At 47.7% G+C, this 222,575-nt stretch overlaps 4 protein-coding genes across 13 annotated transcripts; 1 reads left to right on the forward strand and 3 right to left on the reverse strand.

The window, feature by feature from the left end:
- Positions 1-8,081: 8,081 nt before the first annotated feature.
- Positions 8,082-87,501, reverse strand: ano4 (anoctamin 4). 5 transcript variants are annotated; one of them, XM_033037890.1, is made up of 29 exons: positions 87,246-87,500; positions 77,443-77,520; positions 69,268-69,513; positions 59,429-59,620; positions 53,507-53,643; positions 52,161-52,319; positions 50,689-50,789; positions 49,026-49,070; positions 41,790-41,921; positions 40,838-40,944; positions 39,244-39,299; positions 36,209-36,330; positions 34,527-34,661; positions 33,284-33,380; positions 31,644-31,704; positions 30,740-30,822; positions 29,325-29,465; positions 27,943-28,107; positions 24,562-24,598; positions 23,923-24,034; positions 23,127-23,184; positions 20,050-20,147; positions 17,522-17,560; positions 16,127-16,269; positions 15,453-15,605; positions 12,877-13,024; positions 12,143-12,262; positions 10,369-10,474; positions 8,088-8,287 (listed from the first exon to the last, which is right to left on the reverse strand). In XM_033037890.1, the coding sequence occupies exons 1-29, from the start codon at positions 87,448-87,450 to the stop codon at positions 8,096-8,098; spliced, it is 3,468 nt and encodes a 1,155-aa protein (XP_032893781.1). In that variant the 5' UTR covers positions 87,451-87,500; the 3' UTR covers positions 8,088-8,095. The 5 variants fall into 5 exon arrangements, with proteins under 5 accessions (XP_032893782.1, XP_032893784.1, XP_032893781.1 ...); XM_033037891.1 differs by lacking the exon at positions 17,522-17,560 and having other exon boundaries at positions 8,082-8,287; XM_033037895.1 differs by lacking the exon at positions 15,453-15,605 and having other exon boundaries at positions 87,246-87,501.
- Positions 87,502-110,810: 23,309 nt separating this feature from the next.
- Positions 110,811-137,676, forward strand: LOC116983947. Its single transcript, XM_033037896.1, has 16 exons — positions 110,811-110,899; positions 111,666-111,732; positions 113,123-113,259; positions 113,771-113,908; positions 119,463-119,581; positions 121,302-121,405; positions 123,708-123,773; positions 124,182-124,264; positions 126,285-126,398; positions 127,036-127,146; positions 129,219-129,395; positions 130,186-130,339; positions 131,910-132,034; positions 133,380-133,513; positions 134,689-134,958; positions 135,883-137,676. The coding sequence occupies exons 3-16, from the start codon at positions 113,141-113,143 to the stop codon at positions 135,891-135,893; spliced, it is 1,725 nt and encodes a 574-aa protein (XP_032893787.1). The 5' UTR covers positions 110,811-110,899; positions 111,666-111,732; positions 113,123-113,140; the 3' UTR covers positions 135,894-137,676.
- Positions 137,677-141,116: 3,440 nt separating this feature from the next.
- LOC116983948 (growth arrest-specific protein 2-like) lies at positions 141,117-167,136 on the reverse strand. Of its 2 annotated transcripts, none has more exons than XM_033037897.1 (10): positions 167,024-167,136; positions 159,022-159,106; positions 157,845-157,890; positions 156,170-156,335; positions 154,910-155,028; positions 151,633-151,774; positions 149,144-149,207; positions 146,411-146,549; positions 145,518-145,625; positions 141,117-144,673 (listed from the first exon to the last, which is right to left on the reverse strand). In XM_033037897.1, exons 3-10 carry the CDS (start codon positions 157,866-157,868, stop codon positions 143,882-143,884), a joined length of 1,554 nt encoding a protein of 517 aa, XP_032893788.1. In that variant the 5' UTR covers positions 157,869-157,890; positions 159,022-159,106; positions 167,024-167,136; the 3' UTR covers positions 141,117-143,881. The 2 variants fall into 2 exon arrangements, with proteins under 2 accessions (XP_032893788.1, XP_032893789.1); XM_033037898.1 differs by lacking the exon at positions 167,024-167,136 and adding an exon at positions 159,289-159,513.
- Positions 167,137-173,853: 6,717 nt separating this feature from the next.
- On the reverse strand, positions 173,854-212,096 carry nr1h4 (nuclear receptor subfamily 1 group H member 4). 5 transcript variants are annotated; one of them, XM_033037899.1, is made up of 10 exons: positions 211,792-212,089; positions 206,444-206,569; positions 199,585-199,947; positions 190,301-190,441; positions 188,390-188,523; positions 186,213-186,308; positions 183,593-183,692; positions 181,670-181,816; positions 175,861-175,974; positions 173,854-174,548 (listed from the first exon to the last, which is right to left on the reverse strand). In XM_033037899.1, exons 2-10 carry the CDS (start codon positions 206,505-206,507, stop codon positions 174,310-174,312), a joined length of 1,398 nt encoding a protein of 465 aa, XP_032893790.1. In that variant the 5' UTR covers positions 206,508-206,569; positions 211,792-212,089; the 3' UTR covers positions 173,854-174,309. The 5 variants fall into 5 exon arrangements, with proteins under 5 accessions (XP_032893790.1, XP_032893794.1, XP_032893791.1 ...); XM_033037903.1 differs by lacking the exon at positions 190,301-190,441 and having other exon boundaries at positions 211,792-212,096; XM_033037900.1 differs by lacking the exon at positions 206,444-206,569 and having other exon boundaries at positions 211,792-212,093.
- Positions 212,097-222,575: the final 10,479 nt, after the last annotated feature.

Consider the following 222,575-nt stretch of genomic DNA (forward strand, 5'->3'; position numbering starts at 1 on the left):
TTTCTATGTATCTATAGTAGTCCCACCTGCCTGCATTTGGACCATATCCCTCTAAACCCGTCTGATACATGTGCCTATCCAAATATTTCTTAAACATTATGATAGTACCTGCCTCAACTACCTCCTTCTGCAGCGTATTCCATACACCCACCACCCTTGGCGTAAAAAAAAGTTACCCCTCCGGTTCCCATCAAATCTCCCCTCACCTTAACCCTATGTCCTCTGGTTCTCAATTCCCCTACTCTGGGCAAGAGAATCTGTGCTTTTACCCAATTTATTCCTCTCAAGATTTTGCACATCTCTATAAGATCACCCCTCATCCTCGTGTGCTCCAAGGAATAAAGCCCTGCTCAACACCTACCTGAAGCTCAGGCCCTGATGCACTTTAACAAGGACCATTCACCTTCCACAGATCTACAACAGGAGAGTCCTGGTATATTTTATCCTACCTATACCTCAGCATCTTTGCCACCCTGACTGTCATAACCGTGGGCTTTCTCGTCAGCATATGTACAGGTACGTGGGTAAGGTTTGCCTCTTCATCCTGAGATGGATGGTTGGAGTAATTGATCACAGAAACAGGCCCTTCGTCCCAACTCGTCCATGCTAGCCAAGAGGGTTGAGGGGGAAATATAGCCATGATTGAATAGCAGAATATTTCGCAATGGGCTGAATGGCCTACTAATTCTGATCCTATGACATAAACCTGCCCCTTCCAAGCTAATCCCATTTGCCCATGTTTGGCCCATATCCCTCTAAATGTATACTATCCATGTACCTGTACAAATGTATTTTAAATGTTGTTATTGTACTTGCCTCAATTACCTCCTCTGGCAGCTCATTCCATATACCCACCATCTTCTCTGTGGAATAAGTTGCCTTTCAGGTTCCTATTAAATCTTTCCCTCACACCTTAAACCAATGCCCTCTGGTTCTTGATTCCTCTACCCTGGGTATAAGGGGGAGCTTGTTGTATCATGACTTCCCTGCCCATATAGTCTACAGGGAAAGCATGTATATGTGCCTGGATCACTGCCCTATCCACTTGTGCTGGTGTTTTCAAATATCCTTGGACATAGCATGGCTTGTCAACCCTCTCAAAGACCATTTTCAGGTTTAAAAATTATTTTGCTGTTCCACTGCCCATTTTATCAGCTCCAAATTATCCTCCAATTTTCATGGAATTTGTGAACTTACTAATCGTACCTCCTATGTTGAGTTTGCATAAAACAAATGGCAAGGGTCCCAGCATGAATCCCAGCTGTACATCGCTGATCACTGGCTTCCAATGACAAAAAAGCCCTCCCATCACATTCTGGTAGACTTAATGCCCACATTATTCACCCTCCAGCCTCTGTCTCCACCTCACCGCTCCCTGGCTCCATCTATATTCTCTTCCTTCTTCTGTCTGCCTCCCCCTCCCCTATCTAGCCCCATCTGCCTGTCATCTATCACCCTTCTTGATCCATCAATCATCTCTCACTTCTATCTCCCCCCTCCCCATTCTCCGTCCTGATGCAGGGTTTCGACCCAAATTGCCACCATTCCATTCCCTCCATGGATGCCGCCTGACCTGCTGAGTTCCTCCGGCAGAGAGTTGTTTGCTCTGGATTCCAGCATCTCCAGTCTCTGTCTCTCCAACTATGTACGGCACTTTGTATATAAACAGTGATTATTTCCCACTGGTTGGCTTGCACAGATTCTGTGCAGAACTCGTCAGTTTGTTTTGTCTCCTGGTCAAACAACAGGGTGAAACGTTTTGAAACAGGACTGGACATAACGCTGTGCAAGAAATCCCACAACGTGGATCAGATTAAAATGATGGCCAATGTCATTATGGGCAGAAATGCACAGAATGATCAAACTACAACACAGTATTGTGCATTATCATTGCTGCCAATGTCATTTCTGATTGTTTAACCCCTGTATTTATGATTTATTGTACAGAATTAATGCTTAACCTGATGGAACCATAACTGCTGCAATTTATTGTGTTCAAGAAGGAACTGCAGATGCTGGAAGATCGAAGGTACACAAAAATTCTGGAGAAACTCAGCAGGTGCAGCAGCATCTATGGAGCGAAGGAAAGAGGTGACGTTTCGGGCCGAAACCCTTCTTCAGACTGATGGGGGGTAGGGGGGAGAAGGAAGGAAAAAGGGAGGAGGAGCCCGAGGGCAGGGGGATGGGAGGAGACAGCTCGAGGGTTAAGGAAGGGGAGGAGACAGCAAGGGCTAGCAAAATTGGGAGAATTCAATTTATGCTGGCTCAATGGATGTACTCACAAATATAAAACATTCTCAAGTAGTATATACACACGTGGTTCTTTCAAGGGGAATGCCCAAACATAGTACAACACATCCTACTGAACAGAGGAGACATTTGAGAGCCAACCTTTAGTTAGACTTTAGAGATATAGAACCGAAACAATCCGCGCTGACCATCGATCAGCCCTTACACTAGAACTATCCTACACACTAGGGACAATTTACAATTTTACCAAAGCCAATTAAACTACAAACCTGTACGTTATTGTGTGGGAGTGTGGGAAGAAACTGAAGCACCCAGAGAAAAAACAGGTGGTCACATGGAGAACATGCAAACTCTGTACAGACAGCACCCATAATCAGGATCGAACCCGGGTCTCCGGCAGCAACTTTACCGCTGCACCATTATGCACCTTGGTCTGGGTCTGTTATCGCACGTTGGCCGGTCAGAGCGAGAATGGCCATGAGATTCCTTTCTCTGAAGGACATCTGAGCAGATATTTACAATTGCTCAGTCATTCCCTCTGTTGTGTGAGTGGAATTGTGTGCCTTGGATGGGCTTGAATCCTTGACTTGGACAAGACGTTGGTGAGGCTGCGCTTGGAGTATTGTGTTCAGTTTTGGTTGCCCTGCTATTGGAAAGATGTCCTTTAGTCGGAAAGAGTGCAGAGAAAATTCACGAGGACATCCACAGGACTGGAGGGTCCGAGCTACAGGAAGAGCTTGCATGGGCTAGGACTTTATCCTTGGAGTGCAGGAGCCTGAGAGATGATTACATAGGGGTGTATAAAATCACGAAAGGAATAGATAGGAGAAATGTTTTATTGGGTATTTCCCCAGGGTAGGGGAATCAAGAACCAGAGGACACAGATTTATAACGAGAGCGGCAGAAAGATTTGCCAGGAACCCGAGGGGCAACTTTCTTGCAGCGGGTATATGGAACGAGCTGCCAGACAAGGTGGTTGAGGCAGCTACATGAACAATATTTGAAAGGCATTTGGACATATGGATAGAAAAGGGTGTTCATCACAGATCTGTTACTGCAGGGTAGGAAACCATTCTGCCCATCGAGTTTCTACCAGCTCTAGAGTAATCCAGCTATCCACTTCCTCATCCATTCAAGTACTCACCCAGCTCCCTCTGAATGCTCGTAGAAGTTGAGGCAGGTACAATAGCAACATGCAAGACCTTTGAATAGGTGTTGGAAAAGTTCGATGGGGCATATTGGTCGGGATGGACGAGTTCAGCTGAAGGGCCTGCACCGGAACAGTGTAACAGTGAGTTTCCATCATTAGTGCACTCCTGTGGCACAGTCCAGTAATGTAACCATTACATCTCATGGCTCTAGAAACATAGAAAATAGGTGCAGGAGTAGGCCATTCGGCCCTTCGAGCCTGCACAGCCATTCAATATGATCATGGCTGATCATCCAACTCAGTATTCCGTACCTGCCTTCTCTCCATACCCCCTGATCCTCTTAGCCACAAGGGCCACATCTAACTCCCTCTTAAATATAGCCAATGAACTGGCCTCAACTATCTTCTGTGGCAGAGAATTCCAGAGACTCACCACTCTCTATGTGAAAAATGTTTTTCTCATCTCGGTCCTAAAAGAGTTCCCCCTTATCCTTAAACTGACCCCTTGTTCTGGAATCCTTAAACTGTGACCCCTTGTTCTGGAACGATAAATAGCAATAAGAAATAAGAATGATATATAATAACCGTCACCATGTCCAATTGGATTGTCATTGCCTGATCAAGGTCAGAGCTCCACTGCATTCAAAGATACATATTTTATCAGGTAAAAGAAATGCTCAAGTGGATGCTTATTTATTGCTGAATTGGAAGGGACTATAGTTCCATTTACCAAGACATCCCACGGAGTAATTAAAACTCCATTACACACATCCTTGTATCTGTAAAAAAAAGACACAATGTGCTGGAGTAACTCAGTGGGTTTCTTCTGAAGGGTCCAGATCCGAAATGTCAACTATCCTTTTTCTCCAGAGATGCTGCCTGACCCACTGAGTTACTCCAGCACTTTGTGTGTAGCCATGGAGTAATTGACAGTCTTCCCCGTCACACAGGGCAGAGCGGCAGCGATGGAGGGGAGGTCACCCACTGGTAACACCAACCCAGTCTACAGCAACGTGGAAATGGAGCCCACCAAATATGTCCAGGGTCAGGAACGGCCCAACACTAATGTCCAGCGTAGGAAACAGGAGCAAGAAGGTGTTCAGCCCATCGGGCCTCTTCCACCACTCAACACCTTGGTAGTTACTCAACTATTTCACTCCTTCACCCAAGTCTGTCGAGGATTCAGACACACATCTTTCCCTTCCTTTAAAGTCTTCAATGACTTGGCCACCCCCAGCCTTCCTCAGGCTCACCACCTTCCTAGTTTAGTTTACTTTAGAGATACAGCACAGAAACAGGTCCTTCGGCCCATCAAGTCCATGTCGAACAGCGATCACACATACACTAGTTATATCCTACATACTAGGGACAATTTTCCTACAAACCTGTATATCTTTGGAATGTGGGAGGAACCTGGAGTAGCCAGGCGAAACCCATATGGTCACAGGGAAAACGTGCAAACTCCATAAACGCAGCATCCGTAGTCAGGATCGAACCCAGGTCTCTGTCGCTGTAAGGCAGCAACTCTACCGCTGCACTGCTGCATCAAAGATACTCTCATCATACTCATAGTACTGTAGAGCATGTAAACAGGCCCTTCGGCCAATCATGTCCAAGCCGACCACACTGGGCTAGTTCCATTTGCCTACATTTGGCCCATATCCCTCTAAACCCATCCTATCCACATATTTGTCTAAATGCCTTATAAACATCATAATTAGATGGCTTCAATAGCATCCTTTGGCAGCAATTCCATATACGGACTACCCTCTGAGTGAAAAAAGTTACCCGACATCCTTCTTAAATATCTCCCCTTTCACCTTAAGCCTGTGCCCTCTAGTTTTAGAATCCTCTATCTTGCAATAATGACTGTGAGCTTCCACTTTATCCATGCCCCTCATGATCTTGTACACCTCAATAAGGTCACCCCTCAGCCTCCTGTGCTCCAGAGAAAACAGTTTCAGCCTATCTAACCTCTCCCTGTAACTCAAGCCCACAAACCCCAGCTAACATCCTGGTGAATCTCATCTGTACCCTTTCCAACGTGAAGGATTCTACTTTCAAAATAAAGTTTAAAAAACATTTAGACAGGTGCTTAGGTTTAAAGGGCACACAAAAAAGCTGGAGATACTCAGCGGGAGCAGCAGCATCTTCTTCAAGTTTAAAGGGTTATGGGCCTAACATAGGCAAATGGGATCAGATGCGGGATGTTGGGCGGTGTGGGCGTGGGCTGAAAGGCCTGTTTCCATGCTGTATGACTATGACTCTCCATGACTCCAGCGAAGGAGTCTAATTCTACTAAAGGATTAAAATCATTTAAATTAATGAAGGTAGACGAAAATGCTGGAGAAACTCAGCGGGTGAGGCAGCATCTACGAAGCAAAGGAATAGGCAAACTTTTGGGTCGAGACCCTTCTTCAGCTTCAATTAATGAGTATTACATGTACACTTTAAACCCCCATACCTTTGAAATATGTTGTACTAATGTAAAGCGACAAACTGTGTAAGGTAGCAACTCTACTGCTGTGCCACCATGCAGCCATACATTGACTTTTGCATTCACACCTGGAGTACTAGAGAGGCTAGATGTAAACACAGCGGGTTTCTCTGCCCAGCACCGAGTTCACCCCCAAGCATTGCCAGGTCTGAGGAATGGGAGGTCAATACTCTGGCTCATCCAGCTCAAGCCTGACTTCGGAGGATGTGGAAGGCAGGACCGGCTGATCGGCGAAGGAAGCCTTCACCTGGAGCTCTCTAGCAGCCAAAGGCAAGGACATCGTGGGCCGATGAACTTGCTGATGGGTTGTTGTTTGGACAAAAACTGAAGCAATTTATTAGCCGACTGCAAACTCGTGAGCAAGGTTATTTAAATCTCTGCATCACAATATACAAGCAATAAATATGGTTTATGTTCATGAACTGATCTTAAGTCATGACAATTCAACATCTCGCTTTGTGCCATGTACAAATAGCTTAGCATTTTACATCCTTCTCGTTGACCATTCAAAAGCAGCAAGATCAAGTCGTTTAAAAATAAAGATGGGTGAACAAGGCTTGCTTGTGTCTCTGATTGCCATTGGGGGTGATGTGGGTGGAACAAGGGGAGGGAGCAGCTCAGAGAAATGATGCAAAATAGTTCTCAGAAATTCTTATTTACATTTTGAACGGGCCGCAGTTGTGTAAAAGTCCCGGTGAGGAGGGGGGGGGGGGGGGGGGGAGATATACATAACCGGGAGACAGAGCAAACCGGTGTAAAACAGTTTCCACCTTTCAAGTTAAAAACTGGCGTATTGAGTTGCATTATATCATGAATAAGAGGGTCGACATGCTGACAAGATTCCGGAGTACTGGACCGGTCTTGTGTTGAGTTGAAAACGTCTTCAGAGTTCATCCTCCCGTGGGTTCCTGCTCCCTGCCAGGCACCGACTCAGTCCAAGACAATTAGAAAATGTATTAGTACAAGGACTTTAGTTTTAGTTATAGAAATACAGCTCGGAAACAGGCACTTCGGCTCACCGAGTCCGCGCCGACCAGCGATCCCCGCACATTAACACTATTCTACCCACACTAGGGACAATTTACTCTAATACCAAGCCAATTAACCTACAAACCTGTACGTCTTTGGAGTGTGGGAGGAAACCGAGGATCTCGAAGAAAACCCATGCGGTCACGGGGAGAAGGTACAAACTCTGTACAGACAGGACCCGTAGTCAGGATCGAACCCAGGTCTCTGTGCCACCATGCCGCACTATATTGACTGTGCCAAACATTTCACCAGCTGCTAATTCTTACGTATCAAATTCAATTCATGGAATATCTAACACAGAGGGTGGTACAGTATATTGAATACAGAGTTGCCAGATGCGGCTGAGGGGTGTCTTTACAGAGGACTATAACAGCGCTTGGGACATAGATAAGATCGGGTAAGAGTTGAAAATTAGATGGCATATCCTATCTAAACCTATCCTATCAATGTACCTGTTCAGTTCAATTTGGTTTATTGTCACGTGTACCGAAGTGCAGTGAAAAGCTTTTGTTGCGTGCTAACCAGTCAGTAGAAAGACAATACATGATTACATGTACCATCTTCTTGCTTAGTACAGGTGTCAGAGATTATGGGGAGAATGGGGTTAGGAGGGAGAGATAGATCAGCCATGATTGAATGGCGGAGTAGACACGATGAGCCGAATGGCCCAATTCTATTATCATTTATGACCTTATGACCTTGCAATCGAGCCATTCACTGTGTACAGATACATGATAAGTGAATAACGTTTAGTTAAAGATAAAGCCAGAAAGGCTGATCACAGATAGTTCAAGGGTCACCAATGAGGTAGATAGTAGTTCAGGACTGCTCACTAGTTGTGGTAGGATGGTTCTTTTGCTCGATTACAGCTGGGAAGAAACTGTCCGTGAATCTGGAGGTGTGCAATTTGTGAGACACAACCTCCCATGTCCCAAGGGTCTCGACCTGAAACGTCACCTATTCCTTTTCTCCGGAGATCCTGCCTGACCCACTGAGTTACTCCAGCATTGTGTGTCCATCTCCCATGTACAAAACCATGCTGACTCTCCCTAATCAGCCCATGTATATCTCAGCATGCATATCTCAGAATATCCCGTATTTACCGACGGCTCATAAATCTACTCCTCGCCCGAGGGGTGACCGACCAGGACCTACCTCGGAGATACCGCTCACGGCCACTCGTGGTGGGAGGTCAAGCCGCTGCGCTTCCTCTCACTGCGTTCCTTCTGAAGCCTCTCCAGCTCCGCCTCGTACATCATCTCCTGAATCAGATACTTCTCTCGCCTCATCCGGTCACGCAGATTCTTGGGCAGATCGGGGATCATGTAAGCAATCAGGGTCTTGATGGAGAACACCAAGTGCTGGAGTGGATAAAACATTAACAACCTCGTCAGCGAACGGCTCATCAGCCGGCACAGTGGCGCAGCGGTAGAGTTGCTGCCTTACACCGCCAGAGACCCGAGTTCGATCCTGACTACGGGTGCTGTCTGTGTGGAGTTTGTACGTTCTCCCTGTGACCGCATGGGTTTTCTCTGGGTGCTTCAGTTTCCTTCCACACTTTAAATACCTCCAGGTTTGTAAGCTAATCCGCTTCTATAAAACTGTAAATTGTTCCTAGTGTGTAGGGTAGTGGTAGTGTGAGGGTGATCACTGGTCAGCATGGCTGGGGGGCCTTTTCCTGTACTGCATCTCTAAAGCCTAAAGGGCCCGTCCCACGAGCATCCAAACCGGAAGCGGGGGCCACGTGGAGGTCGAGTGATCCCCGTACAGGGCCTGTCGCACCAGCATGCGACTGCATGCGGCGAGCGCAACCAAACCGTACGAGTTGACGTGAAGTTCGAGCGAAGTCCGCGGGAAGTTCGCGCTAGACGTACGCCGTCAAGACGCTGCGTATGGCGTCAGGACGCTGCGTACGGCGTCGAGACGCTGTGCACGCCCGTCGAGGAGGTGCATGCGGCCTCAATGCGGCTGCGAGCCGGCAGGCCGTTGCCGCGCGGAATTTTTGGACAGTGTCAGTTTTTCGGAGCCCCGCGCGATGTCGGGACCAGCTCCGCACAACTCCATACGGCTCTGGTGATCGAAGTGGGACCGGCCCCGCGAGGCCGTACGGCTCAAGCGACCACGTTAGGTCGCGCTTGCCGCATGTAGTCGCATGCTCGTGGGACAGGCCCTTAAAGGAGAGGGTTGATGAAGAGTTTGTTAGCTATGATATGGGAGGGGGGAAGGGCTACACCACAAAGTGAAAAAGGTTCAAACATAGGCCTCTGCTGGAGCAACTCAGCGGTTCAGGCAGCATCTTTGGAGAACAAGGATAGGTGACGTGTTCAAAAGGGAACTGCAGATGCTGGAATATCGAAGGTACACAAAATTGCTGGAGGAACTCAGCGGGTGCAGCAGCATCTATGGAGCGAAGGAAATAGGCGACGTTTCGGGCCGAAACCCTTCTTCAGATGTTCTGGGTCTGGGGGGGGGGGGGGGGGGGGGGGGGGGGGTGGTGCAGTTGATAGACACAAAGGTTAGAGATTAAAATAGAAGGTGTGAGACGGAAGGATTTGAAGAGGTTGCAAATTTTGATACCAGAGGAAGGAATGTTGGTGGAGGGGGTGGGAGAAGTAAGAAAGGTCCAGACGAGACACAGGGGAAGGGAGAAAGGCGAGGTGGAGGTGGGGGGGAGGGGGGAGGGTGTTACAGGGAGAGGATTGTTAGAGGTTAAGGTTAAAAAATGACTTGCAGCCCGGACAATGTCAGCACTATTGGCAAACTTTAAGTTCATAATCCAAAGTTGTTGCAAGTTAAACATTGTCCCCTATCTGAGCAATAGTCTGAAGAAAGGTCCTGACCAGAATGAGCCCAGGAATGAGTAGGTTAACCTATGATGAGCGTTTGTCGGCACTGGGCCTGTACTCGTTGGAGTTTAGAAGAATGAGGGGGGACCTCATTGAAACATACAGAAGAGTGAAAGGCTTGGATAGAGTGGATGTGGAGAGGATGTTTCCACTAGTGGGAGAGTCTAGGACTAGAAGTCACAGCCTCAGAATTAAATGACGTTCTTTTAGGAAGGAGATGAGGAGAAATTTATTTCGCCAGAGGGTGGTGAATCTGTGGAATTCTTTGCCACAGAAGGCTGGGGAGGTTGTCAGTGGATATTTTTAAGGCAGAGATAGATAGATTCTTGATTAGTGCAGGTGTCAGAGGTTATGGGGAGAAGGCAGGAGAATGAGGCTAGGGGGGGGGAGAGAGATAAATCAGCCATGATTGAATGCCGGAGTAGACTTAATGGGTCGAATGGCCTAATTCTACACCTATTTCCTATGACCTTATGAGAAACGTCACCCATCCACGTTCTCCAGAGATGCTGCCTGACCCGCTGAGTTACTCCAGCACATGTGTGTCCTTTTCCATGTCCCAGATTGACCAGGGTTGAGCTCTGGAAGCTGCTTACCTCAAACACAATGATGAAAGCCAGGCGAGCTGCCAGCACGTGCCAGAACTGGAGAGTGTAGGTGTAGGCCTCTTTGGAGTATGGAGGCTCCCTGTAGTCACGGTACCTGCAAACGGGCAAACACTGGTGTTGGCATGCTCGCCAATCAAATCAGATAATACTAAACATAAATACAATCAAGCCAAACTCAAGTACAATATGTAGAGCAAAAGGGAAGATATAGAGTGCAGAATATAGTTCTCAGCATTGTAGTGCATCAGTTCCATAGTCAAAGTCCAATGTGCGCAATGGGGTTTAGGTGAATCTGGCAGTACCCAAGCTTACGGAAGGACCGTTCAGAAGCCTGATAACAGAGGGGGAGAAGCTTTTACCTAGTCTGGTGGTGCACACTTTCAAGCTTCTGTAACTTTTGCCCAACAGGAGCTGGGAGATTCAAAAGCTTGAAAGCGTGCACCATTAGACTCAAACTGACAGGAGTGGGAAGACGGAAGAATGACCAGGGTGGGACAAGTCTTTGATGATGTTGGCTGCATTCCCGAGGCACCATGAAGTGTAGATGGAGTCAATGGTTTTACAGGACAAGAGGACATATGCAGGTAAATGAGACTAACCCAGTATGCCCACTGGTCAGCATGAACAAACATAGAAACATAGAAAATAGGTGCAGGAGTAGGCCATTTGGCCCTTCGAGCCGGCACCGCCATTCAATATGATCATGGCTGATCATCCAACTCGGTATCCTGTACCTGCCTTCTCTCCATACCCCCTGATCCCTTTAGCCACATCTAACTCCCTCTTAAATATAGCCAATGAACTGGCCTCAACTACCTTCTGTGGCAGAGAATTCCAGAGATTCACCACTCTCTGTGTGAAGAATATTTTCCTCATCTCGGTCCTTAAGTACTGGGATGCAGCCTATCTGGCACTGGGGATTTATCGGCCTTTAATCCATTCAATTTACCTAACACCACTTCCCGGCTAACCTGGATTTCACTCAGTTCCTCCATCTCATTTGACCCCCGGTCCCCTGCTATTTCCGGCAGATTATTCATGTCTTCCTTAGTGAGGACGGAACCAAAGTAGTTATTCAATTGGTCTGCCATGTCCTTGTTCCCCATGATCAATTCACCTGTTTCTGACTGCAAGGGACCTACATTTGTTTTAACTAATCTTTTTCCTCTTCACATATCTTTAAAAACCTTTGCAGTCAGTTTTTATGTTCCCTGCCAGTTTTCTTTCATAATCTATTTTTCCTTTCCTAATTAAGCCCTTTGGGCCAAGATGGGCTGAAGCGCCTTGTTTACTGCACAGCTCTATGAATATCTAAATCCCCAGTGCAACCTCCTACACTTGGATGTGTGAAGAGGCCTTCCTCACCAAGATGACGGATCTCAAAGAGAAGGCTAGGGCAGCACGGTGGTGCAGCAGTGGAGTTGCTGCCTCACAGCACCAGAGACCCGGGATCACCCTGACTACTGGTGTTGGCTGCATGCGGTTTATATGTTCTCTCTGTGACCATGTGTTTTTTTTCTGGGTGCTCCGGTTTCCTCCCACATTGTGAAGACCTGCAGGTTTTGTAGGTTAATTGGCTTCGGTAAATTGTCCCTCGAGTATCGGATAGTGCGAGTGTGAATGGGTGATTGATGGTTGGCACGGGCTCGGTGGGCTGCAGGGCGCATCCCTGCTGAATCGATAAAACTAACAACTAAACGGCTGCACAAACTAAAGGTGAGGAGTCGCCGTGAGTTGAGTGAGGAGGACGGTGAGCTCTCACCTGCAGTACTTGACCTCCGAGCCAAAGGCGGCCGTTCCGTTGGACAGAGGCTGGGAGCGCGGTTCAAAGTCGGACACCAGGAAGACGGAGAGGCTAGCGTTCACATAACCCACCATACACCTGGGAAGGAGCAGGCAGACAATGCAATGATTCAACGATACTTCATTGTCACATGTACCGAGGTACAGTGAAAGTCTTTGTTTTTGCCCACAACACACAAAGTACAAACGTCACCACGTTTCTGGTGACGACAAAGTTACAAAAGCACGGTGACGCAGCGGCGGACTTGTTGCCTCACAGCGCCAGAGACCCGGGTTTGATCCTGACTACGGGTGCTGCCTGTACGGAGTTTGTACTTTCCCACTGTGACCTGCTTGGATTTTCTAAGAGATCTTTGGTTTCCTCCCGCACTCCAAAGACGTACAGGATAACGTACAATAGTGGCCAGAAGTTGGGAAGTCTATGATTATGTTGAAACTACCAGCACTAGTTTACGTCATGCCTGTATGTTAATTGGCTTGGTATGAATGTAAATTGTCCCAAGTGTAGGACAGTGTTAATGTGCAGAGGTTGCTGGTCGGTGTAGACTTGGTGGGCCGAAGAGCCTGTTACCGCACTGTATCTCTAAACTAAACTATTCTTTGGGATTTTGTTGGTCCCGCTTTGTTCTCAGTGGTTTCCGTGCTGTATGACTCCATGAGCAAGTTTAACGTGCAGGTTAAGCATAGACTCACCTTTCCTCTGCAATTCCTTGCCCAGCACAAGGTCCGTACTTGAAGGCGTACACCAAGCGGGGGATGAAGTCGGAGGTGACAGCGATGACGAAGGCGTTGGTAATGACCGACAACACCCCGATGCTCTCCAGAATGTCGTACCAGATCCCTGGGACATGTGAGACATACACAGCTCAGACCCCTCACCACCTGGCCCACCCATCCACCACAACCCCAGCCCACCTCCCGCCGCTTGCCACTGCATCCCCTCACCACCCCTGGCCTCCCACTGCCCACAGGCCAACCTTCGGCGCCCGCCGACACAGTATCGACGCACCAAGGACGAAATGCTGAGGGTTTTATAAGGCACTGGTCAGACCGCATTTGGAGGGCTGCGAGCAGTTTAGGGCCCCATATCTGAGGAGAGGTAACGCTGGCGTTGGCAAAGGTCCAGAGGAGGTTTACAAGGCTGATCCCAGGAACGATTGGTTTAACGTATGCACTGAGCGTATACTCGCTGAAGTATGCATGGATGCGGGGAGGGCCTCATTGAAACTCACCGTTTAATGAAAGGCCTAGAAATAGTGGATGTGTAGAGGATGTTTCGTGTGCTAGGACCAGAGGGCACAGCCTCAGAATAAAAGGACCTTTTAGAATGGGAATTTTGAAGGAGGAATTTATTTCGCCAGAGGATGGTGAAGGTGTGGAATTTATCGCCACACACAGTAATGGAGGCCAAGTCATTGGATATTTTTTTAAATGGAGATTGATTAATACGGGCGTCAAATGTTGCGGGGAGAAGGCAGGAGAATGAGGTCGAGAGGAAAAGACAGATCAGCCAGGATCGATTGGTGGAGCAGACTTGATGGGCCGAATGCCCTAATTTTGCTCCTATGACTTGTGAAGTCATGACAGTCTCAGAGGCTACCCTTCATTGGGCAAAGGGCTTGGAGGTCCTAGAGGCTATTCGGCCCATCGAGAGCCTGTCAGCTTGCAGTTGTACAGGGTCTTGGTGAGACCACACTTGGAGAATTGCGTACAGTTTTGGTCTCCTAATCTGAGGAAAGACATTCTTGCCATAGAGGGAGTACAGAGAAGGTTCACCAGACTGATTCCTGGGATGTCAGGACTTTCATATGAAGAAAGACTGGATAGACTCGGCTTGTAATCGTTAGAATTTAGAAGATTGAGGGGGGATTTATAAAAACGTACAAAATTCTTAAGAGGTTGGACAGGCTAGATGCAGGAAGATTGTTCCCGATGTTGGAGAAGTCCAGAACAAGGGGTCACAGTTTAAGGATAAGGGGGAAATCTTTGGGGGGAAATCTTTTAGGACCGAGATGAGAAAAACATTTTTTCACACAGAGAATGGTGAATCTCTGGAATTCTCTGCCACAGCAGGTAGTTGAGGCCAGTTCATTGGCTATATTTAAGAGGGAGTTAGATGTGGCCCTTGTGGCTAAAGGGATCAGGGGGTATGGAGAGAAGGCAGGTACAGGATACTGAGTTGGATGATCAGCCATGATCATATTGAATGGCGGTGCAGGCTCGAAGGACCGAATGGCCTACTCCTGCACCTATTTTCTATGTTTCTATGTAAGTGTATTCCAGCCATACTCTTTTCCACACCTTCTGCTGCAGTTTTCCATTACAACTTCCCAGCTCCTTTCTGAAAGCAGCCTTACACACTGATGCACGTTAGTAATCAGGAGCCATGCTGTAGTTGAAGGTCACATATTTTTTTTTAAAAATCCAGACTCTGGAGAACTTTTCAAAAGTTAAAATATTGTGAGAAATGTTAGGTTAAATGCAGTGTATTTTTCCCCGAGGGTAGGGGAATCCAGAACCAGAGGACTAGGGTTTTATGTAGAGGGAGAAAGATTTAATCGGAACCAGAGGGGCAACCTTTTGTACACAGGGGATGGTGGATATATGGAACGAGCTGCCAGAGCAGGTAGTTGAGGCAGACACTATAACAACATTTAAAAGATATTTGTACAGATGCATGGATAGGAAAGGTTTGGAGGGATGTGGGACTAGTGTTGCTGGGGCAACTTGGTCAGTATGGACGAGTTGGGCTGAAGGGCCCGTTTCTGTGCGGTATGACTCTTGTGACTAGGTCTATGATGGAGAGACACACACACTTGTCATTAGTTAATCCAAATAGTTTTGCCTAAATGTAGCTGTGGATGTGTATGCCACTTCACACCCAGCATGTTGCAATGAGGGGGACTTTGTTCACTTTTGTTCGATTGCTGCTATCCAGAGGAACAAAAAGCACAAATATTCTGTTGTAAAGTGACCAAGTGAGGAGATGCCCAACGTCCATTCCACCTACTCCACGCGGCCTCGGAAAGCAGCCTCGTCGGGTGGGATTAGTGTAGATAGAGCACCTTAGTCGGTCTGGGCGAGTTGGGCCGAAGGACCTGTGCCCGTGGTGTGTGACTCTGTGACTAAGCCGCAGGGGGTAGTGCGGTTGCCTTGCGTGTCCAGTGATCTCAATTCAACGCCTGACCTGCGGCACTGTTTGTGTGACCCCGTCATCACCCGTTGAGTTACCCAGCGCGGGAGGTATTCAACGTTCGGCCGACCCTCACCAATGTCCTTTGCTCTGGAAGCCAGGGGTCTCCTCCACTGCGTGACAAACTTGTACGCGTCTAGCCGGATCTCGATGATGTTGTTGATCAAGGCGAGGAGAGGGGCCAGGGGGAATGCGGCCACAAATATCGTCGTGAATCCAAACTGAATAACTGGAAGGGGAGAGAGAAACATAGAAACATAGAAAATAGGTGCAAGAGGAGGCCATTTGGCCCTTCGAGCCAGCACCGCCATTCATTGTGATCATGGCTGATCATCCCCTATCAATAACTCGTGCCTGCCTTCTCCCCATATCCCTTGACTCCACTAGCCCCTAGAGCTCTATCTAACTCTCTCTTAAATCCATCCAGTGATTTGGCCTCCACTGTGGCAGGGAATTCCATAAATTCACAACTCTCTGGGTGAAAAAGTTTTTTCTCACTTCAGTCTTAAATGACCTCCCCTTTATTCTAAGACTGTGGCCCCTGGTTCTGGACTCGCCCAACATTGGAAAATTTTTTCCTGCATCTAGCTTGTCCAGTCCTTTTATAATTGTATATGTTTCTATAAGATCACCCTTCATCCTTCTAAACTCCAGTGAATAGAAGAGAGAGAGAGGAGTCAACCACAGTGAATCCATGACATGGCAGCTCGCAACGCACCACACAGCGGTGAACATCTGAAGCGTACTTACTCATCTCCAAATATTCATCAAACATGCCGTAGGTGTTCATGGGCTGTAGGTTGTAATCCTTCTCCCACTGAGGGAAGGAAGACTTTCTGGGATCGTGGTGATCTTGCCTCAACTTTCTGTTTGTCATCCAGTTCTGAATCATCCTTTGGCAGAAGAGAAACAGGCCTCATTATGTACGCTCCCCCACGACTGGTGAGATGATCAAAACCTCCAGATCCCTGTGTGTGTCACCTCCCCCAGCCAGAACCACCCCCTTAATTACATAAAGTGCCGGAGGAACTCAGCGGCTCAGGCAGCATCCCAGGAGGACTACGCCATGTTCGTAAATTCATAACTTCATCGGTTATAGGAGCGCAATGAGGCCACTTTTGCCCATCGAGTCTACTCCACCATCCACTCGTGGGTGTTCCATCTTTCTCCTCTCGACCCCATTGTCCTGCCTTCTCCCCGTAATTCCCGACTAATCCAGAATTTGCTTTCAAGAGATGCTGCCTGACCCGCTGAGTTACTCCAGCACTTTGTGTTCTGTGCCAGATTCCAGCATCTACTGTTCATTGTCCATGTTCCCCCTTAATTAAAACTGGCACAATTCTGTCAAATTAACCCATGTTAAAAGCCTGGTCAAAGGGATGGTTTTACAGAAGCACCTCAAGAAGGAGAAGGGGGAGACAGAGGTTTTGGCAAGCCCACGGAGAGTTTGACCCCAGTCTGCTGAAGGTTTTTGTTTTGTTTTTTGGGGACACAGCATGGAACCAAGACTTTCAGCGTCCACTACTTCTATCTTACACACAAGGATCAATTTTCCATTGTAGATTAATTAGCTTTGGTAAATTACTCATAAATTCATAAGTTCATTGAACTTATGAACAATTTACCCAAAGCCAATTAACCTACAAACCTGTACGCCTTTGGAGTGTGGGAGGAAACCGGACCACCTGGAGAAAACCCACACAGTAACAGGGAGAACATGCAAACTCCACACAGACAGCACCCGAGGTCAGGATCAATCCCGGGTCTCTGGTGCTGTGGGGCAGCAGCTCTATTCGCTGTGCTGCCCAGATTTAGTTGGGGTTGTAACAGCAGTAATTAAAATTTCAGGATAGACCGGCCGACAGTGATTGGAACCCAGTGTAAACCTGTCTACAGTGATTGTAGCCCAGGATAAACCAGTCTACAGTGCGTCAACCCAGGATAGACCGGCCTACAGTGAGTGTAGTACCGGATAGACCGGCCTACAGTGAGTAAACCAGCAAAAACCAGCCTACAGTGGGCGTTACCAGGAGAAACTGTTTGACCAACCATTGCCCAGAGTGCAAGTGAATTATTAAGTTTCATATTTGGCAAAATTCAAAGGCAGCAGGAGGTTAATGGGGGATGCTGAGAAAAGACACTAACCAGAGTTTTCCAAAAACCTTTTTGAGAGCGCGCTGGAACCTGGCGGCAACAGAAAGAGAGGGAGAGAGAGAAAGAGAGATAGAGTTTGTGTGAGAGAGAGAGAGCCTGGGATGGAGAGACAAGAGCATGCAAATGACACGATTATTTGCTCGTGGAGATGATGGAACGTTTTCACAGTGAACGCTGCTCTCTCCGTCTGCAAATCGGGAGCCAGGGATAGGAGACTAAGAAATATAGAAAGGGTAGATCTGAGTAGCAATCTCCAACTGATGGGCTGAATGGCCTTTGCAGATGTGTTTAACGGCTGCCGTGCCTTGTCGGGATTCCGTTTCTAAACATCTCTGCTCCTATCTCCCTACCCGAGACCCAACTCTTTGACCAAGCCTTTAGCCAGCCTGCCAATATCAGGCGTTTTTCTTCGATGAGCTTTGTGAAGGCATATACAGTACCTATTAAACCTCTTGGGGGTGCTAAATAAACGCAATTACTGCACTTCTTATTCCTTATCTTTCGCTTTCGTTTCGGGGGACTATTAGTGGACTATTTCCACCTCTGCCACACAACCTGTCCTTTGAGCTCTGGACCTCACCCACATCCCTGGGAAAATGGATACTCCCCATGCCACCAGCTCCGCCATCACGTGTGGGCACGTGTCCAGGGAGGGCATGATCTGCCTACTGTAACTCCAACTCTCTACTCTGCCACCTGTACCTCACCCAAGAGCTGGAAAACATGTCCCACCAGATTCAGGAAATGCTTCTTCCCCATTGCCATCAAACTACTGACCAGTCCTCCCAGAAGCTAAGGTGTAATCCCAATCTTCCAACCTACCTCATTGCAGCCCTTCACTTTTTCTCGGTAACTGTAACGCTATTCTTCACTCTGGTATTTTTCTCTTTGCACTATGTGTTATACTTGTGTGTGGCTTGAATGCATTCATGTATAGCATGCTCTGACTGGCTAGCACACTTACAAAGCATTGCACTGTATCTCGGTACACCTGGCAATAATAACCCATTATCAATCACTTTAGACTTGAGAGATACAGCAAGGAAACAGGCCCTTAAGCCCATCAGACCAGCGATCACCCCCGTACACTAGCACTGTCCTACACACTAGGGATGAATTACATTTTTTTTTCTTTTTTTTTTTAAAGGAAGCCAATTGACCTATAAACCTGTACGTACTTGGAGGGAGGGAGGAAACCGTGTCCATGCAGTATCTCTAAATTAAACCTCTGGAGCAGGGAATTCTAAATGTCCGTGATGCCCCAGGCACAGAAAATACTCCTCGTCTCCGTTTCCAATGGCCTGCCTCTTCTTCCAAGTCCCTTTAATGCCCGTGTCCCTCTGTCACAGCCCACTGGCTGCAACTGCTTAGCTATCTCGGGTGGAGAATTCCAGCAGCTCGCCACGCTATCAGTGAAGATGATACTCTGCATGGCCTGAATGGCAAAGTTCTTGCTTTGAGACCATGAGACACAAGGAACTGCAGATGCTGGAATCTTGATCCAAACCACAAAGTGCTGGAGGAACTCAGTGGGTCAGGCAGCTTCTCGTGGAGAGAATGGACAGATGACGTTTCTGGTCGGGACCCTTCAAACCCGAAACGTCGTTTGGCCAAACCCTCCAATGGATGGTGCCTGACTCACTGGCTTCCTCCATCACTTTGTGTTTTGCTTTGGGACTGTGACCCTGGATCTGGACATCAGACCCAGGGGTCAACACCCTCCCTGTGCCTAGCTGGAATGCCACTGGACATTTTGCTTGGTAGTTAGAACGTCCTACATTCAGATGATGGAATATCTGAGGAGGACTGTCGAGTTTACGGAGTGAGGTGGTTTAATTGTGAACACTGGACTCCTTCGAGGATGGGTGGGGGCAAACAAGATCAGGCTCACGTGGAACACACAGTAGGTCAGGCAGTGTCTGTGGAGACAGAGACAGATCTGATGTTTCAGTGCAGGTCACAGAGGGTTCTGAGTGAGGTAGAGACTTCTGATCCATTACTTACTCACTTGCCACCTTCCCCACGCCGAAACTCATTGGCACAGCAATAGAGTTGCTGCCTTACGGTGCCAGAGACCCAAGCTCAATCCTGACTATGGTTGCTGTCTGTGCGGAGTTTGCACGTTCTACCTGTGACCGCATGGGTTTTCTCCAGGTGCTCCGATTTCCTCCCACACTACAAAGACGTACAGGTTTGTAGGTTAATTGGCTTTGGTAAATTGTAAATTGTCCCTAGTGTGTAGGATAGTGCTAGATTGTGGGCCAGCGCAGATTCGGTGGGTCTAAGGGCCTGTTTCCGGATTGTATCTCTAAACTAAACGTCTCCCAATGCGGGAACGCCGTGTTACTCTTGTGGACATCCCAGAGCGAGACCCCTACACTTGTGGAGGCATCTTGACCATTCAGTTGGCCCAACTGGGAAACAGCCCACACGGAGACGGGATCTGAGGGTCGGTCGGGAGAGGGGGAGGGGGCTGGAGGAGACACCAACGCTTGCCCGGACGCGACGCCTTTACTCACGGGTAGCCGAGCTCGATGATGTTATTCCAGACCTGCTTCAGCACCATGATGGTTCCCATTTGCACGCAGAGGTCAATGATGCAACCACTCGGATGACACTGTGGATGGGACAAAGAGCAGAGGGTGAGGTGGGTGAGAAGGGGGCCGTGTTACAGAGCCGTGGACCCCAGCGCTGCCAAGCTACCGCTCAATGGGTTGCATGTCAGACGGTCGCAAGTTCAAATCCAACACCTGGGGCTGGAACAAAACACAAACCGCTGGAGGAACTCAGCGGGTCAGGCAGTGTCTGCGGACGGAAAGGCCAGACAACGTTTCAGGTTCGGGACCCTTCAGTCTCAAATGGCCTGATACTTCGCCTGTCATTCAGTCTGAAGGCGGGTCCCGACCCGAAACATCATCTGTCCAATTTCCTCCAGAGTTCCTCCAGCACTTTGGGTTTTGTTTTGTTCAATATTGCCACATCTGCAGTCTCTGGCACCTCCTAGGCTTGGAGTCCGTACGCCAAGCAGATACTCCTGGTGAGGCACCAATATATCAGGGACAGCACCTTGCAACTGGGGTCAGCAACATCAAAGTCTTCTTGTGTGGTCAGAAGATTAATGGAGACCCACACCTCACGCTGACCAACACTCATCCGTTAATCAACCCAACTGGAGCAGAATAGAACATCAAACAGTAGTGTGTGAAGGAACTGCAGACGCAGGTTTAAACCACCGATAGACACAAAATGCTGGAGTAACTCAGCAGGACAGGCAGCATCTCCGGAGAGAAGGAATGGGTAACGTTTCGGGTCGAGCGACCTGAAACGTCACCCATTCCTTCTCTCCAGAGACGCTGCCTATCCCGCTGAGTTACTCCAGCATTTTGTGTCTACCAAACAGTACAGCACAGCACAGGAACTTGCCCTTCGGCCCACAATGTCCATGCCGAACATGATGCCAAGTTATACTAATCTCCTCTGTCTGCACGTGATCCATGTTCCTACATTCTCTGCATATCCATGTGTTTATCCAAAAGCCTCAAACGCCACTATCGTATCTGCCTCCACCACCACCTCTGGCAGCGAGTTCCTGGCCCCCACTACCCTCTATGTAAAAAATAAATTGCCCCGCACATGTCTTTTAAGCATTTCCCCTTTCACCTTAAAGCTATGCCTTTTAACCTTTGACATTTCCTCCCTTCGAGACCCGAGGACTATTTTTAATCAAACTTTAATAGACTATCTTGCACCAACGCCATTCCCTTTATCCTGCATCAGTACACTGTGGATGGCTCGATTGTAATCATGTATAGTCTTTCAGCTGACGGGTTAGCATGCATCAAAAGCTTTATTACACTTGACAATAAACTAAACTAAAGAAACATTCCGACTGTCCACCGTGGCTATGCCTTTCATAATCTATATTACTAAAAGTCTGATCTTGACCGCTTTTGGCTCGCTGTGCTGCGATTTCCAAGAGAACGCCGCCACCTATGGCCGTCATTTTTGGCCACCTCGCTCAGAGCACCCCTCCCCCTTCCGGGACCGGAGGATTTTTCCCATGATGAAAAATCAGAGATATATTAATGTTTTTAAATAATTTGCCATTCTCTCTGCTGCCCTGCTGGAGGGAGGGGGAGGGACTATAAAACCAGGAAGTGGTGTGCCTCACTCAGTCTCTGCAAGATGGAGGAAGCCAGAGGTTCACGTCTCTCTGAGCTCTAAATAACACTGAACACATGTCTACTCAACTGTGAGTGCCCTTAATGTGGTTTGAAAATGAAAATATGGTTGGGTTGAAGTAACAACGCACTGCTAATGGCTCTTTGGGTTGTTGAAGTAACAATGCACTGCTAATGGCTCTTTGGGTTGCTGAAGTGAAAATGCACTGCTAATGGCTCTTTGGGTTGCTGAAATGGAAATGCACTGCTATAATGGCTCTTTGGGTTGCTGAAGTGAAAATGCACTGCTAATGGCTCTTTGGGTTGAAGAAGTGAAAATGCACTGCTAATGGCTCTTTGGGTTGAAGCGAAAATGCACTGCTAATGGCTCTTTGGGTTGAAGCGAAAACGCACTGCAAGTGGTTGTTTGGGGGGGTTTTGGGTTGAAGTGAAAATGTACTGCAAATGGTTGTTTGGCTAAACTTGACAACTTCCAGTTTGTACTATATTGATTTTAGGTAAAACACTACTACTTATGGCTGTGATTTTGCCCATCTTACTCAGTCCCCCTCTGCTGGTCAGGTGCAGAGGATTCTTCCCATCAATGAAAAATAAAAGTGTTATTAGTGGTTAAAAAATGTTGAGAATCTCTCTCCTGTCAATCATGCCATGAAGGCCACACCTTTTCCGGTGGAAGGGGGAGGGATTATAAAACCCAGAAGTGTGGGTGTGGCTCAGTCTCTGTATGATGGGGAGGGAGAGGTCACAACTCTATCTGAGCTGTGAATCAACTGAACACACTGAATGTCTACTGAACTGTGAGTGTGGTGTTTTGTGTGGTTTTATGGTAGTTTCACCTTGCTTGAAATGGTATGAAACTGCATTTGAATGTGGTGGCCTTGCACCCTGCATGAAATGGTATGAAACTACATTTGAATGTGGTGTTGTTGCACCCTGCATGAAATGGTATGAAACTGCATTTGAATTTGGTGGCCTTGCACCCTCCTTGAATGGTAAGAAACTGCACTTGAATTGGTGGCCTTACACCCTGCTTGAAATGGAATTTCAAGGAATAACCGTGAGTCAACTGCCAGCACACCAGCCGTGTGAGCTGCCAGCACATCAGGCTTGAGGGACTGAACTGCCACCCCAAGAATCCATTTGGCCCACAATGTCCATACTAGCCCTCTGGAGATCATTAGCCCCTGCAGCCAACAACACCCATACCAGCTCTCCAGAAAGCCCCCCAGCACTCCAGGTTGAAGATTCTTCCTTAGAAATGCACTTGCAGCATTCGCAATTCTACTCCATCAGGGGGTATTTCTGACAGTGTTGCACCCCCACAACAGCCTGGGGAGCCGAGCACAAGCCCCAAACCCAGCAGAATGCAGGCCAGAATGCAGCGGGACCACGTTCCACTCTGCATGCAGCCTCACCTCTTCCAGCCGCCACCTGTCCAGCACACGCAGGTACGATCCGGGACGCCCGGTCAGCCTGAGATTGAAGCGGAGACACCAGTGAATGCAGCACGTCACAGACACGTTCTTACCCCACGCACGACTCCCTCAGAGAGCCGGAGGAGCGAGGATGGAGTCATATATCCAGCCACATCATCAACTACCTGCAACATGCTCACCAGAATCCAAGCAGGACCTGCTCCCATCTGCCCTTCACCTGTCGCAGTGGTCCCCATCATCACCTCCCTTGCACGCCGGTCAGTGCCCCCACTTATACCCCCAGCCTATGACGCCCAACTCACCATTGGTTTGCCCGGGCCCTTTTATTGCTTGGAGCGGCATGGTGACGCAGTGATGGAGTTGCTACCTTACAGGGTCAGAGACTCAGGTTCGAATCTGACCACGGGTGCTGTCTGTACGGAGTTTGTACGTTCTCCCCATGATCCGGGTGCTCCGGTTTCCTCCCACATTCATGGTCGGCATGGATGTGTTGGGCTGAAGGGCCTGTTTCCATGCCGTATGACCATGACATCCTGCAGCTGGGCGACCAGAACTACACACAGTACTCCCAACTTTTGTGCTCAAGAAGGCAAGCGTGCCAAAGGCTGCCCACCACATTTTCTGCCTGACTCGCCACTTGGAGTTAAGAGACCCCTGGATCTGAAGAATGGGGGTCTGAACTTCTCCTCCATTCCAAACCACGAATCACAACAGATGCCTCTCTCTCTCTCTCTCCCTCCCTCCCTCTTTCTGGGGCAAAGTGGACGGGATATACCTTCCCAGGAGGAAGGCGATGTAGAACGTGGAGCTGTTCAGATTAACAAACTGGAACAGGAACATCTTGAGTGTGAAACTGCTCTCCCATTCCAACTCTGTCCTGGGCTGTTCTGCAAGAGAACGAGAGGGAGTGATGGTAAATTTGTCGTACACTTTCCCACACCGCGAGATGAACCACCTCTTACACCTGCCCTTCAATTAAGCCGAGCCAAAAACGCCGCAGGTGCTGAAAGTCCAAAAACAAAAACAGAACATGCAGGAAACCGTCAGCACGCCAGGCAGCCTCTGCGGAGAGAGATGCAGAGGGAACGTTGATGAGAGGCCCAGTGGGCGGCACAGTGGCGCAGCAGTAGAGCCGCTGCCTCAGTGCCAGAGTTCGATCATGACTACGAGTGCTGTCTGTGCAGAGTTTGCACATTCTCCCTGTGACCACGTGGGTTTTCTCCGGGTGCTCCAGTTTCTTCCCACACTCCAACGACGTGCAGGTTTGTAGGTTAATTGGATTCCGTAAATTGTCCCTAGTGTGCAGGGTAGTGCTAGTGTACCGGTGATTGTTGGTCGGCGTGGACTCGGTGGGCCGAAAGGTCCGTTTCCACACTGTATTTCTAAAGTCAAAGACATAAAGTTACAGACTCACCTAAGTTGGTCAGCAAGAGTGCCACCTTCTCGTATAGCTGGAAAATAGATTCATACAGTGAGTCATGGGTGCACAGGGTTTTAACTTTAACGTTTCACAGGTCTCAAAGGTCTTTTATTGTCACATGTACCGATTAAGGTACAGTGATATGTGAAATACGGAAAAAAAGCAACAAGACACACAAATACATGAAAGTTAACAAACATCCACCACAGCAGATTCCCCACATTCCTCACTGTGATGGAAGGCAAAAAAGTCCAATCTTTTTCCTCTTACTTTACATACATGGCATTACCTACAACCAGGAGCAGTTAGAGTCAAGGAGTCATACAGCACAGTAATAAGCCCTTCGGCCCAACTCGTCCATGCTGACCAAGATGCCCCATATACACTAGTTTGGACCTTATTGCTCTGAACCTTTCCTGTCCATGTACATGTCCAAATGTCTTTTAAATAAACAATAGACAATAGACAATAGGTGCAGGAGTAGGCCATTCGGCCCATCGATCACATTCAATGTGATCATGGCTGATCATCCCCAATCAGTATCCCATTCCTGCCTTCTCCCCATATCCCCTGACTCCGCTATTTATAAGAGCCCTATCTAGCTCTCTTGAAAGCATCCAGAGAACCTGCCTCCACCGCCCTCTGAGGCAGAGAATTCCACAGACTCACCACTCTCTGTGAGAAAAAGTGTTTCCTCGTCTCCATTCTAAATGGCTTACTCCTTATTCTTAAATGTTGTTATAGTTTAGACAGAGGCCATTCAGCCTTCAACTTTTTCCTATTTTGCCATAGTAAAGCTGAAGCTCCCTAATTCAAACTGCAGCCCCCAACTATTCCTGGGGACAATTCAAACTCAATCATGCACACGCATCGACTTAGCGTCCTTACCCCTCGCGTGCAGGAGCCCGAAGATCGCAACACTCCGAGTGAAAGTATTTATTCTGATCTTTGTCATAAACAGATCTACACTTACACTAGTCCCACCTGCCGGCCTTTGGCCCATATCCCTTCAACCGTTCCCATCCATGAAACAAAGTCCCAGACTGCCCAACTTCACCCTATAGCTCAAACACTCGAGTTCTGGCAACATCCTCGTAAATCTTTTCTGCACTCTCTCCAGCGTGATGGCTTGATAGCAGGGTGACCAAAATTGAACACAACATTCAATAAAGTGCAGCCTCGCCAATGCCTTGTACAACTGTAGCAAAACGTCCCGACTTCTAGACTCATTACCCTGACTGATCAAGGCCAATGTGCCGAAAGCCTACTTCACTACCCCAATAATCTTTTACTTTAAATCTCTTCCTGCAGCGGGGATGTGGCCTTTTCCTTGTCGTATATCCGTCTCCGTCTGCGCTGAGGCCTAATATCGTGGAGCTGGCGGCCTCCAACTGGAATCGACCTTGGGGGCTCCAGTGGCAGAGCCTGTGGACTCACCATCGTGAAGCTGGCTGACTTTGGAGGCTGTGGTGGCGCTGTGGCTGCGACCCGGCTTCGGAGCTTCGGAGTCGTCGGCCGCCTGCCCTGTGGACGGTAACATCGGGAGCTCGCAGGTCCCTTGTTGGTGACCGATTTTCGGGAGCTCCCGCAACAGCAGCTTCGTCCACTGGACTGGAGGGTAGCGGCTTCGTCCTCCCCGGGTCGCGGAGTTTGAATCGGCCCGTTCGCGGAGCTTGGAATCGACCGCGGGATTTACCATCACCCGGCGGGGGCTTCAACATCGAGAGCCTCGATTGCCTCAACGCAGCGGGAGAACAAGCAAGGAAGAGATAAGACTTTTTGCCTTCCATCACAGTGAGGAGGTGGCTGGAGATTCACTGTGATGGACGTTTGTGTGTTTTGGTGTTTTCTTTTTATGTCATGACTGCAAGGTACGCAATTTTGTTCAAACTATTGTATGAATGACAATAAAGGAAATTCAAATCAATCTATAACACTTTAATCATTCTACATTTCCTTGGTGATCATCTGCTTTGATCTGTCATTTTCACACCCTACCCTACCATATCTCTAGTCTCTCTCTCTCTCTCCCCTCAATCTGACCCTCAATCTGAAGAAGGGTCCCAATCTGAAACGTCACCATTCCTTCTCTCCAGTGATGCTGCCTGTCTCGCCGAGTTACTCCAGCATCTTTACGGGATCTACTTTTAGAGATCTGTACACCCATACTCCACGATCGCGCTATTCGCCACAGAGCCCTGCCGTTCACCGTGAAAAATCAAGTATTCGGGGGTCCTTCCATAGGATGGTTAATAGTGCTTTATTCAGACCTCAGAAGTTTTTTTTTTGTTTTTAAAAAAAAAAGAACTGGAATTCTGTTCCAGAAAAAACCTCATTGCTTTCTGCAGCTTAAAAGCTGCCTCAATATTGTCCACTGGTTTGTCCATCAGTTTAATGTTTACGTTTACGTTTGGTCTGGAAAGATTTATTGACGAGATAATTTGGGCAATGCAGTGACAACATGATTACAGCAGCCACACGATCATATTAAATTGAACATAAACCCACCATAATTTGTCTATTACAGAATGAGCCGCTGGTCGATAAAATCTCATTTACTTTCACACTCTCACTTTTCCCAAAACAGATTGAAACCAAATGAAATCTGGTTCCATTTAAACCTTTAAACAGCAGATTTACTGCAATCAACTTTACAGAAATCCTCAGCAAGGTTTTCAATAGAATCCAGTCAAACACATGTACAACGCATGGAACCCCATCCACACTCTGCAGAGACTGAAACATCGGATAGGGTGCAGAAGAGATCATGTTACCTGGGCTTGCGGGCTTGAGTTATAGGGAGAGGTTGGATCGGCTGGGACTTTTTCCTTTGGAGAGTCGGAGTCTGAGGGGTGACCTTGTGAGGTGTACAAGATCATGAGGGGCATGGATAAAGTGAACGGGCACTGTCTTTTTCCAAGGGTAGAGGATTTTAAAACTAGAGGGTACAGGCTTAAGGTGAGAGGGGAGAGATTTAAGAGGCATCTCAGGGGCAATATTTTCAGTCAGAGAGTTGTCCATATCTGGAACGAGCTGCCAGAGGACGCTAAAGAAGTGGATACAATTACGATTTTAAAAAGACATTTGGCCAGACATATGGATTGGAAGGTACACAAAAAAGCTGGAGAAACTCCGCGGGCGCAGCAGCATCTATGGAGCGAAGGAAAAAGGCAACGTTTCGGGCCGAAACCCTTCTTCAGAATGGATTGGAAAGGTTTGGAGGGATATTGGCCAAATGCGACCATGCCTGAATGCCAAATGGGTTGGCATGAACCAGGGGGACGAAGGGGCTGTTTTTCAGTACTATATAGCTCTGTGACTAACACCTGGGTCTGTGTTACTGCAGTGAGCACCTCTCTCCGCTGTGGGACTTACCAAGTTGAGGAGCATGATGATGCAGAAGTTGATAAACACCGCGGTTGCCGTGGTAGCGATCTGCGAGTTGTTGCGAATCAGCCCCCACTCGAAGGCGGCAAAGGTGCTGACAGTCACCACGCGGTAAATCACGATCCCAAACACAGCGACAATCACCACACAGATCTACAGAACCAACGCACAGACACGCCTGTCAGACCCGGAACACGGACCCGCGCGCCATAGAAACTTAGAAAGTAGGTGCAGGAGCCGGCCATTCAGCCCTTCGAGCCAGCAGCGTCATTCAATATGATCGTGGCAGATCATCCAAAATCAGTACCCTATTTCTGCTCTCTTCCCATATCCCTTCATTCCTTCAGCCCTAAGAGCTAAATCTAACTCTCTCTTGAACACATCCAGTGAATTGGCCTCCACTGCGTTATGTGGCAGAGAACTCCAGAGATCCACAATTCGCTGGCTGAAAAGGTTTATCCTCATGTATCAGACCCAGCGTGGCTCAAAGGCACTGAGTAAAGGTCTGCACCCAGAGGCCGGTGAATCTCTGGAACATTCCGTCTAGGAGGCCGAGCTGGCTGTAGATTTGTGAAGATTTGTGTGGATTTGCAAAGGAAGTCTTGGGAAGGATGCAAGGGTCCCAGTCACAGTTTATCCCAAACAGCTCCGTAACAGAGGACTCTGATTCACGGACTGTTCCCAGGGATACATTTGGAGACGGACATCAAGTGCTGCTGGAGGGTCATCAACTCTTTAGCCTGCCCAAAACTTGCTGATCTCCCAGCAGAGAGATGTCTGTCAGGGAATGTTGACGACTGACACGCTCCGGACTGCAGGGGTCCGTGTTGGGGAACGCACTGAAACTTGCCGGGCACGGCTGTGGTGAATAACAAAGAACATACTTGCCGAATAAAGTGTGATTCTGAGGGTTTCCTCTCACATCCCAAAGACGTGCAGGGATGTGGGAGGTTAATTGGCTTCTGTAAATTTTCACTAGTGTGTAGGATAGAACTAGTGTGCGGGGTGATCATTGGTCGGCGTGGGCCGAAGGGCCTGTTTCCATGCTTCTAATCTAATCTTAAGCACATGAGAGGCCAGCTGAGGGAGGGGACATGTTCTCTGGCATGGTATCAGACTGGGTAGGTTGAACAGCCACAGAAGGCTGTGGAGGCCAAGTCAATGGATATTTCTAAGGCAGAGATAGATAGATTTTTGATTAGTACGGGTGTCAGGGGTTATGGGGAGAAGGCAGGAGAATGGGGTTAAGAGGGAGAGATAGATCAGCCATGATTGAATGGTGGAGTAGACTTGATGGGCCGAATAGCCTAATTCTGTTCTTGTCACGTGATCATATGAACTGTACACCGTACCCCACCCCTTTGACTAACCATGAAGAATATTCCGGAAGCGGACACAATGATTCTGCTGCACTTGTCCGAGAAGGCTTGGTAAGGCTCGGCTTTTCCCGATATCGGGTTCACTCGCTCCTCCTTGGAGTATTTCGCCTCGAACTGCGGACGGATTTCCTCCTGTGGGGAGAAGGCAAGTCAACAGCAGGCGGCTGTGTGCAGGTTGGCCAGCGGGGCAAGGGCGGGCCAGGTACCTGCTGGGATGTGACCAAGGGCTGTGACTGGGGCAACAGTCAAGGACATGCAATCACCTACGCGGACAAATTTTCCAAGAGGTACCTCGGTCGTGATGCCCTTCCCAGTCCGATCGTCTGTTCAGTTTCCCCATCCCCCCTCTACTTTCAGTCTGAAGAAGGGTTCCCACCCGATATGTCACCCTTAATGCCCCTGTCCCACTTAGGAAACCTGAACGGAAACCTCTGGAGACTTTGTGCCCCACCCAAGGTTTCCGTGCAGTTCCCGGAGGTTGCAGGTGGTTGCCGGAGGTTGCAGGTAGTGGAAGCAAGTAGGGAGACTGACAAAAAACCTCCGGGAAGCACACGGAAACATTGGGTGGGGCGCAAAGTCTCCAGAGGTTTCCGTTCAGGTTTCCTAAGTGGGACAGGGGCATTACATTTTCTCCAGTGATGCTGCCTGACCTGTTGAGTTACTCCAGCAACTTGTGTCTATCTTCAGTATAAACCAGCATCTGCAGTATCTTCCCGCACCAATAGTTGGTACGTTGTCCAATCATAGTACTTTTATTGGCATTGGTTTATTAGTCATAGATTCATGGCCCTTCGGCCCATCTTGCCCACACTGGCCAACACGTCCCATCTACACTAGTCCCACCTGCCCGCATTTGGATCATATCCTTCAAAACTTTTCCGATCCATGTGCCTGTCCAAATGTTTCTGAAACGTTGTGCTAATACCTGCCTCAACTACCTCCTCTGGCAGCTTGTTCCTTACACCAACCACACTTTGTGTAAAAAAAAAGTTGCCCCTCAGGTTCCTATTAAATCTTTTCCCTCTCATCATAAACCTACTGTATGTATTCTGGTTCTTGATTCCCCTACCCTGGACAAAAGTATGTACATCAACCCTACCTCTTCCCAAGATAGACCCAAAAAGCTGGAGTAACTCAGCGGGTCAGGCAACAACTAGCAAAAAAGAATAGGTGATGTTTCGGGTGGCGACCCTTCTTCAGACTGAGAGTCGGGGAAAAGGGAAACGAGAGACATAGACGGTGATATAGAGGGGTGTAGAACAAATGAATGAAGAAGGGTCCTGACCCAAAACATCGTCTGTCCATTCCCTCCTCAAACTCTGCCTGACCCGCTGAGTTCCTCCAGCACTGTGTGTTTTTGCTAAAGACCTCAGCATCTGCGGTCTCTGGTGCCACCAGTCACTGACCTCTTCCTCTTCCCACTCTATCAGGTCCCAGTCGTAGGCGATGACAGCTTTCCTGCGCTTCCAGAACTCCAGGAAGACAGTGGCTGGGGATGAGAGAGAGAGAGAGAGGAGAGAGAGAGAGAGAGAGAGAGGAGGTGAAGGTCACAGAATTACTTGGCATAGGGCGCGCGGTTCTGGTCAACTGGACATTTTGCTAAATTGATTAACGTTATACAAATCAAGAAACAAGATGTTTATTTGGGTCGGCATGGTGGCGCAGCGGTAGAGTTCCTGCTTTACAGGGCCTGAGGCCAGGGTTTGATTCAGACTACGGGTGCTGTCTGTACAGAGTTTGTACATTCTCCCAGTGATCGCGTGGGCTTTCTCCAGGTGCTCCGGTTTCCTCCCACACTCCAAAGATGTAGAGGTTTGCAGGTTAATTGCCCGTGGTAAAATTGTACATTGTCCCAAATGTGTAGGATAGTGCTAGTGGAAGGGGTGATTGGCTGGTGGGCACAGACACGGTGTGCCGAAGTGCCTGTTTCTGCGCTGTCTCTAAAGTCAGTGGTAAAAACCAGGCCATGATTCATCAGAGATGTAAATGCCTTCGGTACCGCTGCACGGCACAGTGGGGTAGAGTTACTGCCTCACATCGCCAGAGATCCGGGTTCAAACCCAACCTCGGGTGCTGTCTGTGTGGAGTTTGCATGTTCTCCCTGTTACCGCATAGGTTTCCTCCCACATTCCATAGATGTGCAGGTTTGTAGGTTCATTGACCCTCTGTGAATTGCCCACGTGTGTAGGGAGTGGACAGGAAAGTGGGATAAAATGGAACTAGTGTGTACAGGTGATCAATGGTTGGCATGGACTCAATGGGCCTGTTTCCATGCTGTATATTTCAATCAATCGATGAATGAACACCTACCCCAGACCGCCATGAAAACAGCAAAGAATACCGTTGCTTGATTATCAAAGTAATGCGTCACCTGCAATTGGAAAATGGAAATGAGTTAGTGCTGCCAAACAAGGCCACACCTCCAACACCCTACCCACCGCCCCTCTTATATAGAACAGTACAGCACACTAACAGGCCCTTCGGCCCACAATGTCCATGCTGAACATGATGCCAAGTTCCACTAATCTCCTCGTGATCCATATTCCTCCATTCCCTCCCGAACGCCGCCGGCTACGGGAGTCAAGATCGTCCCATCAATGGGGGTTCGAGGCCCACGACCAAGGAAGAACTAAGGGAAGGACTTAAACTTTATTTTGCCTTCCATCACAGTGAGGAATGTGTAGGAGTCACTGTGGTGGATGTTCATGTCAAAATGTGTTTTCGATGTGATCTGTTACTTTTAATTGTATGACTATCCTGGTCAATGAAATTCCTCGTACGTTGCAAAACATACTTGGCGAATAAAGTGTGATTCTGATTCTGATTCTGATACATCTAAAAGGCTCTTAAACATCCCTATTGTATCTGCCATCACTACTACCCCAGGCAATGTGTTCCAGGCACCCACCACCCTCTGTGTATAAAATAACAAACTTGCCCCACACATCCCCTTTAAACTTTGCCCCTTTCACCCTAATATTATGCCCGTTAGTCTTTGACATTTCCATCCAATTGCTCAGCCAAAGATGCGCACAGTAAGTTGGCACTCCCCCAGCTCTGATATTCTGCAGAGATCAGAAAGAAAACAGGGTCTACAAAATCTGTAAGAAGGAACTGCGGATGCTGGTTTAGACCGAAGATAGACACAAAAAGCTGGAGTAGCTTGGCGGATCAGGCAGCAGTCTGAAGAAGGGTCTCGACCCAAAACGTAACCCATTGCTTCTCTCCAGAGATGCTGCCTGTCCCGCTGAGTTACTCCAGCTTTTTGTGCCTATCTTTGGCTCAAAATCTGATCATTCTGTGAAGACCGATCCGTGATGCGGCAGGTTGGAAGTGTTGGGTAGTGAGGCAATGTAGTGGGTGGGCACAGCATAATCCAGCAGGATCACAGACCCCAGCCATAGATATGGTCTCCAACAAGGACACTTCCTGGATTAAGGGGGTATTGGCTACAGGGAGAGTTTGGACAGACTGGGATTGTTATCTCCGGAAAGCCAGAGATTGCAGGGAGACCTGATAGAAGTTTGTAACATGATGAGGGGCCTAGATAAGGTAGTCAGAACCTTTATCTCTGGATGGAAAAAAAAAATCAAATACTAGAGGGCACAGCTTTAAGGCGAGAGGAACAAAGTTTAACGGAGATGTGCAGGGCATGTTTATTTTTTTAAATACATACATGGTGGGTGTCCGGAAAGCGCTGCCAGGGGTGCTGGTGGTGGAGGCAGATAAGCTAGTGGCATTTAAGAGACTTTTGGATTGGCACTTGGATATGCAGGCAATGGATCAGGTGCAGGCAGAGACTAGTTTAAACTTGGCATCATGTCAGCACGGACAGTGTAGGCCAAGGGGCCTGTTCATGTTCTTCCGTCCCTCCCTCCCTCCGCCCGTCCCTCCCCCCACCCGTCCATCCATCCCTCCGTCAGACACGATGAACAACCCCTTGTGCCTACCTTGGAGTAGGCACAGCTGTCCGACAGCCGCAGGTAGCCGCAGTGTTGGTCGCACAGCGGGCACATGACCGTATCTGTTGCATGGCAGATCTCATTGCTGGGGTAAGAGAGTAGAGGCACAGTCACAGGGACGTTGCGTCGAGCGGGTGTGGACACTCCAGCAGAGATTTATTTTTCCTCAATTTCCAAGAAAGTGGTCCTTCTGCTCATCGAACAGATTCTGGCCCATGGGGCCCTCCCCACCCATCCCCTTTTCCAGGAACCTTAGCTTGGTTAGTTTAGAGATACAGCGAGGAAACGGGCTCTTCAACCCACTGAGTCTGCGCCGATCCACGATCATCCAGTACGCTAGCACTATCCCACACACTGGGGACAATTTACTTGCACGTCTTTGGAATGTGGGAGGAAAGCAGAACACCCGGAGAAATCCCACGCGGTCCCAGGGAGAACACACAAACTCCACACGGACAGCACCCATAGTCAGGAACGAACCTGGGTCTCTGGCGCTGTGAGGCAGCAACTCCTCCGCTGCCCAACTTTGCCACGCTACTCGCTCCCACGTGCCCTTGCACACCCACCGACTCCGTGACACACACCCACAATAGAAGCAACCGAGGCAGGACGTCTAAATGGCGACAGTGGAGGGTGAAGGGGGAAGGTCGGTGGCTGTGAACGGTTCACGTCCCGCCTCCCGTGCCCTCGGAAAGTGCCCAATAGTCCCAGGACCAGATTGGGAAGTGGGACACGGTGACCACGGGGAACGGAGGCAGAGGAACGGCTGATGGAGGCAACGGGCAGCATGTTTACGGGGGTCACGGGTCTCTGCTGCCGCATTCTACCATAATTTGGGCAGAGAGTCACAGAGCAGTACAGAAGGGAAACAGGTCCTTCAGTCTACTTTTGTTGTCAGGCAACTGAGCCAGCCTACCAACAACAAGAGAGCAATCTCCATCTACCTCATTGGAGATCGGATTTTCTTTGAGCGGACTTTATCTTGCACTAAACATCATTCACATTATTCCCTTTATCGTGCAACTGTAGATGGCTCGATTGTAATCATGTATAGACTTTCCGCTGACTGGTTAGCATGCAACAAAAGCTTCCCACTGTACCTCAGTACACGTGGCAATAAACTAAACTTTGTCCATGCCGACCCAGCAGAGATGGAAGGCCAGAACCTTGCCCATCCTTACCCTGGATGAGCCCAATGGCCTCGTTTTGCTCCTGCGCCTCACGTTCTTACCTGACTTGGCAGTGTTCCACCGTGAAGACTCCATAGAGGAAGACCATCAAGCCGATGGCAGCGGCTGGGAAGAGCATTCCGGTGTACCAGCCCAGCCAGGCAAAGTAGAGACCAACCTTCTCCCCATAATAACGCCTATGAAGCAAACAGCCAGTCGACAAGGGAGCGTCATACAGCGTGGAAACAAGCCCTTCAGCCCAACCTGCCCATGCCGCCCCATCTACACTCCTCCCACCTGCCCGCGTTTGGCCCATATCCCTCTGAACTTTTCCTATCCATGTACCTGTCCAAATGTTTTATTAAATGTTGTGATAGTACCTGCCTCAACTACCTCCTCTGACAGCTCGTTCCATACACCCACCACCCTTGGTGTGAAAGGGTTGCCCCTCAGGTTCCTATTCAGTCATCCACCCCCCCCACCCACCAATCTTTAAAGGCTGACAACCCCTGACAATAAAAGCCCAATCTCAGGTTCAACGATGAGATAATGGCCAGTGAACCCGGGGAATGGGGATGGAAGATTTACCTCACAGTTAGTTACTTATTAATCTTACTTCACTGTGGTTGTGAGATCACGTACGCTTTGGATACATTGGCCTTCATTAGTCAGGGTATCGAGTGTAGAAAGTAGCACATTATGTTGCAGTTGTACAAGACGTTGGTGAGACTGCACTTGGAGCACTATATTCAGTTTTGGTCACCCTGCTATAGGAAGGATGCCGTCAAGCTGGAAAGAGTGCAGAGAAGATTTACAAAGATGTTGCCAAGACCCGAGGGCCTGAGCTATAGGGAGAGGTTGTGTAGGCTAGGACTTCATTCCTTGGAGTGCAGGAGGATAGAGGTGTATAAAATCATGAGGGGAATGCATCGGATAGGAAATAAAGTACCAGAGGACATAGATTTAAGGTGATAAGGGAAATAAGAACCTGAGGGACATCTCTTATTGACACAGAGAGTGGTGGGTATATGGAACGAGCTGCTCGAGGAGGTAGTTGAGGCAGGTACAGTAACCACACTTAACAGGTATTTGGACAGGTAAAGTAAAAAAGTAAAGTATCCTTTATTGGATACAATCAGGTACATGGATAGGAAAGGTTTAGATGGATATGGGGCAAACGGGAGTAGCGTGGATGGGGATCTTGATTGGCATGGATGGCAGAGCCCAATTCCAGACTCCATGGTGTATTTTCTTTATTGACAAAAAGGTGCCGGTACGCAGTTTAAAAATGACATTCATCATCTGATTCTTTTTCCCATCAATATTCTCCCCTCGTGTTTTGATTTGTGACCAATCAGTTCTTGATTTTATAAATTGATAACGAAAATGTATAGAATCGCAAGGAAAATTAAACATATAACTAAAATAACATACACTGGAATTTGAAATGCTTGTCCGAGGCGTGGGTGCCTTGCAGGGGAGCGTGGGGCCTTGACAACAACCGGCCATTGACCCATATGACGTTTCATAAGTGATAGGAGCAGAATTATGCCATTCGGCCCATCAGGCCTACTCCGCGATTCAATCATGGCTGATCTATCTCTCCCATTCAACCCCATTCTCCTGCCTTCTCCCCATATCCCCCGACACCCGTATTCATCAAGAATCTATCTACTGTATCTCTGTATTAAAAATATCCATTGATTTGGCCTCCACACCACGGACAGAACAGTGCCCGACTCACCGAACGAGGTCAAGAGGCTGGAATTTGTACCACACCCCCCACCAGGCCCAACATTCATAGAGCAGATGCCGGTGGTTCATGGCTCCGTGGGTCTTGACCGACTTTTTGCTTTTGTAACTTCCCTGAAGCAAAGACAAAATAAGTCACCATTAGTTCTCTATGCCTTGGAACGCAGGAGGATTAGGGGTGATTTTATAGAGGTGAGAAAAACCAGTGGAAGAACAGATTGGGGAGATGCACAGAATCTCTTGTCCAGAGTAGGGGAATCAAGAACCAGAGGATATAGGTTTGAGGTGAGGGGGGGAAAGATTTATTAGGATGCCGAGGGGTAACTTTTCCACACAGAGGGTGGTGGATGTATGGAATGAGCTGCTAGAGGAGGTAATTGAGGCAAGTACTATCGCAGCGTCTATGAAACATTTAGACAGGTGCATGGATAGGCCAGGTTTAGAGGGATATGGTCCAAACACAGGCAGGTGGGACTAGCGTAGGTGGAACATGTTGACTGGTATGGGCAAGTGGGCCTGTTTCCACACTGTAATACTACCTATATGTCGTGGGGTGACAAAGTGGCGCAGCGGTAGAGTTGCCGCCTTAGAGCGCCAGAAATCTGGGTTCAACACTGACTGCGGGTGCTGTCTGTACAGAGTTTGTACATTCTCCCTGTGACCGCTTGGGTTTTCTCCAGCTGCTCCGGTTTCCTCCCACACTGCAGAAGTGCAGGTTTGTAGGGCAATTTGGCTTTGGTAAAAATTGTAAATTGTCTCTAGTGTGTTGGATAGAAACATAGAAACATAGAAATTAGGTGCAGGAGTAGGCCATTCGGCCCTTCGAGCCTGCACCGCCATTCAATATGATCATGGCTGATCATCCAACTCAGTATCCCGTACCTGCCTTCTCTCCATACCCTCTGATCCCCTTAGCCACAAGGGCCACATCTAACTCCCTCTTAAATATAGCCAATGAACTGGCCTCGACTACCCTCTGTGGCAGGGAGTTCCAGAGATTCACCACTCTCTATGTGAAAAAAGTTCTTCTCATCTCGGTTTTAAAGGATTTCCCCCTTATCCTTAAGCTGTGACCCCTTGTCCTGGACTTCCCCAACATCGGGAGCAATCTTCCTGCATCTAGCCTGTCCAACCCCTTAAGAATTTTGTAAGTTTCTATAAGATCCCCTCTCAATCTCCTAAATTCTAGAGAGTATAAACCAAGTCTATCCAGTCTTTCTTCATAAGACAGTCCTGACATCCCAGGAATCAGTCTGGTGAACCTTCTCTGCACTCCCTCTATGGCAATAATGTCCTTCCTCAGATTTGGAGACCAAAACTGTACGCAATACTCCAGGTGTGGTCTCACCAAGACCCTGTACAACTGCAGTAGAACCTCCCTGCTCCTATACTCAAATCCTTTTGCTATGAAAGCTAACATACCATTCGCTTTCTTTACTGCCTGCTGCACCTGCATGCCCACTTTCAATGACTGGTGTACCATGACACCCAGGTCTCGCTGCATCTCCCCTTTTCCTAGTCGGCCACCATTTAGATAATAGCCTGCTTTCCTGTTTTTGCCACCAAGGGATAGGGGCGGTCGCTGGTCGGTGCCGTTTCGATGGGCCGAAGGGTCCATTTCTACGCTGTATCTCTAAACTAAACGATAAACAGTTCTTGGCTGGGTTAACAAAGTGTTCGTGACTCCCATACTCAAGGCTTTCAGAGTGTGGAGGGTCGCTGGAGGCTCAGCCTTCCCCAGTAACCTATGCAGTAATCATGTCAAAGGTGCAGAATTAGGCCATTTGGCCCATCAGAAAATTCACACCACCATTCGAGCATGGCTGATCTATCTTTCCCTCTCAACCCCATTCTCCTGCCTTCTCCTCATAACCCCCGACACCTTTATTAATCAAGAATCTGTCAATCCTCACTTTGAAAATACTCAATGACTTGGTCACAGCTGTCTGTGGCAATGAATTCTAGATTCACCACGTTCTGGCTAAAGAAATACCTCCTCACCTTCGTACTAAAGGTATGTCCTTTTATTCTGAAGCTGTGCCCTCTGGTCCAACTCTACATTTTCCCTCTAGTGGAAACATCCTCTCCACATCCACTTTGTCCAGGCCTTTCACTGTTTGGTAAGTTTCAATAAGATAATGGCATGAGCGATGTCTCACAGCATTGGCCGGAGCTCAGCTAGCAGCAGAAGTCTCCCACCTTCTCACCTGCCCCACCAGTCTTTCACCTCAGCCCCACTGTGCTGCTCTTACCCCATAAACAGCGATTCTTCCCACCCCCTCATTAAACTCTTGCAGTCTTTTACCTAGGGTAGAGGATACTAAAACTAGAGGGCACAGGCTTAAGGTGAGAGGTGAGAGATTTAAGAGGGGCAACTTTTAAACTCAGAAGGCAGTCTGAATCTGGAATGAACTGCCAGAGAAAGCTATAGAAGCAGATACAATTACAATGTTTAAAAGACACTTGGACAAATATCGATAGGAAGGGTTTAGAGGCCAATTGACTCAAAATACACAAATGTGAGGAGCCCAAAGTTCCAAATTGGTCAGCATGATTAGGTAGGCCGAGGGCCTCTGTTCTTGCTGTATAGCTCTATAATTCCAAACAAAAAATCCAAACCACTTGCCATTACGATGGTAAGGGTGCAGGGAAGATTTACGAGGATGTTGCCAACCTCGTAACTCAAGAACATAGGTGTAAGATGAGAGGGAAAAGATTTAATAGGAACCCGAGGGGCAACATTTCCATTGGGTATATGGAACAAGCTGAGAGTGGAGGTGGTTGAGGCAGGTACTAAGGGACATGGATAGGAAATGATTAGAGGGATATGGACAAAATATGGGCAAGTTGGGACTAGTGCACATGGGACATGTTGGTCAGTGTGGGCATGTTGGGAGGAAGGGCCTGTTTCCATGCTGTATGACTATGGCATATCTCCCTTGTTCAAGGCAAACCTGGTATTTGAAACAGCATGTTTACAGGGAGAGTCACAGGTAGGATCGAGTCACAACGTTAGTTCGCGTTTACCTCGTGAAGGGGGAAGGCTGCTTCATAGGTGCTGTTGCCAAGTAAAGAATTGAGACCTAAAGAAAAGAAACGTCAGTACAGCTCCAGTTTGGCTTAAACACTACACTTGCAGCACTGCTTGCATCAATACCGCAGCACTCCCAGAGAGGGACCCGGTTGTTAATATATCTGTGGCGGGTCTTGCACACCGCAGGCAGCGAACCCTGCCATATCACCAGAACCGTCCCTGAACCGAGGACGCAGATCAGAGGCTTTTCCAGAAGTGTGTTAGGGCCCACAGTCAGAAAACATTTCCCATGGTAGAAATGTTAAAGACTAAAGGGCATACATAGCCTTCAATGTCAGAGGGGAAAGGTTTAACAAAGATGTGCAGGCCTAGTTTTTTATTTAACACAGAGTGTAGTGGGTGCCTGGAACGCACTGCCAGGGGTGGTGGTGGAGGCAGATGCATTACTGGCATTTATGAGGCTTTTAGATAGTTTCATGGATATGCAGGGAACGGATTACATGTAGGCAGAGGAGATTAGTTTAACTTGGCATCATGATTGACACAGAGGCTTCTTCCGAGGGTTGGGAAATCAAGAACTAGAGGGCACAGGTTAAAAGATTTAGTCGGAACCTGAGGAGAAACGTTTTCATACATAGAGTGGTGGATATGTGGGACGAGCTGCCGGAGGAGGTAGTTGAGGCAGACACTATAACAATATTTAAAAGACATTTGTACAGGTACATGTGTAGGAAAGAACTGCAGATGCTGGTTTAAATCGAAGGTAGACACAAAATGCTGGAGTAACTCAGTGGGACAGCGAGATGCTGCCTGTCCCGCTGAGTTATTCCAGCATTTTGTGTGCACGGGTACATGGATAGGAAAGGTTGAGAGGGATATGGGCCAAATGGGACCAACTTTAAAATGGGGTACCTTGGTTGGCATTGATGCGTCAGGCTGAAGGGCCTGTTTCTGTGCTGTAGTGCTATGAAAGAATGTTTACAGGTGATGGTACACAAAAATGCTGGAGAAACTCAGCGGGTGCAGCAGCATCTATGGAGCGAAGGAGATAGGCAATGTTTCGGGCCGAAACCCTTTACAGGTGATGATTGGTTGTCTGGTGGATGTTGAAGTGATCATGGTATACAATCCCAACCATAAAGCCATACGAGCTAATATGAGCCATAAATGTAATGTACAATGTGTGCATCCTATCTATTACATCTCCCTGTTCTTGCCCCACCCCAACAGCAGAGGTAGATCACACAGTAGGTTAACATGAAGAACGGGCTGTTATATAGCCAAAAGGCTGGCAAGGAGGAATTGCAAATTAACATTTAAATAGGTTTGTATTGAAAAGGGTAGGAAAAGTTAGTGGACCATGGGCCAAATGTAGGCAAATGGGACTAGCCCAGTAGGTCAACTAAGTCAGCATGGACAATGTGGTCCAAAGGGCCTGCTTCCGTGCTGTATAACTCTATGACTCTAACCATGGCATATGACATTTCAAAGTAAACACCAGCTCCTCACAACACATCCATAGGCTCATTGCCCTGATAAAACGGTAAGCAATGGCATACACACAGAGAGTGAGCCAAATTGACGTACCCACTGCACTCTTCCCCTCTTCGTATTTAACTCTCTGCAGGATGTGGTGAACGATCCTACTCCTTGTGGAGTTGTGGAAGAAAGTGTCGTTGTTGTTTATGATGAAGCTGGAACGAGATGGAACGGGGTTACCTTTCGCTTCCCCGTCGCTGTGTTCAGTTACATGCAGACGTGGGTTGCCAACCCCCTCGATTCAGCTGGTGCCTGCACCTGGGAATGTCTGCTGAAGAAACCCCAGAGAGTGGCACCATCACTCCACTGATGCCACGATGCCCATGCATTGGCAGGGTCAACACTCAAAGGTCCACTCCTTTGGTGCTAGCTTTGCAACCTTAAGTGTGCTTACAATTTAGTTTAGAGATACAGCATGAAAACAGGCCCTTCGGCCCAACTTGCCCATGCCAAACCAGATGCCCCATCTACACTAGTCCAGCCTGCCCATGTTTGAACCATTTCACTCTAAACCTTTCCTTTGGTAATAGGAAATGGTAATATTTCCGTGGCAGTATACTAAACTATCCATGCACCCTGGTTCAATCCTGACCACGGGTGCTGTCTGTACGGAGTTTGCAAGTTCTCCCTGTGACTGTGTGGGTTTCCTCCGGGTGCTCCGGTTTCCTCCCACCTTCCAAAGACGTGCAGGTTTGTAGGTTAAGTGGCCTCTGTAAATTGTCCCTTCTGTGTAGGATGCGAAAATGGGTAACAGAACTAATGTGGCCTCGACTCAAAACCGTCACCCATTCCTTTTCTCCGGAGATGCTGCCGACCGGGACCCACTGAGGTACTCCAGCTTTTCATATCTAATGCGAATGGGTGATCGTTGAGAACCTGATGGGCCAAAGGACACGTTTCTATGCTGCATCGCCAAACTGCAAGCCAAACTGCAAGCCAAACTACAAGCCAAACATTCATCCACCCCGTTGAGAATACTTTTAACCAAAGTAAAGCTTACTGGTGTATTCTCTGCTGGCTGAAAGGAGCAGTGTAGCAGTCCGTGTCCTCCAGGTCTGGCATTACATCCTTGTCCAGCCTCATGGGCTTCCTAGGAAACCACCTTCGGATCTTCCTCAACCGTTTCTCCATCCTGCGAAAAGCATGGAGCAATTGTTAGTGATGAAACGGCAATCCCGACAGAGCATTGCGTACAGTTCTGGTCACCACACAATCAAAAGGAGCCAGCCATGCTCTCATCTTGCTGCTACCATTGTGTGGAAGATAGTTGAGGCAGGCACTATCGCATCGTTTAAGAAACATTTAAACAGGTACTTGGATAAGACAGGTTTAGAGAGATATGGGCCAAATGCAGGCAGGCGAGACTAGTGTAGATGGGACATGTTGGCCAGTGTAGGCAAGTTGAGCCGAAGGGCCTGTTTCCATGCTGTAAGACTCAATGACGCAAAGGTACTAAAATAGTCACCTCCAGGTTCAAGGACAGCTTCTTCCCAACAACCATCAAGCTCTTGAACACTGCACACTAACCTCAGCAATTATGATTTACCGTGGACTTAGTTTTTGTTTCACTACAGACTTTGGTTTTTGCACTATAATGGTCTGGATAGATGGTATTAGTCATTGTTAATTTATTATACTATTGATTAATTTATGTTTCATTGCGTGAGATTGCTTTTATGGGCTGGTTAAGCTGCAGCAAGTAAGAATTTCACTGTTCCGTTGCCGGTACACATGACAATTAAACACTGTTGACGTGCTTGTGCAGAGAGGGTACAGAGGAGATTCACCCGTGCCTCGCCTGGAGTGGGATATTCCAGATACGAGAGAGACTGATGGAGGGAGCTACAAGAGGCAACAGCTCTCCCATTTGTTTTATGGTAATACAGCCTGCCAAACCTCAGTCATTAGTCTATTGTCACGTGTACCGAGGTGCAGTGAAAAGCATTTGTTGCGTGCTAACCAGTCAGCGGAAAGACAATACATGATTACAATTGAGCCATCCACAGTGTAGAGATACATGATAACGGGAATATCATGAATAACAGTAAGTGCAAGATAAAACCAGTAAAGTCTGATCAAAGATAGTCCGAGGGGCTCCAATTAGGTAGATGGTAGTTCAGGACTGCTCTCCGGTTGTTGGTAGGATGGTTCTGTTGCCTGATAACAGCTGGGAAGAAACTGTCCCTGAATCTGGAGGTGTGAGTTTTCACACGTCTTTACCTTTTGCCTGATGGGAAAGGGGAGAAGAGGGAGTGGCCAGGGTGTGACTCGTCCTTCATTATGCTGGTGGCCTTGCCGAGGCAGAGTCAGGTATAATTGGAGTCATTGGAAGGCAGGTTAGTTTGTGCGATGGTCTGGGCTGCGTCCACATTTCTTTGTGATTTCTTGCGGTCTTGGATGAAGATATTCCCAAAACATGCTGTGATACATTCCGATAAAAAGCTTTCTTCCGAGCACAACACATCCAACATTAGAACAGTGCCTACACTTCAGGTGATCTCCGTTGGCTGTAGGACGTTTGGGGACATCCAGAGGTAAAAGGCGCTGCAGTAACCTCTTACAGAAGATGCAATCGGCAGGATTAATACGGAGAGGCTGCAGCCCACACCAGAGAGACGCCGTGATATGTAGGTATGTTACCATACTTACCGGTGGGCGGCGCGACTCTTGTCAGCAGCGGCCTCTGCAGTCCGTCTGTCTTTTTATTGTTTTCTGTCTTGTTTCTATGTAGTTTTTATTGTTTTTTTTGTCGGGGTATGTGTGTGGGGGTGGGTGGGGGAACTTTAAGGTCTTTCCCCTGCACGGGAGACCCGACCTTTTCTTTGTCGGGTCTCCGTTGTCGTTGGGGCTGCAACGTGGAGCAGCCTCCAACAGGAATGACCTGGGCCTCCAGTCGTGGAGCTGCGGATCTACTCACCATCACGGAGCTGGCCGAGTCCGGAGCGGGTGTAGCTGTGGTGGAGCGCTGCTGTGACCCGACACCCGGAGTTTCGGAAGCTCCTACCGCAGGTCTGTGGACAGTAATACCGGGAGCCCGCGGGTCCCTGGTGGGAGACCGCTTTTCTGGGCTTCCGCAACGGCGACTTCTCCCGCCCGAGTTGCGGGGTTAAAGATTACCTGGAACGGGGCCTACATCACCGCCACGCTCGGCTTGGAAAGGCCGCGGGACTTTGTGAGCGCCCGCCGGGGCTCCAACACCAAGAGCCCGCCGGGGCTCCAACACCAAGAGCCTGCCGGGGCTCCAACACCAAGACCTGGTGCGTGGCCTTGCATCACCTGGCGTGGCTTTAATGGTTGCGGGACATTTAACATCGCGCGCCGGGGGCTTTGACTCTGTCTTTGACTGACATGGGGGGGAGAGGGGAGTGCAGGGGAGAGATATGTTTTTTTTGCCTTCCTTCACAGCGAGGAGAAGATGCGCTGTGAAGGATGTTTGTGTAAATTGTGTTGGGTCTTGGGTCTTTTTTGTTTTGTATGTATGGCTGCAGAAACGGCATTTCGTTTGGACCTCAACGGGGTCCAAATGACAAATAAATTTATTGTATTGTATTGTATTACAGCGGCGCTGCAGTTCTGCCACTGGCCGTGTGCGTGACTTTGGCGCCTTTGAGGGGGGGGGGGGGGGTGGGCGGGATTAAAATACCGTTTTCTCGCTGAAAAATCGTTCCGACTTCCGTTCTCGGAAGTTAAAAAATAAATTAAAATAAAATAAAAAATCGCGGGACAATTTAATTGCTGGAGTAAAATAAAAAAGCGACTTCTAACGTCGTCAACGCCAACAACGGGACGGATCCCACGTAAGGAACAAAACATAAGGCAAGTCGTTTATTTTACATATAAACTTGCTTCTTAGGTTGACTTTAATCAAAGTTTCTTTGGCGAAAATGTGATTTTTGGCCCCATAAGAACCGGCAGTGTTTTTCCTGCCGATATGGGGTTCAAATTCACTGCAACCGCAACGTTCCAATCGATCGCGTTCCACAAAAACCCACTCGCAAGATGAGTCTGTCCAAAGCAAGCGTTGTCTGCGGAGGGCGCTCAGCATCGCCAAGGACTGCTCTCACCCCAACCATGGACTGTTTACCCTCCTACCATCCGGGAGGCGCTACAGGTCTCTCCGTTGCCGAACCAGCAGGTCCAGGAACAGCTTCTTCCCGGCGGCTGTCACTCTACTCAACAACGTACCTCGGTGACTGCCAATCACCCCCCCACCCCCCGGACACTTATTATCACTTATTATTATTTATTCAAATCATTTGCTATGTCGCTCTTCCAGGGAGATGCTAAATGCATTTCGTTGTCTCCGTACTGTACACTGACAATGACAATTAAAATTGAATCTGAATCTGAATCTGATTTAAATGGCCATTAATTTACGGGAATTAAACATTAAATTCCTTCCATTTGACCTATAAATTCATGACAATGAGATTTAAAAATCATGTTATATTATGAATTCTTGTGTGAATGTTATTTGGACACTTAGGCTATTTAAAAATGTTAATCTTTTCTTAAGAAATGGATAGATGTTTAGATCTAGTAATTGAATTTTGTAATTAGCTACAATTAGGTAATTAACTAATTATATGCTTTAATTTCAGGTCATCCAAGTAAGATTGTTTCATATTTGTTTCAGAATGCTTCAATCTATAATAACTGAAAAATTATTTTAGTTCCCTTCATTTTTAAGAAAGTTATGGGCTTTTGACTGTCCTCGATCACAGCTTTTGTGTTAAGTCAATGGAAAAGCAATAGGGAACAAGATGCTAATTTCCGAGTATGAAAATGGCTATAACATTTTTTAATACTGAAGATATGAAAGTGAATTAGGTGTCAAATTAAACTTCTTTTTATGCTTTATCTGATGGGATAAATTGCAGTCTTGATTTTTTAAATCTCAAAATTTTGTAACATTGCTATGATATGGTCTACACAGTTCCCCCTGCTCAACCCTCTCAAACTGCTAGTTGTTGGTGAGACCACACGGAGTATTATACACAGCTCTAGTCACCCAGTAGGACATCTACACATGGCCTGGCAAAGTCGACCCCTGCAACTCCAACCCATTGCCAGGGCAATGGGCCTTTATGGCCAAGACTCAGAACTTTTTTTTTAAACTTCAGATTTGAAGGGAATGAGGGGCCTGGATAAGTTAATAAGTCATAGGAGCAGAATTAGGCCATTCAGCCCATCGAGTCTATTCGCCATTCAATCATGGCTGATCTATCTCTCTCTCTCAACCCCATTCTCCTGCCTTCTCTTTGTAACCCTGACACCCCTTATTAATCAAGAACCTGTCATTCACCGCCTTAAAAATAACCATTGACTGTGGCAATGAATTCCCGATTCACCACCCTATGGAAAAATAAATTCCACCTCATATTCTTTCCAAAGGTTCATCCTTTTATTGTGAGGTTGTGTCCACTGTTCCTACACGTTCCCACTAGTGGAAACATCCTCTCCACATCCACTCTATCCAGGTCATTCACTATTCGGTAAGTTTCAATGAGGTCCACCCTCTTCTGTCTAAACTCCAGCGAGTACAGGCCCAGAGTCATCAAATGCTTGTTAGGGGATAGAGGCAGGTGAATGGGGTTGAGAGGGAAAGAAAGATCAGCCATGGTTGAATGGCAGAGTAGCGTCAATGGGCCGAATGGCCTAATTCTACTCCTATGAAGTATAAACTACAAGATGGTGCTCAAAATGTGGTGACTCTTGTGAACCGAGTCAGTGTGATCTCCCGTCTTACACTCTTGTACTTAGTAAGATTGTGCCTAATGTATAGCCGGATTGTAACCAAACTGTGTAGGAGGAAAGAATTTCATTGCACTGAGGTACACGTGACAGTAAAGATCCACTGAATGATTGAGCCCGGTCAATGGAAGAATGTCATTCCTTTGCAAAGCATGGAGAAGGGATTCATCAGGATGTAATCAGGACTGGAGGGCTTTCGTTATAAGGGGAGTTGGTTAGGCTGGGACTGTTTTTCCTGCAGTGTACGAGGCCAAGGGGTGACCTTACAGAGCTTTATAGCATCAAGAGGGGTGCAGATAAAGGGAATGTTCACCATCTTTTTCCAAGGGTAGGAGAGTCTAATACCAGAGAGCCTAAGTTTAAGATGAGAAGGGAAAGATTTATCGGAGGTGAGAGAGACACCTTTTCTGCATAGAAAGTGAATAAATTGCCTGAGGAAATGGTAGTCAGGTACAGTTAAAATAAAGTTGGACAGATGCATGGATAGAAAAGGTTTATAAGGATATGGACCAAACGCAGGTAAATGGTACTAGCTCAGGTATGGATGGATTGGGCTGAAGGGCCTGTTCCCATGCTGTATGACTCCACATCTCTAAACTACTAAAGGGTGACCTCCTGTGACCCAAGGATGTCTATGCATGACCTGCAATAATAAAACCACTGCCAGCTTTCCATTAAAGAGGTATTTTCAGCTTTACTGGTGGTGGGAATGGGTGCCTGCTGATACATGTTTGGAAGACAAATAGAGTAGACTCGATGGGCTGAATGGCCTAATTCTGCTATGTCCTGTGATCCTAGAGGTAGAACGCAAACAGTAAACGGGAAAGCAGTCAGGAATGTTGATGAACAGAGATAGAGAGATTCATGTCCATTGATTTCAGGAGAGGGTGATGCAGAAGACATGTGGCATGCTTGCCTTCATAGATCAGGGCACAGTCATGCTTGCAGCAGAGTCATGCAGCAGGGAAAAAAGCCCTTCATCCAATTCATCCATTTCGACCAAGGTGACCTAAGCGGGTCAGATTTGCCCGCAATTGGCATATCTTTCCAAATCTTTCCTATCTGTGTACCTGTCCAAAGATCTTCTATACATTGTCATTGTATCTGCCTCAACCACCTACTCTGGCAGCTCGTTCCATAAGAGTTGGGATGTTACATTGATACTTTATGAAACACTGGTTAGGAGTACTGTGTGCAGTTCTAGTCACCTTGCTACAGGAAGGATGTCATTAAGTTGGAAAGGGTGCAGAAGGATGTTACGGGCTTGAGTTATAGGGATTGGCTGGGACTTTGGTGAGTAAGAGGCTGAGAGGTGGCCTAAATGATCATGAGGGGCATGTATACAGTGAACGCTCGCAGTCTTTCTCAAAGGGTAGAGCTTTCTAAAACTAGAGGGCATGGGTTTAAGGTGAGAGGAGAGAGATTTAAGAGGAATCTCAGGGACAACTTTCCGCTCAGAGGGTAGTCTGTTTCTGGAATGAGCTGCCAGTGTAAGCTATGGAGATGGATATAATTATGACTTTTTAAAGATATTTGGATAGATATATGGGTAAGAAGTGTTTGGGGGCCTAGCATGTCAAAGATAGACACAAAGTGCTGGAGTAACAGTGAGTGGGCAGGCACCATCTCTGGAGAAAAAAAAAAAGATGGGTGACATTTTGGGTTGGGACCCTACTTCAGACTGACTTTCAGTATGAAGAAGGGTTCCAGCCGAAAACGTCATAAGTTCAAAAAGGGCCTGTCCCACGAGCATGCGACTCCATATGGCAAGCGCGACCCAAGCGACTCCATGCGGCAAGTGCGACCTAACCAGAAGCGGGGGTCGCGCGGAGGTCGAGTGAGTGACATGAAGTGCGAGCGAAGTCCGTGGGAAGTTCGCGCGTGACGTACGGCGTCGAGGCGGCTGCGGGCCGGCAGGCCGTTGCCGCACGGAATTTTTGAACACGGTCAGGTTTTCGGAGCCCCGCGCGATGTCAGGACCAGCTCCATACGGCTCCGGCGATCGAAGTGGGACCGGCCCCGCGAGGCCGTATGGCTCAAGCGACCACGTTAGGTAGCGCTTGCCGCATGGAGTCACTTCGGTCGCACTTGCCGCATGCTCGTGGGACAGGCCCTTTAAAGTGACAGGAGCAGAATTAGGTCATTCGGCCCATCAATTCGCACTCTGCCATTCTATCATGGTTGATCTATCTTTCCCTCCTAAACCTGACACCCATACTAATCAACTAGTCAACCGTCCTTTTTCTCCAGAGATGCTGTTTGACCTGCTAAGTTACTCCAGCACTTGTGTCTATCTTTGGTATAAACCAGCATCTGCAGTTCGTTGTCTACATTTAGCCCAGTATGCTGAGTTGGTTGGCATGGACAAGGTGGGCCAAATGGCCAGTTTCCGTACTGTACAGCTCGTCGACTCTGAGAGGAGAGAGGGGCATGCCGGCAGTTCATGCAGAGCTGGGTTGAGGCAATGCTTGGAGGCACCAACCTGCTCAGGAGCTTGTAGCGCCGATGCAGGTAATAGATTTTTCTCCTGGAAGAACAGCAAAAATGAAGCCAGTCGAGAAGAAAACCCATCGTCAGTTACAGTATGAACTAGCAAGGAAGGAAAGGGAGATTGAAGATATAAGCCTGCAAGAGGTAGAGAAGAAAGACTAAAAGGAGAGGTTAACAGATCAAACACAAAACAGCTCAACAAGACACAGGAACAGAGGAGACCAGCACACAGCTCACCAACATTAACGCACCTTTATCATTCACATCACCTTTCCAGTGCTCCACGTTTAAAAGAGATAGAAATTTTAAAAAACTGCAGATGCTGAGCACCCGAAATAAAATCAAACATACATGAATCATTTACTAGGTTCAAGAACAGCTTGCTCCCAGCAGCCATCAGGCTCTTGAACACTGCACAACACTAACCTCAGCAAGTGTGATCTTCCGTGGACTGTGTCTTTGAACGCACTACGCACTTTAATACTACCCAGTACTACTGATCAGTAATTTATTGTATCTCTTATCATTATATATTATCTGTGTGCTAATGTGGCTGTTCAGCTGCAGTAAGCGAGAATTGCAGAGTTCCATTGATGGTACTTGTGATAATCAGGCACTCTCAACACCCAGCTGGTCAGGCAGCGTCCGTGGAAAGGGAAACTGTTGTTGTTTTAGGTCCTAGATCATTCGATGGAATTTCCAACAAGGGTCCAGGATCCTGGATGTTAAAACAAAAGCTTCTCTATCCACAGATGCTGACCGACCTGCCGAGTGTTTCCTGCATTTTCGGTTTCGATTTCAAAGGGATGTGGTGGGGTTTGGCCAGAGCGAGTGACCAGGACAGAGAACATTGCATCTTTTTGAGAACAAGACAAGGCCCACTGCCAGCTTTGGCTGGCCCCAAAGAACAGGCATCGACCCAAACGTGGGAGTGACCTGCTGATCAGGAGCAAACAGTGGAGGTTTTTTTTTTTTTGGTTTTTTTTTTTGAAAGAGCTCCTTCAGATTATTGGTGTGTTCAAGAAGGAACTGCAGATGCTGGAAGATCGAAGGTACACAAAAATACTGGAGAAACTCAGCGGGTGCAGCAGCATCTATGGAGCGAAGGAAATAGGCGACGTTTCGGGCCAAAACCCTTCTTCAGACCCAGATAACCTTCCTTCAGATTATCGAGAGATTGATACAGGAGAGATGGTGACAAATAGGGCAACGAACAACATGCACATTGGTATCCTTCACCTGTTGATTCCTTCGAGCATTTGAAACGTCACCTGCTCCAAAATAATTCCTCACACCTTGACCAGGAAGATCTGTATCAAATCAATTGGTCAGTTACTGCATCTTCTCTAACCCTCCAATGTTCTGGGACTCCTCTCTAAACGAGTTGTTTAATGCATTGTCTCAGTGTAATATTTCCTCGGGTGGAATGCAACTGGGAAAGGTCAAACTACTGCGGGGCTGGAAAGGGGGAAGGCCGGCACACACGGAGGGAGCGGCACTTGACCTGTGGGACCTGGAGCACCAAATGGACATTCCCAACACCGCTCCCCACAGGTAGCAGCTGCCCCAAAATCACTCTCACATTATGTCCGGGTCAAAAGTACAGAAATAAAACCACCAACAGATAGTGAGGGGGAAAGCCGACTGTAGCTTACCTGAAGGGCATCCGTACATTCATTAATTCTGCGTATTTACAAAGAACCCCCCACGGGGCATGTAACTTCACAAATATTATATCATCATTGGTTAATGATGCCTGCAAAAATAAAGGACATGGGAAAAATGTATTGAATGAGATTTTGAATAATGCTTCATCTAAAATATACAATCATCTCTTGTTAGTAACTTGCACATTGCTTCACAAAAGCTCCTCATTATTCTCTATGGGGAATGGTTAGTTTCAGGGTTTCAGCATGGAAACAGGCCCCTTCGGCCCATCGATTCCACGCTGACCAGCAATTATCCGTTCACACTAGTTCCACGTTATCCCACTTTCTCATCCACGGCCTACACACAAGGGGGAATTTACAGAGGCCCGTCAACCTACAAACCTTTGGGATGTGGGAGCAAACATAAAAACATAGAAAATAGGTGCAGGAGTAGGCCATTCGGCCCTTCGAGCCTGCACCGCCATTCAATATGATCAAGGCTGATCATCCAACTCAGTATCCTGTACCTGCTTTCTCTCCATACCCCCCCGATCCCTTTAGCCACAAGGGCCACATCTAACTCCCTCTTAAATATAGACAATGAACTGGCCTCAACTACATTCTGTGGCAGAGAATTCCAGAGATTCACCACGCTCTGTGTAAAAAATGTTTTTCTCAGCTCAGTCCTAAAAGATTTCCCCTTTATCCGTAAACTGTGACCCTACAGAACACCCAGAGTAAACCCAGGTAGTCACAGAGAGAACATGCAACCTCCACACAGACAGCACCCAAGGTCAGGATCATGCTGTGAGGCAGCAGCACTACCAGCTGTGCCAGGAGGCTTTGACAATGTATAACGCCGAGAAGATTTACGAAGATGTTGCCAGGATTTGAGGGCATGAGCTACAGGGAGAAGTTGGGCAGGCAAGGACTTTATTCCTTGGAGCGCCGGAGGATGAAGGGTGATCTTACAGAGGTGTATAAAAATCATGAGGGGAATAGATAGCTGTTTAAGAAGGAACTGCAGATGCTGGAAAATCGAAGGTAGACAAAAATGCTGGAGGACCTCAGCGGGTGCAGCAGCATCTATGGAGCAAAGGAAATAGGCAACGTTTCGGGCCGAAACCCAAGGGTTTCGGCCCGAAACGTTGACTATTTCCTTCGCTCCATAGATGCTGCTGCACCCGCTGAGTTTCTCCAGCATTTTTGTCTACCAGGGGAATAGACAAGGTGACCTCCTCTTCTTCCTGCAGCTGCCTTATGCTAGATCCAATGCATGCATCCAAACAGATGCGTTTCCCACGGCTGATTGACACAGGAGATCCAGCGATGACTATGGCGCCAGAACCAAAGGGGACCAGAGGACTCCGAGAAGTTCCTGGAGTCTCCAGGCATCGGCGTTTGGCCCGGGCTGACCGATCAACAATCAAGTACAAGACGTTGGAGAGATGGGATGCCGATGGAGACTGCCAACCTACCTCCTTCTCAATCTGCAGCCCTTCCGCCCGCAGATTCCTCTCAAACATCTCCCGCTTCCCCATGTGTAAACTGGACTTCCTGTAGACCATGATGTAGTCAATATGACACTTGCCGTCTCTGAAGAACATGCCTTTCCCTTTATTCTCATTGGCAGCAACCTGCAGGGGAACAAAACACGTGAGTGCGCACAGTTCTACAGCACAGCGGGTGCCAGTCGGCCCATCGTGTCTATGCTAGCGCTTCGAGACATCTGCCCAGTCAGTTCCCCTCCCCTTGCTCGCTCCCCATTGCCTGTAAAGTTCTCCTTTTCATCCAGGACACCCGATATGGAGTCATACGGTATGGAAACAGGCCCTTTGGCCCAACTCATAGAAACATAGAAAATAGGTGCAGGAGGAGGCCATTCGGCCCTTCGAGTCATTGTGATCATTCCCAATCAATAACCCGAGCCTGCCTTCTCCCCATATCCCTTGCTTCCACTAGCCCCAAGAGCTCTATCTAACTCGTCCATGTACCATCTGTGCTCAATAGCACTTTCCAATCACATTTCCAAAACGCAGTGAAATTATGTTTGAGTCGCCTGATTTGACGTAATTTCTGACTCCGGTTCACCCACATTCCTCTAAACCTTTCCTGTTAATGTACCTGCCTAAATGTTGTTCAAATGTTGTTGTTGTACCTGCCTCAACCAACTTCTCCGGCAGCTCATTCCATATACCCATCGAGTGAAAAGGTTGCCACGCAGGTTCCTATTAAATCTTGCCACACTCATCTTAAACCTACGTCCTCTGGCTCTTAATATTCCCCTTCCCGGGGTAAAAGTTTCAGTCCATTCACCCTGTCTATTCCCCTCATGATGTTCTGCATCTGTAGAGATGCTGCTGGCTCTGCTGCAGTGAGGGGTAGGGTAGATGGGGAGTGAAATGTAGAACCAGGAGGAAGTAGAGAGGGATGTGAGGAGTGGGAGATGAGGAGTGGGAATAGGTAGTAGGAGATGGGAGCAGGGAGAGCGGGAAGATCTACGCGAGGTCAGTGGGGTGGGGTGGGATCTGGGAAGAGGTTAGATGAGAAGGGTGGGCTGTCACCTGAAATTGGAAAAGTCAATGTTTTCTTTATCTGCCTCTAGTATCTCCAATAAAACGAAAGTGTCTTCATGGCTCCCACCCACAACCAGTCATGCCCATTCTACACAACCCAGCACCCAACAGACCCCACATCTCTACGGAACATGATAACATTTACACTCGGTAGCAAGGGCCGTCCGCAGTTCCCAGTGAGCTCACGTTGCTGGCATCTAAACATTATTGGATACATGCGTCCTCATCGAGAGCTGAAGTCCCCTCACCTCACTGCCCAACTCCAGCCCGCTGGCATTGCCAGAGGCACTGGTATAACTGCCGGGGTGAAGAAGAGAGTCGTCGTCTTTCGAAGGACTATCCCTGCCTTCGGAATCTCCCAGGTAAACATTAACGTCTCGAGCCACTGCAACAAAGGAGGGATGAGAGTGAGGGTCCAGAGAAGAGAGGACAGGAGGGGGAGGGAGCATAAAGCAAGAACGATGCTCCAGACTCTGTGTACAGACAACCCCGCGCCACAACATAGCAAGGCTTTAAATACTCCGTGAAAGTTGCCAAAGTGCAAGACCCACAATTAGATGTATTCAACCTTTAGATAAACGGATGATAGATAAAATGCTGGAGCAACTCAGCGGGTCAGGCAGCATCTCTGGAGAAAAGGAACAGGTGACGTTTGGAGTCGGAACTCTTCTTCAGACCAGAAACATCACCTATCCATGTTCCCCATGGACGCTGTCTGACCTGCCAAGTTACTCCAGCACTTTGTGTCTATCCCCAGTATAAACCAGCATCTGCAGTTTCTGCCTACATCTTTTGATGAATGGATTGAGCCATCATTTCTAATTAACGGATACCATGAACTGCAGATCCTGTGCAAAACGCAAAGTACTGGAGTAATTCAGTCGGACAGGCAGCATCTCTGGAGAGAAGGAATGGGTGATGTTTCGAGTCGAGACCCTTCTTCAGACCTCAAGAGTCAGTTTGATTTCTGTTTAAGTGTTGTTACAAATCCACCTTACTTTCTGTACTTTTGTTGATCGGTCCAGACCCAAAACAGAGGGTATACGAAAATCCTAACAAAATGAGGGTGTTGGAAAAATATTTAAACCATATTTTTGTACAACCTGATTAAGACATTGTTTAAAAATAAAATTTTAAAACATTTTTTAAAAGGGCAGCACAGAAGTAGAGTTGCTGCCTTACATTGGCAGAGACCCGGGTTTGGTCCCGACCTCTGGTGCTTGCCTGCACAGAGTTTGTACGTTCTCCCCGTGACCTGCATGGGTTTTCTCTGGGAAACTCCGGTTTCCTCCCATACTCCAAAGATATACAGGTTTGTACACCAATTGGCTTGGAATAAATGCCAATTATAAATTGGCTTTGTCTGCTCCCCTGAAATATGGCACGGGATGTCCTGGTCTTCATGAGCCCAGGGTGGCATGGTGGCGCAGAGGTAGAGTTGCTGCCTTACAGTGCCGGAGATCCAGGTTCGATCCTGACTATGGGTGGCTTGTCTGTATGGAGTTTGTACGTTCTCCACGTGACCTGCTCCGGTTTGCTCCCACACTCCAAAAACATACAGGTTTGTAGGTTAATTTGCTTGGTATAAATGTAAATTGTCCCTAGTGTATGTAGGATAGTGTTAGTGTGCAGGGATCGCTGGTCAGCACGGACTCGGTGGGCCGAAGGGCCTGTTTCCACACAGTACCTCTAATCTCAACTAAATCACCTATTCATGTTCTCGAGAAATGCTGCCTGACTCGTTCAGTTACTCCAGCATCATGTCATTCCTTGGTAAAGCAGCACCTGCAGTTCCTCGTTACTACTGTACAATGACATTCTTTGTCCCAGGGTAGGGGAATCTAAAAGTAGAGAGCATAGGATTAAGGTAGAAGAAGCTTTTCAGAATGCTGCCTGGATTAGAGGACATTAGCTACAAGAAGAAGCTGAACATGCTTGAATCATTTTCTCGAGAGCGTCAGAAGCTGAGAGGAGACCTGATGGAAGCATATAAAATTATGAGGCAGAGATAGGGTAGATAGTCAGAACCTCTTTCCCCAAGGTGGAAATGTCAACGACTGGAGGGCATGGTTTTAAGGTGAGAGGGGAAATGTTTAAAGATGTGCGGAACTTTTTTTTTTACAGTGACTGGTGGGTGCCCAGAACACGCTGCCAGGGATGGTGATGGAGGCAGATATAACAGTGGCATTGCAGGGACTTCCAAATAGTGACATGGATTTGCAGGGAATGGAGGCATATAGATCATGTGCAGGGAGAGGAGATCAGTTTAACTTTCTATCATGTTCTGCAGGGCCATCATGGGCTGAAGGGCCTGTTCTTGTGCTGTACTGTCCCATGTTCTATCACCCCCATCTCATGGGAAACTGTATGCAAAGGTCACTTTGCCCAAGCTGTGGACAGTGATAATCAAAAATCCTTAATTTAAAGTATTATATATTTCAAACCAATAGTTCACCAAATACCAACCCACACAATGATGGAAAGTACATTTGTCAATGGCTGCTTTAGATGGATTAAGCGGATAGAAGCTGTCCCCATTCACAGTCAGGGGTCATGGACTTATACTTGGGGACGGAACCGACCAGAATAAAGAAAAGAGAAATATTTTTGCCAAGAGTGGCTCTGATCTGGATGGCACAGCCAGCAAGGATGGTGGAGACTGGAGGGGAAAACGCTTCATAGAGGGAATTCCCTCCAAAGAGAGAATTGTACGGACATGTGGGAGAATAATATGCAGGGTTCTGGAGCGTGGGATTCAACCAGGAGCCAGCACAGACTGGATGGGCTGAGAGGCTTCCTGCAATTGTGGCATTTCAAAGTGACGAACGCAGCAATGGTGATAACTGTAACGAGAAACCTGTTTTTGAAGGAAAAAAAAGCAAAGAATCTACAAACGGGTTGCTCTGATGTTTCTGCCGCATCTCCTGCGGTCGACGACTGGGATGGTTCCAGTACCAGGAGTGGTTGGCACCAGGAGTTGCTGGCACCAGGAGTGGCTGGCAGATATAAGAACTAATAAGCATTGTTATCCCAAGGAGAAATTCTGGAAACGGGGCCAAACTATAACACAGAACCACTTCGGGAATGAACACCAGCATAGAACAGCTCTGAACTAGCTTTAAATCCAGCCAGTTAATTACTCTCAGCAATGCACCTCACTGCACAGCTGAAGAGGAAGTCAAGATTGTTTGATTGCCGTATGTAACGACAATGAAACAATTAAATTCTTATTTACTGCAGCTTAACAGTCCTGTACATGCAATAAAACAATAATAATCAATAATGCAATCAATTAATAACTGTAATAGTAAGTAACCATAATAGTGCAAAACCAAAGTCCATAGTGTAACCAAAGACACAGCCTATAGAAGACCACAGTTGCTGAGGTTAGTGTTGTGCAGTGTTCAAAAGCCTGATGGTTGCTGGGAAGAAGCTGTTCTCTAACCAGGTGGTCACAGTTCCCAGACTCCTGTACCTTCTCCCCGATGGTAGCAGTGAGATGAGAACATTGCTAAGGTGGTGTGGGTCTTTGATGATGCCGGCTGCCTTTTTGAGGCAATGCCTCCTGTAGATCCCTTCGTTGGTGGGAAGGTCAGTACCTGTGATGGGCCAGGCAGCAACCACCTCTCTCTGCAGTCTCCTTCAAACTCATCTTTTGTTTGACCAATTTGTGTGTTCTGTACTTCAATGAAATGAAGCAAACTGGAACAGCATATTAACACATCTTCAAAACGTTTACACCGACAGACATTTTAGATCAAAGGCGTGATGTTGCCACCGTGACAACTCCATGCAGCGGGGAGAGGCGGTGGCACAGTGCCAGATACCCTGGAGAGAAGGATTCAATTACCAGCCATACACAGATGCACTCACAACTGCAAACTCTCCAAGGTGGAAACAAGGAATGCAGATGCTGTTTTACAAATGTGTGTGCAACCTTTCCAATCCAGGCTAAATAAATGGACAACCTCTAATACCGAGGGCTGCAGGAGGTTACAGATAAAGCATCTACAATGTCCCTGGTACCTTATTAACATCATCGATGGCATTTGATGATTTTTTTAATTGCCAGATAATCAGGATGCATCAGGGGTGGCACAGTCGTGCAGCGGTAGAGGTGCTGTCTCACAGCGCCAGAGATGGGTTCGGTCCTGACTATGGGTGCTGTCTGTATGAAGTTTGTACGTTCTCCCTGTGACCATGTGGGTTTTCTCCAGGTGCTCCAGTTTCCTCCCACATTCCAAAGACATATAGGTTTGTAGGTTAATTGGGTTCTGTAAATTGTCCCAAGTGTGGAGGATTGAACTAGTGTACGGGGATCGCTAGTTGGTGTCTACACAGTGGGCCGAACAGCCCGTTTCCTTGCTGTATCTCTATACTCAGTTTCTGCTGCCTCAGAGCAACCAGTGTTCAATTCTGACCTCGGGGACCGTCTGGGTGGAGTTTGCACTTAAAAAAAAAAAAAGATACAACATGGAAACAGGCCCTTCAGCCCAGGCCGACCATAAATCACCCATTCACACTAGTTCCATGTTATCCCACTTGCACACCCACTCCCTACACACCAGCGTCAATTTACAGAGGGCAATTAACCTACAAACCCGTGGGAGGAAACCGGAGCACCCAGAGGAAACCCACATGATCACTCAGCAATCTCAGCAACCCTGCAAGTTTAATGGTTTATTCAGCGATTCAGTGAGAAGCCCTTTCTCGTCTCCTGTCAAGGCATACCATGAACAGTGCAACAGATCCTCCTCCGGAACAGCACGCAGAGAGCCCTTCAAACCAACATGTCCCATCTACACTCGTCCCATCTGCCTGCTTTTGGCCCATATCCCTCTAATAATCCCATCCTATCCATGTACCTGTCCAAAAGCCTGTTAAATGTTATGAATGGACTTCCCTTAACTACCTCCTCTGGCAGCTTGTTCCATACACCCACCACCCTCTGTGTGAAAAGCAAAGTGAAGTTCTGTTTTTTTGGATATAAACCAAGGTTGTTTAATACAAACACGACTCTTAATATCCTGAAATGTTTAGCTGAGAATTTGATGAAGACCATGCAATGTGTTTACTTCACCAAGGCAGCTGAAACAATCTCATTATTAGACTTGTCATCTCACTGTGAAAAATAAAAAGGGCAATCAAATTATGGAAAGATTCCATGATTCAAGGAGGTATCCGGAGCAATGTCATCGGCTTAGTTTAGATTAGAGATACAGCGCGGAAACAGGCAGTTCGGCCCACCGGGTCCGTGCCAGCCAGTGATCCCCGCACACAAACACTAGGGACAATTTGCATTTATACCAAGTCAATTAACCTACAAACCTGTACGTCTTTGGAGTGTGGGAGGAAACCGGAGCTTCCCGGAGAAATCCCACGCAGCTCATGGGGAGAACATACCTACTCCGTACAGACAAGCACCAGAGGTCGGGATCGAACCTGGGTTTCTGGCGCTGTAAGGCAGCAACTCTACCGCTGCGCCACCGTGCCGCCCTGGGCTCATGAAGACGAGGACCTCCTGTGCTATACTTCAGGGGAGCAGACAAAGGTATAGTGAAGGTAGCAAGATGCCTGATGAAGCACTCAATTTGGTGAACACTCCCAAGCAGTCTCTACACTCACAAACATAAACCCATCAACAATTCCATTACATGCACAGAGAGGTGCCGCAAATGTTACTGGGCTTGTGTAGAAGGAACTGTAGGTGCTGGTTTACATCAAAGATAGACACAAAATGCTGGATTAACTCAGCGGATCAGGAAGCATCAATGGAGAAAAGGAATAGGTGATGCTTCGAGTCGGGACCTTCCTTTAGACCGCCGGCATCAGGCATTGGTCTGAGCCGGTGTTATCCTGATCTTCATTGACATCACTTGGACAGGTACATTGATAGGACAGGTGTTAGAGGGATATGGGCCCATCTCCACCTTAAATATATCCATTGACTTGGCCTCCACGTGGTCACAGGGAGAACATGCACTCTTCATACAGGCGGCACCCGTAGCCAGGATCGAACCTGGATCACTGAGAGGCAGCAACTCTACCGTTGCACCACTGTTGCCGCTCTAGCACCGTTCTCCCACGTAGTCCCACCCTCTCCAGCCCGACCCTAGAGCCGAGACACCTCATCTCAGAGGCCACTCTACACAGCAGTCCCACACACTGACCTGGGCACGGAGGTTGGTTATTGACCATACACTCAATCGAAGCCATTGAGGAGCTGTCGAGGGTCACAGAGCTGGAGACAGGAGACAGCGCAGAGTTCTTGTATAAGCGAAGGTTGCGTTGATAGCTAGATACGATTCTTCGATGATAAACCTGAACACAGTTTTCTGTCCCATGAATGGGTACGCTCATTCCTGGAAGAAAGCACGCACATTACTTTGGCTCGGTCCGACGGAACGTCGAGAGAAACAGTGGTTACGAATGAATGCAGACAGAATAAACTGCAGATGCTGGAATCTTGAGCAAAAGACAAAGTGCTGGAGGAACGCAGCAGGTCGGGCAGCATCTGTGGAGGGAATGGACAGATGACGTTTTGGGTCTGGACCCTTCTTCAGACTGATGTGGGTTTGGACGCAAAACGTTGTCTGTCCATTCCCTCCATAAATGCTGCCTGACCTGCTAAGTTCTTCCAGCACTTTGTGCTTTGCTTATGAATAAATATTAATTACGAGCGAGTGATGGGGTTGTGGCAGACTTGTTGTGAGGCAGGGAGTGGAGGCATAGTACACCCCTCCACGCACAAGGTGGTCTCACTCTCAAAACATCCCTCGTAACTGACTACAAAGACCAGATGCTGGACACTGTGTTTTTAAGCTTACCCCCTCTAGTTTTAGAATCCTCCACCCTGGGAAAAAGACTGTGAACGTTAATTTGATCCACGGCCCTCATGATCTTGTACACCTCAATAAGATCAACCCTCAGCCTACTACGTTCCAATGCAAAATGCCTCAGCTGATCCAACGTAACTCGAGCCCGCAAACCCAGGTTAAATCCTGGTGAATCTCTTCTGCTCGCTTTCCAATTTAATGACACCATTAAAGATTATTCAGAGAACGCTGCATAAACAGAATTCAATTTATTTTTCAGGACACCCACGCTCGAGTTACAGCCACAGGCTGACTCAGCATTAATGTTGCTCATTACTGCCCACCAACTTATTAAATGGCCTTTAATAAAAGTCAGATATCAAAGCTAAAGATGGTGAACGGCCTCAGTGAGACATTACGTCACAGGGTGAGGAGGGGCAATAGATGGATAGGAGGGGCAAGGCCAGTCGTGGTCTCACAGTGGCGGGGGGAAGCCAGGCTTTACCGTACGTGGGCGGGAGATCCGTTACAACCCAAATCACGGCTCCAAACGCCACACTCCACTCAGAGCCGAGCGTTCTGGAGACACCAAGACTGCGGATGCTGGAATCTTGAGCAAAGCACAAGGTGCTGGAGAAACTTAGCGGGTCAGGCAGCAGCAGTGGAGGGAATGGACAGATGACATGTTGGGTCGGGACCCTTCTGCAGACTGAAGGGGGGGGGGGACGGACAAAGAGGTGGGGCAGGGCAATGCCTGGCAAGTGATAGGAGGATACAGGCAATGGGGGGGGGGGGGGGGGAGGGCGGGGAGGGCACTATTGGCAAATGGCCAATCTACCACAGTATGAGCAAGGTGGGCCAAAATGACTGCTTCCATGTTGTATACCTCTGTAACAACTAGCCATAGTGACCCTTCAGCACATGAACAATTTCAGTGCTCCCATGCTAGTATATATGGCATTTAAACACTCTTCTCTTGATGTGTAGGAAGGAACTGCAGATGCTGGTTTACATCGACGATACAAAAGAAATGCCGGAGTAACTCAGCGGGCCAGAGCAGCATCTCTGGATAGAAGGAATGGGTGACGTTTCGGGTTGCGACCAGGGTCGGGTCTGAAGTGGGGCTTCTATCCAGAGATGCTGCCTGTCCCACCAAGTCACTCCAGCATTTTGTGTCACTCTTCTCTTGACTCTTGGTGACATCTTTGCAGGCAGTGGCAGACAAGCCTCCGTCTCTGCCTGCAGGAGGATTCAAGATCAGGCCAGCTGACAGACCTTACAGCTAGGGGTGGCTCTAATGGGTGGGTCAGTCATCTGCACCCCACCATCCAGCCTCAGTACAATAGCAACCTTTACAATTGAAAGAAGATACACTGTGTTGGAGTAACTCAGCAGGTCAGGCAGCGTCTCTGGAGAACATGGGTAGGTGACGTTTCAGATCGAGACTGTTCTTCAGACCCGAAACATAGCCTATCGACGTTCGCCAGAGATGCTGCCTGCCCGACCCACTGAGTTACTCCAGTACTTTGTGTCTTCTTCTGTTAACCAGCATCTGCAGTTCCTTATTTCTTCTTTACAAATGATGACTGTGCATTAATCAAATTTTGTTGATTGGCATGGTCAATGGAGAACAACTAGGCCATTCAGCCCATCAAGTCTACTCTGCCATTCAATCATGGCTGATCAATCTTTCCCTCTCAACCCCATTCTCCTGCTTTCTCTCCATAAGCTCTGACACCCGTACTAATCAAGAATCTGACAAAAAATATCAATTGACGGCCTCCACAGCCTTCTGTGGCACAGAATTCCACGCAATAAAGTTTCCCTCCCTTCACCACCTCCAGTTTAAATTCCAGTTGGAATATTTTGGAGGACCAAGTAACCAAGAACCAAGAAGAATTCCACAGATTCATCACCCTTTGACTACATAAATTCCTCCTTGTCTCCTTTTTAAAAAGTACGTCCTTTTATTCTGAGGCTATGGCCTCTGGTCCTAGACTCTCCCGCTAGTGGAAACATCCTCTCCACATCCATTCTATCCAGACCTTTCACTATTTGGTAGGTTTCAATGAGGTCCCTCCTCATCCTTCTAAATTCCAGCGAGTACAGGCCTAGAGCCATCAAACGCTCATCCTATGTTGAACTCTCATCACATTCCTGAGATAATTCTCGTAAACCTCCTCTGGACCCTCTCCAACCTCCTTCCTCAGATATGGTGCACAAAACTGCTTACAATACTCCAAATGCAGTTTGACCAGTGCCTTATAATGTCTCAGCACTAAATCCCTGTTTTTGTATTCTAGTCCTTTCAAAATAAATGCTAGCGTTGCATTTACCTTCCTTACTACTGATTTGACTTGCAAATTAACCATTTGCAAATCCTGCACCAGCACTCCCAAGTCCCTTTGCACCTGCGCATGTGGTCCTTGATGGCGAGCTCACTTGACCAGCCACCTTCTTTAAAGTTTCCCTTCCAATAAATACATCACAGCATTGCAGTGAAATTCATCAAACCTATCACCTTTATGTTTCAGCCAGAGGCAGGCGAAGGCCATTCAGCCCGCAATAGAACGAGACACGGTCCAACCTGTGGTCCTCGCCTTTCATCAACCAACCTACAGATTTAAAAATCTACAATTGACTGAGAAACAACTGTTTTCCAAGGCAGTTTGACAATCGAGCACCCTGCAGTGGTAGCCCTGGCTGGTTTCCTTGCCAAAACCAGGATTGTCCCCCAACCTCAGGTTTGCCAAACAACAGAAATTCTCCCAGCTTCATCAATCAGCTCTTTTTAAATAACTTAAATAGCCCAGTAATCTTTACGTTCCAGGAACACAGAGTCATAGAATCAATGGAGTCAGAGCTGAACAACAGAGAACCAGGCCCTACAGCCCACATTGTCCATGAGGACCAAGGTGGCATACTGGACTAGTCCACTAAACCTTCTAAACCCTTCCTATCCATATATCTGTCCAAATGCCTTTTAAAATAGACATAATTGGAACAGCTTCAATAGCTTCCTCAAGCAGCTCGTTCCAGATACGGACTACCCTCTGAGTGAAAAAAAATGCCCGTGAGGTCCCTCTTAAATCTCTCCCCTCTCACCTTAAGTCGTGCCCTCTAGTTTTAGAATCCTCTACCCTGGGGAAAAAGACTGTGAGCGTTCACTTTACCCATGACCCTCACGATCTTGTAAACCTCAATAAGGTCACCCGTCTGCCTCCTGCACTCCAAAGAAAAAAGTCCCAGCCTATCCCACCTCCCCCTGCAACTGAAGTCCAGGTAGCAACATCCTGGGGAATCTCTGCACCCTTTCCAGTTTAATGACATCCCTAATTACAACCGTCTGAAACATCAGATTACAAATGTAGACTAATCAACCAATTAGCATTTGTAAAGTCAATGCACCAAAATGCTTAAAATTAATCTGATTTTTTTTTTTAAAACATAATCATATTTATACATTCATGTAATACATTCTCGCCTTGCCAACCGATGCAAAATTCAAACGCTGGGTCCGGATCCCGCGACAGTGTAATATAAATTACAGCATCGAGCCGTCGGCTTGGTATAACATTGTTAGAACATTACTGCACAAACCAAGCCGGTTGTAAAAACGTCACGATATACTCAACAATGGAAGAGTGTCTCACACGCTCTTGCTTGGTAACGATTCGGTGTCGCCCGGAGCCTGCAAGCGCTGCAATGCACCAGGATATCTTCTATGTGTGCAACTATGTGCCGGAGATCCTTGCAAGATCAACTCGGTGGGGAGGGGGGAGGAGGGAATGAGGTCTTTTTTTGGCACGACCAATTAATTGATAGCCCTGCTGGAAGTTGTCAGTGCTGGGAAGAGGAGGGGAGGGGGGGATTATCCTGATCACAATGTTCGATTAGATGAACGAATTTGGAGATGCAGGGGGGGGGGGGAGGGGGGGAGATAGTAATCAGCGATGGTCGATTCCTTTTTGCATTAGAATATGCACGAAGAGAGCTGGGATTTAAAAGTTTCTGCCTTCCGCCAATAATTTAAAGATTGTTTTGCAGAGGTGCATTGTAAATGCATTTAAGACGCAGGATGTAAAGCACAGAGTGCTGGAGGAACTCATCCCCCCCCCCACCCCAGCACAGCTGTATCCACCTATCACTTGCCAGGCTGTGCAGATAGGATGTGGAAACCTGCTCTGCTAAAACATCTGTATTTGGTGCCCCAGATGACATCAGCAAGACCGAGGAGAGACAATTGCGCTTGTTCCACTTGGTCCTGTTGGATCTCCAGGTTGCTGACTCCCCTTCCCCTTCCATTACTGACCTTTCTTGTCAGAACCAGCCCCCCCCCCCCCCCCCCCACTCCATGGCCAGAGTGAGGCCACACGCAGGACCGAACACCTCAAATTCCGCTTGGGCAGCTTACAAACCAAAGGTATGAACATTGGATTCTCCAATTTTAGGTAACAACCACCGACCCCCTCCAAGCTCCCACCTCTCTTTTCCAGCTTTCTTCCCCTTCTAATCCATCAGTTTGAAAAAGGGTCCCAGCCTGAAAAGTCACCTGTCCATTCATCACTCAGATGCTGCCTGATCCCGAGTTCCTCCAGCACATTGTGTTTTTTCTCCAGATTCCAGCATCTGCAGTTTCTTGTGTCTCCAATCTATTTATTGCTTACCACTTGGGCTCTGGTTCTGAAGAAGGGACCCGACCCGAAATGTCACCTGTTCCTTTTCTCCAGAGATGCTGCCTGACCCGCTGGATTACTCCAGCACTGTGTGTCTATCTTTGATACAAACCAGAATCTGCAGTTCCTTCCTTTACATTTTGTGGGCTCTGGTTTAGTTATATCCCAGTCTGCAAGTATTCTCTTGTTTAAAGGAATGCTTAACTGAGCCAAGAATTGTTGGGTTTAAGAAGGAACTGCAGATGCTGGAAAATCGAAGGTAGACAAAAGTGCTGGAGAAACTCAGCGGGTGCAGCAGCATCTATGGAGCAAAGGAAATAGGCAACGTTTCGGGCCAAAACCCTTCTTCAGACTGATGTAGGGTGGGGGAGGGGGGGGGGCGGAGGGATGGGGAGAAGAAAAGAAAAAGGAAAAAGGAAGAGGAGGAGCCCAAGGGCTGAGGGAGAGCTGAGAAGGGGAGGAGACAGCAAGGGCTACCGGAAATTGGTGAATTGGTGAAAGAAGGGTTTTGGCCCGAAACGTTGCCTATTTCCATCGCTCCATAGATGCTGCTGCACCCGCTGAGTTTCTCCAGCAATTTTGTCTACCAAGAATTGTTGGGTTTGCTTGGACTTGTACCTTGGGCAGTGCTGACCTACACATTATGATATGAACGCAGCAACACTCACTGGTGGAAGGAATGGTTTCCCTTTCGCTGAATCGGTGCCAATGGTTTCAGCTGCTGTCACTCTCAGAGCTCACTGCCCTTCCACACAGCAGAAACCTGATCTCTGCAGGAAAGCACCATCCATTTGTGAATAAATCTATTGTGAAATATTGGACAACAACCTTCTCACAAATTAAGATCACCTCCGACACTTGGCCAATTGGGGTTTAACCTTCTTCAACCCATTCAATGTCCAAAGTGCCGGAGCATGATATGTCAATGGATTAACAAGAGGGTAGATCAGTGCTTCATCAATATGTCAATTGGTATTTGATGTCTCCAAACACAAACATAGAACGGTACAGCACAGGAGCAGGCCCTTCGGCCCACAATCTCTGTGCTGAACATGATGCAGAGTTAAACTAATACATTCGTAAGGGATAGGAGTAGAATTAGGCCATTCGGCCCATCGTCTACTCTGTCATTCAACCATGGCTGATCTATCTTTCCATCACAACCTCATTCTCCTGCTTTCTCCCGATAAACCCTGACACCTACCTACCTAATTCTACCACCTACCTGAACATGGTCCATATCCCTCTACTAAAGTGTGAAAACAACACACACACTTCCAGATTCAGATGTTTTTTTGAGTGCATGAATGAATACTTTATTGTCACATGTGACAAGTCACAGTGAAATTCTTTGCATGCATTCCCAAGGTATGCAAATAGTCGTCACAGAAAGGGCACGTACAAAGTTACAAAGTATCCGCGCCAGGTCTCCCTTTGTTTCCCCTCCCCCCCATCTTCCACCTCCCTCACGGCAGTCCCCCTCATGCCGGGTGCTCCATTGTTCTTCCCCCTCCCTCACGTCGATCCCCCCATGCTGGGTACTCCTTTGTTTCTTCACCCAGCGGCGGTGTCCTCGCTCCCACGTGTCCGTCCTCGTCCGTTGGTCGGCGCCGTCATAGACTGCTGCACCGACCTCTCTACTATTACTGCCGGGTCCTCTCCGGACACTTCAGTGGCTCCGACCCAGGCCCCTGCCACGGGCTCCGCAGACCCAGGCTCCGTTGACTCTGTCGGGCACCCCGTCCCATCTACACTAGTCGGACCTGCCTGTGTTTGGCCCATATCCCTCTAAGCCTGTCCTATCCATGTACTGTCTAAATGTTTCTAAAGCATTGCGATATTACCTGCCTGAACTACCTCTTCCAGCAGCTCGTTCCATACACCCACCACCCTTTGTAAGAAATTGGGTTCTGTAAATTGCCCCTGGCATATGGGGAGTGGATGAGAAAGTAGGATAACAGAGAACCCGTGTGAATGGGTGATCAATGGTCATCGATCGCTAAAACTAAAACTAAATGAACATGTGATTGAAAAGTTGCACTGCTTCCAGTGAGCTAAATAATTGAGCATGTCCTGGTGATATTCTGTTGAGACTATTGATGCTAACTCTTGGAAACTCAGCTCATTAGGACGTACGCTCTTAATGAAGTCCACAGGATTAATCCCACAGAGGTAATGTGACCGTACATTGATACAAGGATACACGAGAAACTAATAACAGGCGGTGGCCGCTCAGCCCCTCAAGCCTATCCCTCCATTCAATATGATCATGGTTGATCTGCCCCTGGAATCAGATTTTAGCTTTTTGTTTTGGAGATGCAGCGTGGAAACAAGCCCTTCGGCCTAGTTAGTCCACGCGATCACCCGTTCACACTAGTTACATAGAAACATAGAAAAATAGATGCAGGAGTAGGCTATTCGGCCCTTCGAGCTTGCACCGCCATTCAATATGATCATGGCTGACCATCTAAAATCAGTACCCCGTTCCTGTTTTTTCCCCATATCCCTTGATTCCCTTAGCCCTCAGAGCTACATCTAACCCTCTCTTGAGCACATTCAGTCAATTGGCCTCCACTGTGGCAGAGAATTCTACAGATTCACAAATCTCTGGGTGCAAAAGTTTTTCCCATTATTCTCAAACTGTGACCCCTGGTTCTGGACTCCCCAACATCGGGAACATTTTTCCTGCATCTAGCCTGTCCCATCCTTTAAGCATTTTATCTATACTTTTACTAAAACTCTCATCTTGACCACTTCCCGTCTGTGTTGTTTTTAAATTTGCGCAAAAACAGCACGCTAGATCGTTAGGGTTTTTCGCCACCTTACTCACCGTTCTCCTCTGCTCCACGCGCACCATGTTGTGTTCCGATCGGTGGAATTTTACAAAAGTTATGAAGGTTTAAAAAATCGTGAGATCAGCAGATTGGTCTTTTCGCCTGTCAGTCACCATGAAGTTAACGCCCCTTCCGGCACCCGCTGGAGAATAAAACCCGGAGGCGGGGCTGAGTCCGTGAGCATGTCCAGAAGCCACCCCTCCAGAAGCCGCCCATCCAGTAGCTGCCAAGAATAAACCTGAAGCAGCGGAGTGTGGGTGGTGTTCCGCGAGCAGGGGCAGGCTGTGTTCATGGACGGGGCGGGCTGTGTTCGCGGGCGGGGGCGGGCTGTGTTCGCGGGTGGGACCTGTGAATGCGACAGGCGTTGGGGATGGGAGCAGCTAAGTGAGTCCGGAGCGGGGTCCTGGAGATCCCACACACCCCCCTCCCACACCCCCCTCCCCTACACCTCCCCTCCCCTACAACCACCCTCCCCTACACACTCCCCCACCCTACATCTCCCTCCCCCACCCCACTAGTCACTGCCTGCCATTCTGAAAAGGACCTGTTAATTCCTACTCTTTGCTTCCTGTCTGCCCTATCTATCCATGTCAATACCCTGCCCCCAAAATTACCATGTGCTTGTAATTTTGCACACTAATCTCTTGTGTGGGACCTTGTCAAAGGTTTTTTGAAAGTCCCACACTAAACACTATGGACAATTTACGGAGGACAATTAACCTATGAACCTGCGTGTCTTTAGAATGTGGAAGGAAACCGGAGCACCCGGAGAAAACCCACGTAGTCACAGGGAAAACATGCAAACTCAGTACATCACAAAATATCAGGATGGAACCGGGGCCTCCTTCGCAGTGAGGTAGCAATTCTACCGCTGTGCCACTGTGCTATCGCTTCAGTGCTAGTTCCCCCGAGCACTCAATCCGTGGACCTTACAAGAAGGTATCTGTCTCCTGTTTGCAAAGAGGGCTGTTCCAAAGAGGGAAGTGCGAAGGATATAGAGCAAAAGACGAAGGAACAGTGAGAGGGCTTGGATTTATCTTGGTGACGGGGATGGGGATGGGGAAGAGGGGGGAGGGGGGGGGGGGATGTTGTAGGGAGGGGATTGTTCTCTGGTAGATTGGTGGAGTAGTGGATCAGGAGCAGGCTAGGAAAGTGAACATTCTTGACTGATTCATAAGCATTCCTGTGTCTGCCTCCATGTAGATAGAATTGTGGAATGGTTATAGTGAATGGGTCTTGCAGAATTGTGGGTGTAGCCCAGTCCATCACACAGACCAGCCTCCCCATCACCGACTCCATCTATACTTACCGACCCGGAACGTCACCTATCCATGTTCTCCAGAGATGCTACCTGACCCGCTGGGTTACTCCAGCACTTTGTGTCTTTTTGTGTCTCCTTGTAGGTTTGGGAGATGCTGACAAAATGCGAGGACAAACAGACCTTCTTCAGACGCAAGATTAGTGTCACAGGGGCCGAACAAGGTGATTATTGATCGGACTTTACTGGCTTTATCTTGCACTAAACGTTATTCCCTTATCGTGTATCTATACACTGTAAATGGCTTGATTGTAATCAGGTATTGTCTTTCTGCTGACAGGTTAGCATGCAACAAAAGCTTTTCACTATACCCCGGGACACGTGGCAATGAACTTAACTGAGCGGAGTATGCGGCAGGGGTCCTACCTTCAGTTTCCTGACTGAGGGTTTCCTGGCTGCTGCTGCAGTAGGAAGGCACAGGGGTGATGGAGATGGAGGCTGGGCAAGAGGCGGCTGCTGAGAAGTCAAGCTGTGAGGTGAAGACCTTGGAGAGAGGCAGCCTGAAGTCCGGGTGTGGGTACTGGCGTTGATGAGGGGACAGGGCCCCATCTTGAGAGGGGGGCACTGAGCATCCAGAGAGGCCGTGAGCTAGCTGTCCTCCAGCATCAAAACCTGTGAAGGGGGAGCAAGAGAAAGTGAACACTGTTCATAACCACTGGACCACTACCATCACTAGAGCGCTGTCCCGAGCTACGACCTACCTCAGTGGAGACCCTCGGACTATATTTCATCTGACTTTACTGGGCGTTCCCCCATCTAAACTCGTGCGAGCATAGGCCCAGTGCCGTCAAACACTCATCATACGTTAACCCAATCATCCCCCTCTCTCTCTTTCCTCTCTCTCCCTTCTCTGTGTCTCTCGCTTTTTCTCTCTCTCGTTCTCTCTCTCTCTCGTTCTCTCTCCCTCTCTCATTTTCTCTTTCACCTCTCTCTTTCTCTTTCATTCTCTCTCTTTCACTTGTTTTCTACCTCTCTCTCTCTCTCTCACTCATTTCCCCTCTCTTTTTCTTTCTCTCTTTCCGACACCCCGTCTCTCTTTCTCTCTCATTACACCTCCTTTTCCCTCTCCCCACTACAGCCTCTCTCCCTCTCCCTCTGTTGTTCCCCCTCTCTTTCATCTCAATCAATGTCTCACACCTACGCTCTCAAATGCATCTCTATATATCCGACCGTTCTATACTTGGTGCCAATCCCACCTCATTGCCTCTCATCTCCCCTCTCTAGTTTACTCCCCTCTCTTTGGTTTCAAAAGCCACCCACCTCGGATTCTTCCCACTGGTAATTTCTTCTCAACATTCTAATCCCTCCATTCTGTTTCTAAACCCTCCCTGGATACAAGTCCCATAAACATTTAATTCACTATTGATTTCATTTTTGGGTATTGAGTGTTGAAGTTCCTTTTAAACATGTATCCAATCCAACGTCATAAGATTTTCATTCCACTGCCTCATAAATAACACGAGCAACGAGCCCAAAAGGAGCGGGAATATCAGAAAGGCTCCGAGCAACAACATCGATTAAACAAAATAAATTGCTTCAGGATAACTGGAGCAAACACTTGGGGAAAAATTAATCGGGTTAACTGGTTCTTTTTAGAAGGTAATTTTTTTTTTATACCATTCATTCTTCCGGGGAGGGAGTTGTGGACAAAGCACATATTAATTGCACTATAACAAAAGATACAAAATGCTGGAGGAACATTTGTATGGGCAAGTCGGGCCGAAAGGCCTGTTTCCATGCTGTATGGTTATGTGACTCTGACTTCTCAGTGTTATGGAGCTGCATTGCATGGAAACAGGCCCTTCGGCCCATCTCCTCCATGCTGACCAAATTACCTGGCCTGCTGAGTTACTCCAGCACTTTGTGTTTTGTATTGATTGTTTGCCTTTAGTTGCCACTGCAAAGAATCATAGAGTTGTACAGAGGGAAACAGGCCCTTCAGCCCACCTTGTTCATGCTGACCAAGTTGAAGTGAAATATTGCACTGAAGGGAGACATTAGGTCTATCTAGTCTACATTGGTTCAATGAGATGCTTGGCCAGCTCCTGTCCTTGTTTGTTATTTACTTAGAACATGGATCAGAATATCTCCTTTGCTTCTCATAGGCATGCAGCTGTACAGCATGGAAGTAGGCCCTTTGGCCCAACTCGACCAAACTACCTGACTGAGCAAGCCCCAGAGGAACAATTCCATCTATTCCAAACCTCCCAATCCTTCCCTTGGCTTGGAAACGTAGCCCCTTTCAAATACATGCCCAGTTTTCTTCTGTAATCCTTGATTCCGCCCCCAACAGATAGTAAACTGTTCTCTCTGTATCAAAACATTCTCCCTCACATTGCCTTTGTATCTTCCGCCCAAGACGTTTCAACTGTCCCGCGCGCTTTCCGATGCACGAGGACAGTACATGGATAATAAAGGTTTGCAGGGATGTGGCCAAACGCAGGCAAATAGGATGAGCCCAGTTAGGTAACTCCAATGAGGTAGATGCTAGCTCAGGACTGCTCTCCAGCTCGTGATAGGATGGTTCAGTTTCCAGGTAACAGCTCAGAAGAAACTGTCCTCAAATCTTAGTATCCCCATCACATCATAAATTATAAGGTCTTAGAATAAAGGGGAGGTCATTTAAGACAGAGGTGAGAAAAATCTTTTTCACCCAGAGAGTTGTGAATTTATGGAATTCCCTGCCACAGAGGGCAGTGGAGGCCAAATCACTGGATGGATTTAAGAGAGAGTTAGATAGAGCTCTAGGGGCTAGTGGAGTCAAGGGATATGGGGAGAAGGCAGGCGCGGGTTATTGATAGGGGACGATCAGCCATGATCACAATGAATGGCGGTGCTGGCTCGAAGGGCCGAATGGCCTCCTCCTACACCTATTTTCTATGTTTCATTTTCTATGTTTCTATAATGTCATAAGGTCATATGTGATAGGAGCAGAATTAGGCCATTCGGCCCATCAAGTCTACTCCACCATTCAATCATGGCTGATTTATCTCTCCCTCCTAACCCCATTCTCCTGCCTTCTCCCCATAACCGATAACACCCGTACTAATCAAGAATCTATCTATTTGTGCCTTAAAAATATCCATTGACGATCTCCACAGCCTTCTGTGCCAAAGAATTCCACAGATTCACCAACCTTGGACTAAATAAATTCCTCCTCATCTCCTTTGTGAAGGAACATCCTTTAATTCTGAGGCTATGACCTCTAGTCCTAGACTCTCCCACTAGTGGAAACATCCTCTCCACATCCACTCCATCAAAGCCTTTCACTATTCGATAAGTTTCAATGAGGATGCCCCTCATCCTTCTAAACTTTAGCGAGTACAGGCCCAGTGCCGTCAAATGCTCATCATATTCAAAGTTTCTTCTGCGTTTATTCACTGCCGAGTTTCATGGAGCTAAATTGATTGAGGATAGAAGTTGTCCCTAACAACCGAACTCAATACCTATTGAAAGCGTCACTGAAATGGAAATTCATTGTATGCTTTTAATCTGAGTCAAAGGCAGGAGATGTTGTGTAACCCAATAACCAGGGGAGGAGAACTCTGGAGAATAGTTTTAAATTGCAAACTTCATTTGTTTAATTATTTTCCAAGAAATGGCCAAAAATAAATTGGTTCATTTTATGCGTTTATTGCCTTCATTAAATTTATCAGATTAAATTACTTGAGTTCATTAATATTCATTGTTCGGATAGGCTACATGTTCACTTCTCATGATGTGGAGCGGAGAAGGCTGAGAGGTGACCTTACAGAGGTGTATAAAATCATGTGGGGAATGGATAGGGTGAATGCACCGAGTCTTTTACCCAGAGTAGGAGAATCAAGAACAAAAGGACGTGGGTTTAAGATGAGAGGAGGGAGATTTAAAGCAAACCCGAGGGGCAACTTTATCACACAGAAGGTGGTGGGTATATGGAACGAGCTGCCAGATGAGGTAGCTGCCTGACCTGCTGGGATACTCCAGCATTTTGTGTCTTTTTTTTTACCAGAGGAAGTAGTTGAGGCAGGTTCAATAACAACATTTAAGTGACAATAGACAATAGGTGCAGGAGTAGGCCATTCGGCCCTTCGTGCCAGCACCGCCATTCAATATGATCATGGCTGATCATCTCCAATCAGTACCCCGTTCCTGCCTTCTCCCCATATCCCCCGACTCCGCTATTTTTAAGAGCTCTCTCTTGAAGGCATCCAGAGAACCTGCCTCCACCGCCCTCTGAGGCAGGGAATTCCACAGACTCGCCATTCTCTGTGAGAAAAAGTGTTTCCTCGTCTCCGTTCTAAATGGTTTACTCCGTATTCTTAAACTGTGGCCCCTGGTTCTGGACTCCCCCAACATCGGGAACATGTTTCCTGCTTCTAGCGTGTCCAAACCCTTAACAATCTTGGACAGGTACAAGGATAGGGGAGGTTTGGAGGGATGTGGGTCAAAACACAGGCAATATGTACTATCTTAGATGGACGAGTTGGGCCGAAGGGGCTGTGTCCGTGCCGTGTGACTCCTTGTTTTATTTTACACCGAGGGTAGTGAGTGCCAGAACAATTCTGCTGGTGGAGGTGGTGGAAGCAGATACAATAGCAATATTTATGAGAGATTTAGACAGCGATGAACAGGTAGGAGTCAGAGGGATATAGACCATGTGGAGACAGATGGGCAGGTAGATTGGCATTGTGATCAGTGTATGGTGGCCTGAGGGGCTCTTATATGTTCACAACCTGGATAGACTCGGCTTGTACTCACTGGAATTTAGAAGTTTGAGGGGGGACTTTTATAGAAACTTCCAAAATTCTTAAGGGGTTAGACAGGCTAGATGCAGGAAGATTATTCCCGATGTTGGGGAAGTCCAGAACAAGGAGTCGTAGTTTAAGGATAAGGGGGAAGTCTTTTAGGACCGAGATGAGAAAATCATTTTCTACACAGAAAGTGGTGAACCTGTGGAATTCTCTGCCATAGAAGGTAGTTGAGGCCAGTTCATAGGCTAGATTTAAGAGGGAGTTAGATGTGGCTCTTGTGGCTAAAGGGATCAGGGGGTATGGAGAGAAGGCAGGTACAGGATACTGAGTTGGATAATCAGCCATGATCATATTGAATGGCGGTGCAGGCTTGAAGGGCCAAATGGCCTACTCCTGCACCTATTTTCTATTTTTCTATGTAACCATATTTTTGCAGCTGTCTTTTTTTGCATAGCCGTTTGTTTTCACTATCTTGTAGAATGTATGTATAATTTATGTAGAAAATGTTTTGTGTGCTGTCTGAGTCTGTGTGCCCGTGATGCTGCCGCAAGCAAGATTTGCATTGTACCTGTACCTTCCCGTACTTGTGTAGATAACAATAAACTCGACTATGCAGCTGTGCTGAAACAAAGAACTACACAAACTGGTTTAAAAAAAGTACACAAAATGCTGGAGTAATGTCCCTGTCCCACTTAGGAAACCTGAACGGAAACCTCTGGAGACTTTGCGCCCCACCCAAGATTTCCGTGCGGGTCCCGGAGGTTGCAGGTGGTTGCCGGAGGTTGCAGGTAGTGGAAGCAGGTAGGGAGATTGACAAAAACCTCCGGGAACCTCCGGGAACCGCACGGAAACCTTGGGTGGGGTGCAAAGTCTCCAGAGGTTTCCGTTCAGGTTTCCTAAGTGGGACAGGGGCATCCATTAGCAGGTCTGTATCTCTGGAGAACATGGATAGGTGACAATTCTCCAATTGAATTCTCCAAAGTTACGCAATTATAAACCCTATCCTCACCTTCCCCCACTCCATGTCTCCCCCATCCCCGGTGCCCCACCTATACTTACACTTATTTCTCCCCTCCATTCACATTCCTTCCTCTGGCTTCATAATTTGCTACTCTTCAATCCTTTTGTTTCACACCTTCTGCTTTAATCTCTGTCCTTTGTTCCAATCATCTGCCTAACACCCCCAACCCCCCCCCCCCCCCACGCCTGTGTCCACCCATTACCTGCTATGCTTTGTCCTGCCTCTCCTCTCGTCTCCCTCCCCTCCCAGTCAACTATCCATGTTCTCCAGAGAAGCTGTCTGACCCGCTGAGTTACTCCAGCATCTGGTGTTCATTGTTTGTACCAAAGATCTTACAGCTCTGCTCTAAGATCTTTGGTTTGTACGTTCACTGGTTCCAGTTGTTCACTATTGACAACGTTTATTTTATTTTAGAGAGACAGCATGGAAACAGGCCTTCCGGCCCACCAAGTCCCGTGCCAACCAACGATCACCCTGTACACTAGCATTATCCTACGCACTAGGGACAATTTACAAAAGCCAATTGACCTACAAACCTGTACATCTTTGTAGTGTGGGATGAAAGCAAAGTACCTGGGGAAAGCCCACACGGTCACAGGGAGAAGGTACAAACTCCGTACAGACAGCACCCGTGGTCAGGATCGAACCCAGGTCTCTGCCGCTGGGAGGCAGCATCACTACCGCTGCGCCATCGTGCCACCAAACAGCATTCTGTTTAAGTTTCAGATCCCAAGTGTTGCCCTTTGGGTTAGACCCTGGCTCTGTCTCCTGCAGAGTTGCAGCTTCCCCCAGCATTACTGCACACACTGACTGCATGTGTCCACCGCAGGCATCCCTGGGCAGCAGCCCCACCTGGTGGAGGTGTGATGTTCCTTCAGGTTAAAGCACAACCTCCCACAGATACTGGTCCAGGCGGCGGGCAGTCGATGGCCGCACAGGGGCTTGACTACCTGCCCCTATTCCGGGCCTAGGTCCGTGTCCGCGTGTCCCTGGAGAGGAAACACGGGGTGTCCACGGGGACTTTGGAGGCCTTCCGTGAACGCTGGTCACCGTGGGAAGTCGAGTGTTTTATTGATAAAGCTGCCAATATATTAATTTGATGATCGTTTGTTTGTTAACTGTCAACACAGGCAGCTTTGGATTGTGTTAATACTCTGTATGTTATTTTTATTTTTTGAACAAAAGTATATGTATAAAACAAAAATAAATGAATAAATTAATAAATAGATAAATAAAGACCGATACCGGCCCAGGCTTCACTGGAACATAAAATAGTACAGCACAGCATCAGGCCATTCGGCCCACAATGTCCATGCTGAACATCTTTTATTTGCCTGCATATAATCCATGTCCCTCAATTCCCTGCATATCCATGTGCCTATCTTGTCTGCCAAATGCCACTATCGTATCTGCCTCCACCATCATAGGGCAAGTGAGACTAAAGGAGATGGGGCATCTTGGTCGGCATGGGAAAGTTGGGCCAAAGGGCCTGGTTCCATGTTGTGTGACTATGACTATGACCACCCCTGGCAGTCTGTTCCAGGCACTCGCCATCACCTGTGTAAAAAAAACCTGCCCTGTACATCTCAAACGTTGCCCCTCTCAGCTCAAAGAACAAACCCTCGTGAGTGTACACACAATCTACATGCATTATACATACATTCTATAAGACAGATAAAAGAAATGGCTTTGCAAAAAATGAAAGACAGAGTTACAGAAATGCAGTGAAGTTTATAAGATATAGGAGCCGATTTAGGCCATTCAGCCCATCGAGTGCATCACAACGAACAGAAGAGCCCATGATAGTCCCTTCACCCCACCTCCTCTGCATTACTGTGTTTAAGAAGGAACTGCAGATGCTGGAAAATCGAAGGTACACAAAAATGCTGGAGAAACTCAGCGGGTGCAGCAGCATCTAGATGCTGCTGCACCCGCTGAGTTTCTCCAGCATTTTTGTGTACCTTCATCTGCATTACTGATAGTGTAGTTTACAGACAAAGTGTCAACACAGGCCCTTCAGCCCACCGAGTCCACGCCGCCCAGCGATTACCCGTACACTAGTTCTATCCTACACTCTACAGACAATATTACAGAAGCCATTTAACCTACAAGCCTGACAATCCGCCAGAGGAGGCAGTGGCGGTGAGTAGAAAGTATTTGGATAATGCTTGGATCGGAATGGTGTTGAGGGGTATGGGTCAGTTCTGGACAAATTAGAGCAGTAAATACTGTGTGACTCAGAGGCAACTTCCTGATGGTGGTATCCCAAGTTGGGCCGAAGGGCCTGTTTCCGTGTTGTATGACTCTATGACTTGAATAGCTAGAGTGAGGACAAACATACCAGGACACAGAATATAGTGTTACAGTTACAGAGAAAAAGCAAATTTAAAAAGTGCAAGGTCCACAATGAGGTAGGTAGGAATATCAGAACTTTGCGTGTGTGTGTGTGTGTGTGTGTGTGTGTGTGTGTGTGTGTGTGTGTGTGAGCGTGCGTGCATGTGTGTGGGTTGTGTGCCTATGTTTCAGTGTGTGTGTGTGTGTGTGTGTGTGTGTGTGTGTGTGTGTGTGTGTGTGTGTGTGTGTGTGAGTGTGAGTGTGTGTTTGTGTGAGTGCATGTGTACGCATGTGTGTGTGTCTGTGTCTTTGTGAGTGCCTGTGTGAGTGTGTGTGTGCTTGAGCGTGTGTGTTCATGCACATGTACATTAGTGGGCGTGCAGATCAGTATGACTATGCAAGTGTGCGTGTGTGCAAGAGGGGTGTGACAGGTAGATTAGAGGTGCGACCTACCGACAGTGATCTGGCTGACACAGCTGTAGTAACTGGTTCCAGTGGAGAGGTTGTGACTGGTGCTGCTCGATTCTCTATCTGTAACAAATGAACAGCAGTCAGGACCCAGCACCGCACCACCCTCTCCCATCCCTATCTCAGTCCCCATCCCTCCCCCATCCCCATCTCCCTCTCGTAACTCCCTCCAGCTCTCCCCCATCCCCTCCGCCCCCCACTTCCCCCTGCTGCTCCCTCACGCGCCCCTCTGGGAGCGGCTAACAGTCCCGCCCCTGTCCCAGGCCAGCCTTCCCATGAGTTAGTAACTGCTGCATCTCCATGTCTCCCAGCCCCGGTCTTGCCATCCGCTGACCACAATGACCACACCACAATCCCCAGTGCGTTAGGTTCCTCCCAGAGTAGAGCCTCCTCTTTGATCTTCCCCGTGGAGTAACCTCCCGGTTACTGGGCACACTCCAGTACATGTCTGCACCTTTTCCTCATCCCTGCTCTTTGTTCTGGTCTTTCTCTCTCCTATGGAAACCCTGGGATCGGCGAGGGCAACTATCGAAACCTCCTGATTATTCTCTCAGAGAGGGGAGAACCCGCAACCTTGGCCACGCGGGGCACAATGGGAGGGGTAGGTGGTGATGGGATTAGTCGCCTCACCTCACTGTCACAGCACCAAGAATGGTTTCCGTGGCAACATTCCTGATCTTAGAATGTCACAAAGCATCAACATCTGATCTCTGGGCTCATTCACGGTTGGGTTGTGACAGCTGATGCACAGCAAACCCCCACAGACAGCAGTGTGTCCGTGACCAGATTGTCTGTGTCACTGGGGTTCAATAGACAATAGGTGCAGGAGTAGGCCATTCGGCCCTTCGAGCCCACACCGCCATTCAATGTGATCATGGCTGATCATCCACAATCAGTACCCCGTTCCTGCCTTCTCCCCATATCCCCCGACTCTGCTATCTTTAAGAGCCCTGTCTAGCTCTCTCTTGAAAGTATCCAGAGAACCGGCCTCCACCGCCCTCTGAGGCGGAGAATTCCACAGAATCACAACTCTCTGTGTGAAGAAGTGTTTCCTCATCTCCGTTCTAAATGGCTTAACCGTTATTCTTAAACTGTGGCCCCTGGTTCTGGACTCCCCCAACATCGGGAACATGTTTCCTGCCTCTAGCGTGTCCAAACCCTTAATAATCTTAGGTACACAAAATTGCTGGGGAAACTCAGCGGGTGCAGCAGCATCTATGGAGCGAAGGAAATAGGCGACGTTTCGGGCCGAAACCCTTCTTCAGACTGATGGGGGGTGGGGGGGGGGGGAGAAAGAAGGAAACTTACCCAGATAAGTATGCCTACCTTAATAATCTTATATGCTTCAATAAGATCTCCTCTCATCCTTCTAAACTCCAGAGTAAACAAGCCCAGCCGCTCCATTCTCTCAGCATATGACAGTCCCGCCATCCCGGGAATTAACCTTGTAAACCTATGCTGCACTCCCTCAATAGCAAGAATGTCCTTCCCCAAATTAGGGGGAAAGATTAGCCTTTGGGCATGGTTGAGAATTTTCTCTCTTCCCTAAAAATGTCTCACTGCTGAGAGGGCAAAGAGGTCATCGACTTAATGTCTTGTCCAATTTAGGCAGCGTTATCAAACACTGCGGCACTCGGCCAATACTGGTGTAACACTCCCTCACTACCCCCCTCCCACAGTACCCACCCCCTCCGCCCTGGGTACCCCCCTCTCTCAGTACCCCCCTCCCTCAGTACCGCCCCTCCCTCAGTACTGCCATAGCACCTGCACACAATTGCCAGCCTAATCCTACATCAAGACTTTCTGAGCTTGGGTAAGTCGTGGAACATAGAACACAGACGTACAGCAGATGAACAGGCCCTTCGGCCAACAATGACTGTGCTGAACATGATTCCAAGTTAAACTAAGCTCATCTGCCTGTACATGACGCGCATGCCTCCATTCCCTGAATATCAATTTTCCTATCCAAAAGCCTCTTAAAAGCAACTTTCATATCTGCCTCCACCATCACCCCTGACACCACTATCTGCACTCACCACTCTCTGTGTTGACAAACACTTGCCCCACACATCTCTTTTAAACCGAACCCCTCTAACCATAAACCTATGTGCTCTACTCTTTGACATATCCACCCTTGAAAAAACATTTTGACTGTCTATCCTCTCTGTAGCACAACGCAGGGTATGCTACTGTGATTCAGTTGCTGCCTCACGGCACCAGAGACCCGGGATCAATCCTAACTATGGGTGCTGTCTGTATGGAGTCTGTACATTCTCCCTGAGACCTTGTGGGTTTCCTCCAGGTGTTCTGGTTTCCTCCCACATCCCAAAGACGTGCAGGTTTGTAGTTTAATTGGCCTCTATAAATTGGCCCTGGTATGTAGGATAGAACTAGTGTATGGGTAATTACTGATCAGCACAGACTTGGCGGGTCGAAGGACCACTAAATCTCTAACTAAATTAAACTATACCTTTCATAATTGTATATACTTCTATCAGATCTCCCCTCAACATCCGATGTTGCAGAGAATCCAATCCAAGTCAGATGAAAAAAAGTCTGTATCGGAGTCAAACAGATACTCTTTCTGTTTACAGATTTTGATACTGGCTCATGGAGGATAATTAAATATGCTGATGGGTGTCTCTGATCGTGCTGACTCAGCAGCTACGAACTTCTCTCTCTGAAACTTGCAAACGCAGTTACTCCTGGAAAAAAATTAACCTTGGCTCCTGTATTTAATTACAGCACCATCAAAATTACATCTGTGAGGCAGTTTGTGTTACTCAGAAGATAAGCTACTAATCTATTACCATGTTCAAAACCCTTTGCACATAATGTGTTTTTTTAGTATTAGTTTAGGACTAAACAGGTAGTAAACACTGTCCAGTCCATCATCGGCTCTGACCTCCCTACCATCGAGGGGATCTATCGCAGTCGCTGCCTCAAAAAGGCTGGCAGCATCATCAAGGACCCATACCATTCTGGCCACACACTTATCTCCCTGCTACCTTCAGGTAGAAGGTACATGAGCCTGAGGGCTGCAACGTCCAGGTTCAGGAATAGCTACTGCCCCACAGCCATCAGGCTATTAAACTCAACTGAAACAAAACTCTGAACATTAATAGACCATTATCTGTTTATTTGCACTGTATCTGCTTATTTATTGATGTGTGTATATATTTATATAATGTTATATGGACTCACTGATCTGTTCTGTATTCATGCCTACTATATTCTGTTGTGCTGAAGCAAATTAAGAATTTCATTGTCCTATCTGGGACACATGACAATAAACTCTCTTGAATCTTGGAAAGACAGTGTGGAAACAGGCCCTTCGGCCCACTGAGCCTGCGCCGACTAGCAATCACCCGTACACTAGCACAATCCGACACACGAGGGACAATTTACAATTTTTACCAAAGCCAATTAACTTACAAACTTGCACGTCTTTGGAGAGTGGGCGCAAACCAGAGCACTCAGAGAAAACCCACGCGATCACAGGGAGAATGTATAAACTCCATACAGACGTAGTCAGGATTGAACGAGAGTCTCTGGCGCTGTAAGGCAGCGACTCTACCACTGTGATACCATGCCGCCCAAACACATTTTCCAAGACCCTGCCAGGAAGAGTTTAACGTCTCCAAGCATCAGCTGGCAAGTGCTTCTGAAATTGTAGAGACTCGTATTCTGCCTCTTTGTAGCTGTCTATTAACCAAGAGTCAAGACTATTTAATTGTCATTTATACCAGCAATGGACTCATTAAATTCTTACTAGCTGTAGCTTAACAGACCATATAGATATATAATAATCAATTATGCAACAAATTAATGATATAATAGTGCAAAAAAAAACAAAGTCCATAGTCCATAGAAGATCACAGTTGCTGAGGTTGCTGTCCTTAAACCTTGAAGTAATCATTCCCGGACTCCTGTACCTTCTTCCCGATGGTAGCAGTGAGATGAGAACATTGCCAAGGTGGTGTGGGTCGTTGATGATGCTGGCTGCCTTTTTCAGGCAGCACCTCCTGTAGATCCCTTCGATGGTGGGGAGGTCAGTACCCGTGATGGACTGGGCAGTGTCTACTACAATTTACTTATTACTTATTATCCTTTCACCCACCTCTCCCTGAATTCCTTTTCACTATACCTCGGTACTTGTGAAAATAAACTAAACTGAACTGAACCGGCGTTTAATTATCTGCCCTGTGTTCATCCAGCTTTTCCTGAAACCCCTTTGTAGTCATCTTGGATGGGTTTGCGTAAGACTGTGGAGATGCGTCACATCCCCAACGACCCTCACAAACTACAACAGTTGCACCATAGAAAGCATCGTATCGTGATGCATCACAGCTTGGTCTGGCAACAGCTCTGCCCAAGACTGCAAGAAATTGCAGATAGTCGTGGTTGTAGCTCAGTCCATCACACAGACCAGGCTCCCCACCATCGACTCCATCTACACTTCACTCTGCCTCGGGAAAGCAGCCAACATAATCGAGGACCACTCACACCCCCGTCATTCCCTCTTCTTCCCTTTCCTGTCAAGTTGAAAACAAGTGCCACCAGATTCAGGAACAGCTTCTTGCCCGCTGTTATCAGACTGTTGAACAGTCCTCCCATAAGCTAGGGTGTAGTCCCAATCTTCCAACCAACCTCATTGTGGACCTAGCACTTTTGAAAAAAAATGACACTTCATGTGACATTATTAATAGGCTAGGACTTTATATCTAGTACAGGAGAATGAGGGGTGATCTTAGGCAGAAGGGCCTGATTGTATGCTGTTTGCCTCTATGACTAATTATCCAGGCCTTGATACATCAAACCAGCAGCAAACCCCTTCACCCCTCTAGACAACCCATGCAGCCACCAGGACCAGGATTAGAAAGATCAGCCGGGGGGTAGGTTTTACTGTGTGGTGGGGTGAAGCCAAGGTGAAGACTGAACTTACAGACCATTCTGATCGCTCATTCCCTCGCCGGCAATAAGGTTGTACATCATGGTTCCAATTTATTTCAAATTACCAGCTCACAGAGAGAGTGAGAGAGGAGAGAGAATGAGAGGAGAGAAGGGGAGAAAGAGGGAGAGGAGAGAGAGACAGAGACAGAGAGAGAGAGAGAGAGAGAGAGAGAGAGAGAGACACACACACACACACACACAAACACACACACAGGAAAGAGACAAAAACAGAGAGAGACAGACAGAGAGACCGTGGCAGAGAGGGAGAGGGAGAGGGAGAGGGAGGGTGTAGGGAGAGAGGGAGAGAGGGGGAGAGGGGGAGAGGGAGAGAGGGAGAGGGAGACAGAGAGGGAGATGGACCTTTAGTTGATAAAGTGGCTCATTAATTGGTTGGGAACTCCTGAGCAATTGATTCATTTTGAAATGCGATTGCTATTTTTTTTGTCCAGGCTTTGAGCAGTTAGATTCAAGTAAATGCAAATGCAATAAATAGCCATTAACTAGTTGGAAACTTCTTTATTGTGCTGGGAACTCAGTAACCTCCTAATGACATCACCTAACTTGTTGTTTAAGAAGAGGTGGCATTTCAGTCCCTCAATTCTATTCTATCTGTTCCATCATTCTTCACTGACAAAAATCTGACTTTTTCTCCAGAGACGCTGCCTGACCCGCCGAGTTACTCCAGCATTTTGTGTCTATCTACGATATAAACCAGCATCTGCAGTTCCTTCCTACACAAAAAACCTGACTGGTTTGAATTATAATACGGATTGGATATACTGAGACTGTTTCCCCTGGAGATAGGATGTGACTGAAGTAGACAATGTGAGGAACGTTTCCGGCTGGGGTCCAGTGCACATGGTGGCATCATCCAGCCCAGCCACATGGTGGTATCATCTAGCCAGCCACATGGTGGCATCATCCAGCCCAGCCACATGGTGGCATCATCTAGCCAGCCACATGGTGGCATCATCCAGCCCAGCCACATGGTGGCATCATCTAGCCAGCCACATGGTGGCATCATCCAGCCAGGCACAAGAGAGGTCAGGCACGGCATGGGCATGTGTAAATGATACAGGGACTGCAGGTGGGAATGGGAATTCGCAAAACGGCAAGGGGCATGGTGAAGGTAAATGAGTGAAATAGCCATAGAGCTGTATAGCAAGGAAACAGGCTCTTCAATCCACCTTGTCCACACCCAAGATGACATTCTGGGCTAGTCCCATTTGCCTGCATTTAGCCCATATCCCTCTAAACCCTACCTCGTCATATATCTGTCCAAAAGTTGTCATTGTATCTGTTTCTATAGTTTCCACTGGCAGCTCATTCCAGATATGGACTAACATCTGAGTGTAAACGTTGCCCATGAGGTCCCTCTTAAACCTCTCCCCTCTCACCCGAAGCCTGCGCCCTCTAGTTTTTGAAATCCTCTACCCTGTGGAAAAAGACTGAGTGTTCACTTTATCCATGTCCCTCATCATCTTGTACACCTCAGCAAGGTCACCGCTCAGCCTCCTACACTCTGAAGAAAAAAAAGCCCCAGCCTGTCCAACCTGTCCCTAGAACTCAAGCCTGCAAGCCCAGGTAACATCTTGGAAACTACACCTGGCCGTAAACACACAGTCCAGAAGCTGCAACAGCTAACTCAGTCGACAAGGCCAGCAAACCAGGCGGGAGACTTTCAACAAAAATCAATTTCCAATGTTTCATTTCATTTCCCACACACTTGGTTCTGAGAATTAGTGGCGTGATGCTTTCCCATCAACAACATACACTTCAATTCCTTCCATGGTGATGAAATTGAGTTTAATTGACCAACCAACTGACCTTGGAACTAGACACCTCTCTGCTTCTGGAAGCTTCTACCATCCTGGCATTTGTGCTGACGGTGCATTCCTGCCGGTTTACTAGAAGAACTCCTTCAATGTTTCTTGCTGTGATTTAGTTCTCAGTACTGAAGTACCAATGCTGGAGACACTCTGCGGCTGCCTCAGTGACCAGGCTTGGCAACAGTGTGTCAGAGATACACAGCGGGTCGGGAGGTGAGGCAACCATCTAGTTTATTTTAGAGATAGACAGGAGCGCGAAAACAGGCCCTTCGGCCCACGGAGACCGCGCCGACCTCGCCTCGTACACTCGCACTATCCTACACGCAAGCGACAATTTACAAGCCTTACTGGCTCACACCAAGCTCCCCAGACTAACACTTTCAGAGCAGTGAGATATCTGAGGATGCTCTTGGTTAAACTATCAACCGTTAGCTCCTTCGGCGAGATTATTCTTAAAATGACCTGCCTCGCTTATACCATAAACACTGGCCGCAGGTCATCAGGGAGCTTGCCCACCCTTCTTGAAATGGGATAGTATATGTGCCAGTGAGGGGCAACCACCCCCCCACCACACTCCATAGTAAGCATCGATGATATAGCACATGCCGGATGTGTCGGAATGGGATCTGAATCCATGACACATGATGTGTATGTGAGAGAGCGAGAGAGAGAAAGAGAGAGAGAGAGAAGGGTGTGTGTGTGTGTGTGTGTGTGTGTGTGAGAGAGAGAGAGAGAGAGAGGGTAGGGGGTGAGAGAGAGAGAGAACTGGAGAGAGAGAGGGAGAGATAGAGAAAGACAGAGGGGACAGAGGGAGGGAGAGAGAGTCAAAGAGAGGGGGGCGAAGCGAGAGAGAGAGAGAGAGAGAGAGAGAGAGAGAGAGAGAGAGAGAGTGTGTGTGTGTGTGTGTGAGAGAGAGAGAGAGAGAGAGAGAGAGAGAGAGTGAACGGGAGATGAGAGAGAAGGAGAGCTAGAAAAAGACAGAGGGGGACAGAGGGAGGGAGAGAAAGTCAAAGAAAGGGGGACGAAACGAGAGAGAGAGAGATAGAGAGAGAGAAAGTGAGAGTAAGAATGAGAATGAGAGTGTCAGGGACAGAGAGAAAAAGCCACGCATTAGCAGCCAACTGGACAACCCTGTAGCCGCGGACTGCTGCCATCAAGGCCATCTCTATTCCTTGCAGAACATCCGTGCGTTGATCCCGTAGGGCGGTAGGTGGAGGGCAGGGGAATATATCGGGTTGGCTTTCTCTAAAACGAGACCTAGTAGAGATCCAGCGGCCAGAATGGTCTAGCTCGGCGTGGTTCCATCTCAGCTGTAACCACGCTGAGATTCAGTCATGTTTTGCCTCCCCCATGCTGGTTTCGTGAGTGCCAGTGTTACAATTATTTCATTTGGCGATTTTTAAACTGCAACGGGCGCTTCTCCCTTCCCTTGTCGCAATTATTCCAATCACCCAGAAATGTAGGTGCTCCACTAAACACACAGATGAGACACGCAGCTCTATGAAGCTACACTCGGTGAAAGCTGCGAGCAGATGCCACATACATAATGCATTGTTCCGGGCATTGAATGGCGTGGTTCAGCAAGACTTTGCCCGTACAGACCGTCCCATCACAACGGCAACATTGCCCACCAACGCCGACTCGTGCACTCAAACGTAAGTGTAATCTATCAAGATATCTTCCCAGAGTTTCCGATCTAGAGAATCAAATTAAAAAAGAGCGTTGCCTGTGATCGGTGGAAGTAGGCGATCACGTCTGCATTCCGATGTAGCTCTGAGCAGCCGCGCTTCACCTGCCTGCCTTCAGCAGCCTCGCCTGACGCTCATTTACCTGCCGTGTGCATTAGACTTCAACGCACAGCTCAGGATCACATCCAAGCCAGTTACTCGGCGGAGTGATTGATTTGTCACCCAAGACACCTTCTGTACCCACTATCCCTTTCTCCCTCTTCTATCCCCACCGTGTCCCTCGATTCCAGTGTCACAGTTATTCATCCCCCACCCCTTCCCCTCTCCCCCTTCCTCTCTGCCTCTTCTCCTGTCTCTTTCTCTCCATCTTCCCCTCTCCCCTTCTCTCTTTCTCCCTCTCCCATTCGTTGCACCGTGTTACTGTTTCCTGCTCTCAACCTTACATCCTTCCCTTTCTCTGCGCCAGTCTCCAGAGATCTTTCCCTGAACCTCCCACTATGCGTGCGCCCCCTTACCTCTCCCTTCCCTGCCCCTCTCTCTCCTTTTCCCTCTCCTGTTACCTTTTGTTTCTTACATTCATTCATTCATTTCTATCTCTCTATCCGCCTCTCGCGTTCCCGCTCTTTTGTTCATCTGTGTGTGTCTGTGTCATTATCTCTTTCTCCCCCTGCCTCTCGTTCCCTTTTCTTTATTCGTATCCCTGTCACAATCCGCCTCTCCATATCTTTCAGGTCTGGCTCTTATGTGGAGGTAACAACTGCAGATGCTGGTTTACATCGAAGGTAGACACAAAATGCTGGAGTAACTCAGCGGGACAGGCAGCCCCATTCCTTCTCTCCAGAGATGCTGCCTGCCCCGCTGAGTTACTCCAGCATTTTGTGTCTAACTCTGGCTCTTATTCTCTCTTGCCTTTACCTCCCACACAGAGACCCACACACAGACCCACACACAGACCCAAACACCCCCCATACACACGGACCCCCCCCCCCACACACACACAGACCCACACAAACCCATACATACAGACCCACACACACACAGACCCACCCACCCACATACAGACAGACCCACACAAAGACCCACGCACAGACCCACGCATAGACCCACCCCGCATATACACGGACCCCCACACACAAAGACCCACCCAAACCCATACACACACATACACACACGCACACACAGGCACAGGCACATACACACATACCCCGACGCACATACACACATACCCCGACACACACAGACCCATACACAGACACACACACCTTTCTCTCTCTCCCCCTCTCTCTCACACATACACATACTAGGGGTTTATCTGTACCTTGTCCAGTGAGAGGTGAAGCTCTGGACCTGAATCCAGGCGGACTCTCGGCCAGTGCCAGGGTCTCCCCGACAGTCTGCAGCTGCCCAGCGTTTCCGCCTCTCGCCCTGTAGCCCTTTGGGTCGAGCGAGCCACTGGCGTCGAACGGCGGGCTGCGCCGCGGGCTCCTGCTTTCAGCACCGGCGGGGCGGACAGCGCTCCACATGCCTGCGCAGGGAAACTGCCCGAGCCCATCGCAGGAGGCTGCAACCCCCTTAAACTTGGCTCATATTTCAGCCCAGCTGCGCTCACGTGGTGAGCATATCTGGCCGCCCCCCCAGATGGGTGATCCTTCGCCCCTCCCCTCCAACAACCGGCACAACCTCAGCGATTGCCAGCGCCGCAGGCAGGGACTGAACCAGTTGCTCGCCACCCACAGCATCACACACACACGACACTCGCCCCCTCGCCTCTGGAACAGCCCCCGGAAAATAACCTGGTTATGGTGAAACATGGGCAACGCTGCATACAGTCAGAGAGCTGTACAGCACAGAAACAGGCCCTTCGGCCCACTTTGCCCATATCGATTAAGTTGGCATGCCGGGCTAATCCCATTTGCCTGCATTTGGCCCATGGCTCTCTGAACCCTTTTTATCCATATATCTGTCCAAATGTTGTAATTGTATCCGCTTCTAAAGCTTCCTCTGGCAGCTCATTCCAGATACTGACCACCCTCTGAGTGAAAAGGTTGCCCCCGAGGCCCCCCGTAAACCTCTCTCCTCTCACCTAAAGCCTGTGCCCTCCAGTTTCAGAATCCTCTACCCTGGGGAAAAGGACTGTGAGCGTTCACGTTATCCATGCCCCTCATGATCTTGTACACCTCAATAAGGTCACCCCTCAGCCTCCTACATTCCAAAGAAAAGTTCCAGTCTATCCAACTTTCCCAAGCCCAGGTAACATCCCGGTGAATGTCTTCCGCATCCTTCTGATTTTTTATAGAATTCTCTTTCTTTTAAAATCTTTTTATCAGCTTTTTTTTTCAAAAACAAAAACAAAACAACAACAAAAAAGAATAATGATAAACATAACAATGATATTGATACATAGGGATCAGGATTACATTAATAACAGGTATAATCTAAATATGAGTCCAGTGTCAAAATACACATTGAATATAGACCTCCTGGTCTCTATGTAAATATAGTTAAATGTTTAAAAGAAAACATATATGAAAAAAACAAAAAGATAAAAAGAAAAAAAAGAAAAAAAAGAGAAAAAAAAGGAAAAAACTAAAGGGGGAAAAAAAGCAAAACAGAATCTGAGCTGCAAAGAATTCCAACAATTTAAGTTCCTGTTTGGCATCGTCCATTCCACCGTATAAAGGTAAATTTTTTTTTATAACGGTTGAAGAGGGGACAATTTATGTCATGTGAAAATCTTCCCCAAGTCCTATCAAATTTAACCAAGGGTTCAATAATGTCACTCCTGATTTTTTTCTAAATTTAAACATGATATCGTTTCAGAGTACCAATGGAGTGTGGTCGGAGGGTTAGAGTATTTCCATTTAAATAAAATAGATCTTCTGGCGATTAATGTAGTAAAAGCAATCAGCCGATGGGCGGAACGGGACAAATGAATAGAATCTAACATTGGTAGCCCAAAAATTGCAGCAATAGGATGAGGTTGTAAATCAATACCTAAACCTACAGAAATAGTATCACAAATTTCTTTCCAATATTTTTCCAAAAGTGGGCAGGACCAAAACATATGGGTCAGTGAGGCCACTTCAGAGTTACATCTGTCACAGGTAGGATTTATATGATAATCATAATTTCTAGGATTCTCGTCTCTCCAAATGCCAGACAGGATCATAGTACCATCACAAAATGTGACACCAAACTAAATAATGCATGTTACTTTGCAACTCACTTTTTTAATCCCACTTTCCCAATTTTGGTGAAGGATACCTGACCTGCAATAGGTGTCTGTTTCTCTCGCCACAGGTTCTGCCCATCCTGGAGAGTATTTGTCGGAAGGAACTGCAGAAGCTGGTTTACACCAACGATGTCACCCATTCCTTCTCTCCAGAGATGCTGCGTTACTCCAGCATTTTTGTGTCTATCTTCTGAAGAGTATTTACATCATTTTCTGTTTTTTATTCCAGTATTCCAGCAGCTGCAGTTGTTTGGAGTCACGTGTGAACAATGACTGCTTTTTAAATAGCCTCCAGTAACATATAACACAATGACACCTCAAGCGCCCATAAACTGCAATGACCCAATGGTCAGCTCGGGGCTGGTTGTGCAGATATGGAGCATTGTTCAGCCAGGAGGTGCTGAAGCAAAGATGGCCCGGTGCTGGGACACAACACCAACTATATCACAGACTGTGGTCCCTGTCCTGTGCTGCTTCACATCTCCCAAGAAAGGGGTGCAGAGTTCTCAAGGTACTTGATCAGGAATCATTTTCCTTAGAACAGAGTCTGGGAGTGACTGGTGAGGTGCACAGGATTCTGAGTAGAACAAGACCAATTTTCATTTAAAAAAAGGTTAACAAAATGTCATGGATCGCAGTCATAGAGTTGTACAACATAAAAACAGGCCCTTCAGCCCACCTTGTCCATGTTGTGGCTAGTTCCATTTGCCTGCATCTGGCCCACAGTTCTCTAAACGTGTCCTCTCCAGATATCTGTTAAGATAAATACTACAAATGACAGGAGAGTGAAGGACATGGTTTTCACCCAGAGGATGCTGCGGTTCCTGAACTCACTGCCATGATTAGTGCGGGTGTCATGGGTTATGGGGAGATGGCAGGAGAATGGGGTTGATAGGGATAGATAAAGCAGCCATGATTGCTGCTCTATCTATCCTTGATGGGTCAAATGGCCTAATTGTGCTCCTATAAAGTTATGAACTTATGAGACGGTAGAAGCAAACGCTCCCCACATTGACATAGTATGTGAGTGCATAAATGTACAAATAAGGAAGGATTTTGAACTGAGCATCTTTTGACTCACTTCAGAGTCAATCACATTGTTTTGTGTGGCGTCACATATAGACTGGTGCAGGGAAGGACAGCTGATTGCCCTTCCAAAAGGGCATTAGTGAACCAGATAGGAGCTTTCAACAGTGGTATTTTTGTGGTTACCATGTCTAATGGATAATTTTCTTAAATGACCAATAATTGAGTGTGAACAGCTGTAATGGGATTGTAACTTGAGCCCGTGCCTTGTCTGTCCGTGCTCCATACCAGTCCAGTCATTACACTAGTTTAGCACAATCATTCTGGGTTGAAACTCCAAGAATAGTATAACCAAGTTGCTTACCAAGGTGGCAGGGTTCTGGGGAGTGTTGTAGAGTGGAGGGATCTAAGACTACATAGTTCATTGAAAGTGATGCCACAGGTAGATAGAGTTGTTAAGAAGGTTTTCAACACATTGGCCTTCCTCAGTCAGAGGATTGAGTATCGAAGTTGGGACGTTATGTTACAGTTGTATAAGACATTGGTGATGCCACATTTTGAATATTGTGTTCAGTTTTGGTCACTCTGTAATAGGAAAGATGTTGTCAAGCTGGAAAGGGTGCAGAGAAGATTTACAAGGATGTTGCCAGGGCTCAAGGGCCTGAGCCATGGGGAGGGGATGGGCAGGCTAGGACTTTATTCCCTGAAACACAGGGGGATGAGGAGTGATCTTATGGAGTCCAGCTACTGGACTCCATAAGATGCAACTCCAGAGCCAATAAAATCATGGGAGACCCCTTCCACCCATGCAACGGACTGTTCCAGCTGCTACGGTCAGGCAAACGCCTCCGTTGCCATGCTGTGAGAACGGTGAGATTGAGAAGGAGTTTCTTCCCAGAGGCCATTCGGACTGTAAATCTCACCAGGGACTAACTTTACTGAACGTTTTTCCTTCCAATATTTAATATGTAAAAGAATATGTGTGTGTTTATGAGTGTGTTTATAGTTTGTTTGTTTGTCTTTTTGCACAAAGTCCGCGAGCATTGCCACTTTTCATTTCACTGCACATCTCGTATGTGTATGTGACAAATAAACTTGACTTAGAAACATAGAAACATAGAAATTAGGTGCAGGAGTAGGCCATTCGGCCCTTCGAGCCTGCACCGCCATTCAATATGATCATGGCTGATCATCCAACTCAGTATCCCGTACCTGCCTTCTCTCCATACCCTCTGATCCCTTTAGCCACAAGGGCCACATCTAACTCCCTCTTAAATATAGCCAATGAACTGGCCTCGACTACCCTCTGTGGCAGGGAGTTCCAGAGATTCACCACTCTCTGTGTGAAAAAAGTTCTTCTCATCTCGGTTTTAAAGGATTTCCCCCTTATCCTTAAGCTGTGACCCCTTGTCCTGGACTTCCCCAACATCGGGAGCAATCTTCCTGCATCTAGCCTGTCCAACCCCTTAAGAATTTTGTAAGTTTCTATAAGATCCCCTCTCAATCTCCTAAATTCTAGAGAGTATAAACCAAGTCTATCCAGTCTTTCTTCATAAGACAGTCCTGACATCCCAGGAATCAGTCTGGTGAACCTTCTCTGCACTCCCTCTATGGCAATAATGTCCTTCCTCAGATTTGGAGACCAAAACTGTACGCAATACGCCAGGTGTGGCCTCACCAAGACCCTGTACAACTGCAGTAGAACCTCCCTGCTCCTATACTCAAATCCTTTTGCTATGAAAGCTAACATACCATTCGCTTTCTTCACTGCCTGCTGCACCTGCATGCCCACTTTCAATGACTGGTGTACCATGACACCCAGGTCTCGCTGCATCTCCCCTTTTCCTAGTCGGCCACCATTTAGATCTTGACTTGACTACTGCAGTTATGAATGGATGATCATGCAAAAAAACAACAAAGGCAGACAAAAATGCTGGAGAAACCCAGTGGGGGGGGCGGCATCTGTGGTGTAAAGGAATAGGTGACATTTGGGTTGGAAGAAGGGTCTCGACCTGAAATGTAACCTATTCCTTCACTCCATAGATGTTGCCTCACCCGCTGAGTGTCTCCAGCATTTTTGTCTACCTGCGATTTTTCCAGCATCTGCATTTCTTTCTTAAACATGCAAAAGGCAACAATAATTAAGTAAAGGTGTAGTGTAAAATGGTCCATTGTTGGCTGTGGGATAGGTGATAATGTGTTATGAAGAGTGGAACTCAACGGGACGACAGTAAAACTAGTATGGTGACTAGGGAGGGGGAGGGATGGAGACAGAGGGTGTGCAAGGGTTATTTGAAGTTAGATAAATCAATACTCATACAGTTGGGTCATAAGCTGCCCAAGCGAAATATGAGGTGTTGTTGCTCCAATTTACATCTGGCCTGACTCTGCCAATGTAGTAGGCCTAGGACAGAAAGCTTAGTTGGGAATGGGAGGGGAAGTTAAAGGGTTTGGCAACTGGGAGATCATGTAGGCCAAGGTGGATTGTGCGGAGCTGTTCAGCGATACGATCGCTGAGTCTGCGTTTGGTCTCGCCGATATATAGGAGTTCACACCTGGAACACTGGATACACCAGATGAGTTTGGAGGAGGTGCAAGTGAACCTCTGCCTCACGTGAAGGGACTGGCGGGGTCCCTGGGCAGAGTCAAGGGAGGAGATTTTGGGGCAGTGTTGCATCTCCTGCGGTTGCAGGAGTAGGGACCTGGGGAGGGCGTGGTTTGGGTGGGAAGGGATAAGTTAACCAGGGAGTTGAAGAGGGAATGGTCTCTGCGGAAAGTAGAAAGGGGTGGAGATGGGAAGATGTGGTTTAGTGCTGGGATCCCATTGGAGATGTCGAAAATGTCAGAGGATTATGTGCTGTGTGCTAAAGCTCAAAGACTGCTGATTAATTCACATCTGGGACCTGACAACATTCATTCTGTTCACTCTGTTGAATTTTGCCAACTCCACGAGTGACATATAAAAACCCAGCAATTGGTCAGTCCTGCAAAATATCAACCCTTCTGCACTCATACTTTCTCCCTAAAAGGTTTGAATAAGATTTAATCGTTTCTGACATAAAGGCACAAAGAGGCTTCAAGTACAGTGGGGGGTTTTTAACTTGCAAATTATAAACACAATGCACATGTCGCCAATTCATTTCAATGTTTATTTGTAATGAGAGAGAGTTTAATTAATTTTGTAATTACCTTTTAAATCTGTCACTTGCTGCCCTTCAGCTGGGGTTTGGCTCAAATCAATCATAATCAGGCTGATAATTAATCCATGCTGTAGGAAATGCTTCCAATAATCACCTCTGACATGCCTGCCTGGGAAAGCGAGGACTCAGGGTCCAGGGAAACAGAAAGCAGCAGAGAAGGTTGGGAAGAGACAGTCGGACCTGTCAACGGTGGAGAGAGATTAATGGCTTCAGTTTGACCCATTCCGAAAAGGTCAACGTCGCATTTCAGCTGCCGAGGGCCTTCTAGATATGGGCTAAGTGTCCTGTTTTAACCTTAGATTCCCAGTCCCCTCTATACACTTCCAATCAGAATGCAAGCAATGCTATGTTTTATAATTCCATAAGTATTTCTACCCATTCAGCTCATGAAGTCTACTCCACCATTCAATCATGCCTTTTCTATTTTTCCACCTCAACCTCATTCTTATGCCTTCTCCCTGTAACCTTTGACACTTTTACTAATCAGGAACCTGTTAATCTCCGCTTTAAAAATACCCAATAAAAATCCCCAACTATCTGTGGCAATGAATTCCGCAGATGCATCTCCCTCTGGCTAAATGTATTTTTCCTCATCTCCATTCTAAAGGTACATCCCTTTATTCTGAGGCTGTGAACTCTATTTTTAGACTCGTTGATTATTGGCACTCTATCCAGGTCTTTCATTATCAGGTGAATTTCAATAAGATCCCTCCGCATACTTCTAAACTCCAGCGAGTACAGGCCCAGTGCCATCAGATGCTCTTCATTAACGTTAATCTGATCACTCCCGAGATCATTCTCATAAACCTCCTCTGGAATCTCTCCAATGGCAGCACATACTTCCTCAGAGATGGGCCCAAAATTGCCCACAATGCTTCAAATGTGGCCTCGTCTGCACCTTATAAAGCCTCGGCATTACATCCTTTCATGCCCCTTGCTGCATGAGGTTGGGCAGTGTTCCTGCAAAGGTGGGCAGCCGTGGGCCGATGGGCAGCCTGTTTACCTGCCCATTAGAATAAAGGGGAGGTCATTTAAGACTGAGGTGAGAAAAAACGTTTTCACCCAGAGAGTTGTGAATTTATGGAATTCCATGCCACAGAGGGCAGTGGAGGCCAAATCACTGGATGGATTTAAGAGAGAGGTAGATAGAGCTCTAGGGGCTAGTGGAGTGAAGGGATATGGGGAGGAGGCAGGCACGGGTTATTGATAGGGGACGATCAGCCATCATCATAATGAATGGCGGTGCTGGCTCGAAGGGCCGAATGGCCTCCTCCTGCACCTATTTTCTATGTTTCTATGCCCGCGGTAGCTGGCAGAGTACAGAGCTATCGTGCCCAATGATTGCTTAGAGAGCCATGGCATAACCCTCTCCCTAACCCACTGGAAAACAGCAGCCCTGAGGATGGTAACTCCCGGCACCCCATGCTTTTGGGCACAGCACTGTACGTTAGTCTGTACTTGCTGTCTAACCCCAATGCTACACACAATGATAGGATGTCTCCCACTGACCTATCCACTCTGGCGCCCCCTCCCCATCCACTGCACCCTGATCTAACCAGGTTGCAATGAATAGGAGATAGAGTCATAGCGTCGTGGAACTATACAACACAGTGGCGTAGTGGAAAAGCTGCTGCCTTACAGCGCCTGAGATCTGGGTTTGATCCTTACCATGGGTGCTGTCTATACAGAGTTCCTACATTCTCCCTGTTGGGTTTTCTCCAGGTACTCTGGTTTCCTCCCACACTCTAAAGACATGCAGGCTTGTAGGTTAATTGGCTTCTGTAAATTGTAAATGGGCCCAAGTGCGTAGGATAGTGTTAGTGAACGGTGTGAGCGCTGGTCGGCACGGCCTGTTTCTGCGCTGGATCTCTAAACTAAACTAAACGAAACTAAAATAAAAAGTGCATTACTTTTCACTTGTCTGAGTTCACTTTAATTAAATCTGCCATTCCCTGGCCAACTTTCCCAGTTGATCTAGATCCTGTTGTAACGCTGGACAACGTTCTTCACTACACCACCAATTTTGGAGCGATCCACAAACACACTCATTCCTGTTCCCTGGCTCTCTCCTGGCCTGCACAGCTCAGGTAAAATATTAGTCCCTCAGAGAATTAGTCAGGTAATGTCTCAGGATGCATCGCAGGTACTGGCTTGCCCACCATCCAAGGGGTCTACTGGAGGAGCTTCCACAGAAAGGCAGCCATTATCACCATAGACCCACACCACCATGACCATGATCTCATCTTGCTGCTAGCATGGGGAAGAAGGTATAGGAGAACTATGACCTCCAGGTTCAAGAACAGCATCTTCCCAACAACCATCAGGCTATTGAACACTGCCAACTCAGCAACTGGTGAATCTCTGGAATTCTCTGCCACAGAAGGTAGTTGAGGCCAGTTCATTGGCTATATTTAAGAGGGAGTTAGATGTGGCCCTTGTGGCTAAAGGGATCAGGGGGTATGGAGAGAAGGCAGGTACAGGATACTGAGTTGGATGATCAGCCATGATCATATTGAATGGCGGTGCAGGCTCGAAGGGCCGAATGGCCTACTCCTGCACCTATTTTCTATGTTTCTATGTTTCTATGGACTATGTTTTTAGTTGCACTGCAGAGTTGGGCTTTGCATTATTATGATTAGCTAGTATGACGGTTATTAATTTATGGTATTACTGATTATTATATATTTATCTGAATGTTATTGTTTTAAAGTACAAGAAGCGAGAATATCATTGTTCCATTGTCGGTACAAATGACAATTAAACACTTTAGACTCTTGCCCTTCACTCTGCCTGTGTAGGATTATTACGGGCACTTGTTAAATTTCTTGCTCTCTCGCTCTCATAAATCATTTTAATTACTTTTTTTTTTAGGTTTCTATAATTTTCCAGATTCCTAGATAAGCCACTAATCTTCACAACATTACATTGCCCTTCCTTTCACATTTAATACCTTCCTTAACTTTCTCAGCTAGTCACAGATGGATCAGTCTTTTGCACTCTTTATTTCTCAATGGAATTTATCTTTGTTAAGAATGATGAAATACCACCTCATATGTCAGCTTCTGTTTATCTATCATCTTGGCTATTAATCTATCCTCCCCTCTGCCAAACTCTGCCTTCATATCTTTACGGGAGTGGGGTGGAGACTGAAGGTGCAGGCAGCGGGGAAAGTCAAGGCTAGCACTACAGAGGACGGTAGAAGCAAGGAACTGCAGATGCTGTTTAACCAAGGAGAGACACAAAGTGCTGGAGTAACTCAGCAGGTCATGGAGAACATCTCTGGAGAACATGGATAAGTGACGTTTCGGGTTTGGACTGTCTGAAGAATGGTCCTGACCCAAAACGTCACCTATCCATGTTCGACTCAAAGTGCTGGAGTAACTCAGCGGGGTCAGGCAGGATCTCTGGAGAAAAAGGATTGGTTTTTAGGGTCAGAATGAGAGGAGAGGAAGGGAACTGGAGGTAAGAAAACCCTCCCCTCTACCCTTTGACTGAAGAAGAATCCCAACCCAAAACATCACCGATCCTTTTTCTCCAGAGATGCCGCCTGACCCGCTGAGTTACTCCAGCACTTTGTGTCTTTCCACTGCAGAAGAAGGGATGTGGTCTCTAAACTGTAGCCCAATTCAATCTAGTATTACGACATCCACAATGGTCCAATACAGTCTTATACCTACTGAGAACCAACTGCATAGTCCAGTGGAGGATTAGAGGCTTGAAGAGCATGTTTCTGTGCTGTATATACTCGGTAGCCCAGAGAGGAATAATGCATTCAACAGGAGACCCTCTGGTACAAGGATTGGAGTCTGATATCTCCACCAAACAGGAGCCTTGCTACAAATTCCATTGTCTATTCACCTGACTGCAGCTAACCTGCTGTTAATGAACACTGCTGAAGAGGTCTTGAACACGTAGGGTCTGTGTGTAGCTGTGTCAAGGCCACATCGTGTATTGTTGGTGACTATTTGCTTTGTTTAATTTATTGTCATCTGTACCGAGGTACAGTGAAAAACTTTCTTTGTTGCCTGCTGACCAGTCAGCGGAAAGACTATACATCATGAGCTGTCCATAGGGTACAGGTACAGGATAAGGGAATAATGTTTAGTGCAAGATAAAGTCTTATAAAATCCAATGAAAGATAGTCCAAGGGTCTCCAATGAGGTGGATGGTACGTCAGGGCCACTCTCTAGTTGGTGATGGGTTGGTTCAGTTGCCTGATAACAGCTGGGAAGAAACTGTCCCTGGATCTAGAGGTGTGCGTTTTCGCACTTACCTGATGGCAGAGGCAAGAAGAGAGAGTGACCGGGTGAGACTCGTCCTTGATTATGCTGGTGGCCTTGCCGAGGCAGCATGAAGTGTAGATGGAGTCAATGGAAGGGAGATTGGTTTGTATGATGGTCTGGGCTGTGTCCGCAATTCTCTGCAATTTCTTGCTGTCTTAGATGGAGCTGCTCCCAAAACATCCTGCTATGCACCCTGATAAAATGCTTTCCATGGCGTAAATGTAGAAGATGGTGAGAGTTGTTGGGAACATGCCCGAACTTAGTTAGTTAGATAGTTTAGTGTACCGAGGTATAGTGAAAATCTTTGTTGTTGCATGCCAACCAGTCAGCAGAAAGACAATAACCATATAACCATATAACAATTACAGCACGGAAACAGACCATCTCGGCCCTTCTAGTCCGTGCCAAACTTACTCACCTAGTCCCATCTACCAGCACTCAGACCATAACCCTCCATTCCTTTCCCGTCCATATACCTATCCAATTTATTTTTAAATGATAAAATCGAACCTGCCTCCACCACTTCCACTGGAAGCTCATTCCACACAGCTACCACTCTCTGAGTAAAGAAGTTCCCCCTCATGTTACCCCTAAACTTCTGTCCCTTACTTCTCAAATCATGTCATTTTGTTTGAATCTTCCCTACTCTCAATGGAAAAAAGCTTTTCCACGTCAACTCTGTCTATCCCTCTCATCATTTTAAAGACCTCTATCAAGTCCCCCCTTAACCTTCTGTGCTCCAAAGAATAAAGACCTATAACTTGTTCAACCTTTCTCTGTAACTTAGGTACTGAAACCCAGGCAACATTCTAGTAAATCTCCTCTGTACTCTCTCTATTTTGTTGACATCTTTCCTATAATTTGGCGACCAAAATTGTACACCATACTCCAGAATTGGCCTCACCAATGCCTTGTATAATTTAAACATTACATCCCAACTTCTATACTCAATGCTCTGATTTATAAAGGCCAACACACACAATACATGATTACAATCGAGCAATCCACAGTGTACACGATAAATGATAACGGGAATAGAGCAAGATAAAGTCCTAAGCCTGGGTGAGGAAGTCGGTCTGTTTCTGAGTGTGTGATACTGTGATCAATGCACAGAGGAGTGTGTTTCTGTGCTGTATATTCACGGTAGCTCAGAAAGAATAATGCAGCCAGCAGCTTGCGGTAAAACAATCTGCCCCCATTGTATTTGGAGCAATTACAGCTTCTCCGAGCTGCCTGTGGTGAAGGGGGTAACCACGGCAACCGGATACACAGCGGGAGCAGGCTGGCTTCAGTCGCTGAGCTCCGCTGCCCCGCGATGGCTGTCACCTTCCTCAGACTGCCCCAAATCAGCCGGCCCTGGGCCAAGGGGGGCTTCGACCGGCCCCTCCTCCAGCTGCAGGCTGCAGGTTCCGCAGAGGGATTGGGCTCGTCCCACTTCGATGAGGCCAGAGCGGCCACTGCACACCCGTTGCTGGTTGCCCGTGCCTCATGGCCACCAGGTGAGGGGAGGTCAGCGAACCACACCCGTGGGTGGAGTCGGAGTGCGTGGAATATAGGTCCTGGTGGGGGGGTGGGGGGGCGGTGGGGGATCTATACATAGCTGCCTTTCACCCTCTGTCAAAGGTGGGTGGTGGGGGTGGAGGTGAGTCAATATTGGGTCAAGTAGCAGGGTGGCACATCAGTGGAGTTGCTGCCTTCCCAAAGAAATGAGGAGGAAATTCTTTAGGCAGAAGTCTTTGAAATTGATCACCACAGGTGGGTGTGGAGGCCGAGTCATTGGGTATTGTTGAAGCAGAGTTTGACAGGGCCAGCCAGCATAGTGATGTAGCGTTAGAGTTGCTGCCTCACATCGCCAGGGACCCGGGTTTAATCCTGACTATGGGTGCTGTCTGTACGTAGTTTGTACCTTCTCAGTGACCGCATGGATTTTCTCCGGGTGCTCCAGTTTCCTTCCATATTCCAAAGACGTGCAGATTTGTAGGTTAATTGACTTTGGTAAGTTACAAATTTGTCCCTAGTCTGTTTAGGTTGGTGTATCTGTGGAATTCTCTGCCTCTGAGGGCGGTGGAGGCCAGTTCTCTGGATACTTTCAAGAGAACGCTTGATAGGGCTTTTAAAGATAGTGGAGTCATCAGGAGATACAGGGAGAAGGCAGGAATGGGGTACTGATTGTGGATGATCAGCCATGATCACATTGAATGGCGATGCTGGCTCAAAGGGCCGAATGGCCTACTCCTGCACCTATTGTATTTTGTCTATTGACATGACATGACATGAGGTAATTGCTTTTTGGTACGAATTTGGTGGGTGGGCCGAAGGGTCTGTTTCCACGCTGTATCTCTAAAGTCCAAAGTCCAAAGACTGGCTCTTGATTGGTAAGGGTGTCAGGGGTTATGGGGAGAAGACAGGAGAATGGAGTTGAGAGGGAAAGATCGATCAGCCATAATTGAATGAGGGAGTAGACTTGATGGCCTGAATGGGCCCATTCTGCTTATGAACATGTCTGCAGGGTTCCTCAGGGTGAGTTCTGACCATCTTCAGCTGCTTCATCAATGACCCCAAGTCAAGTTGGGATTATTATCAAATGGACAAGTGCTGGGAGGTACAGGTACAATGAAAAATCTTGCAGCACCATCACAGACACAGGCTCACAAAACATATTTTACATCAATTACACATTAACTCTGCAAGACAGTGAAAGGAAAAAGACTGTGCCTATAACAGGACATTGTTGTGAAACACAATTGGAAAACAAGTCCGTGGCAGAGCAAGATTTGAGCCACAGTTTTCCATTGCCGGGGTGGGATTAGGGTTGTGCAGGGTGGTTCAACAACCTGTTGGTTGTAGGATAGTAGCTGTTCATGAACCTAGTGGTGTGGGATTTCAGGCTTCTGTGCGGCCTGCCTGACCGTAGCAGTGTGAAGAGCACACAGCACGGCTCGGCACAGCTCTTGATCTATCACAACCTTGATGATAGATGCTGCCTTCTTGTGGCAGCGCTTGGTGTAGATGCTCTCGATGGTGGGGAGGGCCATGCCCATGATGAATCCTCCTTCCATTGTAAGGTCAGAAGTGGACTGATTGCTGATGTTGGCACTATGTTTCAATTCCGACTGATGAAGCATCTGCAGCAAGGCCTGCACGTCTCTGGGACATCTTTGGGATCTGGACATCTTTGGGATTTGAGATTTTATCCATAATCCATGCGGCCTCTGGTCAAGGTCAATGACTGGTCTCTTTGAAAGCCCAGGTTACGAACTGCACACCCATCCCACATCTGAATGTGGTGGGATCTGAACTGCGCTCTCCCATTCACAAGGCCTGAACATACCCACCTCAACACCGTTCGCATGGGATCAGGTCCAGCAAACATTTCCCAGCATGGAAATGGCAAAGACTGGCGGGCACAGCATTAAGGTGAGAGGGGCAAAGTTTGAAGGAGATATGTGGGGCATGTTTTTTTTTACACAAAGTGGTGGGTGCCTTGAACGCACTGCCAGGGGTAGCGGTGCTTAAGAGGCATTTAGATAGGGTAGACAGTCAAACCTTTTTTCCCAGGATGGGAAATAGAGGGCATATCTTTAACATGAAAGGGGAAAAGGTTAAAGGAAATGTGCAGGGCAAGTGTCCTGCACAGAAGGTGGTGGTTGCCTGGAATGTACTGTGGGCAGTTGTGTTTAAGCCAGATATGATAGTGTTTTTTTTTGAAAAGCAGGGGATGGAGAGATGTGGATCATATACAGACAGAGGAGATTAGTTTAACCTGACATCATGTTCAGCACAGCTTTATGGGCCGAAGGGCCTGATCCTGTGCTGTACTGTTCTAAGACATTGTGCCAGAAGTCGATGATGATCAGTACTGTGGCCCAGTACATTTGCTTGTTGAGAGCAGTCACCTCCACCCTGACCATGGAGTTGCGTTGACGGAGACTCATTGGGTTGTGTTCTAAATCTCTCCGTTCTCCGTGCACACCCCTACAACACTCTACCGTGCAACTCTGGGCTGCTTCTGAAAATATCCATCCTGGCACAGATCTGTAGCCGGAAGGGCACTGCCAGAGGGATTAACACTCTGCATTTCCTCAATCTCGGAATAAACAGTTAGACAAAGAGGCAAGTTCCAACAAGTTTACTAATTACGAGTGATAATTTAATAGAATTAATGGGAATTAAATCTCACCATGTCAAATGATCGGGATTGCAGAGTTACCAGGCAGTGAACATAGAACTGAGACCATAGAACAGTACAGTACAGGAACAGGCCATTCAGCCCACATTTCTCTGCTGAGCATAATGCCAAGACAAACTAATCCCCTCTACGTGTATATAACCATGTCCCCCCAATCCCTGCGTATATATGTGCCTATTCAAAAGCCTCTTAAACGCTACTATCATATCTGCCTCCTCTGCCATATCTGGCTTAGTTTAGTTCAGTTCAGAGATACAGCCTGGAAACAGGCCATTCGGCCCGCTGAGTCCATGCCAACGATCAAAAACGCGTTCACACTAGTTTTATGCTATCTCTCTTTCTCATCAGGGGAAATTTACAATGAACCTACAAATTCACCAATCTTTGAGATGTGGAAGGAAACCGGAGCACCTGGAGGAAACCCACGTGGTCATAGGGAAAATGTGCAAACTCCACACAGACAGCATCAGATTTTACACGTTCACCCTGACACCCACGTGGGTTTTCTCCGGGATCTCCGGTTTCGTCCAAAGACGTACTGGTTTGTCAGTTAATTGGCTTGGTATAATTGTCAATTGTTCCAAGTGCTCATAGGATAGCGTTAGTGTGCGGGGATCGCTGGGCGACGCGGACTCGGTGGGCCAAAGAGCCTGTTTCCGCTCTGTATCGCTAAACTCAAACAAACTAAAGGTCTCTCCTGAACCTCTGACATCCCAGAGAAAACAATCCAAATCAGATGAATATTTATATATTGCTATCAGGAATATCAGTCTGTGTCACAGTGAGTTTGCAAAATATACGGGGCTCAATATCTTTTCCTGCTCTTTGGATTCGTGGCACCCGCTTCTGTTCCTGTGGGATTGAAAGCAATCAATGCAGATGTTGCATGTTTGAAATAAAATCATTAAATGTTGCATACTCAGATCGAGCAGAATCTGTGAACAGAGAGGGGCCCTGCCCTGAAATATGAACTCGCCTTCCTCTCCAATCCGCAGTGACATGCCTGAGATTCTGGGCTTTCGGGCGGATGAATCCTTGCCCCCGACGCTGTTTATGAAGAGCTCTTGTTCTGACAGATACTTTCTGGGGCTTCATTGTTGAGAGACAGGTCAATTTATCAGTTGTACACCCTTAAACATTAATCTCATCCTTCACTTCCCAGGTGCGGCGCGCAGTCAGCACTTTCTGTTTTTATACCAGATGCCAGCATTTGCTGATCGCCCTTTTTTTTGGTTCAAAATGCTGTCCCGAAAGAAAGGAGGGAATAACGGGAACAGGAGAGAAGAGGAAACAATGGAAGAAATAGACGGATATATGGACAGGAAGGGTTTTGAGGGCTGTGGGCCAAATGCAGGCAAATGGTTTAGGAGCGTGCTGCCAGGAGCGGTAGTGGAGGCAGATGTGATAGATGTGTTTAAAAGGCTTTTCGATGGGCAAATAGAAATGCAGGGAATGGATTGACCGTGTGCAGGCAGGAGAGATGAGTGTATCTTGGCATCATGTTCGGCACGGACATTGTGGGCCGAAGGGCTTGCTTTTGTCTTGTACTTCCCATGGTCTATCGCACCTGCCTCAACTACCTCATCCAGCAATTATATGGCCAGCACCCTCTGAGTGAAAAAGTTGATCCTCATGTTCCTATTAAATATTTCTTCCCTCATTTTAACCCTTTCTCCAAGTCTGGCGTTCATGGGAATGGGCGAAGAATGAACAAGTAATTGGAGCAAGATATATTGCTGACTTCTGAAAGTGGGTCTGCACCTGATTCCGTTTCCCTGCTTCCCAACCCAAAATGTTGCCTTCCCATTCCCTCCACAGATGCTGCCTGACCTGCTGAGTTCCTCCAGCACGTTGTGTCCTGCTCAAAGTTCATGGTGTCCCCCTGGGATATTGCCTGACCTCCCGTTCCCTATCCATGTCGCGGCTGCGGTCTCGCTAATCCCGCATTTGTGTCTTTCCCTGCAGGGTTGTTGAGGAACAGCGATGACAAGTGTCGCGCTCACACTGCGATGGAGCGGTTCTCCACGGGTCACTTCCCCACTCAGACGTCCGACACACCCAAGGTTGGTCCGCCCTCTAAATTTCCAAGTCCTTCCCACACAAGTGGACAAAGTTGTATGCTGTTCGTTATAAGGCTTCCACCTCATTAAGTTCACAAGTTGATGATGGGGGGCACGGTGGCGTAGCTACTTGCCATACAGCGCCAGAGAACCGGGTTCGATCCTGACAACGGGTGCTTGGCTGCACAGAGTGTATGATCTCCCCGTGTCCTGTGTGGGTTTTCTCCGAGATCTTTGGTTTCCCCCCACGCTCCAAAGACGTACAGGTTTGTAGATTAATTGGCTTGGTTAATGTAAATTGTCCCTGGTTATTGTAGAGTTGTGTTAATGTGCGGGGATCGCTGGTCAGCGCGAACTCTTTGGGCCGAAGGGCCTGTTCCACACTGTATCTCTAAACTAAACTAAGTTCTAGGAGCAGAATTCGGCCATTCAGCCCAGCAAGTCAACCGCCATTCAATCGTGGCTGATCGATCTTGCCCTCGCAACCACATTCTCGGGCCTTCTCCCCATAACCCCCGACACCAGTACTAATCAAGAATCTATCAATCTCTAACTTAAACATATCCATTGATGGTCTCCACAGCCGACTGTGGCAATGAATTGCACAGATTCACCACCCTCTGGTTAAAGAATTTCTAAATATATATCTAATAATAAATAATAATAAAAAAAGATCAATAATAAATATATATAATAAATATCTAAAGATACGTCCATTTATTCTGAAGCTGTGCCCTCTGGTCCACGACTCTCCCACTGGTAGAAACATCCTCTCTATATTTCAATAGCAGGTGATATTGTTGTTGAGAGAAGCAGAGCTCCAGATACCTCCAGATTTAGAAGATAAACACAAAATGCTGGTGTAACTCAGCGGGTCAGGCAGCATCTCTGGAGAAAAAAGATTAGGTGACGTTTCAGGTCGAGACCCTTCTTCAGACTTCAGATTCAGAACCAACTTCTTCCCAGCTGTTATCAAGCAGCTGAACTATCCTATCAACAACTGGAGAGCAGTCCTACCTACCATCCACTTCATTGGACACCTTCAAAATCTTCAATCGGATTTTCCTGGAGTTGATCTTGTACTATCTGTACATTGTAGACGGCTTGATTGTAATCACATCCAGTCTTTCCGCTGACTGTGTAGCACGCAACTAAAAGTATTTGAAGGTACACAAAATTGCTGGAGAAACTCAGCGGGTGCAGCAGCATCTATGGAGCAAAGGAAATAGGCGACGTTTCGGGCCGAAACCCTTCTTCAGACTTCACTTCGGCACACGTGACACTAAACTAACATAGAATTAGTGTCTCAAATTAATGATCTTTCATCTGAGCTGGGAAAAGTAAGAAATCAAAGAGCGACACAAAAACTCCAGATGCAGTTTTACGAAAAAGGACAAAAGTGCTGGAGTAATTCAGAGGGATGGGCAGCATCTCCGGAGAACATGAATAGGTGACGTTTTGAGTCAGGTTCCTTCTTCAGACTGAAGAAGGGGAGGGGAGGAGGGGAGGGGGGGGGGGGGACGTCAGGCAGCATCTGTGGAGAGACAACCGGCCAGTATTAGCGGCTTTACATTGGAGCTGGGAGAGTCACTGACTTGTAACTGAATGTTGCAGGTTTCTACTTTATCAACAACATTACTGCTGGCCACTGCTGTTATAACGGGATGCAGGAAGATTGCTCCCGATGTTGGGGAAGTCCAGGACAAGAGGTCACAGCTTAAGGATAAGGGGGAAATCCTTTAAAACCGAGATGAGAAGAACTTTTTTCACACAGAGAGTGGTGAATCTCTGGAACTCTCTGCCACAGAGGGTAGTCGAGGCCAGTTCATTGGCTATATTTAAGAGGGAGTTAGATGTGGCCCTTGTGGCTAAGGGGATCAGAGGGTATGGCGAGAAGGCAGGTACGGGATACTGAGTTGGATGATCAGCCATGATCATATTGAATGGCGGTGCAGGCTCGAAGGGCCGAATGGCCTACTCCTGCACCTAATTTCTATGTTTCTATGTTTCTATATACCTACCCTGTAGACTGCTCATCTCTTCAAAGCCACTGACCAATTGGACAAGAAAGCCCAATGTAAAAACAAATTGCTTGTGTTGCATTATATTTGAATGGCTGTATGCATGTATGCATGTGTGTATTTATGCATGTGTGCACGTGCATATGAATGCTTGTATGCATATATGCGTGTCTGCATATGTGTGCGTGTATGCATGTGTATATTTATGCATGTGTGCATGTGTACATGTCCGTACGTGAACATTACGCATCTGCACGTGCGTACATGTGAGCATCTGTGCATGTCTGCATATGTCCCTGTGTCATGTATGCATGTCTGCCTATGTCGCTGTGTCATGTATGCATGTGTGCCAGTGTGCATATGTCCTTGTGTCATGTGTGCATGAGTGCATGCGGAGGATGCTAATTTCCCTGCACTTTATTAACTTAGGTCATTAACGCAGTGTGCTCTGCTCCTTTGAACACCAGGTTAACGCGTTGATCAGGGAGAAGCTGTACTCCAATTTTCCTGCTGTTCGGCATATGTTTAAGGCGAGTGATCCTAAGGGAAGAGGCATAGTTTCAAAGTAAGTCACACATTCTACAAAGACCTTCCTCTGGGAGGGAGGCAAGTGGTTTGAATGATGGTCTTCCACCTGCCTTCAGCGCAGCAAGTTTATTTTGGGCTTGGAGCGTACCAACTGTTTCACAGCCAGAAAAAAACATTTGGACTCCTCAATGTTGCTGTTGGTGATTCCCGTTAAGTAGAAATGATGCTGTAATTGTGGAACATGCCAGCATTTAACTATCACGACATTGCTGATGCTGATTGTTATATTGAGTAAAAAATAATGTGTATTTAGAACATAAGAATATAGAACAGTGCAGAAAAGGAACAGGCCCTTCTGCCCATCGTGTCTGTACCGAACATGATGCCAAGTTAAACTAATTTCTGTCTGCAAGTGATCCAGTGATCCATATCCCTCCATTCCCAACATATTCATGTGCCTATCTAAACACCATTGCCGTATCTGCCTCCACTACCACCTCTGGCAGCGCGTTCCAGGCACCCCCCCCACCACCACCACCACCACCTTTCATTTGTGTAAAAGTGTACATCTCCTGTCAAGTTTACCCATCTCATCTTAAAGCTCTGTCCTCTAGTCTTTGGCGTTTCCACCCTGGGGAAATGTTTCGGAAGAAACTGCAGATACACCGAAGACAGACACAAAATGCTGGAGTAACTCAGCGGGTCAGAGATGCTGCCTAACCCGCTAAGTTACTCCAGCATTTTTGGGTTTATCGTCTGGGAAAATAATTTGCTGGACCTGATCCCATGAGAACGGTGTTGAGGAGGGTATGTTCAGGGCTTGTAAATGGGAGAGCTGAGTTCAGATCCCACCACAGTGGCTGTGGAATGTGTATGCACTTTGGAACATGGGCTTTCAAAGAGACTAGTCATTGGTTATGACCAGAGACCACAGTGAGACTGGATAAAGTCCCAAATCCCAAAGATATCCAGATGCCAAAGATGCCAGAGATGTGCAAATCTCACTGCAGATGGACCACTTACAGATAATCCCAAACCTTTAACCTCTAAGTAAACCCTGGTAGAAAGGAAATGGAAATGAAAGTTAAGGCGTGATAGAAGGAATATGTCCAGAGCTCTCATACCCGGTCTATATCAACATTCTACCACAAGTTCTGTGGTCCCAGGATACCTGCCAACCATCCTGTGTACCATACAAGTCATAGAAACATAGAAACATAGAAATTAGGTGCAGGAGTAGGCCATTCGGCCCTTCGAGCCTGCACCGCCATTCAATATGATCATGGCTGATCATCCAACTCAGTATCCCGTACCTGCCTTCTCTCCATACCCTCTGATCCCCTTAGCCACAAGGGCCACATCTAACTCCCTCTTAAATATAGCCAATGAACTGGCCTCGACTACCCTCTGTGGCAGGGAGTTCCAGAGATTCACCACTCTCTGTGTGAAAAAAGTTCTTCTCATCTCGGTTTTAAAGGATTTCCCCCTTATCCTTAAGCTGTGACCCCTTGTCCTGGACTTCCCCAACATCAGGAGCAATCTTCCTGCATCTAGCCTGTCCAACCCCTTAGGAATTTTGTAAGTTTCTATAAGATCCCCTCTCAATCTCCTAAATTCCAGAGAGTATAAACCAAGTCTATCCAGTCTTTCTTCATAAGACAGTCCTGACATCCCAGGAATCAGTCTGGTGAACCTTCTCTGCACTCCCTCTGTGGCAATAATGCCCTTCCTCAGATTTGGAGACCAAAACTGTACGCAATACTCCAGGTGTGGTCTCACCAAGACCCTGTACAACTGCAGTAGAACCTCCCTGCTCCTATACTCAAATCCTTTTGCTATGAAAGCTAACATACCATTCGCTTTCTTCACTGCCTGCTGCACCTGCATGCCCACTTTCAATGACTGGTGTACCATGACACCCAGGTCTCGCTGCATCTCCCCTTTTCCTAGTCGTCCACCATTTAGAAAATAGTCTGCTTTCCTGTTTTTGCCACCAAAATGGATAACCTCACATTTATCCACATTATACTGCATCTGCCAAACATTTGCCCACTCACCCAGCCTATCCAAGTCACCTTGCAGTCTCCTAGCATCCTCCTCACAGCTAACACTGCCCCCCAGCCTAGTGTCATCCGCAAACTTGGAGATATTGCCTTCAATTCCCTCATCCAGATCATTAATATATATTGTAAATAGCTGGGGTCCCAGCACTGAGCCTTGCGGTACCCCACTAGTCACTGCCTGCCATTGTGAAAAGGACCCGTTTACTCCTACTCTTTGCTTCCTGTTTGCCAGCCAGTTCTCTATCCACATCAATACTGAACCCCCAATGCCGTGTGCTTTAAGTTTGTAAACTAATCTCTTATGTGGGACCTTGTCGAAAGCCTTCTGGAAGTCCAGATACACCACATCCACTGGTTCTCCCCTATCCACGCTACTAGTTACATCCTCGAAAAATTCTATAAGATTCGTCAGACATGATTTACCTTTTGTAAATCCATGCTGACTTTGTCCAATGATTTCACCACTTTCCAAATGTGCTGCTATCCCATCTTTAATAACTGACTCTAGCAGTTTCCCCACTACAGATGTTAGACTAACTGGTCTGTAATTCCCCGTTTTCTCTCTCCCTCCCTTCTTAAAAAGTGGGGTTACGTTTGCTACCCGCCAATCCTCAGGAACTACTCCAGAATCTAAAGAGTTTTGAAAGATTATTACTAATGCATCCATTATTTCTGGAGCTACTTCCTTAAGTACTCTGGGATGCAGCCTATCTGGCCCTGGGGATTTATCGGCCTTTAATCCATTTAATTTACCTAACACCACTTCCCGGCTAACCTGGATTTCACTCAATTCCTCCAACTCCTTTGACCCGCGTTCCCCTGCTATTTCCGGCAGATTATTTATGTCTTCCTTAGTGAAGACGGAACCAAAGTAGTTATTCAATTGGTCCGCCATATCCTTGTTCCCCATGATCAACTCACCTGTTTCTGACTGCAAGGGACCTACATTTGTTTTAACTAATCTCTTTCTTTTCACATATCTATAAAAACTTTTGCAGTCAGTTTTTATGTTCCCTGCCAGTTTTCTTTCATAATCTATTTTTCCTTTCCTAATTAAGCCCTTTGTCCTCCTCTGCTGGTCTCTGAATTTCTCCCAGTCCTCCGGTATGCTGCTTTTTCTGGCTAATTTGTACGCATCATCCTTCGCTTTGATACTATCCCTGATTTCCCTTGTTATCCACGGATGCACTACCTTCCCTGATTTATTCTTTTGCCAAACTGGGATGAACAATTTTTGTAGTTCATCCATGCAGTCATGGGAGCAGAATTAGGCCGTTTGGCCCATCGAGTCTACTCCGCCATTTGATCATGGCTGATCTATCTTTCCCTCTCACCCCCATTATCCTGCCTTCTCCCCATATCATTTGACACCCGTACAAATCAAGAATCTGTCATTCTCTGCCTTCAATATATATGTTGATTGGTTCCACAGCTGTCTGTGGCAATGAATCCACAGATTCACCATCCTCTGACTAAAGAAATTCCCCCTCTTCTCCGTTCTAACGGTACGTTGTTTTATTTTGAGGCCCTCTGGCCCTAGACTCTCCCACCAATAGACAATAGACAATAGACAATTGTGGATCCCACCAGTGGAAACATCCTCTCCACATCCACTCTATCCAGGCCTTTCACTGTTCAGTAGGTTTCAATGAGGTCTCCCCCATTACTTCCTGAACAAGGTTAACGTTGACTCCAGGCCTAGGCCTGGTGGTTGGTTTCAACACCTCCATCCTCATCCTCCCACCACCTTGCCGCTTGCTGTGTCTGGCACCTCCCCACACCAGACCCTGCCCACCTCATGGACATGCCCGATCCTCATCCCACCAACACTGACGGTCGTTGCCTTCAGCTGCTGGACCCGAAGATCTGGAATCCGGCACGGTGGCGCAGCGGTAGAGTTACTGCCGTACAGCGCCAGAGACCCGGGTTCGATCCTGATTACGGGTGCTGTCTACACTGTGTGTACGCTCTCCCGCGTGGGTTTTCACCGGGTGCTCCGGCTAATTGTCTTCTGTAAATTGTCCCTAGTGTGTAGGATAGTGTTATTGCTGGTCGGCACGGCCGTAGGGCTGTTTCCGTGCTCTATCTTTAAATTAAACTAAACCAAACAAGATCCTCTCTCCTCCTCTAACGTTTCTTCACAGCTTCCTCCCTGACCAGCGTGTGGGTCGGTGCAAAGATCACTTGAGAACTCTCTTGTGAATGTCCTGTTACATTCAGAAACTCCACAACTACTGCTGCCGGTTACACATCAACCAGCGAGTTAATAATTGATAACCATTTCTACTCCCGCAGGGAAGCTTTGACAAGGATTCTGTGGAATCTGTGTGGATATTTAAATACTCAGCAAGTCAACGATCTCCTCGTCAGGTAATTATCCTCAATAACTGCAGCTCTGAACAGGTCTTTTGTTAATGGAGACACAAGGAACTGCAGATGCTGGAACCTTGAGTAAAGCACAAAGTGCTGGAAGAACAGCAGGTCGGGCAGCATCTGTGGAAGGAATGGACCGACGAGGTTTCGGCTCGGGATCCTACTTCATACTGATGGAGTGGGGAGGGGGGTGGGGAGGCTGGAGAAGAGAAGTGGAGGCGGGGCAAAGCCTGGCAAGTGATAGGTGGATACAGGTGAGGGGGGGGGGGGTGATTGGCATATGGCTGGACTAGCTGAGGGTAAAGTTGGGCCTTCAAAATGGAGTTGTGTCAGGCATGAATCTAGAGTATTGCACTGGCTGCTTGGGTTGATGAGGAAAACAGGGAGGGTTTAGGATGAAGATCAGATATTGAATTGAAAGATTAGAAGACATAGCTTTGAGGTGAGATGGGCAAAGTTTAAAGGAGATGTGCAGGGCAAGTTTTCTTTTTTTACAAAGGGTGGTGGGGGCCTGGGACGTGCTACCATGGGTGGTGGCTGAGGCAGACACAATAGTGATGTTTATGGGGCTTTTAGATAGGAGCATGGATATGAAGGAAATGGTGGGATATGGATCAGATGGAGGCAGGGGAGATTAGTTTAACTTGGCATAGTGTCGAAATTGTGGGCTGAAGGGCCTGTTCCTGTGCTGTGCTGTTCCATGTTCTCTGTTGTGTGGGTGTTTAGCCATTGAACTGTGTCTGTGACATCTCTTTCATTGTAGTTTAGGGATTGCTGGAGTATCCCGGATTTCCTTTGATGATTTTGTGGGCTGCTTCCACGATCCTGAGGTAAGGATGTCACAGAACGCTCCTGAAAGAAAGGACTCAAGCTCACCGCAAAGTAATTGACAGCCAACAAAATACCATTTTAGCGGAGCAAAAATTTATGTTGAAGGTAGACACAAAATGCTGGAGTAACTCAGCGGGACAGGCAGCATCTCTGGAGAGAAGGAATGGGTGACGTTTCGGGTCGAGACCTTTCTTCTGAATAATGTTTCATGCAAGATAATGTCCAGTAAAATCCGATTAAAGATAGTCCAAGGGTCTCCAACGTGCATTGATAGGGTATTTCCAGGATGGAAATGTCAAAGACTGGTGGGCCTAGTTTTAGGTGAGAGTGGTAAATTTTGTAGGAGAGGTACAGGGCAAGTGTTTCTACACAGAGGGTGGTGAGTGCCTGGAACGTGTTGCTAGGGGTGATGCTGGAGGCAGATAGGATAGCAGCATTTAAGAGACTTTGGATATGCACATTGAAATGCAGGGAATGGGGGCGGTGGGGGGGGGGGGGGGGAGAAGGGCTATGGATCATGTGCAGGAAGGTAAGAACATGTCTAGTCATGTTTGGAACACACTCCAGGATGTGAAGATATTAAGGAAAATTCAGGAAAGATTTATGAGAATGATTCCTTTAAATGACGAACGACACTGGGTCCAGCACCGATCCCCGAGGCACACTACTTGTCACAGGCCTCCAGGCCAAAAAACAACCTTCCACCAACATTCTGCTTTCTTCTGCAGAGAAGATTTGCGAGGATGTTGCCAGGACTCAAGGGCCTGAGCTACAGGGAGAGGTTGGGCTTTATTCCTTGGAATGCAGGAGGCTGAAGGGTGATCTTTGTAGAGATGTACAATATCGTGAGAGAAATTAATCGGGCAAACGCACAGAGTCTCTTGCCCAGAGTAGGGGAATCGAGAACTAGTGGACATAGGTTTAACGTGAGGGAGGGGATGGGGGAGATTTAATGGGAACCTGAGGGGTAACTTTTTTATACAAAGGTTGGTGGGTATATGGAACACTCTGCCGAGGAGGTAGTTGAGATAGGTACTATCACAAAGTTTAAGAAACATTTGGGTAGGTACATGGATGGGACAGGTATAGAGGGATTTGGGCCAAACACAGTCAAGTGGGACTAATGCAGGTGGCATGTTGGCCGGTGTGGGCAAGTTGTGCCGAAGGGCCTGTTTCCACGCTATATTATTCTACGACTATACCATCAAGCCAATTATGTATCTAATGATGTCCCTCCCTGGATCCCAAACGGTCTAACTCCCCAGAGTCGTCTACCATGCAGGAGTTATCAAAACCTTGTTGGAGTTCAGGTAGACCATGTCAACCACCCTGCTCTCAGCAATCCCCGCGGTTACCTGTTGGACAAACTCTCACAGTGCTGTCCTGCAGGTTGGGAAGACCGCGTGGATGAAGAATGTTCAGCCGAAGCAGTTGCAGGAGACGGGGAGCAAGTTGCAGAAGCCGGGCAAAGCTGCGGAGAACGCCGACAACGGTCTTAACCTGCTGAAGCAGAAAGTGCGGGAGAGGTGGGTACGTCCGCAGGACTCTACGGAACATGTTAATGCAGATGATTTGTTGATGATTAGACAGCGCATCCCATGCATCTTGCGGCGGTGAAATGTCGCTGTTACAGATCATGGACAGTTGACGTGTTGTGTTGGGATCCTTCTTCAGTCTTCACTAGGATGTTCTGAGGCTGCAAATGGCAATACAACGTTCCTGGGGTGAAAAACAACACGCTGGAGGAACTGGGGGTGGGGGGGGGGGGGGGGGGGGGGAGGGAGGGGAGGTGTTAGGAAATATCTGTGGCTAATCTATGAGGTCAAGACCCTGCACCCTGACCCAGAAGGTCCCAGCCCGATACTTGTCACTCCAGTCCCTCCGCAGATGCTGCCTGGGCCACTGAGTTCCTCCAGTACTTTGTGTTTTGGTCCAGACTCCACCATTTGCAGTCTCTTGTGCCTCTGTTAAATGCTTTCGCAATTTGGCCTATTCTCACCAATCCTCTCCGATTATCCTTCCACGATTATTTTCCAGAGGGTTTTCCTTGAATTCCCACTTCCAGCCATCGTGCCTGGAACCAGGAGGTGTCGTCACGGTGGAGCAGCTGAAGCAAGCTGTGAACAGCATGGGCCTGGCGATAACCAGCGAGGAGGTGGACAACCTGTGGGTGAGGTAAGCTGTCGAGAGGTGCCGACTGTCCAAGCAGACCATGACTGACCCAGAGAGATGCTCATATTGGTGTTTAAGAAAGAACTGCAGATGCTGGAAAATTGAAGGTACACAAAAATGCTGGAGAAACTCAGCAGGTGCAGCAGCATCTATGGAGCGAAGGAGATAAGCAACGTTTCGGCCCGAAACGTTGCTTATCTCCTTCGCTCCATAGATGCTGCTGCACCCGCTGAGTTTCTCCAGCATTTTTTTGTGTACCTTTGCTCATATTGCTGTTGGTCTGGTATTGTCTCATGTACTGAGATACAGTAAAAAACTATATCTTGTTTGTGTGCTACCCAGTAATATCATTCCAATCTGAAAAAGGGTCCCAACCCGAAATGTCACCCACCTGCAGAAAGAAAATACGACGTTTCGGATCGAGTCTTGACCTGAAACGTCACCTATACCTATATCTCCAGGATGGGCGACGTTTCAGGACTGGGACCCTACTTCACACACTATCCCAATCACTGGCAACAATTTACAATTTTTACCGAAACCAATTAACCTACAAACGTGCACATCTTTGGGATGTGGAAGGAAACCAGGGCACCCGGAGAAAACCCACGTGGTCACAGGGAGAATGCACAAACTCCGTCCGGACAGCAACCCGTGGTTAGGATTGAATCCGGGTCTCTGGTGTTGTTAGGCAGCAACTCCACTGCCGTGTCTGATACAAGTATAAAAAATTATAAGAAGTTATGAGAGGCATAGATAGGGTAGACAGTCAGAACCTTTTTTCCCCAGGATGGAAAAATCAAACACTTCAGGGGCTTAGCTTTAAGGTGAGAGGGGCAAAACGTAAAGTAGATATCATATACCCATTGGGCACTGTGTGAAAAGGTTGCCCCTCAGGTCTCTTTTAATTATTTTCCCTCTCGTCTTCAACCTATGCCCTCTAGCTCTTGATTTCTCATCCCTGGGAAAAAAGACTTTGTGCATTCACCCACGTGATTTTATACACATCTATAAGATCACTCCTCATCCTCCGACGCTCCAAGGAATAAGGTCCCACCCTATGCAGCATCTCCTTAACTCAAAGCCCTCCAGATCCGGTAACGACCTTATAAATTCTGTTGTTGATTTTGACTTTTACCCAGAGTAGGTGAATCAACACCAGAGGACATAGGTTTAAGGTGAGAGGGGAAAGTTTTCATAGGATCTGAGGGACAACTTTTTAACACAGGGTGGTGGGTGTATGGAACGAGCTGCAACGGGAGGTAGTTGAGGTACTATAAAAACATTTTTAAAAAAAAGACATTTGGACAGGTACATGGATAAGAAAGGATTAGAAGGATATGGGCCAAACGCAGGCAGGTGGGACTAGTGTAGATGGGGCATGTTGTCACCATGGACAAGTTGGGCTGAAGGGTCAGTTTCCGTGCTGTGTCACTTTATGTCTACGACTCTATGAGAAGGAGATGGCGATGTGTAGATATCGGAGGCAATGCTTGGTTACTATTACCCCACTTGATTTACCTGTTTCTCTTCCACTGCCGTTAGCATCGGCACACAGAGCTGTGCTCTGCAGCTGAAAGTGCTTCTGCACTTATTGATTTCCATCCATGGAACGGATATCAAAACCACTGGCTGGTCATTTTCTGTATTTAATGAGCATAAAAATGGGTCATCTTATTGATTTTTTTCCTTTTTGTGCTTTGTTCAAATCTAAATTGTTTCTGAGCGAGAGCATCTATTGAACTCTCTCTGCTCTCCAACGACCCGTCATCTGTGGGGTGGAGGTCGGGTTCTACAGACTGACACCGTGCTGACTTGTATATTATGTTTGTACTGAGGGTCTCTGGGTTCAAACGATGAATAGTTAGCAGCTTTGTCCTTTCACAGAATGTTCACAAAATGTTCGGAGACCACAGACTCAGATACAGACTATGCTGGGGCCGTTCCACTTCTGTGAGCTGAGCTCCAAATCCTGTCACACAGGGCAGCTAGAGACACAGAGACACAGGGTGGCAGAGACACAGGGACACAGAGAAGGAGACACTGAGATACAGAGATACAGAGACACGGAGACACAGGGACACAGAGACACAGAGAAGGAGACACTGAGATATAGAGACACATAGGCATAGAGACACGTAGATACTGAGACACAGAGACACAGATACACGGAGACACAGAGTCACAGAGACACAGATACACGGAGACACAGAGATACTGAGACACAGAGTTGCAGAAACACAGACACAGAGACAACGAGACACAGTCGTAGAGACACAGAGACACAGAGTCACAGAGACACAGTGTTGCAGACACAGACACTGAGACAGAGTTGTAGAGACACAGTGACACTGAGACAGAGACACAGAGTCGCAGTTGCAGTCATAGATCTGTACAGAATGGAAACAGGCCCTTAGGCCCGACTTGCCATAGCAGGCATCCTGTCAACCACGTTGACATATTGGGCTAGTTTTTCACCCATATCCCTCTAAATCCTTCCTATCCATATATCTGTCCAAATGCTTTTTAATAGTTTAATAATTGTATCTGCTTCTATAGCTTCCTCTGGCAGCTCTTTCCAATATGGACTACCCTCTGAGTGAAAAGGTTGCCCCTGAGGTCACTTTTAAATCTCTCCCCTCTCACCTTAAGCCTGTGGCCTCTTGTTTTAGAATCCTCTACCCTGGGGGGAAAGACTATGAGCGTTCTTCACTATATCCATGCCTCTCAAGACCCTTTACACCTCAATAAGGTCACCCCTCAGCCACTGACACTCCAATGAATAAAGTCCCAGCCTATACAACGTGTCCCTATAACTCAAGCCCGCCAACACAGGTAACATCCTGATGAAACTATTCTGCACCTTTGCAATCGGGCGTGGGTGAGGGTAGAATGCGGTGGGGGAGTTGATGGGAATGCGGGGAGAATAGATGACTGAGTGGGATGACTCTGTGAGACGCTTGGCCTCGTTCTATGTCATAAGCAACTATGCAACATACTGCGAAGCCTCTCTGTTTTACTAAAGTATATTATTGATTCATGTCCCAGAGACCTCCATGTATATTTGATAGCCGTTCCATTAGCAAAGAGTACACGGAGCTGAATCTTGTTCCGATCGGACTACTGATGACTGATGTGATGGAATCCTGTTTCACCATAAAATAGCGATCGTTTAGGTAGGCTGGCTGACCGTGGCATCTGAAGGCATTAACGCATCTGATCTTTCAGTCCCATTTTGCACACCACTGGGCAGATTGCCTCGGACAACATCCATTAGATATGGGCAGAATCCGTGTCCGAGATTGACCCCATATCAATGTCAGGACAAGAAGAAAGACACAAAATGATCTAAGCAAGTTCTTAGATCTAAGCAAGTTCAACTCCCCTACTTTATCTTAAAGTGAGAAAATAAAAAATTGCATCTCTCCTTAGTGCTAGATCAGACTTGAAAGTTGCAAGATGCTGCCGGAACTCGCTGCGTGCTGTTCCGGGAGAGGATCTATTAGTTTTAATTTTCGAGATACAGCGTGGAAACAGGCCCTTTGGTCCATCAAGTCGGCGCCGACCAATGATCACCCCATACACTAGTTCTATCCTACACACTAGGGACAATTTACAGGTCAATTAACCAACAAACCGGCACGTCTTTGGAGTGTGAGAAGAAACCGGAGCACCCAGAAAAAAAAACCCCGCGCGGTCACAGGGAGAACGCACAAATTCCGGACAGACAGCATTTGTAGTCAGGATCGAACCCGGGTCTCTGGCGCTGCGAGGCAGCAACTCTACCACTGCGCAGTATTGCTGCCAGCATTGACTGTTTTCATAAATATAGTCAAAGAGAGAGTGCGCTATTTGCAAGTCCATACACTTAATCAATACACATTTAAAAAAGGACACAAAGTACTGGAGTAACTCAGTGGGTCAGGTGGCATCTCTGGAGAGCATGGATAGGTGGTGTTTTGGGTCGGGATCTTTCTTCAGACTAATTGTGGGGGAAGAAAGCTGGAAGAGAGGTGGAAAGCCCGACGAATGATAGGTGGATACAGGCGAGGCGGGAGTTGATGGGCAGAATGCTGGACAAAGGTCAGAGATGTACAGACAATAGTGAGACAAGGATAAAAGAGTTATGAGTTGTGAAGCCAGAGGAATGAATGTAGGTGGAAATAGACAATAGGTTCAGGAGTAGGCCATTTGGCCCTTCGAGCCAGCACCGCCATTCAATGTGATCATGGTTGATCATCCCCAATCAGTACCACGTTCCTGCCTTCTCCCCATATCCCCCCGACTCCGCTATTTTTAAGAGCCATATCTAGCTCTCTCTTGAAAGCATCCAGAGAACCGGACTCCATGGTGACTGAGACATGGTGCTGAGTTCTTTGGACATTATTTGTCGTGTGTTATTTGAGCCATAGAGCATAGAACATGGAAACAGGGACTTCTCTAAACTAAACACCATTTGCCATTCCTCGGCCCACTTGATAATCACATCTGCTATCCATGTTACCGCAATGTTATCAATGTTGCTGAATTAGACAGAAACGTTCACTGGTTGCTGAAATAAACACTTTTATCACAGATGAAAGGAAGTCAGGAATCATCCTTGTGAGCACGGAGTAAGTCGATGTTGTCAGTGCGATGCTTTGGCTGCCTCTCTGTCTCACACACTGCACACAAGAGACAGCCTTGTGCAGTAATGATCTAACCTTGCACAGTCAGCAAAGGTTCGATTAAAAAACATTTATAATTCACCTCAGATAATGCTGGCTGATTAGTTATTGGCAGCCAGTGAAACAACGGGCGGAAAGTGCAGATAAATGTTGTCTCCTAATCTCACCTTGTCAGTATTCTTCCAGTAGTGTCATTACTGAGGGAGCATCTCACTGTGGAAGGAGCAGTACTGAGGGAGCGCCTCACTGTGGGAGGGGCAGTACTGAGGGAGCGCCTCACTGTGGGAGGGGCAGTACTGAGGGAGCGCCTCACTGTGGGAGGGGCAGTACTGAGGGAGCGCCGCACTGTGGGGGCAGCGAGGGAGCACCTCACTGTGGGAGGGGCAGTACTGAGGGAGCGCCTCACTGTGGGAGGGTCAGTACTGAGGGAGCGCCTCTCTGTGGGGGCAGCGAGGGAGCACCTCACTGTGGGAGGGGCAGTACTGAGGGAGCGCCTCACTGTGGGAGCGGCAGTACTGAGGGAGCGCCTCACTGTGGGAGGGGCAGTACCGAGGAAGCGCCTCACTGTGGGGGCAGCGAGGGAGCGCCTCACTGTGGGAGGGGCAGTACTGAGGGAGCGCCTCACTGTGGGAGGGGCAGTACTGAGGGAGCGCCTCACTGTGGGAGGGGCAGTACTGAGGGAGCGCCGCACTGTGGGGGCAGCGAGGGAGCACCTCACTGTGGGAGGGGCAGTACTGAATACGTTGCAACTTTGTCGGCCCCTACACGCGGCGACTCTTTGCAAGCTTGTGCTTTGTATGCAACGCAAATAATTTCACGGTACCAAGTACATGTGATAATAAAGTAGCGTCATCACTATTTCTTGTAACAACGCTGCATTCTATTGGCAGGGTAAATAAGGAAAGGAAATTGGAAATGCCCACCGTCCAGCTTCTAAATGAACTTGGAATTAGTGGTCAACAAACCGGTTCGTGTGGAGCAATGGACCTGACACCAGCGTGCAGAACAGGTAATTCATCCTGCATCCCGTGTTCCAGATGAGGCCTCCTGTACGTCGGCGAGACCAAGGGTAGACTCAGCGACCAAGGCCTGCTGGATCTCCCGGTTGCTGACCATTTGAACTCCCCTTCCCATTCCCACGCTGACCTTTCTGTCCTGGGCCTCCTCCATTGCCACAGTGAGGCCACACGCAAACTGGACGAACAGCACCTCATATTCTGCTCGGGCAGCTTACAACACAACGGTATGAACATTGAATTCTCCAATTTTAGGTCATTGTAAACTCTACCCCTCCCCTTTCTTCCCACACTCCTTCTTCTTTCCGCCCCCCTCCTTCCCCTGTGCCCCCCTGAACTCGCAAACTATTTCTCCCCTCCCCCACCCCTTCCACCTACATGCCTTTATCTAGCTTGACAATTCAGAACTCCTCAATCGTTTTGCCACATACCTTCTGCCTTTTTTACCTTGGACTCTCATGAACTTGTACTCATGATCATAGTCACACAGCACAGAAACAGGCCTTGGCCCAGTTTGCCCAAGCTGACACCAAGATGCCCAACTAACATTTGCCCATGTTAAGACCAATGTTTGATTTATCATCCAGTTCAAGGAGCAGAATGAGGCCATTCAGCCCATCAAGTCTAGTCCGCCATTGCTGATCTATCTTGCCCTCTCAATTGGATTTGTGAACTTGTTTTGCCATTCCCAGTCCCAGGTCTCACCAACACGACCAACATCAACAAGGTTGTGTAGAAAGGAACTGCAGGTGCTGCTTTACACCCAAGATAGACACAAAATGCTGGAGTAACTCAGCGGGTCAGGCAGCATCTCTGGAGAAAACGAATAGGTGACGTTTCGGGTCGAGACCTTTCTTCAGACTGAGAGTCAGGGAGAGAGAGAGAAACGAGAGATATAGAAACATAGAAACATAGAAAATAGCTGCAGGAGGAGGCCATTCGGCCCTTCGAGCCAGCACCGCCATTCATTGCAATCATGGCTGATCGTCCCAAATCATTAACCCATGCCTGCTTTCTCCCCATATCCCTTGATTCCACTAGCCCCTAGAGCTCTATCTAACTCTCTCTTAAATCCATCCAGTGATTTGGCCTCCATTGCCCTCTGTAGCATGGAATTCCACAAATTCACAACTCTTTGGGTGAAAACGTTTTTTCTCACCTCAGTCTTAAATGACCTACACTTCATTCTAAGACTGTGGCCCCCTGGTTCTGGACTCGCCCAACATTGGGAACATTTTTCCTGCATCCAGCTTGACCAGTCCTTTTATAATTCTATATGTTTCTATAAGATCCCCCTCATCCTTCTAAATGTGAAAAGGTACATAGAATAAAGGAATGAAAGGTGTGCAAAAGGACAAATCAAAGCCAGTAACGATGATCAAGAAAAGGTGGATGGTCCATGGTTAGCTTTGGGAAAGGGGATAACGTGTGGTGGAAAAAATGAAACTCAGCAGGAAGACAGTGAAACTAGTACGATGACTATGGTGTGGGTGGGATGGAGAGAGAGGGGATGCAGGGGTTACTGGAAATTAGAAAAATCAATGAACATACTGCTGTCAGTCTGAAGAAAGGTTTCGGCACGAAACGTTGCCTATTTCCTTCGCTCCATAGATGCTGCTGCACCCGCTGAGTTTCTCCAGCACTTTTGTCTACCTTCGATTTTCCAACATCTGCAGGTCCTTCTTAAACAACAAGGTTCTTCATCTCTTCCAGATTTAAATGACCAGCCGGCAACACCAACGGCCAAAGCTAAACACGTCCCAGCACACGGTGCTGCCGATGCCAGTGATGACATGGTCAGGGTATTCAGAGACAAGGTGGGTGATGTAGGACAGAGAAGTCAAAGCCAGTGGCACCCGGTCTCTCCCTCACCCAGATTCCCCACTCCTGGTAAACTCACACTCGGATTACAGTTACCTAGTATTACTGCTATTCATTTGAGGGCGGCACAGTGGCGCAGCGGTAGAGTTGCTGCCTTACAGCACCGGAGACCCAGGTTCGATCCTGACTATGGGTGCTGTCTACGGAGTTTGCACGTTCTCCTTGTGACTGCGTGGGTTTTCTCTAGAAAGACATTTGAAAGACATACAGGTTTGTAGGTTAGTTGGCTTCTATAAATTCTCCCAAGTGTGTAGAATAATGCTCGTGTACCAGGTGATCGCTGGTGAGCCGAAGGGTCTGTTTCCACCCTCTATCTCTAAACTAAACTAACATATTGCACTATTGATGATTAGATATGAATCTGTATCTTATTGAATTAACATGCCTGTTCTGCTGCAGCAAGTAAGAATTTCATGATACCATTGCCAGTACATACGACACTTGACTCTTGCCACTATTGACTGTGACTTAAGTTGACTCTCTTGACTTGACTCTCGGATGGACAATAAATCTTGGCTTTAGCAGTGGCACTCAGATCCCAGGAGCGCATTTGAGAGGCTGGATCGTTGGAAAAATGACAAGCTCATCCCTTTGTTCTGATCTGACTCGCTTGTCAGCGGTTTGAAAACTCTTCAGGTGAAGTGAATCACTGCCAATCTTTACCTCCATCTGTCTCAATCTATTTATTCTACCAGTGTGGCACTTTTCTATATCTGGGTTCGCTTTCTGTCAATTACCTGTGCCTCGGTGCGGCAGGCAGTAGTAGGGTTACCAGATGTCAAGGAGGAGATGGATTGCACCTGTGTCGTTGGCTTAAAAGCTCAGCATTTCTAACCTGGAACGCAATTATTTCCAGCTGTAGGGCTGTCAGATTATCAGCTGCATACAGAACACGAGACCCTTGTTTAAAAATATTTTACATTTAGCAGCTGTTTGTGTTACGGTTCAAGGTCGCCTCGTTCCGGGAGAGTTGGCTGCAGGAATTTTACGCTGGGATTGGCGGAGAGACAGGGGTGGGAGGCGAGTGTGGAGGGGGGGGGGGTGGCGTGAGAAACTGGTCTAGTGGGGGAGTCTCACGCCACCCTTCTCACCCATGGCTCCCAAAATCCCCAACACACAGTGAGAGGGACAAGATTTCATAGGAACCTGAGGGACAGCTTTTTCACACAGAGGCGGCACAGTGACTGTACAGAGTTTGTACGTTCCCCGTGTCCACGTGGGTTTTCTCTGGATGCTCTGGTTTCCTCCCACACTCTAAAGTCATGCAGGTTTGTAGGTTAATTGACTTTGGTGAAAATTGCAAATTGTTCCTAGTGTGTAGGATAGTGCCAGTGTATGGGGTGGTCGCTGGTCACCATAAACTCGGTTGGCCAAAGGGCCTGTTTCCACGCTGTATCTCTATAGTAAAAGCAAACTAAAATAAAGGTGGTGGGTATATGGGATGAGTTGCCAGAGGAGGTAGTTGAGGCAAGTATTATAACAAGATTTAAAGGACATATGGGCAGGTAATTGGATAGGAAAGGTTTAGGGGGATATGTGCCAAATGCGGGCAGGTGGGACTCATGTAGATGGGGCATCTTGGTTGGAATGGATGAGATGGGCCGAAGGGCCTCTCTCTGTGTTGTATGATTCTATGACTCTACTGCTCACAGCTTCATTACAGTCAGTGCCGTGGAGTCATGGAGCTGTACAGCACGGAAATGGGCCCTTCAGCCCACCTTGTCCATGCTGAGCAAGTTGGCATACTGGGCTAGTCTGCATTTGGCTCATATTTCTGTAAAGGCTGGAATTCTTTCTATAGCTTCCTCTGGCAGCTATTCCACATACGGACTACCGTCTGAGTGAAAAGGTTGCCCCTGAGATCACCTCTTAACTTTCTCCCTTCTCACCTTAAGCCTGTGCCCTCTAGTTTTAGAATGCTCTACCGTGGGGGGGAAAGACAGTGAGTGTTCACTCTATCCATGCCCCTCGTGATCTTGTACACCATTGGTTTCAAGATAGATGGATTAACCAACACACATTTCACCAGCCCAGACCGAGAGGACGGGACGTGGCAAAACTCCGGCCCCAGCAGCCCTCCCGCGGTGTCAGAGGGATGAAAGTTCCGCACGCTCGGACATTACTCCTGTGTATAACCCGGGCAGACTTTTAATTCACAATTTGCTAGATGTTACACAGTAGAATGTTGGGCTGGGAGAGAGCAATCTATTCACCCAAGGTCTTTCCCATGTATTCCAGCTTGACGAAGCCGGCGTATCTGTCCTCCATGAGTTTGCCAAGTACGACAAAGAGGCCAATGGTTTGGTAAGTCTCCCACCGCCCCACTCTCTCCCCACGGCCCTGTATGCATCCACACACTAACCCCACTGCCCTGCTCCCTCCCCACAGCCCTGTATCAGTCATCACACTAATCCCACTGCCCCTCCTCTCTCCTCACAGCCATCAACCCCACACTAATCCCACTGCCACGCTCTCCCCCCACAGTCTACATGTTCTCCAATGATGCTGTCTGACCCGTTGAGTTACTCCAGCACTTTGTGTCTTTGCTTAGTAAAGCAGCATCTGCAGTTTCTTGTTTTACACCCAAACGAATCTCACTCTCCCTCTCCCCAGAGCTCGGTATAAATATCCCGATGATATTACAACGTATGCACCTCACCTTCTGCTGCAGTGTAATTGAAAACAAGCAGCTAACTTCTTGCTGTGTTGCAGATCAGCAAGAGCGGATTCCGACACGCGCTGGTCGATTTAAAGATTGGCATGTTTGTCATGGATTTGGAGCACATGTTATCAAGGTACACAGCGCTCGGCTGCCTCCTCTCTGCACCACCTCCCTCTGCCAGCAGAGTCGACACTACCCCTCCTCTGTGGAGAACCACTTTGTCATATAATTATGAGAGGTATAGATCGGGCAGACAGTCAGAACCTTTTCCCCAGGGTGGAAATGTCCTACACTAGTGGGCATAGCTTTAAGGTGAGAGGGAGAAAAGTTGACTGGAGATGTGCAGGGCAAGTTTTTTTACACAGAGAGTGGTGGGGGCCTGCAACGTGCTGCCAGGAATGGTGTTGGAGGCAGATACAATGGTGGCATTTAAGAGGCTTTTAGATTGAAACAGTTAGATAGGGGAGAGAAGGCAGGAGAATGGGGTTGAAAGGGAAAGATAGATAAGCGGCGATTTAATGTCAGAGTAATCTCGATGGGCCGAATGGCCCAATTCTGCTATGAACTTAAGAAGTTTTTTAGAAGGAACTGCAGATGCTGGAAAATCGAAGGCACACAAAAATGCTGGAGAAACTCCATAGATGCTGCTGCACCCGCTGAGTTTCTCCAGCATTTTTGTGTACCTATGAACTTAAGAACATGGAAGTGCAGAAAATAGAGGGATATTTAACTTGGCATCATGTTTGACAGAAACATCTCCGTGCTGTACTGTTCCACAGTATGTTCCATCTATGTTCAATTTCACTTCTGCCTGAACCCCTGCCTCCACGAATCGTGAATCCCGAACACCCACTTCCCCTCACTCGCTCTCCTTTGAGGCATTTGGACAGATATATGGGTAAGGTAAGGGAGTCTAAAACTAGAGGGAATAGATTTATGGTTTAGGCCAGCCAAATGCAGGCAAATGGAACTACCCCAATATGCCAACTTGGTTGGCATGGACAAGGTAGTCCGAAGGGCCTGTGTTTGTGCTGTACAGCTCTGTGACTCGATAGCATTACCCAATGCCTACAATCAGAAGTTAAGTTTAGTTTAGTTTATTGTCACATTTACTGAGGTTCGATGAAAGGCTTTTGTTGTTGCGTGCTATCTAGTCAGTGAAAAGACCATACGTAACTACATTCAAGCCGTCCACAGTGTACAGTTACAGGATTAAGGGAATAAGTGCAAGGTAAAGTCCAGTGAAGTCTAAGTAAATAGAAGGTCTCCAAAGAGGTAGATGGGAGGTCAGGACAGCGTTGATTGCCTTTTTGTGCCTCATTTGGCTTTTTCCCCCTACATGGAACGAGCTGTCGGAGGAGGTAGTTGAGGTGGGTACAATAACAATGAAAAGAGATTTGGACATGTCTGAAGAAGGGTCACGACCCGAAACGTCCCCCATTCCTTCTCTCCAGAGATGCTGCCTGTCCTGCTGATTTACTCCAGCATTCAGTGGATAGGATTGTTTTAGAGGGATATGGGCCTAAACATGGGCAGGTGGAACTAGCGTCGGTGGGGCATCTTGGTTTTCATGGACTTGTTTGGCCGAAGGGCCTATTTCTGTGCTCTTTAGAGGCCATGGTTTAACTCTTTCACCTCCATTGTTTTTCTTGGAAATCTGTATATTGTGCCGTGTTTCCCAAGAGATCACGGCTGCCCAGTGTTTCAGACAGTAACCGCTTGCACAATGCTATGGGTTCAAACATCTATAGAATCATGGAGTCATACCCCTCATTCCTCCCAGTCTCTGTAACCCCCTCCGGTACCTACACCCCTCCCTGTCTCTGTGACCCTGACTGGCCCCTACACCCCTCCTTATCCCTGTAACCCCCTCAGGTCCCTACCCACCTCTGTAACCCCCCTCTGGCCCCCTCCCCATCCTCCCTGTCTCTGTGTCCCCCCCCCCCCCTCCCCCGTCCCCCCAGCCCCTAACCCCTCCCTGTCTCTGAAACCCCCTGTGGACCATACACCCTTCCCTGCCTCTGTAACCCCATCCCTCTCCCTGTACCTCTGTACGTATCAGAGCGACAGCCACACTGGATCTCTGTCTCGTTGGTGGAGTCATGCCTTGGGCTACCCTCGAATGTTGACTGTGACTGTTCCCTAACGGTTAGATTCAACCTGAGACGAAAGGACGGGCTGGTGGACTACGTGACGTTCGTGAAAAAGCTGCAAAGCCGATCGAATCTGAGCCTGTTCCACAAGCTGCTGCCACAGTTAAATGCCAGGTAACCTCTCTGTGTCCAGCGGGGTGGAGGGGTGGCTGCTGTACTCTGCTCCCTGCCCTCTCTATGTACTGGGCCACCCGCCTACTCCACTGATGCCCCAGATCGCTTCATGAGGAGAGGTTTACAGGCGAGGTCGAGTCTAGCAAACTCTGAACGGTCAGGATTGATCCCATCTAGTAGGTGGTGGAAAGTCCCTGGGTTTGACCCATACGAGTCAACCACCAATCTCCGACCTGTGGCTGTTGTGTTAAATGGCTAGTCAGTGAGTCTTTGGTTCATAATCACCTTGTGCTAGTGTTGCAGAGGGTATCCATTCATCTGTTTAATTATTTTCCTCCTGGTTTGCTAATGCCCCTGTCCCACTTAGGAAACCTGAACGGAAACCTCTGGAGACTTTGCGCCCCACCCAAGATTCCCGGAGGTTTTTGTCAGTCTCCCTACCTGCTTCCATTACCTGCAACCTCCGGCAACCACCTGCAACCTCCGGGAACCGCACGGAAACCTTGGGTGGGGTGCAAAGTCTCCAGAGGTTTCCGTTCAGGTTTCCTAAGTGGGACAGGGGCATAACTCCTCATAAAAGATCAGCATCAACAACATCTACCAATTTCTCTCTCTCCCTCTTTTCCTTGCCCGGCAGTGAGGGAGGAGGATTGAGAGGCGTGAAGTGCAACCTGACATCCTCGGAGGCCACGGTCAACCTGCTAAACCAGTGTCATCGACTCTACCTACAGCTGTTGACCGCTTTCAGGTACCTACATGTTTCGCTTTGTAGAGTTAAATTGACATGCAGTCAACCATAATAAGTCTCCCTCTATGACCGTGTAGAAGATGTCAGGGAGAATTATATAGTGTGGGATAATTGAACAATAGCGCAGTGCCCTGGGGATTTTGTAGAGCAGTGGATCTTGGAGTGCAAGAGTGTAGTGTTGTCATAGGTAGGCAGGGTGGTGAAGAAGGGTCTTGGTATCTTGGCCGTCATCTGTCAGGGAATTGAGTACGGAAGTTGGGACGTTATGTTACTGTTGTGTAAGACGTTGGCGAGGCTGCCAGTGGTGTGTTCAGTTTTGGTGAGCCTGTTATAAGAAAGATGGCACCAGGCTGGGAGCAGTTGCATCAGGAAGGCTGGAGGTTTCATCAAGGATAATGCCATCCTCGTCATTCCCCTCTCTCGCCTCTACCTCTGGGCGAAGATACGGGAGCTGGAAAGCCCCGACGTCCAGATCAAAGAACAACTTCTTCCCTCCTGAACCAATCACCTTTCACAACCCCGTCCTGGAGGTGCTCCCATGTAACCTTACTCTGAACTCTATCTCTTTCAGTTATCTCGTTACGGTACTTTAATATTCTTTTGTACTGGCTGGACTTTGTACTGCAATCTTGTACTGTTGTACTTATTCCATAATTCACAAGTTCTAGGAGCAGAATAAGGCCATTCGGCCCATCGAGTCTACTCCACCATTCAATCATGGCGGATCTATCTTTCCCTCTCAATCGCATTCTCCTGCCTTCTCCCTCTAACCCCTGACACCTGTACTAATCAAGAATCTGTCAATCTCCGCCTTAATCCATTGTTATTAATAATTCCATGATGGTACTAATTGTTAGTACTAATTAGTAATAATTGTTAGTACTAATTGTTAAAACTAATTGTTAGTATTAATTAACAAGTATTAATTATTAATTAATTCTTTCTTTATTATTGTCTGTTAATTATTTGTTAGTATTAATTGTTGGTATTAATGGTTAGTACTAATTGTTATTATTAATTGTTAGTATTAATTGTTGGTACTAATCATTAGTACTAATTGTTGTACTAATTGTTAACTCTGTTATTGTACTAATGCTGTTATTGTTTTCTACTAGTCTGATATTGCAGCACAATCTTGCACCGTTGTGTTGTTTTACACTTGCTGTTGTGGTTTATTGCTGCATTTATCATTGGTGTATGTGCACTGTACGTACTCTCCTCCTCACTTTCTCCACAAACCTAAACCAACTAGTTTTCATACTTTTCCAATCATTTCCAACAAGACGCCTTCAACCTAAAACACAATTCTTTCTCTTTCTGCCTTTGCCCGCCTATTGATTTCCCTTCCGCTTCCTCACTTCCTCCTTCCCTTCCCCACTTCCTCTTCCATCTTAAAACGTGGTTGTTTTTCTCTAACTTTTCCCAGTTCTGAAGTGTCCTGGGTATTAACTCTGAAGTATTAACTCTGTTTCTCTCTCCACAGATGCTGCCTGACCAGCTGAGTATCTCCACCAGTCCACCTCCACAACAGTGCAATTTGAAAATATATTTGAAACTGAGAGCAGTAGATATTTGTTGGTCAGGACTATTGATGTTGATAGAACCAAGGCGGGTGAATGGAGCTGAGGCAGAGATCAGATGTTGGATTGGAATTGCATGCTTTACTGTTCCTAACATACGCCACAGATATTACTTTGGGAAAGTGGTGGGAGAGTCTAGGACCAGACTGCTCAGCCTCAGAATAAAAAGATGCAGCTTTGGAATGGAGATGAGGAGGAATTTATTTAGCCAGACGATGGTGAATCTGTGGAAGACAGCTTTGGAGGTCAGGTCATTGGGTACTTTGAAACTCTTTGACACCCTTAGTAATCAATAGCCTCTCAATTGATAGGAGAGTGATTGACTATTGATTAGTAAGGGTGTCAAATGTTATGGGGAGAAGTGAGGTGAATGGGGTGGAGAGGGAAAGATAGATTACCCGTGATTGAATGGCAGAGTAGACTTGATGGACCGAATGTCCTAGTACTACTCCTTTTTCTGAAGGTCTTATGGTCTCATTCCTATCCTTGTAGGAAAGCTGAGGTTTCAGGAGAGGAAGTCATTGCCTCACAAGCATTCAAGGAGATCCTTGAAAAATACTTCCAGATCGATCTCTCAGACAATCAGCTCCACAGCATCTTGACCAAAGTTGGAGACCCACAAACCGGCCTGGTTTCCTACTCAAAGTTTCTGAGCCTTTTCCAAGACCGGTGAGTAACCTATCTCAGACGGGAATAGACTCTGGGTGACATGCACTGCTAACCACAATCAGAGAAGAGAAGTTAGAGCATGGAAGGAGGCCATTTGGGCCACTGAATCGATACTAGCTCTTTTGGCATTGGTTTGTTACTGTCACGTGTACTGAGATACAGTGAGACACTTTGTTTGGGTGCTATCCAGTCAAATCATATTGTGCATGAGTACAATCAAGCCATACACAAGTGCAACAGGTAATGCGAAGAGAAAAATATAGAGTTACAGTATTATAGTTGCAGAATATAGTGTTACAGTATTATAGTTTTACAGTTACAGAGAAAAAGTGCAAGTCACCAATGAGGTAGGTTGGAAGATTGGGATTAAACCCTAGGGACAGGGTTACATAGTGGTGCATCGGTAGAAATGCTGTCTTACAGCACCAGAGACCAGTTTGTATGTTTTCCCTGTGAGCGGGTGGGTTTTTTCCGGATGCACCGGTTTCCTTCCACAACCCAAAGATGTTCTGATATGTAGGGTCATTGGCTTCTGTAAATTGTCCCTAGTGTGTAGGATAGAACTAGTGTACGGGATGATTGCTGGTCGGCATGGACTCGGTGGCCCGAGGGGTCTGCTTCTACGCTGTGTTTCTAAACTAAGCTAAACCTAGTTGCGGGAGGACCGTTCAGTAGTCTGGTGGCAGTGGGGAAGAAGCTGTTCCCGTTTATACTGTGTTTGTTTGGTTTATATGCCCTTGCTCTAAGAAGCCAGAGTTAACCCAGTAATGGGCTGTGTTCCCTCTCCTAGACCCAGCACAAGCGAGCTGAAGGACGAGGTCAGCCAATGTTCTAACCTCATGAAGAATCAGAACTTCCGCATAGACAGAATACGCTACCGAGAGCGGTTCAGCAGTGACTGGGCCAGATACAGCCTCGCCCACAAACCCCGACCACTGCAAGAGGTAAACATTCACCACACCGACAAGGGAGAGGCATTGCACTTTGGTATATCAAATCAGGAACTACACGGTAAATGGAGAGTGTTGTAGAGTGTTGTAGACATCTGGGACTACAGGTGCATGGTTCCATAAAGGTGGTGGGTCAGGTGGACAGGTAGTGAAGCCTTCATTGGGAAGGGTATTGAGGACAAACGTTGGGACATCATGATACAGCTCTACAAGTTGAGACCACATTTGGTCTACTGTGGGCAGTTCTGGTCGCCCGGCTACAGGAAGGACGTTAGTTTCAAGTTTAGGTTTCGGTTTATTATTCTCATATACAGTGAAAAGTTTTGTTTTGCACACTTATCAATCAGATCATATAATACTATACATAAATGCAACCAAGATAAAGTGCAATAGGTAGACCAACGGGGAAGATACAGACAGCAAAATATAGTTCTCAGCATTGTAGCGCACCAGTTCCAGAGGCAAAGTCCAATGTCCACAATGGGGTAGAGGTGAATCGGACCTTACCCTAGCTTATGGAAGGACTGTTCAGTAGCCTGATTACAGACATGAAGATGCATTTCCTGAGTCTGGTGTAGTTCCGGTTGCCCAGCTACACAGGATATTATTATGCTGCAAAGGGTGCAGAAGAGATTCACCAGGATGTTACCTGGGCTTGCGGGCTTGAGTTAAAGGGAGAGGTTAGATAGGCTGGGGCTTCATTCATCCAATTCATCCCATTCCTACTCCATCGATGGTCATGCCTTCAGCTGCCTGGACAACAAGCCCAGGAATTCCATTCCTAACCCCTGCCTCCCTTTCTGTCTTAAGACCCGTCTTAAAAAAATCCTCCTATGCTCACCAACTTTAATAGTTTGTTCTGATCAAATATTTCTTGACAATGTTCCCGTGTGATACTCTGGGCCATTTTGTTCCACTCACTTAGTTCAGTTTAGGGATACAACACGGAAACAGGCATTCGCCAACCGAGTCAACGTCGACCAGCGATCACACCATACACTTGCAGTGTTCTACACACTAGGGACAATTTACCATCTTTACCAAAACCAATTAACCTACAAACCTACATGGGAGGAAACCAGAGCACCGGAGAAAACTCACAAGGTCACAAGGGACAACGTACAAACTCCATACAGACAGCATTCATAGTCAGGGTTGAACCCAGATCTCAGGCGTTGTAAGGCAACAACTCTACCGCTGCTCCATGTATGTTGTGTAAAATGAAGTCTCAGAATAAACACATTCTTCCTGGAGACAAAAGAAACACCAGATCCTGGAATAAGAAGCAAAACTCAGTGTTGGAGGATCAGACAGCATCAGCTGGAGGGAAAGGTGTCGTGTACAGTATGTTTTGAGTTGGGACGCTGCATAGGATGTCCTGATAAATCTCAACCCAAAACATCAACCGTCCCTTTTCCTCCACACATGCTGCCTGACCTGCTGAGCTCCTCCAGAAGTTTGGTGGGATTTTCCCCATGCTGTTCTTGATGCACTGGATCACTGTGGTCAGACACAATATCCCTCCCCACCACTGACGCTCTCTCCCCTCTCCTGTCCTTTGCAGGTGCGATCCATAGTCTGGAACCTCCTGCAGAAAAGATTCCGGTCCTTCTGCAAGGTGTATGTGAGCGTCTGTATTAACGATGACTGCACGGCTGATAAGGAGAAAATGGATAGCGTGTTGTTGAGGTAACGCCTCGTTAACTTAAATCCAGAGGTCAACAACCCTCATGTTTAGATCCTTACTAAGACCACCACCACCATCATAGATTAATAGAGCTGTACAGCATGGAAACAGGCTCTTCAGCCCACCTTGTCCAAGATGACCAAGACGATGCACTGAATTAGTCCCATTTGCCTGAATTCAGTCCATATCCCTCTAAACCCTTCCTATCCATACATCTGTCCAGATGACTTTTAAAAGTAGTAATTGTGCATGCTTCTATAGCTTCCGCAGACAGTTAACAGGGTTAATGGGTCAAGTTCTCATTGAGTCAGGGAAGGGGCAGTGGGCAGCTAGAAACTGCTGCCCTCGCCAGATGTGCCCTGGGTCTCCCATTGGGTGTGAACCTCCAGAGGTAGAGACCTCTGGTGGAGGATCCTGACAGGAGTTCCCTATCTCTACATTACCTCAATTTAGTTTACTTTCTGAGCTATAGGGAGAGTTTGAGCAGGCTAGGACTTCATTCATTGGAATAAAGGAGGATGAGGAGTCATCTTATAGAGGCGTACAAAATCATGAGGGGAATAGATCGGATAAACATGCAGTCTTTTGCTCAGAGTAGGGGAATTGAGAGCCATAGGACATATGTTTAAGGGGAGGGGGGAATGATTTAATAGGAACTTGAGGGGTAAAGTTTTTTACCGGCCCGGTGGTGGGTATATGGAACGAGCTGTCAAAGGAGGTAGTTGAGGCAGGTACTATTACAATGTTTAAGAAACATTATGGATAGGACAGGTTTAGAGGGATGTGGGCCAAAGGCAGGCAGCTGGGACTAGCGTATGGGCATGTTGGTCGGTGTGTGGAGAAGTTGGGCTGATGGGCCGGTTTCCACACTGTGTGACTCTATGACTAGTTTAGATTACTATTATTATCACGTGGACTGAGGTAAGTGCACGTGACAATAATATATGAAAAGCTTTTAGTATCGTGCTATCCAGACAGTGAATAGACTGCACGATTACAATCAAACTGTCCCCAATATAGAGATACAGGATAAAGGGAATAACGTTTAGTGCAAGTTAAAGTCCGATTAAAGATAGACTGAGGGTCTCCAGTGAGATAGATGGTAGGTCAGGACCGCTCTCTGGTTGTTGATGGGATGGTTCCGTTGCCTGATAACAGCTGGGAAGAAACTATCCCTGAATCTGGAAATGTGCGATTTCACATTTCTGTACCTCTTGCCTGATGGAAGAGCGGAGAAGAGGGAGTGACCGGGGTGAGAGTGGTCCTTGATTAATTTATTATATCGCCTTGGGTTGCAGCCTGTACAAGTTATTCTGTTGCTACCGTTGAGTAGAGCTTTCTTTGCAGGATGCACGTCATCCTCCTCCCGATGGAGCTGGAGAAGCTGTGGTATAGTCTGCCCATCTCCTACCCCGTGGAAGCCATCTCACTCAGGAAGTTCCTTCGGCATTTCAGCAGATTGAAGAAGATGAAGGACTCGGGTAGGTGAAGAATCTGCTGGTGATTTGGGTGAAGCAGGGAGGAATTGGAGCAAGGCAATGTCATGCATCTTCAGGCTCATCCTGTAAGAATTTCATTGTTCCAGCTCGGGTGCAGTCCCCATCTCCCAACCAACCTCATTGTGAGTCACCAATATCATCAATGGAAGGTTGAGAGGGACATGGGGGCAGGTGGGACTGGTGTAGAAGGGGCATCTTGGACAGCATGGACAAGTTGGGCCAAAGGGCCTATTTCCATGTTTTATGACTCATACCACCCTGACCACACTCTCATCTCACTACTACCATTGGGAAGAAGGTACAGGAGCCTGAAAACCATGGCCCCCAGGTTCACAAACAGCTTTGTCAACCAGAAGGCTCTTGAACACTGCACACACTAACCTCAGCAACTATGATATTCTGTGGACTGCATCTTTGGTTGCACTAGGGACTTCAGTTTTGTACTATTAAGGTTACCAAGTATTACTTATTAATTTATGATATTATTGATTATTAAATATTCGTCTGTGTTATTGGGTTAATGGGCCTGTTAATCTGCAGCAAGTGGATTGTGGCGGCACAGTGGTGCAGCAAGAGAGTTGCTGTCTTACAGCGCCAGGGACCCGGGTTAGATGCTGACCTCAGGTGCTGTCTGTATGGAGTTTGTACGTTCTCCCTGTAACCACATGACTTCTCCCATTGGTGCTCCTGCTTGCTCCAACACTCCAAAAATATACAGGATTAGCTTTGGTAAAAGAAAAATGTAAAATGTCCCTAGGATGTAGGATAGGGCTATTGTACCGGGGTGATCGCTGGTCGGCACGGATTCAGTGAGCCGAAGGATCTGTTTCCATGCTGTATGCCTAAAATCTAAAGTAAAATAAAGTAAGAACTTTATTGTGCGGGAAGGAACTGCAGATGCTGGTTTACACTGAAGAAAGGCACAAAATGCTGGAGTAACTCAGTGGGTCAGACAGCATCTCTGGAGAAAGGGAATAGGTGACGTTTCGGGTGGAGACCCCTCTCAATTTGACCCCAAACGTCACCAATTCCTTTTCTCCAGAGATGCTGCTCGACTCACTGAGTTACTCCGGCACTTTGTGCCTGTCTTTGTAAGAATGTCATCGTCCTGTTGCCGGTACCAAGTGACACTGAAAGACTGTTGTTTGTTGGTGAAGGACTTCCGCTGAGCCCTGTGGCCCCGATCCTCAGCAAGGTGCGGCGTGACGTTGTCAAGCACTGGGCCGAGCTGAAGTCCATCCTGAAGGAGCGAGACCCGCACGGCACTGGACTGGTCCCCTTCAGGGACATCCAGGCCATCTGCATGAGCCTGAGGTGGAACCTCCTGCCCACCGAGATGGATAAGCTGTGTGCAGCCTTCGACCTGGGCCAGAGTGCAGAGTTTCACTACATCCCCTTCCTGAAATCCTACACAAAGAAGCAAAAAGGTAAGAAGCTTCAATCACCATCTGCTCACTTCCACCTCCCTCCCTCCTGCTTTACAAATCCTTCATGTCCACTTGTGTGTAGGGAGGATCTGCAGATGTTGGTTTAAACCGTAGATACACACAAAAAGCTGGGTCAGTCTGAAGAATGGTCTCGACCCGAAACGTCATCTATTCCTGTTCTCCAGATATGCTGCCTGACCCACTGAGTTTCTCCAGCTTTTTGTGTCTATCCTCATATTCTCTCCCTCTTTCTCACTCCAATCCACCCTTCCAGCTGTGGCAACTCCATGGAGCAGCAGGTAGAGCGGCTGGTAGTCCTGCTGCCTTTTAGCGCCGGAGACGCAGGTGCAATCCTAACCTTGGGTGCTGCCTGTGTGGAGTTTGCACGTTCTCCCTGTGACCCCGTGGGCTTCCTCCACATGCTCCGGTTTCCTCCCATAACCGAAGACGTGCGGGTTTGTCGGTTAATTGGTCTCTGTAAATTGCCCCTAGTGTGTAGGGAGTGGATGCGAAAGTGGGATAACATAGAACAAATGTGAATGGGTGGTCGATGGTTGGCCTGGACCTGATGGGCCGAAGGGTCTGTGTCCCTGCTGCATCTGTCAATTAATTCAATCAATCAATCTTCCTTACAGCCCTCCCTCTTTCTGCAACCTTCTCCCACTATCCCAGCACCCATCCTCCCTCACATTGTAACATCCTCCAACCCAGGTACACGGATAGGAAAGATTTACCACACTCCACCTTACTCCATCCCTCTGCGCTGCATAAAGGTGTGAGGGGTATCACGGACCCCACCCTGCACTCGGGCTGTGGACCTTCCATCTTCGTGCTGGAAGCAAGAGGCTAAAGCACAACGGCAACATTCAAACGCCCAACCCGCTCACAATATCTTTAATGTTAATGCATGATATTTTCTCCCAGGGACCGTGTAGCGATGAAGGAGCCAATTCTGGAATGGTGTCTGACGACATTGAAGCAAGGTTCAGATCTGGCCTTTCTCAGCGAGCCTGGTCAACGTGTACCATGCCGGAGACATACCTGGAACCGGGCAGGGAGTTCATGCCTGGCTACTCTTACCCAACCAATGTTGTCAGCTGGTGGTTTTCATAGTCGATTTTCATAGTAAAGTGGATGTCCACACTGTAGATTGTAAACTGGTCAACTTCCCCACTCTTACCTTTTCCTCCTCTCCCAATCCAGACCTCTCTATCCTTCCCTCCCCCTCTCCTTCTCTCTCCATCCAGAACTCTCACTCCTTCCCCCTCCTGCCCCTCCCTCCACCCCCCCCCCCTCCCTCTTCTCCTCTCTCCCCAATCAGACCTCTCACTCCTTCCCTCACCCTCTGCTTTACCCTTCTCCACCTGCACCCTTTCTACCCACCCCCCCCCCCCCTCATTTCCCTCTCAAGCCTCCCTGCCTTCCTCTCTGTCCCATCTTCCACTCTCCCTGCCCGCTTCCAAAGTCCAGGCATTGTCCTCTGGAAACTATAAGTTCAACTTCTCTTATTCCGTTTGGGTATTTAAAATCTAACGGTATAAATGCTGAATACTCCAATTTGAAGTGCACCCTATTTTCCCTCTTTCCTTTGCCCCCTCCTAGGTCCGCCCTCTATCTACCCTGATGTGCACATATTTCACCCATCTCCCACCCCCACAACCACCCCGCTCCTACTGCACCTCCATACGCTAAACTTCCATCCCATCCCCCATTTTCCTTTTATCCCCAAATGCTTTGTGTTGTGGGGTGGGGGAGGGGGATGTGGTTCAGGGTTCATCTCAGTGCCACTTTCATCTGGTTGCCCAAGGCTGTGTATGAGGCCATGTCCCACCCAGTAACCAGGACTAACGTTGACCCCAACACTGTGGGATGATCAATGGCTCAATCACATCAAGATGCCTCAATTGACAGTGTGTCTGTGTGTGTGGCATGGGAAACAACTTAGAGATACAACAGCCTCATTTAAAAAAAGGAATTAGAAACATAGAAAAATAGGTGTAAGGGTAAGCCATTCGTCCTTTCGTTTCAGCACCACCTTTGAATATGATCATGGCTGATCATCCAAAATCAGTACCCCATTCCTGCTTTCTCCCCTTATCCCTTGATTCCGTTAGACCTAAGAGCTATATCTAACTCTCTCTTGAATACATCAAGAGAATCAAGATTCATACATCAAGAGAGAATTGGTTCAATATTTGAACAAGAAGACTTTCATTCATTTTGGGTGACTGTGGGTGCTAAGAGGACTAGAATAGAGCTCAAACTGAAGGGCTAGCATTGTCACAATGGAACACATGGCCTTCATGTATTGCTAATCTAGAATGTAAGTGATTTGGTGACTGACTATTAAACAATCACAAATCAATACTCTATCATTGCTGTGTTGTCTGTGAGTCGGACACATTCCCAAGAAGGACTGACAAAAATAGCATCTAATTTACTGTAGACAGACACAAAAAGCTGGAGTAACTCAGCGGGACAAGCAGCATCTCTGGAGAGAAGGAATGGGTATTATTTTGGGTCAAGCCTTCTTCAGACCCTTTTGGGTTGAAACCCTTCAGATTCACTGTTATCCTTGAAGAGTGTTTAATTGTCATTCGTACGAGCAAAGAAACAATGAAATGCTTACCCGCTTTGTTTGTTGAGCAATCTCCTTGATTACCCCCAGTGATCTCTGTATTTGGCGCTCCTGAATAAAGTCTTGACTGCCTTTCCAGATATTTGTGTTGCATTTTAAAGTTTTCTTTAACAGTGGTCAAGAGCCTGATGGTTGTTGGTAAATAAACTATTCTTGAACCTGGAGGTCACGGTTTTCAGGCTCGTGCCTTCTTCCGGATGGCAGCAGCGAGACGAGAGCGTGGCCAGGGTGGTGTGGTTCTCTGATGATGCTGGCTGCCTTTTGGAAGCAGCGTCGCCTGGTAGATCCCTTCGATGGTGGGGAGGTCAGTACCTGAGATGGACTGGGCATTGTCCACCGTGCTCTGTAGTCTGCTTTGTTCCTGAATGCTGGTGTTATCAAACCAAGCCATTTACATCACCGTGAGGGATTGATAATAACTAAACTTGGCATGTCACCGAATGCTCTATCAAATATATACAGGTGTACGGTAAAAAGCGTACTAACTCAAATGCCCAGGAACGAAGAACACGACAGAGAGTGGTGGACACTGCCCGGTCCATCGCAGGTACTGACCGCCCCATCGAAGGGTTCTACAGGAGGAATTGTCTCACAAAGGCAGCCAGCATCATCAAAGACCTACACCACCCTGGCCATGCTCTCGTCTCGCTGCTACCATCAGGAAGAAAGTACTGGAGCCTGAGAACTGTGACCTCCAGGTTCAGGAACAGCTTCTTGCCAGCAACCATCAGGCTCTTGAACACAGCACAACACTAACCTCAGCAACTGTGATCTACCATGGACCGTGGCTTTGGTTGCACTACAGACTTTGGTTTTGCACTATGATGGTCACCTATTATTATGGTTATTACATTATTGTATTGCTGATTATATATGTTTTCCGTGACTAAAGGAAAGGACGTTGTTCCTCTTGTTGGAATAATACTGACCAAGGGCGTGTTACGGTCTGAATTGACCATCACCATGTGACCGGGTGACTGGGGCTGGTGTGTTCTTTAACTGAGCTGCTGACTGCGTAGCACAGAGCTTTCCACCCACATAAGCACATCTCTAGGTCATCAGAGGCAAAACATGTCCCTGCAGACCATCTGTGGGTAGCTTTCAAAACAGGAACATATTTTTGTAAAATGGTCCCTAGTGTGCAGAATAAAAGGATGCCCTTTTGGAATGGAGGGGAAGAGGAATATCTTTAACCAGACACAAAAGTCTGGAATAATTCAGCGCAGTCATGGTAGCATCTCTGGAGAAAAGGAATAGGTGACGTTTTGGGTCAGAACCCTTCTTCAGACTGAAAAGGATTGAAATTTCTTTAGCCAAAGGGTGGTGAATCTGTGGAATCGATTGCCACAGACGTCTGTGGAGGCCAAGTCATTGGGTATTTTTAAAGCAGAGATTAACAGGTTCTTGATGAGTAATAAAGGTACCCAAAATGGCTCACAGCATTCCAAATGTGGCCTTACCAGCACCTTATAAAGCCTCAACATTACATCCCTGTTTTGTATCCAAACTCTCTTGAAATAAATGCTAGCATTGAATTTACTTTCTTTACTACCGATTGAGTGTTTTCTTTACTACTGATTCGGTAACAAAGAATTGTTTCCATGCTGTATCTCTAACCTAAACTCTCCCCCCCCCCAAGGAAGCCAGCTACTGAAAAGGCTGAATTCACAGTAGATATCATGAGGTTACAGATACTATGTTCGTTATGGTGACCTGTCACTCAGACTCTCCAGCTCTTTTAGTTTAGTGTACCGAGTGTACAGTGAACCAAAGTACAGTGAAAAGCTTTTGTTACATGCTAACCAGTCAGCTGAAAGACTATACATGGTACACATTTACAGTGTACAGATATATGATAAAGGGAATAACGTTCTTCTTCTGTGTGGCGTGCACGCCTAAAGTTGTTGGACAACTTGTTCTATTTGATCTTCTGTTTGTGCACGTCGAGTTGAATGCATTAGTCGAAACGGGGCGGACCACGTGAAGGTTGCAATCTTCCACCCCGGGAATAACGTTTAGTGCAAATTAAAGCCAGAACAGTTCGATCAAAGCATTCTCATTTGGATAGTAACATCTGCAGAAAATTGCAATAGTGAGTGGAGATTTAACCTCCTTTGGGGACAGAAGTCCAAGATGAACTGGTATATTGGTGACTAAGTCGGATTGGAGACTGGGAACAAGAGTACGGCCAGTAGGTGGAGCTCCAAGACCATCAGCCCTGTAAATCCAGTCTATCTCAGCAGCATCTCTTCACACAGAGATGGACACACACTGTTGGAGTAACTCAGCAGGTTAGGCAGCGTCTCTGGAGAACATTGCAGGGCGATGTTTCGAGTTGAGATCCTAAGAAGGGTGCCGACCAGAAACATCACCCATCCTTTTTCACCAGAGATGCTGCCGCCAGACCCGCTGAGTTACTCCAGCACCGTGTGTCTACTTTCGGTATAAATCAGCATTGGCCTTTCTTTCGGCACGTTTCTGCGTACGGACTCGGGCAGAGTAGATGTGCTGCCATTAATCAAAGTCAGTCAAACAACAGAGGCAGGCCCTTCGTCCCAAACCTGTCCAAGATTTAATTGGAACCAGGGGAAACATTTTTTATAAATACAGAAACTGCTGCCAGAGGAGGTAGTTGAGGCAGGTACCATCACAACACTTAAAACACATTTGGATGGGTATAAGGATCGGAAAGGTTTAGAAGGATATGGGCCAAACGCAGGCAGGTGGGCATGTCGGCTGGCATGGTCAAGTTTGGCCAAAAGGCCAGTTTCCATGCTGCTTAACTATGACTCCAATATTCCTCATCAACGTTAGTCCTGCCTGCCTGCATTTGGCCCATATCCCTATAAACCATTCCAGTTCCTGTAACAGTCCAAATGTCTTTTAAATGTTGTGATAGTATCCTGCGTCATCTACCTCCTCTAGCAGCTCGCTCCATACAACCCCCCCCACCCTCAGTATGGAAAAAGTTGCCTCTCAGGTTCCTATTAAATCTTTCCCCTCTCACCTTAAACCTATGTCTTCTGGCTCTTGACTCCCTTACCCTCCAAACAACCGACCTGGCTTTGGAACACTTGCTAGTAACGCAATGTGCCCCAACCAAAGAACAATAAAGCTGCAACACGACTTCCTGACTCTTAAACACTATGCCCCAACTAATGAAGGCAGGCATACTTTACTACTCCAACTAATGAAGGCAGGCATACCATTACGCCCCAACTAATGAAGGCAAGCATACCATACCACTAATTAATTGTGTTTACCTGGTGAGAACATGAAACTGTATCTCGTACAAGTTTTACTGCATCTCAGTGCATGTAACAATAATATATAATCCGGTTTCCCCCCACATTCCAAAGATATGCGGGTGCGTGGGTTAATTGGCTTCTGTAAATTGTCCCTAATGTGTCGAATAGAATTTGTGTGGGTGATTGTTGGTCGGCACGGACCCGGTGTGCCGAAGGGCCCGTTTCCACACTATCTCCAAACTAAATTAAAAATTATAAACCAAGCCATCAAACGTGTTCCATTCAATAGTTTTATTGATTGTTTTGGTATTAAATATATTTTTTAGTAGAGCTATATTTCCAGTTTACAGCTGTTGAGGTTCTCACAGAGTTGATGCAACCAAGACATGTATCAAAATCAGTGCCTCCAGCATTCCAAGGCTGACTTTTAACTAAAAGATCAAGCTCGGGTTTCAACCATTTACAGTAACACAAGTCTCAAGAGCTCTTGCTTTTTCCAGTTTAGTTCCCAAGGGAAGCCCCCCCACCCACATGCAGGCGATGGGGAGGGGGAAACATTACCTCCTGCAGGAGAGAAATGGTGGCAAAACCACGGTAAGACCCCAATAAACAGTACCCGGCTGTAAAGCGCTAAAGATGTCCTTCCACAACAGGACTCCAGTGTTAAGTACCTTGATATTCCCCTCTAAGTTACACAATGTTCTGCATCATAGTGGGTGATGCAGGAGTACAGAGTACAGAAATATGTAGATGTATAATGCCAGCACAGAGAAAATTTGGAAAGCCTGATGACATTTAGATAAATGCAGCATCCGCGATATAACATGAAGACAGGTTGCGTTAACTTGGCTTCTATTGGTCTGGAGTGTTGGGTCAAACTTGTCCAAGCATTTGCAACCATGCAAAGGACGGAGGGAGTACATATTCCTCCAGGGAGGAAACAGAGGAGGGTTGACTTAACGTAGAACCAAACAGTTGGAGTGACACCTGGAAGAATGTTCTCACAAAGCTGTGAGGAACTCTTCCTGGTCCATGGAATCTAGACACCAGGGGGAATAACTTGAGGTAGTGGCAATTGAAAATGTTCCAACTGAAGGATAATATGGGTTCAGAGGGCTGAATGGCCTGCTCTTCTTCTTCCAAAGACAGTTCCTTGACTCTGTAGCGGTGACTCGAGAGGTGCCTGCACCCGACTGGGGCACGGTGTGGACTACACAACCACAGACCACTCCCATAAGTCCCACCACTATTACCCAGGGCAGGGGCAGTTTATAGGGGGGGTTCTCCAGAGAAGGGGACTTCACCCCTGGCACCACCCCCTCCCCACGAGGGTTGTGGGGAACCAAGCACTTTCCACGGATGTGCTGGTGCACATCCAACCTTCAAAGTAAGAAGCATTGGAGGTCACAGCCTGATGTCTCCTGCTGGAGATGGTGGCAGCAGCAAAGGGCTTATGCAGAGAACAGAGGCTCCCTCCCAACACTACCCAAGACAAGCAGGGAGACTGAAGGCACCTCAGTCACCCCACCAACAAACTATTGGAACCAGCTTGGCCATATCAAGGTGCAATAGCATCCAATGCAGCCATGAATACCTACTCTCCCTCTATTCATTCATTTGCTCGGGAGTACGCACAGAACCAACACACAAGGCGGATGGTCTGTTTGGGGCCCTGGAATGGTTGGGGTCATGACCCGCCCCGTAACTCAGTGCCCAGCTTCCTGACGTTACACTGACTCGGGCGAGTTGGAAACTTTCGAACAAGCAACCTTCCCTCATCGCACAAGGACACAGAGCACTGGAACAACTTACTGGGTCAGGAAGCATCTGTGGAGAACATGGATTCGGGGTCGGGATCCTTCCTCAGATTGACCTTGCCCACGCGTTACCCTGAAAGGTGAACTGCCGAGAATTGAACCCAGATAGTCCGTGCCAAAGAGCGCTGGGCCATCAGAAACTGGATTTGGACAGCATGATTCCATGAGTAAGCAGACCGACTGTGGAACACTCTGCCCTTTGGTCCTGTCTGAAGACATTTCTGCTCTGATAAACATCTAACATTTTAACTTCCACCAACCACCCCGGACAACCTGCCTCGCCCTCTGCTGCTACAGAACGCCCTCCCAGGGCACCTGGCCAACTCACTCATCACCCTGCCCGCAACACCATTTTACCTCCACCTGAATCACAAACATAAATACACAAACATAAATACAGAAGGAGCGAGGAACATCTTGCACTTTGCTGACTGCAGGACATTTTGCCCAGGAAATGGTCTCCTGTGGTGTCCATGGAGCAATCTAGAGACCATGGTTCAGTAGTAAGAGACACCATTAGCCAGTGCTGTAACTAAGAGAGTAACGGCTAGGAATGTCCCCGTATTGGTCCTTAACGGGCTGCTCTGATTCCCACTGTCTGTGGGCATTCAGGGGGCAGGGAGAGTTCAAGGGGCTGCCCTCTTGCACTGTAATCCTCCGCACCACAATATTATTTTTCAATGGTCCGAGGATATTATTAAAAGTTAAATACAAGGTCCTGCTTTAGTGTTTTGCAGCCCAGAGAAGGTGGGGTGAGATCACTTGCGACTCCTCACCCCAGGGCCACAGAGATGGGCAGGGTGTGGGGTGGATGGGCTGAGACTGGATGACCTCCAGGGTCAGTTTCTCCCCTCCCACCTTCTCCAGAAGGGGACTCAGATTAAGGAAGGCCAAAGGTGGTGGACGCAGGTGGAGCACGGGTTCAGAGTCGGGCTCGGGACACGGGCCTGTAAGAAGAGCCTCCGGTCATCAATGGAGGGGTTAATGCTCGGTGGGGAGTCTTGAGGCAAAGCTCGGCCAAGGAAGGCCAGTCAATGAAGATCCAAGGCTGGGATGTAGGCAGTGAGCGCACAGCAAGATCCCACAGGCAGCAATGCATGATCACCCGCGGTTAAATATTGACCTGTGCACCACCGATGGGGTATCCCTGGAGCAGACCCAAGGGGGCTTCCCTGCCCAAGTTCACTGCCCGCACACCACCTTCCCGGCAGCCAGTCCCGTCACTCCCTGGCCCGGGATCCCCCAGTCATCACCAGGTAATTGTCCTCGTCCCGTCTCGGGGGGCGGTGGGAGGGGGCCGAGGGTCCAGCTTTCACGGCAGAGCGGGCCAGAGTGGCCGGCTGGGCCTTGGGCCTAGGCCTAGAGGTTTTGGCTGTCTGAGCCGGGCCCTGGAGCAACTTCACTGGGGCCAGAGGGTTACGAGGGGTGTGAGGGGAGGGGGAAGGGGCGGGGGAGGCCGCTGGGGCTCGCGACAGGCCCGAGGCCTTGGTTGGGACAGGCCCTGCGACAGGCACGGCCCTGCGACGGTGCAGGGGGGGGGCCGGAGAACGGGCGCTCAGCTTGGGGGCGGGTTCAGCCACGCCCAGCCCCGGGGGTCTCCTCAGGGGGGTCCTGCCCGGAGTCCTGGGGGAGGCCCGGGCCTGGCGGCATCGTCCAACTCCGAGCCTCGGGGTCAGAGGTAACTCAGGGGCAGGGGAGCAGACCCGAATGCTGGGGGATGGCCGGGCCTGGCGGCATCGTCCAACTCCGAGCCTCGGGGTCAGAGGTAACTCAGGGGCAGGGGAGCAGACCCGGATGCTGGGGGATGGCCGGGCGGGGGAGTGGGTGCAGCGGCAGTGGGGGGAGGGGCGGGGGGTCTTGGGGCGGGGGGCTCCAGACCGCTCCCAAGCCACGATCTTCTCCTCCAGTGCCGTGAGGTGCAGCACACGGCATGGGTCGTGCTTGAGTAGGAAGCCCTGGAGCGTGTCCCAGCCACCGCCAACACGGACCATCACGTGCTTCCCGTGCAGCATCTGCAAGCAGAGGGGAGGGTCATGCAGCAACCAAAACAGGCCCTTCAGCCCAACCCGCCCATGCCGACCACAATGCCCCACCTGGACTAGTCCCACCTGCCTGCAGTTGGCCCACATCCCTCTAAACCAGTGATTCCCAACCTGGGGCTATATGGCCTCAAAGGGGCCGTGGCAAATTTCAGGGGAGCCACAGAAAAATGTTGGGATTTAGAGGGCCACAGGTTCAATGAAGGGGGCCACAGAGCTACCACCCTGTTGCCTCCTAAATTTCAGTTCTAGTAAATTTAAATCTATGTAGTAGAAATATTTTTGATGTTTGGGGAATAGAATAAAAGAGAATATATGTGCAATTAATAGACTGATATTTTTATGGAAGGTATTATAATATTGTACTTTTTTTCCACTAATAATGTCAGGGGGGGGGCCACAGAAAAATTAAAGGATCCCAAAGGGGGCCATGAGCTAAAAAAGGTTGGTAACCACTGCTTTAAACCAGTCCTACAGTGGCACAGCAGGTAGAGCTGTTGCCTCAGTGCCAGAGACCTGGGTATTTATTAGGGCCAGGTTTGAAGCAGATGTGCCTAGCAAGTTATTTTTAATCTACCTACCTATCTATTATCCATCCACGCGTGTTGACTGAACCTCAACATAGATCACCCATGGTCAAGGCCACTGGCCTCCTAACGGAGGGCCATCAACACATTAGTCCTTTCATTCACCAGCTTCATTACTGCGCGGCTCCAAACCCTTCATTGACCCACAATATGGAACCCAGCAAGCAGTTCAAATCCATGCCCTCACAACAAGTTCTGCATTCCCTCTCCACGTCGCATCGTAGACTTACCCTGATGAAAAGTATCTTCTGACCCAGGCGATAGCGACCTTCGGATAAGAACTCGATGGAGAACCGGTGGGAACATTTGCAAGGAGGGTCGTTGGCAATTACTTTCACCTGAGCACAACAGAGCGATGAAACGTAGAAAGAAGGAACTGTAGGCGCTGGCTTACAAAAAACAAGACAAAGCGCTGGAGTAACTCTTTGGGTCAGGCAGCGTCTCTGGAGAACATGGATCGCTGATGTTTTGGGTCTGAAGTAGGGTCTCAACCCGAAATGTCATCCATCCGTGTTCTCTGGGGACGCCTGACCCAACGAGTTCCTCCAGCTCTGTGCATCACAATAACATGACGGTGGAAAGTGAAATTACCGAGTTAATGGGTCTTGATGGGGGACGGGGTGCGATGGCTGAGGGGCCCAATGCAGCACAGTGCCGCAGCAGGAGAGTTGCTGCCTATTACAGTGCCAGGGTCCCGGGTTTGATCTTGACCAGATGTGCCACGTGTACGCAGTTTTTGTATGCTCTCCCTGTGACCACGTGGGGTTTCTCCGGGTGCTCCGGTTTCCTCCCACATCCTAAAAGATACATAGGTTTGTATATCTGTTTTTCTTTAGGAGGTGGGAGAATAGACCTAGTGTACAGTATGGCCAGTGTGGACTCGGTAAGCCTAAGGGTCTGTTTCTGCACTGTATCTCTAAAGGCTAAAGAGAGTTGGGATTGGAGACAAAAAACACAATTGGAAAGATCCCCAACACCCTTTAGAAAATGCTTCAGTTCCCCTTTCAACTTGGTTGTTAAGATCACAAGGTTAAATCTGGAAATACCAGGTGCATCAAAACAAAATAAATTCATTGATATAGAAATTCATTGAAATAGAAGACAGATGATAGACGGCACTCACCGCTTGATGAAGCTCTTTGTTATGACAACTTGGCTTTGGGTTTTCTGCATGAGCGACGTGTTTGGAGTTGGTCAGCAGAGATTCCTCGAGTTCAATTTCCTTCTCTAGTTTCACTAGTACCGGAGGCTCCACCCCAAAGCTTCAACACAGAGCCACAGTTAGTGCTCACCAACACCACACACCGTTCAAACATCAAACAAATGTGCAATTGCTCCAAAATTCAGCTGAAATTATATTGAGTCTAGAGCGCAGAGACCTCACTGCTCCGTGCCCATTTGCCCCAATGTACCACCGCCCATCTCTTCCCCCCTCTCCCATCAGGCAAGTGGTACAGAAGTTTGAAAACGCACACCTCCAAATTCACAGACAGTTTCTTCACAGCTGTTATCAGGTAACTGAACCATCCCATCGCCAACTAGAGAGCGGTCCTGACCTCCCATCCACCTCATTAGGGATATTTGATCCATAATCTGACTTTATCATCAGTCCTCAATGTTATATCTTGTACTTAATGTGGTGCTCTTTATCCTCTATCCGTGCACTGTGCATGGCTTGACTGTAATCACCTATAGTCTTTTCTTTGACTGGGTAGCACACAACAAAAAGCTTTTCACTGTACCTTGGTGCATGTGATAATAAGCTAAGTTAAACACTCCATCTCCCACAAGGACAACAAATATTTCCCCCAAAACAGTTTATCCCCCGGCAGCTTATTCTCTGCACGCCAATCTCCAAAGTTACTTTTAAGCAGCTCTCTATTTCCCCAATCAAAATTGCATTACAATCTATTTAGTCTGTGTAATACAAATGGTGTTGCCCAATTAATTGATCGCCATATATCCAATTCATGTTGTGGAAAACGTGTTACAGCAGAACTGCCTGCGTTGAGAAGGAGCAACCATCATGTTGAGCGACAGAGCAGGGCCAAGTGAGCTTCTCCCATTCTATGTGGACACTGTCATGCAAGCTAATGGGCCAATCTAAAAGATGTTTCAGCTGGCCAAAGAATTTGATAGGGTGGGCAACGAGAAACTATTTCAACCGTGTAGGCAAGTGGAAAGGGAACAAAGTGGAGCTGATGGTCATGAAGAGAGAAGTTGTGGATGTACAGGGATATCGGTGGCACAGTGGTGGAGCTGCTGCCTCACAGCGTAAGAGACTCTGGTACGATCCTGACTGTGGGTGCTGTCTTTCCGGAGTATGCACGTTCTCCCTGTGATCGCGTGGGATTTCTCCGGGTGCTCCGGTTAACTCCCCCCACTCTAACAGCGTTACAGGTTTGTATGTTAATTGGCCTTTGCGAAGTGTCCCTAGCGTGTAGGATAAAATTAGTGTACAGCTGATCGCTATTCAGCACAGAATCGGTGGGCTGAAGGGCCTGTTTCCATGTTGTATCTCTAAACTAAACTAAAGAAGGGATTGAATGGAACTGAGGGGAACTGGCGTGGACCAGATTCATCCTTCCCCATTGTTTAATAAATAAAAGCAGAACGAGAAGCAAAGATTGACCATTAAGGTGAGAGGCAGAAAGTTTAAAGGAGATGTGCGTAGCAGGTTTTTTTTTTTTAAAACAGAGACAGGTAGGTGCTGGCAACACACCTGCATTAGGGGTGATGGTGGATGTAGATAGAATAGTTGTGTTTAAGAGGCTTTTAGGTAGGTGTATGGATATGGATCACGTGCAGACAGAGGAGATTAGTTTAACCTGACATCATGTTAAGCACGGCTTTATGGGCTGAAGGGCCTGATCCTGTGCTGTACTGTTCTATGACATTGTACCAGAAGTCGATGATGATCACTGCTGTGGCCCAGTACGTTTGCTTGTTGAGAGCAGTCACCTCCACCCTGACCATAGAGTTGTGTCGACGGAGACTCGTTGGGTTGTGTTCTAAATCTCTCCGTTCTCCGTGCACACCCCTACAACACTCTACTGTGCAACTGGGCTGCTTCTGAAAATATTCATTCTGGCACAGATCTGTAGCTGGAAGGGCACTGCCTAGGGGATTAACACTCTGCGATTCCTCCATCTCAGAATAAACAGTTAAACAAAGAGGAAAGTTTCCACAACCCCACTATTTACTGGTGATAATATAATAGTATTCATTAGTTTCAAAGCAAAATGGCAAAACAAATAAAGGCAGGCAGGATGTGGTTAATGGGCTGAATGGGCTGAATGGTCTCCATCTATTTCCATGGATTCTCGAGTCACAGCAGAGGTTATATAAATGATTAGATTGTAGAGTCATGAAGTCGTACAGTGTGGAAATACTGTAAACCCTTTGGCCCAACTTGCCCACATTGTCCAATCTACACTAGTTCCACCTGCCTGCTTGCCCATATCCGTCTAAACCTGCCCTATCCATGTACCTGTTTAAATGTTTCCTGAATGTTGCGATAGTACCCGACTCAACTACCTCCTCCCCGGCAGCTCGTTCCATATACCTACCACTCTTTGTGTGAAGAAGTTATCCCTCAGATTCCTATAAAATCTTTCCCTCCTCAACTTAAACCTCCTCAGGTTCTCGATTCCCCTACTCTGGGCGAGAGACTGTGCGTCTACCTGATCCATTCCTCATGATTTTGTACACCTCTATAAGATCACCCCTCATCTTCCTGCACTCTGAGGAATAAAATCCTAGCTTGCTCAACCTCTCCCTATAGCTCATGACCTAGAGTCCTGGCAACATCCTCGTAAATGTTCTCTGCACCTTTTCCAGCCTCCATCACACTTACCGGGACACAATTCGGCCAATTTCGAGCAGACACAGACACACCTGCCGGGGCTGCTTGTGCAGCACTGGAAGAGAAACAGACAGAGTTCTCATCACAATCGACATCATTAAACACAACTCCATTAACACAGGCCCTTTGATCAGCATTAAACACAACACTATTAAACATAACACCATTAACACAGGCCCCCTGATCACCATTAAGCACTACACCATTAGCACAGGCCCTCTGATCACCCTTAAACACAACACCAGTAACACAGGCCCTTTGATCAGCATCATTAAACACAACACTATTAAACATAACACCATTAACACAGCCCCCTTGATCACCCTTAAACACAACACCATTAAACACAGGCCCTTTGATCAACACCATTAACATAGACCCTTCAACCCCAAGGCACCAATGATCACTGCAGAGATGCAGCAGCTCATGGCTTAAGACACAGAGTGCTGGAGTAACTCACTAGGTCAGGCAACATCTCTGGAGAACACGGATAGTAGACGTTTCAGGTCGGGAGCCTTCCTCAGACCGACTCCCAGCTTACATTCCCAGATCTGTTAGCAGAGGTGTGGTGCTTTTGATAACATGGTCAGGTGCCAACTACTCAACATTTCCACGGATAGGAAGGGATGAGAGGGCCACGAGCCCACTACAGGCAGATAACACCACAAGACCGCCAGGCATAGGAGTATGATTAGGCCATTCGGCCCATCAAATCTACTCAGCCATCCAATCATGGATGATCTATCTTCCCTTTCATCCCCATTCTCCTGCCTTCTCCCCATAATCTGACACCCTTACTGAACAAGAACCTATCAATCTCTACTTAAAGTACCCAATGACTTGGCCTCCACCACCTTCAGTAACAACAAATTCCACAGATTCACCACATTCTGGCTAAAGAAATTCCTCCTCATCTCCATTCTAAAGCTTGGGCCGAAGGGGCTGTTGCTGTTGCTGTTCAGCTCTATGACTAGGATAAATTATGAAGTAAGGGGATCAAAGATGGAGAAGAGATTGGTAAGTGATAGGTGGAGAAACAAAGAATTATAGATGCTGGTTTATACCAAAGATAGATACAAAGTGCTGAAGTAGCCCAGCATGTCAGGCAGCATCTCTGGAGAAAAAGGATGGGTGACATAGGAGATGGAGGGGGGGGGGGGGGGGGAGAAGCTGCAACATCCAGACTCGTATTCCCCATTTTTACATTGTCACAGACTACTCAATGCTCAAGTTGTGTCCTTCATTAATAATTACAGCAAAAAAACAACTTGAAACGGACAGAGCAGCATTTGTACAAACCCCAAGTGGAATGAAAGATCGTCCACGTTTCCAAAGGCTGTCTGCAGCCTGACCTTTGGAAGAACAATAGTCAGCTGCGACCGTGGGAGGTGAGATTGCTGGGGATGGGCTGAGCAACACTGGAGCACTGTGGAGTACAAAGACCCTGCCCTGCAGCCTGCTAACAGAGCCCTTGATTCACCGACCTGGGAGCGGGTTTTGACAGAGATGGTGGGTCACGGACCGAGGGCGCGAGTGAATGGAGGGGATTCTACGAGCTTCCCTGGACAGCTGCCCAAAAACTAATTGGGAATGAGAGGCCAGGACTCAGTGCAGGCTCGGTGCCAGGGAAGGAACTTCAGAGGTTTTGTGCAAGTCAGGAAACACTGCAATGGCCCCACGCAGTCATGTACAGATGGAGGAGGGAGACAAGGTTTCACCAACAACTGGATTCCCTCGCACTATCGAGCGTCTAGAGGTGTACAGTCGAGGGGATACCGACTAGTTGTATCATGCCCTGGTTAGGTTACTCGAACGACCAGGAACAAAGGAATGCCAATAAATAAATAAAGCATCCACTTCCCTAGAAGATCGAAGAGATTTGATATCAAACTTAGACAGGTGTTTGGTAGAGAACATACTGACTGTATCGCGCCCCGGTTCGGTAGCTCAAATGCCCAGGACTGAAGGAGACGGGTAACGACCTCCCCACCATCGAAGGGATCTACAGGAGGCGCCTCAAAAAGGCTGCCAGCAAAGACCCACATCACCCAGGCCGCTGCCCCACAGCTCCGCTGGTCTGGTGTCAACCCTGGGAGAGAAACCATCCAACCAACAACTAGAGAGCAATCCTGAGCTACTCCACTATATTGGAGACCCCCCGACTATCTTTAATCAGACTTTACCTTGAACTAAATGTTGCTCACATTATTCCCTTTATCGTGTATCTGTGCACTGTGGACACCGCGATTGTAACCATGTATTATCTTTCCGCTGAGTGAAGAGCACACAAAAGCTTTTCACTGTACCTCGGTACACGTGACAATAAAGCTAAACCTAGAACATGCATGGAATTCCCTATTTAAAGGTCATTGGAGCTTCATGCAAGGGTCATTGCACCGAGTAGCATTATCTCCAGGCAAAACATACATTGTTGTGCATCCATAGACAACGGCAAGGATGAGGGGGCATCAGATACATACCCAGTCCCTCAGACTCGAACAGGTAGGTCTCGTCCACTCCAATGGCTCTGCACCACGAGAGGAAATTGGCCGTGTTGTCGCGAGCAAAGAAGGATCCCGAGCTGGCGTCAGCTTTACACCGAACCCTCCGCAGTGTGAAATGCTGCAGACAGTGAAAATAGCAAAATCAGGCAACTTTCAATTAAGCAATTTCCTGGAGCTAGTTTGAGATACATTCCAGCTTCTTTAGTTTAGTTTATTGTCATGTATACAGGTACAGTGAGCCTTTACTTGCGTGCTATCCATTCAGAAAGATTATATATTATTACAATCAAGTCGCCCGCAGTTTATAATCCCAGGATAAAGGGAATAATGTTTAGTCCAAGATAAAGACCAGTAAAATCCGATTAAAGATAGCACCAAGGGTCTCCACAAGGTAGATGGGAGGTCAGGACCACTCTCTAGTTGGTGATAGGATGGTTCAGTTGCCCAATAATAGCTGGAAAGAAACGGTCCCCGAATCTGGAGGTGTGAGCTTTCAAACTTTTCCACCTCTTGCCTGATGGGAGATGGGAGAAGTGACCAGGGTGAGACTCGTCCTTTATTAAGTGGTTTTTCCTCCCCAAATCAGTCTGAAAAAGGGTCCCGATCCAAATGTCACCTATCCATGTTCTACAGAGACGCTGCCCGACAAACCGAGTTACTCCAGCACTATCTTTTTTTTGAGAAATGAAACGTTTATCACCTCCACTACCAGCTCGTAGGGTGCGGCATTCTAGCACCGTAGTGAGTCCCTCTGACCTCATCTCCCAAACCATTGGGCTGTATAAGATCATGAGAGGAATAGATTGGGTAAAGGCATAGTTTTTGATCTGGAGCTGGGGAAATCAAGAACCAGAGGGTACAGGTTTAAGGTGATAGGAGAAAGATTTAATAGGAAATATGAGGGGCAAATTTAATTTTATTTTAAGGGTGGTGAGTGAATAGAACAAGCTGGAGGTGGTCATTGAGGCAGGTACAATCACAATATTCAACAAAACATTTGGACAGGTACATGGATAGGTTTAGAAGGATATGGACCAAATGCAGGAAGGTGTGACCAGTTTAGATGGGGCACGTTGGTCGGCATGGGCAAGTTGTTCCCGTAGGGCCCGTTTCCATGCAGTTTGATCAACTCCACTAGCACAAAGGAAAGGGCAGTGGGTGACTAGGGACACCAGCACCTACAGGTTCCCCACCTACAGCATCCTACCAGGGAAACAGATTGTCGCTTGTTCACCGTCGCTGGGTCAAAACTCTAGGACTCATTCAAAAACTGCACTGAGGCAGCACATTCCTGCTGTAACGTTTGATAACTTTCTTCACTGTCCACACATACCATTTTCAAGTGTCATCTGCCAATTTACTAATAGTGCCTTCTACATTCTCATCCATGGTATAGATGACAAAGATGAGGTGACAAAGATGAGAGGACAGGAGGGGAGAAAAAAAAAAAACACTCAATCACAGAGAAGGCTTTAAATCAACAGGGATTGGAAAAATAAGTTAAAAATACTATTTTTTAACCCAGGCCAGCCCTGGGCTCTTTATACATTTTAATACGAACAGACGAAACTATTGTATTCTGTCACGCATATCTGTGGGAGGCTTCAAGCAAATGCTATCTCTTCAATCAGAAATCTGAACTGCATCCTACCAAGTTCTAATCACGAGATGGAAGCGACATGCACAGAGTCTCTTGCCGAGGGTAGATGAATTGAGGACCAGAGGGCATAAGTTTAAGGTGAAGGGGAAAAGATTTAATAGGAATCTGAGGGGTAGCTTTTTTCACACAAAGGGTGGTGGTTGTATGGAACAAGCAGCCAGAGGAGGTAGTTGAGGCAGGGACTATCCCGGCATCTAAGAAACAGTTAGACAGATGCATGGATAGGATAGGTTTAGAGGGATATGGACCAAGCGCAGGCAGGTGGGACTATTGTAGCTGGGACATGTTGGCCGATGTGGGCAAGTTGGGCCTGTTTCCACACTGTATCACTCTATGCTTCTGTGACAGAGACAGATCCTTCCCCTCTGTGGGGTTGTTGATGGAGATCTGCTAATGCCTTCAATTATTGCCCTTCTGTCAAACATGCCCAAATGCTGGGCAGCCATTACCAACTGTACTCAAAGCAGAATGTTCGCCTCTACAGAGTTAAGTTGTTGCTGAATTCAGAAACGTTAGTGGCCAATTTGTACAGAGCAGGATTCCAAAGGCAGCAACTTGAAACCACTGGGAAACATTTTTGAACGATAAGTATTAGTCCCAATACTGGATTTGTTTATTATTGTCACGTGCACCAAGGTACAGTGAAAAGCATTTTTGTTGCGTACTAGCCAGTCAACGGAAAGGCTATACATGATTACAATTGAGCCGTTTACAGGGTGCAGATGCAGGATAAAGGGAATAATATTTAGTGCAAGATAAAGTATAGTAAAGTCCGATTACAGATAGTCCAAGGGTCTCCAATGAGGAACATGGGAGGTCAGGACCACTTTCTAGCTGGTGATGGGATGGTTCAGTTGCCTGATAACAGCTGGGAAGACTGTTCTGGAGGCGAATCTGGAGTTGTGCGTTTTCACACTTTTGTACCTCTTGCCCAAGGTTTTCTCGCTCCTTTATTTCACTCCTCCACCTCTCCTTACGTGGCATTCTTTTGACCCTTTTCCACCACTCACCTTTATCACTTACTCCACCAATCTGCCAATCACCTGTCTGAAGACCCAAAACGTTACCTATTCCTTTTCTCCACACATGCTGCCTGACCCGCTGAGTTCTTCCAGCGCTTGTGAACACCATTGTGCATCACGCCCACACCAGTCTCAGGTACATGCAGTTCACCCAACACCTGCCCCCTCCATCACAGCATGTTTGGGTTTAGTTTTATGCTTTTCTCTGTACTGAGGTACAAAGCTTTGTTTTGCAAGCTTTCCTATTAGATCAGATACACCTTACACGAATACAATAAAGTCAAACTCAAGTACAACAGGTAGTGCAAAGGGAAATATAGAGTGCAGAATATAATTCTCAGTATTGTAGTGAATCAGTTCCAAAGACAAAAGTCCAATGTCTAAAGTAGGATAGAGGTAAATCGGACAGTATCCTAGCTTATGGATGGATCATTCGGAAGCCTAATAACAGAGGAGAAGCTGTTCCCGAGTCTGGTGGAGTGCGGTTTCACGCTTCTGTACCTTCTGCCGGAAGAGAGAAGGGTGCAGGGAGGAGGAGGAATGAGACTCCAGGATTGGAACTGGGACTCACCTCCACGTTCTCCAGATTCCTACATTCCTTCACTTTCTTTTGGAGAAGAGCGATTAGCTTGCAGAGTGCCACACCATTGTCCAGGTTCTTCATGAAGTTCTCTGCTCTGAGCTCCTTCCCTATGGTGCCAATGGGGTTAGTTAGTCCTTGGTATATCATGGTCATGTGTACAAAGACACAATGAGAAAATATGTGCGTGTACTACACAGTTGCACCATACTACACGCGAGTTCAATCACGCCATACATCAACAGGAAGTGCAAAGAGAAAATTACCAGAGTGTAGAATACATTTATTGCCTTTATCCTGTATCTGTACACTGTGGCTGGCATGATTGTAATCATGTATGGTCTTTCCGTTGACTGGTTAGCATGCAATATGAAGCTTTTCACTGTGTCTCAGTACACGCGAGAATAAATTAAACTAAAGTGTTGCAGCGTTATAGGGATAGTATAGATAAAAAGAAAAATGCAATGTTCACAATGAGGTAGGTTGGAAGATCGGGACTACATCCTAACTCGTGGGAGGACGATTCCGTAGTCCGATAATAGCAGGGAAAAAACCATTCCAGAATCTGGCGGTATACGACTCCAATGCGTAGCACAACGTACCTTCCCCGAAGGTGTAGCAATGTTTTCAGTTTTGGTCACTCTGCTACAGGAATGATACCCTGAAGCTGGAAAGAGTGCAGTGAAGATTTACAAGAAGGTTGCCAGGACCCAAGGGCCTAAGCTATAGTGAGAGATTGGGCAGGCTAGGACTTTATTTCGTGGAGCGCAGGAGGCTGAAGGGTGATCTTACAGAGGTGTATAGAATCACAAGGAGAATAGATAGGGTGAATGCAGGAGTACTTTGCAGCAGGGTGGTGGAAATCAAGAACTAGAGAGCATGGGATAAAGGTGAACGGGAAAAGACAATAGGAATCAAAGAGCCAACATTTTCACTCAGAGGGTGGTGAATATATGGAATGAGCTACCAGAGAGACTAGCATTGATAGAGCTTGGATAGAAGGACGTTGCCATGCTGTATGATACAATTAAAAGATTTAAACAGCATTTGGGCAGGTACTTGGATAGGAAAGGTGTAGAAAGTAAAATGGGTTTGGAGTGGATAGGCATCATGGACAGCATGAACGAGGTGGGCCGTAGGGCCCGTTTCTGTGCTGAGCGAGTCTATGATTCTACAGCCATGATCCGAATGTCACGTGTAACCTGGGCACACATTAAAGGTGAAGCGACTTGGGATGGGGTCAAGGCTCACCTAGTAGCCCACTGAGCCAGATGGCCAGGTCTTCCTGCATGGGGACCAGGGTGGCCTCGTGCCGCACGTTCAGCCACTGGTCGTACCGAGAAACGTCAGTCAGACCCGGACCGTGGCAAGGAGTCAACGGTGGCCTCGGCGACGACAGCTCATCCCCAAACCACATCTGCAGAGAGAGGGCACAGCGTCACACCGAGCCCTCCCACCCACTGGCAGTTCACAATTAAACCATTCACAAATCCAATCTCCCTCTTCCCCCCTCCCCCCTACATCAATACTTTCCTCCCCTCACCAACCATCTTCCCCCCTAAAAAAAAAACTCACACTGCCACACTCTTCCCTCCCCTCTCCCTATACCTCCTCCCTGCTCACTCTTCCCCCCACCGCACTCACCAGCCTTCGCATCCCCCCCCAAAAACCCTTCCACTTTCTTCCCCAGCCCTCCCTTTAGCACACATTCCGCACCCCCCTCTCCAACCCCCTCTCCCCCTGACCAGAGGTCCAGTGTGGACCCGGTTCGCTCCATAATATGTGCATGTCTAGGGGCAACTCTGGTCTGTGAGCAGCCTGTGGAGTGGGGTTGCATCCAAGGGGACCTGCATTCATAGAGCACCTTTCCAGCTCTCAGGTCATCCCAAACACCTCACCTTGTGACGTGCTGACATAGTAAATGCCAGGCAGCGCACAGCAGGATCCCACTTAGAGCAGGCCCCTGGAGCATACACTACTCCACAAACAGCCGCCTCTTCACCTGGGCAACGTGGAGCACTGGAAACCTGCACGCTGGTCAACATTTGGAACAGGGAGATCTTGTACCTTAGCTTTCTAGAGTAATGCAGACTTCCATACCTGTGTAACTCCATCACACACATGGAGGGATCTTACTGCAGTACAACTCCACAGACCCTGATGTAATAAAAAGGAACTGCAGGTGCTGGTTTATACCAAAGATCGACACAAAGTGCTGGAGTAACTCAGCGGGTCAGGCAGCATCTCTGAAGAACGTGGGTAGGTGACGTTTTGGGTTGAGACCCTTCTCCAGAAGACCCATATAAGGGTCCAGGCCCAAAACCTCACTTATCCATGTTCTCCAGAAATGCCGCCTGACCCACTGAGTTACTCCAGCATTTACTCAGTCTGAAGAAGGTTCTTGACCAGAAACATCACCCATTCCTTTTCTCCGGAGATGTTACCTGACCCACTGAGTTGATCCAGCATTTTGTGTTTATCTTCGATGTAAACCTGCATCTGCAGTTCCTTTCTACTGATGCTGCCTGACCCGCCGACTTACTCCAGCACTGTGTGCCCATCCTCAGGCCCTGATCTCTGGATAACTCCATTACACCTCAGGCCCTGACACTCACTAACTCAATTATACACAGGATGGGATCTTACTGTGGGACAACCCCTTAGACCCTGATATCCCGTTAACTCCATTGAACACCATGAAGGCTCTTCCCCATCCAGAGACCAGAAGGCACAGCACAAACCATTACTGGTGCTGACTGACCTGTGGAATACATCCCTTGTCAGTGCCAATCATTTAGAAAGTGCACAATCCGTAAATGACAGTGATAATCACACTAAGGTATTAAAAGGTAACCGCTCCATTCATGGTTTTACCTTTCATCAGCGAAACAAAAATTAAACCAAACGCCAATAAAAGTGACCTTACCCGGAGACCTTTCTGCAGAGCCATAGTTCCTTCCCGACGTCCCTTCCTGAAAATTAGAATAAGCGAGATCAGAGGGGCATTGGCGTTAGGATTATTATTTTAGGGCAATGTAATAAAATCCGCACTCCTTGGATTTATCTCCTTAATCTGCACAAATCCCATGAATTTTGGAGTCCATTCTGGTGGTCCCTCAGGAGTCAAGGATAGCATAGTCATAGCACGGGAACAGGCCCTTCGACCCACCTTATCCATGCTGGCCGAGTTGGCATACTGGGTCAGTCCCATTTGCCTGCATTTCACTCATATCCCTCTAAACCCCTCCTACTGTCTAAATATCTTCTAAAAGTCATTATTGTATCAGCTTCTATCGCTTCCTCTGGCATGTAAACACAGATACAGACTACCCTCTGAGTGAAAAGGTTCACCCCCGAGGTCCCTTTTAAATCTCTCCCCCTCACCTTAAGCCTGTGCCCTCGAGTTTTAGAACCCTCTACCCTGCAAAAAGGACTACGAGCGTTCACTTTATCCAAGTCCCTCATGATCTTGTTCACCTCAATAAGGTCACCCCTCAGCCTTCGACGCTCCACAGAAAACAGTCCCGGCCAATCCAACCTGGGATGAGAGGTGGTGGAGACGAACGGGAGAGCTGCTGCAAAGAGTGGGTGTTGTCCCATTCACATCTGCATTTACAGGGACACGACTGAGACAGAGCCAGATCGGCAGTGTGGGAAGAGAGAGAGAGCGAGAGAGAGAGACCAACACACAGAGCCTAGAAAGCAAGAGGTCCAAAGCAATTAAAACATACAGTCTTTTGGCCAGGGAAGGGGAAATCGAGAACCAGACAACATTGGTTTAAGGTGAGGAGGGAAAGATTTAATAGGAACTTGAGGGTTAACTTTTTCCACAGGGAGGGTGGTGGGTGTATGGAACGAGCTGCTGGAAGAGGTAGATGAGGTAGGTACTATTGGATCATTTTAAGAATAATATAGACAGGTACATGGCTATAAGAGGTTTAGAGGGATATGGGCCATATACAGGCAGATGGAACAAGTGGGGCTCATGTAGTGGGAGCATGTTGGTTGGTGTGAACAGGTTGGGCCGAAGGGTCCGTTTCCACACTGCATGACTCTAATTCTAACTGAGCAACAGGATGCACAACCAGAACCGTAGTACTTACCAACAGAGGCTGAAGTCCTCAGAAGTGATTCCTTAACCCGGACACCCTCTCGTGAACGGGCCACATCGTTTGGTGAAAGGCACTCCTGAAACACAAAAACCAGTATTACAGTTACACCCTGTGCATTTCCATATGGTTTGCATATGCAAAATACAAAGAGCAAGGCAGCCAGCTGGCAAAATGTAGAAACAAAGAATTGCAGACAGCCAGGTAGGTAGTTCAGCGGTCTAGAAACCAGAACCTATCGCCGCTCCATTGTGCCCTCACCGGGAAGTTAACAGGCAATAAATCCCCTCTATTCCAGCTTCAGGAGAGGAGAACAAGGGCTGTCCTTGTCTCAGGCAGAAGCAAGCAGTGGTGGGCCGCGGGGGTCTGCAGGAGGCTCTAGGAGAGGGACAGGGGGCCCCACAGGCTGCACTGTTCTGTTTCTGGTCTCGCTGCAGCACAAACATGCGGCCACGCCCCAATACAAGGAACACCCACATGAAGTGTTGCAGCCCAACAGAAAGAAACCTCCTTTTATTCCGAGGCTCTGCCCTCTGGTCCAAGACTCTCCCACTACTGGAAACATCCTCTCCACGTCCACTCTATCCAGGCCTTTCATTACCCAGTAGATTTCAATGAGATTTCCCCCAACATCTTTCCAAACGCCAGCAAGTACAGGCCAACGCCGTCAAACACTCCTCATAAATTAACCCAATCATCCCTGGGATCATTCTCATAAACTTCCTCTGGATCCTCCCCAACGCCAGCACATTCTTCCTCAGACACACACCCCAAAACGGCCCACAAATATTTCAAATGTAGTCTGACCAACAACCTATAAAGCCTCCTTGCTTTTTTTTGTTCTATTAGGATGTTGCCCGAGTTAGGTTATTAGGTATCAGGGAGGTTGACAAGCTTGGATTGTTTTCTCTGGAGCGTCAATCGTTGATGTGACAGAAATTTATGGAATGATGAGAAGCACAGATAAGGTAGACAGTCAGAACCTTTTTCCTGATGGAAATGTCAACTACCCAAGGGCATAGCTTTTAGGTGAGAAGAGGAAAGTTTAAAGGAGAAAAGTTTAACAGAGAAGCGCTGGGCAAGTTTTTCTTTGAATAGAGATTGGAGGACGTCTGGAACACACTGTCGGGAGAGGGGACGTAGATACAAAGGCTTAAGTGGCATTTAGACAGACACATGAACAGTCACGGAATGCAGACAGATAGGATTAATTTAGATTGGTATCATGGTCATCAGCACATACATTGTGGGCTGAAGGGCCTGTTCCTGTGCTGTAGTGATCTACCAAATAATTACTGGTCCACCTGTTGTAAATAAAACTCCATCTGTAAGAACTCAGGCAGTAATAGGTTGTCCAGCTCAGACTGTACCAGCAAAATGCAAAAGCACTAGATTCCCCCCACTAGTCCTCCTGTAGCTAGAGTGTAATCTAAATCTTCCAACCCACCTCATCGTAGCCCCTTCACTTTCACTGTAACACTATAACGTTGTTAGACTATATTCTGTTCTTTGGCAATCAAGGACGAGTTTCACCCCAGACACTCCCTCTTCTCCCCTCTCCCATTAGGCAAGAGGGACAGAAGAGTGAAAACACACACCTCCAGATTCAGGGACAGTTTCTTCCCAGCTGTTATCAGGAAACTGATCCATCCTATCACCATCTACCTCATAGGAGATCCTCAGATAATCTTCAATCGGACTTTACTTTGCACTAAACGTTATTCCCTTTATCCTGTGACTGCACACTGCGGACAGCTTGATTGTAATCATGTATAGTCTTTCCACTGACCGGATAGCACGCAACAAAAACAAACTTTTCATTGTACACACGACAACATTGTGCACACAACAATAATAATCTAAACTAAACTTATTTTTCTCTTTACACTACCTGTAATACTTGTGTACGGTTTGATGGGATAACACAAAAACAATATTTTTCACTGTATCGCCCAAGACTGTAAGGAACTGCAGAGAGTTGTGGATGCAGCCCGGTCCAATACTCAGACTAGATTCCCCCTTAATCTACACTTCACGCTGCCTCGGGAAAGAAGCCAACATAATAGGAGAGGACCACTACTCACACCCTGGTTATTCCCTCTTCTCCCCTCTCCCATCGGGCAGAAGATACAGAAGCTGGAAAGCAGACCACCAGATTCAGGAACAGCTTCTTCCCCGCTGTTATCAGGCTACTGAACATACCTTATACATTTTTATCCTCACTTTCTCTGCAGCTGCAACACTATATTCTGCACACTGTTTATTTTCTATGTTGCACCATCTGATGTATTCAAGAGTCAAGTGTGTTTTATTGTCACATGTCCCAGCCAGAACAATGAAATTCTTACTTGCAGCAGCACAGCCTAATATATAAACATATCTCACGCACGACATGATTTGCGTGGACATTAGCAAAACAAAAAAGGCTGGTTAGCACACCACAATGATTCTTCACTGTACCTTGGTACAAGTGACAATAGACTAAACTACACTAAACTCTGTGCTGTATCTCGGTACACCTGACAGTAATAAACCAACACCATCACAATCTACTGTGCCAGGAGCTTCAGATTTTGTGCTCAGCTCTCTGAAAGGAGTTTTTAACCCATCATTTTCAGAGCCAGAGGCAGGAGCGGGACTGAAGGTGCGGCTGACTGCGCAGCCACGGCGCACAACTGATATTCACCGGACCCCAGCCAACAGTCCGCTGCAAGGCTCTCTCTCTCCAGCAGGCAAGCAGGGTGCACAAGGAAGCTTTTTGTTCCCTGCAACACAAATGTGAGTCATTTCTGCTGTGAGTAATTGCAGGAATGGACAAGTTCCATTTTTATTTTTAAATAAATCAGCTGCAAAGGAAAATAAGACACATACACGCCATCTTGCCGCCCTCTCCATCACCCCCATCTAGCCTCTCCCTAGCTTACCATACCCCCCCCCCCCCCCCCGCCGCCTACCTGCTCCTAGCAATACAATACGGTTTTATTCGTCACATTGCACATAAAGTGCAAGTGAAATGAATTTGTCAGCAGCAGCACAATGATAAAGAACACACAATAAAAATGTGTGTACCCCCCCCCCCCCCACACCCATAACATGACTGAAAATCTTAACACAGAGCACATTTAAAACATAGTTTTTCTGGGTTTAGTTCCAGAGTTGAATTCTCAGTCACTCCCTGTCCTCGTGACTCTTTCCCACAAGTCACTAATCCCTGGAACTCTCAACTCCCTACTCACCCAGTTCTGGCGAGTCACTCACCCAGTCACCACACATTCCCAGTCTCCCTGTAGTAGTCTGCCATTCCCTCTTCTCCCCTCTCCCGTCGGGCAGAAGATACAAAAGCTTGACTGCACATGCCCCCAGATTCAGGAACAGTTTCTTCTCCACTATTATCAGACTAGTGAATAGTCCTCCCATAAGCTAGGGTGTAGTCCTGATCTTCCAACCCATGTCATTGCAGACCTTGGCCTTTTTATTCTGTAACTGTAATACCATAATGTTGTAACACTATATTCTGTACTATAGTATTTTTCTCTTATTACCTGTTGCAAGAATCATAGTGTGGAAACAGGCCCTTCGGCCCAACTTCCCTCACCGGCCAATATGTCCCACCTGCCTACGCTTGGACCATATCACTCCAAACCTGCCCTATCCATGTCTAACTCATTTTTAAACATTGGGATAGTCCCAGCCTCAACTACCTCCTCTGGAAGCTTGTTCCATACACCCACCATCCTTTGTGTGAAAAAGTTACCCCTCACATTCCTATAAAATCTTTTCCCCTTCACCTTGAAACTATGTTCTCTGGTCCTCGATTCCCCTACTCTGGGCAAGAGACTATCTATTCGATCTATTCCTCTCATGATTTTATACGCTACTATAAAATCACCCCTTATTCTCCTGCGCTCCAAGGAATGGAGACCCAGCATACTCAACCACTCCCTATTGCTCACAGCCTCTAGTCCTGGCAACACCCTCTTAAATCTTCTCTGAACCTTTTTAAGCTTGACAATATCTTTCCTATTACATGGTGCCCAGAACTGAACACAATATTCTAAATGCGGACTCACCAACGTATTTTCCAACTGCAACATGAGCTCCCAACTTCTATACTCAATACTCTGACTGATGAAGGCCAATGTGCCAAAAGCCATTTTGACCACCTTATCTACCTCCAACTCGATCTTCCAGAAACCATGCACCTGTACTCCTAGATCCCTCTGCTCTACAACACTCCCCAGAGGCCGACCATTCACTGTGGAGGTCCTGCCCTGGTTAGACGTCCCAAAGTGCAACACTTCAGTTCTCTGTATAAAATTCCATCAACCATTCCTCAACCCACCTGGCCAATCGAGCCAGATCCTGCTGCAATCTTTCACAACCATCTTCACTATCTGCAAAACCACCCACTTTTGTATCATCGGCAGACATGCTAATCTTGCCCTGTGTGTTCTCATTCTTGTGACTACCTGTTGATTGGATAGTATGATCTGAGCAGATATCATGCAAATGAAAGCATTTGTATCTTTGCACACATGACAATAATATACAAGCCTTTCAAGCCATCTAGTTCATTGACCCTGCTGCATTCAACAATTCTGCCGTCATGCTGCAGAAAGTAGAGTCCAAAAGAGATTCACAAGGGGGTTGCCAGGAATGGAGGGCTGTAATTATAAGGAGAGATTGGATAGACTGCGTTGGCTCTCACTGGAATGTAGAAGCCTTATCAGTATTTAGAAAAATGATGAGAGCTCGTGATAGGGTCATCAGGATATTTTTTCACCAGGGCAGGGAAGACCAGAGCTATTGAGCAGCACAGTGTTGCAGTAGAGTTGCTGGCTCACAGCGCCAGAGATCCGGGTTTGATCCTGAGTACGGGTGCTGACTATACAGTTTGTACGTTCTCCTCATGACCACGTGGGTTCTCTCCAGGTGCTTCAGTTTCCTCCCACACTTCAAAAACATGCAGGTTTGCAAGTTAATTGGCTTCGGATAGGGGACTGTCCACGCCTACCTTTCTTGACAGACACCAGGAACGCCCACTAACAGCTGCCCTAGTGCCCCCAGCCCCTCTCCTCACCCCCAGACCCCCCCATCCCCTCCCCTCCTCAACCCCAGACTGCCCCAACGCCTTCACACCCTCCAACCACCCCATCCCCTCCCCGCCACATCCCGTCCCCTCCTCACCCCCTAGACTACACCATCCCCTCCCCTCCCCACCCCTGGACCACTCCATCCCCTCCCCACCCCTGAACCACTGCATCCCCTCCCCTCCTGTTTTATCTCCCCTGCCCTTTTTAAAAAGGGCGGCAGAGAGAAAATAGGGAATTATAGACCAGTTAGCCTGACATCAGTGGTGGGGAAGATGCTAGAGTCAATAATAAAAGACGAAATAGTGGCACATTTGGATAGCAGTAACAGGATCGGTCCGAGTCAGCAAGGATTTATGATGGGGAAATCATGCTTCACTAATCTTCTGGAATATTTTGAAGATGTAACCAGGATAATGGACAAGAGAGAGCAAGTGGATGTAGTGTGCCTGGACTTTCAGAAAGCATTTGATAAGGTCCCACATAGGAGATTAGTAGGCAAAATTAGAGCACATGGTATTGGGGGTAGGGTGCTGACAGGGATAGAAAATTGGTTGGCAGACAGGAAACAAAGGGTAGGAATTAAAGGGTCCCTTTCAGAATGGCAGGCAGTAATGAGCGGGGTAACGCAAGGCTCGGTGCTGGGACTGCGGCTATTTACAATATATATTAATGATTTGTATGAAGTGATTAAAAGTAACATTAGCAAATTTGCAGGTGACACAAAGCTGCGTGGCAGTGTGAACTGTGAGGAGGATGCTATGAGGATGCAGGGTGACTTGGACAGGATGGGTGAGTGGGCAGATGCAGTTTAATGTGGATAAATGTGAGGTTATCCACTTTGGTGGCAAAAACAGGAAGGCAGATTATTATCTAAATGGTGTCTAGTTGGGAAAAGCAGAAGTACAACTGGATCTGGGGGTCCTTGATCATCAGTCACGGAAAGTAAGCATGCAGGTACAGCAGGCAGTGAAGAAAGCGAATGGCAAGAGGAGTTGAGTATAGGAGCAAAGAGGTCCTCCTGCATTTGTACAGGGCCCTGATGAGGCCACACCTGGAGTATTGTGTGCAGTTTTGGTCTTCAAACTTGAGGAAGGACATTCTTGCTATTGAGGGACTGCAGTGTAGGTTCACGAGGTTAATTCCCATGATGGCGGGACTGTCATATGTTGAAAGATTGGAGCGACTGGGCTTGTATACTATGGAATTTAGAAGGTTGAGAGGGGATCTTATTGAAACATATAAGATTATTAAGGGCTTGGACACGCTAGAGGCAGGAAACATGTTCCCAATGTTGGGGGAGTCCAGAACCAGGGGCCATAGTTCAAGAATAAGTGGTGAGCCATTTAGAACGGAGATGAAGTCTCTGGACAAAGTCAGCATGGATTTACAAAAGGTAAATCATGTCTGACGAATCTTATAGAATTCTTCGAGGATGTAACTAGTAGCGTGGATAGGGGAGAACCAGTGGATGTGGTGTATCTGGACTTCCAGAAGGCTTTCGACAAGGTCCCACATAAGAGATTAGTATACAAACTTAAAGCACACGGCATTGGGGGTTCAGTATTGATGTGGATAGAGAACTGGCTGGCAAACAGGAAGCAAAGAGTAGGAGTAAACGGGTCCTTTTCACAATGGCAGGTAGTGACTAGTGGGGTACCGCAAGGCTCAGTGCTGGGACCCCAGCTATTTACAATATATATTAATGATCTGGATGAGGGAATTGAAGGCAATATCTCCAAGTTTGCGGATGACACTAAGCTGGGGGGCAGGGTTAGCTGTGAGGAGGATGCTAGGAGACTGCAAGGTGACTTGGATAGGCTGGGTGAGTGGGCAAATGTTTGGCTGATGCAGTATAATGTGGATAAATGTGAGGTTATCCATTTTGGTGGCAAAAACAGGAAAGCAGACTATTATCTAAATGGTGGCCGACTAGGAAAAGGGGAGATGCAGCGAGACCTGGGTGTCATGGTACACCAGGCATTGAAAGTAGGCATGCAGGTGCAGCAGGCAGTGAAGAAAGCGAATGGTATTTTAGCTTTCATAGCAAAAGGATTTGAGTATAGGAGCAGGGAGGTTCTACTGCAGTTGTACAGGGTCTTGGTGAGACCACACCTGGAGTATTGCGTACAGTTATGGTCTCCAAATCTGAGGAAGGACATTATTGCCATAGAGGGAGTGCAAAGAAGGTTCACCAGACTGATTCCTGGGATGTCAGGACTGTCTTATGAAGAAAGACTGGATAGACTTGGTTTATACTCTCTAGAATTTAGGAGATTGAGAGGGGATCTTATAGAAACTTACAAAATTCTTAAGGGGTTGGACAGGCTAGATGCAGGAAGATTGCTCCCGATGTTGGGGAAGTCCAGGACAAGGGGTCACAGCTTAAGGATAAGGGGGAAATCCTTTAAAACCGAGATGAGAAGAACTTTTTTCACACAGAGAGTGGTGAATCTCTGGAACTCTCTGCCACAGAGGGTAGTCGAGGCCAGTTCATTGGCTATATTTAAGAGGGAGTTAGATGTGGCCCTTGTGGCTAAGGGGATCAGAGGGTATGGAGAGAAGGCAGGTACGGAATACTGAGTTGGATGATCAGCCATGATCATATTGAATGGCGGTGCAGGCTCGAAGGGCCGAATGGCCTACTCCTGCACCTAATTTCTATGTTTCTATGTTTCTATGTTTCTATGAGGAAAAACTTTTTCACAGAGTTGTGAATGAATTCACTGCCTCACTCCCACGGACCGTCCCAACCCTCACCTCTTCCCACCCTCCCCCCTTCTCACTCACCCAGTCTCTCCCCCACCCATTCCCTCCCTCCCTCGTCCACCCACCCCTCCTCCTTCCCAGTAACTACCGTGAATACGTTGTTGCTTCCCTGCGCTATCGTCCCAGACCAGTCTCACCTGCTCCCGCTCTCCGCTCCACTGCTGGGCTGGGCTGGCTTGTCCCCGGCTCCCTCGTTCACCTCTTCTGTTCCGGGCTGGACTGGGCTGGTTTGTCCCAGGTCTCTGTCCCGGGCTGTCCTGTCCTGTCCTGTCCCGGTCCCTGTCTCTGTCTCACTCTCAGGTCACTGTCCCGGGCTATGCTGCCCTGTCTTATCCCGGGTCGGGCTGGGCTGGGCTATCCCGGGTTGGTTTGGGCTATTCCGGGTCACTATCCCTGGTCACGGTCCTGTCCTGTCCCGGGGGGTCACCGCTGTCCCGGGGGATCACCGCTGTCCCGGGTTCACCGCAGTTACCGGTCACTCCGCGCTCGAACCGCCATCAGCTTTAAATCAGCGCCGTTCGAATCGACCAATAAGGACCGGGGGGCGGGGCGGGATGGGCGTGGCCAGGAGAGTGACGCGGCCGGTAACCAGGGGACGCTGTGTGATTGACATCTACCTAATGCGGAAGCGTAGAGGACAGCTAGTGGATGGAGTGTGTCTGTGACTGTGGGTGTCTGTGTGCAGGCCCGTACGAAGCTTTTCAAAAAGGGGGGTGGCATGACAGGATTACAAAAAACTTAATGTGAATTAGTGTGCGCGCTGCGCACATCACGAGCGCGAAGCGTGAAGTCCCTCGATGCCGGGGTCCAGGGCCCGCTTAAGGGCCCTGGAAGCTCAGGGGTTTTAGATGCTCTCTGATCCATTCTGAGCCTTGTTTTGGAGCATTTTTGCACCAACTATATGACCAATATTTCAGAAATTAACAGGAATCTGAGGTAGCTTTTTCACACAAAGGGTGCTGGGTGTATAGAACGAGCTGCCAGAGGAGGTAGTTAAGGCTGGGACTATCCTAATGTTGAAGAGACATTTGGACACGTACATGGATATGACAGATTTAGAGGGACATGGGCCAAACTCGTGTGAGTGGGACTAGTGTAGATGGGACATGTCGGTCGGTGTGAGCAAGTTGGGCTGAAGGGCCTGTTTACACACTGCATCATTCTATGACTAAAAAGTGAAGAAGAAAAATGCTTGTAGATAAGTAGAGCAGATTTGAAAGAGGAGTGAAATGTAAAGGCTGAGAGAGGTTTATGGGTGGAAAGGAACATAGGAAAGGAGGGGGGAGAGTGGGCTTGGGCAGATGGGTGAAGGGAAAATAGTCACAAAGTGCTGGAGTAACTCAGCGGGTCAGGCAGCATCTGCGGAGAATATGAATAGGCGACATTTCACAGAATGCTGGAGTAACTCAGCGGGTCGGGCAGCATCTGTGGAGAACATGGATAGGTAACATATCACAGAGTGCTGGAGTAACTCAGTGAGTCAGGCAGCATCTGTGGAGAACATGGATAGGTGATATGTCACAGAGTGCTGGAGTAACTCAGTGGGTCAGGCAGCATCTCTGGAGAAAAGGTATAGATTATATTTCGGGTCAAGACCGTTCTTCAGTAATATTCATGATGTGCCATGCATAGTCATTCCTGAATGTTACCCAAACCATTGTGAGCTACTTTGTTACGGTGCTTGCCCTCTCCAATAACATCTCTGCTGCCTTGGGTGATGCAGGACAGGACAAGCTTTGGGACGTGGTGTGAAGCTGTTGCTGTCTGTCCCAGCCTGGTAAAAACCTGGATGGAGTGGATTTGGAGAGGATGTTTCCACTAGTGGGAGAGTCTAGTACCAGTGGCCACAGCCTCAGAATTAAAAGACATTCCTTTAGGAAGGAGATGAGCAGGAATTTCTTAAGTCAGAGGGTGGTGAATCTGTCGAATTCATTGCCACAGACAGCTGTGGAGGTCAAGTCAATTGACATTTTTCAGGAGGAGATTGATAGATTCTTGATTGATACGGGTGTCAGAGGTAATGGGGAGAAGGCAGGTGAATGGGTTTGAGAGGGAAAGATAGTCATAGGGTGATACAGTGTGGAAACAGGCCCTTCAGCCCAGCATGTCCCATCTGCACTAGTCTCACCTGCCCACGTTTGATCCATATCCCTCTGAACCTGTCCTATCCATGTACCTGTCTAACTGTTTCTTAAATGTTGCGATAGTCCCTGCCTCAACTATCTCCTCTGGCAGCTTGTTCCATACACCTACCACTCTTTGTGTGAAAAACATACCCCTCAGATTCCTATTAAATCTTTTGCCCTTCTCCTTAAACTTATGTCCTCTGCTCCTCGATTCACTTACTCTGGGCAAAAGACTCAACCATATCTATTCAAATCATGATTTTATACACCTCTATTAGATCATCCCTCAGCCTCCTGTGCTCCACAAAATAGAGTCCCAGCCTACTCAACCTCTCCCTATAGCTCTGGCCCTCTAGTCCTGGCAACATCCTCATAAATCTTCACTGTACCCTTTCCAGTTTGATGACATCTTTCCTATAACATGGTGCCCAGAACTGAACACAATACTCTGAATGCGGCCTCACCAACTTCTTATGCAACTGCAACATGACCTCCCAACTTCTATACTCAGCCTGACCCGCTGGGTTACTCCAGCACTCTGAAACATCACAGAACAGGGCAAGATTAGCAAGTTTGCTGATGATACAGAAGTGAGTGGTTTTGCAGATAGTGAAGATGGTTGTGAAAGATTGCAGCAGGATCTGGATCAATTAGCCAGGTGGGCAGAGGAATGGTTGATGGTTGCATGGTTCCTTGAAGGTCGTGTCGCAGGTATATCAGGTGGTCAAATGGTATTTTGGCACTTTGGCCCTCATCAGTCAGAGTATTGAGTATAGAGGTTGGGAGGTCATGTTGCAGTTGTATAAGACGTTGGTGAGACCGTATTTAGAATATTGTGTTCAGTTCTGGGCTCCATGTTATAGGAAAGATGTCAAACTGAAAAGAGTACAGAGATCCCCATCCTGGATAAGTCCAATCAGGGTTTTGTCATCCACAAACTTGAGAAGCTTGACAGAGGTGTCTGTGGAGGTGCAGTCATTGGGTGTGAAGTGGTAATTGGAGTGGAGTGGTGATTGGAATGGGGTGGATGTAGAAGGGCCCAGTCTTTGCAGACTGAGGTCAGGCTGCAAGTGGGTGTGAAGTGTTGGGTGGGGTGGGAAAGGTTCCACTCTTTTCATACTGTAGTCTTGCCTTAAGTAGGTGTGAAGTGGTGAATGGAAAGGAGAGGGTGCAGGATCCATTCTTTGCAGACTGGGGTCTGGCTGTGTTTGTTGGGGAGGGGGTTTCAGGGTTACGTTTCTGATTTTCTAACCTGCAGTAAATCTCTTCAGGTTGTTCGTCAGCTGACGATTGCCCAAAGAGCTGGGGCTTTCCTCTTATAGCTGGTGATTTCTTGCATGCCCTTCCAAACTGAAGAAGAATCACTAGTTTGGAACTTGCTCCTCAACTTCTCAGAGTATCTTTCCTTGTCAGCTCTGACTCCTCTTCTCAGCGCTTTATCGATTAGGCTATCTTTTAACTCTTTAACGATTAGGCTATAGGCTTGACGCATATTTGCCCCCAGCACCCCCCCCCCCCCCCCCCCCCCCCCCCCCCCCCACCTCCTCCCGATCTCAAAATGGAAATGTTACATCTGTATATAATGATCCCATTAAAATGTGTATTTATGTCACAAACTATGGAAATCATATTTTTCAGTATTGTTATCAAGGAAAAGAAAGCAGTTCTAATTGTTTGATATTATTTGATATTTTTTAATATTATTCATATGGAGGAGAAAATTTAATAGCTCCAAAACCTACCTTAATTTTGCAATCTCACTCAAGATAATCCCCCTTTCCCTCTCCCCTTCCCCTCTCTCTCTCTCCCCCTCCCCCTTCTCACATCCCCCCTCTTTCTTGCGGGGGGCGAAGATGCAGGTGGCGCGGGTGCAGCGGGCGGATGAAGGTGGCATGGGCCCCGTGGGGGTGCCGGGGACCCAGCGGGTGTCAATGAAGGTGGCGTGGGCCCAGCGGGGGTGGCGTGTGCCCAGCGGGGGTCAGCGAGGGTGGCGTGGATCCAGCGGGGGTGGTGTGGGGGGAAGATGGCTTGGGCCCCGGCGGTGGGGGGAGGCGAGGGGAGCGGGCTCCGCCGCAGCGGCGACTGGTGTTGGGGTTACAGCCATTGGGTTCAGATTCAGCCACTCCCGCCCCGGGACGAGAGAACAGAGAACTGGCCGTTTCCAAAGTGGAAACGTTGATTTTTTTTTCAAATTTTCCAGATTTTTTTCTTAAGGGAAAAAAGGGGGGTGCGGTCGCACCCAACGCACCCCCGTTCCGACGGCCATGGTGTGTGTTTGTGTATGGGTGTGTTGGTGTGAGTCTGTGGATGTGTGAGACTGTGAAGGAGCCTGTGTGTCAGTCAAGTGTGTGGGTCTGTGGGACTGTGAGTGTGTGGGTCTGTGAGTGTGTGACGGTCCGTGTGTGAGTGTCTGTTTGTGTGAGTCTGTATGTGGGGATCTGTGTGTGAGTGTGAGGGTCTGTGGATGTGTGGGACTGTGTGTGTGTGGGTCTGTGTGTATGTGGAGGGGTCACTGGTTGTGGGTTTGGGTTTGTGGGTCTGTGTGTGGGGGTCTGTGCGTGGGGGTGTGGGTCTGTGTGCGTGGTTCTTTGTGTGTGGGTCTGTGTATGTGAGTCCGTAGGTGTGGGTCTGTGTGGGGGGGGGGGGGGGTCTCTGTATGTGGGTCTGTGTATGTGGGTGTGGGTCTGCGTGTGCGTGGGGGGTATCTGTGTATGTGTGGTATCTGTGTATGTGTGGGGTCTGTGTGTGTGGGTCTGTGTGTGTGGGCCTGTGAGCGTGTGTATTTGTGTTCAGTACCCATCCAAGGCCACCCGCCCCTTTCCCGGTGCTGTTGTATCTGTCTGCCACCTCTCCCCCTCGCCCCCAATTCACCCCCGACCACTCTCGACTACCTTACCCCGGCCCCTCTCATCCCTTCACCCCCGGCCCTCTCCCCCACCATCACGAACCCTACCCCTTCATCTCCCGAGCCCGCTTCCCCACCTCACCCTACGACCCGTGTTCTCTCTTCACCCCTGGACCACTCTTCACCTTCGTCTCCCGACCCCTCTCTCCCACCTCCTACACTCTCCGCGCTGCCTGTAACATTGTTTCTTTCCAATACAAAGTCTCACCGAGAAGTGGACGGAGCCGCCAGGCACCAGACATCCCGCCTCTCTCTCTCTGTCCCTCTCTATTTCTCCGTCTCTCTGTCTCCTCCTGTCCTGGTCAGTCTGTCCCTCTCTTCCCCATCTTTCTCTATCTCCTTCCTCCTGACCCGGGTCTCCGTTTATTCGGAAGTTGCGAAACCGCCAAATCAGCGGCATTCGAAAGGGCCGATAACGGACGGGGCGAGTCCCCAACTAGGCACCAACCCCACTAACACTACCTCCTGTCCTCTCCCCACCCACCGCGGGCCTGTACTCGCTGCTGTTTAGAAGGATGAGGGAGGGGGGAGGGGGGGGGACCTGATTGAAACCTACCTCCCGATGTTGGTGGAGTCCAGAACCAGGGGCCACAGTTTAAGAATAAGGGGTAGACCATTTAGAATGGAGACGAGGAAAAACTTTTTCACCCAGAGAGTTGTGAATATGTGGAATTTTGTGCCTCAGAAGGCAGTGGAGGCCAATTCTCTGGATGTTTTCAAGAGAGAGTTTGATAGAGCTCTTAAAGATAGCGAAGTCAGGGGATATGGTGATGGGGTATTGATTGTGGATGATCAGCAATGATCACAGTGAATGGCGGTGCTGTCTCGAAGGGCCGAATAGCCTACTCCTGCACCTATTGTCTAATGGTGAAAGGCATGAATAGAGTGGATGCAGAGAGGATGTTTCCACTAGCGGGAGACTAGGACCAGAGGCCGTAGACTCAGGATAGAAATATTTACCTTTAGAAAGATGAAGAGGAATTTATTTAGCCCGAGGGTGGTAAATCCGTGGAATTCATTGCCATAGACGGACGTGGAGGTCAAGTCAATGGGTATATTTAAGGTGGAGATTGATAGATTCTTGATTAGTAAAGGTGTCAGGGGTTAAGGGGAGAATGCAGGAGAATTGGGTTAAGAGGGAAAGATAGATCGGCCATGATTGAATGACGGCGTGGACGGTGGGCCAAATGGCCTAATTCTGCTCCTATAACTTATGAACCACCTGTTCAGCCACAGCCAGGAAGGGACACCAACGCCTCTACTTCCCGAGAAGACTGAGGAAATCCAGCATGTCTTCAGCGACTTACAAACCTCTACAGATGTGCCATAGAAAGCATACTGTTGCATCACATCTTGGGAACAGCTCTGCACAAGACTGCAGGAAACTGCAGAGTTGTGGATGCAGCCCAGTCCATCACACAGACCAGACTCCCACCATCGATTCCATCTACACTACACACTGCCTTGGGAAAGCAGCCAACATAATCAAAGACTTGTCCCACCCCGGCCATTTCTCATTCTCCCCGCTCCAGTCCAGCAGAAGATAAAGAAGCTTATAGGCGCGCACCACCAGACTCAGGAACGGCTTCATCCCCTCTGTTATCAGGCTTCTGAATGCTCCTTCTAAAAGCGAGGGTGCTGTTCGATTCACCTCTACCCCTTTGTGGGCATTGGACTTTGTCTCTGGAACTGATGGACTACAATGGCAGAGAAACCTATATTCTGCACTCTGTATCTTCCCCTTTGCTCTACCTATTGGACTTCAGTTTAACTTGATGCTGTTTGTGCATGGAGTCATTTAATCTGTTTGGATAGCTTTTAAAACAAACCTTCTCAGTGTACACGGGACAATAATAAACCTAACCTAAATATATGACAATTACACTCCGGGACCTGTTTCTGCGGCATTTTACAGATGGCCAATTAACCTGCAAACCCGCACGTCTTTGGGATGTGGGAGGAGACCGAGGCACCCGGAGAAAACACACGCGGTCACAGGGAGAACGAACAAAATCCACGCATAGACAGTAGTGAGGTCAGGATCGAACCCGGGTACCTGGCGCTGTGAGGCAGCAACTCTACCGTCACTGTGCCGGCCTTATAGGGCTAAACATTTTAATTTTACTTTAGTTTAGTTTATATCTTAATTTAGCTCTAGCTGCTACGACACTGTGCCGCGCTGTTCATAATTGTAATTGACTCCTGTGGCTGGGTTAGACAAGGGGCCGGGAGGTATTGAACATGCGGGCGGCCCATATTTGGTAGGTGGAGGTAGAGCTGGAGTCCCATCCTCGCTGGCACTGGATGGATGGTCGCTGGGGTGGGAGGGGGTTTGGAGATGGGGACAGGTCCCCCCACCCCTCGGTCGCCAGTGACTTGGCCGCGGCTGGGTTCACTGCACGTCCCAGATCTCGCAGAGCAGCGGGGTGAACTTGTGGTCGCGGCCCCGCCACGACATGAGCATGTCGGCGTGGTGGTGGTTGAAGGTGCGCAGCTCGGTGAGTCGACCGAGCAGCCGCGCGAAGTGCTGCGGCTCCAGCGGGTGCTTGAATTTGCAGTACTTCTGCAGGACGTCGAGCAGCGGCTCCTGGAGCCGGTCGATCGCGTCCCGGTCCTTCACGTACAGGCGATCTGCGGCAGAGAGCGACACTGTTACCATGGGGTAGCACTGAATTACCCACCTTACAACCCAGCGGAGATAGGCACGACATGCTGGATGGAGTACCTCAGCGGGACAGGCAGCGTCTCTGAAGAGCAACACAGCAGTATGAGCCCAGAGTTGTGAACCTTTTCAGCAAAGATCTTTGCTTTTCAGTCCTCTAGTTTGCCTCTCCCCTGATTCTCAGTCTGAAGAAGGGTCTCGACCCAAAACGTCACCTGTCCCCCTTTCTCCAGAGATGCTGCCTGACCGGCTGAGTTACTCCAGCATTTTGTGTATGTTAACGGTATTAACGTAGATGTATTTGATTTCAAGTAACTCCTGCATTCCATCTCTCTCGGCCCCTCCTGCATCATAGACGTCCTGCCAGTTCCACTGTTCGCATGCATATAATGCCTTCGTTATCACCTCTTTCACAGCCAACAATTAACTATTGTGGGTTTCACTTTCATTGGTCAACTATGCCAAATCTGGTTTGTTCTTAACCTTTTCATACCTCCAGTTTCCCTCCCCCCTGACTCAGTCTGAAGAAGGGTTCCGACCCGAAGTGTCACCCATCCTCTATCTCCAGAGATGCGGCCTGACCCACTGAGTTACTCCAGCACTGTGCCTCTCTCGCTCATTCAGGCATCATTCAGGTAAACCTCAACCGCACCCTCTCTACACCCTCATCACGGACGGCCGAGATCTCCACTTAATACTCAAAATGCAGCCTAACCAAAACTACAGCGAAGAAGGGTTCCATCCCGAAACGTCACCCAGTTATCTGCAGAGATGCTGTCTGACCCGCTGTTACCCCAGCATTTTATATCTGTCTTCAACTATTGTATAGTAGGATTGTCATTAAACTGTACACAGAATATGAATTTCACTTTGTAGTAAGGAACTGTAGATGCCGGTTTAAACCGAAGATAGACACAAAAAGATGGAGTAACTCAGGGGTCAGGCAGCATCTACGGAGAAAAGGGAATAGGTGACGTTTCGGGTCGAGACCCTTCTTCGGAAGAAGGGTGTCGACGTTTGAAGAAGGCTCTCGACCCGAACCGTTTCTCCGTAGATGCTGTCTGACCGGCTGAATCACGCCAGCTTTTTGTGTCTATCTATGAATTTCACTGTACTTGTGTACAGGTGCCAATGAGGTAGCGTTGTCCCATTGACCTCACCCCAAGGCCGGGTCCCTGACTCAGAGAGTGACCCCTGCCGAGGACACAACTGTCCCAAGGGAGACGCGCGGATGTGGTGAAGCGGTGTGAGAGGGGGAGTCTGTACCCCGTGGGGCCGCACCTGGTGAGAGGATAGTGATGGCGGTGAGCAGACTGTATTCCTCCTGGGACATCTGCAGCTCGCTGATACTGCGGTAGAAGTTAAACATGGGGGTGATGTATTCCTCAGCGATGCCTGGTCAACATAGAAACCATCGCACGTTACATTCACTACAGCGGCCAACAAGGTTAGTAACTCCGATCAGAATGAGCAAATTAGGTTAAACTAAAGCAAAATAGTTTATTTCCAATATATAAACGACATGTCTTGATTGCCTGTCTGAACCCCCTCCCCCCTAATGTATGTTGTCCACGCTGCGGGACGGCCGATACTGAGGGAGCGCCGCACTGTGGGTGGGGTGGGAGTGTTTTTTTTAAATTATACAAATACTTTTATTCAAAAAATAAAAATAAACACAGAGTACTAACACAATCAAAGACTGCCTATGTTGACAGTTTTACAAACAAACGATCATCAAATTAATATAACGCCAACTTTATCAACAAAACACTCGACTTCCCGTTGCGGAAGGCCTCCAAAGTCCCCGTGGACACATTGTGTTCCCTCTCCAGGGATACGCGGGCACGGAAGTTGGCCCGGAAAAGGGGCAGGTAGTCAACCCCGGTGCGGCCTTGGACTACCCGCTGCCTGGTCCCGCGAATGGACAATTTGGCCAGGCCCAGGAGCAGAGACCCCTCCCTCCCGACCTTCCCCCTGTACCGGGTGCCCAAATATCAGGAGTGTGGGGCTAAAATGCAGCCAAAACTTGAGGAATAGTCCCTTCAGATAGTCGTTTAAGAAGGAACTGCAGATGCTGGAAAATCGAAGGTACACAAAAATGCTGGGGAAACTCAGCGGGTGCAGCAGCATCAATGGAGCGAAGGAGATAGGCAACGTTTGCCTATCTCCTTCGCTCCATAGATGCTGCTGCACCCGCTGAGTTTCTCCAGCATTTTTGTGTACCTTCAGATAGTCGAACAGGGGCTGCAACGTCTCACACTGCATGTTCAAATGGAACACCGTCTCTTCCTCGCTGCAGAAATGACAGGCGGCTGGCGAGTCCGTAAACCGGCTCAAGTATCTGTTACACGCCACAGCCATGTGCAACACTCTCCACCACAGGTCCCCGATGTAAAGGGGGAGTTCTCCCTTATAGAGCGGCCTCCACTGAGAACCACTCCCGCTGTCAGGTGGTAACGCGGACCGCCAGTGGTCCGGACGGAAGACAAGGGCGAGGCAGTGCAGAGTGTGCAGGGGGAGCCTGTCCAGTACGCGCCTCTCCGCGTCACGGAACGGCCCCTGGGCATCTCGGAAAGGCGGCTTATGCTGCCTGGGGCCAGCTTCGGGAAGGGACCCGGGCCGTAGGTCCTATGAGCAATTCCAACGGAGCGGGGGTAAGCTCGGCCGGAATCGCTCCATGCACACACCTCTCCTCGATACCCACCGTGACAGGGTGAGGACTGGCCACCCTCACAGCCACAACAACCCCCTCCCCCTGTGGAGCAGCGGCGCGCTGTGGGAGGGGCGTTGAAGGAGTGCCACACCATGGAGGGGAGGGAGGGCCGCATTGTTGAAGGAGCAATCATTTAGTTGGCTTATTGGGCTGGTCCCATTTGCCTGCATTTGCCATCTAAACCTTTCCTATCCGCATATCCATCCAAATATCTTTATATGGAAGTGGGATAAACATGTAAGGGAGAGAGATATAGGACATTGGAGGGAAGGGTTGGAGGAAGCTGAAGGCTTAATGGTGATTTAAAGCCACGAGTCCAACAGGCTGGAACAGTATCTCTAGAGGGAGTGGGGCAATAATTGCTGAGGTTTCGGGTTAGGGAAAGCCTGCAGTATATTACAGAGACCAGCTGGTGGCGCTGCCCACTGCCATTCCATCTCACTACACCATCACAGCGAGTAAAGTGGATCCAGACCTTGGTGAAAACCTTTAAACTCTTTCATCGCGAAAGAGAAATTAGTCAAATCTTTCTCCTGGAATTAGAAAATATATACCGCAGAGAGACAAATAATTCACAACTGAGGATGAGGGGTGGACGTGATAGAAGTACAGGTATATAACATTATGAGAGGCACAGATAGGGTAGACAGTCAGTACCTTTATCCCAACCAGGGTGGAAATGTCAAATGCGAGAGGGCATACATTTAAATGAGAATGGCCTTACATTTAAATTCTCCACCAGCCATGGGTAAATTCAATGTCTGTGGATCAATAATTTGTAGATAGGAGAGGTGTAGAGGGATATGGGCCATACGCAGGCAAATGGGACTAGCGGGGAATCTTGGTTGGACTAGTTGGTCCGAAGGGCCTATTTCCATGCTGTATGACTATGGTACCCAAATATAGTAATGTCTTGCTGCCAATTCTCTGATAGTCTAGTACAGAAACAAGGAACTGCAGATGCTGGTTTATAAAAGAAAACACAAAGTGTTGGAGTAACTCATCGGATCAGGCAGTATCTTTGGAGCGAAAGTGCTGGCATCCAGAGATGTTGCTTGACCTGCTGAATTCCTCCAGCACTTTATGTTTTTTTCAAGATTCCAGCATTTGCAGTTCCTCATGTCTCTCATACTATGCTTTGAAAATTGCCATAAGATCTCATAGACTTTAGACTTCAGCGATACAGTGCAGAAACTGTCCCTTTGGCCCACCGAGTCCACGCCGACCAGCGATCACCCCATATATTAGCAACACCTTACACATTAGGGACAATTTACAATTTTTACCAAAGCCAATTAACCGACAAACCTGTTTGTATTTGGCACGTGGGAGGAAACCAGAGCACCGGAGAAAACCCACGTGGTCACAGGGAGAACATACAAACTCCACATAGACAGCACACAGAGTCAGTATCAAACCCGGGTCCCTCGCTCTGTGAGGCAGCAACACTACTGCTGCACCACTGTGCCTCTAACTATCAAAGCAGACAGAAGGGGCGTGGCTCTGATGAAATAGGCAATACCCTGTCGAGGCAAAGAGTCATACAGCAGAGAAACAGGCCATTCGGCCCAACCTGTTCATGCTGACCAACTGAGTTCTTCCAGCACTTTGTGGGTAATTCAAGATTCCAGCAGTTCCCTGTGTCTCACGTTTAAATATTATATATGCCCCGTAAGAAATAATGAACTCCTTACTCGCTGCAGCTTAACAGATGTTAACACAATCCCAACAAAAAAATCATACAATAATTAAGAATACGAAAAATTAATAATCACTAACACTAGGTAACCAGACCATAATAGTGCAAACCCAACAAAGTATAAAGTGCAACTAAAAAAAAGTTGATAGTAGATTGTTGCTGGGGAGGTGTTGTGGTTAGTGTTGTACAGTGTGGTTCAAGACTGAGGGTGGCACAACGGTAGAGTTGCCACCTTACAGCACCAGAGACCCGGGTTTGATCCTGACTACAGGTGCTGTCTGTACGGGGTTGGCGTTTGAGTTCTCCCTGTGACCACGTGGGGTTTTTTCCGGGTGCTCCGGTTTTCTCCCACACTCCAATGGCATGCAGGTCTGTAGTTAATTGCCCTCTGTAAATTGTTCCTAGTGTGCAGGATAGAAATAGTATATGGGGTGACCGCCGGTGTGCGTGGACTCGTTGAGCCGAAGGGCCTGTTTCCACGTTGTATCTCTAAACTAAAAAATAAAATTAGATTAAACTCGGGTAAACGTGGGCTGAATTTGAATGGGGAGCAGGTGGGAGAGTGGTTCCATTGTCCGACTGAGGAGAGGATGATAACGACAACAGAAGGTTGAAGAACCTTTCAATGCACAATATGATGAGGAATCATCCGCCCAGCAACACATGGGATCATCGATCCTCCACCGGGAGAGACAGAGTTAGGATTTTTTTTTTTTAAACGCTGCCCTCTCGTTTATCTTAGATCTGCCTGTTAATAAAACCTCCTGCAGAAAGGCCAGCACCAGACATTTCACACAGTGTTAAGAATTCATTATGGTCTTCGTGATAATGCAAGACAATACCGATGAATTATCCATGAGAATGCCCTTAAGTTAAAAGTTGCTAGATGACACAGTGAAGGATGGAGAGAATATTGAGGCACAAAGTGTACACGTTATCTCGCCAAGACTGCCACTTCCCACAATGGCACCGCTGATATTTAGACTTTCAACAGTCGACATTAAATCAGAATTATCTGTCCCTTTGTACCTGGTGGGAACCATTTGCATCAACAGGAGAGTTCAAAGCTGCAGCTCTTCACAGTACGACAGCTCAATGGTCACAGAGTCTACAGTGTGGAAACAGGCCCTTTGGCCCAACTTGGCCTCAGCGGCCAACATGTCCCATCTACACTAGTTCCACCTGCCCACATTTGGTCCATATCCCTCTAAACCTGTTCCTTCCATGCACCTGTCTAATTGTTTCTTAAACGTTGTGATTGTTCCTGCCACAACTACCTCCTCCGGCAGCTCATTCCATACACCTAGCACCCTTTATGTGAAAACGTTACCCCTCAGGTTCCCATTAAATCTTTCCCCCCTCACTTTAAACCTATGTCCTCTCATTCTTGATTCCCCTACTCTGGGCAAAAGACTCTGTGCATTTACCCGATCTATTCCCCTCATGATTTTGTACATCTTTATAAGATCACCCTGGGTGGCTGGGCAGCTAGGCTCGTACACTCTGGAGTTTAGAAGGATGAGAGGGCATCTCATTGAAGCATATAAGATTGTTAAGGGCTTGGACACGCTAGAGGCAGGAAACAAGTTCCCGATGTTGGGGGAGTACAGAACCAGGGGTCCACAGTTTAAGAATAAGTAGTAAGCCATTTAGAACGGAGACGAGGAAACACTTTTGATCACAGAGAGTGGTGGGTCTGTGGAATTATCTGCCTCAGAAGGTGGTGGAGGCAGGTTCTCTGAATACTTTCAAGAGAGAGCTAGATAGGGCTCTTAAAAATAGCGGAATCAGGGGATATGGGGAGAAGGCAGGAACGGGGTACTGATTGGAGGTGATCAGCCATGATCACATTGAATGGCGGTGCTGGCTCAAAGGGCCAAATGGCCTACTCCTGCACCTATTGTCTATTGTCTATTGTCACCCATCATCCGCCTGTGCTTCAAGGAATAGAGACCACCGATCTCTCCCTATAGCTCAGGCCCTTGTGTCCTGGCAATATCCTCGTAAATCTTCCCAATCCAGTCTGAAGAAGGGTCTCAATCGGAAAAGTCACCCATTCCTTCTCTCCAGAGATGCTGCCTGTCCCGCTGAGTTACTCCAGCTTTTTGTGTCTTTCTCTGCACCCATTTCCAGCGTGACAAAATCTTTCCTATAACATGGTGCCCAAAACTGAACACGATACACTAAATGCGGCTTCACCAATGTCTTATACAACTGCAACAGGACTTCCTATAAATACTCTGACCGATGAAGGCCAATGTACCAAAAGCCTCTTTGACCACCCTAGCTACCTGTGATACCACTTTCAAAGAACGATGTATCTGTTCTCCTAGATCCCTCTGCTCTACAACACTCCCCAGAGCATTACCATTCATTGTTTAGATCCCGCCCATGTTAGTGCTCCCAAAATGCAACACCTCATATTTCTCTGTATTAAATTCCATCAACCATTCCTTAGACCACCTGCCCAACCAATCAAGACCCTGCTGTAATTTTTGACAACCATCTTCGGGGATGGATAGAGGAATGGGCAGACTTTGGTGAAAGCCAGGAGGGGGGGGGGCTACCTCACCACCCCTCCCTCACAGCGTTGCTCCCTCAGTACGCCCCTCCCACAGTGCGGCACTCCCTCACCGCCCCTCCCACAGTGTGGAGCTCCCTCAAAGGCCCTCCCTCACCACTGTGCCGTATTCGATCCTCCAACAGCTCCCTCTGCTGGCACGGGGTCTTCCGGCTGAATATCTGTGCGGAGCGGAGGAACATGGCCTCGACTGCGGAACCCTTCAGCAACGCGATCTGATCCTCATGGTCCAACATTTGGAAGCCTGCGGAGAGCAGAGGCAGCGTCACACACACCTGTCTCACAGTTGACATAAGGAACTGCAGGTGCTGGTTCACCAAAAAAGACAAAAAGTGTTGGAGTAACACAACGGAAGTTACCTTGGGGGTCACCTCTGACCACAAACTGAACTCATAACTGGAGGGGTCAGATACACAACATGTCCACAGGAGCATAAATTCATGTCCATAAGTCATAGGAGCAGATGTAGGCCATTCGGACCATCAAGTCTACTCCGCCGTTCCATCATGGCTGATCTATCTTTCCCTCTCAACCCCATTCTCCTGCCCTCTCCCCATAACCCTGACACTCTTACGAATACACAACCTGTCAATCTCTGCTTTAAATATACCCAATAACCTGGCCCCCACCGCCACCTGTGCCAATGAATTCCACAGATTCACCACGCTCTGACGAAACAAATTCTTCATCTCCTTTATAAAATTATGTCCTTTTATTCTAAGGCTGTGGCAGGTGAGAGGCCAGGAATCCCGTGGCAGTAAATCACTCCCTACGGGCACAAAGTGCTGGAGTGACTCAGCGGGTCAGACAGCATCTCTGCAGAGCATGCATAGCTGACATTTCAGGTCAGGACTCTTCTTCACCAGTTATAGGAGTAGAATTAGGCCATTCAGCCCATCGAGTCTACTCCGCCAGTCAATCATGGCTGATCTCTGCCTCCTAATCCCATTTTCCTGCCTTCTCCACATAATCTTTGACACCCGTTCTAATCGCCTCCATCGCCCACTGTGGTAATGAATTTCACAGATTAACTACCCTCTGACTAAAGAAGTTCCTCCTCACCTCCTTTCTAAAAGAGCGGCGTTTAATTCTGAGGCTATGACCTCTGGTCCTAGACTCTCCCACCAGTGGTAACTCCAGCGAGTAGAGGCCCAGTGCTGTCAAACACTCAGACTTTTTGTAAAGGGGCGAGAGAGGAAAGAAAGCTGGGAGAGAGGAGATGCAGGACAAAGTGTGGTGGGTGGTGGGGGGACACAGGTGAGGGGGGTGTTAGATAGGCAGATGAATGGGGTTTTTGCTAATCTCTGGTGTTCGTTGCAATCACCGTTCGTTTCAAAGCCATCCTCCCCTCATCCATTACCGGCCAGGCTATGCCTGCCTCTCCGTTCTTCCAGCTTTCTTTGCCCTTCCCCCTCACATTCCACCAGTCTGAAGAAGGATCCCAACTCAAAACATCTTCAGTCCATTCCCTGGACAGTCATTCGAGTTTCACCAGCACTTTGTATTTTACCATAAATTGTGGGATATGGATTTCCCATTAATTCTAAATTTATTCAATCAATTAAATTTAAATTCTCTTTGTTACATGGATGGGAAAGGTTTATAGGCGTCGTGCGAGCCAAATGTGGGATGGGTGGCACTAGCGTAGATGGGGCATCTTGGTCAGCACGGACGTGTTGGGCTGAAGGGCCTGTTTCCGTGATACGAGACAGGGTGGGAATTAAAGGGTGGTCCGTTACAAAAGGAGGTGAGGAGGAACTTCTTTGGTCAGAGGATAGGTAATCTGTGGAACTCATTGCTACGATGGAGGCCAAGTCAGTGGATATTTTTAAGGCAGAGATAGACAAATTCTTGATTAGAACTGGTGTCAAGGGTTATGCGGAGAAGGCAGGAAAATGGGATTAGGAGGCATGATTGAATGGCGGTGATTCTCGATGGGCCGAATGGCCTAATTCTACTCCTATAACTTGTGAACTTGTGAAGGTTGGGACCTCGGGGTTGGGAAAATGGGGCCACTCACCGGGCAGTTTCTTGGTGAACTCCACCAGCAGCTGAACGTGACTGGTGGCCGTCTCCGTTAGCAGCAGGAAGTTTTCCTCAGGACTGCATCGCTGCTGCAGCTGGACAAATGCAGAGAGAGAGAGAGAGAGAGAGGTGATTCACGCTACAACACCTTAGCAGTAGACCTGGGCTCACCCGCCTCAGAACCCGGAAACCCGCCCCAAAGGCCTGGATAGCGTGGATGTGGAGAGGATGTTTCCACCGCTTGTGGGAGAGTCTAGGATCAGAGGTCGCAGCCTCAGAATTAAAGGATGTTTCTTTTGGAAGGAGATGAGGAGGAATTTCTTTAGTCGGAAGGCGGTGAATCTGTGAAATTCTTTGCCACAGAAGGCTGTGGAGGCTAAGTCTATGGATATTTTTAAGGCGGCGATAGATTCGTGATTAGTAAAGGTGTCCGGGATTATGGGGAGAAGGCAGGAGAATGGGTTAGGAGGAAGCGATAGATCAGCCATGATTAAATGGCGGAGTAGACTTGATGGGCCGAATGGCCTTAAATTTGTTCTGATCACTCATGAACTTATGAAAACGGGAAGCCGCTGAGCCCGGCCCCTGCTCATCGCTGAGGACCGGGGACCGGAGAGGAGGGTGGAGGGAGTCGACGATGATGGCGGACGCTGGACAAAGGACCGGTAAGAAGTACTAGGGGGGGGGGGTCTTACTTTCTGCGCCCTCAAGGTCGGATGTGGGAGGCGCCCCTGGGGAACAAGGACTGAAGGTGGCCGGGCGAGGAGAGGGACGACGGTTCGCGGGACGATCCAGGCGGAGGCGACAGCTGCATCGGGCCTTTATGGCCACATTTAGCTGGGATTGTGAAATGGTGCTAAACCCTGGCGACTCTTGTATATGATCCCAGTGGGCTGTTTCTATGCATTATGTACTTAATCAGGGATTTTACTTATACTTGGCAAAAATCTTATCGCATTGTATTCTTTCGTTTAGTTTAGTTTAGTTTAGTTTAGTTTAGAGAAAACCCACGCGGTCACAAGGAGAACGTACAAACTCCGTACATGGTCAGGATCGAACCCAGATCTCTGACGCTGTGAGGCAGCAACTCCACTGCTGTGCCAACTCAATAAAGGATTTCACTGTACCTTGGTGATAATAAAGAACCAGTGCCTCTTGAGCCTGTTGCCGTGCCCACACACACACACGCGCGCACATACACACACACACGCACACACACACGCTCCCACACACGCACCCACACATGCTTGCATGCACGCACACACACAAACGCATGCTCACACACACACGCTCACACACACGCTCACACACACACACACACACACACGCTCACACACACACGCTCACACACACACGAGCGCACACACACACACGCGCGCGCACACGCACACACACACACACACATGCTCACCACATGCTCACACACACACACAACGCTCACACACATGCTCACACACACAGGAGGATGAACTCCATCGTCTCCTCAACTGGTGACTTACGCTGCACCCTCGAGGCTCTACCAACGCACACAATGCTGTCTCCGAACGGAGCAGCAGAGGGTGGTGAAAATGCCAACGCCATGGTCCCGCTCCTCTGATCTGCAAAGCAAGCGTATCTGCGGAGGGCGCTCCAGCATCGCAAGGACTGCTCTCCCCCAACATGGACTGTTTACCCTCCTACCATCCGGGAGGCGTACAGGTCTTCGTTGCCGAACCAGCAGGTCCAGGAACAGCTTTCACCGCGGCGTCACTCTACTCAACAACGTACCTCGGTGACTGCCCAATCACCCCCCACCCCCGGACATTATATCACTTATTATATTTATTTAACATCATTGCTATAGTCGCTCTCCAGGGAGATGCTAAATGCATTTCGTTGTCTCTGTACTGTACACTGACATGACAATTAAAAGAACGCTCGCACACACACGCACACACACACAACACACGCACACACACACACACACACACGCTCACACACACACACGCTCACACACACACACGCTCACACACACACACACAACACACACGCTATCTTCACACTCTGCAACCCCTCGGCACACAGGCGGTCGCTCTGTGGTTTCCTGAGAGCAGACACAGGGTCATGCTCTGACTGGGTGGGTTGAGCCACCTCCAGAGTCCCGTGTTTGATCTCGGTCACCGTTGCTGTCTGTGTGGAGTTTGCAGGAACAATCCCACTGCATGTATTTTACACTACCTGTTGAACTCATGGATCATGATATGATTTGACTGGACTGAGGTCAAACAAAGTAACACCACACTGTTGCAGCGGGTAGAGCTGCTGCCTCAAAACGCCAGAGCTGGGTTCGATCCTGACCTCGGGTGCAGCCTGTGTGGAGTTTGAAAGTTCTCCCTGTGACGGCGTGGGTTTTCTCCAGGCACTCCAGTTTCCTCCCACTCTCCAAAGACGTGCAGGTTTGTAGATGAATTGGCTTCATGTAAATTGTCCCTTGTGCGTTGGATAGTGCTAGTGTAGGCGGTGATCGCTGATCGGCGCAGATGGTATAAGGTTTTAGGTCTAAAGTCTAAGTCATGGGTTGCTCCGAGGACGTGTGCGGTGCTAAATAAATGCAGGTCATTCCCTTGAATACTCACCAGTCTCTTGGTCACCTCTTGGGGTACACGATACATGGAGAAGGCTTCGAGGATGTGTCTCAGGAGGTCCTGTTGATTTGCGGTGAATTCAATTTTCTGGGGAGTCACAGAATCAGGTCACACAATCAGAACCACCTCTCAAGTTACCAAGTTGTATCACCGCCTGGTTTGGGAATAGCTCGACAGTCAAAAGTGTTTCATTGGCGTATATGTCCCGAAATAGAACACTTAAATTCTTACTTGCTGCAGCACAGCAGAAATGTAAACATAGTACTTTGTAAACACCATGATAAACAACAAAAGAAAAGTTCAGTATATATATATATCACAAAACAAATGGACAATAATAGTGCAAAAATAATGGCCCCAAGTCTATGTAGTTTGGAGCTTATTTGGAGGTTGTAGTCTTTAACAGCCTGTTGTTTGTAGGGAAGAAGCTGCTCCTGAACCTGAACCTGGATATTACAGCTTTCAGACTCTTGTATCTTCATCCCGATGGCAGGAGTGAAATGAGAAGGTGGCCAGCGAGGTGTGGGTCTCTGCAGTGGCGGACTGGGTCTAAAAATATTGGTTGCCAGGAGACAAAGGGGGCCCACTTCATCAGGGGCCCACTTGCCATCGGGCAAGCTGACACCCTGGCCAATCCGCCACTGGGTCTCTGATGATACTGGCCGCCTTTTCGAGGGAACAACTCTTGTCGATCCCTTCGATGGTGGGGAGGTGAGTACCTGTGATGGACCAGGCAACGTTCACCACTTTTGCCAATCTTCTTTGTTGCTTCAAGACCGCATGTAAAACCCAAACATCCAAGTTGTGGAGAGTTGTAGATGTAGCCCAGTCCATCACACAGACCCAGACTCCGCACCATTGACTCCATCTACACTTCACGCTGCCTCGCGAAAGCAGCCAACATAATCAAGGTAAGACGCAGCGTGTTGGAGTAACAGCGGGTCGGGCAACATCCCTGGTGAACATGGATGGGTGATGTTTGGGGTCGGGACCCTACTTCAGCCCCACCCACCCCCACCAACATAATCATAGTGCTTTTTAACCCTGGTCACTCCCTCTTCTCCCCTCTCCCATCTGGAGAAGATACTAAACCTTGAAAGCACGTACCACCAGTCATGAACAGCTTTTGTCAGACTACTGAACGTTCCTGAGAAGGCCTGCCCTTCCTCATTCCTCCCCCCATTGACCCCACCCTCACCTCCTCTATGACTCACCATAGAATCATAGACTCATACAGTGTGGAAACAGGCCCTTCGGCCCAACTTGCCCATGGCAACCAACATGCCCCATGTATCGTGGTCCCACCTGCCCGCATTTGGACCATAGCCCTGTAAACCTGTCCTATCCATATACCCGTCTAAATGTTTCTTAAACATTGCAATAGTACCTGCCTAAACTACCTCCTCTAGCAGCTTGTTCCATGCACCAACCACCCTTTGTGTGAAAAAGTTACCCCTCAGATTCCTATTAAATATTTTCCCCTTCACCTTAAAACTATGCCCTCTGGTCCTCGAAGAGACTGTGCATGTCGCTTCCATCTCATGAGTAAAGCCTGGTAGGATGCAGTTCAGATTTCTGATTGAAGAGTAATTTGCATGAAGCCTCCCCTACTCTGGGTAAAAGACTATGTGCATTTATCCAATCTATTCCCCTCATGATTTTATACACCTGTATAAGACCACCCCCTCATCCTCCTGCGCTCCAAGGGTTAAAGTCCTAGCCTGCCCAACCTCTCCCCATAACTCAGGCCCTCGAGTCCTGGCAATGTCCTTGCAAAGGGACCGCCTCCTCCACCCCCCCCCCCAATTCCCCAATCCCATGCCCCAACATAATTCCCCAATCTACCCAACACAACTCCTCACCATCCTTCCCCCGCCCCAGATTAACACATAGGCCATTGTCAATTTTCCTCCCCATTAATCCAAAGGTAACCCCCCCTCCCACCCCCTCATTCCTCTCTCCCCTTCTACTCTTACCCCACACCTCCACATGCTCCCCAACCCCAGCTCTCCCCACCTCTGATCGCTCTCACCCCAGGGGTAACACCACACTACCCCACACATTCCTCCCTGCACCCTCCCAAGCACTCCATTGTAAAACCAGACCCATTAGTTTGTGGAGGAGCAATGGCCCAGTGTCAGTGGAGAGGCGAGTGAAGGCAGGATTACTTTGCTGTTCCTGGTGGTGGACGTCACTTGCTTGGAGTCCGGCCCATCGGCGACCTCCTTGCCCAGTGGTTCAGGGGGAAGCGACGGACACTTCCTCAGTCGCTTGGACTTGCACTGGATCTCCGTCAGCAAACCTGCAACATCGGAAGAGACGTCCCTGTGTTAGACCGTCCCCTCTGGACCTTCCCAGGTGGTCCCATCGCCACTGACCCTCTCCTTGTCCCTACCGTCCTCACCGGGATGTTAACCTTACCCAGACACACAGTGCAGGAGTTCGATCCTTGAATATGGGTGCTGTCTGTACGGAGTTTGTACGTTCTCCCTGTAACCACATGGGTTTTCTCCGGGTGCTCCGGTGTCCCTTTGTGCTTTGTAAGTTAATTGGCCTGTGTGTAGGATAGTGCTAGTGTACGGTGTGATCGCTGGTGTGGCACAGACTCGGTAGGCTGAAGAGCCTGTTTCTACACTTAATCTGCAAAACTAAAACTAAAAACTATGTCCGCAGCTTCATCGTTAAGAGGCTGAAGCAAAAGAGCGGTTCGAACAGGAGGGAAATGTGAGTGTTGAATGTGAGCTAGCGTGGGACTGTACCGGTGACTGGTGGGGGTGATGAGGGAAAGAGCCAGGTGGGTGTGGAGAGTAACGCTGGGTTCTCAGGTGAGTTCAGGTTGTAGTCAATGGGCAGCAGGCCAAGGGAGCTCTGGAATAAATGACCACCTGCAACATCTATAAATAACGCTTAATGTTCAATTCATGAGTCACTCGAGTAGACCGATTAAAGGCTCAATCTTTCCATTGCTCAGAGATAGAGCGTGGAAACAGGCCCTTCGGCCCACTGGGTCCACGCCGACCATCCATCCCCCGTTCACAGGCTATCCCCACGTTCTCATCCACTTCCTACAAACTAGAGACAATTTACAGAGGGCCAATTGACCTACAAACCTGCACGTCTTTAGAATGTGGGAGGAAACTGGAGCACCCAGAGGACACCCACACGGTCACAGGGAGAGGAGCATGCAATCTTCAGACAGCACCCAAGGTTAGGGTTGAACCAGGGTCACTGGCGATGTGAGGCAGAGGTTCTACCGCTGCACTCTGTGCTCTGGGTACTGGAATTAGTTTTGTTTATTGTCACGTGTGCAGTGAAAAGCTTTTGTTGCATACTAACCAGTCAGCAGAAAGACAAACATGCTTCAAATCGAGCCATTCACTGTACAAATACATGAAGAGGGGGTGGCTGGTGTGCGACTCGTCCTTGGTCGTGCTGGTGGCCTTGCCGAGGCAGCGTGAGGTGTAAATTGAACTGCTTCAGTGGTATCAGCACGAGATCTGATATCACACTTCCTGCTCCCAAATACACTTGACCTTGCCAGAAATGCATTGCTGACTCTGTCAAACCCTTAACATACGGCTACACAAGGAACTGCAGATGCTGTAATCTTGAGCAAAACACAGAGTGCTGGAGGAACTCAGCGGGTCAGACAGTATATGTGGAGGGAATGGACAGACGGTGTTTCGAGTCTGAAGAAGGGTCCAAACCCTAAACGTCGCCTGTCCATTCACTCCACAGATGCTGCCTGAGCCCCTGAGTTCCTACAACACTTTAAGCTTTGTTCTTAACCAACATACTTGGGGCCAAGCTGGAGGGTGTGGGGGTTGGGCGGTAGGGCTGGGGGACACAGTTTGGAAACAGGCCCTTCGGCCCAACTTGCCCATGCCGGCAACCATGCCCCGTCTACACTAGTCCCGCCTGCATGCATTTGGCCCAGATCCCTCTAAACCTGTCCTATCCATGTACCTGGCTAAATGATTTTTACACGTTGTGATTGTATCTCCCTAAACTGCCTCTTATGGCAGCTGGTTCCACGCACCCACCACCCTCTGTGTGAAAGGTCGTGGACAGATACTCACACTCGGCCAACATGCCCACTTCCTTGCACTTGCGGAGGCGACACTCCTGGCACTTCCTCCTCATGTACATATCCATCTCGCAGTTGCCTCCGTTCTTGCACTTGTACGCCGCGTTCTTCATCACACTGCGTCGGAAGAACCCTGGAGAGCGGCGGGGAGGGGAGATCGAGGGGGGTATCAGACCACTCTGAGCTGGGGGCTTCAACCAACTTCACCGGGGTAACAGACGTTCAGATCAACGCAGCACCAGTTTACGTGGAACCAAAGATAGACACAAAGTGCTGGAGTAACTCAGCGGGTCAGGCAGCTTTTCTGGAGAACAGGAATAGGTGACATTTCGGGTCGGTCTAAAGAAGGGTCTAGACCCAAAACATCACCTATTCCTTTTTTCCCCAGAGATGCTGCCTGATCCGTTGAGTTCCTTCAGCACTTTGTGTCTACCTTTGGTGTACACCAGCATCTGCAGTTCCTTCCTACACATTATGTGGAACTAAATGGCCTTTATTTTTCTTAAATGGAGGCACAAGGAACTGCAGACGCTGGAATGTTGAGCAAAACACAAAGTGCTGGAGTAACTCAGCGGGTCAGGCAGCATCTGTAGTGGGAATGGGCTGACGATGTTTCTGGTCAGGCCACTTCTTCAGTCTGATGGAAAAAGGTTCAGAGAAGGTTTACGAGGATGCTGCCACGACTGCAGAGCCTGAGCAAGAGGGAGAGGTTGAGCTACCCTATTCCTTGCTGCGCAGGTGGCTGAGGGGTGATCTTCTGGATAAAATCCTTGCCAAGGCACATCAGTAGAGTTTGGTGAGTGTTGTTGGGGACATGCCGAACTTCCTAGGCTACATCAACTGGTCTTCAGCGTCAGTGAAGCAAGGCATGAGGAGGCTCGGCCCTCAGCCTAAAGCCACCCCTCGCCAGTGAGGCAGCATCTCAAGCCCATCCATCCCCCTCCTTGTAGGTCATAACACTCCCATCAAATATTAAACCACTCACAGGATTATGGCCGGCGTTATCAAGGATTACTAAGATCCCATAAAAATAAAATGTGAAGTGCTGTTAAATTTTAAGCTGTTTTAAATTTAAACAGTTTAAAAAAAAATTAATTCCCCTTATAAAACCTCCCTGGCAACAGATGACAAATATCATGCCAACATGCCCTATCTACCCTGACTCATCCATTGTGAGGGATCGTCAGATTCACTATGGAACTCTGGACCTGGCGCCATTCTTAAAGAGTGTAGGAAGGAACAGCAGATGCTGGTTTATACTGAAGATAGACACAAACTGCTGGAGTTACTCAGCGGGTCAGGCAGCATCTCGGGGGGAAAAAGGATGGTTGATGTTCCGGGTCAGAGTCTGATGAAGGTTTCTGACCCGAAATGACACCCATCGTTTATCTCCAGAGATGCTGCCTGACCACTAAGTTACTCCAGCACTTTAGTTTTAGTCTTCCGTTTTCAAGAAACAGCGTGGAAACAGGGCCTTCTGCCCACCTAGTTCATGCCAATCAATGATCCCCGTACATTAGCACTATCCTACACACTAGGGATGATTTACAATTTTTACCGAAGCTGTTTAACCCACAAAGCCGCACACCTTTAGAATGTGGGAAGAAACCGGAGCACCCGGAGAAACCCCACGCGGTCAAGGGGAGAACATGCAAACTCCGTACAGACAGCACCTGTGGTCAGGATGGAACCCGGGTCTCTGGTGCTGTGAGACAGCAACTCTACCCCCATGCCACCTTGCTGCCACATTGCGTCCTTTCTTGTAAATGATCATACGCAATTCCGTGGTGCTACGCAATGCTGATCACCGAGCACAGTTGTAATGTGAGCAAAGTTAGAGTCAGTGAGTTCGACATGGTTTCAATCACCAGTGACACAGGAAGCATTGAAGTCCGTGATGGGATCACAAGTCCAGTCCCTACTCTGCTCATTAACTAACACAGGACGCATCTGCACCTGCCCAAAGTGCACCAACTGATGCATCAACCAGAAGGTTGTTCAGCCGTAGGAACAACATGTCCACATTGTGTTTTCATTCAAGTAATTGATATTATGTCCACCTCAGATGTAAAGAACAGTTTATCCTTCATGGCTGTTCACAATCAGTAAACAGCCGGGACAGTCTGTAAAATAATCATTCCTCAGAGCCAGTGTAGACCCAATAGTCGCTGGCAGCTGTGAATCATAAGTTATTGTGTTCAAAACCCAATACTGAGACATATTGAATCATAAAGGTTTCTGAGGGGATAGAGAAAGCTAAGAAGCTGTAGAAGGGGTCACAGTTTAAGGATAAGGGGGAAATCTTTTAGGACGAGATGAGAAAAACATTTTTCACACAGAGAGTGGTGAATCTCTGGAATTCTCTGCCACAGAAGGTAGTTAAGGCCAGTTGATTGGCTATATTTAAGAGAGAGTTAGATATGGCCCTTGTGGCTAAAGGGATCAGGGGGTATGGAGAGAAGGCAGGTACTGAGTTGGATGATCAGCCATGATCATATTGAATGGCGGTGCAGGTTGGAAGGGCCGAATGGCCTACTCCTGCACCTATTTTCTATGTTTCTATGTTTCTAAGTTGATACCATTATGACACAGTTCAGTTTAATTGTGGGATACAGCGTGGAAACAGGCTCTTCAGCTCACTGAGTCCATGCCGACCAGCGATCACATTGTACACTAGTTCTATCCGGCACACCAGGGACAATTCACAGATGCCAACAAACCTGCATGTCTTGGGAATGTGGGAGGAAAACGCAGCACCAGGAGAAAAAGCACACGGCCACTGAGAGAATATAAAAATTCCGTACAGACAGCATCCATAGTCAGAATTGAAGCAGGGTCTCTGGCCCTGTGAGGCAGCAACTCTAACCTGCAGTTAGTAATTACAGAGTGACAGTGATAGAGGCATATTACATAGCAAGGTGTAAGGAAAGAAACAACCCCCATTTGATGGGCCCAATGGCCAATTGCTATCCCTGAACATTCTAGGCTCTGGTGCTGTCTGAGTGGTGTTTGCACGTTCTTCCTGTGACCATGTGAGTTTCCCCCAGGTGCTCTGGTTTCCTCCCACATCCCAAAGTCATGCCAGTTGGCAGATTAGTTAACCATTGTAGTTGTCCCCGGGCAGTCAATGGACCTGGGGCAGTTGATGGTGATGTGGAGAATACAACATGAGATTCATGAGTGGGTGTCCTGTACTTATGCCAGACCTCGTGCTGTACTCAGAGTCGTACAACTTAGAAACAGGCCCTTCAGCCCAACTTGCCCACACTGACCAACATATCCCATCTACACTAACCGCACCTGCCTGATGTTGACCCACATATTTCTAAACCTGACCTGTCCATATACAATTCCTGTTTAAATGTTTCTTAAATGTTGTGATAGTACCTGCCTCAATTACCTCCTCTGGCAACTTGTTCCATTTACCCACCTCTGTGTAAAAAAAAGCCCCTTATTAAAAAAAGCACCTATTAATTATTTTAATCCCCACCTCCCTATCTACCCCCCCCCCCCCCCCCCCCCCCCCCCCCCTCCATCCCACAGCTTAAACCTACAGTCTGTCTGGTCCTCGATTCCCCTACTCTGGGGGGCAAGAGTGTGCATTTATCCTATCTATTCCTCCAATATTCAATCTCCTATTCCTTGTACACCTCTATAAGATCACCCCTCATCCTTCTGTATTCCAAGGAATAGAGTCCTAGCCTGCTCAACCTCTTACTAAAGCTCGGGCCCTCGAGTCTTGGCAATATCCTTGTAAACCTTTCCTGCATCATTTCCAGCTTGACAACATCAGCAGGGATCTGTGCCGAGACCTCCGTGTATGCGGTATATATAAACTATTGGAATGAAAATGGAAGTGGGACGATTTGTAAGCTTGCAGCCAACACAAAAATTAGCTGTAAATATTGAGGAAGATTGACAAAGGATACAGCAAGATAGAGAACAGTTGGTAATATGGGCAGAGAAATAGTAGATGGAGTTTAACCAGGCAATTGGGAGGTGTTGTGCTTTGGTAGGTCAAATGTAAAGGGAAAGTATACAGTTAATGGCATGACCCATAACAGCATTGATTTGCAGAGGGATCTTGAGGTCCATGTCCGTAGCTCACTGAAAGTGGCAACACAAGTAGACAGAGTGGTAAAGAATGCAAATGTAATGCCTTCATGGCTTGGGGTGTTGAGTATAGAGGTTGAGACGTGCTGTTGCAGCTTTATAAAGCTTGGGACCACATTTGGCGTATTGTGTGTATTTCTGGTCACCCCATTATAGGAAGAGTGTGGAGTCTTTGGCAAGGGTGCAGAAGAGGGTTACCAAGAGGCTGCCTGGATTAGATGGTATTAGCTGTAAAGAGAGATTGGATTATTTTCTCTGGAACGCCCGAGGCTGAGGAGAGGCCCGATCGAAGTCTATAAAATTATGAGAGGCATCGATAACGTAGACAGTCAGAAACTTTTTCTCACGCTGGGGAAATATCAAAAATGCGAGGGTAAATGTGTAAGGTGTAGGGGGGAAGTTTTAGGAGAGATTTACGAGGCATGAGAGTGGTAGGTGCCTGGAATGTGCTGCCAGGGGAGGTGGTAGAGAACAAATACGAAAGAAGTAATGTTTGAGGTATTTAGATAGGCACATAAACAGGCAGGGAGGGATACAGAGAGATGAGATTAGTTAATTTGGCATCATGGTCAGTGCAGATATTGTGGCCCAAACGGCCTTCTCCTTTAGTTTATAGGTACAGCATGGAAACAGGCCTTTTCGCCCACCGAGTCCACATCCACCATCGATCACTCATATACACAAGTTCTATTTATCGAACTTTCTCATCCACTCCCTGCACACTAGGGGCAATGCACAGAAGCCAATTGACATACAATCCCGCACGTCTTTGGAATGTGGGAGAAAACCAGAGGACCCGGAGGAAACCCACATGGTCACAGGGAGAACGTGCAAAATTCCCCACAGACAGCATCCAAGGTCAGGATCGAACCCGGGTCTCTGGCTAGATAAGGACCTCTACCGCTGCACCACCCCATGTGTTGCATGATGCTGAGACTCTATGGTTCTAAGGCTCCTGATACATTTCAGGTGAGCTTATCTGTGACAAGAGTGTAAGAGTGATTAGATGGTATTAACTGGGGTGGGAGATTGCAACCTTCACGTGGTCCACCCTGTTTCAACGAATGCAATCAACCTGGCGTGCACAAACAGAAGATCAAATGGAACAAGTCGTCTTACAACTTTAGGCAGTGCATGCCATATGCAAGAAGAAGAAGAAGCTGTAAACATGCAAATTCCTTGTATGTTTTCATACTTGGCTAATAAGTTAATTAATTAAAACTTTTTTATCGATGTTATGAGATATTAATACATCTGACAGATCATCGGTGTACTGATAGAATCGCCCATCTCCTGCAGTATTTGTCTGGGAGTGTTGTGTAACTCCAGCCTCAGTGCAGGCTCTGGGTAAGGTTGCACAAGCCCTTATCACACTGTAAATCTGTCAGAGAGTTTCTGGCTGCAGTCCCAAGGCCACGGTGCCCAACTCAGCAACTCACAGGTAGCAACAATCAACAGATGTGTTTATCTTTAACCTCGGTAAATAATAGCGACAACAACAAGTTCTCTCTGTGCAGTGGTTTTAACATAGAAACATAGAAAATAGGTGCAGGAGCAGGCCATTCGGCCCTTCGAACCAGCACCACCATTCATTCTGATCATGGCTGATCGTCCCCTATCAATAACCCGTGCCTGCCTTCTCCCCATATCCCTTGACTCCACTAGCCCCTAGAGCTCTATCTAACTCTCTCTTAAATCCATCCAGTGACGTGGCCTCCACTGCCCTCTGTGGCAGGGAATTCCATAAATTCACAACTCTGGGTGAAAACGTTTTTTCTCACCTCAGTCTTAAATGACCTCCCCTTTATTCTAAGGCTGTGGTAACATAGTAGATATACCCCAGGCAGTAGTAGCTGTATGTGCAAGAGGATTGCGGCACACAATAACTGGGAAGTCATGATATCACAAGATCTGGGGGTGGCACGGTGGTGCAGCAGAGTCGCTGCCTCACAGCGCCGGAGATCCAGGTTCAATCCCGACCACGGGTTCTGTCTGCACGTGGAGTTTGCACGTTCTCCTTGTGACGTTTCCTCCGGGTGCTCCGGTTTCCTCTCGTATCGCAACGACATGCGGGTTTGTAGGTTAATTGGCCCTCTGTAAATTGCCCCGAGTGTGCAGGGAGTGGACGAGGAAATGGGATAGCGTAGAAGTAGTGTGAACACGTGATCAATGGTCAGCGTGGACTCGGTGGGCCGAAGGGCCTGTTTCGATGCTGTATCTCTAAACTAAACCAAACTTCTTAGATATTGGGACAGGTAATTTGATGTTTGAGCAAAGACGCAAGGTCTAAGGAGCTACATAAAGGAGGTGAGAGAGGGAGGAAGTTCAGGGAGGGAATTGCAGAGCTCAGAGCCCGAGGTGCTGAAGGCATGCGTACCAAGAATGGAGTGATGGAAGTGTGCAAGATCATGACGGGCGTGGACAAAGTGATCACTTATTACAGGCTTTTTCCCAGGGTAGAGGATTCTAAAACCTTAGAAGGATGAGGGGACACCTCATTGAAACTTACTGAATAGTGAAAGACCTGGATAGAGTGGATGTGGCGAGAATGTTTCCACTAGTGGGAGAGTCTAGGACCAGAGGACACAGCCTCAGAATAAAAGAACGTAAGAATTTCTTTAGCCAGAGGATGGTGAATCTGTGGAATTCTTTGCCAGAGACAGCTGTGGAGGCCAGATCATTGGGTATTTTTAAAGTGGAGATTGACAGATTCTTGATTAGTAAGGGCGTCAAAGGTTATGCAGGAAGATTGTTCCCGAAGTTGGGGAAGTCCAGAAAAAGTGGTCACAGTTTAAGGATAAGTGGGAAGTCTTTTAGGACTGAGTTGAGAAAAAAAATGTTCAGACAGAGTGCTGAATCTGTGGAATTCTCTGCCACAGAAGGTAGTTGAGGCCAGTTCATTGGCTATATTTAAGGGGGTGTTAGATGTGGCCCTTGTGGCTAAAGGGATCAGGAGGTATGGAGAGAAGGCAGGTACAGGATACTGAGTTGGATGATCATATTGAATGGCGGTGCAGGCTCGAAGGGCCGAATGGCCTACTCCTGCACCTATTTTCTATGTTTCTATGTTATGGGGAAAAGGCAGGAGGAAGGGGTTGAGAGGGAAAGATAGATCAGCCATGATTGAATTGTGTAGCGGACTTGATGGGCCAAATGGCCTACTTCTGCTGCTATGACTAATGAACTGATGAAAAGCAGAGGGCACAGGCTTAAGGTGAGAGGTGAGAGATTTGAGGGACCTCAGAGGCAACCTTTTCTCTCAGAGGTACTATTGCATTTCAATGACATCTAGATAGGAACGATTTGGAGAGATATAGACCGGGCTTAGACAAGAGGGCAGCACGGTTGCACAGCAGTAGAGTTGCTACCTTACAGCGCCAGAGACCCGGGTTTGATCCTGTGGGTGTGACCTCGTGGATTTTCTCCGAGTACTCCGGTATCCTCCCACACTCCAAAGATGTGTAGGTTAATTGGCTCCAATAAAATTGTAAATTGTCCCAAGTGTGTAGGACAATGCTAATGTTTGGGGTGATCGTTGGTTGGCGTGGACTCGGTGAGCCAAAGGGCCTGATTCTGCTCTTTATCTCTAAAGTCTAAAGGAACGATGAATATTTAAAATGTATATCGAGGGTCGGTATTCATATTTGCTCTTGTGCTAAGTGGATCTGATTTAACAGAGACGGTATCTTCTCCTTGTCAAGGAAATGCCCTCCAATGATAATTACCTTGCTATCACAACCAAGCCTCGAGTGTGAGCAGCACAATCAAGCAACGGCAATACTCATGGGCTTCAGGGAGCGAGGGAGGGGAGGAGCAGCAGGCACTTTTGTTGAGCTTTGGAGGAGAATATTTTTTTTAATCGATGCAATCATTAATCAAGTTTATTATAAAATCGCAGTCAAGAGCTAAAAAACAGCCAGGATTAGAAAATAAGTGGAATTGTAGCGAAAGAGTGAGATCTATACAAAGCAATTGGTGGTGTTAGGGGCGGCACAGCGGTGGAGTTGCTGCCAGAGGCCTGGGTTCGATCCTGGCTGCGGGTGCTGTCTGTACAGAGTTTGTACGTTCTCCCTGTGACCGCGTGGGTTTTCCCCGGGTGCTCCGGTTTCCTCTCGCACTCCAAAGACCCGCAGGCTTGTAGGTTAATTGGCTTCAGTAAATTGTCCCTAATGTGTAGGATAGTGCTAGTGTATGGGGTGATCGCTGGTCGGCGAAGTGCCTGTTTCCATGCTGTATCTCTATGTGTCTTGAGATTCATCGTGCCCTTGACCCGGCCTGTCTCTGGCACCTCACCTATAGATCACTCGATCCCTCCAACATCCCCTTCCTCTGCTGCTGAGACCACGACCCTGGGATTCCCTTCCTGGACTGCTGCATCTCCACCTTCTCCTTGAACATTACCACATGATAATCTCCTACCATGGACCATGGTAGGAGATTATCCTTAACTGTGAGGATTTTACCTCCAGTGAATGTGATAGAGTCGTGGAGTTATACAGCATGGTTGCCTGGTGGTGGTGAAGGCAGGATATGGCATTTAAGAGGTTTTTAGAGAGGCACATGGTTATGCAGGGAATAGAAGGATTTGTGTTATGTCCAGGCAGATAAGAGGTCTTAGAATCATGTGCGATGGTCGCACAATGAAATGGCAGAATATAGATTATGTGTGGGAGATTAATTTATCTTTCCATTATATTCGGCATTAGGGTTAGACATTGAGGGTCGAAGGGCCTGTTCCTTTTTTTTTTTTAAGCATGGAAACGGGCCCTTCAGCCCATTGAGTCCATGCCGACCAACGATCATACGTACACTAGTTCGAACCTACACACAAGGGACAATTTACCGAAGCCAATTAACCTACAAACCCACAAGTCTTTGGAATGTGGGAGGAAACCAGAGTACCTGGAGAAAACCCACGCAGTCACAGGAAGAAAGTTCAAACTCCGTACGGACAGCACCGGGAGTCAGGATCGAACCTGGGTCCCTGGCGCTGTGAGGCAGCAGCTCTACCGTTGTGCCACTGTGCTGCTGCCCGTTCCTGCGCTGTATGTTCTGTGGTCTATGTTCCAGAGTTTGAAGGAGCGATGCCTCGTCACCTGCATCCTCTGCTTCTCCCAAACGCCTTCACCCACAACCTTGTCTCCTCCGTGTGCTCTCTCTTACCTTTGCACCCCTCGCAGGTGAGTGCGTTGTAGTGGTACCCCGAGGCCTTGTCGCCGCACACCACACACAGCTCATCGCCTTTCATCTTCCCCGCGGTCAAGCCCAGCCGCGACTTCTTGGCCAGGGGGACCTCGCACTGTTCCGTATCTTTGGGGAAAGTCCTGTCGCAAGGCAAGGTCTTCGCGTCGTACACGGGTGGGCAGTACCAGTCCTCGGAGTACTGCCCGTGGTAGCCGCCGTTGGAGTAATACGGAGGGACGGCTCCGCACAGCTGCATCGACGGCAGAGGTGTGTTGGGGTACTGGGTGTAGGCTGGAACATCTGGATCTTGCAGGGCCAGGCTGGGCTGGTCGGACATCACATCTTTGTACAAAGGAAACACACACACAGTTTAGTTTTAGCTTCATTTTATTTTTGTGTAATTTTAGTTTTAGTTTTAGCTTTAGTTTTAGCTTTAGCTCTGTTTAGTATTAGTTTAGTTTAGTTTTAGTTAGGCTTAGTTTAGGTGGATTTAATTTATTATTGTCATGTATACCATGGTACAGGAGAAAGCTTTCCTATCCTGTCAGCGGACAGACCATACATGGATATAATCAAGCCGTCCACAGTGTACAGATAAACATAGAAACATGGAAAATAGGTGTAGGCCATTCGGCCCTTCGAGCCTGCACCGCCATTCAATATGATCATGGCTGATCATCCAACTCAGTATCCTGTACCTGTCTTCTCTCCATACCCCCTGATCCCTTTAGCCACAAGGGCCACATCTAACTCCCTCTTAAATATAGCCAACGAACTGGCCTCAACTGCCTTCTGTGGCAGAGAATTCCAGAGATTCACCACTCTCTGTGTGAAAAATGTTTTCCTCATCTCGGTCCTAAAAGATTTCCCCCTTATCCTTAAACTGTGACCCCTTGTTCTGGACTTCCCCAACATCGGAAACAATCTTTCTGCATCTAGCCTGTCCAACCCCTTAAGAATTTTGTAAGTTTCTATAAGATCCCCCCTCAATCTTCTAAATTCTAGCGAGTACAAACCGAGTCTATCCAGTCTTTCTTCATATGAAAGTCCTGACATTCCCAGGAATCAGTCTGGTGAACCTTCTCTGTACTCCCTCTATGGCAAGAATGTCTATTGGTCTCAGATTAGGAGACCAAAACTGTACGCAATAAAGGTGAAAGGGTATTACATTTAGTACAAGATATAACATTGAAGTCCGATTAAAGATGGTTCAAAGGTCTCCAATAAGGTAGATGGAAGGTCTAGCTGATGAGATGACGATTCTGTTGCTTGATAACAATTATAGAACCTAGAACTGCACAGCACAGGAACAGGCCCTTCAGCCCACCATGTCCGTGGTGAACCTGTTGACAATTTAGCCTGTTCCCTTCTGACTGTACATGGTCTATATATCAATTCCTTGTCTGACAATGTCTAAAAGCCTCGTAAACATTGCTATTGGACCTGCTTCCAACACCCCTGTCAGCACATTCCCGGTTCTCACCGCTCTTGGTGTAAAACATTTGCCTCATAAATCTCCTTTAAACTTCCTCCCTCTGACCTTAAAGTTCTGCTCTCTAGTCTTTAACATTTCCATCATAGCTAATCTATCTTTCCCATTCTCCTGCCCTGCCACGATCAGCGATGATCACAATGAATGGCGGTGCTGGCTCGAAGGGCTGAACGGCCTCCTGCTGCACCTATTTTCTATGTTTCTATGTCCCCATAACACTTCACACCCTTACAGATCAAGAATCTGTCAATCTCTGCTTTAAAAACCCAATGACTTGGCCTCCACCGCCATCTGTGGCAATAAATTCCACAGATTCATCACCCTCTGGCTAAAAGAATGCCTCCTGATCTCCTTTCTAAAGATACGCCCTTTTTTTTCTTCATCCACACCGTGGTTCTGATAACAGGCCATTGGCGTCCAATGTTAATTCTGTTTCTTTCTCTGTTGATGCCACTAACCCGATGAAAACCTCCAGTATTCTCTGCTTTCATTCCACTATCCCAATAGTTTAAAAAAGCCTGTGGTGAGTGGCAAGTGTAAACAGTCCTTCCAAGACCCGGAGGACAGAGATTTAAGGTGAGAGGGACAAGATTTAACAGGAACCTGAGAGGCAACTTTTACCACACAGTGGGTGGGTATATGGTATCAGCTGCCAGAGGAGGTAGTTGAGGCAGGTATTATAATGACATTTAAAAGACATTTGGACAGATACATGGATTGGAAAGGTTTAGAAGACCATGGGCCAAACCAAGGAAAGGTTTGGAGGGATATTGAGATTTAGTTTAGTTTATTGCAATATATACCAGGGTGCAATGAAATTCCTCGTTCATATGAATGGTCAACATATTGATAGATACAATAATACACGCAATAATGCAGGCCAATGGGACTAGCTCAGGAAGCCACCTTGTTCGATATGGATGAGTTGGCTAAAGGGCCTGTTTCACTGCCATGTGACTAATTTGGGAAGGGCAGGTTGAAGGGAGCATTAACGGGGGGGGGGAGTGAGACTGCAGTTTGAGCTGGCATAGACTCAGCAGCTTCAACAACTCCTCCGTGTCATAAGGAGATGTGCACAGGTTCACAATTCACAAAAACGTATACAGGTTCAGTGAATTATTAGGAAATCAAACAAAATATTATCTTCGTTGCCAGGGGATCTGAATAGCAAAGTAGGGAGCTTAAGAATGTAGAACATAGCACATACTACAGGACAGGAACGGGCCCTTCTGCCCACAATATTTGTCCAAAACACAATACCAAGTTATAATGCGGAACTAAAGAACTGCAAATGCTGCTGCCTGATCCGCCAAGTTACTCCAACACTTTGCGTCTGTCTGTGCTATCAACCAGCATCTGCAGTTCTTCGTTTCTACATTTTGGCTTATTCCACTACGAAATCTCCTCAAGTGCCTACTTTGAAGAGGTTATCTTCCTCTCTCCAATGGGAGTTTTCCAACACCCTCTCTCACTGCCCCCCCTCTGTGATTCCTTCAGCTCTTCACCCCTCCTTCCCGCACCACCTACTTTCAATCTGAGGAAGGGTCCCAACCCGAAACGTCACCCATCCTTATTCCCCAGAGATTCTGCTTGACCTGCTGAGCTACTCCAGCACAGTGTCTATCTATGATACCAAGTTAAACTGATCTGCCTGCACATGATCCATATCCCTCTATTCCTTGCATTGCCTATGTACCTACTCAAAAGCCGCTTAAATGCCACTATCAGTTACTGCAGTTTGACAGGGTAATTGTGAGACTACATCAGGTTGTATGTAGTGTGTGTAGTACAAGGGGATTGCACTCATCTGGTTACACGCATCCTTCTCCTTGTTATGAGAAGAATGCACATTCATTGGAAAAGGTTTACTTGATGAATATAGGAATGTTTGGACAAGATTGTACCCACTGGAGTTTCAACAGGTGAGGCTGTTGACAATGTTTCAACATCTGTGTCGGAAGGGAACTGCAGATGCTGATTTAAGCCGAAGATAGACACAAAAAGCTGGAGTAACTCAGCGGGTCAGACAGCATCTCTGGAGAAGGAATTTGTGACGTTTTGGGTTGAGACCCTTTTTTAGACTCCAGCTTTTTGTGTCTATCTTTGATTTCAACAGCTGTTATCTTTAAACCTAGGACAATCTTCCACTGCTTTGGGTTTATCATTATACAGTAATTAAAGTCACAGAGAGTTCAGCACAGAAACAGCCCCTTCATCCCACCTTGTCCATGCCAACTAAGTTGCCAGACTGGGCTAGCCCCATTGGCTTCATTTGATCCATATCCGAAACCTTTCCTAAACCCATATCTATGTAAATGTATTTTACAAACCATAATTATATCTGTTCCTATAGCTTCCTCTGGCAACTCATTCCAGGTACAGACTACCCTCTTAGTAAAAATGTTGCCCTCTTAAATCTCTCCCCTCTGACCTTAGCCCTGTTACCTCTAGTTTTAGAATCCTCTACCCAGGGAGAAATACTGTGAGCATTCACGTTATCCATGCCCCTCATGGTCTTGTACACCTCAATAAGGTTACCCCTCAATTTCCTATACTCCAAGGAAAAACATTCCAGCCTATCCAACCTCTCCCTATAACTCAAGCCCGCAAGCCCAGGTAACATCATGGTGAATCTCTTCTGCACCCTTTCTATCTTACTGACATCTATCCTGTAGCTGAGTGACACAGTGCTCCAAGTGTGATCTTACCAGGAGACTGCCATTGAATAATAAACGCAGCTCAATTAAAAATAGAACTGTATAAATAGATTTACCTGCCAGTCAAAAACAATCTGAAACCATGCAAGTTAATGATGCGTTCCCCGTTATAAAGAGTGTACTAACCATGCGGGCTGTTAACCTTGCGCTACATTCAACCATCACACGCCAGGCTTTGTCCTGCCTCTCCTCCCTTCCTGCTTTTTTCCCCATCCCCCTCCCCATAGTCAGTCTGAAGAAGGGCCCCGCCCCAAAATGTCACATATCCCCGTTCTCCAGAGATTCTGCCTGACCTGCCGAGTTTCTCCAGCAATTTAAGGTAATAAGGAATAGGAATAAGGAATAGGAGTAGAGTTAGGCCATTCGGCCCATTCGGCCCATCAAGTCTCCTCTGCCATTCAATCATGACTGATCTATCTCCCCCTCCTAACCCCATTCTCCTGCCTTCTCCCCATAACCTCTGACACATGCATTAATCAATAATCTATCTATCTCTGCCTTTAAAAATATCTATTGACGGCCCCCACAGCCTTCTATGGCAAATCATTCCACAAATTCACTAGCCTCTTGACTAAATACATTTCTCCTCATCTCCTTCCTAAAAGAACATCCTTTAATTCTGAGGCTATGACCTCTTGTCCTACACTCTCCCAGTAGTGAAAGCATCCTCTCCACACCCACTCTATCCAAGACTTTCACTATTCTGTATGTTTCAATGAGCCCCCCCCCCCCTCCCTCATTCTTCTAAACGTACGTGAGTACAGGCCCTCGCTTTTGTGTCTTTTTTACAAGGTGGGGAGGTCTGAAGAAGGGACACCAGCCCGAAACGTCACCTATCCCCGCTCTCTGAAGATGCTGCCTGGTCCGCTGAGTTAGTTCCTCCAGCTCTGCGTACCTCCCTGTTTTTACACCAGACGCTGCCTGCTGCAGTTTGCCCTTTAGCCAGCTCCTACCTCTCACAGTCTTCAATACTGGCCGCTCCCTGAATGCACAAAGTTCCCCCCGGAACCTCCCACGTTTGCTGCCGTCAGGATTCTATCGCCAGCAGCCGGCAGGAGAACCAGGAAAGAAATCTTTACCCGGCTGAAGTATTTTTTAAATGACTTCCTCAGATTGATTACTTGGTTAGGTCAGAGCAGAAAGGTTACTGGAGCTTACTCATTAACTCACCGTGCGGAGGTGAAGGATATCAGGCAGCTGGGAACGTCAGACTGTGAGAATGCCTCACTCTCCCGCAAGTTGTGAGAGCCTGCCTGACCGCTGGCGTCACAGGTTGACAGGGTTTGTCAAGAAGGCTTTAAGCACATTGGCCTTCATCAGTCAGAGTACTGAGTGCAGAGTCAGTGAGGCCACCTCATATCACCTGAGCAGTTACAACCCAGCGGTATGAATGTTGATTACTCTCATTTCAAGTAGCCCCTGCTTTCCCTCTCTCTCTCTCCCCCTTCCACGTCCTACCAGTTCCACTGTTCACATCCCTGGATCTCTTCATTATCACCTCTTCCCCGGCCAACAATGGGCCATTGTGGGCTTCACCCTTCCTTGGTCATCTGTTGCCAGCCCTGTTTTATTCTGGCCTTTTCCCACCTCCAGATCCCCCCCCCCCCCCCCCCCCCCACCGACCCCCACCCTCACCCACCCCTTTTACTTTCAGTCCGAAGAAGGGATCTGCCCTGAATCATCGCCTGTTCCTTTTCTCCAGAGATGCTGCCTGACCCACTGAGTTACTCCAGCATTTTGTGTCTGTCTTTGATACTGAGTATAAAATTAGGAGATCATGTTACAGTTGGACAAGACATTGGTTGAGGCCACATTTAGAGAATTGTGTTCAAATTCGATCACCCTGTTATAGGAAAGATGTTGTTAAGCTGGAAAGGGTGCAGAGAAGATTTACGAGCATGTTGCTAGGACTTGAGGAAGAGGTTGAGCAGGATAGATCTTTATTCCTTGGAGCACGAGAGGGATAGATCGAGTCTTTTACCTACAGTAAGAGAATCAATGACCAAAGGACATAGGTTTAGGGTGCGGGTGTAAAATGTAATAGGAATATGTAGGGCAACATTTACATTCAGAGGGTGGTGGATATATGTAACAAGCTGCCAGAGGTGATAGTTGAGGCAGGTACAACAACAACATATTTGCTTAGGTACATGGATAGGAAAGGTTTTGAGGGATAAGGGCCAAATGAGGATAAATGGGACTAGTGTAGATGGGGCACTTTGATGAGTTGGGCCAAAGGACATGTTTCCGTGCTGTACAACTTTAGTTTGCTTCAGATTAGTTTCGCGTTACAGCATAGAAACAAACCCCTGGGCCCACCGAGTCCACGCCGACAAGTGATCATCCCGTACATTAGCACTACCCTGCACACTAGGGACAATTTACTATTTTACTGACGCCAATTAAACTACAAACCTGCACCTGTTTGGAGTGTGGGAAGTAACTGAAGCACCCGGAGAAAACCCACATGAACACAGGGAGAACGTGCAAATTTCACATTGGCAGCACCCGTAGTCAAGATCGAACACAGATCTCTGGCGCTGTGAGACAGTAACTCTGCTTCTACAGCACCTTGCCTCCACAGGGTGCGGAAGAGACACAAACGTCCATCTCCTCATTAGGACCTTACCAAAGAAGGACGAGTCTGAGAGGCAGAAGCCTTCTGCCGGCGTGAACTGTCCGTGCCCCAGCATGTTCACGTCAGGCCGTCACCACTACTTCACCCGAACCTCACACACCGGCGGCGGTAGCTGCTCTGCAAGACAAAATACACCGGCACGTTACCGGGGAGTTCACCGGCTACTCTATGCATGAGCAGTGTTTGATGGCACTGGGCCTCTCTACTCACTGGAGTTTAGAAGTCAGAGGAAGGATCTCATTGAATCTTATCGGAAAGTGAAAGGCCTGGATAGAGCGGTTGCTGAGAGATAGACATGAAACGTTGGAGTAACTCAGCGGGTTGGACAACATCTCTGGAGAAAAGGAATAGGTGATGTTTCGGGTCAAGACCCTTCTTCAGATTCTAAAGTTTGAAGTTTGAAAAAGGGTCTTGACCCGAAACGTCACATATTCCTTTTCTCCAGAGACGTCCCCTGATCCGCTGAGTTTCTCCAGCATGTTTTGTCTATCTTTGATATAAATTAGTATCTGCAGTTCCTTTCTACACAGGGATATGGAGAGGATGTTTCCACTAGTGGGAGAGTCTAGGATCAGAGGGTACAGCCTGAGAATTAAAAAAATGTGCCATTAGAAAGATGAGAAGTTTCTTTAGCCAGAGGGTGGTGAATCTGTGAAATTCGTTGCCACAGACGGCTGCGGAGGCCATCATATGGTGTTTCTAAAGCAGAGAATATCAGTTTCTGGATTTGTACGGGTGTCAATGTTTACAGGGCGAAAACAGGAGAATGGGGTTGAGTGAGAAAGATAGGTCAACCATGAATGAAAGGTGGAGTAGACACGATGGGTTAAACAGCTCCTATGTCTTATGAATGGATGAACTTTACATGTAATGCTCTCCAAGGCAGTGTGAGGACAGAGAGCAGATAGACCTCCGCATAGAGAATGCGGAGTCCGTGGTATTAACACCAAGCAAACGCTCATTGTTCTGTTTGTGGTCCCGGTGGCAATGAAACACTGAGCACAGGGCAGAATGAGTGGAGGTCCAAGTGGCTTTGGCGGAGAACTTCACAACGTGTTTGAGTACAAGGAACTGCAGATGCTGGTTTATACCAAAGATTGACACAAAAGTGCTGGAGTAACTCAGCGGGTCAGGCGGCATCTCTGGAGAACATGGATAGGTGACGTTTCGGGTTGGGACCCTTCTTCAGACTGTGTTTCTCCTGTTTGTCTTATGCCCATACTGACGTTTATGTGTGCAGCTGATGTTAGGTGCAGCAGGGATGGGGCCCCATGTGGGAACATCATTAGTTCAACTCCCACTCCTCCTCTGTAATAGGACATCCTGCTTTACATTGTAATGTAATGTTACATTGGACATTGCAATAGATTGTAATCATGTATAGTCTTTCTGCTGACTGGATTGCACGCAACAAAACGCTTTTCACTTTTCACACGTGACAATAAACTAAACTGAACGTATTGATGATTTATTGAATTTGTGAATATTTTCTAGTTATCTATTTGTGTTGATGCGTTTATTGGCCAGCTAAGCTGCGACAAGTAAGAATGGCATTGATCCAATCCTGGTGCATGTTATAATTAAACTCTCACGACTTTCCACTCTCGACTTGCAGCTAATATCATCAAAGACCCACCCCACCCCAGACTCGCTCTCATCTCGCTGCTACCATCGGGCAGAAGGTACAGGAGGGTGAGAATCGTGGACAGGTACATGGGTGGAAAAATGTTTGGAGGAATGTGGGCCAAACACAGGCAAATGGGACAGGTCAGTGAGGCAACTTGTTCGGCATGGACGAGTTGGGCTGAAGGGCCTGTTTCCGTGCTGTGTGGCTCTATGTCTCTATGACATTAAGTTTCTCATGTGCTTTGAAAACCAACCATTGTCTGGGGTCTGACTGCAGTGCTGGAGGGTAATGCATCCACCTGGTGCTCTGGCCAATGTTACCGCTGCCTTACCAGCCATCATTGTCCATCGATCAGCGCTTGTGAGGCTTCGGGTGTGGACAACTGCCCTCCACAGATTGAGATAGATCTTTGCAAGCACAACAAGTCGTGGAACTTAGACTTGTGAAATAGCAACACGTTCCCATCAACTTACTGGCCTATGATTCTGATTCCATTAACGCCCACACCAGGGTCGGTTTTCAGTCAACCTACGAACCCACGTGTCTTTAGGATGTGCGAGGAAACTGGAACACCAGGAGGAAACACACGCGGTCACAGAGAGAGCATGCAAACTCCACACAGACAGCAAACGTAATCAGGGTTGACTTGGGACTCTGGTGCGGTGAGGCAGTGGCTCTTCCAGCTGCATCATTATTCATTCATTCATTCATTCATTCTTTCTTTCTAGTTTACCCCTTTCTTTTTCTCTTTGTTTCTTCTTTCTTTCCTTTCTTCCTTGATTTTTTTATTTTCTTCTTTCTTTCCTTTAATCTTTACTTCTTTCTTTATTTCCTCCATTTTTTGTTCTTCCTTCCTTCCTTTCTTGTTACAGAGCAAGAAACTCAAATGTCCCTGTACCCGAACTGCTACATGTGACAATAAACTGACCTTGAAACAAATCTGGTTTTGCCCTCACCTCATGGTCCCCTACCAGGCTGTACACAGACCTTGCCTATCTGTGCCACAGACACTGTGTGCCGTGCCCTTGGGGCCCCTTTATCAGTGGTACAGCAGACAATCTAATCTTGTCCCCTAGTGGCTTCTCTTTTATGATAACGGTGATGAGTGTTATTGCCTTGCCTCTGTGCTGTATATGGGTGTATAGCAACGCCAGGAGCATTATCTAATCCTGCCGTGGGTATGTGGAATAGATTCCCAGATACAACAGATAAAAACTCCACGCCAACCATCGATCCCCTTTCACACTAGTTCAACGTTATTCCATTTTATCATCCCCTCCCTACACACTAGGGGGAATTTACAGGGGGCGGGGGTACAGAGAAGATTTATGAGGATGTTGCCAGGATTCGAGGAGCTGAACTTCAGGGAGAGGTTGGGCAGACTAGAACACTATTCCTTGGAGCTCATGAGACTGAGGGGTGATCTTACAGAGGTGCGTAAAACCACGAAGGGAATAATTGTGCACTGAATCTTTTATCCACAATAGTGGAATAAAGAACCAGATGATTTAAGGTAAGAAGGGAATGATTTAATATGAACCTGAGCGGCAAATTTTTCTGGGTTATATGGAATTTGCTGCCAGAGGAAGGTAGTTGAGGCAGATACAATAACAACATTTACAAGGCACTTGGACAGGTACATGGACAGGAAAGGTTCAGAAGGAAATAGGCCAAGCGCGGGCAAATGGGATGAGGCATCTTGGTCGGCAAGGGATGAATTGGGCCGATGAACCTGTTTTTGAGTTTAGTTTAGTTTAGAAATACAGCATGGAAACAGGCCCTTTGGCTCACCGGGTCTGCACCGACCATTGATCGCGCTTACACCAGTTCTGTTATCCCAGTCTTATATCCCACACATTAGGGGCAATTTAAAGAAACCAATTAACCTACAAACCTGCACTTCTTTCGAATGTGGGAGGAAACCGGAGCACCAAGAGAAAACCCACGCGGTCACAGGGAAACCGTATAAACCCCGCACAGACAACACCCGAGATCAGAATCAGACCTGGGTCTCTGGTGGCTCTATCGCTGTGCCACCCAAGCCCGTCACACTGCCCTTGTGCCGTGCGACTCAATAATTATCTAATTGCCTTACTGATTGGTGCATTTTAACAACATTTGGCCGAATCTCTGGTTAGCAGCAAGAACATAAAGATAAGGGGAGATAGTGGTAATTGAATGAGTTGAGGTTCTCAGCCAATTATGTTCTGGCTGTCGGTTGGTGAAGCGGGACCTTTAGCCGGTGGAGTGTGGGGGCGTGGGGAGACTGGGTGACGGAGGATGGGTGGCTCATTTACCAACGAGGTCTTTCTACCTCTGGACGCCTCCGTGCTGCCAGACTGGATGTCCACCGCCAATGAGAGGTGAATCTCAGCCTCCACAGAGGTACAGGAAACATCAACTATCCGATCCCTCCACAGATGCTGCCTGACCCGCTGAGTTCCTCCAACACTTTGCGTTTTGCTCCACAGAGGTAGATCGAGATTTAGGGTGGCGCAGTGGTAGAGTTGCTGTCTTACAGTGCCAGAGACCTGGGTTCGATCCTGACGACGGATGCTGTCTGTACGGAGTTTGTAAGTTCTCCTTGTGTCCGCGTGGGTTTTCTCTGGGTGCTCCGGTTTCCTTACACACTCCAAAGACGTACAGGTTTGTAGGTTGGACGAATATTCCCTTCGACATAAAACGTCTGTTGTTCCTTTTCTCCAAAGATGTTGCCTGACCCACTAAGTTACCACAGTTTTTTGTATCTCTCTTCGGTATAAACCAGCATCTGCAGTTCCTTCCTACACAGGTTTGTAGGTTAATTGACTTTGGTAAAATTTGTAAATTGTTCGTAGCAGGTAGGACAGTGCTAGTGTATGGACTTCATGGGCCGAAGGGCCTGTTTCAATGCTGTATCTCTAAAGTCTAAAGAGCCAACAGTCTAGAGTATTAAATTGCCATATTACCATTCGTTATACCATCTTCACCCCAGGAGTGGATGGGGTGAACCATTGCTGCACTCCCTCCACGCCCAGGACCTCTTTCCTTCGATGGGGAGATCACACCAGTCCGCCATATCCCAGGGCATTATTGACAACTCATGACTATTAGTGTGTGGGTCTGAGTCACTGTTCCAGTAATTCACCACCCTGCTGCCCCTTTCCAAAAGTCCTACAACAATCCTTGGTCTAGTGGTTAACTAGACTCTTCCCAACATCAGGAAACAATGATCAGCCTTGCATAAACAGCCTGGCAAACACCAATGATAGACACAGACTGCTGGAGTAACTCAGCCGGCCAGGCAGCATCTGTGGAGAATGAAAAAAAGACGGTGACGTTTCGGGTCGGGACCCTTCTTCAGGTCGAGTCTGAAAACGGGTCCCCACCCGAAATGTCACCTATCCTTTTTTCGCCAGAGATACAGCCTGACCCGCTGAGGTACTCCGGCACTTAGTGTCTATACACCAGCATCTGCATTCCTTTCTACACAAAAAAAAAACGATGAACACGTTTAACAAACATTTACTTACGATTATACACAAAAATGCTGGAGAAACTCAGCGGGTGCAGCAGCATCTATGGAGCGAAGGAAATAGGCAACGTTTCGGACCGAAACGGTGCCTATTTCCTTCGCTCCATAGATGCTGCTGCACCTGCTGAGTTTCTCCAGCATTTTTGTGTACCTTCGATTTTCCCGCATCTGCAGTTCCTTCTTAAACAATATACTTACGATTGCCGAGTTTCCGTGATTGTAAATCCTACTCTTGATTAGAGAGATTGTGGATGTGGATATTTTACAGGCGAACCGTTCCCACAAACATTCTACACGTATCCTTGTGCAGGGGTCCGATCACAACCTCCTGTGTAAATGAAACTCCAAGGTAAACACGAGGATTATTCATTAAACAGTTGCCTCACTCGCTGCCCACGACTGCCTTTTGACTTGACAGCAACAAAGTGAAGAGCGACCTTCCTTAAACATGGGCAACAATCTGTGACATCGGGCAAGAGTAGAACGCATAAATGAATCATTAAAAAAAATTGTGAGAGGCAGGAAACAGAATTTACAATTAAATGACTGGGAACGAGTGATTGATGTGGGATACGTAATTAAACGGCGATGGAAATTAAATGATTAACTATGCAGTCAACTATTTATGTGATAAGGGCCCCCAGCTGATTAAGCGTGGTCCGCACAAGGGCACCCCTAGAGTCAGGGACAGTTTCTTCCCAGCTGTCATCGGGCAACAGAACCGTCCCATCACGAACCAGAGAGCAGTCCTGACCGGCCATCTCGCTCATTGGAAACGATTGGACTATCTTTAATCGGACTTTATCTTGCACTAAACATTATTACCCTCATCCCGTATCTGGACATTGTGGATGACTTGATTGTAATCATATATAGTCGTTCCACTGACTGGATAGCACGCAACAAAAAAGATTCTGACTACCTTGGTACACGTGACAATAATAAACTAAACTAAACTAAACTAAACTCAACTAAACTAAACTAAACTAAACCAGACTAAACTAAACTGAACCAGACTAAACAAAATACTAAACTAAACTAAACAAAATACTAAACTAGTTGGAAAGTGTGCAGAAGTGATTCACGAGAATGTTACCTGGGCTTGCTGGTTTGAACGACACAGAGAGCTTGATAGAGCTTGATACGCTGGGATTTTGTTCCTTGGAGTGTAAGAGGCTGAGGGGTGACCTTATCAGAGTCATAGAGTCATACAGCACGGATACGGGCCCTTTGGTCCAACTCATCCAAGCTGACCAAGATGCTTCATCTAAGCTCGTCCTATATACTGTAGCTGTGTTTGGCCCATATCCCTCTAAATCTTTCCTATCACCGGCGAGAGAGCGGTCATGTCCAACCAGCTACCCCATCGGACACCCATGGACTATCCTTAATTGGATTTTACCAGACTTTATCTTGCACTAAACATTATTCTCTTTATCCTGTATCGGTACACTGTGAGGAATGAGCCAAGCCGATCATTAACCGGTACAAGATGGGAGACAGCCTGCTTAGAGAAGTTGATCACCACCCATACCTGGGAGTTGAACTCACATCTGGCCTAGCCTGGAACAGACATATAAACCAGATTTCCACAAAAGCAAACAGAACTTTCTCCGGTGAAACGTATCCGGTTGTGACAAACCAACTAAGGAGGTAGCGTACGAAGCACTTGTCCGCCCACTGTTGGAATATAACCAGACGATATGGGACCCTCACCAGAAAAATAACATCGACAGGCAGCATCTTTAGAGAATGTGAATAGGTAAAGTTTCAGGTCGAGACCCTTCTTCAGGCCGAGTTACTCCAGCAATTGTGTGTCTCCCCTTGGCAAATGTTTGTTCCCGCTGTGAATGTTCTATGTATGGGTATTGAAGTCTCCAGTTTCAAGTAGTAACCCCCCTCCCCTCTCCCCCACCCCCTCCCCTCTCCCTTTCCCTCCCCCTCCACGCAGAGAGAGCACCCGAGTTCAGGATCGAACCAGGGTCTCTGGTGCTGTGAGAAGGTGAGTCTACCTGCTGCGCCAGTGGGTCACCTCGTCGTTAATCCAGTAATCCCCTGGGGGAGGGGGGGCTTGAGAGGGAAGGCACGAGAAACCAGTGCTGAGTAGGTTAATGCAAGTTACAACACAAGACCGTGATATGAAAGGCATGTTGTAAAAACTCTGCACTGCAAACAATGAATCAGCTGAACCAACAGCTCCTCCTGTATGACCTTGACCTCCCGAACTGAAGTGGCACAATTATGCTGTAACAACGAGAGTCGTACATGACGAAGAATGAGGAGGGGGGGGGGACATTGAAACGTACCAAATAGTGAAAGGCCTGGATAGAGTGGATGTGGAAGAGGATGTTTCCACTAGTGGGAGAGTCTCGAACCAGACGGCACAGCCTCAGAATAAAAGGACGTTCCTTTAGAAAGGAGATGAGGAGGAATTTATTTAGTCAGACGTCAGCGAATCTGTGAAATTCATTGGCTGTGGAGACCAATTGATATTTTTAAGGTGGAGATTGATAGTTTTTTTATTACTAAAGGTGTCAGGGGTTATAGAGAGAAGACGGGAGAATGGGGTTGAGAGGGTTGAGATTTGATGGGCCGAATGGCCTAATTTTGCTCCTATAACCTATGATGAATTTATGAGACCAGTGGCGGACTGGGTCAAAACATATTGGTTGCCAGGAGACAAAGGGGGGCCACCCACAACTACAATGCTATCACTTCATCAGGGGCCCACTTGCCATCGGGCAAGCTGACACCCTGGCCAGTCCGCCACTGTATAAGACAGGCCCTTTGTCCCAACTTGTCCATGCTAATCAAAGTAAATATTGCTTATAGGTTTTCCATATTCTACAGGTCCAATTATGTATTTTCTTCAACAGAGCAATTCGTCCCCACAAGAACACATTTGACAATCAGATAATAATAATACTACTGACTAAATGCTTGACAGAGAGGAAAGGGGTGCCACCATGGTGCAGCGGTCGAGACTTCGTTCGGCATGGACGTGTTGGGCTGAAGGGCCTGTTTCCGTGCTCGATGACTCTGTCTTTGTAGCTGCCAGCAGAAGACATTGCCTTGGGCCAAGGCACCCTCAGACCCCTCTCGCAACGTGCAGCATGATATTGACTGACCTTGCCTTTGACCCTAATGAGCAGAGAATTAAAGTGACTTTGCCGTGGGCAGTAAACTGATCTTGGCCCTGCACTAAATACATATTGTCCAACTTGATATTTACTTAACATCCACAGATATGCTTTCTGACATTTCTGCTGATAATGTTCAGACCCAAGTTTTGAACTTTGCTCTGGAAGAATATATGGAGTAAAAATTCAGAAAACCTATTTGTGTTTAATGCAGTAATTTTGTTTGTAAACAGCTGCTGACGATTTTATGATATGGAATTGAATTCATTGGGCTGACAGAATTTGGGATCAAGAGGTTGAATTGAGTTTAGTTTATTGTCACGTGTACCGAGGTACCGTGAAAAGCTTTTGTTGCATGCTATTCAGTCAGCGGAAAGACTACCGAGCCACTGTCATCATGTATTGTCATCATGTATTGTCATCATGTATTGTCATCATGTATGTACACTTGACAATAAACTAAACTAAACTCAAACCTTTGATCCACACTCTCCCCCTTTTCCTGTCCTCTTCTCTCCCCCTTTCCCAGCCATCCTCTTCCCCTATCCCTGCCCCCCACCGCCCTTTCCATGACCTCCTCTCCCCCCATTCCCTGCCCTCTCTCCTCCTGGCTGGCTCTCCGGGGCTTATGGGGCTGATGAGGTTCGGGTGAATTGGTCCAATAATCCGACCCAGCAGCGGCGTTTGCCCGAGGCCTCTGTTTACTCGCGGTTGCCGGTGTTTTCCAGCAGCCAGTTAATTAAACCCCTGTCCCACGGTACGAGTTCATTCCAAGAGTTCTCCCGAGTTTGCCCTGATTCGAACTCAGAGTTTTTATACGGTAATGGCCACTCGTCGGTTACGGTAATGGCCACTCGTCGGTACTCGGGGCTCTCGTGGACATTTTTCATCATGTGCCACTCGACTAAGGGAAGCCGTGTCATCACAGTAGCTTGGCAAACAACAACCGACAAATAGAAGACCTGCCCAAAAACTGATCTGTCCAACTCCCTGCACAGATGCTACCTGACCTGCTGAGTTCCTCCAGCACTTTATATCTCCTTGATGCCACCACTGTGATTTTCCAAGTGCTGCAATGCACTGTGTGATCCTAATGATAGATGCCCATATTTTACCAACAACTGAAGTCAGTAAAAATGATCCCTCATTCCTGTTCTCTGACTCCCTCCATTCTTAAATCATGATGTTATATTTGATACTGACCAGGACCCATAACACCATTAATGTACAGAGGTTTCTTGAGGTCCAAGATCACAACTCCCTGGAAGTAACAACACAAGTGGACAGCGGTAAGAAGGTGTACGGTGTGCTTGCCTTCATTGCTCAGGGATTTGGGTATAAGAGGCAGGATGTCATGATGTAGCTTTACAGTACTTCGGTTAGGACACTTTTGGAATATTCTGTGCATTTCTGATCGTTTCATTACAGGAAGGATGTGGAGGATTTGTGGAGTACAAGAGGAGGAGGTTTACTAGAATGTTGCCTGGATTAGTTATAAGGAGAGGTTGGGCAAACTTAGATTGTTTTCTCTGGAATACCAGAGGTTCAGTGGACACCTGATAGAAAATTTCCCGGGATGGAAATGTGAAATACTAGACTGCATAGATTTAAGGTTTAGGTTTCCTTTTTTTAATTACTGTCACGTGTACGAGGTACAGTGGAAAGACATCCAAACAGATCAAATATTCCATACATAGATACAATCAGTTCAAACTCAAGTACAATAGGTAGAGCAAAGGGGAAGATACAGAGTGCAGAATATAGTTCTCAGCATTGTAGCGCACCAGTTCCAGAGACAAAGTCCAATGTCCGCAATGGGGTAGAGGTGAATCGGACAGTACCCAAGCTTATGGAAAAATCGTTCAGAAGCCTGATAACAGAGGGGAAGAAGCTGTACCTGAGTCTGGTGGTGCACGCTTTCAGTTTCTATACATTATGCAGGACGGGAGCAGAGAGAAGGAATGACCGGGGTGGGATAAAAGTATTTGATTACGTTGGCTGCTTTCCCAAGGTAGCGTGAAGTGTCGATGGAATCAATGGTGGGGAGTCTGGTTTGTGTGATGGGCTTGCTTTAAGGTGAGAGGGGCAGTGTTTAAAGGTGATGAGCAGGTAGTTGTTTTACACAGACAATGCTGGGCGCCTGGAACGCGCTGCCAGGGGTGGTGACATTTCAGAGGCTTTTAGACAGACACTTGCAGACAGGGAATTAGGGGGGGGGAGGGGGGGGGATAGAGACCACGTGCAGGCAGAGTAGATTGGATTAACTTGGCATCATATTCAGCAGAGATATAATGGGCCGAAGGGTCTGTTCCTATGCTGTACTGTGCTATGATTCCTTGAGGAAGCGATTGGACATTGGCGGGAGAGGGAAGTATTTGCAAGAGGAGAGAAAATCAGCTGGAAAAATTAATATTTTGACGAAATGATTTCGAAAGAGAAATTGGTTTGAACAGCTGCTTAATAATTGACAGCGTGTTACTTCACTCCTGCAGCCAGCATCAGGAGCTGCTGAAAGTTGACAAATACGAGTAGTGGGGGAACTTAACCTTTGTCACGGTAATATCAAACCTGTTGATGTTTTGCCAGGGCAGCTTCACTCCCGTCGCGCTGGTATGGAGCAGTCTCTGATGCTTATCTTATCTCCCGAACATTCAGCACCAGCACACATTGCCCAATTCTCTGAAAAATACTTTGTTTTTTTCCATTGTTCGATTCAGTTTTATTCTAAGCTTTCTCGTAATTCAGTCGAATACCATTGATAGTGAAGACATCGCGTAAAGGGCGGCTGGGTGGCGCAGTGGAAGGGTTGCTGCCTCACAACGCCAGGGACCCGGGTTCGATCCTGACTACGGGTGCTGTGTGTACGTTCTTCGTGTGATCGCGTGTGTTTTCTCCGGGTGCTCCAGTTTCCTCACACACTCCAAAGATATGCAGGTTTGTAGGTTAATTGGCTTCTGTAAAATTGTCCCTAGTGTGTAGGATAGAACTGGTGTAGGGGGTGATCGCTGCTCAGCGCGAACTCAGTGGGCCGAGCGGCCTGTTTCAGCGCTGTATCTCTAAACTAATCCATGCCCCCCAGCGTGATTCACGCTCACCCATCGCTCTGCTCATCACTGGCTTCTGTTCAACTAAACATAGCGGACAAACCTTCCTCCTTGTCTATCTATTCCCCCACCGTAGAGTGTGGCTCCCTGACCCATGTCCAATGGATGCAGCTACACGTGTTGGGTTGAGCTCACTGAATCATTCTCCCCTTCGTCCACCCATGTACAGCAGAGAAAACCAGGCTGGTGATCAGGGGAGAAAAGTCCAGATCCCACCAGGATAGTTGCAAAACCCGATTCAGGTGTCTGAAGAACCTGTCCATATTCTCCAGAGATACTGCCTGACCCACTGAGTTACTCCAATACTTTGTGTCTATCTACAAACAGGCACTTCCGTCCACCCCATCGATCACCCGTTCACACTAGTTCATTGTTATTCCACTTTCTTTTACGATATTATTTTTTTTACAATAACTTCATAATTTGACATCTCCTTTAAAACAGCTCACACAAACAAGAGGAAATTAAACATCTTTCAAAGACCGCCGGATAATGAAAGTGATTCGATTTGGGCAATGTCTGTAAATTTCAAACAGGAACAATGTGAGTGAGTCTTGGAGCAGTTTAATTTAGTAGCTTTTGCTAACTGGGGTTGCTTGCAACTAGAACCGTTTACCACCATCCAATGCTGTGCTGCTCGTGTTAGTTTATCATTGCCACGTGTATCGAGGTACAGTGAAGAGCTTTTGGTTATGCCCTATCCAGTTAAAGAGTCAAAGAAAAGACTATACCTGAGTCATAGTCATACAGTGTGGAAACAGGCCATTTGGCCCAACTTGCCCACGCCGACCAATATGCCTCATCTACACTAGTCTCACCTGCCTGCTTTTCACCCATATCCCTGCAAAACTCTCCTATCCATGTACATGTCTAAATATTTCTTAAACATTTCAAACCATCCACGCTGCACAGGTAAACGATGAGGTGTACAACATTTAGTGCAAAGATATAAATGGAGTTCCGAGTAAGTTGGAATCATCAGGGAAACTCTAGGAGCAAAATGGAAAGGCCACGCTGAGTTGGTGTTTGAAGTAACGGGCGATTTATTAAGACTGGTGCTTGCGCCCCAGGTTGACACTAAATATTAGGCCTCACTACAATCCCCACAACAGAAACAGATCCAACTTTAGATGTGAAGTATTGTTTTGAATTACCATCATTTGATTTATGAATTAAGATTGAAATGATTAAATAAGATTGAATTGAGAATTAAGATTATGAATTTATGATTTAAGATACCACCCACTCTTTAATGTACTGTTTCTATTGGGCGGCAGGGTGGCGCAGTGGTAGAGCTGCTGCCTCACTGCGCCAGAGGCCTGGGTTCAAACCTGAGTACGGGTGCTGACTGTTTGTAGTTTGTATGTTGGCCCCATGACCGTGTGGGTTTTCTCCGGCTGCTCCGGTTTCCTCCCACAATCCAAAGACAAATTGGTCTGTAGGTTAATTGATTTGGTAACGATTGTAAATTGTCCGTAGTGTGTAGAATTGTGCCAGTGCACGGGGTGATCGCTGGTCGTCGTGGAGTCGGTGGGCTGCAGGGCCTGTTTCTCTGCTGTATCTCTAAACTAAATTAAGTTTGTTTGTACAGTTGCGTACAGTTTTGGTCTCCTAATCTGAGGAAAGACATTCTTGCCATAGAGGGAGTACAGAGAAGGTTCACCAGACTGATTCCTGGGATGACAGGACTTTCATATGAAGAAAGACTGGATAGACTCGGCTTGTACTCGCTAGAATTTAGAAGATTGAGGGGGGATCTTATAGAAACTTACAAAATTCTTAAGGGGTTGGGCAGGCTAGAGCAGGAAGATTGTTCCCGATGTTGGGGAAGTCCAGAACAAGGGGTCACAGTTTAAGGATAAGGGGGAAATCTTTTAGGACCGAGATGAGGAAAACATTTTTTCACACAGAGAGTGGTGAATCTCTGGAATTCTCTGCCACAGAAGGTAGTTGAGGCCAGTTCATTGGCTATATTTAAGAGGGAGTTAGATGTGGCCCTTGTGGCTAAAGGGATCAGGGAGTATGGAGAGAAGGCAGGTACAGGATACTGAGTTGGATGATCAGCCATGATCATATTGAATGGCGGTGCAGGCTCGAAGGGCCGAATGGCCTACTCCTGCACCTAGTTTCTATGTTTCTAATTGTAATGGCATGAATGCGAGGGAATCCCCAGCGCTGGAAGACTTTTTTCAAGGGAGCTGTTTCATTTCCTGGAACTTCACTTTACAAAACAGTTTTTAGGAACACAACCCTTCTGTACATCGAGGAACGGCTGCATCGAAGAACACATTTGGTGCTCTGTGGTGAAATCGAACCACATTGAGTGACCTGCGCTCGTAAAGAACCCGGAGATGAGTTTTAGCGTGATTGCATTAAGTCCCTGCTCATGGACGGGTTGTGTCTACAGCTCGTGAGTTGAGTTTAATTACTGAAGGACATCAAAGACGGGGACTCGAGCAGTCTCCAAAGTTGGCATGACATAATCACTCATACAACAGGAAAGCAGGTGTCATGGCAACAGAACTGACGTACATCAATGAGCCGGCCACTCGAGCCCTATCAAAGGAAGCAAGCACTTTCCCTCATTACCACGGGAATGAAAGGAATAATTGTTCTTCTGCTTGTAGCATCCAAGGTGCCCGGCAGTGTAGATTATTCCCATTAGGTTAGACTCTGTGCACCGTTACAACACGACCTCCCACTTGCAGGGAAGCTGTATTAAACTTCGGTTCGGCTGCATTTGGAATATGTTGTGCAGTCCTGGTCACCGCATTTCTGGAAGGATGGGGAGGCTTTGGAGAGGGTGCAGAAGAGGTCTATCAGAATGCTTTCTGGATCAGAGGGTCTTAGCTACAAGGGCAGGTTAGACAGACTAGAAGGTAGACACAAAAAGCTGGAGTAACTCAGCGGGACAGGCAGCATCTCTGCAGAGAAGGAATGGGTGACGTTTCGGGTCGAGACCCTTCTTCAGACTGGTTAGGGATAAGGGAAACGAGAGATATAGACGGTGACGTGGAGAGATAAAGAACAACGAATGAATGATATGCAAACAAGTAACGATGATAAAGGAAGCAGGCCATTGTAAGCTGCTTGTAGGGTGAAAATGAGAAGCAAGTGCTTCAGATTTGGGTGGGGGAAGGGTAGAGAGAGAGGGGATGCCGGGGACATTCTAGACAGACTAGAATTGTTCTCGAGGAGGTTGAGGGTCAACCTGGCAGAAGGGTATAAAATAATGAGAGGCGTAGATAGGGTAGATAGAGTCTGTTTTCCCCCAAGGATGAAAACGACAAATACTAGAGGACATAGTTGTAAAGTGAGAGGAGAAGTGTTTAAATGAGATTTATGAGGCAGGTTTTCCTTTCACACTGAGAGTGATGGATGTCTGGAACGCGCTGGTGGTGGAGGCAGATACGAGAACGGCATTATGAAGCTATGTAGATATGTCGGGAATGGAGGGATATGCAGGGAATGGAGGGATATTCTCACATAAAGGCAGGGGAGATTAGTTTAACTTGGCATCATTGTGGGCCGAAGGGCCTGCCCCTGCACTGGAATTTTGTTGTTTGTTTCCGTGTTGTGGAGAATTTGGTGGCCAGAGTTCAGAGGTGACCCAGGACCCCTTGTACTTACAACCTCAGCCTTTTACACGTAACGTCTGGATTGTCCCGGTGTAAATGACACATTGTTTATTATCAGAAAACTCACAGCAAGATCAATAAATCCAAATAAAGCTCACATCTAAATCCAGCTCACATCTGAACAACAACAGTACATCGCGTGGACTTTGGAGATACACGTGCCACTGGAATCCAACCAGGAGACACACGGGAACATGGGTTAAACATGCTATTGAACCTTCGCGGTACGGAATTCATTAATTGTCCCAACGCTGTCCTCCCTTGCCATGTTAACCAAATATCTAGTATCTTTGATGGTAACTGCTGGGGTAGGACACTTAGATTGAGGAAGGGTTATTGGAGAGGAATATCATATATATATATATATATATTCTGTATGTTACATCTTTAATTTAGACTTTAGAGATACAACGCCGAAACAGGCCCTTCGGCCCACCGAGTCAGCACTGACCAGTGATCACCCAGTACACTAGCACTATTCTACACACACCCGGGACAATTTACAATTTTACAGAAGTCAATCAACCGACAAACCTGTACGTCTTTGGAATGTGGGAGGAATTCCAAAGAAACCCCATGCGGTTACAGGAAGAACGTACCAACTATGTACAGGCAGCACCCGTAGTCAGGATTGAACCCGGGTCTCTGGCAGTGTAAGGCAGCAACTGTACCGCCGCACAAAAGTGCCGCCAAACTTCTAATTAGAACATGGTTGAATTTCCAGTGACGGGAATGTTTTTCTGCATTGAAGAGCGGAGGAACATCTGTAGGCTCATGCAGGTCGTTGACAAGGCAGATGTGGACAGGATGCTTCACGTACAGGGGAGGCCAGACGTGTAAGATGGCCTTGTAAATCCCACAGCAAATTTATTTTGCCTTACACCTCTCAGGACCTATGCTGACCGGGTGGAGTTTGCACGTTCTCTCTGTGACCGCACATGTTTTTCCCAGGTGCTCCAGTTTTCTCCCACATCCCAGAGACATGCCCGAGCAAATACAACTATCAAAGGAAAGCTGAATGGCATGTGAGAGCGAAATGGGAGCGATGAGATTGGTGTGTTGTGGGCCGACATGGGTGCAACGGACCAAATGGTCTCCTA

This window comes from Amblyraja radiata, chromosome 19 (genome assembly GCF_010909765.2).
Source record: "Amblyraja radiata isolate CabotCenter1 chromosome 19, sAmbRad1.1.pri, whole genome shotgun sequence".
Lineage (NCBI taxonomy): Eukaryota > Metazoa > Chordata > Chondrichthyes > Rajiformes > Rajidae > Amblyraja > Amblyraja radiata.

Coding starts and splice junctions, on each gene's coding strand:
- ano4 (XM_033037890.1), bottom strand. CDS start 87,450: ATGTGGAGCGCTGTCCGCCCCGCCGGTGCTGAAAGCAGGAGCCCGCGG. Junction 39,300..40,837: donor AGAGGGGAAGAGTGCAGTGG/GTACGTCAATTT, acceptor TCTTTTCTTTAG/GTCTCAATTCTTTACTTGGC. Junction 20,148..23,126: donor ACAGGTGGCGGCTGGAAGAG/GTGAGGCTGCAT, acceptor TCCCATCCACAG/TGTCATCCGAGTGGTTGCAT.
- LOC116983947 (XM_033037896.1), top strand. CDS start 113,141: ATGAAGAATGTTCAGCCGAAGCAGTTGCAGGAGACGGGGAGCAAGTTG. Junction 124,265..126,284: donor TTGGAGCACATGTTATCAAG/GTACACAGCGCT, acceptor CCTAACGGTTAG/ATTCAACCTGAGACGAAAGG. Junction 130,340..131,909: donor AACCCCGACCACTGCAAGAG/GTAAACATTCAC, acceptor TGTCCTTTGCAG/GTGCGATCCATAGTCTGGAA.
- LOC116983948 (XM_033037897.1), bottom strand. CDS start 157,868: ATGGCTCTGCAGAAAGGTCTCCGG. Junction 146,550..149,143: donor ATTGGCCGAATTGTGTCCCG/GTAAGTGTGATG, acceptor TCTGTGTTGAAG/CTTTGGGGTGGAGCCTCCGG. Junction 145,626..146,410: donor ACAAAGAGCTTCATCAAGCG/GTGAGTGCCGTC, acceptor TGTTGTGCTCAG/GTGAAAGTAATTGCCAACGA.
- nr1h4 (XM_033037899.1), bottom strand. CDS start 206,507: ATGCTGGGGCACGGACAGTTCACGCCGGCAGAAGGCTTCTGCCTCTCA. Junction 190,442..199,584: donor CACCTGCGAGGGGTGCAAAG/GTAAGAGAGAGC, acceptor GCCGCTCTCCAG/GGTTCTTCCGACGCAGTGTG. Junction 186,309..188,389: donor CCACCACCAGGAACAGCAAA/GTAATCCTGCCT, acceptor GTGACTCCCCAG/AAAATTGAATTCACCGCAAA.